General features: G+C 39.1%; 4 protein-coding genes across 17 annotated transcripts; 2 read left to right on the top strand and 2 right to left on the bottom strand.

The window, feature by feature from the left end:
* Positions 1-87,909: 87,909 nt before the first annotated feature.
* C1H3orf85 (chromosome 1 C3orf85 homolog) lies at positions 87,910-97,885 on the bottom strand. The gene is made up of 4 exons (XM_032207981.1): positions 97,837-97,885; positions 90,129-90,277; positions 89,826-89,911; positions 87,910-87,988 (listed from the first exon to the last, which is right to left on the bottom strand). The coding sequence occupies exons 1-4, from the start codon at positions 97,883-97,885 to the stop codon at positions 87,910-87,912; spliced, it is 363 nt and encodes a 120-aa protein (XP_032063872.1).
* On the top strand, positions 92,227-206,798 carry GUCA1C (guanylate cyclase activator 1C). 12 transcript variants are annotated; one of them, XM_032207968.1, is made up of 7 exons: positions 92,227-92,282; positions 92,588-92,665; positions 95,250-95,397; positions 128,289-128,435; positions 198,461-198,610; positions 201,353-201,440; positions 204,517-206,798. In XM_032207968.1, the coding sequence occupies exons 3-7, from the start codon at positions 95,365-95,367 to the stop codon at positions 204,645-204,647; spliced, it is 549 nt and encodes a 182-aa protein (XP_032063859.1). In that variant the 5' UTR covers positions 92,227-92,282; positions 92,588-92,665; positions 95,250-95,364; the 3' UTR covers positions 204,648-206,798. The 12 variants fall into 12 exon arrangements, with proteins under 12 accessions (XP_032063859.1, XP_032063862.1, XP_032063861.1 ...); XM_032207969.1 differs by having other exon boundaries at positions 92,274-92,325; XM_032207971.1 differs by lacking the exon at positions 95,250-95,397.
* Positions 206,799-213,062: 6,264 nt separating this feature from the next.
* Positions 213,063-243,487, top strand: HJURP (Holliday junction recognition protein). 2 transcript variants are annotated; one of them, XM_032208010.1, is made up of 13 exons: positions 213,063-213,203; positions 223,372-223,438; positions 224,828-224,892; positions 225,836-225,863; positions 229,999-230,054; positions 231,437-231,476; positions 234,259-234,320; positions 235,200-235,298; positions 236,086-236,146; positions 237,114-238,714; positions 239,254-239,317; positions 240,501-240,585; positions 242,734-243,487. In XM_032208010.1, the coding sequence occupies exons 1-13, from the start codon at positions 213,165-213,167 to the stop codon at positions 242,858-242,860; spliced, it is 2,394 nt and encodes a 797-aa protein (XP_032063901.1). In that variant the 5' UTR covers positions 213,063-213,164; the 3' UTR covers positions 242,861-243,487. The 2 variants fall into 2 exon arrangements, with proteins under 2 accessions (XP_032063901.1, XP_032063900.1); XM_032208009.1 differs by lacking the exon at positions 213,063-213,203 and adding an exon at positions 222,939-223,016.
* A 2,102-nt stretch (positions 243,488-245,589) lies between these two features.
* Positions 245,590-258,136, bottom strand: LOC116499655 (T-cell receptor-associated transmembrane adapter 1). Of its 2 annotated transcripts, XM_032204457.1 has the most exons (6): positions 257,907-258,136; positions 253,254-253,367; positions 251,597-251,633; positions 249,641-249,702; positions 249,040-249,098; positions 245,590-247,823 (listed from the first exon to the last, which is right to left on the bottom strand). In XM_032204457.1, exons 2-6 carry the CDS (start codon positions 253,357-253,359, stop codon positions 247,563-247,565), a joined length of 525 nt encoding a protein of 174 aa, XP_032060348.1. In that variant the 5' UTR covers positions 253,360-253,367; positions 257,907-258,136; the 3' UTR covers positions 245,590-247,562. The 2 variants fall into 2 exon arrangements, with proteins under 2 accessions (XP_032060348.1, XP_032060356.1); XM_032204465.1 differs by lacking the exon at positions 253,254-253,367.
* Between the last annotated feature and the right edge of the window lie 30,222 nt (positions 258,137-288,358).

Raw genomic sequence — 288,358 nt, 5'->3', positions numbered from 1 at the left:
TCAGAAGACTACAGGTAAGTGTTCATGGGTCCTGTGGTTGTTACTGTTGAGGAGTTTGAGTACTTCCTTCACCTTGTCTGTTTTCCGTTAAATTCCTTACGTGGATTCTAAGCTCCATTCCAAGCACAGGGGAAAAAAGAAAAAAAACAAAGGTCTCCAAAACCCAAGTGCACACAGGTAAGCCTGACTTTGAAGAATGTTTTTAAGTATTTGGAAGCTTGAAAAATGGGCTGTGTGAAAAAGGTACCTCAATGTGAATGCAGAATTTGCCTTGTGGTAGGTAGAAACAGATAGGGATGGATACTGGGCGCAGAATTGGGGCGCGTCCCTCTCCCGCGGATGAATGGTGAAAGGCAAATAGAAATCGTTGCAGATCTAGTTGGTGTCACCTGCCATGTAAACTGTGGCCATGCAAGTACCTTCTACTGTTTCACCTTCCTTTTCTGTTGTTGGCTGGTTACTACTCCAATATTCAGTGAGATGTCCAAAAAAAAAATAACAAACTAGCGAACAAAAAAAAACATTTCTTTTTCATTTTAACATATTACATTTTTTCCCTTTCTAGGTCTGCCAGTATCTGACAGAGCTACTGCACCTGGAAGGAACAACCTGAAGCATCAGTACAGGCTGGGGCACGACCTGCTGGAGAGGATTTCTGAGGAGAAGCACCTGGGGGTCCTGGTGGACGACAGGGCGGCCATGAGCCAGCACTGTGCCCTTGTGGCCAAGAGGGCTAATGGGATCCTGGCGTAAATTACAAGGAGCGTGGCCAGCAGGTCAAGGGAGGTGATCCTCCCCCTCTACTCTGCCCTGATCAGGTCTCACCTGGAGTACTGTGTCCAGTTCTGGGCTCCCCGGTACAAAAAAGACAGGGATCTCCTGGAAAGAGTCCAGCAGAGGGCCACAAAGATGATATGGGGCCTGGAGTACCTTCCCTATGAAGAGACCTGGGTCTGTTCTGTCTGGAGAAGAAAAGACTGAGAGGGGATCTCCTCAATGTATATAAATATCCGAGGGGTGGGGGACAGAAGGATGTGGCCGACCTCTTCGCAGTGGTTTGTGGGGATAGGACAAGGGGCAAAGGCTGCAAGTTAGAGCACAGGAAGTTCTGCACTGACATGCGAAAGAACTTCTTCACGGTGAGGGTGACGGAGCATTAGAACAGGCTGCCTAGGGAGGTTGTGGAGTCTCCTTCTCTGGAGATATTCAAGGCCTGTCTGGATGCCTACCTGGGCAGCCTTCTCTGAGGAACCTGCTTTGGCAGGGGGTCGGACTTGATCTTCCGAGGTCCCTTCCAACCCCTTACAGTTCTGTGATTCTTCATGTTTTCTACCGTCTCTGTGAAATAGCTTTAGAGACTCTATGAGCTAGCCGTGTTGGTGGTGTCTTCTCAGAACAGTAAAAGCCTCATGGTGTGACCTCACTGGGAAGTAGCTTGGAAGTGACTCAAGTTCAGGAGCTGGCAGGTAAGCGTGCCTGGGTTCTGGAGTTGTTTCAGGTTGGGGAGGGGCCCCATTCCCTAAAATCACAGCTCCTGGGCCCAAATCTGAATTTCTCTTCTGTTACCTGAACAGCCAGAAAGGCTCAGCCTCCTTTGCCTTTAGAGTTCGTTGCCTCCTAGTCTTAAGATTTTCAGTGCTCTGTAGCGTACCCCAGGCTCTCGTATTTTGAGAGGGGTTGCACTCTCCTTACATAACATGGGAATCCCATTTTTCTGTCTCAAGGGTGAATGGTGAAAGGCAAGTAGAAATCATTGCAGATTGTGGTTGGTGTCAACTGCCATGTAAACTATGGCCATGCAAGTACCTTCTACTGTTAAACCTTCCCTTTCTGTTGTTGGCTGGTTCCTACTCCAATATTACATTCAGTGAAATGTTCAAAAAAAAAAAAAAAAACAAACACAACCAACCAACCAAAATAAACATAACTTTTTAATTTTAACAACGTTACGTTTTTTCTTTCTCTAGGTCTGCCAGTAGCTGACAAGGTAGAAAGTTGTGCCTTTCTCTTTCCTTCTTGTGAAGGAGGCAGTGCCGATTTAAAATATGACTGAGGCTCTGCAATGGTGCAAGTTCATCTTACTACTTCACATTCAGTGATGCAACTGGAGTTTCCATTAATTAACTTTCAAGGATTGAACCCATTTAACGCTTTTGGACAATGACAATTATCTGGATACACTCCTACGGGTCTATTTTCTTCATTTACATTTGATTGCTACCTCCGCTCTTTTTTTGTGGCACAGGTCACAATGCGCTGCTCCTTCTGGCCTGATCCTTATGTTTTGCACTTCCCCCAATCTTGACTCTCTTCTCGGGGTTGCTTCCCGGGTTCAGACTACTGTCCAGGCCCTCAGCCTCTTCCGCAACCTCTCTGAGAGCCTCAAATCTATTTCCCAGGGACACCGTGGGGGTAGGTGGCAGCGTGGGTGTCGGGGGCAGACGTCTCTTTCTGCTCCGAGCCGAGACAAGTGTCCAGCCCCTTGTCTCTTGCGGACAGTCTGGCCCTCTGTTCTGCATGTGTACAACGGGGGCAGCCTCTACCCCTTGTCGGGACATAGGAGAGGGCTGCCGAGCAACAGCAAGGGTGGGGAGACCCCTCCTATCTGTCACCCTCAGAAAAGTCCCCAGTCCTGGTCCCCCCATAGACGGGCTCCCTGAAGAAAAAGTGTGAAAGGCGTCCTTGTTCATAGTTTCCGAGGGAGGGTCAGGGGAAGATGTGTTTTCCCGCTTGTTCATTCTCCCTTTCTTCTCCTCCAGGCGGGTTATGGTAGCCTTCCAAAGCTTCGTCTATCCTTGGGATGTCCACACGAGTACGTTCTTCTCGGTATGTCTCCAGAATGCGCTTGAGGTTTTGTCAAAGGTTAAAGAAATCCTAAGGAGCGTCATGCACAGATGTGTTGAGAGGTAGGAGAGTTATGTGTGGCAGGGAGAGGGCGAGAATATCTGGTCCCCAGAGTCCCAAGGGAGAATGGTGGAAGGCACTTTGAAATCCTTGCAAGTCGTTCTTGTTGTCAATTGCCACATAAATTAAGGCCATGCAAGTACCTTCTACTGTTTCCTCTTCCCTTTCATTTGTTGTCTGCTCACTACCGAATATTACAGATCTGGTGAAATGCCTTAAAACAACTTTACGGTTTAAATAACAACTTTTTTTCCCCTCTCTCTAGCTCTGCCAGTAGCTGACAAAGTAGAAAGGTGTGCTTTTCGCTTTCATTCTTGTATAGAGTTAGAGGCAATGGCAATGTAATCCGTGACTGAGGCTCTGCAATGGGGCAAGTCTATCCTACTACTTCAAGTTCAGTGATGCAACCTGAGTTTATGCTAATTAACTTTCAGGGACTGAACCAATTTAACGCTTTTGGACTCTGACAATTATCTGAAAACATTCCCACAGGTTTGTTTTCTTCTTTTACGTTTGTTTGCTATCTCCATCTCATTCAAAGCAGTCAGGACGGCTTTGCTTCTCTCTCCTCTGGAAAAGTTCTCTGCACTAGGAACCATGGTTAGAATCAGAATCCTGATCTAAGAGTATGATGAAAAGCGTTGCACTCCAAGTTGGAAACTGGAGAGGAAAATGTTCACGTATACGTAAGGATTGTACTCGAACAGCTGCTTACACCTTTTCCTACACCTTAACAGCTGCTTACGCCTTTTAAGGGAAAACTTTATACCTGAGACGCAATGGGTAGTTTCTACGTTTCCCTTGGGCGTAGCGTACTCTTCTGTATTTTGCTTCTATACAAACAGTTCAAACGTTTAAAGTCCCGTTGTCAGTCATACAACCAAACAACCTTGCGTGGCATTACATGTTCCCCTCCACACAGATCAAGCCCTGAATGCAAGATCAGTCAAGTAAATAACGCCAACGCGTAAAACTAATTTGAAAATACGTTACCTTTTTTTTTGGTGTGTGTCTGTGTGTGATTTCTTTTGGCACTTTGTGGGTCTTAGCTGTACTGCAGTGAGAAGAATGTCTTCTGGTGTGAACTGGAATTATACCTCTATGCCACAATGTCCTTTTTTTTGGGTTGTGTTGAGGGGGGGGGGAGGAGGTGCAAAATTCTTTGTGGTCACCTGAAGGAGTCGCAGCATAAAAAAATTAGGTGAAGGAAAAGTTCCTTCCCTGTTGTTGTTGTCTTTGCATGCTGGAACACTTCACTTAATGTAGACCATAGTTGTCCGAAATGATATCATACCTGTAGCAGGCTGAAAAGCAGCCTGTGCCTCAGGGACCGTTTTATGCCTTTTGCTTCTGTTACTGCGTCCTTGTAAATCTTCCAAAGGGAAATGAAATTATTCTACCCAGAAGAAACCCTGTCCAGAAGACACTTGAGTTGTTAGGGCCTGAATTCTCACTGAAACCAAAGGCGGGGATCTTACTGACCTGAAGGAAGAGGCTTTAATCTATCCCGGCTTGTTTCCTCCTGAAGGAGCGTGAAAGAGATGTGTGTCCTTGTGCCTGAAGAGGAGGTGAAGGAACAGCTAGTGCAAGGACCAAAAAAGTCCTTTGCGCCGGACTAATAGGTGGTTGGCTGTGAGCTTGGAGGCTGCAACAGAATCACGGAACCATCTAGATTAGAAGAGACCTCCAAGATCACCGAGTCCAACCTCTGACCTAATGCTAACAAGTCCTCCACTCAGCCATATCACTGAGCTCTACATCTAAACGTCTTTTAAAGACATCCAGGGATGGTGACTCAACCACTTCCCTGGGCAGCCTGACATCCCTTTCAGTAAAGAAGTTCTTCCTAATATCCAACCTAAACCTCCTGTGAAATCTGTTCATCTGATTCATGTCAACGTGGAACAATGCTAGGGCTGCACGGTACGATGAAATGTGACCTTCTGTCGTGGTTCCGCTCGAGTGGGCAGCCGAGCTCTACCACAGCCGCTCTCTCACTCCCCTCCTGAAAGAGGAACGGGGAGAAAATACGATGAAAAGTGCTCAAAGTCCGAGATAAGGACAAGCAGATCACACAGTAATTATTGTAACGGGCAAAACAGACTCAGCATAGGGAGATAGTAAGATTTATTGCTTGTTACTTAGAAGCTAGAGAAGTGAGAAACAAAGGAAGGAAACCAAAAGCACCTTCCCCCCCCCATCCACCCTCTTCCACCTCCTCCCACCGAGTGGCACAGGGGAATGGGGGTTATGGTCAGTCTACAGCACTGCTTCTCTGCCACTCCTTCTTGGTCATTGTTGTCCCCAGTGCTGTGGGTTCCCACCCACGGGATACAGTCCTTGATGAACTGATCCGGTGTGCGTTTCCCACAGGCAGCAGCTCTTCCAGAACTGCTCCAGATATGGGTCCGTACCACGGGGTCCATCCCTCAGGAGAAAACTGCTCCAACCTGGGTCCCCACAGGCAGCAGCTCCTGCCAGGTCACCTACTCCTGCGTGGTCTCCTCTCCACGGGCCACAGGTCCAGCCCGGAATCTGCTCCGGCAGGGGTCTTCCACAGGCGGCAGCCTCCGTCAGTGCAGGGCCACCTGCTCCACCGTGGTCTCCTCCACGGGCTGCAGCGTGGAACCCTGCTCCACCGTGGTACTCCATGGGCTGACGGGGGACATCCTGCTTCACCATGGTCTCACCACAGGCCGCAGGGGACTTCTGCTGCCGCGCCTGGAGCACCTCTCCCCCTCCTTCTTCACTGACCTTGGCGCCTGCAAGGCTGTGCCTCACTCCTCTCACTCTCCCAGCTGCTGTGTGGTGCAGCATTTTTTTCCCTGTCTTAAATATGAGGCGCAAACAACATCGCTTATTGGCTCGGCTCTGGTCAGCAGTGGGGCCCTTACCAAACATGGGGCAGCTTCTAGATCCTTCTCACAGAAACCACCCCTATGGCCCCCTGCTACAAAAACCTTGCCACGTAAACCCACCACACCTTCTGTCTTACATACCCTTGTAGTTATACAAGTCTAAGAAAAAGAGTGGTTAATGTATATAGTTCTTGTATCTTGCAAAGGAATTGTGCAGCAATTTGTGTCATTAGGGGATAAGAGAATGAAGGGGTTTCAGAAGAACTGCAAACTATTATGACTATTGCATGGGACACTATGCAAGTCTCTGATCTGTGGCCAAGAGCTGAAGGAGAAGGGAAAAAGCTGAAGGACAACTAAAAGGCAAAGCTTGCATGGGACGCTGCACAAGTCTCTGACATCTGGCCAAGATGGACAAAGGAGAAGGAGAAGGAAAAAGCCTGGGAGGAAGACTACGAGCCTTCAGCACGAGAGACCCCCAGAGGGACCACCAGAGACTGATACACATGTGCCAGTGGGAGGGTTCAGATTCCGGGAATTAATTAAAATAACCCTGCCTTTTCTAGAAGTGGTAATGAATATGTATTAGCCTAGGAGCATTAAAACCAGCCGCCCGATGTAACTTGTGTGCGTCTTGCTGGAGCAGAGGCTCCCGGCGCACCCAGCTCTGTTTGCTTACCTCTATTCCTTTAATAAATTGTAAACTGTAATTGCAATCCTTTCTGGGACTCGGTCATTGATTACGCTCCCCCGGCATAGCTTTAGCCCATTTCCCCTCGTCCTGTCACCAGGCACGTGGGAGAATAGACTAAACCCCACCTCTCTGCAGCCTCCTTTAAGGTACCTGTAGAGAGCGATAAGGTCGCCCCTGAGCCTTCTCCTTTCCAGGCTGAACAATCCCAGCTCCCTCAGCCGCTCCTCGTAAGACTTGTTCTCCAGACCCCTCACCAGCTTCATTGCCCTTCTCCGGACTTGCTCGAGCACCTCAATGTCCTTCTCGTGGCTAGGGGCCCAAAACTGAACACAGTACTCGAGGTGCGGCCTCACCAGAGCCGAGTACAGGGGGACAATCACTTCCCTAGACCCACTGGACACACTGTTTCTTATGCAAGCCACGATGCCGTTGGCCTTCTTGGCCACCTGAGCACACTGCTGGCTCATATTCAGCCCGCTATCAACCAATACTCCCAGGTCCTTCTCTGCCAGGCAGCTTTTCAGCCACTCAACCATCTTCAGACTTCCAGATCTAGAGGAACGCTTTGGCTGCAGCCTAAAAGCCATGTGTACAGAAGCTCCCCCAAGCCAGCCCATCTTCTTCCCACAGCCTGCCAGAAAACAGCTGTCCTGGTTTCAGCTAGGATAGAGTTAATTTTCCTCCTAGGAGCTGGTAGGGTGCTATGTTGTGGATTAGAACGAAAAGAGTGTTGATACCACGCTGATGTTTGAATTGTTGCAGAGCAGTGCCTACACCAAGCCAAGGACTTTTCCAGCTTCTCGCTCTGTCCTGCCAGTGGGCACTCCGGGGGTGCAGCAGGAGCTGGGAAGGGACAGACCCAGGACAGCTGACCCGAACTGGCCAAAGGGTTATTCCATACCCTCTGATGTCATGCTAAACAATAGGTAGGGGTGGCTAGCCGGGATGGGGAGGGCCGTCTGCTCGGGGACAGGCTGGGCAAGGGTCAGCGAGTGGTGAGCAATTGCATTTTGCATCACTTATTCCGTACGCATTAGTAGTAGCAGTACCATTCTCGCTGTTATTACTATTTTCTCCTGTCTTAATAAACTGTCTCTGTCTCGACCCACAGGCTTCGCTTTCCTATTTCTCTCATCCATCCCAGAGAGGAAGGGGGGAGGGGGAGCAAACGGCTGTATGGTGCTTAGCTGCCGGCTGGGGAAAACCACAACAGCAGCAATGTAGTCATGTAACCAAATTAAAGCCAAAAACTTTCAGCCCGGTCCTTGACCTGAATAGGGAGTGAGGATCCGGATGCTGGCACTTATACGTGATAGTTTATATGCAGCCAAAGGAAATACTGTAGTCAGAGGTCATGGCGCTAGATGTTGAGAAGTCCTGCATAAAGAAGAGATCTCAGAGAAGCAAATTTAAATAACAATAATGTCAAGAAAAGTCATTCTGATGGCTGTATTCTTGATCTGTCATGACTAGACAGATGAAAATTATGATGGCAATTTTGCCTTTTAGGTCATTTTCTTTTATGTCTTTCTTTTATTTAGGTTTGTTAATCTTATTTTAACAGGCTCTGTACTAATTTTCCTCACAGAATGACTAGCAGAAATACAGCCCTTACGTGCCTTTTGTACTTAATTCATTAGGGCAACACTAACCACTGAGCCCCTTGTCAGGTGGTTTCTATTAGCGATAAGGAGCAATTGAACCTAAAACATTGAAGCCAGGTTGATGAGCCTGTTCCACAAGGTCTCTTGGCTCCACACATGTGAAGTGAAATCTGCCAGGTGGGGATCATTTGACCTTTGCTATAAAGGAAGCATGAGGAGTTATGGGAAGAACTGCCACTGCAGAGGAGGTTGAGGTTCAGGTTGCTTAGGGTGCTGTTCTACTGTCCTGGTGAAAGGGACTCAGTGTTCTGGAGTAGGCTGCTTTTTCTGCATGTTTTCTCTCATCTCTGTGAAAGAGCTTTGGAGGCTCTATGAGCATGTGACGTTGGTGGTGAGATCTCAGAACAGGAAAGCCCTGGTGGTGCTACTTCCCCGTGAAGCAGTTTGACAGTGACTCAAGTTCAGGATGTGGCAGGTAAGTGTCCCTGGGTTCTACAGGGGTTTTCTGTCGGGGAGCATGAGGACTTGCTTCACCTTGTTTTTTTTCAGGGAAGTTCCATACATGGATGCTCAGCTGGTCCCATTTTCAACGGGAATTCTTTCTCAGCATGGTGCCGCGGATGAATGATGAAAGGCAAATAGAAATCATTGCAGACTGTGGTTGGTGTCAACTGCCATGTAAACTATGGCCATGCAAGTACCTTCTACTGTTTCACCTTCCCTTTCTGTTGTTGTCTGGTTACTACACCAAAATTCAGTGAGTTTGAGTCCTTCCTTCACCTTGTTTGTTTTCAGTGGAATTTCTTCGGTGATTTCCAAGCCCCAAAGTAGAAGGGAAAAAAAGCAAAGGCCTCAGAAACCCAAGTGTACACAGGTAAGCCTGACTTTGAAGAATGTTCTTAAGTATTTGGAAGCTTGAAAAATGGGCTGCGTGACAAAGGTACCTCAATGTGAACGTAGAATTTGCCTTGTGGTAGGTAGAAACAGATAAAGATGGATACTGGCAGGGTGCGAGGCGCAGGGTGCGAGGCTCCCCCTTTCCGGCCGTTCAAAAGTTGCACTTCGGGATTTAAAGCAACCAGCACGGGCAAACAGGGCATGGCATGTTAGAAGGGTGGGGTGCAGCAGTTAGCGCAGGCAGGGCGAGCAGGAATGGCAGAGCGCATCCCCCGCCCATACTTACACCTCCTTAACAACAGCAGTTAGCTAGGTGATACTGGTCTCCACCCGGTATGGTGCGCTGTTCAGAAAATCGGTACACACCCAGACCGACTACCTGTTTAAAAATGCCGCAGTTCAGGTCACGGAATGCAAGGAGTGTCTGAGCCTGTTCCTGCCATCAGCGGGAGGCAGAGAAACTGTGTGTGTGAGGTGCAAGCAGGTGGATGACCTGGTCCGCGTGGTGGCGTAACTCAAGGATGAGGTGGAGAGGTTGAGGGATATCAGGGATTTTGAGCGGGAGTTACACTTGTGGAGCTACTCCCTGTAGGGCCTCAAGGAGTGGTATCGAGGTGCGACACACCAAATGGGGGTGGACCCCCTGCCCTGTCGCTGTTGGGCAGAGGGAGGGGATCTGGGAGTTGAGGAGGAATGGAAACAGGTCCCTGCTTGACATTGCAAACGATGCCCTCCCCTTCCAGCCCCACCTTCCCAGGTGCCCTTACGCTTCAGGTTTGAGGCCCTGGAGCTCGAGAGACTGGTGGGTGAGGAAGAGGTAGCAAGTGTTCCCAGGAGGATGCCTAGGGCGAGGAGGTCAACTCCACGCTTCAGGACTGCCTCCACCAAGAAAGACAGGAGGGTTATTGCTGTGGGAGACTCTCTTCTTAGGGGAACAGAGGGCCCTATTTGTCAGCCTGACCCTAGTCGTAGGGCATTCTGCTGCCTCCCTGTGGCCAGGGTCAGGGACGTTGCCAGGAAGCTTCCCAACCTGGTACGCCCCTCTGACTATTATCCTCTTTTGATAGTCCAGGCAGGTAGTGACGACGTTGAAGAGAGAAGCCTGAAGGCTATCAAACAAGACTTTCAGGAGCTGGGATGGTTAGTGGATGGAGCGGGAGTGCAGGTGGTGTTTTCATCCATCCCTACGGTGGTGGGGAGGGGTACAGAGAGGACACGGAAAGCCCACCTGTTAAACACGTGGCTCAGGGGCTGGTGCCAACACAAATCTTAGATTTTTCGACCATGGGGCACTTTACTCGGCACCCGGCCTGATGGCCACAGACGGGTCCCTATCTTTTAGGGGAAAAAGGATTCTGGGCCAGGACCTGGCAGGGCTCATTGAGAGGGCTTTAAACTAGGTAAGAAGGGGGATGGGATTGAAGCAAGGATTGTTGGAGCTGTGCCAGAGGGAACAATAGCAAGGCCGGGGGATAAGGCAATGGCCCAGCTGAAGTGCATCTACACCGATGCACGCAGCATGGGTAACAAACAGGAGGAGCTGGAAGCCATCGTGCAGCAGGCAGGCTACGACTTGGTTGCCATCACGGAGACATGGTGGGACCAGTCTCATGACTGGAGTGCTGCAATGCCTGGCTATAAGCTCTTCAGAAGGGACAGGCAGCACAGAAGGGGTGGTGGTGTGGCTCTCTATATTAGAGAGTCTTTCGATGTTGTAGAACTCGAGGCTGGGAATGACAAGGTCGAGTCCCTTTGGGTTAGGATCGGCAGGGACAACAAGGCTAGTGTCCTGGTCGGGGTCTGTTATAGACCGCCAAACCAGGATGAGGAGACGGATGAGGAGTTCTACAGGCAGCTGACAGAAGTTACGAAATCTTCAGCGCTTGTTCTCGTGGGGGACTTCAACTTCCCTGACATATCCTGGGAGCACAACATAGCCCAGAGAAGCAGTCTAGGAGGTTTCTGGAGAGCATGGAAGATAGCTTCCTGACGCAGCTTGTTAGTGAACCTACCAGGGGTGGCGCCCCGCTAGACCTTCTCTTCACAAACAGAGAAGGACTGGTGGAGGATGTGATTGTCGGGAGCTGTCTTGGGCAGAGTGACAATGAAATGGTGCAGTTCTCTATTCTTGGCGAGGCCAGGAAGGGGACCAGTAAAACTGCTGTATTGGACTTCCGGAGGGCTGACTTTGTGCTGCTCAGGACACTGGTTGGTAGAGTCCCTTGGGAGGCAGTTCTGAAGGGCAGAGGGGTCCAGGAAGGCTGGGCGCTCTTCAAGAGGGAAATCTTAACGGCGCAGGAATGGTCTGTCCCCATGTGCCCAAAGGCGAGCTGGCGGGGAAGAAGAGCAGCCTGGCTCAACAGAGAATTGTGGCTTGAGCTTAGGAGAAAAAAGAGGGTTTATAGTCTTTGGAAAAGTGGGCAGGCCACTAGGGAGGACTATAAGGATGTTGCGAGGCTGTGTAGGGACAAAATTAGGCCAAAGCTCATCTGGAGCTCAATCTGGCTACTGCCATTAAAGATAACAAAAAACGTTTTTATAAATACATCAACACAAAAAGGAGGACTAAGGAGAATCTCCATCCTTTACTGGATGCGGGGGGAAACTTAGTTACAAGAGATGAGGAAAAGGCGGAGGTGCTTAATGCCTTCTTCGACTCAGTCTTTAGCGGCAATACCGGTTGTTCTCTGGATACCCAGTACCCTGAGCTGGTGGAAGGGGATGGGGAGCAGGATGTGGCCCTCACTATCCATGAAGAACTGGTTGGTGACCTGCTACGGCACTTGGATGTGCACAAGTCGATGGGGCCGGATGGGATCCACCCAAGGGTACTGAGAGAACTGGCAGAGGAGCTGGCCAAGCCACTATCCATCATTTATCAGCAGTCCTGGCTATCGGGGGAGGTCCCAGTTGACTGGCGGCTAGCAAACGTGACGCCCATCTACAAGAAGGGCCAGAGGGCAGACCCGGGGAACTACAGGCCTGTCAGTTTGACCTCAGTGCCAGGGAAGCTCATGGAGCAGATCCTCTTGACAGTCATCACACAGCACTTGCAGGGCAAGCAGGCGATCAGGCCCAGTCAACATGGGTTTATGAAAGGCAGGTCCTGCTTGATGAACCTGATCTCCTTCTATGACAAAGTGACACATTTAGTAGATAAGGGAAAGGCTATGGATTTGGTCTACCTTGACTTCAGCAAGGCTTTTGACACCATCTCCCACAGCATTCTCCTCAAGAAACTGGCTGTTCTTGGCTTGGACTGGCGCACGCTTCGTTGGGTTAGAAACTGGCTGGATAGCCGGGCCCAAAGAGTCGTGGTGAATGGAGTCATGTCCAGTTGGAGGCCAGTCACTAGTGGCGTTCCCCAGGGCTCGGTGCTGGGGCCGGTCCTCTTTAATATCTTCATCGATGATCTGGACGAGTGCACCCTCAGTAAGTTTGCAGATGACACCAAGCTATGCGCGTGTGTCGATCTGCTCGAGGGTAGGAAAGCTCTGCAGGAGGATCTGGATAGGCTGCACCGATGGGCTGAGGTCAACTGCATGAAGTTTAACAAGGCCAAGTGCTGGGTCCTGCACCTGGAATGCAATAACCCCAAGCAGAGCTACAGGCTGGGAGAGGAATGGTTGGAGAGCTGTCTGGCAGAGAAGGACTTGGGAGTGATGGTGGATAGTCGGCTGAATATGAGGCAGCAGTGTGCTCAGGTGGCCAAGAAGGCCAATGGCATCCTGGCTTGTATCAGAAACAGTGTGACCAGCAGGGCTAGGGAGGTGATCGTCCCCCTGTACTCGGCTCTGGTGAGGCCACGCCTCGAGTACTGTGTTCAGTTTTGGGCCCCTCGCTACAAGAAGGACATCGAGGTGCTTGAGCGGGTCCAGAGAAGGGCGACGAAGCTGGTGAGGGATCTGGAGAACAAGTCCTACGAGGAGCGGCTGAGGGAGCTGGGCTTGTTCAGCCTGGAGAAGAGGAGGCTCAGGGGCGACCTTATTGCTCTCTACAGATACCTTAAAGGAGGCTGTAGAGAGGTGGAGGTTGGTCTATTCTTCCACGTGCCTGGTGACAGGACGAGGGGGAATGGGCTAAAGTTGAGCCAGGGGAGTTTTAGGTTGGATGTTAGGAAGAACTTCTTTACTGAAAGGGTTGTTAGGCATTGGAACAGGCTGCCCAGGGAAGTGGTGGAGTCACCATCCCTGGAAGTCTTTAAAAGACGTTTAGATGTAGAGCTTAGGGATATGGTTTATTGGGGACTGTTAGTGTTAGGTCAGAGTTTGGACTCGATGATCTTGAGGTCTCTTCCAACCTAGAAATTCTGTGATTCTGTGAATTGTGGCGCAAAATTATGGCACTTCTCTAGGTCTGGCTGGAATGTTAACTTTCCTGGCAGCAGCTGGGAAAGTGCTATACTCTGCACTTGTAGCTGGAATAGCAGTGTTATCACACCAGTGTTGTGTCTACTGCTGAGCAGCAGTGGCACGGCATCGGGCCTTTCTCTAACCCTCCTAGGGGGTGGGCAAAAAGTGAGGAGAGAATCATCACTAGGGCAGCTGACCTAAACCAATCAAAGGGATATTCCATACCATGTGATGTCACACTCAGCAATAAAAGGTGGAAACAAGAAGAAGAGGGGAGGGGTGGGCTCTTGTTGAGAAAACATCAGTCCTCCTCTCGAACACCGGCTGTGTGCATTGAGGCCTTGCTTCAAGGACGTGGTCAATCATCGCTCATTTGTGGGAAGTAGAGAGTAATTTCGTTCCTCTGCACTTCCATATAGCCTTCATTTATTTTGTTTGTTTGTTTTCCTCCCTTCTTTTTATTTTTTCCTTTTCCCCTTTCCCTTTTTATTTCCCTTTAGTTAAATTGTTTAGTTCATAATAATCTTTATTTAATTGTTATTATTATTTCCCTTTAATTAAATTATCCTTATCTCAACCCGTGAGTTGTTCTTTGCTTTACTTCTCCTGCTCCTCATCTAAAGGAGGGGGAGTGAGAGAGCGGTTGTGGGGTTTAGCTGCCCAGCATGGTAAAACTACCACACAGAAGTCTGCCGCAGAAGTCGCTCGTAAAGTTGTTCAACAATCCTTTCCATGCTCTTTAGCCATAATGTCTAATCTGTGGTGGCTTGCAAAGGAGTTTCTGTGCCTGCAGGGATACGTTAAAGTAGTTTTGTGGCAATGCAATGTAATTTTGGAAGTTGTCTTGCCCTTTTATACATCTGTAACCTCTTTCCTGCATCCAGAGGAGAAGCTGTGAAGCTTGACGTTACAAATGTCTTATGCAGAATACCATCCCCACAAAGTTAAGGTAGTTGTTCATCTTGGAGGGGGTACATTTGAATCCAAAACTCATCTTTAGGACAGAAGCAAGTATGAGATATGTTCATCTGATTCGTGTCAGTATGGAACAATGCTAGGGCCGCATTGTATGATGAATGTGACCTTATGTCTTACATACCCTTGTATAACCACAAGTCTAAGAAAAACAGAGTGGTTAATGTATATAGTTCTTGTATCTTGCAAAGGAATTGTGCAGCAATTCGTGTCAATAGACAGCTTGAAGGGAAATGTATTTGTAGACTTTTCCTTGAAGTCTCTGGTATCTGGGGGGTTTCAGAATAACTGCTAACTATGATGACTATTGCGTGGGACACTATGCAAGTCTCTGATATCTGGGCAGGAGATTAAGGAGACAGGGAGAGCTGAAGAACAACTAAAAGACAAAGCTTGCAGGGGACAAAGTTGGACAAAGAAGAAGGACAAGAGGGACGAAGACTATGAGCGTTCAGCATGAGAGACCCCTAGAGGGACCATTGGAGACTGATATGCATGCTCCAGTAGGAGGGTTCGGATTCTGGGAACTAATTATAATAACCCTGCCTTTTCTAGAAGTAGTAATGAATATATTTCAGCCTAGGAGCATAAAAATCAGCTGCCTGATGTAACTTGTGTGTGTCTTGGTGGAGCAAAGACTCCCAGCGCACCCAGTGCTGTTTGCTTACCTCTATTCCTTTAATAAATTGTAAACTTTGATTATAGTCCTATTTTGAAGACTGAGCCATTTATTACACCTGCAATGTAGGGCAGTCTTGGAAACACAGACCTTTTCAGTCTGGCAGACCCCATTTGACTACAGGCTGCTGGTACCACCCAAGATGTAATCATTTCCTTACACAGCCTCTACCACCTAGTTTTACTCCCTGCCACCCAAAACACTAGCACACTTTTGCCTTGGTTCTCTCTATTGTGATATTTAGCAGTGCCACTTAAGCAGTATATAAGCTAGGCAGATTTTTTTTCCTAAGCTATATTTGGAGGTATAATAACTTGTTTTTGGAAGGCTCTCCTATTTATATGTTGCCCAAAACAAAGTGGTATATATAAAACATGCACAGCAGAAAGTTTCTAAAATTCATAGAATTGTAGACCTACCATGCCCATCACTAAACCATATCTCTTAGTGCCACACCCATACATTTCTTAAATAATTCTGGGGATGGGGACTCGACCACTTTCTTGGGCAGCTCATTCCAATGCTTGACCACCCTCTCCATGAAAAAATCCTTCCTAATGTCCAATCTAAACCTCCCCTGTCACAAGCTGAGACTATGAAGCAAAACCATGCTTTCCTTCAGAAGTAGGAGCAGCTTGAGATCAAAAATAACATTGGAAAGAAAGAAACAGGTAGGTAACATCCACAGTAGGCATGTATCTTGTCTGTCTCCTTCAGTCAATGCTCCTGTTGTCTCCACTTCCTTGGGAAATTTTCTGCCAGCCATTAAAGCCTGCTCTGCAGGCTACTGAGATCAAAGAGAATGTTTTGTTTTTGTTGCTCATTTGTGTTTTTTTTTTTTTTTTTTTTTTGGTTTGGTTTTGTTTTGTTTTCCCTAACCCAACAATATGCACAGGTACTGAGTTCATGGCTATTTGTTTCCTAGCACTGAATGGAGATGTGGCCACCCAACTTCATCTGTACATTTTGAAAGCACATCTCTCAGAAGCATCTGGTCCTTGAAATGCCAGAGAAAGGGGATGCAGAACAAATAACAAGGTGGGTTTAATTAGCTCACATAATATTACTGCAATGCTAATGCTTTCATGTGCAGAGTTTGTACTCTAATTTCAGCAATAGCTGAAAATGCAGTTTTTGCTCATTTCATTTGTTACATTTTTATGTTTCATTTATTTTTTTATTTATTTTTCACACTAGGAAATACTGAAATTATTATAGGACTGTATATTTAATAAATAAGCATCATATAAATGAAATGAAAAATATTATTCTCTTCTGTGTTTTTATTTGTTGTTCTTTATTAGTAATGCTAGCTGAAGTGTAGTTATTAAAATATGTATATATATAATGCATATTTGAGTAGGAATCAGGTGTGTCGAACAGAACTCTGGTAAGCAATTGGCATTTGACTAATTTTTTGCATTAATGTGGATTGCATTTGACTTTTATGGGAGTAGAATTTGGCTGCTGTTAGGTGCTATTTTAATCCTTTAAGAGAGAATGGAACCAATTTCAAGCTGGCCATTCCCAAATGCGTCCAAATAGCTAGACTTTAGGGCCTTTCCAGTTCCTTATCTTCTTGCTGAGATCACCAATTTCTGCCAGAAATCTTCATGTCTGCCAGTATATTGAAACAGTTTTGAAAGCATCAATGTATTAATAGTAATTTCATTATTTTAAAGAACTTTACTCATGGTAAGTGTCTTGCTGTACAGAAACATAGAAATCTTATTCTGAAGAACTCCCAGCCTAAGCAGATGTAATAGCAGTAAGCAGAGATGACAGAGTAAAATGCTGGAGTTAACTGGAAAGGGAGAGAAGTGGGGTAGCAGTGATTTACTATGACAATTGATGATAATGTACACCTGTCAAATTAGCTTTCATATTTAATGAAAAAAAAAACACCTATAGCTGCATACTTGTTTGATGTCCTTCATGAACTGCTTTTCAGGGGATTAATGGAGAAAAAGTTGCGGCAGAACAATTGAAGGGGGAGGGATAAAAAGAGGTAAATTTGAGGGTGTTTGCAGGACAGATAAATTGAGCACCATCAGCTGATGGGAGAAAAATCAGGGGGCGTTTCATTGAAGCAAGAAAAGGGACAGTCATACAGCTCTAGGATGAAGGGAACAAAGCTGAAAACCCGATGCACTGAAAATGGTCAGAATGATTGTTGCCTGGTTATCTTCTTTATGCAGACTTCGCTGTAGCTATTTCTATTAGGACAGTATTTATTCTCTGGTTTTATGATTCTCTGAAGTGGCTGTTGCTGTTACCAGGTGGATAATACAGATGAAGTCACAAAAATATTCCCAGGGAAGCTCTGCTTGTGATTGCTTTGTTGCAGAAAATGAGCACTTCATAAAATTCCTTTGTTAGTGTCTAGGCACTGTTGTGACCTGGTGCTGTCTGACAGCCCTTTGCCCTCTGTGATTTTGCTACTGATACCACCAATACATTTTTACTGAATGTTACCTCCATCCAAGCACGGTGTCTAAGGAGCCTAAGCTGAATGGGCACCCATCAACCATGGAATTCCCTTACTGTAGCCTCGGAAAAGGATGAATTAGAAAGTGTGGTACACAGCTCATGGCTCTTAGCCCTTGCCTGGATATTAAGAGCTAGTCATTTAGAGTTGTGAGTTTTTTCTGATTTACCTGCTCTTTGTTTTGCAGACACAATCTTTTCCACTAAAGTACTTGCACGCTTTTTTTTTTTTTTAACTTCCATATTCCCAGGACAACCTTCTTAAGAAAAAAAAAAGACAGTCACCATTAGACTGATGGGAAATTAAGGCATACAAAGACTTCAGAAGTTTGCATGGATTCATACAGGAAATCTGCACCTGAGTATTACATTGAAAGTGCATCACTGTATGTACGATGACCTGATGCAAAATGCAGTTTAATTTAGAGAGGTCTATGCAGAGTATCTTCTTGCAAGTTAATCTATGAATTGCTACCAGAGTCTATAAAGGTTTTTGTAAAGCTGAATTGTTGGATTTGGGTAGGCCAGAACAGTAGAAGTAATATTTTTGTGCATTCACATTAGCTTGGATATTAGTTTCAGCTCTTCATGTCATTTTAGTGCAAAATACTGATGGATATGGAAAGTGAGGCTTAACTCTTTTAATGCACTCCTGGCAAGCACTATATGCACTTTTCATGTCTAAAAGTGTTGCTTTCACATCACAATTTCCAACTAAAGTCTCCATTCTCTTATTAAACGCAGGCAGAACAGAATCAGATAAATGATTAAGGTGTAGTACATTTGGTGGTCTGGTATCAAGAAATGTATAATTTGAATGGAAATGTCTCCAAATTGAATTTTCAAGAAGGGAAAATTCACAGTTTCTGACTAACATCCTGAGAACTTTTTTTAAAATTTCTGTTCAGTTTTTTTTTCCTCTGTGTACGTGTGTATGTGTCATTTTCTAGATCCCTGTTTGCCATAAAACTTTCTCAAGAGCTGCATTTTGTAAACAGCCATTCTAGTAAATATTTCATTGGATTCTATGAGACATATTTTCACTTCAAGATTTTTCCTGTCTTCTTTGTAGTTACACCTATGCCTATTACCTATACCTAACACATACCTATTGAAGTGGTTTAAACACTGATCATGGCTGAAGTGGTGGTTCAAGCCAATATTTAACCAGCAAGCAAGATCCCAGGTATAATACTGAAACTGAATTATTTTTATCTTTACAGCACTCTTTTTCAGAACAAGGCCTGAGCTATTTTATTAAAGAAACATATGAGGGTATAGAGACTCTTATAATGAGTGTGTAGAAGCTTACTACTTGCCCTCAGAGGAAGACAAGCTAAGAGCTTTGAATCTGTTCTTAAACTGACTATATGTTTATATGTATTTTGGAGGGAGAAAAGGATTTGGTTTAATCAACCAAAACTTATATTTCAATAATCTTTAACCCTTTTATTTTAATTTTCACCGCTTATACTATTTTTCCACTTTTGTATAATCAGTGTCTAAATTGCTTATCTATTTAGAAGTGGAAAATTGGATATATATACATTTAGCAATAAATAAATAAAAATAAAAAACACCAAACCAGATTTTCCAGATATTGGGGAAAGAAAAAGTCACATTACTATGGAAGTTTCATTTTGATGAAGTCAATTTATCAAAAACTTTCTGACCAGCTCTAGTTTCTCCTCCTTCCCACACACATTTAGCTAGTCCCAAACTCATTTCTGAGACAAGAGATTTTCCTTGCTGCTTCTTATAATATAATGTGATGTCTTTCAGCAAAATAAACTCCCACAGAGTGACAGAAACTGGAGTGAGATTGGAAATTCCTTTAGTTGGTCAGATGTGATATCAGTGTCTCTGATTCAGGGGAGCATTTTGTAGAAGTAACTTGAATGTGTTAGCTTTTTCTGAATTTAATAAAACACCTAGTCAAGCATTACACACTTTGCAAAAACAGTCCAAACGCTACCAGACTAACCATCTTGCATGCAAAAGAAAAGACCGTGGCAGACTAAGATGTACTGCTACCAATATCCAGATTTAGTAAAAGTAGTAACTTCTCCCTTATCACAGCAGCAATAGTCCTTGGGAAAACCATTCATTTTCTGAAAACCTATCAGTATATGTATAAAATCACTGTATCAAATCAGTGTATACAATCACTCTGGGGGGGGAAAAAAAAAAAGCTCTTATCAGAATAAAGCTTCCTCTTATAAATTAAATTTTAATAGGGCCTTCAATTTTTCAAGCAAACCAGATCAAGCTTTTGCCCTTTTTATTGTAGCAGTAACTTCAATTATCAGTGCTGTTATTAAAGGCATTTCCATGGTCCAAATAGTGCCATGGTGCTTATATAATAGATTACCTAAACCCATTACTAATGGAGTGGGAGCACCATAACTTCCTAAGGTACTTCTCCTCTCTTCTTCCTCTCAACATGAACTAACTTTGCTTTCAGTCAAAGTGGTACTTGTGGTGTTTATAAATGGTTTATTATCATATACGTCCACATATGCTGGAATTGCAAGGTCAATCTCCATTTTCAGGTGAGGAGGGGGAACAAGTGAGTTTTGATCATGTGAGGTCTTCCCTTTCAAACAGCTCATACAATGTCCCCATTGATTAAATTGCAGGTAATGGAAAAGTTCAGTGCAGTGAAAGTTGCTAAGACACTTGTTTCAGGAAGGAAGAACACTGTAACAGTCTGCAGAGATTTGACTATATGTTCTTGGTACTCTTACTGAAGAAAAACTGATAAAGAGTAGAAGTATTGGGTTATTATTGCTGGAGAGTCATTGCACACAATGGAAGAAGAGCTTCCATTTCACATGTGCAGTTGTAGACTTATTGTGGTTGATTGTGGTTGCTTTTTAAATAAAAGCCTTGACTTATTTCTTTGTGTTCTGTTGCTCTATGTCACAATTAGCTTTGATGCAAAATTTGGTTCTAACAGACAAAGGGATTTCCTACTGTATTCTTTCTTCCTTAGATGTCATCTTTAAGTACTCCATATGATTATTCAGATGATCTTTTCATGAAGACCAAATTGTGTTGTGACATCTTATTCTTTCTTTTCAAGCTCTCTCCCCAAATCATACTGATGCCTCACATGTTTTCTTCTTGACTTATAATAAGCTGTCATACTTCTGGAGGGGATTCACCAAGTGTCTCAACAAACAATGCTGCCAACTCAGTAGCTGATGTGCTTGATACAAATATTTCTGTAGTTACCAAAATTGACAGACTTGTATGAGTGTTAAAGCAGCAAAGAATTTCAGGAAAAGCTCAAGAGACAGTTTTAAGATTTGCTTTTTTTCTGATTTAAGAGGTCATTTTCCTTGTACTTCTAGTAAAAGTGAGATCTTTGCTACATAAAAAAAAACCACTAATTTTTCAGGTCTAGAGTAATACTGGAAGTGGAAGACCTAGAATTCCTCTGAAGAAGATTTTTTACAGAACCCTGTGGAAAGACATATCTTGTCAGGTTCACTTAGCAACCATTATTCTTTAAAGATGAATCTTTCACTGATTCAAAGCAATACATAAAAACATTAAGAATCACCTTCCAGCTATTTAATAGGATGGCTACAATACAGTTAATGGGAAAATTGCTTGGCATTTTCAGAACCTTCAAAGACTCAAGAGAGAAACGGATTTAATTCTTCCCAAGTCATATTGATTCTTACATCATGTTCAGTTTGGATTGATCTGTTTGGAATGAAGGTTTGGCACTAAAGACAATTCAAAAATGTCAAAGAACTGCTGGAAAAAAAAAAAAAAAAAGGAGAAAATGTACATAAAGAACTGTCATCTGTACCGAAAAACGTTCCTTTTATTTTTTTATACCCACTAGGCTTTGCTTGTGGTTTTTTTTTGTTGTTGTTGTTTGTTTGTTTTGTTTTGTTTTATAAACTGGTTATCTGCATTTGTTTGGAAAAGCATGTTGCATGAGTCTGCTAGAACTGCTGAGCTGTGGTGGGGCAAGATTCCCAGTTACCAACACTGAGTGAGGATTTTGTGGCAGCTGCTGAAAGATCACTATAATCCAGATGCAGAGAAAATGACTTATTTTATTAGAGAAATAAGCCCTCCATATGTTTCACTTATGACCTCCAGCAATCTGACAGGGCTGATATGGGGTACTCTGCTTTTGAGGGCTATAGTAGTTTCTTCTGAAAGTTTGTCTCTTTGGCAAAACTGGCTTTATGCTGCTGGGTTACTGGGACTTGCAGGCTGCAGTGATTGCCTTGATATTTCTCTGTGAGCCATTAGGACAAAGGGATTAGTTTTAATCTTTTCCCAAGGCTTTTCTTCTTCTCTCCCTTTCTTTCCCAGCACACACTCACAACATGTGATGTTTATCTTTTTTTTTTTCTTTATGTGTCTACATAAATAGAGCTCATTGCTATTAACCTGACATTTCTGAAATGATCATTAAATCTTTGTGCATGTCTGCTTGTAAGAGTGGCTAAGCGTGGCTTTGGCCTTTCTCCTGAAGAGGCCTGTCTTCTGACTGCTTTGAATTGAGTGAGATGCACACAACATAAGGATTAGGAGAGAAATTCCTTCACACATCAATGCCAGAAGAACTGTGCAAGTCAAACAGGTAGCAAATGTAAATGACCTGTCAAGAATGCAGAGCAATGGGAGAATCAAGGGTAATATCACCAGCATGTTGTGGGGGGGTCTAGAAAGACACACAGCCTTGTTGCATGACTATTTGAAAAGCAAAAATCTGTGGCATACTGAATAGCTGTTTCACAGCACAGCCTTCTCTCTTTGTGAGGCTCTTCAATCTGAGCCTGCATCAGTCTTTTCCATAATAGCTGCTGCTGCCCAACAGACCCTTGTGATTCTATTTAATCATTTGGCTATGGCATTGTTTACACCGGAATCTGTCTGCAATACAGGATTAGGAAAATAAACTGATGAAAGGTGGGGAAAATAAACAAATCTTCATTTCACAGTCTGTCAAGATTCCCTAGTTTCTCTTTATTGCTCAGACCATATGGTAACTAGATTATTTTATTATCCCAGTGCAACTGTAGAAAATGGTAAGGAGTGAAAAACTACCTTTGTGTTTCTGGAAAGGGAGATGGGATTTATTCATTAATAAGTTCATGTTTTTATTAGTATTGTATGTTTCCCATTAGGACGATCAGACTGGCTTTTAAAACCAATTTTTTTTAAAGGAAAATCCTCCCCAGAAAATTGCAATGGCGATTTTTATGTCTATTCATTAGGATTTATTATTTTCATTTAGCTTTCAGCAGTTGAGGAGACTTGAAAATTCAAGTCAATCTCCTTCAGCAGATTGCAATGATAGTGATCAGAGGCAGCGGTGTGTGTGCTCCCTCTAGTGAGCTCTGTCCAAGGAGATGCAGTTTTAGTTTGGCTGCTGTCTGTGGGGAGCTCCCAATGCTTCACCCAAAGTGATGGTAAAATTTCAACAGGTAAGATTCCACAGGTAACAGAGAATAACCATTTCCATGGGCAACAAAGAGTAACCGTTCTCTTTAATTCAGTCTGGGGAGTTGGGCACACGTTGAACTGTCAGCAACGACTGTATGCTGAGAATGGCCAAGTCACTACTGGAGTAGGGAACTGCAAAGATGTCAGATTTCCTTCTAGCTCTGCCACTGGTTTGCTGTGCATTCCAATTGGACTTTAACTTTCTACATGCTGCTTCTGAAAATCCTTTTCAATTTACTTATACAGCTCTTTCAAAATTTCTTCAACAAACAGCAAGTTTAAAGTAAGGAGGGAACAGAGCACAGACTGACTTCATGTCTGTAAAGTACCCAAAGATGCTCAGGCAGCAGGAACTCTCAGTGGAAAATAATGCCCTGGAAGAAACCATTCAACAGTAAAGCACAGCACTGTCCATGCAGCTGTGAATTGTGATGGCAAACTGTTCACATATAACCTATGGCTCTACTTATTTGATCACACTGATTCCACAGTAATATTTGCTTAATATATTAATACCAAAGGGAGAGGAAATGGAGAATAGAATGCAAAATCAAATTTTCACTATGCGTTTCTTTATTTAGGTGATGTAGCAATAAGCATATCCTCTCATGGAGAACCTTGCATATACAATGTAAGAATTCAAATGAGAAGTAATAAAACCAGCATGGAACTTTCTCATCATGGTGAGTAGGAAGAGTACAAATAAGAGGAAGCAGATATGTGTCAGTTTTGTCCCAGTTTATTCTCTATCCTTAAAATAAAAATAAAATAAATAAATAAAAGTAGAGGGCTGCATGTCATCATTTGCAGGGCTGATAATGACAAAGTCTGGGTTTGCAATGTAAGGATAGGGATTCTGCAGAAATTATTTCTCAGTTTAGACAAAAAAAGGTACCTTCTGGTTGTTCTTATACCAAATGTCAGTCTTGAATACAATAATATGAAAAATGTAGACATAAGAGGAAAAGGAGTGAAATGTTTGTTTGGAAAGTCTTATGAGAGCCCCTGGGGAAATCTGAATTTGGATAATCAAATTATGAGTTAAGTCAGGGAAGCAGAACATGACTTTTATTTAAAACATCAATGATGAAGTTGTTCCATAATGCACACAAGTCATTAAAACCCCAATGCATCCTGAGCTCTGAGCTGGAGGCAAACCAATATATTGCACTGCTTTCCCTTTTGGCTTCTGAAAAGGGCAAAAAATATGTAGCCTGCAGGGGAAACAATAGTCTTGGCAGTTCTGCATCAGCCTACTCAACTTCTGTTCCAACTGTGGTGAATGGAAAAGACGTTGACCTCTAGACACAAATTGCCCATTCATCATGACACAATAGAAATATGCAAAGATGTGCTAACATGCAACTTTTACCTACTTATGAAAAAGAGCATGAATTTTTATGCAGAACTACATTTTTAACATGGAACTTTTGAGATTTGTTTAAATATATATAATATGCTTTGCAAAGCATATTTGTGCATACATGTATGTATATAGACATACAGCCCTATTAACAACCTATAGAACAGTTTGGTTATGGGTGCATTTTCAAATCTTGTTCCTGGAGACTAGACAGAACATCTAATTGTTTTTGGAAATTGGAGATTATGAAATTGCTGTGATCACTGGAGTTATCTGACATTAAAAGAAAAATACATGCCAACTTCTATTAGTAATCAACACCCATTGTTTATTTACATAAATTCTGCTGCTATATATGGCTTTATGCAAAAATCAACCATTTAGTAAACCTTCAAGTTTTCTACATAATCCTATCTTAATCGGAAATCATTTTTGAGTAAGAAAAATATAAAATGAACATGAAAACTCACTAGGCAAAACTTTACCTGATTTCGGTAGATATTTTGTTTATGTACTGGGTAATTGACTCTGAGAAAATGTTTTTTCCCCCATTTTCACTGTCATGAACAAAACAAGGCTGAAACTCAGCCTTCTTGTGCTGTTCTTCTCTCAGGAATCATTAGACAAAAGATACATATGAATGGAATTCAAGTAGAGTATAAAGACTTCATGATTCAGCCGTCTGACAGTACTGCTGCAGGAAAAAAAAAAAAAAAAAAAAAAAAAAAAAAAGCTTATCCACGGATACCAAATGTTATCCAGAAGAACTCCCTCCTTTCACACCCCCTTTTGGCCATACAAGAGCTAATTGTGGTGTCAGCTGCCGCGGGAATGTGAGGCATGTATCTGGTGTATCAAAAGAATAGTAACTGCTGTCAGCAGCATTCCTGCTCTCCAGCCACGATTGATGGCACAGCGAGCAGTTTACATGATCTTTATTCTGCTTACAATAGGGGAAAAGCTTTTTATTTTTTTTCCAACTCTAAGAGGTATATTTCTAAAATTCAGATATGTATATAGGTATATATATGTATATGTAAAATATATATGTAGGAAGTACATTTACTTTCTGTAAGAAATATAGTATTAGTGTTTGCACGCTGATGGCTACATTCTCTAGGCATCTTAGAAACCACAAATATTTCAAGTTGCAACTCTGCTATTTCCTTTTGACTAAGGGTAACTAGAATTTTTTTCTGAGTAATGACATGTAAGTTCTGACCCTCTAAATGGAAGATGACTGCTCAGTTTGGAGTATTTGTATTTTCTCTGCTCCTCTACTTGAAATGCTCTTCTGGGAAGTGTAGTTAGCCAAGCACAGTATTTTATCCAAGCCAAGTGCAGTATTTTATCTCAATTCCCATATTAAAGCTTACATTAGCTTGTAAGAGAGTTGTTTAAATTAAGGGATACCAAAACTCGGCCCTAAAACTTCACCCCAGCTGCAAACCAAGAAAATGATATGAATTCACTTTTGGAGTTCAGGTGCTCAATTTAGAGGAAGAGGAAACAAATTAAAAAGAGTTTGTCATAGTGGAATATAGAGTTCCTGTTATCTGCCTCTGTACTTCACACATGTAGACGACACGTGTACTAATGGAAATAAAATAGCTATAACACAAAGTTAGCAATTATTGTTAGGCATGAAGAAATGAGTCCCTAACCATTTGGTTACTTTTGACATGCTGTGATTTAAAAATAAAATGAAATATGTAATTCTTCTTATTCAGGATGTAATGGTCACAAGGCTGAATTTCAGTGCCTTGTGAAGACGGCCTAACATGCAAGAGCATTCTTGCTACCTTTTCATCAGGTTAAACCTGGTTCACGAAAACAATAAAAGCAACCAAAACTTCAATTTTTATAAAGGACAGCAGTGTTTCTTGAACTGCTAAGTCTTATTCAACTATACAAGTAAATGCACTCAGAGCTATAGATGAGACAACCGAGTGCAAATATAATTCCTCACAGAATAGCTTTTAAGAACATAATTTTTTGCTTTTCTTTCTCTTTCACTGGCTTAGATCACTGAAGATATCTGTTCCTACAGGTGACTCATGACCTCCAACAGTCCTTCAGACAACTGAATTTCTAAGAATATAAAGTAAAGAAAGTAGTTTAAGCTTTCACTTTGCTTGCATAATTTAAAAATGTGATGGAGTTCATTCTGGGATTGTGGTTTGAAGGCAGACAAGACTACAGGAACCCTTTCTTATCTTTATTAGAGCTTGCTTTGTTCAGTCTGCCTGCATTTCCTTTTTTTGAGGGGAAAAAAATATTTGGGTGGTGGTGATGAGGTAGTAATTTTCACTCAGATGTATTTTGACAATAAATATTTGTAAAATATTGAGGTCATGAATGGAAGTTGTTTGGCCAATTTTAAAATGGTAGTACTGAGATTCAACATCTGGAATTTCAAAAGGTGACCTTTCAGTTGCATAGGAAAGGTTGCAGTTCAGTTGAACTGGAATGTGTTTCTTCTATGCTATAACTTTTTCAGTAGTTACTCTAAATTCATAGTGGTGTAAATCAGAATAGCACTCTTTCTTTCTTAATGACTGATCTACTTCTTCACAAGTTGTTATCAGAAGGTACACATGTGCACATATGTATCATCTGAAGCCAGCAGCCCTACTGTGGGGAAAAAAGGAAGGAAGGAAAATATAAAACAGCAAAGCAACAAACTCATAAAGCCCTGTTCTATTGAAAATAGTCTATTACATAGTTGCTTAGATGACAGGTGTAGGTTACTTTCATAGCAGTCAAGAAATAAAGCAGGTAAATAAACAGATTCTGGCTGTTACACTTTATGTAGCTGTTGACACCATCCTGGGGATACTTAACAAAATTTAAAGTAGTAACAGTTGACTCATTTTTATCACTTCAATGAGAAAAAGCGTCAGCAGTCAGAGTTTAGTAAAAATCTTGAAAATAAAGAATTAAATGTAGAGATAAATTTGAGTACATTTTAAGGAATGTTTCTATTCCAAAACAGTTATGTTTTGTTTTTGTTTGTTTGTTTGTTTTTTAGCACAGATCTTCATTTAGTGGAAAACAGACACAATCTTTATAACCTAGCCATAACCTTGAGTAGGAAGGATGTCTAGAAAAGGTTATTGATACAGAAAAAAGCATGACGTTTCTTTGTCAGTTATATTAGTTAAGGTATGTAGTATGAATCATGTGATTTTGCCATAACAATACTTACAGGGAGAGATTTTAATTAGTGTCCATTTCGGATCAAGTTGCCTCAGAATGCTGTATGAGAGAAACATTCTCAAGTCTTAATTTTTCTAGCTTTGTGTCAAAACGTTAAGATATAAGGTCAGATGTGATCTTGATATTTAAGTTTCTTTGTGTAGATAATAAAAGTGAAAACTAAGTTATTTTTTAAAATGGATTTCATCATCCAGGGCAATAGTGAAATAATGTCTGAAATACTGAGTGCTGTTCTGGTCACCCAAGCCCAGGGAAACTGAACTCTAAATAGAGCAGGAGAGAAGAGATTTTTGAAAAAGTTTTGAGGAAAGCTATTCTTCCCTTTGAAAGAAAAATTGAAAAGCTTGGCTCATTCATCTAGCAAAATAATGGCTGCAAAACTATAAGATATTGCCTAGAATACTTGGAGCACAGAGGAAGAAGAGCCATTTAACCCAAAGGACAATGTTGTTATGAGGATAAATTGGCATAAGTTGGCCATGAATAAATTTGGGAAGAAAATTAAGAAAATTTCTAACAAGTTGCAGAGCAGTGGGGTCACAAATCTTGAGTTTCACTTGATCGGTGCAGCAGGGAGTTTTGATGAGGCTGCATAAAATTGCAAGAGCTAGGGATTCCTTTACTCCTATACTCCTGTAAACAAGATTAAAACCAGCTGTGGATTTACTTTGGATTCAAGAATTTTTAATTCAGTTCACGTTCACTTCTTTAAATTGGGTTAAGGTCATTGACTTCTGAAAGAGATTATATAAGCAGGATTTTTAAGGCAGTGAAGTTAAGTCACATCACTCTCAATGGTTTTGCTGTTGGCCACGTCTGTTTTATCTCATGTTAACAGAGCTAGGTGGTGGGCACTGGTAGGGAGATCATTCCTCATCCAGGCTGTTGCCCCAATACTTTAGTCCTGCTGTCATCTTATAACTGTAAGTTTTTCTTCATCAATAGTTTTTTTATTGAGAATACCTTAACCAAATCTCAAATTAAATTGCCCTGGACTTTAAATTTATTTTATTTATGATTTGAGTATATGTTATGTTCTAAGCATGTTCTAAGGCAGGCTGTCTCTGGCAGGTCTTTCTACTTCAACATGGGTGTATGAATGGTTTGTTCTCTTGGTATGTGTTTCCCTGTGCACAGCTACATGTGTGAGTTCTTGGTAAAGGTGGTAACATCAATTGAAGTATTTTCTGCCCTTTTTTTTTTTTTTTTTTTTTTTTTGGAAAATTTTTGTTTTGTTTTGTTTTTCAAATTTCTGTTTCTATTCTGCCTGCTCTCCATTTTCCTTGGTGGAGAGGAAGAGACTGCAGTGGAAAAGGTTTTTCTGTTTTGTGTTTTACCCTGGTAAGTTCAGCAATCTCACTGACAGTGCAGCACCTCAGACAGTCTGGCTGGTACAGTGAAGAAGAGCTATAAGTGGAACTGGAGTTGGACCAAGCAGGGGAGAACTTCTCAACTCAGCTTTGCTGCCAGGGAAGTGTTTGTATAACTATACCATTAATGTGGTGTTTATGCTCACGTTGTACAAGGCTTATTAGGTAGCTGACAGATAATAAAATGAGTTGCCCAAAAGGTTAGGAGTTGGGCATGTTTCCCAAATTCAGAGACAGGGCTGTTCCAGGAACTTTCTAGAAGCACAGAAACTGCACCTGAGTATGTACATTTATTACAAAGGTTCTGTGTATGTTTATGTGGGTTTTGATTTATACTTGTAGTTTAGATGGACCATCCCTAGGTACATCCCTATGTCCGCTTAGTGACATCCAAGATTGATGAATGGGTGTGACTGTAACTCTGTTAATTTGCACTGCCATTAGCAGCCCCCTGGGAGTGATCTGGGAGCAGGAAACTGCTGGCATACAAGGCCACTAGTTCCTGGCATTTCTCATGTGCTGGTGATGGGTTGGATGGGATCACACTGATTTTACTCTGAAAATTAAGAAGAGCCTTTCAGCATGCCTGCATTTGGTATTATTGTAAGATCCCAGCAGAAGACAGACCTGATCCATGTTTGAGACAACTTTCTCCATGTATGAAGTTACAATTGATCAGATTTATTTTCATGGCTGTTCAACTGTGATTAGGCAACATTTTAGGTGGCTGGGTGCAGCAGGCCTTGAGCATGGTGTCTGTGGAAACATTCAGACGGTTTCAGTCATGATTCAATGGGGCTGGTATTGCCTCAGTCCCACTTTGTGAGCTCTGTAACAATGCAGGCTGAGGCAGAGGTTTGGCTTAGCTTGGCTTGGTTTGGTTGTGATCTGGGCTGAACTCTGTTTGCTTCTTAGGTCTCAAAAACATATGCAGTGAATTTCATTCTATTTATTGGGAATTTTAGAGCAAGTACAGCAACTTCTGTCTCTGAAACATTCACTTCATGACCTCATTTTACCAAATGAAATTGCAGTAACCATGCTGCTATTGCAGCCACCACTACTGGGCATGCATTTTGTAAGGAAATAGCTCTTTCTGAAGCCAGGCTAGGCACAACATTCATGATAAGGAGCTCTACTCCTTCATTTGGTTAAGATGCACTCAGACTTCAAGTGGGTAAGGAAGATCCAACGAGCCACTGCTCAGCTCAGAAGTTAGTTTTGAGGTGTCTGTATGAATTAATTTTCCTGATCTATCCCCATCCAAGACTACCACCTTGGTCTCCCTGTTCTGCGAACAGGGGCATGATTTTGGTCAAGCCAGGCCTATCCGAAGCAGCACCATGGGAGTACTCATGTCTTGCTGCTCTCCCCTTGGGATCCTTGAGAGGCTCTGTCTCAGGCCATGACCCATGCTGGGGTTGATCTTCTGGTTCCAATGCCACCTCCCCAGGTAAGGCAGCCCTGCTCCTCCTGTACCCTAGCACAGGGGCTATGTTTGGAGCTGGCACGATCTTTCTGGATCGCGTTAACCTGTTAACCATTTCTTCCTGTTAGCCTCCTGATATGGAGGCAGAGGCAGGTCTTCTTGCTTCTCATGATATATCACATTTCTTTTGACTAAATGTCTCTTTTTATTTGCCCATTTGGTGACTGCCTTGGTATAATGTGCAACATGCACTGCTGGGCCAATTCCAGGCACTGTGGGGAATTTGCACAGGTGGTGTTGGGCTCACACTCCAGGACCAGCCCTGAACTGTGATGGGGCACAGCCTGTCCTGCCAGGAGCTTGCCCTGTCAGCTGGCCCAGGCTGGTCCCATATTCCTCTAACAGCAAGAGAGAGCAAGAATTTCTAACAGCCCTACATCAAAATAGTCTTTAAAAAAAAAAAATAAGTAATAAAATCTCACAGACTTCCTTCTCCTTTCTTAAGCTATATGCTTCTTCGAGGTTGGGAAGGACCAGATACATTGAGAATCATTTCAAAGTGACCACCGAAATCTGAAAAAAAAAAAAAAAATAATTTATATTTGTTTTTTGCAATCCTGAATGCATTTAGCTGTAGTATTTTTTGTTCTTTTTTTTTTCCTTTTTTTTTTTCCTGTAAAATACCTGTCTACTACTTATATTTTCTTTATTTAAAAACATGTATTTTAGCCAGTTCTAAATAGAAATGACACTGAGAAAGTGTTGCATGTTTTCTTTCATGCTGTGCATAGATTGAGTCATTCACACAGGATTGTCTCGACTGGCTTTTTGTAAAGCTGTTCAAGATGCAGTGCATGTTTCCCTTTCGTTTTTTGTAATCAAATTTTAATAAATCTCCAAGAGTGCAGTGCATGGTAAGTTTGTGTTCCAGCTTTTGTAAAGGTTAAATAATAATCAGTCCATTGTTTTGGGATGGAGTTAATCAAAGAGACAGTTTACCAATCTACAGGAGGAACAATATTTTGAGAAAAGCCTTTTCTAGATCTTTCTGAATTGCAGAGAATTCAGTTAACCTCAGAAAGAAAGTAGAAGGGGAAATGGGAGAGATGGAGATGGGGTTGAGAGAGCCACAGCATGTTGCTTCCTGGACAGAAGTGGGAATTGGAAACTGTGGTTGCATAGCTCCAGCTCCCATGATAGTACTGGTCTTGAAAAAAATAAAGTAAATACATACCTACTTCTCTTCAACCTTCCCTCTAAATGGTCACATTAAATAACATGCATTGATAGCCAACTGTTGTTTACTGTTTAGAACTTCATAATCTCTCTTGTTGTGTTTTCTTTTTTTTTTTTTTTTTTGTGAGGATTAATTAGGTAATGTTGTAATATATATATATAAAATAAAAATATTTAAAAAAAAAAAAAAGGTTTGAAGAAGAAAAGAACTAAAAGTACTGTTTATGAAAAGAGCTAACAGAGCTACTGCCAATTGTGTCAGAGAGGAAGGGGGAAGAGAGAAGGAAAAGTGCTAATCCTCAGGGGATGGTGTAGAGGTACTGCTGTACAGGGAGTATGGGGCTCTGCAGCAGGAGTGAGCTGGGTGCTTCTCCCTCGGCAGAGGCCTTGCTGTCAGACCAAGCCTGCTCCAGCTCATGGATAGCTGGCACAAGGCAGCCTGAGCTTGCTTAAAAGCAAAATTTTGTTTTATCTCAGCTAAGCCATGTCCATAGTGTACTCATTTGTCATTTAATGTTTTCTTTATTTCTCTTCAAGCTAGACTTTAAGCAAGCACAACTAAACACTAATTTAAAGGTGGGAGACACGTGAATACTTCTGTAGTAATTGCTGTCAGACACATCATTGACTTCCCTTTTTCTTTGCTCCTGCAAGGAAGATGGATGAGCAGAAGTGAGCAGTAATGTTTTCAGATGACTCGCCTCCCACGGAGAAATGATGTATTGAGGAACTTCAAGCCAGGTTGTTTGTCAATATACTGCAAGGTACAATTTGACTTTCCAATGTATTGTCTTGAAGATTTTAATGGAAGTGTAAATACATGGGTTCCCCCGCAAGTAGTAATCTTCTGCAAAACATACTTTCTATATATGGCAAAATAAAATAAGAGAGAGTAGATTAGAGAGACAAGTACTGTGATACTGTTGACAGGGATGAATGCAGGAAAAGATGAAAGAGGTTCATTGAAAACTAAGAGGTAGAGAGTATTTTGTCACAAGGTTTAGGGTTAGAGAAATGAAAAAAAACAGAAACCTCCTTTCAGATGGTTTTCCTCAAGCGACTGGGAAAGTGATAGGATTTTATGTGAATGCATGTGAAGAGGTGAAGTCCAGTCCTGCCTTCAGGTTTTCTTCCTGTAGAAAAATGGGAGTGGGTACAGCTAACCAACACTGCAGACCTTCCTTTGCTAAAGACTTAGAATGGGGCCAATTAGTGCTCCTGGCCTATGATTAGTTTCTACACTTGATATCACAGGATCTGCAGTTTCCGTCATTTAGAGAAACACTGAAGTTACTGAAAATTACCATTAATACCTGGGAGTTCATACCTGAGTGACAGATGAGGAGACAACAAGTACATTTTATAAAGAGCCTGCCTGTGATGGCTGGTGAGAAATTAATAGTTCGATTAAAACTGGATGGGGATCGGTGATCAGATTTTAATTATGTTCAGTCTGGGCAAGGAAAAATGAGCCCAACAGCAGTATAAATACTCAATGCTACAAAGCCAATCCTCCAAGCACCACAGAAAAAATTGTGAACAGAAATCATACAAAGGAAAAAGTCACAAGGAAATCATAAATAAAAATAGGATTTATTTTAGAAGAATGGTCAAAAAAATGCAAGTATTCTATTATCAAGATATAAAGCAGCTCTGCTGAAAAGTTTTTCTTGTTTTGGTAATATATCAGAGGTGGGAATTAGGAATTTAAAAATCATGCATAAGAATATGGAAAAGGAACTATGTATCACTCACTATTGATCAGAAATTATGAAACAGAAATGTTAAAGAATTTCACATTTTGCAAGGCTGAGAACAGAAAGAAGTTTTTTTCGTGGGATATTTAAATCATGGTAGTTGTACTCTTCTATCTCAAGCAGAGGGAAATAACAAAAATAATTGTACTGAAAAAGCAGATGGATTCAATAAATATTTCTATTCTCTGCTTGGAAAGTATCAGACTCATATAGTTGTATTGCCTAAGGGTGAAATTGTATTTTCTAAGTCATTAGTAACTTAGAGTACTACTTAATACTCTGCAGGCTCAGAGAAGTTGCTGCCAGGTATCCTAAAGGCATTGGCTAAGACGCTCTCTTGCCTTTTGGATCTAATTTATGCTTAAAATTTGGATTGTTGAGATCTCCAAAAGGGATGTTTTAAAGCTCTTAAAGTTTTCAAAAAGAAGTAGAGACAGAAGTCCTGTGAGGGTGCAACACAGTCTGTGAAAGCCAGAGCATAATTATATCTGTGACAGCCAGTACAGCCATGTGGTCTCCTCAAACACTTTTTTGCTCTTCAGCCATACAAAGTTGGTAAATACACAGAAGTAATGACAGTTTATAGGAGACTACCTTAAGAGACAAAGAACTGAATGGGACCACGCAGACCATGGAGCCTTGTACCAATAATTGGAGGCAGGTGGGCTTTTGTCACTTGGTGAGATGTCCCAAGCCCATGCTGGAGCACAGGAGGAGAGCAAGAGAGGCTTCAGCTGTGTCCCACTTCAGCACAACAGGAGAGATTTCATTAGACAAAAATGCCTGTATATTTCCTAGTAAATTCTTTATATATAACACTACAGAGGAAGGCAAAAGCTATTCTAAACCTGTCTCTGCCAGTCTCACAACAGGAGCAGAAAAAGTCCTTTGTATTTTCAATGGACCTGTTAAATAAGTAAATATTTGGCAAATTTTGAAAAATAGTTTAGTGAGGAGTAATCAGTGAAGAAAGATACTCTTAGAGGGAAACTATGCAGAGGTCAATGCTGAATTCGTTACCAGTTAATATTTTCAGCAATGAATGTTAAATTCTTGCTCCTGGCATTTACATGTGTATTGGAGAGGTGCTCTGCCCAAGGCTGAAGAAGAGACAGTCTTTCAGAGAGAACCAGAATACTAAGCAACAGAGTCCATTTGAATTAAATGCATTTTAATATGAAAAGAAAACAAATTATTTGTCTAGAAACATGAAACAGCATAAACAAAGTAGGGGGGAAGGAAAACAGTGACTCCAAAAAAAACATCGGACTGGACGTTTGATCAGTGTGAGGGTCTGTACTTTGGCAGAAAGGTTTGCTTGCACCCTGGAAGAAGAATGTATGGAATCAACAAGGTAATTTTCTGTGTAAGTATAACACAGTCTGAGCTTGAAAATTGTTTCCATTTCACACTTTTTAAAAGGGTATTAGAAACTGTAAAGTCTGAGGAAGAAAGCAATGCTAATTGCTCAAGGGGAAGAGAAAAAACTGTATAATGAGACACTTGCAGATCAAGTTGTTCTTTATACTAGAGCAGACTGAAAAGTGACTTGATTAGTGTACAAATGCTCTATGATAAGAAAAAAAAATGGATACAAATGAGTTCCTTAGTTTAGCAGAGAAAAACACAACAAGAACTAATAGCTGGAAACTCAATGAGATAAGCTCAAATTAAATATTTGAGAGGCATTTTTTCTTATTATATTTACTTAGCTGTTATTAACCACTGGGGAAAGGTATACACAGAAACAAAGGCAAGGATGCACTTCTTCAAATTAAGAGCAGCTGTATTTTACAGCGATAGTCTTTAGCCAACTGTGAGCTAGTCTCCTTAATACAAGTGAGATACAAATCTTCCAAATACAGACTACAGCCAAAGATTCTTTCTGTCCTAAAGTTTGTTTTAAGAATTACGTTATATTTAAAATAATGTAAACAGTAGGAAATGTTGTTGGTTTTTTTTTGTTGTCTTTTTTTACTCCTTTATCAGTGTCCTGAAACACATTACTTGCACTTATTTTTCAAACACACTGCTACATCTACTTACTCAAATTGCTTTCATCTGAGCGCTTTTCTTATTCATCTTTTTAATGGAACTGATGCCAGACTTCCTTATGGGCATACGTAGTGCACTGACCCTCTTCCATGCCAAACCCCTCCTAGTCCATTTGTGTATAGAAGAGAATCATTGTCCACCTACTTTTGTGATTGCATTTTACAAAATAATGAAAAGTAGAGCCTAATGTACCTGAGGGGTGGGGGCAAAGGAAAGAAGGAAAGAAAGAAGGAAAGAAAGATCTTGTTGTTGTTGTTATATTTATCAAATGAAAAAAGAAATCCAGAGAGACACATTCCTCAGGATCTTAGATGTAGAGCTGCTGGCACTCCAGAGTTGCATGAGAATTGCTTAGCTTTTCTGTTCCTAAAAACTAGCATAAATACCCATTCTATGTAAAAGTCTCAGGAGACTGTACAGTTGATTATTGTGGTATAACTATCCCACTCTTGTGCTGAGAGGCAAAATTACCTGGTAGTGGAAAAGCAGAGTTGCATCCTGTCTTAGAGATGGGTAAGATTTAAAGCTTGGTTTAAAAAAATAAAATAAAATAAAATAAAATAAAATAAATTACTGAAGCTCAATGACAGGAATTACTCAGCCTTCTTTCTCTCCTTTAAGTATTGCAGTCTACAATACATTAATTATTTTTCTGTCTTTACATTAACAACTCCAATTCTGCATCATATCCATCATTTTGACATGAACAGTCCCTGTGCTTGCTTTTTTGTATTCCTTTGGTTCTCGCTACAGTTTAAGCAAGTTTGGATGTTTGGGCTCTGCAGTAGTTAAATATCCTGTGACTTGTCTTCAGCTGTTACTTTTCAGGTCTTTCCAAGAGACACACATCATGTGCTACTTAAACTTTTGTTTAGCTTGTTAGTTATTTAAGTGTAGCTTAATGGTATGCCAGATGCTCTCCAGTCAGAGAAATGCTTTGCTTGCACTCCCCCATCTGTGTGACTCCTTCCTTCTAAATCTGCTTTCTGCAGCAGACTTCCTTTAGACAGATTAAATTGTTTCATGGTCCTGAAGAATCTGTGATTCAACATCTTCTTTTGTCCACTTTACACAGCTTAATTGCCACTCTAACACGTTGTAGGGTGAGTAATGTAATGCACTGGCAGAGCCACCTGAGCACAGGTGACTGCACAGAGATCCTTGGAAGCTCTTAGGGGTTTTGGAGAATATGCATACAATACAGCCACAATGCACCCTCTTTCAAAAGGGAGTCTTTTAGCTTTCAAGTATGTGAACAGTATTGGCTTACCTAGGTATTGGTTTCACTGAATGTTTATTTCCCTGTGGCAATATTGCCATTGTAATAAGCTAAATATGCCATTTGTGAAGCATTTTTTCCTTCAACCCTTAACCAGTTGTACTGGGTCTGGCTGGAATGTTAACTTTCCCGGCAGCAGCCCATACAGTGCCGTACTCTGTACTTGTAGCTGGAACAGCAGTGTTATCACACCAGTGTTGTGTCTACTGCTGAGCAGCAGTGGCACGGCATCGGGCCTTTCTCTAACCCTCCTAGGGGGTGGGCAAAAAGTGAGGAGAGAAACATCACTAGGGCAGCTGACCTAAACCAATCAAAGGGATATTCCATACCATGTGGTGTCACACTCAGCAATAAAAGGTGGAAACAAGAAGAAGAGGGGAGGGGTGGGCTCTTGTTGAGAAAACATCAGTCCTCCTCTCGAACACCGGCTGTGTGCATTGAGGCCTTGCTTCAAGGACGTGGTCAATCATCACTCATTTGTGGGAAGTAGAGAGTAATTTCGTTCCTCTGCACTTCCATATAGCCTTCATTTATTTTGTTTGTTTGTTTTCCTCCCTTCTTTTTATTTTTTCCTTTTCCCCTTTCCCTTTTTATTTCCCCTTAGTTAAATTGTTTAGTTCATAATAATCTTTATTTAATTGTTATTATTATTTCCCTTTAATTAAATTATCCTTATCTCAACCCGTGAGTTGTTTTTTGCTTTACTTCTCCCACTCCTCATCTAAAGGAGGGGGAGTGAGAGAGCAGTTGTGGGGTTTAGCTGCCCAGCACAGTAAAACCACCACACCAGTTTAGTGGCCTTCTCCATACACTTTCCCAACCAGAGAGAAAAATGTTGTTCTCACAGATTGATCTCCTTAGGGAAAAGCAATGCTACTTCTTGCTTATTAAAGTTCAGATCTCTTCTAGATTGCTGGCTTAAGCTCATCTTTTCAGTGTAAATTTCTGGGGGAGTGAATGAGAGAAAAAAAAGAACGGGAGACAGAAAAGATTTTAGGCAGTTGTTCAGCAACCTGTGAAATAATCTGAGGTCTTAGCCCCACAGGTGTCCATGTCAGGTGCTACTCATCACTATTTATAACATTTTTGGCTTTACAACCAAAGAGGGCAGGAGGTGAATGTTCACAGAGAAGCAGCCAACTCTTTTCCTATTCTAGATGTGGTTTCATGCACAAAGATACCAGGAAAGAATACTGTGAAAGCTGTGTATGAGGAGCTAGTGCTCTTGTGTCCCTGCACTGCACTTGCTGTTTGAAGGGGAGGCAGGAAAAGGACTTTCGGACTCCAGATCAGCTACTGCAGAGTCTTTCATAAGAGCTATAACCAATTCCAAAAATTCTCCATTTCAAAAGCCTTCATGGAAGTGTTTTCATAATATGTGACAATAAAATGAATGTAAAAAGCTCATATGTTGGATTTTGCATTATATTTTAAAGCTAGCACAGAGCTAGGCTATGTGTGAAAGTAATTTCATTAATTTTATTCAGAAGATGATTTTATCAGATACAGCTTTTATATCTGCATCAAGTGTAACGAACTGTAAACTTAAGTAGTAAATTGGCATAGTGTCCTTTAAATTACGAAAAAACAAGTATTAGTTCCAATATCCAGTACAAGTCTGCTTCCTGTTGGTAGCTGAATAAAGCTCCTATTTCCAACCAGTTGACTCCTAAAGCTGAACAGTTGATTTCATTTTATTCACATGGAAACTTGATCCACACTTCAAAGCTTTGCCAATGTGTTTAGCTACTTACAGGTTATATTGCTGACAGAAAACATCACCACCTATGTGACCAGAGTCAGTAAGCACAGTAAGTATAATATTGGTACTTAGCTTATGGGGGGTGGGGGGGAGGGGGGAAAATTTATTTTATTTTGTTTTATTTCATTTTTGAGGTCTGTTTTCTTTATACAGCACCTTTATTTGTTCTCTATATGGTCTGCCACTTTGATACTCGTAGTTCACTGCTTGACCTTACTGCAGGTCCTGTTAGGGACTTTCAGTCTTTGTCCTCTATTTCAAAAGATGGATGTTATGCATGAAAACAACAGGGACCTTGGTTACTCCAGACTCAAAGAATCTTTAAAAGATCGATTAAGTTTTTTGTCAGGGTGTAAATACAGGGAATGTTATTCCTGGGAGACCAGTGTGGGCTGAATGCTGGAAGAAGTTCAGGTAAGACCTCTGTGGCAGTGTGCCAGGCCTCATAGATAGCAGCCCCCTTCTAAGGATGTTGTGTTTTATGAGCAAGAGGAAAGCTCAGAGATGATGGTGGGAATAAAAAGGCACTAATCTCTTATAAAATGTTTTTAAACCCTCCTCTCATTCCATTCTCAGATGAAGATATGAGCATCAAGGAGAATTGATGGTAAGTTTTGAAATGTTTTGTATTAAATTTTATTTTCCCATTTCTCACAACTAGCTCCTAGTTACTTAAATGCACTCCTAGAAAAAATGCACTATGGAAACCAGCCATATTAGTTAAATTAGATGATTTGTAACTAAAGGTTTATGTAAAAATGGTGCTTGCTCCAGATTTGCCCATGTGAAAAAAAAATATTGCTACTCTAGTTAAGAAAGTCAGTCTGCTCAAGAGAAATGAAATATCGTACTCACAACTTGTTTAAACCTTCCTTGGAGAAAACTTAACTGTCCTCTAGTAATGGATAGTGCCACTTTAATCTTCCATGATGGTGACATTCCTGCTTCTCACCCAGCCTTGCAAGATCACAGATTACTGTGATGTTACTCTAGCATGTATTTTGCTGGGCTGGATAGAGTCTTTGGAGTCTGAGGGGGGAGAGAGAGTTTGTGGGCAAGAGGAGGGGTCTGTTTGTTCACTGTCTTAGAAGGTGGAATTAGGATTATCTCCTTCTCTCTTGTTTCCTTCAAGTATAGGTCTTCCTAGCAGATGCAGTTCACTTCAAGAGCGTGCTGGTTCTCCAGTGCAGCAGCTGCACTGCACCAGCACAAGTCAGCATGCTTTACTGGTAGGTGCTTTGATGAAGAGGTGGAAAGGAAAAGTGAGAGGAACCCAGTATATCTCAAGGACTTCCTCCTCCACTTTCTTGGAATAGAAAGGCCTGTAGAGCTAACACCCACATACTATTGGAGTAGAAGCTAAAATATGCAGGACCAATACTACTGATAGCTGTTACTGTAGACATCATGGTAGCACAGTAGATGGATGGCTGTAAGTGCAGCATTATTATTGTTCTGCTGCATTGTCCCTTGTGTCTCTGTGCAAAGAAAAACTAAGAACATCCACATTGGCATTTTTGTTTGGATCACATTTCACTTTAAGATGGATGACTTGTTTGTCCCTGCTTCCATGTTTTGGTTTCCCCTTGCAAAAGATTGTGAAAGCACATAAACGGAAATCCTGTAGGCTGAAATATAACTGGAAGATGCCCTCCAGCAGCTAGCGGCTGTTTAGCCTATAGAAAGAAACTAGGGTAATTCTGATTCAGAAACTCCCCAGGACATGTATAATCTGAACATTGGGTCCTTAGCACCAGCCCTATCCTTTTTTATGTCCTCTCCTATTGGGCTGATCTACTTGCTACTATTCAATTACATTGTGGTTGATTAATGTTTCTAGCTATTACCAGGAGTGTTTATTAGAAGAGAATTCTGTTTGCCCACTTTTCCTGATTTATGTTTTACTAACCAATATTCTGTTGTTTCTAACTTGTCTTTTCTACTTCGTTTTGTCTTCCACTTATTTCTTTGGTTAAGAGGAGTCAAATCAGGATAAAAATTCAAAAATTCCTGGTTATTGCATGGCTGCAGATAAGTGAAAGTTGTGTCTTATGAAAAGGCCAATCTGTGAAAATAATCAATTGCTTCTCCACAGTTACTATGATTTCCTGTAGCCTTGCAAAATCAAGGTTTTGCTTCTGAGCATACTTCCTGACCTGATACACCCTTCATTTTCTGCATCAGTGTGCAATGATCATTTGGTTATAACAATTAAGCTGGGGATCATCTCCATCAATCTTCATAATAATCTTCTATTATATTTCAACAAATGAAATGAGAAATAAAACAGGCTTCCTCTTGTATTAGCACAGTCCAAATGCCTTTTAGAATTGTAAGTTTTACAATGTGTGCTAATAACTATTAACTGTCTACAAATGTTAAGGAATGAGTATTTAAAAACAGAATGCAGTAGTTTCAGTTGACAAAGACTTTGAAACTTTCAAAAACTTTGAAAGGGAGAAAAAATCTCTCATAAAGGTGCAAAAAATAATTTCAGTGCTATAATCTAGCTATAAAAGGATTAGGAAAGGTGACTTAATTAAATATTTTCTAGAGGTATATCTACCTCTTTACCTACCCTGGAATAAAATTTATCATAGGAGTGAGAAATAGCTACAGCCCAGGCAATACAGATACAGATATCGTGAACACAAAGAGTCTTCCTCTGGAGAGATGACAATGTTATGGCCACTATTACGTTGTTCCCTGACTCTAATCAAACTGCCTCAAGACTGCATGGAATCCGTAAAACATTATTTTCTTAAGCAAAAGACTTATTTGTATTATCTAACAAAATTAACCACAGCTGAAATTTCATGTTCTAATAGTCTTAAATAGTTCTTCATTTTTTGTCTCTATTAGGTATTTCTTGGATAGCTTGTGATGTTCACAGGGGAAGGATTAAAAGATATTACACATGATGGTAAGAGATTTTCTCCTGGTATTATCAGAGATCACTAAAACTTTCTAGGCTCTTAAATGCAGAACCTATTGATACTTCTCTGAACTTGGATACCCTATCTTTGACAGTGTAGTAATTATGCTCATGTCAAAACGCCACATCGTATGCTGAAGCCATTAAAAAGCCAGAATGCTCTCTGGTAGGAGCATACATTCTTGGGTAAGAAATTGCCTTTTGAAAAGAAATGTCCATCAAACTTGGGAAAGCTGTACATTACTTTGCATTCTTCAAGGAAGTGATTGACAAATATTTTCAGCCTCACTTTCTATTGCACCACTTAATACGCTTGCACTTGGTTGCTCACCACTTTCATACGAGTGTAACACCTGATTAGGCTCAGGCTCTTTACTCACATGGTTCCAAAGAGGTAGCAAACACCAAGGTTTATGGAGGGCAAAACTTCTCTGCTTGTCACTTGTCACTTTGAATTTCTCTCTTACTGACTTCTTGAAACAAAATGTATGTTTTCCCCCGTGTTATGCAAGAGTGGGGATAACAAATAAATGAAACTGATTTCTCTTCACACCAAACAAGTAACTTGCTTGTAATAGGGCCAGTAAAATTAACTTTCAGAGATGTTAAAGGATTGTGTTTTTTTTAAGTTAGAATCAAAGCTAATGTTGAACCTTTGCCTATGAAGTCTTTGAAGGATGTTTCATGGAGATGATATTCAGGTGGGTTACTTTAAAAGAAAGCAAGAGAAGATACCAGGAAAGACTGGATTGGAAGCTTTGTATCAGGGCTGCCAGGAGGACCTTTAGCATTAATCTTGGGTTCTCAGGCAGACATTGGTGTGGACCCTGGCTTTTGGACTACGGATTCAGAGCAAGGTGTGGGTGAGGGCCTCATATCTCTCTGGTTTTGGTGATGGGAAAATACAGAGAAAGGACATAATCTAGGAAGAATGCCTGAGCTACTGATTGTCAGTGCATGCTGATGGCAGGAACTGAGCAAATTTCCCTTCACCCTGGCTTGAGGCTGCCTCATTGTTGAACTAAAAGTATTGTAAGGGAAGATTTAAGATACCAGACAGAGTATTGTGCTGGTTATACCTCCAGACTACATGTGTTATTGCCACTAGCTCTCTACCCTGAGACTCAATGGGTGGCAGTGGGAATATATTGTACCTCACCACTGGCTTGTTGAAATGGCAGAGGATTGAGCTTGAGCCAGTGGTGGGAGCAAGTTAAATCATGACAGTGAGCTCTGGTCCACTATAACTGAAGAGTAGAAACTATTCCAGATGGATGGGGCAGGAACAGGCTTAGTTACTGCTGCAGCTAACTCCAAAAGGACTAATCTGGGGGAGCCTTGAGTGTTAAATCATGATCAGAATAGCAGAATTTTAATAATAAGCCATTAAAGACACTTCTTGCCAGTTTTCCCATTTCATTTCCTGAAAGGATTCTGCTCTCATCCACATGCATATAATTTCTGAAGACTTTCTCCATTTAATGACTATGTTCCACTTCATTCCAAGATTAATAGCAGCACAGTTATTAATTGCAAATTTATAGCCTTTTGCCAAGGTGGGGAGAGTGTAACTTCTCATAAACATTAGCTCCAGATGAAATGCCATGTTCAAGGTCTCAGCTGTGAAGCTGTACTTTTAATTAATTTTCACATTTTCCATTTGTTCAGAGAGATATCTCAAGAATCTGCAAACATTCATTTAATCTCTATAGGCCAAATCCTGCTTTCATCCCTGTGACTGCACTGATAGGCACAATAGTGTCAAAGGATTTTGAAGACACTAGGGGCCATTTCCATCCACCACCTAGCCTGAGGTTTTGACAGCAAAGACTTTCAGCCTAAGGATCTGAAAGTAGGAGAGGAAGGAATATGCTGTGGAAAGAAATAACCATCTAGAAAAGTTTGTCCATCAGTCTATATGGTTAGCTATTGCAGTGTTCATTGTATAAGCTGCTTCAAAAGAAAAATCCGTCTACTCTTATATCGTTTTTGCACAGTGATCAATGTTTTTTGAGATGTTCTTCAACAAATTGAGATGACATATTTTTGAAGTTGCACATTGCAGGGTTTTCTTTTCCAGCCCTGGGATTTTCTTTTTTTTTTTTTTTTTTGGCAGTATTCCTATCTGTTGGAATTGTTCCAGTTTTCCATGAATTATTATTTAAAATAAATAAATAAATAAAATTATAAAAGCTAATGAGTTGGAGAGCCCTTCAGCTAAACAGTTCGAGGCTTTGTGGAGTAAGGGTAAGTTTGCCATACTTGTTGATTTTTTATGCCTACCTTTAATCTTGGAAGATATGGGCTATTTCTAAAAAAAAAAAAAAAAAAAAAATCAGTTTTGTACTATATAGAATAGATATATTCTCCTATGATAATTATCATTAATAATATTCAGTAGATATTTATGTTTTATGATTTATCTCTGGTGTTATTTATGACTTTTCCTGTATCTTGAAATGTATTTAATCCATTGTCAGGCACTTCTTGTTCTTATTAAAAATTCCACCATGTTGTCTTTAATTATTTTGCCTGTTGAGATTGGACTGAGTTTATAAATCACTTTAAGAAGTTGCTACCACTTTTTAACTACTTCTTTTTAATTACTTCTTCATTGTTTTCCTTTTTTTTAAATATTCATTTTCTCTATATTTTTGTAACTAGGTCTCCTTTTCAGTAGGATACTTTTTACTGGCAACTTTTTTTTTTTTTTTTTTTTTTTTTTCCCCTCATATATAAAAATGGTGGTTTAGGAGGTTTCCAGTAGGCTATGAATAATCCCAAGTTTATAGCTCTTGAAATTTTCTAGTAGTTCTGCTAGGAACTGTTCTAAGTTGAGGAAGAAATGGCTTTTTCATGTTCTCCTTGGGATATATATTATGGTTGGTTTTGTATTCTGGGTGCACAGTATAAATTTGTGTTGATTGTGATTTTCTATCATGAATCATGAGTGAAGGCCAATTTTAGTTTATGCTTACATCTTCCCCCCCATCCATTGAAGTGAAAATCGGTTTTAAATCATCATCTAATGAACAAAATATGTCCTTTTGGTAAAAAGAAACAATAATAATAATAATTGTTTCTTTTTTCTTTTTCTTTTTTAGTCTTCAAGACTGAGTTTTAGCTTTTAGAAATGTGCTGCAAAAGTCTTGCAATTTAAAATCAGCTGAGATGTTCTTTCTGCAATTGGAATATCAAGGAATAGTTTGTTTAGTTCTCTGGTGGGATATTCTTATCTGGGAAAAAGCTCACCCACCTCTTAATTTTATTTTAATCATTCACACATTTAGTCCTTGAGCATTTTAATTTTTTAAATCTGACTCAAATTAAGCTGATAACTGCTCAGTATGATGGGCCCCAGCTTACAAAGTTGCATTGGAAAATGGGGATACCGTGTGCCAACTTGGTAAAATGTTTGTTAGCTTGGTTTTAAGTGTGTGGTCTCTGTGGAAATACAGCATCTTAATGATCATGGTCTTTCTGACATATTTATAAATTGTAATCAAGCTATGAAAAATAAAACAATAGAAGTCATGGTGCCTGTGACACAGAGTGTCAGGCAAATTCTGTTTTGGTTCTCTCTCCACAGTAGCTTGATAAGTCAGTATATCAAGCCTTTGTGTAACTCCTAGATGGACCTGAAAAATGTTTCTTTTACAATTTCACAAATGAAGTTCTCCACAGTTGGTACTATGTTCCACTAAAATTAAATAATATAAAAAGTTAGGGATGTACTTGAAATTTAATTTATGTGTAGCAATATTCTGGTGGTAGTTGGATGTATCTAAACAAAAATTCCATTTTCCCTGAACCCAGTCTGGTACGGAGGTCAGTATCTTGTAGATGGCTCTGTAGCACTGGTCTCAGCTTTGTGTGGCATGTTTTCAGCATGCCACAGCCTTCAAAACTCTGGTAGTGGGCAGAAGTTAAGGCTAGCCTAGGACTTAGTACTTCTGTGCCTTTTTCTTTCCTTTTTTTTTCTTTCCTTTCGTAACTGTTTACAGCCTCACCCCTTTGGTTTGCTAAAATGAATTTGCTTTGCTTTTTAAGTATCTCAGAAAGAAGCCTAAGAAGCACAAGGGCCCTCTATTTTCTTCAAAACAATGTATTCAATAAAATTAGAGATTTTAAAAAATAATAATAAAAAAAAAATAGGATGTCAGCAATCCCACATGAATTTGGGCATCCCAGAGGCTGGAATCTGTTTCCTTGACATGTCTCAAGAATGAGGGGAAGGCTCATAGCATAACATGCCAAAGGGCGGTGGTGGGGATGTTACATAGTACATTTCCTGGCACGCAGCAGATCATGGCAACTGCAAAAACAACTTCGGCATTGTGGCAGGAATTTAAAAATAATAAAGACGCGATGACAGGTAAAAGACCAAGACCCTTCACAAATATACACAGATACATGTATATATACATATATACATATGTGTATGTATGTGTATATATGCATTTATATGCAAAGACGTTCATATATATATATATACACATATATTTGCATGTATTACAAAGATCTGTTCCTTTGTGCTTAAAGTTACCATGTTACATTATGAGCATGACATACATTTTGTGTGGCAGGACTGTTGTTGTTCTGTCTTCATCCTTTTCTTCTTTGAATTAAGTTAAATATTAGCCTCTGGGACTAGACAGCCCTCTGTTCTTTATGGTCAAAAAACAGGCTGCCCAGGGAAGTGGTGGAGTCACCATCCCTGGAAGTCTTTAAAAGACGTTTAGATGTAGAGCTTAGGGATATGGTTTAGTGGGGTCTGTTAGGGTTAGGTCAGAGGTTGGACTCAATGATCTTGAGGTCTCTTCCAACCTAGAGATTCTGTGATTTTGTGAAAAAACGCTCCATAAAATCTTCTTCCTAGACTTGTGTCAGTTGTCCCTAGGTGTAAGATGGATGCTTATAAGCTGTGGCAAAAGTGGGTACAAGTTCTGCTTGCTTTCTTTTCATTGCAGTCAGATCCCCACAGCCTTCTGAAACCTCTAGGTGCACAAGAGGTTGCTCTGCCCTGCAAAATGCCAGGTAAATGAAGTCATTTTCATTTGTGCTTTAGTGAAGGCTGGCAACATCTATCCAAGGTTTTTACACAGCTTTCAGAGCAAAGACAAGATTGAAATAAAAGATAGCCTTGCTTGTTCTCCCGGTACTGGAACAGCTCTTGAAGAGAGAAAGGAGCTTTAAAAGAGGACGGAAGGGTGTCTGCCTCTGAGAACAGACAATGACCTGTATATGAAAGCTTTCTGCTCCTAGATCATGTACACAGCCCTTTTGGTTGCAGGCATGCAGATGTTTATAGAAGAAGCTGAGTAACAGTAAAAATAAACAAACAAACAAATAAATAAATAAACATTTCATTAATTGACCTGGAAAGAAAGAAAAAAAAAATAGAAGGAAAAAAAAAAAAGAAAAAAAAACTTTTTATTCATTGTTATTGTTTTATTGTGCTCTTTTACTTTTTCCTCAATGAGTTGTTTTCCCTCTCTTCTGCTGTTGTAGATTGGAGCTTCTGCTTGCCTTGGGACTTGTGTGTGCATCTGTTTGAAACATCTTGTCTTATTTTTGATGCCTGGCTTGCTCTGTAGAAGAACCATGTGGCAAGATGCCTCTCACATTAGATGTCCAAAGAACCCTGTTGTTCTGTGATAAACAGTGCTGAGCTCTTTTACTGAAGCTGGTGACTAGCAAGCCAAACTTGGGAAGAAGCTCTTAGAAATGAAGACCCTAGCAAACAGATCCATACCTGCAACTATAATGTCAACATGTGACCATGACTTTGAAAAAAGCTGCATAGATTTCTGCTCCTGGAAGCCTCATCACCAAGCAACTGACAGAGACTAGGGAGAGGAGAGAAAAGGAAAGGATTTAAGAAAAACAAACCTCAAGGATTTAGGTGCTTTTCCAGACGCAAGCCAGAGGTCTTATCGTTCCAACCTCAGTAGGAGGTAAAATCTTGATGATTGTTTTAGGTTTTATATTGCTCCCTGTTCTGGAAGCACACAGTTTTTTATTGAAGATGGGTGGTATTAAAAAGGGTTTTCTGAAAGGGCTAGCAGTGACTGCTGATGTTAACTGAATCTCTTCTCTTTAGGACGATGACGTGATGGATGGGTTGGGTTGGTGGTGGCAGCTTGACATTAAAAATCAGTTGTGTGCCTGTGCAATCCCTTTAATACAGCATGGTGTGGCACAGACAAGGCATAGATATCTGCTTTCTGTCTGTGCTAGGGAGGCAGTAAATATCAGCAAGGGGCCAGGCAACATGCTGAACACTGAAATCTCCTCTGCCGCCACGTCTGCCTGGCCCTGCATATTGCAGCTGCTGGTTTGGGAGTGGTGCTTTCAAGAGCTGTTCCTGTCCTCTCCTGTGCATGTGCTCTCCATGGTCCCCACCAAGCAAAGATGGAGAAGAAAAGGTTTTCCTGTGAGATAGCAAAGTAATGTGATACATTCCTCTAAGTCCGTTCAACCCTCCGCTGAGGGAATATTTCTTTCTCAGAGCTGCCATCGGAAAGCCAGAGGTTTTTTTTATTCAGTTTACAGGTAGTAGGCCCATAGTCTCAATTATCCAGCGTTTTGGTGGAGTTGTGCCAAAGTTGTGCATCTCCATTTACATGGGATTGACCAGCTTTCACATCTCTATTACTCTGTGATTCTGACTCTTGTTTTGCTCTGAAAATTGTGTTTATTTTAGGCCTGCATGCACAAGAAAGATGACAGCTGCACCAATGTCTGTCACTAAAGTCTGAGAAGTTGAATAGTTTGTTGATGTCAGCAGGGTTATTTTCTATTTCTCAACTATGTTAGCGAAAAGTCAGATCATTTATGCATCTCACTCCTACATAACTAATCGTAGAATCATTAATAGATGGACAAGGGTTTTTTCAGCTGACGTCTAGTATGCTAAATAAGTAATGATGAAGAGATTACTTTCTTCAGTTTGCTTTCTTCATGTAATGTATAATAAGTAGGTGAACTGGTGAAATATGATGTGTGACAGATAATAAATAAGTTACAAACTTTGTAATTTTGAGTGGATGTCTTGATGTGAGGGAGTATGCATGTGCTCTTATACAGAATTTGTCATGTCTGATTACACCTTGACATTTAAATTGTACTTTGAACTGATTTCCATAGATGGAAAATCAGTTTTCCTAGGATTGTAGTAATTTTTATGGCCCCCAAATTCTTGTATTAGGAATGCAACCATGCACTGGGAAACTTAGTGAGTTTCAAAAGTAAATTTAACATGTTTACCTTTTTCAAGGAATAAGACTTTATTAGGAATTCTAATATTAATAGTTAACTCCTAAATAGCCCAGCACTGCTTTGCTTTTTTGCATTGTGCAAACCAGCCTCTCAGTCATTGTGACTGTAATATCGAGGCGGCAGCAGAGGCAAGTCTTTGCTTCATTGCAGCGTAATTTAAGTGCAACAGCCAGGTGTGATATTTGAGGTGGTGGCTCATAGTAACATCATTCCCAGAAGGGAACAATCTAGTTGCTTTCATAAAAGCTTACATGACAAATAGCCTTACCCAAGTACAGAATGATATCTCATAGTCCCTTAGTCCTTGTCTTTTAGGTACACCACAAGCAATGGTGGAAAAAGGTAAGGATTTCTTTTTATTTTATTTTGGTGTAGTCCATGAGCCTGTGATGTTCTGTGGTACGGATTCATAGTCATGGGTTAGCCAAGCCCTTTTTATTTGTTGGTTTTTAAATGTCACCTTCTCAAAGCACTAACAGATTGATTCTAATGAATCTGCTAGAACTTCTCTTACATTTTCTTGTTCTCCTGATTTTTTTCTTTGATATAATCTCCAAAAACTCCTTCCACTGACTCTTTATAAGGATATATAAAATAATAAAAACAATAGTATATCATTTAAAAAATTATATATATGTAGTATCTTTTTAATTAACCTGCAAAATAATGTAATAATAGCTTGTAGACACAGGATATGATTTTTACATGAGTTTATGAATTCCAAAGGAATCACTCTAATCTTTTTTTTTTTTCAAGTCCATCAGTTTAAAAATAAATATTTGTCTGATAGTAAAACACAGTGCTAAGGATTTCAAAGTTTCCAATTTGTCTGTATTTGCCAGCCAATATTAAAACAAGCTTCCTGTACTCATAAGATTTAATTTAATACAGCCATTGCTTCTGGTGTTCACGTTCTGTGAAACATATAGGAAGGATACAAAATAATGACTCAGCAAAAAGTAATACTTGAAGCAAAAGATGCACTTAGATCATCTAACAAATTTAAATGGGGATATGTCTCCCACTGGTAGCTCTAGTGCTTTGAATTCTGGCAATATTATGAAGGCTGGCACAAACCTCTGTTTCATCACAACCATGTCACAACGTGTTATGAGATATCTGTGTTATTATTCATGTGGTAAATTGGAACTGTCTTATATATGATAATATACTGTCCATCAAAATGAAATTTATGGAATTATTATCTTATTTTCTGTTTTTATCTTATTATAAATGTTAACTTCTTTTAAAGGACCAAAAATATAGTAAAAGTTTGTGAGGACTATAACCTTTGAATTTACTTGTTGTTACTGAAGTTACACATAATAATTTTTATTATTGATTAGCTAAAAAAAAATATTAAGAAGAAAAATAAGTACCAATATTTTGAAACAAATATATGGAGCTTACAAGCAGTCTGACTACCTTTACACTGCCACTAGACATCTGAATTTATTGTGAATATCTTAATTGTTTTCTTTATTCTTGCTCCCGTTTGGTCAGGAAAGAAGGGGAACTCATAGCCTAACAAAACTAGTCCTACTGACAAGGTACTTGAGAGAAGTCATCCTTCACACAACCCAGGGATGTCTTTGGCATTGGGACAGGGTCGTATTCTCAGTTTGTGGCACATGAAATTGTGCTCCACATCTTGGGGACCTTGTTCTCAGCTATTGTTGGCTTAGGATATTTCACAGAATCACAGAATTTCTAGGTTGCAAGAGACCTCAAGATCATCGAGTCCAACCTCTACCTAACGCTAACAATCCCCACTAAACCATATCCCTAAGCTCTACGTCTAAATGTCTTTTAAAGACTTCCAGGGATGGTGACTCCACCACTTCCCTGGGCAGCCTGTTCCAGTGTCTAACAACCCTTTCGGTAAAGAAGTTCTTCCTAACATCTAACCTAAAACTCCCCTGGCTCAACTTTAGCCCATTCCCCCTCATCCTGTCACCAGGCACATGGGAGAACAGGCCAACCCCCACCTCTCTACAGCCTCCTTTAAGGTATCTGTAGAGAGCAATAAGGTCGCCCCTGAGCCTCCTTTTCTCCAGGCTGAACAAGCCCAGCTCCCTCAGCCGCTCCTCGTAGGACTTGTTCTCCAGATCCCTCACCAGCTTCGTCGCCCTTCTCTGGACCCGCTCAAGCACCTCGATGTCCTTCTTGTAGCGAGGGGCCCAAAACTGAACACAGTACTCGAGGCGTGGCCTCACCAGAGCCGAGTACAGGGGGACGATCACCTCCCTAGCCCTGCTGGTCACACTGTTTCTGATACAAGCCAGGATGCCATTGGCCTTCTTGGCCACCTGAGCACACTGCTGCCTCATATTCAGCCGACTATCCACCATCACTCCCAAGTCCTTCTCTGCCAGGCAGCTCTCCAACCACTCATCTCCCAGCCTGTAGCTCTGCTTGGGGTTATTGCATCCCAGGTGCAGGACCCAGCACTTGGCCTTGTTAAACTTCATGCAGTTGACCTCAGCCCATCGGTGCAGCCTATCCAGATCCTCCTGCAGAGCTTTCCTACCCTCGAGCAGATCGACACACGCGCATAGCTTGGTGTCATCTGCAAACTTACTGAGGGTGCACTCGTCCAGATCATCGATGAAGATATTAAAGAGGACCGGCCCCAGCACCGAGCCCTGGGGAACGCCACTAGTGACTGGCCTCCAACTGGACATGACTCCATTCACCACGACTCTTTGGGCCCGGCTATCCAGCCAGTTTCTAACCCAACGAAGCGTGCGCCAGTCCAAGCCAAGAACAGCCAGTTTCTTGAGGAGAATGCTGTGGGAGATGGTGTCAAAAGCCTTGCTGAAGTCAAGGTAGACCAAATCCATAGCCTTTCCCTTATCTACTAAATGTGTCACTTTGTCATAGAAGGAGATCAGGTTCATCAAGCAGGACCTGCCTTTCATAAACCCATGCTGACTGGGCCTGATCGCCTGCTTGCCCTGCAAGTGCTGTGTGATGACTGTCAAGAGGATCTGCTCCATGAGCTTCCCTGGCACTGAGGTCAAACTTACAGGCCTGTAGTTCCCCGGGTCTGCCCTCCGGCCCTTCTTGTAGATGGGCGTCACGTTTGCTAGCCGCCAGTCAACTGGGACCTCCCCCGATAGCCAGGACTGCTGATAAATGATGGATAGTGGCTTGGCCAGCTCCTCTGCCAGTTCTCTCAGTACCCTTGGGTGGATCCCATCCGGCCCCATCGACTTGTGCACATCCAAGTGCCGTAGCAGGTCACCAACCAGTTCTTCATGGATAGTGAGGGCCACATCCTGCTCCCCATCCCCTTCCACCAGCTCAGGGTACTGGGTATCCAGAGAACAACCGGTATTGCCGCTAAAGACTGAGGCGAAGAAGGCATTAAGCACCTCCGCCTTTTCCTCATCTCTTGTAACTAAGTTTCCCTCCGCATCCAGTAAAGGATGGAGATTCTCCTTAGTCCTCCTTTTTGTGTTGATGTATTTATAAAAACGTTTTTTGTTATCTTTAATGGCAGTAGCCAGATTGAGCTCCAGATGAGCTTTGGCCTTTCTAATTTTGTCCCTACACAGCCTCGCAACATCCTTATAGTCCTCCCTAGTGGCCTGCCCACTTTTCCAAAGACTATAAACCCTCTTTTTTCTCCTAAGCTCAAGCCACAATTCTCTGTTGAGCCAGGCTGCTCTTCTTCCCCGCCAGCTCGCCTTTGGGCACATGGGGACAGACCATTCCTGCGCCGTTAAGATTTCCCTCTTGAAGAGCGCCCAGCCTTCCTGGACCCCTCTGCCCTTCAGAACTGCCTCCCAAGGGACTCTACCAACCAGTGTCCTGAGCAGCACAAAGTCAGCCCTCCGGAAGTCCAATACAGCAGTTTTACTGGTCCCCTTCCTGGCCTCGCCAAGAATAGAGAACTGCACCATTTCGTGGTCACTCTGCCCAAGACAGCTCCCGACAATCACATCCTCCACCAGTCCTTCTCTGTTTGTGAAGAGAAGGTCTAGCGGGGCACCACCCCTGGTAGGTTCACTAACAAGCTGCGTCAGGAAGCTATCTTCCACGCTCTCCAGAAACCTCCTAGAGATAGGCCTTGGCTTTTTTGCTAAGTCTAACCAAGAAGGAGCCTGAATTAATTGTTCCTCGTTTTTGGTGTCCTAGGTGAGTTTCAATTTCATTAACGTCAACTGTCATTTAGGTTGTCCCAGGGCATATAAAACAATTGCAACACATTGGCTGACATGATGCAGAACCTAGAGAATACTCTTGCTTTTCTGAATCAGCAGCTGGAGGTGCCGTAAAGTATGTTATCTATACGTTATGCTTAAACTATAGCCTATCTCTCAGTCTAAAGGCAAACTGCTGGATGATGCTTTGCAGGATGACAGTGCTATCACTTTTTTACTCTAATATGAAACTACCCAGAGACAGCAAATTGTTACCAGAATCTTCTAGTGTTTTTGGAAAACAGAGAAGTTTAGACACAAGCCAAGGTGAGTAACCTTCATATTGATTCTTTATTTATGAGTCCACTGTCACATGCTGATCCACTTCGTTGTTTAATTGAACTAGGATCTCATCATGCCTCATATTTTATTTAACTTGGTATGCTTTATTTACTGTGTTTTCTTAGCCTTCCAACTTCAGAAATGTTTAAAAAGCAGATGTGGTTGAATTGTTTTAACAGTCATCTAAAGATGAGGTAAAACCAGATGTGCATATTGAGATATCATCTATTATTTAATCAGGTAATGTAATTGGAAATGGTAGACAAATTTTCTGACACACTAGACTTCCTCAGATCTGAAACAGGATTAGCAGACTTCAGAGTGAAATGCAAAATGAAAGCAGTTGCTCAGATATATACCAGCAGAACTACCTCTGAAAGAAAAGGTAGCTGGTATGTGTAGAATAGAGAAAAGTGATAAGGTAGTTATATCTCTAAGGAAATGAAAGAAAAAATAATAATGTATTGCCTGTCAGACATGGAGATGTTAGTGGATGGGAAAGAAAATTATATTGTGCCATGGAATCAATATCTTTATTGAATCCCTGTTTTTTAGTGACCAGCAGAGTTTAAAATGTTAGCTCTAATCTCATCTTCAGAAGGCATTTTGAAGATCCTCTTTAGAAATCAAGACTGAAAGATCAGAAGTGGCATGTTTGTGTAAAGTATGCTTTGTATAAAATGTTTTTTTTTGTACTTGTTTCAAGAGTTTATCACAGAGATGAATTGCAAAAATATGATTAAGCAGTTCTAGTCCTCCAAGGGTTGCATGCTGAGTTCCATGGGATGAACTTCTGAGTTTGGAAAGGATCTTTTAGGTCAGATTTATGTTCAGAGTAGTTTGAGCTACAGGAGATAACGTAACGTATCTTGTTAAACAGAATTTACACCTGTTACGTTTATTGATATTTCATCTGTGAGATAGCTGTACCTCAGTGCTAATGCTAATGTGTGGAAATGCTGAAGTTTATGCTTAGCTTTTACTGGCCCTTCTCTGAAATTCCCATGTGTTCTGAAAACCTGAAGCAATCTACCACAATGTGGCAGTATATCATGAGTGGGCTGGAGAGTCCCCAAACACAAAATGCTGCCCCAAACATAAAACATCCTGGAGTGCTCTCCCTGCTCTCAAACTAATTTTTTGATAAGAATAACTCCTTAACCTCAGGAAATCATCTCACAGATGCAGCTATAGGCGACAAACCTGGTTGGTTGTTCTGCTAGGTTTCCTGGTCACTCTGTGTCTCTTGCCTCACAGCAATCTTGGCTCCCTGAGCCTGGAGAAATTTCGAATAAGTGGGACCTTCTTTCTGCTCAGATGCACCCTGATCTTCTCCCTTCTAGAAGGGATCTTCTCCCTTCTAGAAGCCCCACTGCTATGGTGTTAGCAGCCTGTTACCAGCCCACCTTTTCTGGCCCCATACATACAATGAACAGTGGAAGAAACAGATATACAGCACTTTATTCTTGTGACATCAGGTGAATGACCTCAAGCTTGTATTAGGGTGGTTGGGTGCTGGTTAGTGAAAGGAAAAAAAAGTTAGCTTTTCCCCAACTCCACTCATTTGGGAGTGAGCTGTCAGAAAAGTGTGAAGACAATTCTATTATTTCTTATTTTTCTTTTCCATAGGCATGTTCTTGGCCTGTACCTTTATTCAAGAAGGTGTGCTCACCTTAAGCTAGTATTGTCCCTTGGACAGCATACAATAATGGGTGTTTCAGAGAGTTGTATAGAACACTGAGGGTTGATGCTGCAGTGTGGTCCAGCCTCTGCCGTGCAGGACAGATGTTATGCCACAACAACAGACAAGAAACAGTGGCAGGGTATTTCCACAAGCAATGGTGAAATGAGGCTGCTGAAGTAATTAAAAGGTTGTTTTAGTACTCTGGTAACCTCTAGAGAGTCTATTGCCATATTCACATTAAATAAAGCACAATTAGGCCTGACATATTGTCCTTCCTTTAGAGCTCCTACCTGAGCTGATGACAGGGAACAAATTAATCCCAGTTGGAGACAGTTTAATTAAACTATCTCAGATGTGTTGTATTGCTTTGGATGTTTTGATTTTGTTATTATTTGTATTTATCACAAATGAATATTATTCTTGATCTGCCTTTTGCCAGAAATAGGATTATTTAGTCAAAGTTTATAGTCCTAAATTAAAGACTGTGATATTTTAATTTAATTTAACTCTATTACTGTGTATAGACAATCCTAACTGAGGCCATTACAAATACATTCACACTAGACTTGCAAACATTTTCAATCAGGCTTTTACAGTTCTGTTGCTTGGGAAACAGCTTATGATAAGAATGCCACACATGGTGCATTTCTTGTTCTTTGAGGTTGTATTTTTTGTGATCATACCGCATTACTACATTACCAGTACTATTACCCATTTTTTAGTAAGTTAGGTTGAAATTACAAAATTATTTTTGAAATATTTTCTACAATTTTGAAACTATGGAGACCTTAGTAATGAGCTAATCACTTTGGCACATTCATGTGGGTTAGTAATTCAACAGTGCATTAGTTATGCCCACATTAAAAGAATTTATTTTCTTTCATGAAGCAGAAAAGGCATACTCTGTCCAACTTGATACCTTTATATTTATTCTTGTCTTGATATTTATATGGTTACTGTCCAAGTGCTTTGAAAATATGGCTGTGTGTTACTTTAATAAAACTTACACACTTTTAATTCTATTTTATAGACTAAAAAGTGAAAAATTACACAGCCCCTGTCCATGGGTTCATACCAGATCTACTGATGATTATCTGTGGCTTTGGCCAACTTTTCTTGCTACAGAACAAACAACTTGAAACAGCTTTTGATCACAAGACACCAGATGCCCTTCTCATTCAATATATCAGGTAAGTTATTCACTTGTTGTTCAAGGCAATGGCAAAACCTCACCATCTCTGAAGGACTAGCTCCCTTCTCAGGCTGCTGAAGGTGCAGAGAGCACTGCTATATGCATGAGGGGTTATCCCAGTACTTTTGGAGAGGATACCTATAAGCCACCTCCTAAATACTTGCAGAGTTTTCCCAGAGCTGTTGAAATTCTGTAGTCTGTCCCTCCTCAGTCAGACTTGGAACTACACAGGGACTGTGACTTTGAAGCTCATTCCAGCTCAATTTGTTTTAGTTTTTTTAAGTCATAGTATTTCACAACTAAATCTGTTTTACAAGTGCAAAAAAATGATGCAGCTGAACTATTAAAACAATACAAAGCATATTGTTTAATCAGAAACAAAATGTGTCATTCTGTATTAAAGTTCCAAGGTTTATGTCTACCTAGTTTTCAAAAAATATTATTTTGCCTCAGCAACAAAATAGAAAAATCTTATTTCTAAACACAGAATTACCAACCACAACACTTTATTCAGAATATCCATATTTCAATTGTGTTTTGTGAGGATTTTTTTTCTCTACTTATTCTTTTCAGAAAATATTCTTTGGACTTCAATTAAACTCATGGAATGTTTTTGCCTTCTCAGAACTGCACATTTTGGAAGATTTTATTTACAAAAAATACTCTGCTCAGCTTGAATTGCATGAGTTGGTTAATATTTTTCTTTGGCCCTGTCTGAACCCAGGAAGTGAATTCCTTTGCTTATTTTGGTACCAATGATGAAAAAAAGTGATGGCAGTAATGCATACAACTGTAATGGGACAGCAATGACCAATTTCTACAACCATGTAGAAATATCACAGTAACTAAGTAAATCCTATTTGCCTGTGTAAAAGCACATGATGTTTAATGTTCAGATGCTATTAACTTACACGTTTTCTCCAGGCTTTAAATTTAATTTTTTTCTTCTGAATTTGACAGGTTCTCAGCAGTGGTAGGAGGTAAGGATTTAATGAAGGGATCTTTAGTGTTCTCTGCTTTCCTATCCTCTGTTCTCCTTTCTGATTTTCTCTCTCAAAAATAATCTGCTTTCACAATTTCTTCATAATGTATTCTGTATGCCCCTTGTTCTCCAGCATTTCTAGGAATTTGTGCTGTCTTCTTAATTGACCTGTCACTTATGGACTGTATCCGTAACTCTTAGGTGAATACTTGGTAGTCGTTCTGAATTCTGATGAGCAATGAAGAATCAAATCTGAAAAGTTTTCAAGACAATGAGATATCTACAGGCAAGGTACATTGTTATTATTCAGACTGGTTACTAAGCTTTCTTCACTCACCAAACACATGTTGGGAAACAGATTTATTTATTTATTTATTTATTTATTGGGAAAAAAAAAAAAAGAATAAAGATTCTTTAGGCATTTCAAGTGTAAGTTTAATTTGGTCAGCTCAATCTATTACATCAATGTGAAAAGATTAATTTAACTCCAGCATAGGTAGCTGCATCTGAGGTAAATTGAAATTGTTAGTCAAGGGCAAGATACTCTCATAAAACCCTCATCTACCTCATTGCCTAATTAGTTTTATAAATATTTATTTTTACAAAATGAAGATAATGGCATTGTGGATCTTAGTATTTTTTCACTCCTATGGAGTAGTAATCCAAGCTTATCTCTCATGAGAACAACTCTCTATTTTCCTTCCTCTTTCTAGTGCATCTTCACTTCTTCAACTCAAGGCTTATAAGCAGATCATTATAAATGACTATGGACTTTGAAAGAAGATATGTATGTGGGTGTAATTGCTTCTCAGAAGCTGTGAGCATGCTGTTTAGTAACAACATTTTGTGTCATTTCTACTTGGTAAACATCTGTGACAAATTTTCTGCCAAGCTTATGTTATTTTTACCTTAATGTTGCCCATAGCATCCACCATTATACTATTCCTTGTCTGACCAAAGTTTTCAGTAGTAGAGAATCACAGAATCATAGAGCAGCTTGGGTTGGAAGGAACCTTAAAGATCACCTATTTCCTGCCCCCTTGCCATGGGCAGGGATGCCACACACTACACCAAGTTGCACAGGGCTCCTGTGAAATAAATGTTGGGCTTTTGAATGTGTTGAGATTTAGTGAGACACACATTGCTATCATTTCACCACCTTAGTGTCTCAGGACAAATGTATTACACAATTAAAGTAAGCCTTCCAGCAAAATATGAACAACTTGCAGGTGTCTGAGCCCTGTGGCTGAGGAGGCCATGGAGATGGTCTATATTCCCTAAAGCTCAGGAGGTTAGTCGCAGTGATGGTCATTTCTAAATGGATGGAAAGAACATGTTGCTCAAGCCATGAAATCATATTTAAGTCATCAGTTAGGGTTACCCATACCTGAAAATGTGAGGAAACTGTGATCTGGCTGCTACCACTCTGTGAGAACATGCAGGGACTTATACTGAAGAAGCATCCCATAAGAATGGGTAAGGTCTAGGAAAGCTCTCTGGCACATGTGTCCTGGTTTCAGTTAGCACAGAATTAATTTTCTTCCTAGTAGCTGGTGGAATGCTGTGTTTTGGCTTAGAATGAGAAGAGTGCTGATAACACCCCGATGCTTTAATTGTTGCAGAGCAGTGCTTATACTAAGCCAAGGACATCTCAGCCTTTGCTCTGTCCTGCCAACGGGCAGGCTGGGGGGTGCAGTAAGAGCTGGGAGGGGACAGACCCAGGACAGGTGACCCAAACTAGCCAAAGGGGTATTCCATACCATCTGACGTCATGCTAAACAATATATAGGGGTGGCTAGCCGGGGGGAGGGGGCCGGACTGCTCGGGGTTAGGCTGGGCATCGGTCAGCGGGTGGTGAGCAATTGCATTGTGCATCACTTGTTTGTACATACTATTATTACTTTCGTATTATCACCATTGTATCATCATTATTATTATTGTTATTATTATTTTTGTTATTTTTTTTTCCTGTCTTATTAAACTGTCTTTATCTCAACTCACGGGCTTCACTTTCCATTTCTCTCCCCCGTCCCAGAGAGGGAGGGGGGAGGGTGAGCGAACGGCTGCGTGGTGTTTAGCTGCCGGTCGGGTTAAACCACGACAGTCTTTTTGGCGCCCAACGTGGGGCCCGAAAGGTTGAGATAACGGCAGATCTGATCAGAGTGTGTTGGAAATTCACCCCTGAACAATGGCAAAATCCTCAAAAACTGGCAGAATGCTTGAAAAAAAGGTGTAATGATTCTGGCAGTTCCAAAGTAACACAAATCATTGTAACGTGCTGGGGCCTGGCTCATGCCTATCGAGCTGCCATTGATACTGCTGTCAACTTAGTGACAGACCCTGCGGCCACTCCAAACCCTGTGACAGATCCAACGGCCACTGTGACCCCTACGGTGGATTCTGCAGCCGCTCCAGTCCCAGCTCCTGCAGCCGCTCCAGTCCCAGCTCCTGCAGCCGCTCCAGTCCCAGCTCCTGCAGCCGCTCCAGCTCCAGCTCCTGCAGCCGCTCCAGCTCCAGCTCCTGCAGCTGCTCCAGTCCCAGCTCCTGTAGCCGCTCCAGTCCCAGCTCCTGCAGCCGCTCCAGTCCCAGCTCCTGCAGCTGCTCCAGTCCCAGTTCCTGCAGTCGCTCCAGTTCCAGCTCCGGCCGCTACTCCAGTCCCAGCTCCTGCAACTGCTCCAGTCCCAGCTCCTGAAGCTGCTCCAGCTCCAGGTCCTGAAGCCGCTCCAGCTCCAGCTCCTGCAGCTGCTCCAGTCCCAGTTCCTGCAGTCGCTCCAGTTCCAGCTCCGGCCGCTACTCCAGTCCCAGTTCCTGCAACTGCTCCAGTCCCAGCTCCTGAAGCCGCTCCAGCTCCAGCTCCTGAAGCCGCTCCAGCTCCAGCTCCTACTGCTGCTCCAGTCCCAGCTCCTGCAACTGCTCCAGCTCCAGCTCCTGTAGCCGCTACAGCTCCGGTTCCTGCAACTGCTCCAGCTCCTGTAGCCGCTCCAGCTCCTGTGGCCGTGTCAGAGAAACGAGCTGTAGCAGTGCAAGTTGACCCTGCAGAGGGCATTCCAACCCCTGTGGCAGACCCTGTAACAAAGTCAGAGAAACGAGCAGTAGCAGTGCAAGCTGCCCCTGTAGAGAAGGTGAAAATATGGTATAGAAATTCAAGTCGTTTAGAACGCAGAGAGTCTTCTGCCAATCCAGGTAAGGCTTCTGCCAAAACTAAGTATAGAGATGACGAAGATGATGACGACGCTGGGCCGTCAAGGATTCAGGAGGAGGAAGATGAGGATGCCGAAAGAGCAACAGTAACTACCCGAAGCCTAAACGAGCGCGAGCTACGAGATGTGCGAAAAGATTTTGGTCGCTGTATAGGTGAGCAGCTTGTCACCTGGCTGCTCCGGTGCTGGGACTCTGGAGCCAATTGTGTGGAATTAGACGGCAGGGAAGCCAAGCGGCTGGGATCCCTTGCTCGAGACGCCGGCATTGACAAAGCAATTGCAGATGGAGCACGACCCACCAGCCTCTGGAGGCGTCTCCTCTCAGCTGTGAGGGAAAGGTATCCCTTCAAGGAAGATATTTTATGTCTACCAGGCAAGTGGACCACTATGGAGAAGGGAATCCAGTACCTGAGGGAATTAGCCGTACGGGAAGTGATTTATGAGGATCCAGACCTCAAACAAACATCCACAGATCCAGATGAAGTCAAGTGTACACGACCCATGTGGCGGAAGTTTGTACGGAGTGCACCATCATCATATGCCAGCTCATTGGCAATAATGGCCTGGAAAGAGGATGAGGAACCCACAGTGGGTGAAGCGGCTAAACAACTCCGGCAGTACGAAGAAAGTCTCTCCTCTTCCTTACAGGCCTGCGTCTCAGCTGTGGAGAAACTTTCTGAAAAGGTTCACCAACTTGAAGAGAATCTATTGTCCTCCCCACCTGAACCAACCAGTGCCCACCGACCAAAGGAGAACACTTGGGAGAAACTTTCTGAAAAGGTTCACCAACTTGAAGAGAGATTATTCTCCTTCGCACCTGTACAAAGCAGTGTCTCAGCTGTCAGGGGTAGGCGTTCACCCACACAAGGAAGACGATATGGTGGGTACTCACCCCGTGCCACCCTGTGGTTTTACTTACGAGACCATGGAGAGGACATGAGAAAGTGGGATGGAAAATCTACCGCGACCCTAGAGGCACGGGTACGTGAGTTGCAAAAGAAAACAATCAGGAAGAAGGAATTCTCCGAAAAGTTTGCTGCTCCAACTTCCAGCAGACAGTCCTTCAAACACAGAAACGAGGAAGATTCTGACCAGGATTAGGGGGGCCCTGCCTCCAGCCAGGGGGAGGAAAGGGACAATCGAGTTTATTGGACTGTGTGGATTCGATGGCCTGGCACATCACGCGCACAGAAGTATAAGGCTTTAGTAGACACCGGTGCACAATGTACTATAATGCCATCGAGCTATAAAGGACCAGAGCCCATCTATATTTGTGGAGTGACAGGGGGATCTCAGCAGTTGACTGTATTGGAGGCTGAAGTGAGTCTGACTGGGAATGAGTGGGAAAAGCACCGCATTGTGACTGGTCCGGATGCTCCATGTATCCTTGGCATAGACTATCTTAGAAGAGGATACTGCAAGGACCCAAAAGGGTTCCGGTGGGCTTTTGGTATTGCTGCCTTAGAGACAGAGGGCATTAAACAATTATCTACCTTGCCTGGTCTCTCAGAGGACCCCTCTGTTGTGGGGTTGCTGAGGGTCGAAGAACAGCAAGTGCCAATTGCTACCACAACTGTGCACCGGCGGCAATATCGCACCAACCGAGACTCCCTGATTCCCATCCATAAGCTAATTCGTCAATTGGAGAGCCAAGGAGTGATCAGCAAGACTCATTCACCTTTCAATAGTCCCATATGGCCAGTGCGAAAGTCTAATGGCGAGTGGAGACTAACAGTGGACTATCGCGGCCTGAACGAAGTCACGCCACCACTGAGTGCTGCAGTGCCGGACATGCTGGAACTTCAGTACGAACTTGAATCGAAGGCAGCCAAGTGGTACGCCACAATTGATATCGCTAATGCATTTTTCTCCATCCCTCTAGCAGCAGAGTGCAGGCCACAATTTGCCTTCACTTGGAGGGGAGTCCAATATACTTGGAATAGGCTGCCCCAGGGGTGGAAACACAGCCCTACCATTTGCCATGGGCTGATCCACTCTGCACTAGAGCAGGGGGAAGCTCCTGAACACCTGCAGTACATCGATGACATTATTGTGTGGGGTGACACAGCAGAGGAAGTTTTCGAGAAAGGGAAGAAAATAGTCCAAATCCTACTGAAAGCCGGTTTTGCCATAAAACAAAATAAAGTCAAAGGACCTGCACGGGAGATCCAGTTTTTAGGAATAAAATGGCAAGATGGACGTCGTCAAATCCCAATGGATGTGATCAACAAAATAACAGCTATGTCTCCACCAACTAACAAAAAAGAAACACAGACTTTCCTAGGTGTTGTGGGGTTTTGGAGAATGCACATCCCAAATTACAGTCTGATTGTAAACCCACTCTACCAAGTAACTCGTAAGAAGAATGAGTTTGAATGGGGTCCTGAACAACGACAAGCCTTTGAACAAATCAAGCAGGAAATAGTCCATGCAGTAGCCCTTGGGCCAGTTCGAACAGGACCAGATGTAAAGAATGTGCTCTACACTGCAGCCGGGGAGAACGGCCCCACCTGGAGCCTCTGGCAGAAAGAACCTGGGGAAACTCGAGGTCGGCCTCTGGGGTTTTGGAGTCGGGGATACAGAGGATCTGAGGCCCGCTATACTCCAACTGAAAAGGAGATATTGGCAGCATATGAAGGAGTTCGATCTGCTTCGGAGGTGGTCGGTACTGAAGCGCAGCTCCTCCTAGCACCCCGATTACCGGTACTAGGCTGGATGTTCAAGGGAAGGGTCCCCTCTACGCATCATGCAACTGATGCTACATGGAGCAAGTGGGTTGCACTGATTACTCAGCGGGCTCGAATAGGAAACCCCAGTCGCCCAGGAATATTGGAAGTGATCATGGACTGGCCAGAAGGCAAATACTTTGGGATATCATCAGAGGAGGAGGTGGGTCGTGCTGAAGAAGCCCCACTGTACAACCAGTTGCCAGAGAATGAAAAGAAATATGCCCTGTTCACTGATGGGTCCTGTCGTATTGTGGGGAAGCATCGGAGATGGAAGGCTGCTGTATGGAGTCCTACGCGACGAGTTGCAGAAGCTGCTGAGGGAGAAGGTGAATCGAGTCAGTTTGCAGAAGTGAAAGCCATTCAGCTGGCTTTAGACATTGCTGAACGAGAAAAATGGCCAGTTCTCTATCTCTACACCGATTCATGGATGGTAGCAAATGCCCTGTGGGGATGGTTACAGCAATGGAAGCAAAACAACTGGCAGCGTAGGGGCAAACCTATCTGGGCTGCTGCATTGTGGCAAGATATTGCTGCTCGGGTAGAGAACCTGGCTGTGAAAGTACGCCACGTAGATGCTCATGTGCCCAAGAATCGGGCTACTGAAGAACATCAAAACAACCAGCAGGTGGATCAGGCTGCTAAGATTGAAGTAGCTCAGGTGGACCTGGATTGGCAGCATAAAGGTGAATTATTTATAGCCCGATGGGCCCATGACACCTCAGGCCATCAAGGTAGAGATGCAACATACAGATGGGCTCGTGATCGAGGGGTGGACTTGACCATGGACGCTATAGCACAGGTTATTCATGACTGTGAAACATTTGCTGCAATCAAGCAAGCCAAACGGTCAAAGCCTCTTTGGTATGGAGGACGATGGCTGAAATATAAATATGGAGAGGCCTGGCAGATTGATTACATCACACTCCCTCAAACTCGCAATGGCAAGCGCCACGTACTTACAATGGTGGAAGCAACCACCGGATGGCTGGAAACATATCCTGTGCCTCATGCTACCGCCCGGAACACCATCCTGGGCCTTGAAAAGCAAGTCCTATGGCGACATGGCACCCCAGAAAGAATAGAATCAGACAATGGGACTCACTTCCGAAACAACCTTATAGACACTTGGGCCAAAGAACATGGTATTGAATGGGTGTATCACATCCCCTATCATGCACCAGCCTCCGGGAAAGTTGAACGATACAATGGCCTGTTAAAGACTACCTTGAAAGCAATGGGCGCTGGGACGTTCAAAAACTGGGATACGCATTTGGCAAAGGCCACCTGGTTAGTCAATACTAGGGGATCTACCAACCGAGCTGGACCTGCCCAATCAAACCTGTTACGTACTGTAGATGGGGATAAAGTTCCTGTAGTGCATGTAAAAAATATGCTGGGTAAAACAGTCTGGGCTACTCCTGCCTCAGGAAAAGGCAAACCTATTCGTGGAATTGTTTTCGCTCAGGGACCTGGATATACTTGGTGGGTGATGCAAAAGAACGGAGAGGTCCGGTGTGTACCTCAAGGAGATTTAATACTGGGTGAGAATAGCCCATGAACTGAATTGCACCATGTTAAATAGTATATTATACTGTATGTTATCACTACCATGATTACTATAGGTGACTAATTAGAATGTATGGAAAAGAGTGTAACCTGAGCATGACATAAATGGTATGGAATAAGGGGTGGATAGATGTCCTGGTTTCAGTTAGCACAGAATTAATTTTCTTCCTAGTAGCTGGTGGAATGCTGTGTTTTGGCTTAGAATGAGAAGAGTGCTGATAACACCCCGATGCTTTAATTGTTGCAGAGCAGTGCTTATACTAAGCCAAGGACATCTCAGCCTTTGCTCTGTCCTGCCAACGGGCAGGCTGGGGGGTGCAGTAAGAGCTGGGAGGGGACAGACCCAGGACAGGTGACCCAAACTAGCCAAAGGGGTATTCCATACCATCTGACGTCATGCTAAACAATATATAGGGGTGGCTAGCCGGGGGGAGGGGGCCGGACTGCTCGGGGTTAGGCTGGGCATCGGTCAGCGGGTGGTGAGCAATTGCATTGTGCATCACTTGTTTGTACATACTATTATTACTTTCGTATTATCACCATTGTATCATCATTATTATTATTGTTATTATTATTTTTGTTATTTTTTTTTCCTGTCTTATTAAACTGTCTTTATCTCAACTCACGGGCTTCACTTTCCATTTCTCTCCCCCGTCCCAGAGAGGGAGGGGGGAGGGTGAGCGAACGGCTGCGTGGTGTTTAGCTGCCGGTCGGGTTAAACCACGACAGTCTTTTTGGCAAGAAAGTAAAGGACAGGTCCATGTTGAGCTGCCAGATCTCATGGAGCTGCCTAGTTTCTGTTTTGTAATGCTACCTCTTATGATTTCTACTGCAGTCAGAGCTTCAAACCTGCAAAAGTTCAGTGGAGACAGAGGTTATTACCCCTTGGATGCCTTCAAAAGTTTGCTTTGGAGTGTTTTAGAGATTCTTACCACCATGCTAGGAGGACTGCCTTGCTGTTAGACAAGTACTCAGGAGTCATTCTTAACTCAGGGTGAGATCAGATGAATACAAATAGAAGTTTATTTACAATGTCCAGAATAGACATAATTTAAAATATTTACAAAAAATGGATAAGGAGCAAAAAGGAAGCTGTTCTCTTAATCTGTTCACGTGAAAACCAAACAAAAAAGGCCTCTTCTGCATTATCAAACCTGTTCAAGCTGCATTTTGGCTCACATCTCAGGGAGGCATTATTTTCTTGTGTGTTCATCAGTACCAGTGGACATAGCACCTTCCAAATAAATTGCAAAGTCTTGGTATCTAGTTCCTTGGTGTCTGCTTTCTTCCCACTTATATTCAAATCTGCCTGTTCTTTTTTTCTCCATTAGGTATACATTAATCTAACAAAAACAAACAAACAAATATATCTATATAGTCCTTTTTTCCAGGAAATAAATATTGGACATCTATCCCCTTTTGGAAAGACTAATTAATATAACTTTGGCAAATTAGGTGCTATCTCCTAAACATGACTGGTTCCATTAAACTCGTTAAGGGCATAATACTCTAATTCCCCAGACTCTCACAGCTCCTCAGCAGGTACATTTCACTGTGAAATGTCTCAGGGCATTGAACATTGCTTTTTATTATAAACTAGTAAATTGACAGAAATACCCTAGGCAAACTATACCCATTAAATGGACACATGACTTCTATTACTAGTTGTTGATTTAGAACAGACACTTTCTTAATCAACCATTTTGAAATGACAGTGGGTTTCAGGCAGACGAACTTGCAGCTGAAGGAAACCATAGCTGAGCCTTTAACGCAGAAGGAATTCTAATGCCAAAAGACAACTGTTGAGAGAACTTTTGTGGTCTTAAGTTGCTGTCTCCCTTTCACTAAGAGAATGGTCAACACAAAAAATTGGAGCATCACAGCAATTTTGTCTGATTTACACAGTTGAAGAGAGTGCGAATGCAATACCACATATGGTAGTTAAGGCAGAAATGCCTGCAAATTCAGGGCCCTCTTCATTTCACTAAAATGTAATCATACTGATTTACAAAAATAAAATAAAACAACATTCTACCAAAGCGTGTTCTTAAAGCCAACAAAGCAAAACACCAGACCTATTTCATGCTAAACCCTGAAAGATTTCAATGTTCTCCTCTATGTTAATTTAAGTATCAGTTACAGCTGAGTCTCTGCTTGTGTCTGCTTTCTAGAAAAATGCCTCTAGCAGAAGACGACTTTGCTGTATTCCTAAATCAAAACAAACTGGCAAACAAACTGCTGTTTGTGACAGTGTCGAACTCTACACTGCATGTGTGTGTGCGTGACATTATTTTGCATGTTGGCACTTGCAGTGGATCAGACTATGGAACAATTACCTTTGCAATAAAATTGTGCCTTCTCTTACAATGTCTTCAGTTTTAATGAAGATCAGCTGTGACAAAGCTACATGGAGTAATAGAAGTACCAGAGAGAAACTGCTTTTTGAAAACAGAAAGCTTTTTAAAAAGTCACAATGGAACTGGGAGAGCCACAAGTGCATTTTCTACCCTAATATTTTGGCATTGCTCTATGGAGCCTTCTGCTACCAGCAGGGAATGAAAAATTGCAGTTGACATCTACACCTGGCATTTGTCTCCATTAATGCTTAATGCAGGGACTGTGTTCGCTTGGCTTAGTCTCTGCCTGTCAGATACTTTGCTCTTTAGCAGAAAAGAGAACAAGGAGAAACCAAACAGATTTAGGCTTCTCTATAGTGAACCAGGTTTCTTGCAAAACCTATATGCAAGGGTAAAATTCTCATCCTTAAGTAAACAAAATTACATTATAGCCTTGTACGTCTCATCTCATTCAGATCTGCCCTTCCATCCACTCATCTATTACAAAAATTATCTGCCTTTTTTTTTTTTTTTCAGGATCTAGAAAACAATTTTTAAATTTGGTGGATTCTTCAAAGATTAAAGTGGTTATAGAAAGCATGTGGCATAGGTGTGCTTGAAAATGGAGAATGTAACTGCATGTTGCTGATGCAGAAAGTAAAATACTGCTGAAAGCCTGCAGAGTGCTTCTATTTGTTATGAGAACACGAGCTCCTTGGTGGAGACTTAATGAAGCAGTAAAGCTGGAAGGTGGCTCCTGTGAGTGCTGTTTCACCCTCATAGGGACAATCCTAGGGGCTGCTGGCAGTGTGCCCGGTGTGGATGTAATCGGCCTCAGACTCCACGTCTAATCCCGACCCAGAGTTTCTTGATTACATCCTCAGGGACTGTCAGCAGCATGATAATGCTCAAGAGCTTTGTCCTGAAAGCTGGTGTCTTTTTTCTTTCACTGAGGAATGAGAGCAATTTAGGAAGGCAAAGCAAAATTATCATGCCAACTAGCTTTTAAACGTGTTCATGTGAGAGTGTTTATTCATTGTAGTTCCCAGGAGTATTTCTGAGCTTCTAGATTTGGACACACACTGCTGTGGAAACTCAGATCTGTAGATTTTGGGGCAATCATCCCCCCATTCAATGGAAACAAGGGCCCAGTCCTTTGAAGGCAGCCAGGGCATGCTCTGGTCCCTGTCTGTGGCTGAGATATGATTGTCCAATGAAAGGTGATATTTTACTTTTACACCAAGGCAAGTTAAAATATCTTTGAAAGCAAAACAGACCACAATAAAAGAAATAATAAGACTCAAGTCTGTCCCAGCACTATTGCTGAGTAGGAAGGCAAAAGAGTTGTTATAGCAACAGATGAATGAGGTATTTTTTAACAAGTGCAAGCACCTGAACCTTGGAAAGCCAATGTGGCTGTAACTATGAGAAAGTCTAAATACTATCTTTCAGGCTTTCATCTGCTTGCTGTGCTTGCATTTCAAGCTGACCAAAGCTGAGTGCCAGTCGTGTTCCCAACATCATAGGACCTGTTGAGGAGCCAAGAGTATATCAGCCCAGCTGTATGGACTGCTTTAATTGATCCACGTGGTTCTCAGTTGTTTCCACAACTTTCTGGAGCACGTGTGGACCAAGCTTATATCTGCCCACAAGGTACTGTGCATTCCATGATTGAATTTGCTTTTGGGAAATATTTCCCTATTGTCTTCCTGTCATTAGCAGAGCTCTAAAAATCAGATTGATCCAAAGCAGAGTGGCAGCTGTTATCTGTCACTGGGACATCTCTCTCCTGGTTCGGGGCAAATCTAACCCACTTGGTAATAACTAAACATTAGCCTCCTTAACCCAGACTTGTGCTGGCATTCCTGTACCTAGTACCACTCAAATAGTAGTTACACAGGAGTAGGAGTTTTTCTAGCACACACAAAAACAGAGGAAGGGATTAGAATCAGCCACAAATAAGGCTTAGATGAATACATGTACCACAAGAAGCCAATCAGTTATTTGACCTCAGGTTCATATTTCTGTAAACATGTATCTTGGCAACGCATCATTCAGTTTCTCAATATGATGCAATGCAAGCCTTTTTCATTTATCTCAGCTGTCTTGTTGTGTTATGTTACAAATGATTGTTGTTAATTCTGTGTTTAATTGCGCTTAGCATAATTTATTTGCCATCCAGTGATTTTAACTGTTGGACATAACAAAATACGGTTGTTTTCTCTTCTGCTTCCTTCTGCTTCTCATTTATGGATGCTGAAAGCAGCTGGACCTGTTCCATGTGAATGGAAATAATTATGGGCATGTACAACAAATTCATTAATCTCAAGAAGGCATCTTGTGTAGAGCTATTCCTGGAGTATTCTTCACGAATTGTCTTCCTCTTTCCTGCCCCTCCAAAATTATTTCCTTCTAATTTTCCCTTAAAAACCTGTTTTCTGTGAACCTACCTCCTTCCTCTTACTAATAAGGGTTGGAAACAGAACGTGTTTCAACTAAAGTTGGCAATAATGACGTGTTTCTTAAATCAAAGCACCCATCCCAGATGTTCTAGAGGAAGGCTTTGAGTCTTTCAGGCACAATAGGAGCACTGGGATTGTTTTGCAGAATCTGATCCTAAAAAAGAATAATTTTGTTTTTCATCATTTCTCTTTACTTTTTGAATACATTTATCGTGAGTTTCAGATCCATTGCAGTCAGTACCTGTGTAGTTAATATTCTAAAAAAAAAAAAATAATAAAATAAAAATCCACTTTTTTTTTTTTTGGTTATACCCATTCCTTTTTTTTTTTTTTTCTTTTTAACTGTCATGAACAATTTGTCAGTCCTTTATACAGACTATATGTAAAGGCAACAGATACTTGTTTGCCCTTAAAGTCAGTGTCTCCTGAGGTACTGTATGTTCAAATCTGAATCTCCAAAGCTCCTGAATTCCCTTAGTAGGAGCCTACATGTGAAGTTACATGAACACAGAATAGCATACAGGAGCCAGGCAGTGACTGTGAAGGGTGCCACAATTGCTTTCAAAGAGGAGAGCAACTGTGCAACCAGAATGGTAACAGATCACTTGGTGGACATATTTCAATGGGGTGGTAATCCACACTGTTTCAAGTCTAAGGACAGGGACCTGTGAGCATAATCCTATGGTATGGCTAATGAACTTCCTGAGTTACACAGATAACCATTGCTCCTCTATCTCAGAATCAAAGCCAACAAGGCCTGTATCATTTTCTTTTAAATACAGGTGGTTTTGATCACATCATAGAATGTTTCCAGCTTATCCATATTCATTTTGTGTTACTTGCATTTCTTATTTATCACAAATACACTATTCTATGTGAAAAATGAGGCCAGCATTTGATCAGCACTTAATGGAAGCCTTTGAGGATCTCTCAGCTACTGTTCATTGTTATTTGCTAGCAGAATAATGATGAAGTAGAAAGTGCATGCATTGTATCTAATGTGATTAGTCTTCTAATGCTGGGGAAGTAGGAAGAATGCAGCAGGTAAAATACACCCCTGGGTAACTACATAACGAGTGCAAGGCTGGTTTGAAATTAAAAACATAAATTAAAATTTAAAAAATCACACTAAATCAGCAGTTTCTTCAATTGCAGATTGGGATTCTATGAATGTACAGTACTAATTTATCTTAGGGAAGAATTGCAGTGAGATTTTATGTTAGAGATGGGTAGTCAGAAGAAGGAATGCAAGAAGGTTGGGTATGGTGAACTGTGGGGAATTAACAGCATCCCACCCAGACCCAGTGCATTACATCAAATAGATTTTGCAAAGGTATACTTCATGCAGTGATGAGAATTGCAAGAGCTAAATGATGGTAGAAAGTCAAGAATGTATTTATTTTATAATGTACTGTAAGCCCATCTGTACCACCAGAAAATGCAGCCAAGTAAATAGGATTCATTTAAGAGCAGAGCTATAGCTGCTACTCAGTATCAAAGTGAGATTTCTTTCTCTATCTGAATTCTGAGTTCTTGCCCATTTTCCTGTGAAAGTTTTGATGGAAGAACACAGAGCCTTCTGTTCACTATTGTGAATGGGCTTCAGAGCTACCAGCTGAACCTCATTAGGTTGTCAATGCTTTCATATGTGTGCCTGGGAACCGGATTTCATGATCCAGAAGGTCTATTTTGGGTCCATATGAATCAAAAAAAAAAAAAAGCCTGTGATCCACTACCAGCATATGCAGAGTTTTCTTCACATCTTCTGTTTCCTAGAGGATAATTCTTGTGTTTGCAAATTATCACTACAACTAGGGCTGGTCAGAAACTTCTCAGCTATTTTTAATCATTATAAATTACTAATAAGAGTTGTCTTCTAAACCCTGTTGATTTATTTTTTTTCCTGGAATACTCTAGTACTCTTGATAATTATCAGTCCATAATGGAATTTTCACTTGAAAAAGAGTCAGGCACAACCTGGGAAATCAGCGGGCTTTAACTTTGCTAGACAGGGACTTCACTCTCTCTTCTACATATCGCTGATGATTGGCCCATGTACCCGGGTACAGATTATTCTGAGGTACAGATACACATAATGCTCAACCCTCATAATGCCCCCCACGAAACAGTAAAGCTCTATCCTAGCCAAAATCAGGGTGGCAAGCTACATGTGCACATTGACTGACACCTGGAATTTGGGCAATAGTCTGTCTTATAGATGGTTGCTGGCAAAATATAAGTTTTCTTTTGAAATATCCTTTCTCTCTTTGTGATGCCTCTGGTTAGATAACATACTGTAATTGAGAGGGGGAAAAAAAAAGCAAAAAAAAAAAAAAAAAGAAAGAAAGAAAAAAAACCCTACTGCAATAGAGAGACACGTTAACTTAAGTGTTGTTTTTACATATTTCCATACCAGCAATGTACAATCTGCATTATTTTCTCTCAACTTTTTCAAATATCTTTTCCAGTTCACTAGCATTTTCCAAGGTGAAAATGTCATCTGTTTTCTGCTATAGTCTCCCACCTAGGAAGAAGATTTAAGATCAACCATATCAACAGTTTGTTCTTGCTGGTACTGAGATTATATTTTCTTCACCCCTTCCTGTGTATCTTAATGCCTCTTTCTGTTCCCTGACACAGTTCTGCTTGTGAACCAGCCAAGCAAAATTAAAGCTTCCAGGCTTTCTAGCAACAGGAGTTTCTTAGGCAAGGAAGCCTGTGCATCAAACCAGTCCTGTGTTATGAGCAAAAAGATTCCTGTCTGATCAGGGAGACCTTTGCACAAATTGGGTTACAGCAGATTTTTGCATTAAATCTCAAGCAGAATGATAAAACCATTTTGCATGTTAAAAAGGGTAAGTAACAGCCCATGGGAAGGTATCAAACTCCATGTTGGCTCGTCAGTGACTTTAGACTTCATGACTTGAGACTGTAGAACTTCATACTTTCCTAATTAAGATTCTAGGAGGAAAAAAATGTAGTTATCATTAGTATTCTGCAGAATTGGTAAGTCCTACAAAACTGTCAGCTGGATCCAAGGACCTCTCTAGGGAAGGAGAAGCAAGGCAGCATGACAATAAATGAATGTGTACAAACACAGAATAGTTATATCAAATGAAAATTCTGTTGATATGATGGACACTGTTTTAATTTGGCTGCAGTTGAAGATATTTTCTGTATTTGCTCTCCTTGTGGGTGTCTTCCATGGTTTCAAATGTATAATTAATGCAGCATAGAAATATGTACTAGCCATATTATTTAAATTTATCACATCATTACCTTTCAAAAATAACTAACAAGTTGAAGCTAAATTTTTAATATTGAGTTTTCTGTGAGGAGCTCCATCATACAAAGCATTGAAATTTATCTTGGTATTATTTCACCAGAGTTTTTTAATTACTATGGCTGATAAGCAGGACTGGCCATTATCTTTGTGAAACATTTGTGTTAATTATGTCACAGAATTTGCAATGATAGCTACAGAATATTCTGTCCCTATTAAGAGCTTAGCTTAAATTTATATGCAGAAGCCAGTCTTCTGCAGGGCAAAAGGTTCCCTGTTCTCTTCCACTGGGCTCCCAAATAATTTTTCTCAATTGAACTGTGGTCGTTCTTTTAGTAATATGGCCAAAGGAAATGTATCAAATCCTTCCTTGAATACACCATTAATAACAAGTTTTTAGTAAGTAAAGCAATCCTGTTGCTTACAGAATGCAGGACAAAACTATGCTTTCAATTACTTCCCAGTTATTGGTGGGTTTTGTTTGTTTGTTTGTTTGTTTTGTGGTGGTGGGTTTTTTGTTTGGTAGATTTATTTTTTTATTATTTTTTGGTCTAGCTACATGATACAAAGCCCAGAAATTTATTTCAAAGTGAAGCTTTGATACTTTGCTGCTTAGTGCCATAGTTCTAGATATAAAAAGGAGTGAGAGGAAAAAAATAAATAAAAACAAAAAGACTTCACATGCTATATGTTCTAGTTTACTCGTCATTTTCAATGAACTAAAATGTCTAGTATTAAAACTGGATTTGAATTGAAAGCAGTGACAATGTTCCTGTAGTGATACAGAACTCACTGAAACCCTTTCTGTACTGTTCCATGCTTGGAGTGAAATTAAGATTTAAATATTTCAGGCGGGAATGATTTTTGTTTTAGTAAATCAACTAACTAAATAATTGTTTCTTGATATCTTCTATTCTGTAAGATTCTGTAGTTTATCCACGGGAGATCCCATCTCTGTATTTAGAACACACATAAAGAAACAATAAAGAAATTCAGGAATTGTAAGAGTACCACAAAAAATGTAATAACCCATTCAACTTGTAATGAGATTTTTAAAGAACTGCTGAGAAAATTTCAAATATCTATATTGGCTACAACAAAGTTTTTGTCCTTGAATTATCTTGACTTCATGCAATTCAAGACAGTTCAATGTTTACATTATAACTTCACAACATTAGAATCAGATGCAGAAAAGGGTCATTAAGATCTATTGCTCCCTCTTCTTTGCTGGTCAAGGCAGTGATTGTTCCTTACATTATATTTTTCTGTTGTTTGCCTGTCCTGGATAAAGATTTATTAAGCTGATGTTGAAAAAGGAACAGCTACAGGAAATGAACCACACAGCAGGAAGATGACAGCCCTTGAGGATTTTGGAAGCTGATAGATTTAGGTCCTGCTATTCACACCAAAAGACAACAGGAGTGTCTTAAAGTACATAGGGGTGACTCCTACCGACGAGTGTAGAATTGTCAGTAAGTATGTCCACTTGTGTCTCCCATGAATAAATATTTAAGCATCTGATGAGATAGTCAAGTTTCTGACTTTAAGAAACTGCAGTAGTGTGCTATGAGGAATAAATGATTTTTCTGGATGCCAATAGAAAAGTGAGAGGACTTAAGCACATCTCTATTTTTTTCTGTGCCACTCCATGTGGCTGTTCCTCGCTGTTCATGAGAAGTTGCTGCAAATGAGCCCATGCCCTCATTTATTCCCTTGGGATGTTGTGGAGAAGAAAAGCCCACACACAGGTAGAATGGCTGTGACATACAGCTCCATGATGTGCTGCTTCCGGAAAAGGGGATAGGGAATATATGAGGAGTGTTCCTACGCACTGGAAAAGTGACCGTGAAAAAAAGAGGTGTTGTTACAAACCCAAAACACACTACTATATGGGCTGCTATGAAGATGATTAACTCTCTCCCAGTCAGATTCAGTACACAGACCAAGGATACTCAATTCACAAAAAAACAAACAAACAAAACAAAACAAAAATCAGTTTGTTACGCTATGACCACACTAAGCCCTTCTGCAAACTTGTCCGAGAGATTTTCCCCCAAAACCAAATTGGCAGTTTTCTCCAGTATCTGTGGCTGGATGTTTTTTGCAGGCCAAATTCTGCCCTAATTAGTGACACCTGTACAAACACTTGGCAGCGGGGCTTGGGTGGGACTGATTTCCTCCTCATGTTTCCTTAGGGCTACGGGTAGGCAAGCAGCAACAGCATCCTTCCCACTGCAATGTGGCCTTAGTTAATCGACAATCTGGGAAAAAAAAAAAAAAAAAAAAAAAAAAAAAAAAAAAAAAAAAAAAAAAGAGAGAGAGATTTCATGTCATGGCAGTTTGATACCATGATGTTTAACAGGGAGCAGATCTGTGCCATAAAAATAAAAATCTTCAGTAATTGGAATCATTTTTTTTCCTCTGCCTCTTACACCACAGAATGTCTTATGGGGAAAGCCATAAAAGCACTAAGCATATGTAAATTTTTGAGCTGGAATTCTCCAGTTACAATTAGATGTATAAGCCAAAATTGAAAATAAATCACTTAAAAAATAAATCCTGCAGGAAAGACAAAAGAAACGTAGGACAGCCACTCTCATAGCAAATACTTTTCTGCTGTTCATATCCTTGAACACCTGATGATTCTTGTGGGTTTCAGTCAGGCCTGCCCTCCAGCAGATATCAGTGTAAGCAGAAAGATGAGCTACATAACATAATCACCATTGCCTGTGTGTGGAATCATGCCCTTTTTATGTTGTTGGTTTTTTTTTTCATCCCCAGCATTGTAATGGTACCATAGACTAGTAAATATCCTGACGCTCTTCCTTAAAAGTCAATTATGATGTTTTTTCATATAAGGTCCATTTCAGTGCAGGAAAATTTGACAAGGCTGGGGGAACTGCAAACCAGGATCAGGTGATGGTTTATCTCCATTGCCTCTTTCTTACATTTGACTAATATGCTTTACAATTATACAGCTGTGCCAAAGTATCTTCCTAACTTCTCCAGATCCAAGAGCAGTTTGTGCCAATGATGGCTTCACTTTTTTCACCTGTAGCTTTATTACACAGGTGTGCTGAAAGTCATGTTGCTGAGGTCATATCCCCACTAAGCCTGGGTTCAATAAAAAACCTCTTCCTGGGTGCGGTAGGTTTGCATCTGTTTTTGTAAAGATCTCAAGATGTGGGGAGGCATTCTAAGGACTAGGTGGGACCTCAAGGTTGAAGATAACTTTCAGAAGAAACAAAGCACTGTGAAGTCAAGTCTGGAAAGTGAGTAATTTGAGTTCTCCGTGTCTTCCTGTGCTGTTGCTTGAGATCATCCTTCTGTGAGGTGTTGTGAAGACTGCTTGTTATTTCTTTGGCATATAAATGGGATTTGTTGGAGGAATTACATATCAGAAGTTTCAGCTGAGATGGCAGTGTGGGAGAAGGGAGTTTATGAGATTATTTTTTTTTGATTGATTGATCTTTTCAAAATAGTTTGCGTTGATTTATTTGTCTGAACTGATATCATTGGTATTCTATTTATCTATGGACAAACTGCAGCTGGAACTGCCACAGGTATAAGACAAGCTTTTCTATTTTTAACATCTGTCAGTCAAGTGTCTTACCACGAGTTCATTTCACATAGAAAGATCACTAAATGAAACCCTTTCCAAACTATCAAACTGGATTTGGACAAAGGATGTTGATATAATATTCAGCGTCTCTGCCTTCGTTCCTAAATTGTAGTTATTGCCTCTCTTTGTGCATGATTTAAGGAAATGGAGTCTTGTCCTCAAATATGTTTGTTTTGTGTTTTTTTTTAGAAGGGATACCTTAAAGCTTAGTTAATAGGTGTTCTTTCTTTTGTTTGTGAGAAATCTGCATATCAACAGGATAAGTAACTCTTGCCAGATAGAGATACTGGTCCTCTTTTGGTCTTCTTTTAATAACTGTTTTCAAAACACCTTGGTAAGCCCAACTTATGCAAAATTACTGTATTGCAGGCTTCTTCCCTAACCTCAGACTTTTGCTTTTGCCAACCTGATGATGGGACTCCATACAAAAGCTACTTAAACTGCAGAAGAAATACCATTATTTTCTAAATAGGGTGTGGAGAATGCAAATTGTTATGAGCCATTGCTAATTAAACTTTGCCTGTGCTTGTGATGTTCATACTCCTTGTTTCATGTGGTAGGTGGAAAACTAGACCTGGCTGAGTTGCTTGAATTTAAAATAAAAACCAGGACCAACACAGTGTTGCTCTCTTCTTTAAACTCAATTAAAAGTAGTTACCATCTTTTAAAAACTTCTGAAAGACAGGGAATGTCAAGATGACAGTTTGCATGTTCTTACACATGCTACTCTTGGCATGAAAGTGAGTTGCCAGTCATCACACAATATGCCTTGGCAGTACCTTTCTGATACTTCTGTGTGGGAGGTGTAAGAAGAAACAGGGAGCTTGCTCTCTGCTGTAACCATTCTTTCAGGAAGGGATTTTCGAGGTGGATTTGCTTTCTGTGAACTAAGCATTTGGGGTCATCAGAACTTCCTAAAGGAGGGAATTGCTAGAGTTATAAAATGGCTTTATTTACGTATTTATGTTACTGGAGCAGTCACCTGATGTGACCAGAACTTTATGTCAGGTCTAACCTCTCTTCTAGTGAACCCCAGAATCCTGGGACCAAGTTGGATGCCTCAGAAGGTTTCCCTGATTTGTTCATGCTCCCTTTCCCTGGTGTTGCAGCAGAGGCTTGGATGGCTTCTGCCTCTCTTCTCCTGGCTGGTTGCAGCACAAATCAGGAAATCACAATCATGCTGTCTATAGTCTAAAAAACAGACACCCTAACTTGATTTTACCAGAGCTTGCTGGTAAGTGCCCAAGTGCATAATCCCAGAGCACAGCCCAAACCCTCTTTGGATAAAGCCAGGAGCCTCCTCTATGATATCTTTTCAGCAGTCTTGCCTCTTTCCACTAATCCTGCTAAGGTACCCAGCAGCACAGTGATTCACTGTAATCATTGGTGTAATGGTAAACACGATGCCCGGTGATTATATTGTTCATCCTTCCCCATGTTCACTTTGAGTGTGGGGGGGAAGTACTTTGAGTTATATGAGACAGGAGGAAGGAAGGCTTTTGGAGGGGCACTGTGCAAACCAATTTCCTGGAAAAGAGTGTTCTGTGTGCAAGATCTTTAAGCTGTGAAGGTTTTTTAAGGGCAAGGTCACAGTCCTGCTGTTGAGGAGCTGCTGAACTGTGGCAGACTGTAGATGGGCTGCAGTCAAAAGAAAATGTGAGTCTTGCTTCTAGCTGATATGAAATTAAAAGCCAAAGGCCAGGACTGATTCACAAACTTTAAAAAGAATGAATGAAGGGCAATTTAAATGCTATAAAGCTTGATATCGATTAAACAATCAGAATGAAATAGGGATTAGTCCAAAATCTAGCCATTTTAGAAGAGGAAGATTTTTTTTTTCCAAGCCTTTTAATTTGATTTAATTTAGTTTCTTCAGTTTTGTCATAGTCAAATAATCTTAATAACAGATACACTACTAAGACATATTTTTGGAACACTGTGGGATTCTTTTTAAGTTTGTTTGATTCACTTTTACTTTGGAAGCCACACAAACTAGCTATTGGTTTAAGAAAACCAAAGCAAAATTTTGCCACTACCCAAAGCAATCTGGATCTGTCTTCCATTTTACTTTGGAATCCAAGTTGAGTTGAGGAACAGTGTGCATCCTCAGACTTTGATGTTTAGCTGAATTAATACCATGTAAAGGGCTTATCTTTGGCAAACAGTCATCTTCCTACTGTTGTGAAGTTGTGAATTTATGCTGTGGTGCTACCAGAGACAGGCACGCACAGAGTCAGTTGCTTCCCTACGCAGCAGATACCATAACACCTGATCTTCACTCTTCTCGTAGTTCAACAACAAATGCCCTTCATCTGCTTTTATTGGGGTAAAGACAGAAGTGAATGGAAACAAGCAAGTGTATGTTGGTGCATGAATCTGTGTAAGGGAAGACAAGAAAGACAGAATTAATTGATTCTTCTCACTTTGACCCCAGATGTTCATGTTATCAGACCTTTACTATCATGGTAGGTAGGACTCCTTTTGTAGCGTTACTTCTACCTTAACAGCACCTGGAGTGCTGTTCATTTGCTTCTTCTGTTATAGCTTTCAAGTTTTAACACCTCAGGACCACTCTTGTTTCTTAAACAGCTAATTTTTTGTTTGTTTGAAGGCTCATTAACTGCTTTGATCACCTCCCCTTTTGCTCCTAGCTTCTGAACCTTCCTGAGCTGTGCCTGGTCCTTCTCTTCCTGAGATGTGTCTTGGGACTGCAAGAGTTTTCTCAGACTTCAGTATATCACTCTGCTCATTCCAAAGCCCAAAGGAGGGGGGAAAAAAGGTATTTCCTGTGATGCATGCTTCCATCTACTTCCCCCCACACACACACCCTTGCAGTGGTCCATTGCTGTGAAATGCCTTAGATCTCACCTACTATCCTTCTCCATACAAACCAGCTAAAATGACCACTAAATGAAAGGACTTATGTGCAGCATCCAAAATGGAGAACGTAAGGACAAATAATTATAAAAAGAGAGTTCTAAGGAAATGAAAAGAAATTATTGCAAATCTACTGACGCTGAATCTAAAGTCATCTTTCATTTTCCTGTTCCCAGCTATCTCATATAGACACATTCCTGACTCAGGTATGTGTTTTTGTGCCCTGGGCTCCAGGCAGCATCTACTGGAGATGTGCTTTTGCCAGCAAAACTGGCTCACTTCCACGGCCAGGCTTCTCTTGAGGAATCAGGCACAGGATTACTTTTCATCAAGTTCTTACCTTTCCAAAAAATATTTCCTTCCGATCCTTTAGGAGTATAAAAAAAGACTTTCTTTCCTAGAGAGGGAGTTGGGAGAGTGTTCCTGTAACAGCTCATTTCCAGTCTCTAGTATTTAATTAGTTTTTTTAACTGTTCCTAGAGTAATTAAGAAATAATGCCTCCATTTTCACCAGCTGACATTCCAGACATAACAGCATTAACCTTTCAATGTGAAATGCCACTATGTACTGAATTTTCTACTGGATACTGGACCCAAAATTCACCATGACACTTGTACGAAACTCTAAATTAATAAATACACGCAGCTCATTACCAGCTCCTGTGATTGGACACAATGGTAATCAATTGATTTAGGCTGACTCTTGGGCTTTACAAATTGGATGAAATACAGAAGACTGACTTTCAAAACTGACATTGTCTAGTAAGTAACTCTTGAGTCTTCCTAGGTAGCTTTTAAAATTCAAGGCCCTTCTGGGAAGGATCCTTGTCTCTGAGCTATTATAATACTACACAAAGTAAGAAAGAATCAGTTGTGCAGCTAATTTGAACAAGCTGGATTTTTATAGAACAAAATGAAACTCTGTCCAGAAGCCATTGTAGCCTAGAGAACCACTGGCAGTGGCTGGCCATTTTACAAGGCTGTTTTATAAAGTCATTTTGCAAATTTAATTTAAGGTTGTTTTGCTGCAGCCAGATGTTATTCAAACAGAATAGCACTTTGTTTAGATATTTGTAGAGATTTAATATATATGGAACTGGGCAAGCTGACTGTGCAGGGGTTTGTTTGAATAGTCTTCTGTGTGAAGATGCTGCCATAGCCCTCTTCTCGTTTGTGCAGAGCTTGCCTTCCACACTGCTCTTTAAATCAGGATAAGAAATGCAGAGGTGTTAGAAAGAGTGACAATTTTTTTAAACCACTCCTTTGGTCTTTTGAATGGTCATGTTCCACTATTAATAATAGTTTATAGCCTATCTACTAACCTGGCATGCTTAGAAAAGTCCTCAGAGAAAGTATTGCCAAGTAAGTGGGCTAAGTGTGGCCACTGTGGACTTCTGCTAAAAAGTGTTTCTGCTGGAACTCTGCAGGGTATTCAGGTAATTTAGATGGGTATTTATGCATGTGTAAGATTAAGTTCAAGTAGCTTGTCTTCATTCTCACTTTCAGCTTGAGTTCAAGTGGCATGAGTGTCCATGCATGAATATTTGTGTGCTGTGAATTTTAATTGTTTTCAGCTGGTCGATGGAGTGAATACTAGTAGTCCTCAGTAGGAGTTGTGCTCATACCACTTGGAGGTAAAGACAATGGGATATGATAGGCAGGAAAGATCACAGCTAGATGCTTTACAGTAAAATATGGTTCTGTAGTTCCTAAAAGCTGTGATAATTATATAAATAAAAACATCTGATGTATATCATAAATCTTATTTCTCTGAAATTGTTCAAACCTTATTCACTGTCATCGAGCTCAGGAAAGAGATGAAATGGAAAACCGAATACAGTAAAGAGTACAGTGCCAGCCTCTCAATGTATCTTTCTAGTTTAATTACCTTTCTTTTTGTTGGTGAAATCTTTGTATGGATGCATCTGTCTCTCTTGTTTCTACTGATGAAGTACTCATGCAACTACTATTAATCATTTTTGGAGGAGCAGTCTGGGGCTGCGTATCAGGACATCCATACATGTTGAAAAATACTTGAAAAATGACATTTTCAAGCCTATTTCTGAAAAAAAATATATATCCTTGCTGTGGGCTGCTATGCCATCTTAGCAGCCAATGTTTCTGTCTTTGAGAGATTTCTGTGGTATATGTTTGCTAGTGTTTAGTAATCACCAAATAATCCCTTCCATCTAGCGAGCTTGCTATATGATCTAAGCAAAGGAAAGTAAAAGGAATGTATATTCATATGTATATTTCCTGTCCTCAAGGATTCTTTTTAAAAAAGTGTTGTGCAGTCACAAGTTCATAACATTCCTGTCATAAGGTAATGTGACAAGAACAGTTATAATCAGCTATTTTCATTGGACATGATGATTGGTAGTGCTGTTACACATCATATGATCTTGCTGTAGAAAGATAGTGGATTCATGTATGTACTCCTGGTCCTGAGAGCTATCCTGATGCTGAAAATACTGCGAAAGACAATGTATCATTTGTATCAGGGACAAATTCAAAGGATAGATCCAGTCCTTTGCCAGATAACTTACTGGCATAGATGAGCTACTTTCAGCCTCTGCTCAAGAAGCAGAGCTGACAATTTCAAAGTGTTTCTCTAAGAGATCCCCTTCTAGGCTAACACTGGCAACAGTTTCAAGCTAGCAGGTTTCAGGGCAGATTAGTTCAACTTGAAAAAGGGTCAGAGAAAACTTGGCTGGCCCAAGCTTTTGTAGTAAGCTGCTGAGACAAATGTAGTTATCTGTTCCTGGTTCTCCCGGGACTCATCGTTTCTTCTAATCAACCATCTGCAAAGCAGATGATAAAACACTCCTGAGTTGTAATCTCTGCTTACTTATTAGGTGTTCTTCAAAGAGCTGATTTTAGGAGGGTGTGCCTGATATTTTCATGACGTGCACTGGCTGCCCTTCTATTTCCTGGTATGCAGTCTTATGTGTGAGTTCAGACCTGGCAAGTAAGGCTTTGCCCATCTCAAATAATTCCTTCTCCTCTCTCCCTGTGCTGTGCTGCCACTGCTCCCATTAGCAGTGTAGCTTCAAAGCATTCACTGTAGGAAGGAGGGAAAAGGCAGACTAGCAATTTTCAGAAAATCTTTCAGTTTCTAATCCTGATTTCAAAACAGCATGTCCTAATGACAGAGTCCCTTGTTTCAAGAAAAGGGACTCTTCCATAATTTTCATGTATAGTGATTTTTGGTGTATATGTGCTTCTTGACACAGTTGACCCTGACAGATCAGGGCAGCCTGAACACTTTAGTGAGGCACAGAGTAATCTATGGTTTTTAAAAACAGTACCTGTGGATGTACTTCGACTATATCTAATCCTTTGGCAATTACTGAGGGAATGAAAATATACCTAGCCTGGGACAGAGGGGATGAGAACAGAGTAGTGAAAAAGGTAACCCTGATAAGTAAGGAAAAAAGATATTATTTTCTTGTAAGAAAACAATTTCCTTAGTCCACAAATTGTAGTTATTCTGGTTAAATTATCTTTATACTTAACAAAAGGTAATTGTCCCAAATGACATATGAGTAAAAGCACATTTCTGTTTTTACCTTCTTAGTTTTTCTATGGTAAATGTTTACAAAGACTTTTCCTTGTTTCTGTAATCATTTTTAACAGTCATAACAAAAAGTCAGTACACATAGTTTTGGTATAATGTAAAGGTGGCTGCCTTCTAAGGTATTGTAGCAAAAGCCTTACTGCTTTCTTTCTGTGGTGTAATCTGGGCAGAGGTATCAGGCCCACTGTATCAGAAAGCTTGCAGAAAATTTGTCAGCACAGAGCTTTCTATCTGAACTCCACACCAAAGGTAACACAACAAATATTGGAGCACAGACAGTGAGAGGAAGCAGCATTTGAGTGTGCTGTGCAAGGTTCATCCAAATCATGACATGTTTGATATCACAGAGAGGATTCCTTTTAAATTCATTTTTCTAAATGACAGTGACACTAGTCATCTTGCAGTGGTGAACAGCCACCACCAAGCGCCATGGTTGTCTCCTTGCCGCTTTCTTCTTGTGATTGTTTTTATGTCCTTAGATACTTTTATCTATCTGCATTCTGAGGATGCCAGACTGTCTGCTTTCTCATAGCACTTGGCACAATCAGGCCTTGGGTTTATGATGATGATACTAACAGTTGTAAGGATGGCTAAGGAAGCCTTCCCTGAACTAGCTCCCTGCTGCACAGCAGCTTTCAATCACAACCAGGACATAGTTGAATAACTCAGGCAGAATCTCACATGCTTTTTCAGTCCTGCCAAGGAGACAGTGATTGGCATGAAATTCAGCTACTTACTCCCATCCACATAACCACTGCTAAGCTGATAAGAGGTGTTACACTAGGCTGACTATTTGGTAATGCCAGGTAAGTAAAGAAGGCTGAAGTGCACCAGTCAGTCATACCCCCATCCTTCCTACCCTACCCTTGCCTGGACTGACAACAACATAGGGAAAGCATGCTTCTTATGGGAGTTGACAGGTGTGTTTGCTTTACTGGGTTTTGTGGGTGTTTCACCCCTAAGATAGCCATCCACAGCACTGAGCCAGCTTATTGCTGTTGTGTGGCAGGAAAAGTAGGCTTCACAGGTCTTCATATTGTGTGTTTAAAATATACATCTTTTTCCCCAGTTGTTGGGGCAGAAAAGTAATTACTAAAAGAAATTGCAGAAAAATTTGTGGCTTTTTTAAGCTGATAATCACATACAAAGAATGCTTACTTCATTTTCCTAACTGAATTTATCAATTGACAACACTTATATCTTTACATTTTAGCTACTCATCTCATTGTTTCTTATGTATGAAGCAAAGTACTAATAACTTATTTTCTGCTCTATATGGAGTGGTTATAGCAATGCACCTGCCTCGGGTGGATGGTTTGTATATTTAATCAGCCAGCATAAAATCATTTTGAACACAGCTCGCTTTTGCTGGCACCGAAGATTACAGCAGCAGGTATAGATTAGATAAATATTTTGTCTCAGCTTTTTTGTCTTAAATTAAGACAACAGGAGATGAAGTGCAGAGCAAGTATATAACAATAGTGTGATACATGCTCAAAAGGTTTATTTATTAAAATTGTCTGAGACCAGGTTCAATCATAAGAATTACCATAGCGATGAAGTAGTGTGTAGATTTTTCTTTGAAAACCAGATGCCACTTGTTCTGTTTGTAGAAACCATTAAGGTCATAATAAATGTTTCTTTCTCATTAGATCTCTATACTGCTATTTGGTTGTTCTGCTGAGCTTAAAGAAAGCAGTGTTTCTTGGTTCTTATTCCACATTCACCATTTGTAACATGGGCTATACACGTATAGGTTACTTGGCTTGTAAAATTATCACAATTTGCTCTGGCTGAAATGTTTTTCTGGTTGAAATATCTTTTTCCTTAAAAGAAAAAGAAAAGAAACGCCATGTAGTATTAATGTTTTATTATTGGAGAGATGGATTTTTTTAATTTTCCTGTAATATCAGGCAACACTTACATCTTCCATCTGGTTGTGTAACAAAGCAAGGCTCCTACAGTCATGTGGTCTAGTTATGCATGTGTTTATCACTTTTAAGTCTGTCCACAGTAACTTTTTAACCTGTGGGCTGTTTCTAGTTCAACTTGACACAGCAGCACAAATCACAAATGTAATTTGGTACTTCTAAATCTGGTAACATTAGGGATCCGAGTAGCTGAGGCAACAGGGGAGTGCTCTAACTGAGGAAAGGGTTGCAGCACAACTCAGATATGACTTGGCCCCTGGGCAGCCCCACAGGGGAGACATCTTGTAATTGCCACAGCTGGGGAAGACCTCCTGCTGGAGCAAAGAATCCACCATGAGATATCCAAGCACCCTGACTTCTGTGTTTCTGCTGATCTGAGATGTCATGCTCACCTCAATCAGAAAAGAATGGGCAATTCAGGGCTGCCTGGCAGATGTTCTCCCTCATCCATACAGCTAATGTCTATACAGTGACAGATCTGACTCCAGCTTTCTGTGCTCTTTCTCTGTTACCATCCATTCCTCCTCTCCCCAAGGATCTCCATGCTGTTGCTGGCCTTGGGGAGCTGTTTGTTATGAGTGTGGTTTTGTTTTTTGTTTTTTCCTCCAAAAGTCAGAGTATTCAGAAACTAGCTGGAGGTACTGCAGCCTTTAGAAAATAGCAGGACAGGGATTCTTTCCCATTCAGCTCCTCGGACACAAAGCTTGAGAGCACTGGCAGGGATTGCCCTCCTTTGCATAGGTCCTGTGCCCCAAGGCCTGTATTACTACCTCCATAACCAGCAGCACTGTACTTGAAATTTGCTTTATTTTAGGCATGTTCTTTGTGATTGCCATCAATATGATATTGCATGTGTATCTGCTGTGTGGAAAACAGCAGTGAAAGAACCTGTAGGTTGCAACAGGAAGAAATGGGGTGGGGGGGGGGGGGGGCGGGAAGGGTCTAAAGTTATTTATGTTGAATCACTGAAACAATGCCTGAAGCTAAATAAGGGGAATAAACTCAGAGGGTAAATGTTTTCTTCCCAGACTCTTAAAATCCCTCCTCTCCATTTTATTTACATTCAAATGCCTGTGAAAACCATTTGCTCATTGTAATGAGTGGCATGTATTTTGATAACACAAAATAAGCACCTCATCTTCCACTGCTACTCATGCGTGCACAATTCTTCCCATTTAATTCAGCAAGACTAATTATCTGAATTAGTGACATTAGCTTGAACCTACAGCTTTGCAGATTGCAGCTCTGGCTTTCTGAACAACTTCTTTAAAGGAATTAGTCATGTCTAAGTACAACAGAACTGTCAAATTGCATCCCCTGGCTTTGTCTGATGTTTTGGTCACAAAGCCAGCTTCATGCAAGACTGTCCTCGTGGCAATAGATTGAAGGCAATGGTTAGTCTAATTTTATTGCTCTGACAACCATAAAATGGCTCATAAAGTCTGGGCAGTTACCTTACAAGCTGACAGTAAATGAGGTAAGACACACTTCATTTTACCTTCCACCTCATTGGTGGACTTTGTCACCTGTGCTCCAGGGATGTCTGTTGTCCATTTGCAAATCAGCTCCCATTTGCAAGAGTCCCATTTTCGTTTAGCTTACTGCGCAGGCATGAAAACTGCAGCCAGTTCTCAGGCAGATCCCAAACCCCTGCCTTGGCAGCTACAACATCAATTAGAAAGGCAACAACAGACCTTTAGGAATTGATGCACAGGTGGCTTGGATATGGCTGCCTGCAGAGCAGGAGTATTTCTGGGACCAGCAAGGTGCACAGCTAGAGGAGGTATATCTTTTTTAACTTTACATTTTTTTAAATTAAAAAACCAATACTTATCATTGCTATCCTCCTTTTTGCTAACAAGCTGATAAGCTTTGGTAACTAATGTATGTGTACTGTTACTGAGGAAAACAGTGAGAGGTTTAGGATCCGCAGCACTTGCGTACCCAAGGTCAAGCAGCATAGGGGAGGAAGGTGAGCAGAAAGGCCAGACACTGTATTTAACTAGTGGGTTCTACTAGTCTACACATCATTTGTCGTCCCTTATCTTTGAATGAACTTCTCGTAATTAGGTAGCATGACTGAAGATGTGAAATTCTACATGGCAGTTACTGAACTTACCCCTCATTTATCTCTTTCAAGTGCTTAATGAATTTTCCATTTCAGCTAATGAATAATGGCAATTTCAGGCCCATTGTCCTATGAAGGAAAATTAATAATGTCCTAAGGATAGTTTCATACCTAGTAGTGTGATGGAGATAGCTGAAGTGTCAGAATATACATTCCTTTTTTAGAAGATCCAGCATTATCTTCACATTCATTCCAGTCATCATACAGTATGCATTCAGAAGGAACCTCAGACCCACAACACACAGATTCCACTGCCTGGAGATAAAAAGTGAGGGGAGATTACCTTCTTTCACATACCCTGTTCTTAAGGTAACTATACATTTCATCTTCCTCAACAGGTCCTCTTTTTCCATGCAGAAATTTTGACCAGGTTTGAAGGGGTTTGGTTGCTATGAATATATTAATGCATTAAAAACTGTAGGAGGCAAACCTTTTCTCCAAACATGTCTTGAATTAAGTTTGCTTAATGGATAAGAAAAAGGAAAATTGCAGATTTGAGAGAGGAAAAAGAAAAGGAAAAAAAAAAAAAAAAAAAAAAACTCTTGTCATCACCCTTTTTATTAGAAAATGAGCTGTAAATAAATGTTTCCACTAGTTCCTACTTCCATGGGGTAAAAAAGAATAACTTATGCTGGTAGCTTTAGTGTCAGTCATTTTTGGCTTCCAACACCAAGTACAGAAGTTTAAATGTGTGAAGTGCACAATGTGGATGTATACTATGATGTATACTATAACACCTACTAATTTGTGCTCAATACTTGGAAAAAAAATTGAAATACAATTGAAGTATAGAAAGTACATTCTTCCTATTAGTCAGATGTGCAGCAAATGTGTTCAACTTCCTACCCAGCTACAGTAACTGGCTTCCATTTCTTAATTTCTTCTCAGAAATGTATCTGAAGTAAAATACTGAGGAAAAATGTGGTTTCTTGATAGGAAAACAGGAATGTATATTTAAAAATAACTATTTGGTTCAAAAAAAAAAGTTTTTACATGAAAACAAAGTGGTTTCTTTTGTTTAAAACCTCATGTGTAAAAGTTAATGACAGCCTTGTCTTCGTCTCTTTATTCAGTTTAACATGACTTACAAATCACTCCTACTGATGAATGTAAAATAGTCATTGAGAGACTGTGCATGTTAATTGTGGTTTTAGACAGTGGGATGAAGTAAAGTAATTTGTGGCAAATAGATAACATGCCATGTCCTAGTATTGCCAGATACAAGATGCATAGGATTTAACTGCTCGTCCTTGTCTGTTGCTGGAGGTGAGTCCCAGACTGCTGTAGCATGTCCATGTAAGGTCTGACGTTGTCACTAGAAAAGATGAAATAAATTGCTTTTAGAAAATAAGTCTACAAAATTACTTAAATATCCTGTCAGCAACTTTGGTCTTCATGTTTGCCGTCTTTTGCAAATATTTGCCTTTGCAAATATGGTCCCTGAACCAGATTTCTGCATATGCTGTATAGGCCTGCTTTCCTTGGCTGCCTCTGAAATATGAACAATGAGGTCAAAAATTGTTTTTTTTGTTATTCACAAAGCTTTTCAGAACTCTAGGGTGTTTTTTTTTTGTTGTTGTTGTTGTTTTTGTTTTTTTCTGTATGCCTTTATACAAGTTCTAGATTTTAATTTCTACCATGCTAGCATTTTGAAGTCTATTTCAGCCTAGTAGTTAACCAGCCTCTCTTTGAAATCACAAATGTGTGTCTTTGGGAATGCCCACAAATGTGTTTCTGTAAACTAGTTATAATCCTGTCATACGACAATCATAAGGATTGGATTATCATTCTGGGGGAAGAATTCATCTTGGAGTATGCCTGACAGCTGTCAGAATCACAGCCTTCAGACACGGATTGGGTGATTTATAATTAGAGGCAGTTAGGCATTTTTCTGATGGAAAAGACAGGTTTGGGGGGTTTGTTCTGTTTTGCATTGCTACACACACACACACACATGAAAAACCAAGTAAAGTGACTTCAGGTAATTTCACATTTGTGATAAGACAGAAGTGACTGCTGGCAGACAAGCACACTGCTGCCCATATCAGTTCTGGAAATTGAGAGAATATCCTGATGCTTCCATTCAGCTGCCCAGGGATGCTAGTTGAAAGATTGACAGGAAAACTGTCACTTTGGGCTATTTTTTGCACTTTGCTTCTGCTCCACCTTTCAGGTGGAAGAGTTCTAGAAAGGTAATTTTGAGGATCTCCTAATCAATTTCTTATCTAATAAAAAAAACAGTTTGAAGAGAGAAAAATAAAAAAAAAAATAAAAATAAAAAAAAAGGCACAGTTCAAAATAAAGCTTTCTTTCTGAAAGTGAGAAAAAAATATTTAAAATATATTCAATATAAAGTGCATTAAGAGAAAGATTTACCCATTTTCCTATTGTTGGTTACAGTCAGACTAATCAGATCACTGTGTGGCAACTACTTCAAGCACTGAAACCCACTCCTGGCCTTTTCTTAGTGAACTGTCTTTCTATGAGAAGCGTTTCACAGGAATAACACATGTATTCTGCATTATGCTTACCAAACTGAGTCATTTAGCAATTGTTCCCTAAATTTGACAAAACTGTGTCCCAAGAATGTGAATGTTTTAGCATAGTCCTAACAATTCCTCTATGATCATTTGAGATACTTTATTTCATGTGGTTATATGCTGATTTATAAATACTGGTTTTGCCAAATGCTACATCTCATTCTGTTTTGTTCAGCTGAGCTTTTATTCTGAATTGAATATAGTTTTGTTACCAAAATAAATGTGTATCTTTGTTGGTTTTGCCTTCTAATTTTCTACTCATTAATTGCTTTTCATCTCCACTGTAAATCAGCTATGATATATTGTCACAGTTCAGCTATTGTGAAATTTTAAAAAGACGTACTTTCTTTAAGACTTCAATGAATTTCTCCAGTGTAAATAATAATAATAATCTTAAAACAATTAAATGACCGTTTTTAAATAACTATAAAACTGATATGACAAAACAAATTTTAATTTTCAGGATGTCTCTTATAATCCCATTAGTTAATGTGTACAACTATGTTGCTAACATCCAAATGCCAGCAGTCCTGTATTGCACAGTTTTCCTTACCAAGGTACACATATGCATTATGAGCCTATGAAATACTATACTGAGAAACCTCATCGTACCTGGTGATCAACGGATCAAAGGCAAAAGATTTCAGGTCCATGTAGTACTTCGCTGTATCTCTCAAAGCTGTCCATGATTCACTAACCTAGAGTAGATCAAAACAGAAAAAGAGTATTCTTAGCTTTGATACTGATTAGAGTGTGACTATTGAGCAACCTTGCCTGCACTGATAAATCAGACAGACTTCTATCCTTCCCCAAAGGTTTCCCTGTTACGTGCCAGTCCAAGACCTGCACTTTGGATTTTGTTGTTATTTGTTTTTGTAGTTTCTAATAGGTGCTGCAAGACAGTGGAAGAAATACCTGTTCAATCACAGCATATCCCCATGTATTTTGGCTGCTGCTTGTGTCCCAGTAGTTTTCAGAATATGGTAAGTGTCTTTTAAGTCGTATAAACTGATTTGCTGATTCTTCTGTCAGAAATGGTATTCCAAGGACACCTGAAATGGAAGCTGAACAATACATGTAAAATTAGGAAAAAAAAAAAAAAAAAAAAAATTAGAATGTGCACTTAAAAATACATAAGTTATATAGACGGAACACTTCTTTGGAATCATACATTATTAAAAAGAAATCAAAGGTGGTCCTACCTTAGATCTTCAGAAATAATTTAAAGCTTAAAGAAATATACACTTAATAAAGCTGCTCCTATAAATCATTATCTTGCTGTAAATCCAAAGCGGTTAAATTGGCAATCAAATTAAGGTACTACTTTAATTTTAATACTAGATTTGGTTAAAGGAAACATTTGGACTGGAATTGCACTAGTTCTGGGTGTGCTGAGAAATCTAAAATTAAAAAAGGCAACTAAGCCTACCTATGAATTTAACTACACCTCTTAAACCTCCTGGTTTAGATACATTTATTCTCATTAGTAGCAGCATAGAAAATGCTTGTAAAGTATTGTTCGGGCAAAGGATATTGCATTCTAATATTGTTATAACAGGCTTTTATAACATGTTATAACATGCTTTTGAGATCATCCCAGATGCAGAACTTCTTGAAGATCTTAAAATGACAACTCTGCCTAACAGAGAGAGGCTGAATTTCTCATTAACTTCATATGAAAGGTCCTGATATAGCACAAAGCTTTTCTTCTAGTCTTCCATGTTTGAGACTTAAATTCATTTGGGGCTAACATGCTCTGAAATAACACTTCAGTCTGAAATAAGTGATTGTTAAAAAGCTCCTGATTTAGTCTGAACTCAGATAAGTCAGCCAAATTGAGGCCAGGGTCAGTAAACACCTGTGCTCTGATTTATTTGAGTGGGTTGAAATGGACACTTGAGGATGCCCTGCACATACTTGGTACTCATGGGGCAATAATGTGAACTCTAATGTATTGTATCTTACAATGGGAGCTCTGTAGGGCAAACTGATGCCTCACTGACCACTCTCCTGTGCTTTTTTATTCATGCTGTTTTCAGTTTTTTCCACTAGAAACTTAAGCATGGGCATTTGTGCGCAGTGCTCGGCAGAATCAGGTCCTTTGCTAGCATGCCTGACCATCTGCAATATGGTCACTTCTCAGTTTTCCAAACAGGAAAAATGTATACTGAATGCATATATGTAGCAGACTTCTGAGGCAGGATATTTGTTCTCTCTTTTCATAGCTAAGAAATGCTTGGAAAAAAAAAGGTGAGAAAATGTTGATTATACAGTAATAACAACAAAAAGTGGAAGTGGTTATCTCTTCACTCTGAAACAGTTCTCTAGAAAACTTACATAGGAAGCAATGAATGTCCCTATAGTTCTTTTCTGCTTCAGTTTCTTCAGGTTCCAAGTTACTATAATCAGAAACTGGAGGCAGAAACTTGTGGGAGGGGGTTTCCAAGGAACACTCACCTTAGGAAGGTGAACAGCCACTGGCTAACCATAGTTCAGACCCTTAAATGTGACCCTTTCTGGTGTGGAGACTTCTTGTACAAGCTGCTCTCTCCCTTAGGAAACTAAGCAATAGCCATTTAGGTACTTCAGAAAACAAATACAATTTTGGCCTGGAGAAGAAAAACTATATTGCTTGCGCTTATCCATTAAACTGCTACAGTTCTTGTCCAGAACTGTGCAAGATAAAACTAAGCTCATGCCAAATTTCATTACATCTCTGGCAATTTACTATTATCCAGTAGAAAATCTATGAGCTGTTAACTTCCCTTTAGTGAATTTGGGGGGTGTTGTGATATTAAATATTTTGTAAAGTCATGATTACGTTTCTGGACTGAGAAAACTGAACTGAGATCAGAAATTGGCTCAGTAACAGGCTTCACTTTTGTTTAAATGCATATATATCTAGTAGAGGCCATTAAACATTGAATTTTATCACCGATGTGTGCTTTGGCCTTCTGGCTTCATGGTGAGCTACAATAAAGATTATTAGGCAGCTCTTTCTGTGTTCCCCCCTCCCACTGCCAACATCTTCACAGAGTGAGCTTGTAGCAGTACTGGTGGGACAATGAGGTATTCTCTTGGCTCCTGTGGTGCAGAGTGCTGTTTTTTAAGGGTATTAACTTTCAATTTTTGACATAGTCTCCTCTGACTGCACCTATATCCAATGAGAAATTCTATCCCTAACTTTACCCAATGTTAACTTTGATTAAAGGGCACCTGTCTGCCCCAAAGGGGGGCAGGGTGTCAGCTCTGCCTTTAGCATCTTTTATGCTAAATTCACCCCCAGGTTTTGTTCTTTTCTATATGCTGTAAAAGCCATAACAAAAAATAATTACTATGCTATTTGAAATATTTCCACCTCTCACCTTCTGCAGCTGGATCAGTCTTTGCAAGGCTTGTCCCTAGCTGCTGGGGCACTCTGAAGATACATGAGTAACATGGAAGATAATCAGGTAAGTGATTTTACTTTGTTGTTGTTGTTGTTCTTTTCTTCCCCCAATTATTTTACTTTACATTCACACTAATCCTTCAGGCTTACCTCACTCTCCCGTCATCTTACTGTGAGGATCATTATATGGCTCTGAATGGGGCAAGCTTGCCTGAACAGGACAAACTTCATTTACCTGCCGAACAACTCTGGTTGAACATTTCCTATTGAAACTGGAAAGAGCCTTACTGGTCTCAGGCATATCACTGGAACTACTCAGACAGAAAGAAGGGGCTGCATGTTTGCTTGTGCTTTGGCAGAGCTCAGATAAAGCAGTCTGAAAGCTTTAACATAGACCTGGGAGTATCAGACTAGATGTCTCTATTCAAGTAGCCTCTTTAAATACAGTGTTTAGTCTTCAGCAAACAACCTCTGTGTTGCCTCTGTTTAAGTTTCTCAGACAGGGTGTAAATTTCCCATTTTGAATGCCTAAGTAGAAGTTCATGGAATTTGTTGCTCAGGTAGATGTTTCAGAAACAGAGTGTTCCTGGAGGACTTTAGGCTGCATGTGCAGCTCTTTGTCAAAAGCTGGGAGAACAGAGGTGCAGAGCACCTAGGCATGAGACTAAAGGGAGGTAGGATCAGGTGGGTAGATAAGAGTTAAAGAAATTGCTCACAACGCATAAAATTGAGCTGAAAAGGAAGAATTTGAAATTGTAGTGAAACAATTTTCACTGTTCAGAGTGGTCATGCAAAATCTACATTAATGTTTCCATTCAATGCTGTTTTCCCTTTTTTCTCTTAGATAAATGTTATTTGAAAAGCACATTTAGGGATTAATGGCCCAAAGGGGAAACCAATGTATGCAGACACAAACTATTGCAAGAGCTGCAACTGTACCAGCTAGAGTGGTTCTTTCATCATCTCTAGATTCACTCAGCATTCTTGTATGAAAAGCTAATTATAGAAAAATTGGCTGTTTTTCTCAAGCAGATGTGAAGCATGTATTTACTGCCTTCAGCAGGTAGTATTGTCTACCTTGTACACCTAAACAGATTGTCCAGTGGGAAAACTATTAGTAATCATTATTGCTATGATGCTTTCCAAGCATCTTATTTAATATTAGGGAGAACTGATATGACACCAGTAAACTTCAGAAGAAACAGTGGTAGACTCTTGTCATCTTTGTCAAAATAGCAACTTAATCCAGTATTGAATGTCAAAAACATTGACTAAGGAAGAGGCATATCAAATAGGTTTGAATGCCAATCTAATAAAAATAATAATTTAAAAGTGTTATAGTATAACAAGCAAAATCAACCTACATACATCCTAAATTATTGTGTATTAAAATCTCATCATACTAGACTCAATCAGAAGCTTAACTCTATTGTGCAAGGACAGATTTTCAGAAGGAATGTTTAGCTGGGTGCAGCTACTAAATCTTCTGAGGAAGAGCTCTTTTTCAATCATCTGAATGCATGATGATACACTTCACATGGAGAGAAATGTGAGCGTGGGATTAAATTTTGACACCTTTGCCTCTTTAGGCACCCTTGTAATTGATATGTTTTTTCTTTTTTGAAAGCTGAGCAGTAGGAGACAGTGTGCTTAACAGTCTTTGGGGAAGAGCAGGCAAACCACCATTTACATGTCTAATGGTAGATCTAAATAATCAGAAGACAAACCTTTAAAATTGCTTTAAGATAGGATATGCCTGTCTCCTTCCACCCTCCCCTCCCCCCCCCCCCCCCCCCCCCCCCCAGGAGCCTTTTTATCCAAATCAGCAGCAGTATGTAAGTAGTGAGGAGTAATGTCAAGGCTTGGGACCACAGTTTATTCCTGGTGTGCATCTAGCACAGGGAAAAGTGGCTTATGTCTGATTTGCTGTGATATTTACAAAAACAAAAAAAAATTTAAAAAAAAAAATGGTAATTACTTAGCAACACTTCAGTTGCTCTCTGTGAACATTGTCATATAAACTGGAGCTGTTTGTCTCTCTCCCTGGTTTTTGAAGACTATTCCAAGTTTCTGACAATGTGAAAACCCATTGCTGAAGTTATTTATATCAGTGGAATTTAAATGTCAAAAGTTGGCAATTGCTCTGATTCCCTTCCTTTTAGGCTAATGATTTTTATTATTAGCTTTGATGATTGCCTGGTCAAAATGTCATCTCACAGGGGTAAGGCTGCCAGTGTTATCAGCACTTAAAGCCAGCACTGGGGCAGAGCTAAACTTCAGCCTTGGACACTTCAACCTTGCTGAGGCTGCTGATGCTGACGTGTTGGGAACTTTGAAAAGGTAAATCTAATGTTGCAGCTCAAGTATGTTTCTTAAAGCTAGGAATGAAGCAGAATGGACCTCCACGCTTCTGGTGTCTAACTTTCTAAATCCCAAAAAGATTCTTGAAGCCAGACTCCAGGACTTGGTCTTGGGTTGTTGTGTTTTGGCTTGGCTTTTTGATTTGTGACTTCCTTTTTTATTTTTTTATTTTTTTTTAGATAAATTTCCAGTTACATCTAAAAAATAAGCTGTAAAATATCTTCGAAATGTTAAATAAGAATATTATTTCATTTTCAGTCTTTTTTTTTTTTTCTGCAACACTTAAGGATTCAGCATACCTTAATGCAACAGTCTAAGCACTGAAAGAGAAGTGTGGAAGTAGCTGGCTTTGTTTTCACTCAAGTACTTCTCTGGGTTGTGTGGCACTGCTTGGAAATCAAGATGTGTTTGTCTGTCAGTTCTTCACATACATGGGTGAGTGGCTGCAGAGGTAGGTTTTTGGATTCTGCAGGCCACCTTTGGGCCACGTGTTGCCTTTTCACTGTTGAGAAGCACAGGTAAACTAAAATTGAACTCTTGCATGTTGCTTTTGCAAATGATGAAAAAGTGTGTTTTCACATGGGGTATGTATCCTGAAGAACTTAAAAACTAGGTTGATTTTCTAATACCTGTCAACTACAACATTTTGAAGTCATTGATTGTTAATTGCTTGAACATTGTGCATATCCCCCTAGTCTTTGAAATTTTGGTCTCATCTGTTTATTTTTAAAGTACAGTAGTGTTTATTCCTCAACAGTTCTTAATTTTACAACACGGGACATGAACTCTCTGGTTCAGAAGATGAGAACTCAGTCATTAGTAGTCATTACAAATACCTCATTCCTCATCAGCAAAGGCAGACAAGTTACACAATACAGAATTGTGTGTTGAATTATGAATTATGTGTTGGTGTGATGCCAGGGGTCAGAAAAAATGTCAGGTATGAGTAAAATAATGGGAATTTGGCAAAATTCCTGGATAATCCCAAGGAAGGAATTACTTCCCCTGCAACAAAGGATTAAAAACACATGGTGTTGCTTAGCGAGTCTTGGTGAAAATTCCTTCCTAAATCCACATGTGGCCATCAGTTTAAGCTCAAGTGAATGGGCAGGACACCCTATTCAGGCAACTGAGAGACTTCAATAGCAATCCTAGTGCCAGCACACCACACTCGTGGTCCATCCCTTGCTGCTGCACTATGTAGAGACTAGAGAAAGAGGTCCAGAAAATAGCTCAGAAAACCTATTCCCTGAAGTGTGGAAATGGTTTAATACTGAGAATGATTTATAGCAGCTGAGCTGAGGGTGTGATGAAGTATCAGGTTCTTGCTAGTGAACCTTACAGGCTTTGTGTTAATTCACCACCACCTTGGCCATTTCTGGAAGGGTTCGCAATTAATGAAAAACTGAACTCTTTGCTGTCAGTGATCAATGAAACTTTTTAGAGCCCATTAGAAATCAGCAGTAAATAGTTCTTCTCACCTTTTAAAGAAAGGAACATGGGAAAGAGAGCAAACAAGGCTGTTGTGAAAGACAGAGGGAAAAGGGAGATAAAGCAAAGATAAGTCTCCCACAGAAGGGGCAGCAGGGTGCTTTCCTACTTGCTTCATTTCACATGGAACTGCATGTGTCCTGGGGGCCTGTCATGGAAAGAGGTGAGGTTTGAGCAGACAGACAAGTACCCAGAAATAGTCCAAGCTCAGGTGTACAGCAGATCATGACATGCAAACTGAGGGAGAGGAAGGTATCTAAATGTACTCGAACTGTGGTGGGGGGATGGGGGAGAAAGAGAGAGGCTCTTTCCACCTTCTTCCCTTCCTGCAGATCGTCATCGCAACTGAACATTAGAGATATACAAGGAGGAAGAGAGCTTGGCCCAGAAGTGAGAGCACACCTGAAGGTGCTCCCAAATCACAAAACACCTTTTTTTTATTATTATTAATTTCTGATTGAGTATTGGCTAAATCTGTCTACATCTTTTTGCCTTAGATCTTGTCTTGATAGAGCACTCATATCTAAAAAATAGTTCTAATGCATGCATTGATGGACATCTTTCCATGATGCAGGCAATCACCCAAGAAGTCTATAGTCACTTAGTGCCTCCCTGCTTTGCTTTAATTTACTGAGGTATAAATAAGTTTCACTGTTCATTGACTGTAGCAGTCTGTGCTTCTTGAATAAGAGTGTTCTTTCAGCTTTGCTGATGCTACTGCCCTGCCCCATCCATTTTTGCACTGCTCCAGGTTTTACAGACTGACTAATTTTAGGTGCCCTGGTTTCAGTTTCAGGGTGTTGTAAAGGCCCAACAATCAAAAAAAAAAAAAAAAAAAAAAAACTTTTTATAAAAAAAAAAAAATAATAATAAAAAAAAGTCCCCTTAAGTAATTTCAAATCAGACAACCAGAAATCACTCATGAAATAGATCATTGTCAGTCCTCAAAAAGTGTGTGTGAAGTCCGTGTTTCTTGCAAGCAATAAATGATGAGAGTAGAACAATGTCTGAGGAAAATTCCAGGAGATGGAGGAGGGGAAGGAAAAAAAAAAAAATAGCATTAAGCTACTGTTAATATTTTAACAACCAAGGAAACATTCTTTAAGAATCTCTTTCAGTCAGGAATGTGTCCTCACTCCTAACACCTGAGAGGTTAATCTGCAAGAGATTCAAAAGTAATCACAAGGAGCAGAACCAAGACGATTTCACAGACTTGGCTATGCAGCTTTGTGCTCGCCTACTCTCCCATATGTCCCGCTGCAGTGATTTCCAGTTAATTCTCTTCTATCCATGCTGTTCCAGTGGTACCATGGTTTCTTTTTGCCAGTTGACTATTTAACACACCAGAAGGGAATGACATGAGACAGGGTGCCAGGTGCTTACCTGTAAACAGCAGGGAAGACACCAAAACATGGAACATTTTCAGAGACATCGCAAATCATCCAGAAAGTTTCCTTTATAAGACAGAGGCAGTCATACAGCTTTATACTTTGTTATCTTTAAGTTTATAAATCATTGACTGGATACCTGTGAACCGCTGGTGCATGTGGAGGGCAGGGTACAGTGCTTAGTTCAGATTTGTGCCTCTGTACACTTTGGACTTTGCTAGCAGAGTTTCTAATGAGCCATAATGGTTCATTATTGTGTGGGTGCATTAACTTCTGCATACGCTTTGTAATGTGAAATAGTGCATTGGGTTTGTTCCGTGTTCAGTGAACATGGCAGGTGTCTGAGTGTCAGTCTTCTGCATGATTGTGTTCCCCTTACTGCAGTAATGGATGTGATCATTTTATTGTCTGATGTATGTGGGAAAAGGTGTTTGAATCAACCTGCTCTGAGAGCAGTGCCCAAGCATACAGTATGTTTTAGCTATGTAATGCACGGATTGAGAATAAAAACCTGTCAAAAACTGTCTGAGAAAGCACTAGAACAGGGAAGAACAAGGAGGTAGGCTCCTCACTTGAACTAGACATAGATCACAGGGTCTCCTGTTGCTGCCTTCTGGTGCTGGGAAACTGAAGAGTGTGGGACACCATGAGTTCATGCTGCCTTACTTCCCCCTCCCGCCCTCCCCCCCCCCCCCCCCCCCCCCCCCTTAAATTTTGCCTTTTTCTGTACAATTCTGTCAATAACAGTTGTCTTACTGCTGACCAATTTATCTTCATAAGTTCACCTACACCGATGACGACACACCAGGGAAAGCTGAGCTTTATCACGTGTTGAGATAAGATGAGATGAACTGCAGTTCACCCCTACAGGTATGCACGAAGGTCTTTACGTCAGGCAATTGGACCTTGCTGATGTTACAGGTCCAGGGCCAGACTCCACGGTGATGAGCAGCAGTATTTCATCCTTATGTACATGATAGGAATCATGCAGTCTAGACGATGGATGGAGCAAAGGTTTGTTGGGAAACAAAATGGCGTTTAGCTATGCTTTTAGGCTTATTATTCCTGTCTTTACACAAGCATGGGCAAAAGGGGAGGGTACTGAACAGCAGGCCTAACAATGGAAACATTAACTGCAATAGGGCACTTCACAGCTTTATTGTTATTTTAGTACTGTTTTTAGACAATAAATACAATTAAGAAGAACCAACAAACAATTCTGAATAGAGGCCAGGTGTCCTGCACCCTGGAGCCACATTAACAACAACTGTTAACTATCCAAATTCAGGATATTTGAATATCCTGCCTTCTCCATCTCTGAACTACTAAACTAAATGTTAGATGTCAGCTGTTTTGTGGACTAGCATTAAAGGTGGAAAGAAGGAGACAGTGGGTGACACAGGTGTCTGTGACAGAAGTCCTCAACTATAGATTCCCAAGAAATACATGCTAGAGGAGTATACTGTGGTTACCCTTTAACTCAGACTTTTCTGGGCTATGTTTTCCATCCTGTTCCACACTTCTGTCTTACGTAGACCTGCCTTTCTAATGCAGGCTGCTTCCAAAAGTTGTTTTTTGTGTGTTTTATACCTTCATTATACATAACATAGAATAAAGTATGAAAGAATATGTTGGCCTGTCATTTTATATTCATTGCAGTTCTCTGTGTTTTTAGAATGCAGGTAAGGAAAAATGTCAGTGATAGGCCAAGTGAGATGTTAGCAACCACTTAGACTTGATGCTACCTGGGAACGGGTAAGAGGAAGGCATGCTGGACTGGCAACACAGACCCAAGGTATATGCTGTTTCTATCTCATCTTCAGAAGCATGATGATGAGATGAGAAAGTTTGTCTTTGAAACAGGAAGAGCAGAAAAAAAATGGTAGAGGCCATGGATTCCAAGTGACCTTTAATTAAGTCCAGGCTTCCAGAACTTAACATTTCATCCTTGCTCTTGCAAGTTCCACATAAAATCCGCCACGTGTGCTGGAGAATCTGAATTGCCTATTTTTATTTTTTTTTTTACTGATAAAACCGTGATTCTTATAGGGAAAGCCCTCTAGCAAGGCCACAGAACACAGTGGGGACGTTGATGCACCCAGGCCCAAGCTTTGAGTTCAGAACATAAGGCTTACTGTAGTGAGGCTTACGAGCCTTGCTGCAGAGAGGACAAGTGGTCAGCCAGATTAGGGGTTGCTAGAAGATTTGGGAAGCAGTTATGATGCAGACAGTATGTCTCAGAAATATAGATCCATGCCCATCCTGCTTTTAATTCTTTCATCCCTTATCATGCCACAATCTCGTCTATGTCTGATGTTGGTCTTACTCATGTCTTATGTTTTTTCTTGCCTGGCCTGCCTATCTCTGCCTTCTTTCTTCAAGATTTGTCTTCCGTCTTGTTGCATGCTACGCAATTTTATATAAAATGACACTATGCCCGTAAAACTTAACTTTAGATTGAAGAATTTATTGGTCTCTTACATGAAAAGTGATTTCTTGGTGCTCTTTTCCTTTCCTCCTCTCATGTGTCCTGCTTCCCACATCCAAGAGTGCATAAAGCTGTCAGATTCACCATCTCCCAGCCTCCCATGTCAGTCCTGGTATTTCCCAGTCTTACCACCTCTCAGTGGTTAATGGCTAGTGTACTTTGTGAAACCCTGTAATATAAAACTATATACATATATATGTGTGTGTATATAAAAGAAAAACACCACTGTATTTAGTCTAGGGCTTGTATATGCCCAGATGGATCACATTCAAAAACTTTTTAGGAGACAGATGTGTTCTTAGATGTTCTTTGAGGGCATTACATAGGCAATCTGGATATCACTAAAAAATAAATATAAATAAAATTAAATGCATGAATATCTTCATTTGTTCATTGAATGTAGAATTTTAGTTTTTAATCACTAACAGATATGCAGGCTGCAATTTTTGGAAGATTTATAACTTGGCCCAATGGCTCAAATTTTCATATGGAGGAGTGAATCATCATATCATTTTCATATGATACCCTCCCTCACTTGTCAAATTTCTGTTCCCTACTTTAAAGCATGGAAAACTTATTCAAAGGAGTTGTCATCAGAATATTCAGTGCAAGTTAAACTTTCCCCCACACATCCTTGTCTTGTTTGCAGAAATAGCTAGATGAATATCTGAATAGCTGAAATGCTTCAAAAAAAAAAAAAGAAGAAGAAAGCTAAGGCATACACCTGACAGACCAAATGATAAGTTTAAGTGAGCTACAGGGACTTGAAAGTAAGATTACATAAAGCAACATTTCAGGCTATCAGAATAGTACCAACCTTATCAATAAGTTGTAAGGTAGGCTTCAAACAGTAGAACTCAAAGTTGAGAAAAGTTCAGACTATTCTTTTTAAATTTTATAACCTTAGACAGTAAATCACTGTTTCAGAGGAAAGAGAATGTAGGACATTCAGGACAGAAATAGGACAGAGAATGTAGGTTCTTCCCTTGTTGTTACTTTTTTTTAATTCTTTAAATAAAAAGGAAAAAAAAAAAACGTAAATGATTTTGTGCAAAACAATTTTAGGAAAAGAAGAATAAAAATATGTTAGGCCTGTTTTAAAAGCAAACTAACAAAGAGTGTTGACTGTTGGCTGTATAGTGTTGCATCTGTGTCCTTAAATATTTTTCTATGTGTTTTAAACTAGTGAAATAGTTGTAAAATGGCAAACTTATAAAAACATCTGAGACAGAGGAGCTGAATATCTTTAAGACCGCTTACAGCTTCAAGTTCTTTTAAACTAGCTTACATATAAGGTTATAGAGAATGAGCAAACAGGTAGGAGATCAGTCTATAAAGACTAGGTTAGGAAGTGAAAAGGAAGATGGAGCTGAACAATATGAGCTGGCAAATCACACATCGTTTTTCTTTCTCAGCACTTGCTTCACACTTGTTCATGCACCTCACAGCAGGCAGCTTAACTCTTCTGGTTCAATTTTGCCATCTAAGTATAATGCATATATCACAGACTTTGAAAACTGCTATGTAATTGCTGAGAAATGTCATCTTCTGTAGGATTTAACATCAAGTTCCTCATTTGTTTCAGTTTGTCTAACATTTACCACTTCTGTTTGTTCATCTCTAAGGCATCTTTGACTTAAGTGGATCTGCCTATATTAGTGTTGAACTTTGTATTTTCAAATGTCTGTTTTGTTGCTGTGGTATCTTTTCAGAGTTGGGATGATAAAAGTGCAAGGTAATTTTTGAAAGAATATAAAATATAAGCAGGCTGTGAAAGCCTTCTCTCAAAACAGAGCAGTGAAAACCTGCACAAAAAGTTGTATGCCATCCTGGGGCAGTCTCTTATAAGGACAAGAAACAGAATATTTTAACAGAATAAAGAGCCCTAGAGTTTCTTTTACCTCAGCTTATTGCTATATTCTCCACCATTTTGGACTGGTTAAACTGAGCAAGGATGCAGCACAAAAGAAAGCTAAGAGAGTGAATCCTCTTCCAGAGTCTGTGCCTTAGGATCGCAGTATAAGCACCTGTCATGTTGGATTAAATTGGAAGCCCAATGGCCCATGATTGACTGTGGCCAGCAACAGAGATGGGGCCTAACGAAACAGCAGCCTTTACTGTTTCCAACAGTGTGTACAGCCTTCCATCTCCTGTACAATCATCAGCTTATGCTTAACAATTTGAATGAAGAGACAATAAGTTTAGTATTTAATGTTTCTTGATAGATTCTCAAAACCTTAATTTCACAACCAGTTTCGAAACTTATAGATGAACTAGGTACTGTGTTGAAGCCTGTATCTGACAATCACATGGGTAAAGTTTCTTCTGTTAATTTTGTCTCAAAGGCAGAACTCAGCTATGTAATTCTGCATACAGAATTCTGCATGTGAGTGCACTGCTAGCATCTCAACACAAAAGATGGTCCTTGACTGGAGTTCTGGGAAAAAAATGGGTGCTTTTCAGCATTTTTGGTTTGTTACTTATTCCTTGCTCTGTTTTTTCAGTTTCTGTTTCTGTATTCTGCCTCATTACCTCAGAATAACACAAGTTTTGGAAAACACCTGCCATCAGCGTGGTGCTTGGGATGTGCCCAGGGGCAGCACATTGCTTCCTACTGCTTCCTACTGCTACAAGCAGTGCAGGGGAGGATACCCTTCCAGCATCACCATCAGTGTGCTAAGATGGTTAAGTACATCCTTTTGGCAACTTTGCCTCTACAAAACTGTCCTCCTGACGTGAATTCATTATCTATTGCTTTTCCAAGGTGACAATGCAAAGGCAGTTTATATAAATCTGTGTGCAGTGGAATTGAACTATGAGCTACAGGGAGGTCTAATTTGAGCAAGTTAGCAGGGCTTTTATTGACCACTACTTCAAATGCCTAGAGTGTTTTGAAGTAAGACTGCTGGCATACAGTGAGGTATTTAGCACAGTAGGACTTTACATTTTATACCTTCTGGCTTGGAGATGTGCTTTGGTTTTGGTTTTTATTCCAACCGGCTACAGCTCTTGATGAGCCCATGCTCACTCATTCAGAACAGCACCACCAGTCCAGTCCCGCTGCTCTTGTACTTAAGCACTTTTGATCTGTTCACCTTTATGAGTGCTGAGTGCCCTCTTCACACAGGGAGGAGTGAAAGCCTTAACTCACCTTGTTTTCCCTGAACTGCAGTGTGTAAAACTCTCTTCTTTCAATGACACATACTCCTTATCCTGTCAGTTCTGGGAGTAGGTGATGGATGCACCCTGAGCTCACCTGTCAGAGGTGTCTGAGGAGGGGGAGGTTCCAGGGAAGCTCCCATGGGGCAGGAGCTGTCTGTTGAAGCCACCCCATCCATGAGTGACCCTGGGCCAGGATTTGAGAGCATCTGGTGGTGTCCACCACCCTTTGGTCATCGGGGCACTTTGCCAAGTACCATGAGACTTCAGTTGCTCTGTGGATGAAGTGGAAGCACCCACGCTTCTACTGTGGTATTTGGGTAACACAGCCATGTATGAGGCAAATGGAAGACTCACCTCCCTGTTTTGCCTTCCATCTGGTTGTGGTTCTGGGCTATAGTTAGCTGCCAGCAGGTTTGGCTGGGAGCTAACTAAAAGCTGGCTTCTTTTAGCCAGCTAAAAGGAGCTGGGGTTTCTGGTCAATGGCAAGTTGAATAGGAGTCAGCAGTTTGGGGCACCGCCATAGAAGAAAGGTACAAAACAACTGAAGAGTGTCCAAAGGAGGTCAACAGAAACAGTGAAGGCTCTAGAAGGGAAAACTTATGAGGAGCAGCAGAGGTAACTTGGGTTGTTTAGCTTAAAGAAGAGAAGGCTGAGGAGTGACCTCGTCACTGTCTACAGCTTCCTCCAGATGGGAGCGGAAAGGGAGGTGCTGATTTCTTCCTTAGCTCCTATTGCTGGTCACCAGAGGAACAGCATGGAGCTGCAACAGGGGAGGTTCAGGTTGGGTGTTAGGTAACAGTTCTTCTCTGAGAGGGTGGTCAGGCACTGGAGAAGGCTTCCCAGGGAACTGGTCACAGCACCAAGCCCACTGCAATTCAAGAAAGATTCAGAGAGTGTTATCAGATATAGATGTATGGCTTGTTATTTGGACGGTCCTCTGTGGACCTAGGAGTTCCACTCAATGGTCCTCATGGGTCCCTTCCATCTTGGGATGGTCTATGATTATATGTCCAGATGGCTTTTCACTCTCTCTAATTAGTTCTGCAATGTTCACCAGGAGATGTTCTTTCCTTGATAATTTACCATAAAGCAATTCAAGAAATCATATTTATATCTGAAGGAGTAAGAGTGAGTATGGTTTAAGTCACATATTAAGATGAAATTTGTGGCTGTTTTAGGGACCTTCTGTGTGACACAATAAGTCTTCTCATGTCCAAGAGCTGCAAGGACCTTCCCACAAACTTGCAGAGAGGTGAGGTGAGGGGGATTGGTGCAATGTGGCTGTATTGTCCATGACTGCACAAAGGACGAGTCACAGTGGGGGAACCATTACAAGGGCCAGCAGTAGCAGCACCTTGGCAGTCAGTGAGAGCGATTCACACCTCCTGCAAGCCATGGCTCGTCTGATCTTCCTCGCCCTGGCTGTGCTGGGCATTGCTCAGAAGCCATGGCTGGTAAACAATCAACTGGATGCAGATGGGTGTGAGAGATCAAGCTGACCAGAGCCTCCGAGACCACCATCTCCGTTGAGTTCATGTCTGGGGTGCAGATGGACAACTTGGATGACTCCTTCCTAAGCCTGGAGTAGGCTGTGGAAGGCTTCACCAGCAGCACAGCACTACTGCACAGCACCCGTTTCTCCAGCAGCGCAACAGAGACACCTGTTAGCAGGGGACAGTGACCACCCAGACCCTTGGAGAGACTCTATTCCATCCAAGAGCTTCAGCCTATGCAGATGCCAATAAATTGGTCATATTAACATACACTCTGTCCATGACTGTCTGTGTAGCACTTTGTGGGGGAATGTGGACACTCCCCTGGCTCAAGCAAAGCCACCTAGAACAGGCTGCTCATGACCGTGCCCACAATGTGGTAATGACATCATAGAATATGCATACATCCTAGAAACAATAAGGTTGGAAAAGACCTCCAAGATCATCTGGTGAATGTTGCAGATCCATCACCCTGCCACCAATATCACCTCCTAAACCATATCCTTATGTGCCAGGTCCAAGCTCTCCTTGAACACACTCAGGGACGGTGACTCCACCACCTCCTTGGGTAACATGTTCCAATGCCTGACTGCTCTTTCTGAGAGGAAATGTCTCCTAATTTCCAACCTAAACCTCCCCTGGTGCAAATTGAGTCTATTCCCTCTAGTCATGTGACCCAACTGTTCTCACTAAGTCCCACTAGTGAGTCTCACCCTCTCAAGCATCAACCATGAGCCCAAATCTCCTATTCTTTTTCTTAATACTGGTGAGTGACCAGTGTAACCAGCGACTGCAGTTTTCTTCCTTTTTATCAATACCAAGTTTAAGAACGGATGCTGAAGGGAAGTGGCCTGGAAAGTTAGGTAATTGTTGCTTTGAGTTTTCACCTCATTTGCAAAGTGAACCTGATCCTCATACAACTGTGATGTCTAAGAAATACATCTCTTCTTGCAAAGATTGTAATTACTAAACTTCTAACATTCTCAGAGTGTTTACAGTGTTGTGTATAGTGTTTTTCTACACTTTCAGCAACTTTGTTATGCTTTACAGTACATCTGATTTTGTTCCTATTGACTCTCCTGTTTTCATGATATAGTGGGTGACCTTAATGCATAGGGAAGTTAGAGGAGCTACAAGCATTTGGATCTAGGTTACTATTATCTTTTTGATTATTAAACTCAAGTGTAGGTCCACGGGTGTAACTGAGTGGCCAGCTCAGTGCTGCTGACAACTCTGATCATGACCTTCTGTCTTCACCTGAATGCAGCTGCCCCAGTGTAACAGGAAAATGTGTTGACATAAAACAAGATGAGAAGCTGAAGCAATGTTGAGAAAGAAAACAAAAAGAAAAAAAACTCTAAGAGCCCATCAGTACTTTATCTTCTGAAACCTTACTTTCTATTGTGTACAAGATTATGCAGTCTTTTTTGATTTTTTTTTCCCATTTTTGTTTCTTAAAGTTCAGATTCCCACTTTAAAATTTCTTACGGCGGCATAACCTGTATTTCTCGTGGTGGCAGCCAGAAATTGTCACAGCATTTCAGACAGGTTGTTGCTCTCTGATCTTGCTGTGGTGTAGATATTAGCTGACAGCTCTTGGGGCTTCTCTAATCTATCACTCCTGATCTGTGATAGAGCAACCGTGGCTCTCAGAGCAGAAAAAAAAAAGTTCTTGATGTAGTACAAGGCCACAATCAGAATCTTCTGTAATTTTTTTTTGCCTTTCTGCTGGCTGTGATGTAGGAACTGTGGTGGGTACAACATGGGCAACTTAAAGCAATTTGAAATGCAGAATTATTTAAGTCCTCTCTCTCCCGGAAATTAATCCATATTGCTGCCAGCCCTGCATGGATTTTAGGCAGTGTTTATAGAGTCAGGCTGATCTAGCCAGAGCAGGATATGATGACTGTTTCCTCTAACATGTTTGTCAGCTAAAACAGTAAAGCTGCTGGAGGAATCTTGTGCTGTCATCTCCTTTCTACTTACGTAGTGCAGCAACTTCTAACATCTATAAACAAACAAATGTTTTAACTAGTGGTAAAGTCGATTTTTATTACTTCTTTTTAAAAGCTGAATAGCATACAGCCAAAAGAATTGGATTTGACGTATAGGACTGAGCATCGAACCATAGCCTGTAATCCCGCAGTCCTGTCATAAAACAAGGAAAGATAGCATCCTGAAGAGAAATATGAAAAATTCTATAACTGAAGCAATCTGAGGAGCATTTTAGAGATCTTATGGGCTGCAGTGGGAATTAACTGCTATTGCTATGACTTATGCCACAGGTGTATTTAACACAGTCAAGTTAAATCCTTGTTCCGTGAAGTCCATCTGTTAATCTGGCTTCGATCCTCCTGTCACCTGCTGTTGCTGAATGCGGGATGAACTGATCCTTATGTGCACTTGGCAGATAAGGCCTGGTTTTAAATCTCACTACAGAGGTAAGACAGGGATTGATGCACAGGGAAGGTAGTTGCACAGGTATGAAACCAGGTTTGATCTCACTAATTACAAAATAAGTCTGTATAGCTCTAGCTTTTTATAAATCATTCCATCATAGTATCCCAACTTTATTATTATTATTATTGCTTATTATTGTCATTACTGTTTATTATTATAATTATTATGGAAGTAGATAGAAAAAAAAAAAAAAAAAAGAAAGAAAAAAAGTACTAGCTTTACAGTAGCAAATGGCCCTGGTAAATGCATCAATGTTTAAAATGCTGGATATACACGTACAGAATAAAATACAGAAGGAAAATCAAAATGTAATGAAGAAAAAGGTTTAGATATTTTGATCAGTATTTTGCTGTTTAGAAGTCCTTAATAAAATCTTTCACAATTATGTATGTGTTATAGTTGAATCACCAGACAAAGCTGCTTTCATCTGATTCCATATGCCTGAAACTGAGGATATTGCTCATGTTCATTAGCACTACACGCTTATTTGTTTTATCACTGTTAAATACTTCTAGTTCTTAAAAACAGTCACATTTATTTATTTCAGCTCTACTCATGACTTCTTTCTCAGAGCAACTGCTGAGATGTTTGATAATGCCTGGTAAATATTTTGCTTTTAAGAAAGAAATATTTTTCATTTCTGTAGGATCTGCAGTGACTCAATGAGTAAGCTATTCTCTCACAGCTAGCTGGTAAAAACTTTGAAAAAATTCAGCCACTTTCTACAAAAATGTTACAGTAAAAGGCAAATGAAACATGATCTGAATGAAGCAGTGTGATTAGAATGTTTTGTTTTGTTTTGCTTTGTTGTTATTGTTGTGTTTGTTAGTGGGAATGGGAAAAAACATTTTATTGAACCAAACCTTCATTATGATGTTCCTTTCACTACTTCAACAGTGAGTGATGTCTGGGGCTACTCCATCTCTAGAAAACACTGGAGACGTTCACTGTATCTCATAGGAGAGCATGGCTTAGAAAAGTAAATGCCAAACTGTTATAACAATTTGTCTGATTGCTTGAAAGAAATAATTAACAACACTACAACTGGTAAGCTACCTAAACCTGAGCTGGCATTCTGGGGACATAGGTTGAAGTCTCTGAGACTCGTGTCTTGATTTCCAGGTTCCTGTTTATTGTAGGTTCCTCGTGTTAAACAATGAATCATAATCTAGATCCAACGCATAAAAGCTTATGTTGGAACTGACTTTGTGGGGGAAGGAGGGGAGAGGATGGCATTTTCTCTTTAGCGTAATCTCTTACAATTAATTGTTCTACTAAAAAATTCCCACCAGCCATTTCAACTACTTTGTTGAAGATCCAGCTTTTTGTAGGTAGTTAATGTTGATTTAGCTTGTCTTTTTACCCCAGTCACTCAGAGAAGCAGTTGTGGCTGACTGTGTATTTACCATCACTCTTTTATTCTGCACACAGATTTACAGTATTGCATATTGTTGTTGGTGGTTTTTTATTGTTGTTGTTGTTGTTTTTCTTTGGTTTTTTGTTGTTGTTTTTTGTTTGTTTGTTTTAGGATACTACTAAATAACTTTATAATAACTATCAAGAATAAAAGAGAAATAACATTGTGGGCAAATTGCCAACTGAAGTTACTTCATAATGTAATGCTACAATAGTACAGTAGTTGTACATGGGGAAATAGTACTTTTTTAATGTAATAGTTTTTATGCAAGTGAAAAAACAGTGTAAGTAATTCCCAACTTAATTCAAAAAATATTCTTTCTAATTAAAAAACAAGTTAACATTTCCAAGTCAAAAATAAATGTTTTGAAAGTCATGAGAGCTAGAAAGTTATTCTTTATAATTCAAGTATTTTCAAAATATGTCTAGGTGCAAGACTGAAATACTACTTCAAGATAAAAGGAAATGATGAACATTTTTCAACTTTTGTAGTAGAATATCTTTACTTAAACAGGATGGGGCATAGGAGGGATTCTTGTGAAATGTGCCACAAAAAACAGTATAACAGAAGCTGCATATTGATAAGGCGTTAATTCATCAGTGTGCTACAGGAGCTTGAGAACAGAAAGATATAAAATATATTGTCCACATCTATTAATGCCTTCTTGGTAGGCTGGATATGGGAGAGAAGGAAGAGTCATTTCAGATAGTTGTAAGTTAAAGGGTAATGTAATGCTTAAGTCCCTCTCTACTTTGCAAGAAACTAATGTTCTTTGAATTGCCCATTGGCAAGCTGTGTCTTGACATTTATAGGAGAGATTACTGAAGTATAGCATGAAGCAATTAAGGAGAGATTCCTGCTGTGCCTTGCCTCTTGTCATTGATAAGGATACAGAAAACACCTGGGCTTGTCTCTGCCCAGTGCCTTTGCTGCCAAAGATTTGTAATGCCCTGTAAAATTCTTTCACCACCTGCTTTTCCCCTCTGACTATGTGATCTCAATGGTGATGAGATATAATGGAGAAGATCCACTTAACCATTCCATAACAGGATCGGATAGGAAGGGGTAACAGTGACAAAAAGTCTGTCTTTGTGAAACTAATCTCTCACTAAACCCTAGTAGTTGGAGATGTGGAAATATGTCCACATCAGGTGTTAATAAAAATGAGCAATTAAATGACAAAATATCAGCCTCAGAGGCACTCTCAAATGTCAGATCATTCCTGGGTTTTGGTGCTGTAGACACATCCCAGCAAATCCACTTGATAAGTGCCATATGTCTCAGATGTACACTCAGTGAAGCATTCAAGTTGGTACAAAAGCCAGGATACTAAAAACTGTATATCAACATCTGGAATGCCTAATGGCTATTTTATTATTTCTTGACTGTCCCTGAGGCATTTAAGTTTTCTGACCTTCCCCTTGCATCAGTAGCACTCTCAGCTTCATTTCTTGTGAAATATTCAGTAGCTTGCATTCAGAAGCTTTCCACCTCTTAATCCTCTTATTGTCTCTCTTGATATCAACCTTAGCTGCTGACATGACAGCTTTTTCCAATATGTATGGGAACTAAATGGCTTGGATAAAATCCAAGGAACATCATGCCTCTTGGAGAATTGTAGTAAACAGATATTGTATTAAGACCTTGCTACACAGAGTTGTTTTTTTCTAAGGGGAAAAATAATAAAAATAAATAATAATAATAAACAAAAAAAAACTATTGCCTGAAAGACAGCTTAATTCTATAAAACTTGTGAAGGGCACACAGGGCTCGCTGCTCTTGGTCAGTCCCATTTTCTGTGGGGCAGTCAGTATTGCTGAGCTTACCAGAAACAAATACAAATGAGTTTGAAGTTTAAATTGTCTCTCTTCCACAAGAAGGCTTTATTCTACTCCTGTAGATGACTTGTTAAAGGAAAAAATAAAACCTTTTTTTGTCTTTTTTCTTTTTCTTTTTTTTTTTAATCAAAATTCCTCTTCGAGGATACTTTCCCTCTTGCATGAGTCAGAAGCAGGGCAGTCCTGGAAAGCAGACCCAGGCTGGTGGCCACTAAGTGCTGACAGGACCATAACGCAGGTCCAGTGTAGCTTCCCTGAGTAATTTGGTGTGCCAGGTAGTGATGTGTATGCTGGCATTCAATCTGCTTCTTTCTGCAGTTGTCCCCAGTCAAAGTTGGATTGTTCCCAATTTGTGTAAGTGGTGTCACCCTTTTACTAAAGGCAGGACCGGGATGGCATGCTTGGAGAGAAGTGCAGAATGGCTGACATTGGAAGGGACTTCTAGAGGTTGTCTGGTCCAAGCCTTCTGCTCAAGCAGGGCCATCTACAGAAGGCAGCCCAGCACCATGTCCAGATGCCAAAACCTGTCCCTGCTGCTGCTTCTCTCTTCCTCAAGTGGGAAGGACCTGATGATCAGCCTTGGGTTTGAAAGGAAGAAATAACCTTTCTTTCCACACTGTTTGCATCCTGGGAGATAGGGGGGAAGGGGAGGAGGAGGTTAAATTTGTTGGTATGTGTGAAAGGCCTTCAGCTCTGATTGCCTCTTGTAATGTGTTTTTTAGTGTTGTCTTCTAAGCAGCTCCTCAGAGGTGATACTGTTCACAACTCACAAACTGGTTTCTAAATAAAAATAATCTGAGATAGTGCTGTAGATTGCTGAGGATCTTAAGACCGTGACCTTTGAGGCCATACACCGATGTGTTGATGTTGGAGTAGTACTAGCTGACTGCTCCTCCAAGCAGCCTGCTGTGGCTCTCAGATGCTCTGAAGGCTGCAGTAAGGAAAAGGCACATTCCTGGCATTCTGGTGGCTTGGGGCATGTCTGTGTTGGGTTGCAGTTTCCAGACTCGTTGGGGTAGCCTCTGCCATGCTCACCCATGTGTCTGCAGGAAGGGGAGAGCTTCTGCCTCTGTGACACAAATCCAGCAATGCAATGCATCCGGAAAGGAGGGGAGAGAAAAAAAATGGATTAAAGCAGCCTCAAACCAGGCTTCAGTCAGGTTTCTGGCTCCATAAGTTCTGCTTCTCTTCCTTGGGGATGTCACAAGGTAGTAGGCAGTCCTCTGCTTCAAAGGACTGCTTGATTCATTTTATTTATTTATTTTGTATTATTTGTGAGATGGTATGAGTTAGAAGGATTCATTTTTCAACCTAAAGGTTCTGTCAGTAATTTTGTAGTGTTTGTTTTCAGAGGCTCACAAGCAACCAGACCTGACATATTCACTGGTAAGCACAGTAAGCCTTGTGATAGAGGAAGTGACGCTAATTGCCCCTGGGAAACATGGAGAGTGTACTGGTCTGTGACCAGCTCTTCTATTTAATGCTCCTGCCTGCACACTGTCTTGGGAGTTGAAAACTCAGCTTTGGAAATGTCAGGTGATGACATTTTCATTTCCCTTTGAAAACTATCCCACAGTCAAATGGATCTCACCTTTTAGGAGGCTTTTTTTTTTTTTTTTTTTTTTTTTTCCCCACAACCGTCTGTTGTCTTAATACTTCAAACAGAAGGCATGCAAAACTGTGTTTTTCATTTGGATGCATAAACATATTGCTAGGAATTACCAACACAAGTAAACATATTAGCATACTATGAGTTCAGCTTCCTTGCAGAAAAGGGTTTTTGTTTTAGTCAGGTGAGATGTTTTCAATTGACCTTTCTATTTTCTGTCATTGATGGCGAAGGGCTATCTGCTACAGAGAGCTGACCATCCTCAGACTAGTTCTGGACATTGATCTTTCTAGGAACTGGAGTTTTGGAATTTACTTGGTCTAATTTCCCTACCACCACCAGTTTTCGACAATAAAAATCCATCTTTTTTTATTATTATTCTTATTTTTTTATTCTATAGGACATGTTTTAAAATAGATCTTTTCGTAATGCTGTAATGTTCCAGAAGTCTTCACTTGTGCTCCTCCTTACTTCCTCCATGTGTGTTATTTACTTCACTTGCTGCCAGGAGCATCAGATGCAGCCTTGAATGGAGGCCAGCATATGCATAGCTCTCATCAGGTTTGAAAAGGATGCCCTGACGAGTTTCCTCTCTGTGCAGCTTGGAACAAAATGAAATACATCCATATGTAGAACACAACTGCAATAAATGACAAAAAGCTAGGGTTAGAATAGCATATGAGAATATTTTATCAGTTCTCTACTGTGGGGGTGAAGGAAAACTTTTAACCCAAATACTGATTCAATATTAATTTGCTACATATATATATATATATACTTCCTTTCCAGTGGGTAATGGTGAGCTACAAAGAAAATTTCTGCTGTGCTTTCTGGACAATAGATGTCATGTCCTCTGGTAAGGTAGCTACATAAGTGCTAATCTGCACAGTTAAAGGGAATTTTCTTTAAATTAATGGCTCCATACATATAGAGGCATTTATTATACAACTAAAATATGCCTTAATCAATAAAGAGCATTTGTATGTTATTTTATGAGAAGAAAAAAAATAATATGAGATTGGGTAGGATTGTTTTCTTTTGTTTCAATGATGACTTTGCATTTTTAGAAGAGTAAAATGTGAAATTGATCTTTAGAAAAACCTATCTGGCTTGCTTTAAGCAGTAGCACCACCACATGTCTGGAAGCAGCCAGAGGTCCAAAGCACAGTAGTAACTCTTAATTCTGTGATTAGGAATAATAATAATAATAATAAAGCCCATATCAAGAAAAATTTCTGATAGCTTTTGTTAGTTCTACAAAACTAGGACCTTAGTCACAATTTGCAAGCCAAATTAATTTCCTTACTAAATATCCCTCCTACAATTCTTTTCCCATCTTTTCTTATTTAAGGCATTTTTTATATTGTGCCTAAAGTGTTTAAGTTCACAGGGCTGTCCCTGCATTGCCTTCTCTCTGGAATTCATGTTTTGTTAGCTGATTACTACAGACCTTGCTGCATTGTCCTTTAGTTTTATCAGTGCACATTGGGAACTTCCAGCAGAAGAAGGCGAAAATCTAGACCAAAAAATCACTGTCTAGCTAATGTCCTGAAAATGTTATTTTTCTGTAAATACTCATTTGTAAGAATCAAGTCTGGATCTCTTATGCTGTCCTTAGCCATCTTGGTTGTCTGTTTTCTTTTTATTTACTTTTTTTTTTTTTTTAAGACAACATTTACCCTTTCTAGGAGTAACCAAAGAGCCTTGTAATCAGAAAGGTATCAAAAAGGTACACTTGATGACTTGGTTGTTTCATGTTGCTGTCAAGAGGATAAATGCAAATTCTGTGTCTTGGTATCTTTAAACTTTATACAGGTTGAAAATAAACTGCTTCCAAGACAGGTTTGTCAGGTATTCTTTATATTTAAGTCTTTGAAAGACATCTTATATGAGGATTTTCCTTGGAAGAAGTGTTCCACTTTACCTACAGCAGCAAGTACCTACCAGATCTGCTGTCTCTGTACTAGAACACAGCATCCTTGGAGCATGTTTGATTGCAATAGTAGCATTTTGTGATGGGACAGAGGATCGGAGCCTAGTTTCTGACATGGCCAGTCAGCTATCCCATTTATGACTAGCCACTTGCCTTTACTGTTTTTCTCCTTATGTTAGAAAAGAGAAAACTGTACTCACATCCTCAGAATACTGAATATCAACATACTCATGCTCCTGAAATATCCACAACATTGTACCAAATGTGATTTAAAAATCAGCTCATTTGTAAATAAAGATTAATCTTTATAGTTTTACATGGGTAAAGAGTGAACTAGGCCATCTGAGTTTGGCTATTTTTCTCTGCAATCCATCTCTAGCTCCTGCCATCAACTAGAGCAGGAAGAAATATGTGTGTGTGTGCTGGAGAGTGTGTTAAGCAGGGGGAACATGTGTCGGGTTCCTACCGAGCTGAACAGTTGTTAATGCACACTTGAGTTCTGATAACTGCTTTCTTCTGAATTATCACAAATGAGAGAAGTACGAAGAAAAATACTGTATGTTTCTGAAACTGCAGATTGTGCAATTTAGGGTATTATCTTGTGATTGCCTTATAGGCACAATTCAGTAAATGAATGGCCTGTTTGTATTTTGGAGGAAGCAAATGATTTCATTTGTTCTGGGAGGTTTTCTAAATGGACATGAGGCTCCAAGTTGATTAGACACTGATGACAATCTGAAATCCAAGGGTTTGCTTTGAAATCATAGGTTCACAACCAATTCTCTAGCAATGCACATAATGACAAGTTTCAAAATCTAGATAAAGTTATATTAATATGGGTAGTGAAAAGCTAATGGGTTATCTAACTCTGTAACTGTTTAGGTTACAGCTGTTGCTGGTAATGCAGGTGAACCTCCTAAATTCTTATTTTTCTGGTTATCTATAAGAAATATTCCATAAATGTATTTTTTCATCATTCTACCTGATACTGTCTCAAAAGTTTTCAGAAAAAGAAAATGCAGTTTTCATTCATATTTGTGTTTCATATGAATGTAGTTTCTATCTGATCTAGTGGGAAAAAACAGGCAAGTTCCTCAGCAAGTAAATATGATAGGGCAAAGCTGGGTAAAAAATGATTGTTCCTTTTTCTGTAAAATTTGCTTATTCTTGAATTATCATAAACACAACAGCATTAGTGCTGCAAATTTAATCTGAGCATGTTAAAATAGGGGCATCATATGTCCTCCTGTCTTTTTAAAATAGAGTAACATCTTGACAACAATCTATCTGAGAGTAATCCGCTCTTACCTAATTTTATTGCATGTGAATCAGAAAAAATTCATATTGTTCACTAAGAAAGAAGATGCAGTGACATAAGTGCTTTTCTTAAATGTTTTGTGACAAATAAAGTCTTAATGAGGTAGTTTGCTTTTCTTTAATTGTCACAAACAGTTTGGGTAAAGCTTTGACTTACATGTAATCAGATTGAGGAGATACTTAAAACTTGGGTGTTTAAGTGAGTGATGTTTCTAATCATGAGTTTATGTTGTTTTGAATAATAAAAGTATAAAAGCATACTCGAGAAAATTGAAAAATATCTCCTCTTTAGAAAGGATGGCTATGAAGTGTGGTCTTCATTCAGAAATCACCACGTGTGTTTTCGAAGTTTACTTTGTTACAGAAGGATGTGTTAGTTGTGCGGAGGCACTTGTTAACATCTGAACAGTGAGAAGACACCTGACTGGCAGCCTTACCTGTTGGGACCCAGTGTACCATGGTGAGCTGAAGATCCTACAAAAGCTTCCCATTTCATCCGCTCCATCTGACCCGGACAGGTAGTGGTGAGGAGAAGCCATGCACAGGCCTCTTTTCTGAGGTGAACAAAGCACCTTCACAGAGCAGAGGCTGAATAGCCAATTTCTTGTGCAACCCCAAACTTCCCTAAATAAATGACTCATTGTTTTTACTCATTGCAGGGTGTAAAGCTGATTCACTACAGCAAGCCTTGTATACTTGGCAGGGTAAGCAACAACACAGGCTGAAAAATGTGGGGAAAAAAGTGGAGCTGAAAGAATGAGCATGAAAAAGAGGAAAGAGGGAACAGCTAATCTTTAGTCATTCATTTGATTTCTTTCTGATAGTTATTCAATAAATATGTGGCAAAGAATGGACGTGAATCCAGTTATTAAGGCTGCAAGACTGTGATAACAAAATAATTAAGGCATTCTACTTCATGTTTATAGCTGACTTCCACAGGTTGTCAGCTGGGTGTTCAGACACTTCTGCTACTTTTTTCAGAGATTGTCCTTGAAAAGATCCCTGCAGAAATAGTATTTACAAGATAGATTTCAGAACTATTCATCCCAAGTCTTGGAAATAAAATGAAAACCAGCTGTTACCAAATTATTTCTAGAGCTTTAATTTCCCAAACAAAAACTTGTTACAATTAGCATCTTTCTCATCCTTCATAAGGTTAATTACTTGGAGGATTAGAATTACAATTATTTCATTTAATATTTGTCAAAGAAGGAGAAATCCAAGGGTAATTCTTTTTTCCTAATTTTGAAAAAAAAAAAAAAAAAAGAAATATATATATATATATATATATATATATAGTGTAGAGATTTGATTATTTTGGATAATTGTCCCAACATTTTTGTGGTGATGAAATACAAGAAAATATCTAACAGGTTCACAGGTTATGAAGTTTGTGTGTTTTGGAGGTACTTTGAAATACCTTCTAAATTAAATGACTGAATTAATGCAGCTGTTTGGTGCCATCTATAGTGTAAAAGGTAAGTATATGTAGCAACTGTTTAGTGGTAGTTGATAAAGATCTTCAGATGTCATTTAGGAGTGGCCATGCTAATGTACAATGAAGTACCATTTGGGATCAAAAGCTATAACAAATGAGCTAGCCTATTACAAAAGAAATCAGCCACATCTACTATATTTTAAGAAGAACCCACATAGACATTTTTGTCCTTCACCTTTGCGGTGAGCTTTTTTTAGTGTCTTTACTGTATAACAAATGATCCACAGCCCTCTTTTTTTCTTACTGTTTTTCTTACACAACAGGAGTGATTTTATTTTTTAATTCACAACCTTAATTTTACAAATAATTTGAAGTTCTACACCATTTTCTGCAGTTCCTCTCCTTGTTGTCTTGGCCTGAATCATCATAGGGTAGTATTCCAATTATGATGGCCCAGGGATCCAAAAGAGGCCACATTTGGAGAGAGAAATTAGAGCACCTCCCCTCCTCCTCTACTTTCAGCAAGTCCAGGGAACATGCATTTTTTTCCATAGACAGTTTATCCTAGTAGGACTAGGTGCTGAAACTTTGAGTGTTATTTCTATGTTTTTATTTGAAGTAGACCTTAGAATACAATAGCCCTCTTTTTGTTTTTCTGGAAAATGAATATTTTTCTCCTGAAACTTTATTTTTTTTATTATTTATTACTTGAAACATAAGAACAATGGAGATACCAGCTATACATAGCAACTAATGGATCGGATGCTTTGAATGCTGGGCTGCTGAACAGATGACATAGCTGCACTGATCTACTGGATGTATTTCTGTAGCAGACATAGCAGGAGAAGGGTCTGGTCTGTCATGCTAATAACACCTTTGGTGTTAGTAATTTCCTTTTCTTTGTGGAGGGGGTTGGTCTGAAAAGGCATACAGACAGGTATCAAGGAGACTTGATCATGGGAATGAAAGGGGATGGCATTATGTGGCATTATGGCAACAATATCTATTCATTTTTCAGTGAGATTTCTCGAACTATACAGAAAAAGTTTTTAAAATAAAAAATCAACTGCTGTCTCTGGTATTTGGAATTTTTTAATGAGAACTACCTAGAGGGGAAAATATGGCATGTTCAGCTCTTAAAAAAGAATTAAAAAGGAAGAATATCCATTGGGATAGGGGATGCTTTCTTCAGTGAGTAATCTTCGGTTTTGCTTTGAGTTGTGTTTTTTTTAATTTTTTGTTTTGCTTTTTTGACTTAGCATTTTTTGTGTGTGCATGTCATTGGTAAAAAATAAAAGCTACAGTTTTTATATATACTACAGTTTCAGTTAATTTTTGCAGGGCGTCATTGATTCACTGCCACACTAGTGATGCTTATAGAAGGAAGTTCAAACCTGCTGGGACTATTTTTTGGTTGAGGGCATGGTGGGGAGAGCTTTTTCTTGACATTTAGTGATGGAGAATGTCTGATATGGCTATAGCTTCTGCTACTAAATTTTTAAAAGGAATGCCTTAGAAATCTTGATCCTACAGGGAACAGCAATGGACTAAACAGAAGAGGTTTCTGGAGGCCAAAGGAACGCATGAGAAAAAAAAAAAATAGAGGTTATGAACGATGAATCCTACAGAAAAACAGCAAAAGCCTTCTAACCTCCCATGCTTCTATGCAGAATTCAGCAGCAAACCCTGGAGAGCACAAAGCACAGGGAAAGTGGGGGTCTGAACCCCTGGTCCTGAAAGAAGAGTTAATAATGCAACATAAGCAAGGCAGGAAAGCACAGTGATCTCCATCTCTCCCTGCAACTCAGGTTGGGGGCATCAAGGACACTTTAGTTTAATATCTCTGAGGAGGTTGTGTGTTCTTTGTTCATTATGCACTTAATATTCTCCACACAATAGAGTTTATGCTTTGTGGTCTGCAAATAAACTTATTTACATGCAAAATATTTCAGCCTTCCAGAATGACAGTCACAGGAAGACTATGTAGTTATTACTGTGTTTTTACCCATGGATGAGAATATTTCTTCAATCTGAGAAGATAGTGGCAAACCACATGCATTTTTTTTCTTCTCTGGATGCAGGTGAGCAGATTTGCATTATTGTTACCCTTTTATATGTTTTAATTTTCAAACCAGTGCACTTGAAAGCTTAAATGACCTTTTTGAAATGGTGGGAAATTGATTTAGATGGCAAGGTGACTTATAATTTAAGCAAAGTTCAAATCATATTGGCAGGCAAGTCTGCTTAAGTGTAATCATCTGTGAAAAAAAAAAAAAAAAAAAAAAAAAAAAGGAAAAAAACTTGGCAGTAACTGCAACCTAAGGCAGCAAACTTAGTACAAAATATAATCACCTTAACAGTTTTTTCTTTTTTTTTTCCTTGAGTGTCTCCATAGTGTAGAAAAAGAGACACAATATAGTATTGTAGGTCACTTATGCAGCTCTTTTTTAATGGTTCCTCAATCTTTTAACCTGTCATTTATACAAAATTGTTTTAAAATAAATCTTTCTGTGTCTGATTAGTACACAAATTCCCATTCATGCTGGGACCTGATCCCACTCTCTATCAGCAGAGAGGAACTCCTACTACGGGTATAAGGTGAAGCGATCAATTATTTAGCAGCTAAGTTGTTAACGTTGTATCTTTACAGAAGGATTGATCATTGGCTATATTATTCTGTAACACAGGTGGTAATAAATAAATGGCTGCTGAGTCTTCTAGTAGATGAGCTATGGGTACAAGGGTCTGGTAAAGCACCAGCTCATCTGAATACAGATTATTTGGGAATTTCAAAACCCAGAAGACTGGCACAGAGTCGTCCTGCATTTGCTGGGCATTCAGCTAGTCAGAGTCAGATCTGTCTGGTACACACAAAATGTTATTGTGAGTTTCTCTTGCTTTACAGTCTGTGACCGTGGCAGATAGATGCTGATGCCATGACTTCTGTGACGGTAAGAGCTTTAAGCAAGTTCTCAGGAAGACTTTGTTCCTGTCTTCTTAAGCTGTTGGCACTGATGAATTACAATTTTGGCATTTTGTTCCTGGTTGACTTGATGTTTGTTTTGATCTGGTCTGTCTTTCAGCAATTTTATCAGGTTTAAGCTTACTGCCACTTAGGTGCAAGTTTTCTCATCCTGTATCCTTTCTGGCTGTGGAGTCCAAAAGTAGATTTTTTCCTAAGTGCTTAACCTTGACCTTATTTCTGTCCTCTCAAGTTAACAGTATTTGGTCAGCACCATGCTCTTGAAAATCTTTCCCCCACCTGTTACTTGTAATTTGCTTGTTTGCTGCAGGGTGAGATGCATATTGAACCTGTCATGTACACAGCCGGACGTCATAAAAGATTCATACCTATTTTCTAAAAAGTGTACTTTATGGAGAAGTCTTTGTTCAAAGTGCTTTATAGACTTGCCAAGCCACTAAGCCTAACAACCTAAATAGGAAAGGACCAATGGTCTGCTGCATGTTTTGGCTAATCTTTCCTTAAAACAAAATTGCAATCACTAAATCAGCTGCTACAGCTCAAACTCCTGAAACTATGGATCACAAACTTGTGACTTTGCTATTTTTGTTTTCAGCTTGCCCCTGGCTGTCTTATCCTGCCACGAGTAACTCTTACTCTGTGCCTTTATTCTCACTTCCTGCTGAGCCTAGGAGCTCTTTTAAGAAATTCACTTTCTTTACGTATCTATGTTAAGATGTTTGGTTTTCAGATAATGGTTTTCTTTACAAGACTACTATCATTTCTCCCACTTCTTTTTCTAATTGTGATAACTGCTCATTTGTGATAAATTGTTCAACAATAATAAAACAACTGCTCCTGCTAGGCAAATTTTCCAATCTGAGCTATAAACAGTTTGCTCATTCACTACAGGTGTTAGAGCAAATTTATGACCTCCCTGCCTATTTTAATTCTGTAAACACTTCAGTTGAAATAGATACACAAAGTGAACTGCTGAGCCCAGTAACAAGCAGCATGCCAAGAGCATGAAAGGTACACTTGGTAGGGGGAGAGACATCAAAGCATGGGAGACATTTTGTAAAATGCTGAGTGATGAGGAATAAGGAGATGCTAATGAGTGCTGGCCTGAGGAAAGGTCATGCTGAAGAATTGTGGTATTAGTATAGGAAAATCTTTAGCCTCTGTCCTGAGGAGTTGCTTTCTTGTTGCTTGAAGTCTCAAGGTGTCTGCCTGTTAAGTAGAGTCAAGAAATGAGTTGCTGAAGGTTTCCTGTCATGAATTGGAAAGCACTCTGGATCAGAAAGGGTTTCAGGAATGTTTCAGTTTCTCCAGCAAAAGGCATATATGATGCAAGCTAAATAGTACCTTCTAAATGACCTCTGAAAGTCGCTTCAGTGTTCAGACCAGAGTGCCTGTGGGACCTGGTGCTGCCACCACGCAACTGTGGCGGGCGCCATTTTGTGACCAGCCTCCTCTGCCAGCAGGCATGCAGTGCCACCCTCGCTGAGGATGCTAGGTAAATATAAAAGTTACTTATGAGAGACCAAGAAATTTAATTCCTCCTGAAGATAAACTGATTATTCTGTTGTTCTAAAAGTGTGTTTTAATGACAACATTCGCTTTTCCATCACTTTGTATCTCATCTCTTTCTAGCATTATATTCATTTCATTTTCATGCCCCTCCTTTATTCAGTCACTTTTAAATATTAAGCCCATTATGTTTGTTCTGTCATATTTAATGGACTTTTCTGTGATTTGTTTTAAGTACCAATTGCTTTTTCTCTTTCTTAATGTATTGTATCTGCTCTTGCTCATTTTTCCTACAAAATCAGAATCTCTTCAGGTCTTACAACACGCTCCTGCATACTTACATTCATTGCACTAGAGAAAGTGAACCTAGACTGAAATGAATTCTAGCCAATTCCATATAACACCCCTCTCACCCAATGGATCAGAGTTTAGTTCATCCGGTGTTTGTCACTCATTTCTATTCCCTCAACCAGTGTGTGCCATTTCAAGCATTTATTATTTGTTTCAGGGAGGTGGCTGTAAGGCAAAGAAAGATCAGTTGGATTGATTCTTGGTAGCACTGACTTTAATTCATAACTTTTTTTTGTAATTCTTTCAGTAGCGGAAAAGGAACAGAGTCTTCTACTGTTGTATGCTGGGGAATTTCAGCTTCTCAAAATCAAGAAGGAAACAAATCTTTAGTCTTGTTCTTCACATATGGATAAGTTGTTGCTTTATAACTTGTGTCTGCTGCAAAGCATGCAGATGGGGGGCGACTGCTGGTGCTTGGGTAGGAGTAGAAGCAGGGTAGATAGCTCTCCACCACCAGTAGTGAACTGATCTTTCCCTTCAGCCTCATCATCCCCTTTTTTGCAACCTTGCAGTGCCCTGGGGCTAAACTCCTCCTCTGGGTTGTCTGCATAAGGGTTTTAAGTCTGCCGTCATTTCTGCTTTGCTTCTACTGGGTGTTTTTGCAGGGATTAAGCTTGTCCCTGCAACTTTCTTCTCCCCTGGTGTGCAGCCTCTCATATCTCATGTCAGCTAAAATTTGTCTGTCCTCCATGAAACCAACCTATCTTCATTTCCTCCACAAACCATGACAGTTCTGAAGGGTTCCTAGTGGATGCTGTCCTTATCACTGTTCAGCAACTTTAATATGGATACTTGCTTTGCTTGCTTTTTGCTTCTATATCTCTTTTTCTTCATGCACCAAACTGCTAACAGTAATTCAAAGATGAAGAGGGATTACTTATGCTATAAATATTCAATTTATAATCCTCATCTCTGTGTGTTCATGAGAACTTCCATCTTCATCCACTCTTGGCTATTTCAATATTGGCTCCTTATCAGCTACATTCCTCCAGTGCCTGATGGTTTGGATCCAGGCCTCTGTTTCAGTCTGTGTTTGTCAAGAAAATTCCTTTATACAGACCAGCAGCAAAGAAAACGCACTGCATGCAGGACCAAGAAGCATACAGTTGAGTCTACCCATCAAGGAGTCTGACTTCAAATTCCCTACCTACTGAATTAAATGTTTTCATTTTAGTTATCATCACTCCAGCACTTTAGTTGGTTAATTGCAGCATGCAAACATTAGGCACATGTTCAAGTTCTAGTTATTATCCGTGTCATTTTTTGTTTGGTTTATACCCGATGCAGATTCTTTATTTTATGCTATTTTAACTTTTGTTTTGACATCTTGGGTTCTGCATGTTTGCCTGTGCTCTGTGAGTGTTTGGACTCTGGTAATCCTCTGGACTAAAAGTCTTATCATTTGCCTATTATATCTGACATATTGTTGAACGCTTCATCACTTCAGGTGCGATGTTTAGTTTTGCTGGCTCTCAGACTCACAAAGCACTGTCTCTGCTCATTGCAAGGATCTTTTGGGTGGCATGAAAGATTTATGCTATCTGTACTACTCCTGTTCTGCTGTGTTGCCATGTTTCTTTGTGCTTTCCTTAGCAAGTTATTGACTAAGACATTTTGCTTCAGCATCTGTCAGTTATTTCTCCACTGTCACCATGGTCCCAATGCGTAGAAAATACTTGGCTGATCTGCTGTTGTCTTCAGGGTTTCTGCAATAACCAGAATTTCTGGCTGTGAACCACTTTTTGTACCCACAAGGCATATATCTGAGAATAGCATTCAGTGAAATAGGGTATTTGCTTCACTCTTACTGCCAGCAGATTAAGGAACAGTGTCTATTTGCTGAAACTGTAGCTACCTGTTTGTGTTCGTTTACAAGACTGATTTTTTTTTAACCTCCCAAATATTCTTCCAGTTTAATGTGAACTTCACACTGATCAACCTTTTCTTTAGCTTTTGTCATACACCAAAAAGTGGAACTAAAGGGATATAAAATGCCTGTTCATTTTATGGTCTGTGAGCATATAGAGCATCTGTTGCTTCATGAGAATCACCAGAGTGGCAGCATCCTTCTGAAGTGAAGGCTGTGCATGCAAACTTGGAGGGCTTTTTTTGATAGCCAATGAGTGAGCAAATGCAGAAATGGGCTTATTACAATTCATGCAAGTTTCAAAACCAGGATGTTGCTTCTAACTGGACAAGTTGGTGGCCTCCCACTTCTTTTGGATGGCTTACTATATTTGGCACTGCAATCTTGATCAGGAGTGCAAGGGCTGTGTCAAAAAAAAAAAAAAAAGTTTCAGCATCTGCATCCTCATTGCTCTAGTTCATTAGAGTGACCAGTTATACCCCTTCTGATCCTTTCTTCTTGGTTCAGAAGATCAAGCTGTAACATCTGTTTAATTTTTCACTTGTCTAATATGTACCACTGTGAGTGCACTAAAGTAACAAAACTTTGAGTTGCCAGCACTGCACATATTTATACATTTTATACAAGTTGGCATTTTGCATCATTTTGAAATTGCAAATGAAAAGGAAACTCAAGTTCTGTGCTCAGTCTGTTAGTTGGGAGAAGCAATCAGTCAGTCTCTGTTTCTAACAGGAAATCTTCAGTTCTTGGCTCTTTTCTACTGCTCAAACACGTTTAGTCTTAATTTGAAAATATGAGGAAACCAAAGGGGAAAAAAAAATACAATATCTACCTCAGTGAATTTTGTTTATTTTGCTAGTTTCTCATTTGAAACGGACTCTTTAGAACAATCAAGGATTTATGAAACCATTTCATTGTTTTCAGTTTTAAAATCTTTACAAATCGACTGACACTTCTGATTTTTCATGTTCACAAAGAGTTTACACTTCATACAGTCAATGTAAGCTTTCTAAATAACAGGGCACTATTATATAAATTGACATTTCTGATATTTTTTATGAAACAGCTCTTAAAAATTCAGTGCTAGTGAAAAAAGAGCCTGGTAATGAGACTAATTCATTCTTGTAACATTACAGCATCATTTGAGCATTCTCCCATCATCTTAAATCATTCTGAATTTTGAGAACCCTTCCCCATTTCATTTTTCTCTGGAAAACTTTCTGTATAAACAACAAGAATCCCCAAGTTAATTTTAAAGATCGGAAAATTGCTATTTCTTTTTAGAGGAAGAGCTGTCTTGCTGTCTTGTACTGATCTCTTGTATGCAAAATTATCTTAATGATATCTTCTTTCATCTCAGTATTCTCCCTTGAGCTGTTTGAGTGCTTTCTGGTTTTCTCTGGTAGCAGCTAAACATTTAAAGCTGGTGTCGGAAACATTACAGATATAAGCCTGTCTTAGCTCTGAGAGCTTCTTTGATAGTGAGCCAGTGACGTCGTTTCACAATGCAGGATATAAACCAGCAGTTCACAACCTCCTCTCCCTCTCCCTCTCCCTCTCCCTCTCCCTCTCCCTCTCCCTCTCCCTCTCCCTCTCCCTCAAGACCATGTTTTTCAATGATCATAACTTACTCCTGCTTCTCTGTCCCTACCCATGGATATCTCCTGATGCACTGCTGAGCTGCTGCAGTGAGCATCTCTTGCCCTTGTTCCTTCATCCTTGTCCACTCCCTTTGGCACACTGTGCTTCCCAGGGACAGAAGTGGCTTGAAGGGAGCAGGTCAGAGGGATGGAAAAGGGAGGTTTCTCTTCTAGCGCTAGTGCCTCTCTTGGCTAACTTAATAAGCCTCCACACTTAATAAGCCCAGCAGTGCTCAGCAGCTTGTGTCCTGCTCAGCACTTTACCTTGTGTTTCGATGTCTCTCTTGGCTAAGGCGCGTATCAGCTAGAAAATGCTTGCATAAACAAGGATGAGAAAAGACACAGCCTTTTATAAAATATCTGTTTTTTCTTGCTAGTTGTTGTACAAGTTTTTCCATGATCTCTAACAAACTGTATATTCATTTTTAGCAAGAAATGTATCTGTCCTATTTGAAAAACGTTATTATCAACACTAGTGTTATCCAAGAGATTTTATTTGTCTAATCAGCTGAGCTGTCAGGTTGAGTTAGGAAATCCATTTGTATGAATCAAAGAGCAGCCTGTGGCTGTGGTGTATTTGTTTATGATGTTTGTTAGGTATGCACGCAGGGAAGCTTGGATGCAAACTACACAGATTCTGATTCCCTTCCTTTATTCCCATGAAACTCAAAATACATGAGTCATACTTTTGAAAACAGTAATGAAAAATGAGAAGAAACTTGTGAATTCTACACTTACTCTGGATGACAGATCATTTTTTGAGAAACATGTTTAGCATTATAGCTAAATGTTGCTGAGCATTGCAGAGCTGGGTATTATCGCTCTTTCAGAAGGTGAATTAATCAAAACTGTAGCAATGCATTGCATGGCCCTTAATGTATTAAGAAACATTATATGCTCTTCTAACTGTCTTGAGGAGTGTGTAAAATCTACCTGTCAAAAAAAAAAATGCTTATAATGATTTGTTGTACTTCTTCATAGCACACATCTCTTCATCTCAGTCATCATTAGAAAAGGCTAACATGAATGAAGTTAAAAGACAAAAAAGTAGCTGAAGATTGGTGTGCAGTATCAACCCGTTGGAACTATTTTGCTGCATTGTGTGCATGATTATATTGCTTTTTAGTTTGCACTTGCGGTTTACAAAAAGCTAAGGCTTGTCTGCCAGTAGAATAAAAATACTACTGGCTTTTATGACTTTATGCTTTGTTCATAAAATTTCTCTGCACTTGCAGACTCTTAAGACTTTTTAAAAACAGCATCAATGATAATAAGTGATCACCACGAGTGATGGATTATTTTAAAGAAGAATCTTGCACAGCAAGTGGATTGCACTTGGAATCGGTAAACACAAGAGCAGTAAGCAGAGAGTGGTTTTGGGCTAAACTGTCAGCAGCATAAAGAAAAAATTTCAAGTATCTTTGTTTGTCTCTACAGTTAATAAAAGAGAAAGGCATATGCAAACTTCCTGTTGAATCGATCGATTTCTCCACAGTAATGGACCAGAATTTTAATAGCAGTAATGAAAAGCTGCTTTAATGTTTTTCCCATCACTTCCTTGTCTCTTACAAAAAAAAAAAAAAAAAAAAAAAAAAAAAAAAAAAAAACACCACTTCCAAATGCAGATGTACTAATGGCAAACATGCTATATACCTAAATTTCCAAGTTTACAAGAAGAGCAAATTATAAAGCATTCATTATGTGGCTAAAAAAACTAGATTTTAGTAATTCTCTGGCCATCTGGAAACTATGAAGTCCGTCTCTGGGAGGCACCCATCTTTTCATCTGTACATCTTCAAGGCTACCATCCCATCCCCCTGAACTTCCTCTCTTAGTTTAATCAAAAAATATTCAGCAGTCAGCATGCCCCTATGGAATATTTGGGTTTTGTTGAACGAGGATTTTCTGATTGTTGTAGGTTGCGTTTTTCTTCCTGTGCCTCTAGGTCTGCAAGTGAACTATATTTTCTCATTAAAAGGGGTCGTATGGTGAGCTAGCTCTCTTGTAACATGACCGAGTGAATATACTTCTCAGCACAGTAAACCTCTGCATAATTTTTGGTGGTGATCTGCATGTGACTAAAGCTCTGAGGCTGATCCCCCCAGGTGCTGATGCTCCTGCCTCCCCAACCCCTGTGATGTCCATGGAGGCTTCAGCCATGCTCATTCCCATGCAGCTTGTGCTGCGAGGTACCTCCAGGTGTTTTAGCAAGTGCTCCTCGTTGCTGTGAATGCCCAGAGGTAGAAAAACACTCAGCATATCGGAGCTTCAAAACTAATGATTTTAAAATCTAACATGGCCGAGTTGTCATGGCAATTATCAAATGAATGTTCCTATTTCCTGTAAAGCTGTGTTTTATAATGCTCTAAGCTACACTTTAAGTGACTATTTTGTGCAGGCTGTCTAGGCGAACAAGCTGTAAAAGAAGCTAAGTGCCAATTAAAGCACTGGGAAGAACCTCTCTTGCATGAACTCGATGAAGCACTGCAGCATGCATAATCTCGCTTAAACAAATTGTGAAATGTTGCCTTTCATTTCCAATATGCTATAGTAACACCTGGTTTATAGGACCCAGGGTATTCTGGTGGAAAATCAACAATGGCATGCTTTTGGAAAACTACCCAGCTTGTTTTTCATGTGGTTGTTCCAAGCCATGTTAAGAACAAACTGAATGAAAGCTTTTTGAAATTTATTCTGGTATCATTAAGTAATAAGAAAAGATCAACTGAACAGTTTGCTGTTAATTACATGCATTTACTATTAGGAACTACTTAGCAGCTTTGGTGTCAAATTCTATTAGTCCTCCAAGATCAGGTTTTAAGCAATGTGGCTGATTATACTTCCCTAAGTTTTTGTGTATTGTAATATTTCCTTATGTTTAAAACAGTTGTATTTTGGGAGACAACAAATAAATGTTTTCTCCTGTTTATTTCTTTCCACAGTCTTCTGTCTCCCTTCATGCACATATAGATGAATTCTCTGTAGTTTCTCCAGGGGGTGATAACAGCAAGGCTCCTTCCCTCTGGAAACACATGCAACTTTGTTGGAGTAATAAAAACACCGAAAAAGAGAACCAGCAGCAGATGCAGGTAGGTAAATTGCTAACCACCAAACTTAAATTACTTCCTAAATTATTATTGTGACGGTGTACATGTTTTCTAGTGTTTGGAAGGAGTCTGCCATTTTTAACTGTGTTCCACTGTTTATTTTATTTTTACTTGTTAAAGCCAGTGGATTTGTTTCTTTGTTTTTCTCATCTTGCAGGACTTGTTTTGCTTTTATTTTGTCTCCGTGGAAAGTGAAGCAGTAAAATCTTTCAAGAGGCCAGCAGCTGGATATCCTGCTGTTGCCTTCAGCCCCACTGTTCTACTGAACAGTGGGAGTGAAAGCTTACCAGTCTTTTCAACTTATTCAGATTCAGTTTCCAGCATGCAAATATTAAGCAGAAGCATGAAGGCAGCTCTCAAAGTAAGGGACAGCTTTGCAACAGCATGAGACTGAGCCCATTTTATCTTTTACAGGAGAATGTAACTCACTCTGTTTTACCTGATGCAAAGTTAAGTTGATATTCCTTTTCCTTCCCCTGATGAATTTGCCAGCTCAAGCTGTGCCACTGAATGCTCAGGAAAATGCAAAAAGAGTGTGTCAGGAGCCTGAAGAGAAGCAAAGACGAGTTACAAAGTATGAAAAGAATCCTTCCCATATTTAGAAGACAGGGGGAAAAAAAAGGAACAAAAAAAAAAAAAAGGCGCTGTAGGATAGATGTAGTGCATATCTGAAAGCAATGCTTAAAATGCTGGGTCCCTTTGCTGGAAATGTTAAAGGAAATTAATTTCTGTTTCTAGGAAATCAAACCAAACCCACATCAAAGCAGACATTCAGGAGCATGTTGCTGAGTCACTTAGGATGGCAAGTGTACAGCACACAAGGTTTCTGATAGTCAATAAACTGTGTTTCTTAGAGGAATATTCTTCTGGTCCATACCAACTAACATTTTCCTGTTCTCTGGGTGCAGCCTTCAGTTGTTTCACTGTAATTTTCTGTTAAAATGGTTTGTCTCATCCCTCTTCTTGGGAATGCTTTTATCTATTTAGTTTACCCTTTTGGCAAGTGGGAAGGAAATGCAGAATCTGGATTGTATTTTTGGGACAGATTTCCTTCAGTGCCGAGTTAGGACATCCTTGGGAATATTTCCCAAGGAAAATGGTATTCTGCAGTACTCTGTGTTTCCCTGGTGCAGAATAGCTCTGTGTTCTCTGGAAGAACACCTAGAAACAAAAGCCAACTCAGTTATTTGTTTAAAAACCTCTACCGCTCTTCTCTTTAAGCAAAGAAAAAAACCATATGCAAGCCTTTACTGCTTAGCATAGCCAAGTAGGGTTGGTTTGGTTCTCTTTTTGTTTGTTTTCTGTCTAGATGTCATTGCCAATCCATGAGATATAGTTGCTAAAGTAGAAGGGGAGCACAGAGAGAGGGCACAGGTCATGAACTGTACCAGTGGCAGTTTCTGGAAACTTTTTGCATGCTGGGTAAAAACAGTAACCAAATAACTGATGCACTTGCTCTGCAGCTGTCCCTTTGTCCAGGAATATACATGGGAACCAAGATAAGTAAATGCCCTGACACCACTTGAGAAGCCTATTTTGTATAGATGGATGTTAGAAATTCAAAAGCTAAATTGGGATCTAAGCAAAGTCATTTGCTTGTCGGCCTGTTTATTTTTGACTTAAGCAGTGTTTAATTTCAGAAGCAGAAAGGCTGGGATAAGCAAGCGCAAACCTAAAGGGGCAGCTGACAGAAGACTGCTGTTGAAGCCGATTCATCCTGAAGGGCAGCCCACTCACACTCTCACTCAAGAGAACAGAAAGGTGAAGACCAGGATGAGAGAAAAGAGCCCCCCACCCCTCCCCACATTGTTTTAGTTATGGAGAACTTGAGCCATTTCTGTTCCACTAGCAAGGAAAGGAAAAGTAAAGGCCAATACAAACAGATGTTAATTTTAAATACAATATGAATGTATATGCATAAAAATTAGGTGAGATACTCAGTGTGTCCAAGTTAAAGCAATGTTTTAAAAACTGTAATCTGCTTTTTGTAGAGTTCCTTAATTCCAGTGTGTATTACAAAATATATGCAGTGTGAATAAAAACTGAGCTTCCTAATAACTCATTGGTGAAAGTAATAAACAATTTTAGTATGAGTTTCTTATAAATAAAACATGCTAGCCTGTTTTGTTTAGGGTCCATAAGTCCTCAGTTCTGTGCCAGTGGCTGGAATAATTAGGTTCTGTTTTGAAAGTAATTTTTTTTTTCAATATAAACATGAAATTGTCACTTTGAAAATGGAATTGTATTTCATTTCAAAGATTTTTTTCATAGTTGGAGCCTCTGGCATTACCCAGTACTGCTTCTTTCCCAGTTTACTCATCCTACACTAACCATCAAAAGTGTGCTTTTGGGGAGGGGTTTTTGGCTGCCTCAGAAGAGATGCTGTCTTTTGTAATTTAGCTTGGGCTTGCTTGATAGCACTCCCTTTGCTGCCTTCCGCATGGAGGTGGTGTTGCAATACTTAAAAGCAATATCAAATAGATGAGGTGTGACAGAACTCCCCTAACTCTCTGTAAAAAGCTCTTTGCCCAATTCCCTCCTGAAATATCATTGAAGTGGTGTTTGACAGATTTGTGTAGCTATAAAAGCTCTCAATTGCTATTATTACACAGATCTCTGGAAATATATTGATAGGCTTAAGTCTCCATATTTCTGATTCCACCTGCTAAACACAGCCCCAGTCTATCTCTGAGTAACTACCTTTCTCCTTGTTGCCAGACTCATTTGTTAGTTTGACTCTGGGAGGGTGTTTTTTTTTTCCCTCTAAATAAATAAAAAAATAAAATTGCATTGGCCTCTGTGCTAACTGGGGAGGAAGGGTAAAAGGAATAAAATACTTGTAGTGCTCTGGTGTATGAATAGCTACTCATAAAACTGAAGTGGGGAATCTGCTCACTTCTTCATTCATTTTTGAAAATGGGGAGTTATCCAAGCATGAACTGAAGCAGATGGTTTATCTCCTGTATAAAGGGAGCTATAGGTTTGATTTCTGACAGTATTTTATGCAATTTTCCTTCTTTTTCTCTTTCCATGGGTATTTCTTTTTACTCTGGTGTTTAATTTACAAGCAACTAGCCATGAATGAACCACTTGTTCTAGGTTGGTGAACTTTAGGACTTTGAACTTTGGCTTTGGAGACTGCTGTGAAGCGCTTGTTCACATACTTCACATGAGAACCCTCCTCTGATGACTTCTTCACATCTCTGAACTTTATTTAAAAGACCAGACAACTGGGCCAAGGACAGATTGTGATAGCAGCAACAATATCGTAGACTAGAGGAGAACAAGGTGCTGATCTTTCTTTTAGTCCCTCAGTGCCTACAGGTGTGGTACTATTGCTTGTTATTTTGGCACTTGGTCATTTAGAAACCAAGTGGTAATTGACAACTTACATGGAGCAAGAAAAGGTAATTTGACTCTGGCAAAGCATAAAACTAAGCAAAAGTCCCTGACTATAAAGATACATTGAGGCACATGGCTAAGCCAGTCAGATATGAGGCTACACATGAGGATGTTAGGGGGGATCGAAGCTGAAAGGCGTGCTGTTCACATAAACTCGTGGCTTCGAGACTGGTGTGACCGGCAGAATTTTGGGTTCTTTGATCACAGGAAGGTCTATGCTACACCGGGCCTGATGGCACCGGATGGGATGCACCTCTCTCGGAGAGGGGTAAGGATCTTTGGTCAGGAGTTGGCAGGGCTGATAGATAGGGCTTTAAACTAGAGTTGAAGGGGGAAGGGGCTAAAACCAGGCACGCCAGTGAAGACCTAAGGGATGGTACGCTAGAATCAGAGGGGCTGTGTGCCAGTGAGGTCCTTCGGTCAGATCCACAAGGTGCTGAGTGTAAGGAGACACACCTGAAGTGCTTCTACACGAATGCACGCAGTATGAGGAATAAAATGGATGAGCTAGAAGTCCTGGCCCAGTCCCGCAACTACGACATCATCGGCATAAGCAAAACCTGGTGGGATGAGTCCTGTGACTGGGGTGTTGCGATAGATGGTTACAGGCTCTTCAGGAGGGACAGGCAGGGTAGGCGAGGTGGTGGGGGGGCGATGTATGTGAAGCAGGGGCTGGACTGTGTGGAACTTCAGGTTGGCAATGGCAAAATTGAGAGCCTCTGGGTAAGGATCAAGGGACGAACGAATAAAGGGGATGTCATTGTGGGAGTCTATTACAGACCGCCTGGCCAGGATGATAGCGCCGATAAATTATTCTTTACAGAACTAAGAGAGGCCTCGAGATTAACTCCCCTTGTCCTTATGGGGGACTTCAACTTGCCAGACGTTAACTGGGAGTGCCACACGGCTGACACGAGCAAGTCCAGGAGGTTCATGAAGCACCTAGATGATAACTTCTTGGTGCAGGTGCTAACGGAGCCAACTAGGAAAGGTGCCCTCCTAGACCTGTTGCTAGAAAACAGAGAGGGTCTGGTGGGATATGTGGTGATTGGTGGCCGCCTCGGTCATAGTGACCATGAAGTGGTTGAGTTCAAAATTTACGGTGACAGAAGGAGAAGTGCCACCAAAACCTCATCCCTAGATATGGGGAAAGCGGACTTCAGGCTGCTCAGGGAACTAGTCAGCAAGGTCCCCTGGGAAACTGCTCTTGAAGGCCTCAATGTCCACCAGTGCTCGTCATTCTTTAAGCGATGCCTCCTAGAAGCACAAGATCAGGCAATTCCTAAATATCGCAAGTCAGGCAGGCAGGGCAGAAGGCTGGCTTGGCTGACCAGGAACGTTCTAATGGAGATTAGGCGGAAACAGAGAGTGTTTCGCTACTGGAAGGAGGGCCAGGTGTCATGGAAAGAATACAGGGATGATGTTCGTGTTTGTAGGGAGAAAGTTCATGTGGCCAAAGCACACCTTGAGTTGAAGCTGGCTGTGTCTGTGAGAGAAAATAAAAAGGGTTTTTTTAGATATGTGAATGGAAAAAGGAGAACTAAAGCATACATAGGGCCGCTCCTTGATAGGGAAGGTCTCCTCACAGACAATGACATAGGCAAAGCAGAGATGCTTAACGCCTTCTTCGCCTCTGTCTTCAATGCCGATGATGGGCTTCGGGACCCAGGGTGCCCTGAGCTGGAGGACCGGGACGGTGGGGATGACAAACTCCCAACCGACCCTGAACGTGCGTGGGATTTGCTACTCCACCTGGATCCCTACAAGTCCATGGGTCCGGATGGGATTCATCCCCGGGTGCTGAAAGAGCTGGCGGACGTCATCGCGGAACCTCTCTCAATTATTTTTCAACGATCCTGGGAATTTGGAGAGGTCCCGGTAGACTGGAAGCTGGCAAATGTGCCGATTTTCAAGAAGGGTCAGAAAGAAGACCCTAGCAATTACAGGCCTGTCAGTCTCACGTCAGTGCCTGGTAAAATCATGGAGAAGATGGTTCTCGAACTTATTGAGGCGCACCTGGGGGACAAAGCAGTCATTGGTCCCAGCCAGCATGGGTTTGTGAAGGGTAGGTCCTGCCTAACTAACCTGATTTCCTTTTATGATAAGATCACCCGTATGGTGGACCAAGGGAAACCAGCTGATGTGATTTTTTTGGACTTCAGCAAGGCTTTTGACACGGTTTCCCATAGGATCCTACTGGACAAAATGTCCACCATACAGCTAAATAAAAACATCATACGATGGGTGAGCAATTGGCTAACGGGCAGGGCCCAAAGGGTTATGGTAAATGGGGCTGTGTCAGGCTGGTGGGCGGTCACCAGTGGGGTCCCTCAAGGCTCCATTTTAGGGTCGGTACTTTTCAATATTTTTATAAACGATCTGGATGTAGGAATAGAGGGTATTTTGAGCAAGTTTGCTGATGACACCAAACTTGGAGGAGTTGTGGACTCGAATGAGGGTGTAAAGGCCTTGCAGAGGGGTCTGGATAGGTTGGAGAGCTGGGCGATCACCAACTGCATGAAGTTCAATAAGAGCAAGTGCCGGGTCCTGCACCTGGGACGGGGAAACCCTGGCTGCAAGTACAGACTGGGCGATGAGACGCTGGAGAGTAGCCTAGAAGAGAGGGATCTGGGGGTCGTGGTAGACAGCAAGTTGAATATGAGCCAGCAGTGTGCCCTGGCAGCCAGGAGGGCCAACCGTGTCCTGGGGTGCATCAAGCACGGCATCGCTAGTAGGTCAAGGGAGGTGATTGTCCCGCTCTACTCTGCGCTGGTGCGGCCTCACCTCGAGTACTGTGTGCAGTTCTGGGCACCACAGTATAAAAAGGACATGAAACTGTTGGAAAGTGTCCAGAGGAGGGCTACGAAGATGGTGAAAGGCCTGGAGGGGAAGCCGTATGAGGAGCGGCTGAGGTCACTGGGCCTGTTCAGCCTGGAGAAGGGGAGGCTGAGGGGAGACCTCATCACAGCCTACAACTTCCTTGTAAGGGGGTGTCGAGAGGCAGGAGACCTTTTCTCCATTAACACCAGTGACAGGACCCGCGGGAACGGGGTTAAGCTGAGGCAGGGGAAATTTAGGCTTGACATCAGGAGGGGGTTCTTCACAGAGAGGGTGGTTGCACACTGGAACAGGCTCCCCAGGGAAGTGGTCACTGCACCGAGCCTGTCTGAATTTAAGAAGAGATTGGACTGTGTACTTAGTCACATGGTCTGAACTTTTGGGTAGACCTGTGTGGTGTCAAGAGTTGGACTTGATGATCCTTAAGGGTCCCTTCCAACTCAGGATATTCTATGATTCTATGATTCTATGTTTTAAGAGAAGGTAGACTGGATCAGGCTATTCATCTAGTTCTTCTGCAGTCACAAGGAGTGAGGGTGGCAATGCTAAGGGAAAGAGTCCCTGCTTTTCCACAGGCATGTGCTGTCGTAAATTTTTCCTGCTTCTCTTCACCCCGTTATGCTGCTTCACACGTATGCGCTTCAGGACTACCTAAACTATTCAGAACTACCTGGATTATGAGTAACATCCAGATAACTGGGCATTTAGTCCTCAAGCCCACTCACCAAGGAGCAAGACAACATTTACAGCAGCTTCCAGTAAGCTTCAGACCTAGAGTAAGAAAACAAGTTACACTTGTGTTGTGCCATATACTTTTATTAATCCTTCCTGTGCTCTGTGATGCACCTGTTTCATCAAAGCAAATTGTCTTACCATTCTACTGAAATAAATTGTGTGGGGCATGACAAGAGGATGAGAAATATTTTATGGAGGTTTTTTATCTCTGTATTCTTTGACATTATGGCCATTAGATGTGACACGTGACTTATGGCTTGGGTTGTTCTTGCAAAGGCAATATGTTTGAATTTAGTGGCCTTACAGGCAACTTTCTTTCATTAATTTGTCCAGCTGTCTTTGAACTCCTGCACAGCTTCAGCATCCAGGACAGCATGTGGGAGTATTCTAGCCTGTTATCCTCGCACTGAAAAAGTACCTCTTTTAGTATTTTTGTCTACCTACTGCCTCTTAGTTTTGAGGTCCCATAGTTCTTGAATTTCTTCTACATGAATATCATATTTTCATTTTTCCTCTCTCCCTTTCAAATATATGTGCCCCCTTTGATTTTGTTTGCTCAAGTAGAAATGCCACTCCATGTTCCCCATATGACATAAGCCAGCATCAACTATCATAAGACAGCTATAAAAATTCACCAGTGCACAGTGCCAAGAACTTTGATACTTGACTTGGAACAGAAAGGAGAGGAAAGACCATTTGGGGCTTTTCATAATTAGCCTTATTCATCATATCTACCATATGTGTCATATGTTCCTGTTAGCACTGTATGAAGAACAAAAGATTTCCTATATCAACTCCATAGCAGGTTTTTCTCTAATATCTTCTAGGTTAGAGCTTTCAGGAGAAAAGTAGTTTAGTTACAGTATGGTTTAAATGCTTCCACAGTACTGGAGTCTTTTTAGAAAGAATATTTTACAAATAGCTGGTAAGGTCTGGGTTGTTTGTTTTTGTTGTTTGCTACAGCTGTATTTTGTTTTTTCTCAGGTGGAAATGGCTTTCATTTTGAAAAGTATTTAAGGACAGCTGCTTCTATTGAACAGCTGAGATGTCAAAAAGCTATTGATAGGTAAATGGCAATTCATTTCTATAGTGCTTCACTAACTGCACGTCTGAGTTTCCATTTGTATACTAGGCACTTAAAGCATTTCTCCAAATTGTAGGTATGCAGGAGTTCACAACTTGCTGAGCGGAGCTTAATGATGAAGATGTGCTTCCTAAGCATTCAAGATTTTTCAGAGGACTTTGCAAAAATTTGGTAATTAAATTCACTGTCTCCCTTATATCAGGTGGGTATTTAATTGAAAAGGGGCAGACCTGATGCTTCTGCAGCCACTGGCAGCAAGCTCATTTTCAGGGCAATATAACGCCGCTCAGGCTGGTGTGGTTACCTCACTGTCCATTTCATAGATATGGAAAATTTCCTCCTCTCATGTACAGCCTTCAAACGTAACCGCTGTGAACTAGTCAAACATTTTGTTCTGGCACAGGGTAACTTCGATTGTTGTGGGGTTTTTTTAAGCCCAAAGGGGGTGGCTTCATTCTAGAACATGTTTAGTTTGTGGGTGACAAATGATCTGTGAACCCCTCAGAGGTAACTCATTACAAATGAGGCAAGGCAGCAGAAGTCCCCACTGTTGCTCAGCATGGTAAGCCAGTATAATTGGAACTATATAAAGTGAAACTAAGTTAGGATCTAGCAAGGTAATACCCAAAGAAGTCATAAAAATAAAGCAACTTGTTTCAGTTCCTTCCAGCACCTTAAGAATATACTGCTGTGCTTTCATTTGCTTCTTCCCAAATATGTTACATATTATTCCTTAATTCTCTCTTGCTTCATTTTACATCTTTGTCTAGAGAATGCGTTAATACTTCTAAGTGCTGATTTGCTGATTTCATTTTGGTCAGTGTTTGTTCAGTCACTTCCAAAGAGACTGCTTCAGTTTGGTGCATTGGAGTATATAGGTCTTATTACTTCCAAAAAAAAAAAAAAAAAAAAAAAAAACAACAACAATAGCAGCAAAATTTTCTAGCTGAATCTGTGAATTATTTTGAATTTTTTTCCTACTCTCTTTTACAAATAATATACAGTAATGTGTCACCATTTAAAGTTGGCTTATTCTTCCTCCTTTGCATACAGGGGCACACAAAGCTGGACCTCCATGCTTTCTAGCTGATAAAGACTGAGCCTAAAGGTGGTGCTTACACAGTTTTTCTTTGTTTTGTTGCACTCTTCATGTCAGCAGTACGCTCTGAAGTAAAGTCTTGCCAGTTCAATTCAGGTTTAGTTTTCAATATTTTTTCTCATAGATTCTGGACATCCTATGGTAGCATTTATTTTACAGATGGCCAGCTTTAGCTTCTGACTTGCACATAGGAAACTAATCCCATATCTCAGTTTATTATAATGCAGTTAAGCAAGCACAGCACAAGTCATTCTGAAGAACTGCAGAGACAAATGCTCAGAGTCAAAAGGTTAATAAGAGTTGTCTTTATAGGAAAGTTCTTGTAATAGATTTTTTTTTCCCCTCAACATCTCTGAAATACAGTATTTTCTTGACTAAGTTGTCTGTTTTCATGAAGGAGATTACTGGTAATAACAGTAATGGCAAAGAACACACGACATTTACATTGCTTTTAGAGTTAAAAAAGAAAAAAAAAAGTGCAGATGGTGTATAAAATTTTAAATGTATCTATCTCAGATATGCTCATCTGCTTCGATGCAAAGTCAGAAATATCAAATGATTTTCTTTGCTCATTGGGTAGATATCTTCACATACTGAATATTGCAAAACTGTTATAGCAGAATTAAATATGTTGCATGAGCAACAACACTTACTGCTCAAGCCAGATAAGTGCTGGGAAGTCCCAACCATGACACAGAAAATCTATGGATAAACACTGAATGAAGAGGGCTCACCAAAATTTGCTTTAGATTTATCAGAAACTCATAATACTCAACCTCAAATAAACACGCATTCAGCTTCTCAGCTTTCAAAATGCATGAGATCTTAAATAAATTTTCCTAAAATACTATTTTCAAGCTACTACTAGATGATCAGTGAACTTAAAGAGACTGAATTGTACCGGAAAAGAAATATCACATGCTTGAGCATTTTTTTCTTCAATTTGGTTGGGGAGGAAAGGGAAGATGATGATGATTGTTTTCAATAGCATGTATTAATTATTTAAAATTCCATTGTGAAATGGTCTTTGTGAACAGAGTACTATCTACACATTGTTACCCTCAATTTCTTGTTACGGGTAAAAATGAAACAAATTATATGTAAAGCCAAGAATTTATTTTGCATGCAATTGAAATCCTAGCAGTTTAACCAAATAGTATTTATTACCCCAGACTAAATTATTACAGGGAGGATAAAAAAAAAAAAAACCTACAACTACTACTTATAGAGAAAAAGCTTTTATAACAACAAAGAGTTGTGACACTCATGCTTCATGGTCTCTGCGTGTTGTTTTCTTACCATTCCAGTGCCCATGGTGTCCTAGTATTGAAGGTTTTGCATGGGAGAATGGATCACGCAGCTTGAATTCTTAGATAGGAGGAACATAATATTGTTTATGTCTCTTTCCTTAGCTTAGGAACATCTTGAAGTAATACTTATGTGTTTGTTAACATGCTTTATACCTTGCTTGCTCTTTATTGATTAGCTCATGATAGAACTGAATTTCCTATATACAGTAGAATTTATGCAAGTTGGATGCTTATTCTTTGTTCTCTTTGTACCTCTAAGTGTAGTTTTGCCTGGCTCTGAGTCTGCATTTCTTTGGCTGACCATTGGTGAGTTGTCTATAGTGCTGGGGCCTCCAGTGTCAGTCGGTGCCACATCTCTTACTGCCTCATGCATGCACAACTCTAGATCATATCCTGTGTCCCCATTTTTAAGGCCTCTCCTACTAAACCTTATCTTCTACAGAAAATAAATGTATTAAACTATGAATATGTCATACAAAGATAAGAAAAATAAAGCAAATTAGGCCAAACCACCTAGTCATTAGAAAAATTGCTATTATAGCTAAGTCAGGAATTGGCAAGCAGGTCAAGAGAAGCTGAGACAAAGTAAGCTTGCCAAGCTGCCATCCTGGGGCCCTGCAAACTCAGCAGAAAGTCTATGGCCTGTTACTAGCAATGGCAATTCAGTATTTACTGGGCTGCAGGGCTACTCTATACCAGCTATGGAATGATTTATGTTGTCTTCCTCAGTGATGTGTTTCAAGTTAAGAACATCTTTGAAGCATTTTGGAACTACTTCATCTGTTTTTTCTTATGTCATATCTATGGTGCCATATTTTCTCTCCTAGTAGGATTTGTGGTCCTAGTTGCTTACTTTTTAATGAGAAGGCTGACAGCAGGATTCAGTCATTCCTGCTGAGGATGGACAATAAACTCTTACATTTAATATCATTGAGGAAATGGGGGTTGTTCAGCCTGGAGAAGAGAAGTCTCCAGGGAGACGACATAGCAGCTTTCTTATACCTAAAGGGGGGCTGCAGGAAAGCTGGAGAGGCACTCTTTGTCAGGGAGTGTAGTGATAGGATGAGCAGTAATGGCTTTAGGCTAAAAAAGGGGAGATTTAGATTATATATCAGGAAGAAATTCTTCATTCATTGTGTGGTGAGGCACTGGCACAGACTGCCCAGAGAAGCTGTGGATGCCTCATCCCTGGAGGTGTTCAAGGCCAGGCTGGATGGGACTTTGGGCAACCTGGTCTGGTGGGAGGTGTCCCTACCCATGGCAGTGGGGTTGGAACTGGGGGGGCTTTAAGGTTCCTTCTAACCCAAACCATTCTACGATTCTATGGCACTTCATCTGTTTTGACTATTATCCATGCTGGGATCTGGTGATACTTTGGGGAATATGATGAAAAGCAGGCTCCTTTGTAGAGGGCTACATTGAAGGCTTGCTTTTGTTATCAAAGGCAGCCGTTTGCTTGAATTTCTCTTACTGTGTTAAATCAATACACACTTCAAGGAAAAATGCAGTTAGGCACAGAATGCAGAAGAAATGAAGAAATATGGCACATAGTTGGACATCCAGTCACACAGTTTCTGCAATGTAGTAATCACTTTGGTTTGTGCCCTCTGAGTTCTCCCCTAGATCTGTGATCTGCAAAAGTTGACTGACTTTTTGTTTGTGATTTTCTCTGTTACTCTTTACCTATACTATTATATATGTGTAAATGTAGTTATAGAGAATAAAAAATTTAGTATCTTTTTGCAAACTACACCGGACAGCTAGTTCCCTAGGATGATAAATTCACTTTCTCAGTCTAATGGTAATGCATGTTTTGTTCACCTTTGGCAACCATGTAACATTGATGTGTTCCTGTTGGACCCAGCTTAATACTGACCATAGCTTTTGAGTCACCACACTTGTTCTAGTATGTTCAGTTTCACTTCCCAGAGCCTCAGTCTGGGGAGAGCAAGTGGATATGTGACTGAGAACCTGGCAGAAACGGGTTCTCAATAAAACACTGGTTTTACATAGAAAGTAGTGGAGAAGTCTATGGATGGACACTTGGGTGCACAACTGTGTTGTGGACTTGTATGCCAAGTATGTTTCTACTCTGAAAAATAACTTGTAAAAGAAATTTCGAAATGGCACCTAGCTTCTGATTACTAAAATAAATAAATAAATAAACTATCAAACAAAAAATAATCACCAAACCCTGCAACCAAAAAAAAAAAAAAAAAAAAAAAAAAAAAAGTGATGGGGAAAAGCTGCTGTCCCTGTGATGCTCAGACACACTCTTCACATCAGTGCTTTGTTGTGACTGTATGATTTTAGCAGTCTATGGAGAAAGTGGTTTTCACCTGCCTTCAATGCAATTAACTAGCCTTTTTTGCAGATCTAGTAAGCAATGCTAGTGTACGTTCAGTACCTTTCTCTGAGCAGTGCATGTTTCCTGGAGCTAACAGCTAAAATTAGTAATGCCTATTTCATCATTTGATGTTAACAGGAAAAATATGGATTACATTCAGTGAAGGATCTATTGTATAAGACAAAGCCTTTCTTACAGGCTCAAGAGAACAGCCCCATACAAGAACAGTACTGTATTTTAAATCATTAAAGATAACTTCTTGCTGGGGAATGTAAGATAATGATAGTACATAATACTCCTCTCTTGCTTGCTTCTTCCTCTTGTATTGATTAGTCCTATACTGTAAGATACTGTGTGAGAGACCAGGGTGCTTATCCTCTATTCCTCTGGGCACTTTGAAGAAATGACCACATTTTTCAAATGACAAACAAGAATCACCTTAGACAGTCAATCAAGAGACATCAGAAGCAACTGGGAAAGTAGCAGTCCCAGGTGAACTGTTACTTGAAGATTATCCAGCTTCCTTTTAAGTCATCTCTGGTTTGTCTTTGTACAAAGTTCTGTTGAGTTCAGTCTGGATTTGAGAACTAAACACTGGGGTTTTTGTTTGTTTTCTGGGCTCCCTTCTCTTCTTTTCTCCTGAAAGAATAGATAAAAAGCATCATTGTTAAAGGAATTGGGTACTTGTTCCACGGCAGCTAAGGGGTTTGTCTTGCCTCATTAAAGATCCTTTGTTTGAAACAGCTTTATAGGTAATCATAAAAAGAAAACAACAAAAATCTCTGAATTGGTCTGTTTTTGAAATAAAATCACAGAATCACAGAATTTCTAGGTTGGAAGAGACCTCAAGATCATCGAGTCCAACCTCTACCTAACGCTAACAATCCCCACTAAACCATATCCCTAAGCTCTACGTCTAAACATCTTTTAAAGACTTCCAGGGATGGTGACTCCACCACTTCCCTGGGCAGCCTGTTCCAGTGTCCAACAACCCTTTCGGTAAAGAAGTTCTTCCTAACATCTAACCTAAAACTCCCCTGGCGCAACTTTAGCCCATTCCCCCTCGTCCTGTCACCAGGCACGTGGGAGCACAGGCCAACCCCCACCTCTCTACAGCCTCCTTTAAGGTATCTGTAGAGAGCAATAAGGTCGCCCCTGAGCCTCCTTTTCTCCAGGCTGAACAAGCCCAGCTCCTTCAGCCGCTCCTCGTAGGACTTGTTCTCCAGGCCCCTCACCAGCTTCGTCGCCCTTCTCTGGACCCGATATTCTGTTCAATTGCAAAAGCACTAAAACAATCACCATCATGTTTAAAGTATGAGAGTTTATGAGTTTGTCTCGAACCAGGTTTTTTCAGGTAAGCATTAGGATTCTGGAATCAGCTGCTGTATCCAAACGCAACACAAAAGGTAATAACAATTGAAAAAAAATATATAGTTTTGCTAAACACTGAGTTTACTATGAATAAAACAGACAGCTGTCACTTTGAAGGATGTAGACCTTCCTGCTCCTATACATGGAATATACATGGAATATAGATACCTTTTTTTTTTTTTTTTTTTTTTTTGCGTTGAAGTTGTAATACATTTTGGAACTGTAGATGGTTAGGAATGGGATATATCAACAGTTTACAGGCAAGTTGTTTGCTGAATGCGCTTAAAAGTTAAGTACCTTAGCCCACAAAAATGATGATCAAAGGAAGTACGAAGCTAAGTAAAACTTTCAGGTTCCTGAGCCTAACCCCAATGTTTAGTTTCCAAGAAGAAATCCTGCATCAAGAATTGTTGCGTTAGATCAAAGGGCAGGGGCTAAATAAACATCTGCTGTTAGCAAGAATTTGCATCACAAAACTGCATGGTATAGTACTTCTTTGGATGACAAAGTGTTTTTATCAGAAGCAAGCTTCAATAGTGTGAACAAGGACATCTGCTTGTTTCTGCCATATTTTAGGAACAGAAAATTACTGTTTGGTCAAGTTATCACTTCACGACATATAATATTCTTTTCATTCTGATTTCCAATTCTGTCTTGCTTTGAGGGAAAAAGAAATCATAAGGCCTTCCATAAATATTTTTTATGTATAATTGCCATCTTAACAATTGAAATTTTCCTTATCAAGTAGATCTGCAGTAGTGGTAGAGTTCCAAAAATTACTTAGTTTGTTCATTTTTAGGTCATCTAATTCCATCTTTCTGTCACATCATGCTCTTCACCAAATTATTCTACTGTTTTCCAAGAAGGGACTTGATAGAGCTGTTAGTGATCAGAGATGAAGAGGCAGTGCCTCGCAAGTTGTAATTTTTATCCTTCAATCTGTAGTGATAAAAGTGTAGGAATAGAAATGTTGTTTTTGCAGAGTTTCATTGTTTAGAAGGAAGGAATGTGGTACTGAGATATGCTTACAGTAATAAGAAAGCTTAAGCAGGTGACCTTGTAAAATGCAGACAACCAGACTCCTTAGGACAATTAGGTGAAAATCACGGTGTTAAGTCAAGTCAGATAAATGAAGAAACATTACCACTTCAAACAGTAAAAATGGCAAAAGGAAACAGAAATTTAACAGGCCGGCAACTGAAAGCCATGCATTGTTTGTGAAGCATCAGATAGATTGTGAACCTGGATTACACGCTCAGTGGGGAAACAGGGGAGGGTCCTGTCATCAAAAATTATATAAACTGTGTTTTGGAACTAGTAGATGCGCTCTCTCCTGCTTGTGGAGCGCCCACCATTGCAATCGCGAATAAATTACTACTTCACTGAGATCCTCGCCTGAGCCTAAGTTATTGGCTCAGGCGAGGCAGTTTTTGATGGAGTGTTTCTCACAAAAGGATAGGAAATATTTTCATGTTTTATCTGTCTTTAGATCTTCGTAACTGTATCCAAAACTGTTTTCTGAAATTCTCACAAAGCTGATATTTATACATCATAAGTTGCCTAAAATGTGGTGAACTTGTTTGCAGCCGTGTGGTTCACTCACTGCGTAAACTGCTCAGCATGGCAGCCCACGTACCCTTCTGCCCCATCCCCAGCAGCTGGCCTGGGCTGCCACCACAAGTGGGACACCGGGACTGTGTATAAGATAATTATCAGAATGTATAATGGATTCTTTTCAAGAGCCATATTCAGTTGCTCAAGGTCGTTTGTTTATCTCGTAGGGCACATGTGAGACAACAGATTTTGCACAGGATTTCTAAAACGATTGCTTTTATTACAGTTCTGCAATGAAGTGAGAATTAAGTGGCATGCCATCCTGCTGCTGCTCCCTCATTACTGGCAGGAGTTCTGCATGGTAGGGACACTGTTCTCACAATCATTTTCTTTCCCTGCTCTATCCCCTCTATTAAATGTCACTTCAGAAGATCAATTTCTTTTTCTAAATCATGGAGTCTCCTTTCTGTATTGCTGTTAACTGTATCTTAGGCTGGTCCTGATTCTTGCTTCACAGGCTCTCCCTTTTTGTCTGTCCTCAGCTTCACAGATGATGTGCTTTATATCTCTATAGTGGCATCTGTTTATCTGTTGCTTCATTGGATTTTCCATTTAATTCTCTACATTTTCGAGAAGCTAGTTTTCTTTGGGGTTTCACCATTTCACTCGGGGCAATATCTGTTTTATTAAGGATTTCTCACCACAGTTTATATAATAATCAAATGCTTGAACAAATCTCAAATCTTGCAAAAGCTACTTGCTACCTACCAGAAGTATGATCACACAAGGATGTTCAGTAGGCGTGTAGATTTTTTGAAATCTGTTTTTAAGAGTAAGACTGAAATCACTTTAACTACAGAAAAGTAAATCACCACATCTCTTGTGATGTTCTTAGCAAGCTTGGCAATAATCTTCTCTTTTTCTCTTCATCTCATCTAGTATTTCTAACCTCTTTGTTTCTTCTCTAGAGATTTACGAACAAGTTCCTTAGCATGAAATATCAAGTTTTCTTTTCATATTTCCCTCTTTTTCTAGAACAAATTGTGTCTCCCTAAATAGCTGATAAAATGGCTAGAAATTACCACTAAATTAAGTTATGAATTAAGTTCTTCATGATTCAGCACTTCTTGTGTGGTGTGCCAAATGGACATTTCTTCCCTTCTTAGCATGATTTTTTTTTATTATTTTATTTTTTTTTTAGTATTTCTTCTAGAAATGTTGCTTCTTAGCAAGTTAACTGATTGGATTACTTAAGTCTTCATCTAATTCTCCTTTTCTGCTGTTTTTCCATTCCAGCATCATTTATGCTTGTTTATCTTCTTTATATGTTGTTTATCTTGGTAATTGCCTGAAAACATAACACATATTATATTTAGCAACAGTCCAATATTTGCAGTTCTTAATCCTGCTCCACTTATACTAGTCTGTTACTTGTCCCAAAATGAATATGATACAAGGATTTATTAAAGCTAAGAGTTCAGAACATACAGAATATATGAATTTACTTACTGTTCATAAATTGAACACAGATTTCATTAGCTACCATGCACGAGCTATCATAGGGATGCTGAAATTTTACTTTGAAATTTAATTTAATACACTTGTGTTACTGCATGACTGGCTGTTTGTTTCTTATAAAGTACCTCATCTCAACTATTGACTTTTCATCCGTGGGAGATCTCCTCCTAGCTCCAAAACTGCCCCTTCACAGGGCAGAAAGAACGCAGGCGACATTTCTGTTCATAGTGAAAAGCTTCAAGCTATGAGGCTTTTCCTTTTGTTCTTCAGACAGCTTTTTTATCCCAAATTCTATTGTAGCTTCTGTTGCTTTGATTGAAATCCCTTGCCAAATGCTTTTGAAAAGCTAAATATAACTACATCCTATGAATTTGCCTTTATCTAGGTAGTAATACCTTCAAAGGACACTTATAGATAAAATAAATTTTCTTTCCACTGTGCAAATGAGTATGCAATAATACTTCAGTGGTGCATGGATCCTATGGAATTTAGAAAAATGCACACATTATTGTGGTAGCTTTATGCTACCTCTTTATAATGCGTCTTTTCAACTGAAGCATCATTGCTATTGCTAGAGTCTTCTTTTTAAAAAAAAAAAAAAAATTATTTCAAACTACAGAATCTTTTCAGGATTTTCAGATGAAGAGGAGTCAAGGACTTTTTTGGATAATTTTTTGTGCTTAAGTCACCTATATAATAAATGAATTCCTAAATAATAAATGAATTCCTAAAACTTAGGGATAACAATTCAGAAATAGGATTCATAATGTGTACTTTCCAAAATGCAGAGCAAACTTTTTATTCTTAAGAGAGAGAGAGAGAGGGAGAATAGTAATTATTACACATTTTTTAAGTGAAACTATCTTTTTGCGGGACAGGAAATATAAGTGCTTTCATATTTCAGAAAATTTGCATTTGTTTTCATGCATAAACATACTTCAACTATTTATACAGCTTATGAAAATTTAATGTAAAAATTCAGCTGAAAGTAGCTGAAAGCTGTTGCAGAATTATTACATATGGCTTGCCCTATTCCTGTTCTCCCCTCAGCATTTTCTTACAACACTTCTGGGAACAGAATACACGGCAAGGTGGATCCTTGTGCTGAAGGAGGTCACCAGCATAGCTGTAACGATTCAGCCTCATATTTATGAAATTGTTACATCTGTTTATTCAATCAAGAAGGTCCCAACACAATTCTATGCTGAATGAGTGCTTTAATAACAAAGCCCGTATTCCTTATGCAAAGAATATTATGCAAATTATTAGTGTGCATAAAAAGTTTTATGTGAATTGAAAAGGTATATAGAGTAGCTTTTAAAGAAATACAAAGTGAGCTGTAATCTGGATCTTGAAATAGCCTTTTTCATTATAATTTATTATGCAAACTGCTCATATTAAAAATCTGGATTACTATTCCCATTTTTTTGAAAGTAAAAAAAAAATGTGGAAGAAACATAAATTAGCATTCTGCTTATCATGCAGTCTTCTGGAGAGTCTGGTTAAAGTCAAAGCTCAAGACCTTTGAAAAGTTAAAAAATGAAGTGTCATTTCAAATTCTCATTTCCTGATTTTATTAAAACCAGAAAATGCAGGGTTCAGAAAATGCAAGTGTTCAGTAATGCCCATTAATGCTCTCTTGAATTGTCAACAAATTGTAAAAATTATGCGTATGTAGCCAATAGGGTTGATCTGCACAGAGGTGGGGGGCCTGGTATGAGGTGATGTGAACATGCCCAGGATTCATAATCTTAGAAAGAGTAGGTGTCTGTAGCTGAGGTGACCTTTTTTCTCCACAGGCTTGTAAGGGTAGTCAGAAGTCATTCTGAAACGGGCTTTGCAGCTTATTTCTTTAGTTGTTTCTTTGTGCCACTACACCAGGGGGCATACTAAATCTGAGCATTAACTCAAAATGTCAGCTGCTAATCTTTTGAATGGTAATTTAGGGAGCCTTTACCATTTCATGACAGACATATATAATTATGTGCCTAAATTTCATGCATCTTTTTCACAAAAGCCTTGTTTGTTAGGACCACAGATGGCTCTTCATTCTGCAGGCAGGAGAGCCCCATGAACAAATGTGAGTATTTCATTGTTTGGTTTTGTGCTTTCTGACAAACCACCTACAAAACAGAGCTAGGATAAGAACAAAAATAGTCCATGCACAGTCAATTTTTGTTTTTATGTCATGCAAAATAGAAGTTTGCCCCAGAAAAAAAAGCTATGTTTCACCATATAGAGACAGTCTGCCTGCCTGGAAAATAATTTACAAGTACTGGGGAACTATAAAAGGTCAAACTTTACACTTATTAATGAATTACACTGTAAAATCAAACACAGACGATTGTTAAACGGGACTAACTAAAGTTCAGCTGGAAGCTTCCTTTTCCTAAGGAAAACATGAATGGACACAAATGAGTGTACCAGAACTGCTTTGGATCCATAAGGGGTCAGTTCTACCATTTCTGTGCCTAGACATCTGTAGGGAAGAAAAAAGGCCACATGCAGGAAGCAAGCTTTAAAAATAGGTTTTCCAAGACAGATATCTCCATCCCAGAAGAAAACTAGATCACTTCAGTGAGAAACAAGCTCTCTTGCCTTTTCAGACCCTGTGGTGCATCCCTGTGCTTCTGAGGTACAATATAACAATCTGTCATTTCCCTCCTTTAGTTAGCTCTGTGTTTGTGAAGTGTTTATTTCATACCCAAGCAATTTAAAATGTGGTATCAGAAAAAGTAAAAACAGTGCAAAAACTATCAAAGGAGATTCACTGGACCTAATCTGAAGTAAAATACCACAAGATGTTCACACAGCAGGCTCAGCTGTCTCCTGCACTGTCATTTGTGACTGCTGAGTTGTTTTCACCTGTGGGTTCTTGAGTAACTAACTGGCTGCTGTGCAGGCATGGCAGTGACCAGTTCCTTCACTACAGCTCTGCATGCTAAATATCAAGAGCTCACAGCAAGACTGCCTCAGGAAGAGGTTTGTTATATAGTGGAGGCTGATGTGAGGGGACAGCTAGTACTAGATCTTGCTTTAGAAACTTAGTTACCGGAATAAGTTTTTCGAGGTAGATATTGCTATTGATATTTTTTAAAAGGGTCCTTGCCCTACAAAACCCATCCTTAAAATGCTGTTGAAGTGTATATAGTAAATGATTTTGTATTTTCCTTTCTGATTGACAAATAACAACACAGGAAACTTTATTTCAGATTCTAAGATAGTTTTAAAATAAGTAAAAATGAAAGATGTTTCCCCAGGAGATCAGTATTTGTGTGTGTGCTGAAACACAAGCTTTCCCTTTGTCATTTGACAGCCAGAGGCACACAGGAAAGGGACATGTTAAAATGTTCTGTTACATACTACACAGGGAAGGCTCAACAGTGAGAATAAGAGTAGCCTAAGGTGCAAGACAGATACAGAAACTTGCGTATATGCTAAGTGATATTTGATTGTACAGGAAGGATTAATGCAATTAATGTTAAGCTGGTTTGGTTAGATTTTAATGAATAAACAACAGCTTTGCTCAGCATTACAATGGCTACTAGCTTCCCTGGAACAATCTCTGAGTCTGCCAGCAATAAGCATGTGCTCTTTCCACTGTTGTTACATGTCTATTTACATGTAGCTCTCTATTTTCTTGATTCCCATTTACTGGATATTAAAACACAAATGTATGTTTAACTCTTACTGTTTACTTTATGATGGTGGTTGTTTGGGGAACCTCTGATGTTCTTCTCTCCAGCATGTGGAGCTTGGTGTGCCTGTTAAAAAGTCATGCTCCTAAGACCTTTACCCTGACCCTTGTTTCATTTTTTATTTTTTTAGTATAGTAGATATGCTGAATACATTTTACTCTATCTTGTATGTCAGTGAAGTTTCCTTGTGATTATGGGCACTAACTACAGGTTTCAGCATCTTCACTTTGAAACTAATGTAGCAGTTCCAGGCAAGACAGTGGTCTGGTTTACTGCCTTTGATGCGGGTTGTATGAAATACTAAGTACAGGAGCATGTGTTTAGTATATACGTTATAGTTAGCAAGCTATTTGGAAAGGACATTCATATGCTGATCCACAAGCATTTCAAGTCATCTTGTAGCTCATGAATGATAATTAAGCTTATCTTCTACGTTGGTAATTTTATTACAGTGATCAGATCAACTCAGGATTAATGCTTCTTGGATTTGTGAGTAGCATCTTACACAGTGATATTGCAGGTCATTCCTTTGACAAGAGGACTAATTACATTGCTCTTCTGGCAGTTTGTTTATATCTATGGTTTTTTCATTAGAATAGATCCCAAGCCATTTTCAGAGAGCTCACGGGACTTTGCTACAGGTTTTTATTCTATTAAAAAAAAAAAAAAAAAAAAACCTTTTCTCGAATTAGATTGTTCTCACATTCCCTCAAGTGTCAAAAACCTGGAACCTCTTTTATTTCAGATGGCTGAAAATTCCACCCCCATATATATCTTTAAAGATTAAAGAAAAAAAATAGTACATTGAACTAGATAAATGGCTTTGCTTTGGATAGAGACCAGGCCTCTAGCACTTCAGATTTCATTTCCAAAAGAAAAGGATCAGAATGTTAATGTGTATACAATTGGGAAAATAACATTGTCACATTATAGCTGGTATAATTCAACCTGGCCAATGTTTCTATGTCTTGCTGGAGGAAACAGAATGTCAGAAAGCAGTAAATAAAGCTGCATGTTAATATGAATCTAAATTATAAGACACGTCATGAGTAATACTTGCAGTTAAACTGGCTGGGACAAAAACTTACTGGTGCTGTCAGTCTTCACGCTTCAGGATGTGCATTGATCACTCAAAAAGGTCAGGAAAAAAATTCATCCTCTCTTCCTTCTTTCACTACAAGTTTGATGAATCTGAGCATACCTGTTGTTTGCACGCTGGTTTATTTGCTCTTCCCTCTTGTTGAATCCTGATGGAGATTAAAAGAAATATCAGTTTAACCCGATAAAATAATTATCGGTCATATTTGTAGCAAGCAATAGTGAGGAATTATATGGCTTCATATGAACTGATTAGTATTTTGTTTTCTGATTTCCAGAAAAAGAGGTGTGTCAAATCTCAGTCTTTGGAAGATTAACCTGTCATTGAGCTAAGTACTATCATCAAAATAAAGGGCTGTCAGACAATAAGCTGAAAACTGAAAACCTGTTTTTTTTCCATGAAGACAATCAGAGAAAGGTAAAAGCAGCCCATTACACCCATGGTTTTCTACAAAAGCTGCAAGCAGGATGTTGCTCATGAAAATGGTGCCTTAAAAACAGAAGCTACTTTCTTGAGAATTCCACCTGAAAATCAGAATTAAAAAACAGGATATTTGAACATGTATGTTCCCTGAAATTGTGATCTAACAGTGTATCTTCAGTACTTGTAACTTATCCTGTGAAAGCAGTGATTTGTAGGACAATTTAATGGTATCTTTGTAGGCAGATGAATCTTTGTGTTGCTGAACAGACAGCTGTCTCCATGGTCCTACACAGCCATGTGCAGTACACAGTCCAGAAAGGTTCACACAGCATCTCTTCCAAGATCCTCATGCATACCATTCACTGTATGACATACGGTCATACCCAAATCATCCCGTAACAAACTCGAGAACTTTTGAAAAAAAAACTTAGTCTGCATTGCAGCACAGAAGGAGACATCCCAGGGAATGACTGCAGACTACAAAGGGATTCAACTTACATGTTGTTGGGCTAGAAATGTCTCCAATCTATCTGTTTCCTACTTTTCAGATACCCCTTTACAGCCTAGAGAAAAATACCTGCTCTGTGAAGCATGTGTGTTGTTACAACTGAAGTGAAAGATAGTGATCTAGAAATTACCTGTGCAAGGAATTTCTTTAAAGCACCAAAACTGTTATATGGGAACAAATTATAACAAAATCAAATGTGATCCTAAACCTTCTGTTGTTTAAATGCCACATTTAAAGCTGGTGGCTTGTAATATTGTACTACCGTTGAGGATTGAGAGCCGTAGTGTAAAAATATGAATTTACCAAGTTTATTATGATAAAAGACCTTGCAATAGTAGGCAAAGTGGTATGGATGGATGGTCTTTAGCATGGATGGTCTTTAAATGCCTTAAAGCCAGTAATACTCTTAACAGGGTGACTGAGCACTCTAAATCTCCAGCTTAAGGTATCATTTGCCTTAATTACTTGTGGATCAGCTGTCTCAAACTGCTGGCGTTTTCTTGAAAACATCATTTGGTGATGCAGTGAAAGTCAACCTATAACCTAATACATGATTTCAATTAATACTTCCTTACAATTCACTTACAGTAATACTGAACTCTCTAAATAGCAGGTTTATCTTCCCTTCTCTCTCTCCCTCCCTCTTTGGAACAAAATAAAATATAATAATAATAATAGAAACCCCCTTATATAGTATTATAGGAGGCTTAGCTTTCAGAAATGGAAGTTTTATAGCCAGAGGTTAATTTGCAAAATTATAAAGAAATATAGGAAAAGTAATTTCCTGAAAATATCATTAATTGAACACCCCAGAATCAACAGAGTAAAGTATAAGCAGAAGATAAATCAGAAAAAGCTTAGAAGATTAGCAATTTATTTAATACGAATTTGTTGCAGTGCTTCACTGCAGTGCAGAAAGGGCCTTTTAAAATACAAAGTGTATAACAACAACAAAATCTTAATGCTCTTTGTAACAAAGAAGAGAAATCTCTACCAATTTATGACACCTTTGGTGGAGAAAGAGAAGGACTTCTAAGTTAAGGTGCAGTTTTTATAATTGGAGCGTGGATGGATTACAGGCTTGCATTAAGAATTAGCAGTCAATTTAAAAGCAGAATATTTCTGAACTTACTGAAAGTAAAATAATTTCCTTCCATTAAGCTAATTGTCAGTAAAGTTTTGAGTTCTTATAGCTCACAAATGTTTCTCATAAAGGATAGGAGGCCTAACAGTGAGCAATCTCCTGAAGTATGTGTCATTTATTATCAGACCTCAGAACTCATCCATTTTGGGCTCATATCACAGGAAGCTGTTTCATTAGTAGTCTTTATGATTAAGATGACCCATAGCTGTGTTGCATTTGCTCACTTTGTGTTCCATGTCTCTCCTGCAAATGAATACCTGGCTGTATGGAAATAATGTCATTTTTAGGAGGCAGAATGTGTGATAGAATTGGAATATAAATTAGTATTATTTGGCCTGAGTTTGTGGATCTTGCCAAGTCATGTTACAAATAAAATTGCCTGACCGCTGTCTGTTCCTTGTAACAGAGGGTCTGTATTTCTGTTGTTCAGCAAAAGGTGAGTCCATGCCCAGTGCTACATGTTGTTAAGCCAGTTACATTTTGAGGTCACGTTCTTGTGTTACAGTGAAATATTTACTTTACTGACTAAGGATTCACTGTGATACAAGTTTTCCCTCCTCTGTAATCTTTGATCCTAATCAGTCTTTAAGTATTGCTTAGATACTGTCCTGGTTGTCCTATAAATGATGAATGGCTATACACTCCCCCCAAAGAATAATGATTTTTTTTTTCCCTTGGGTAACTGTGATATTCTTTTTAAAACATTAACTTTTCAAAATTACTGCAAAATTCTTTCCAGATATATCACTCACTATGATGCTTATCTCTTCTAGTTCTCTCTGTTTCTTTTAGCCTTTACACCACTGTCTCAATTTAAGGCATACGTTTAAAACATGCATATTTCTTAGACTTATAACTTGCCCAAACAAGGACTAGCTGATCACAGCTGACAATCTAGTCTCTGATTGCTAATGAAAAATTAGGTCAGCTGATCACTCCTAACTCATGTACCTTTAATTGCTTTTTAATTAAGTTGTTCTGTGCTAGAAAATGAACCTAAGATTTAATTGTCTTGTGTTCCTTTAGCAGCTACTGTTGCCCTAAAGATGGCAATTTGCAAGCTGCTTTTGTTCATCTTAACCCTACCTTCTTTGCTTAACTGTCTGCCTGTGCATAGTCTTTCTCTCATTTTTATGTTTCAAGACATGCAAACTCTGGCATTTTGACAGAATAAAAGAAGGTAGTAATTTTCATCACTACTGTACTCAACCTCTATTTTTATTTTTTTATTTTTTGTGAAAACTAGACTGGTTCATCTCAAGTCGCTGGATATCTCGCAATTTTACATAAACTGAAGATCACCCATTTAATCTGTCAGATGGAATAATGTAGGATAGATTTGATGGATGGTTCATAGAACACACATTATTCCTGTTTCAGAGATAGTTGAAATGTCTGATAACTATGCTTTATACTATGCTCATTTTATGTGTTCAGATAGTTCATTATTTTTCACACTTCCTATCATGCCTGAATGGTGACAATAATAGCTCCAGTACTGCTCTCTATTTGTAGGAACGTGATGCTAAGAACTGGTGTAAGTTAAATCTGTCTCGATCATTTTTTTCCTTGGAAAGCATGATGTGGCTTCCTTTTCACATCTCTTCAATCATCTGTTGGGCCTTGTTGTCATTAGCTATGTCAACACACTTCAGGGAAATGCAATAGCTAAGGCTCATGTAAACAGACTTGAGAACTTACCGTGGCCATGAGTCAAACCAGAGCCCTTGATGCTGTTCCTCCTGCTGTCCTAATCTGTCCCAAATGCCCAGGACGCTAACATCAATCTGGACTTCAGGATCTCTCTGTTTTCTTTCCTTATGTGCTTTTGTTGTTGTTGTTGTTTTTTGTTTGGTTTGGTTTGGTTTGGGGTTTTTTGGTGCCTCCATTAGCCTAGAAGCTTGTCTGTCTCTTTTTGTGTGCTAATCATTTTTAACTTTCCATGACTTCTATACTGAGCATCTAGACTCAGGATTAAGTTTACATAGCTAGTCTGATTTGATCATAAGCAGTAGACATCTTGCTTTTATTACCAATTTACAGTACTCTACGTGGACTCTTCATAAAACATCTTTCCAGGCTATCTGTACTGATAAGTGACAGTGCATGTGAGTGGAAGGTAATCAACCCAAATCAGTCATTGTGGTGGGTTGACCCCAGCCAGCAACATCCCTACCTTCACCCTCCATCAAATAGGGAAGAGATTCAGAAGGGCAAATGTGAGAAATACTTGTGGGTCAAGATAAAGGTAGTTTCATAATCTGTTTCATAATAATGATGAGCTGGTGTCTGGAACTATGTTGGATTGAAGTGGGAAACAACTAGCAAGGAAGTATTTATAGCTCAGCTCTGCCCTCTTGAACCCATTAACATAAGTGGAGTTATTTCTGATAAAAATAAAAGCAAAGACAAAACAAGATCCAGAATGCATTTGATGAACCAACAGCATCTAACTCTTCTTAGCTATATCTATGTTGTTATGAAAAGCTAAGTAGTTTAACGCCTAAAAAAATTAATTGTAAGTGACATTTTAGAGACTTTAGATTCATGTGCTTTTTAGATTCAGCAGTAAGACTAAATACTTTGGCATGAGGAGAGTTAAAGGTAGGCTTTACTGATCACAGTGAGAAAATTTGCTATTCTGAGCTTTAATCTGTATTCATGAGATTTCATTGCTTTTGAGTGAGCTTTTTGACAAAACTATTTACATAGCAGGACCAAAACCTGATAGTTTTTCGTGTGGAACAGCAACTAACCAATCTGAATGCCACCTGCCTATTACAGCTTTTTTACCTGAAAGAGAAGTTATGCCAAAGAGTCTTTTGTTCTGCTTGCACTCTATAGAGAACAAAATGATGTTGCTGTATAAGCTCTTTTAAGCAAATAATTACTAATATATTTTTTTCAAATAATAAGCATATGTACTTCTACTAAAGGAAATCATCTTTAAAAGTTCTTTAGGGATACCACTTACAAATAATTCAGCTGATGATCTTGGCCAAGTCTGTAGACTTATTTGAGAGCAGCAAAAATATTGTGATGCAGACACGTGTATTAGTTTGATGGGGATGATGCTGTGGATGAAACAGGAAGCAGCTTGCTGCTTCTAAGCCGGATAGATGAGAAGAGTAACCGTGCTCTTTGGCATAGCTGCAGCTAATGATACAAAACATAATGCATTGCACAGTGTTGACTGCTGTATAAGAGTGAAATTGAAATTGGGGCTAATGATCCCCTCAGGTTTCGGTGATGAGATCTTCCCTGGAGAATGATGTCTTGTATTTATGCTTTATTTTTGGTGGCTGCATAACCACTAAATCTATTTAATTGACCTTATATAATAACCTGATTACAAAAAACATTCCAGTTCTAAAAACGTTTCAGACCAGAGGCTTATTTCTATTGCCAAGTACAATGGTAAATTGTGAGTATCTTCATTATAACATTTAATATATGAAAATAGAGTATTATATTATCTGAGGATTGCATGACCAGGAGTATCTTTCTGAGACATAAATTCCCACCTCCTCATCCCAGAGTCAACTATGTCATACATGTATAACTGTTCATAACTTGATCAAGATCCATGTTTTAGTGCAGCAGACAATCAGCAGCCTCTCCTTTTAATGAAAGCAATAGACACTCTTCTGCTTACTAGCAACGTTTTTCTGGATTTGAGCGTGAGATTGATTGAGTCTAATTTAAGAAATTTTGCATTCCATACCTATTGAAACTATTCTTTAAAATATTTAAATCATTATTCTACTTGATTGTGAAAAACTGCTAATAATTAATATTACATGCAATCTTTTTTCTGTAAATAAATACCACTTGTTATAAATGATATCTATGGCATTCTTGTTTACATTTCTCTTCTCTTCATTTCTCTTCTGGTACTATGTTCATAAATATATGGTTTATACAATAAACCTGACATTCCTGGTGAAAAACACAATTTCAGTTTTCAGAAAGAAGACTTTAAAACCAGTGATTAAACATCTGTTACTTAAACTGCCATGAAACAAAGTTGTTGTTTTTTATTATTTTTCAAGGCAGTGCTGCAAAGAATTCGCCCAGTATATTAAAGGCAAGGACTTATCCAAGATTTCAGATCCCTGAATCATGCTAACATAGCTTCAGTCATACATTTTTAGCATGTAGTTAGACTGATATAATTAGTACTTTACACAGCCGTAGGAAAATACAAAGTCTGTAGCTGCTTAACTCCAGTGTGCCAAACACAACACGTAGTCTTGCAAGGCATGGAGCCACATCTGCTCTCATAAATTTGCTGAAATAAGACTCCTGAGGCTGGGGTTGTTGGATGCCTAACACTAGTTTTGTCAGGATGGTCACATGCAATGTAGCATTCAGGCAACTGTTTCGGCTTTGTTGGATGAATGAGTTTAAATATCTGTAAATAGGTGCCACACGGAGGTAAGATAAACTGAATAATAGTAATAGTAATGTGGGTACCAAACTAATGCTGTATCAGAATGAGACAGTATCTGGACAAATACATGTCCTGCAGTAGTTTAATCATTTATCTTAATGTGGTACCGTGGACTGCGGCTGAGTGCAGTATTAATTTCTGAGCATTGCAGTTATGTGTTGAAACTGTGTAAATTGTTGATTTTGTTGCTTTCCTCATGTGCTTCTCTTAAAACTCAGTGAAAGGAAGCCCATTGAATAAACCTTTGTTTTAGCAGATTTATGAAAATAATTTAATTTTTATGGAGTCAGGGTATGAGTCAAAAATACTGGCTTGTCAGTACTAAAAGACTAGACATTTTGACATAAAATATCCAACAATTTTAGAAATCCAAAGTACACCACACTAGCTGTTTCTTAAATTATTTAGTCTGTTTTTAGTCTTCCTTGCTTCTTTGCAACAGTACCTATTCACCTGTTATTTGATTTTGAGCTTGTTAAGCTAATTAAGTTCTATGATATAATTTCACCAAGCAATTCTTATTTGTTCTTTAGTAAAATTTACAACTCTAATTCACTTGTCTTTTTACTGTAAAATTACCTGTCTCCTGTTTGATGCAAGATTAGGTTGAATGATATCTTCTGTTCAGCCTTGTCCAATATTATTGAACTCCAAAAAACAGCTGATTTAATCAATATTTTCCTGTCTTACACTGTGTGTATCACCCTCTAACATACACAGCCAGCCTGTCAGAGAGACTGTGGTCTGCCAAGCAATCTACACTTTGGTTCCCAAACAAAAAGATTTTGGGTAGCCAAGGTGCTTTCCCTCCAGTTTTTTCAATGTCTTCCAGCCCTCTTTGAGGACATGCAACGCCTCTTCCTGTAAGGCATTAGTACGGCTGTAATTTGGCAGGGCCAAGTTTGTGCACCCTGTCAGCCCTTCACTTTCACTTTACTCTTGCAGCTCGAAATGCACATGCTCTGCTCTCTGAAGAGTTTGGGACAGCCATCCCTTACTCCCTGCTTTCAGGACCAATTAGACTTCTGGGTCATGCTGCAGGGCTGAGAAAAAATAGAGTTGCCTAGTCCAGAGTCCCTGGGGCCCGTGCCCTCAACCTGGTGGAGATTTCACCTGCTTCCAGGACAGACTTGCAGAAATAGACTGTGTAGTCTCCCTGATTTCAAGTTCTATTTGACGTTTACTGTGGCAGCTTTTAAGATATTAACTGTAAGAAGGCAATAGAAAACAGAGTTTGGAAATATCCTAAGTTTATTCTGTGCTCTGCTTATTTGTAGAGCTTATTTGAACATGGACTACTCATTAGATGGGGTGCAGTGATGGCATTCATGGGATCTGGCCTGTGCATGTGGAGGAGGACACTAGAAATACCAACCTCTCTTTTAAGGTAAGCTTTTCTGTACCTGAAGCAATCTTGTTGTGTTCATCTTGCACACTTGTGGATTTGAACCCTGAATTCAGGGTTCTCAGAGAACGGATGTTCTCTGGATACCCAGTACCCTGAGCTGGTGGAAGGGGATGGGGAACAGGATGTGGCCCTCATTATCCATGAAGAACTGGTTGGTGACCTGCTACGGCACTTAGATGTGCACAAGTCGATGGGGCCGGATGGGATCCACCCAAGGGTACTGAGGGAACTGGCAGAGGAGCTGGCCAAGCCACTGTCCATCATTTATCAACAGTCCTGGCTATCGGGGGAGGTCCCAATCGACTGGCGGCTAGCAAACGTGACACCCATCTACAAGAAGGGCCGGAGGGCAGACCCGGGAAACTACAGGCCTGTCAGTTTGACCTCAGTGCCAGGAAAGCTCATGGAGCAGATCCTCCTGAGAGTCATCATGCAGCACTTGAAGGGGAAGCAGGCGATCAGGCCCAGTCAGCATGGCTTTATGAAAGGCAGGTCATGCCTGACGAACCTGATCTCCTTCTATGACAGAGTGACGCGCTGGGTGGATGAGGGAAAGGCTGTGGATGTGGTCTACCTTGACTTCAGCAAGGCTTTTGACACTGTTTCCCACAGCATTCTCCTCAAGAAACTGGCTGCTCTTGGCTTGGACTGGCGCACGCTTCGTTGGGTTAGAAACTGGCTGGATAGCCGGGCCCAAAGAGTCGTGGTGAATGGAGCCAAGTCCAGTTGGAGGCCAGTCACTAGTGGCGTCCCCCAGGGCTCGGTGCTGGGGCCGGTCCTCTTTAATATCTTCATCGATGATCTGGACGAGGGCATCGAGTGCACCCTCAGTAAGTTCGCAGATGACACCAAGTTAGGTGCGTGTGTCGATCTGCTTGAGGGTAGGAAAGCTCTGCAGGAGGATCTGGATAGGCTGCACCGATGGGCTGAGGTCAACTGCATGAAGTTCAACAAGGCCAAGTGCCGGGTCCTGCACCTGGGGCGCAATAACCCCAAGCAGAGCTACAGACTGGGAGAGGAATGGTTGGAAAGCTGCCAGGCAGAGAAGGACCTGGGAGTGATGGTGGATAGTCGGCTGAATATGAGCCAGCAGTGTGCTCAGGTGGCCAAGAAGGCCAACGGCATCCTGGCTTGTATTAGGAACAGCGTGACCAGCAGGGCTAGGGAGGTGATCGTCCCCCTGTACTCAGCTCTGGTGAGGCCGCACCTCGAGTACTGTGTTCAGTTTTGGGCCCCTCACTACAAGAAGGACATCGAGGTGCTTGAGCGGGTGCAGAGAAGGGCGACAAAGCTGGTGAGGGGCCTGGAGAACAAGTCCTACGAGGAGCGGCTGAGGGAGCTGGGCTTGTTCAGCCTGGAGAAGAGGAGGCTCAGGGGCGACCTTATCGCTCTTTTTAGGTACCTCAAGGGAGGCTGTAGCGAGGTGGGGGTTGGCCTGTTCTCCCACGTGCCTGGTGACAGGACGAGGGGGAATGGGCTTAAGTTGCGCCAGGGGAGTTTTAGGTTAGATGTTAGGAAGAACTTCTTCACTGAAAGGGTTGTGAGGCACTGGAACAGGCTGCCCAGGGAAGTGGTGGAGTCACCATCCCTGGAAGTCTTCAAAAGACGTTTAGATGTAGAGCTTAGGGATATGGTTTAGTGGAGGGCTGTTAGCGTTAGGTTGGAGGTTGGACTCGATGACCTTGAGGTCTCTTCCAACCTAGGAAATTCTGTGATTCTGTGATTCATTGAGGTGTGTCTTAATTTCAGTCTCTGATTCAGAGTTTATGCAGAAATGTAAACAAAGATTGAGCACTGTACAAAATATCCAGAACAAAATGAGTATCTGATCAAATTTTTCCCTGTCTAGGACATGCCCAACAGTTTTACTCTTGAGCAGAAATTCTCAGATGCATGTAGTTAACATAGAGAGTGCACTTGTAAGACTGTGCTTGGGCAAGAGTTACAGTTTTGAGGACTTGGCTCTTCTGTGTTGTTTGTGTTGGGGAAATGCTATTCAGCTGCACAGTCAGTCATTTTAAATACAGAGGGGAACTGAGAGATTCCTTCCTTCACAAGTTCAGTTCCCATTTTACAACATTATATAACTCTAATCCTGGTTTCAGGACTTCAGCAGGATGAAAGTGGCAGGTATTTGGCTCTTTTCTTGTCACATCACTGAAGTGTAATGCTGGATTTAGCAGGGTGAAGTGAGGATTTTCATCTCTTACTACCGCTTATGTCTCTCTCTGAAGCCATTCTTAGCCATACTCCCTGTGGGTATTCAGGACTTTTTTCAGGGAGTGAAAGACTGTTCCTTCTTCTGGACAATGAATTGAATAAAGAGCAAAGCTGCAAGTAGTTTTTCATTATATGAGGGAGGAAATCTTCTATTTAGTGCTAAACTTGGTGGTCAAGAAATTGCATAAATTGAATACTTAATGTTTTTGGCAGATGCTATTTCTACTGGATTTGAGGCAGGAATGGGGATTTGAAAACAAAACTGAAACTTTATATTTAGAATTGAAATTAGATACATTGTAGCAGTAGTGCTATGTCAACTCCCTTTGAAAGTGTCTTTTCACTTTTTACTGCTTTTTAAATTTGGCTCATGACACACTGTGTTTCACATAGGGAAACACATAGGAAAGCTGAGTCACTTGCACTTCTGGGACTGCCTTCTCTGTAGTAAAAATCCAAGTCTTATTTCCTGAAACAAAGGGGGGGGGGGGGGGGAAGTAATGTACTAAGCAAATAACAGAATTAGAGGCCTGTTCCATCCATATTTTGGTTACTTTGATCATTAAAACTGATAAGGTAAGCTCTAGGTAAGGCATAAAGAGGACCTAGTCCCATAATAGGGTTCTACTCTTCCGAAGTCTTTTACATTGAATTATCACCAGATAAAGCACAGGAACTAAAAGTAGATAGACAAAACTTAATCAGGCTTCTTATTTAAGGACTATCAACTTTTGAAGTGGAGAAGTGGAGACATGAAAAAGCTATTTGTTAGCAGAATGATGACATTTTTGTTTGACTGAATAGAGATGCTGTGGCCAGCTACATCATTAAGCCTGTCAATGTAATTGCTCTAAGTCAATTTATGAGAGGAGAATAATAATTCCTAAATTAAAAGAAATCTTGAAATCACTCAAAAACCTCTTAATAACTGTGATAGAAGAAAAACTGTTCATGTGTGCTCTTACTATTTGATTCTGCAGAGATAGTTTGCAAAATTGTGTGAACTCACTGCAAATGAATCGCCAGGCTTTACTTCATGAATTAACCAGTTTCTTCAAATATGTGTTACAATAACAGTATAGCAGCCTCAACATTAACATGGTTCTAAATCTGAGCAATTGTCCAATAAAGTTGCCAGAGGTACCACCAGTGGTTTCCTAAGGTGGCTTTTATGCCAACGGGGAGAAATGAATTAAACACAGACTTTAAACACAGATTTTGTTTTATTTTGTTGTGGGAAAGCATGGCTATCTTAATACCAGAAGTATAGGTATCTGAAATACCATCTGTGTCAGTCTTTATAGTCAGAATTTTTGCAGATAAAATTAAGCTTGTGAGAAGTTTGCTTCCCGTACTCTGTGAGTTAAGTTGCACAATAACTGAATGTGCAAGCACATGAGCTTGCAGTATGGTTGCCAGGTGTTCTAAACCTCTGTCTGTGATCAGGGACATGCTTCATTTATTGAATAGTATCCACAAATTGATTATCATTCATCCCAACGGTGTTCATTAATTCAGTAATTCAGGCAGTGTTATTGGGGAACACAGACTAGGCAATATGAATATTCTGCCTGAAGAAAGATCCTCTTCCATTCTCCATTGCTTCCCTCTTCATCCTCTTACTCTGTTGCTCCCCTCATCCTGCTTACCAAACTGAAAGCCACCATGCATACAGCCAGTGATATGAGTAAATATCTGTATGTTGCTCCCTGGAAGCTGTTTCTTCTACACCTCTTCCAAGGACAGAGTGAATAGACTGGGAGGGAGCTTCATCCCTGAAACATCAAGAGACTAAATCAGGTGTCAGATCTGCATGTGCTCTTTCTGACCCCAGCATGGTTTCTCTGTAGTTCTGTTTCAGATTCATATCTGAAATACAAGGAAGTATTTTTGTAAAACACAGCCTTTTCCACCAGTGATGTGAATCTAAGATAAAAAATAAAAAAATAAAAAAATAAAAAAGATTTCTGTCCTTCTGTTGGCAGTGTGCAGAAGACAAGTTGATGGCATTGGATAGCAAAGACACAAAGTGAAGATGCACTGAATAGCACAAATCATTGGCCTCCGGTCCAGTTCCTTAATTTTAAACACAGAAAATTATACATGATGGCTGCCAGATGGTTTAGTGTCATCTTCTACAGCTGGTTGAAAAACAGAATTAATTTTCATAAAATTGAGAAGTTTTCTGCCACTTAACATTGTACTAAATTGGAAACTGCCCACTAAGTAAAATTTCTGATAGCTCTTGTAATGGAATGGTGTGTACTGAAATCTTGTAAGCACAGTTTGTGTGTAGGATTTCAACCTGCCTCCATAAATCCTTTTCTTACTGAGCTATAAGAAGTTAAAACTTTGTGGTTTTTGAGACCATAGCTTTACTTGTTGCATTCAGTTTGCTTCACTCTACCAAGAGAAAGCTTTGCTAGAGGTAATGGTCCTTAATAAAAATGTCCCAGCTGACATTTTTATTAACCATTTTATTTAACCAGACCAGGACATGACTTCTCTGGCCTTGTTGCTTTAGGAATCTTCATCACTGATGTACAGTTGTTTTAATTGTCATTTAATTTTTTAGAGTTCTGCTGTAATTTTTAAGATGAAAGCTATCACAAGAACCACTTACCGGCATATTGATGGGGGATCCAACATCTATGCTTAAGCTATCTGGACTTATAGCTGTCTGATTTGATTACATTCATTCAGAATTAGTGTCTTCCACTAGAAAATGTCCAAGCTGGTATAATTAAAAAAATGATGCTTCATTACTCTTACTAGGTGGAATATACTGCTTTCTTAAATACTCCTGATACACAGATACAGGCAGAAGTCCAGTTTCATTGGAAAGCAGGGTAACATCTCACATGACTTAGAGATACACTAAGGTGACACAGAATTGCCATCAAGGCATGCGTTGAATCAATTTTTCCAAACGAGTTTTGTGAGGGAATGATGGTCCTCTCCTGTTTTTCGGTTAAGGCAGTGTCTGCTTGTGTCCCCATCCTCAGCTGCACTGAAATTTTGGTTGAACTACTTTACTAAGCTCAGGTGCCCAGGAAGAGGCAGGGGGCTGTGGGGCTGCTGTGTGAGGAGATGCCAGGGCTGTGCTGTGCCACATCCAGCTGGCTCCAGTGGCCCCATCACAGGGCACAGCTGGGCCTAGCAGCCATCCTGGGGACAGCCAGAGTAAGGGAGGACAAAATACCACACAACAGTGAGGAATTAAGGGAAAGTGTGAGAAACAGCCTCATGAACACCAAGGTCAAAGAAGAAGGAGAGGAATAGGTGCCCAAGTGCCAGAGCAGGAGTTGTACTGCAGCATCTGGAGGAGGGCATGTTAGAACATGGTACTCCTGCAGAATACCACAGTGGTGCAGATAACCATGCTGTGGCCAAGGAGAGGATGATGGTGGAGCAGGTGGACATGCTCTGAAGGAGCTGTGGCCCATGGAGAGCCAATGTTGGAGCAGGAAAAAGTGTGAGTAGGAAGGAGCAGCAGAGAGGAGCTGTTATGGACCTGACTGTAATCTTCCATTCCCCATCCCTCCTGTGCTGCTTTGTGAGGCAGGAGGAAGAGGAGGATAGAATGAAGGAGTGATGAATGAAGGAATAAGTCTGGGAAAAGGGGGACATTTTCCTTTAGTTCTGTCTTTGTTTCTCACCATCCTATTCTATTTTCATTGGCAAAAAAAAATATATATATATATATATATATTTAATCAAAGTGAAATCTGTTTTGCTCAAGACAATAGTTGGTAAATCTTCATCTAGACCCATGAGCTATTTCATTGCATTTTCTCCCCCTGTCCTGTTGAGGACAGGCAGTGAGAGCATTTGGGTGGCCATCTTACCACCAGCCAAAGTCAACCCACCACCAGTAAATATATGCCTTGGGAGTAACTCTTGGTAGGTACAAGTTTGGTAGGTATGTACTAACCTCGATTTTTTTACCAGTCCACACTACATGTGCTTTCTGCTTAGTTGCAATGTTTTACTGTAGACAAATTATTACCCCCCACCTTCTAAAACTTCACTGATCTGTGATGAACACAAAATACACCACTGTGAGACCATTCATGGAAGCTGCAGCTCAGTCTGCCCCTGTTAATAAGCTGCTTTTCTCTGGCTTCTAAATATTGCTAATTCAATTTAGAAAGGGAACATCTTCCAGGCAGCTTTAAGGTGAAAGTTAAAGATCAGCTCTCTCCATGCAACTTTTAAATTACTTCCCGATCAAGGACCCAAGAAACAGATTTATTTATTTATTTATTTATTTATTTATTTATTGGGGGGGATCTTTTTATGTTTTGTCCTATGCTGCCTTGCAGCATCAATAAAGTTTACTACATATGCATGTCTACTGAGGGCATAGGTACTGGAAGGTGACAGCAGATGGTTGTCAGAAGTACACATTCACATTTTTTGAGGTTTGTTGCAGCAAGAACCTGCCTTCAATTTTAAAACATTTCCAGAAACAGTACACAGTACACCTGTTATGGATCTTCTGATGAGCTTCATTTTAGATTACAGGATTTGAAAATTATATTAGTATCTGAGGGCAGGTTTATCAGTTGTCCTGGCATTTTTTTCTCCAGTACTACAGAATTATTAAATACTCCAATATCACTGTTAAGGCATAGAATGATAACTCAGCTATGAAAATGTCATTATTCTCCAGCTGATGGTAAAGAATTAGTTCACACTTCTAGGCTTCAATATCCTCCTGAATTAATTGGTGTTTGAAAATACTTTCTCTTTTTTTTTTTTCTTTTCCCTGTTTGCTTTTCTTCAGCTGTTGTCTCCTTTACAAATTTCTTCTGATTCCTTTTATACACACACATAATACTTAAATACTTTTTCCTTATTTTCTTATTTATAAGAATAACCAGAGATTCCTCCTGAACAATTAAAGAAGTCAGAATGGTTCTACAAAGTAAAAAATACTATATACAATTAATTTGTATTCCACGATGATGTGCTATTATATAGCTGTAATTATTCTTTGTGGAGCTTACTTTCCAAGGAATAGAGCATTTATTGATTTATATTCTTGAATTTAATAATATAAGTACATTTAATACACCAGAGAGCCACCCTAAATTATGCAGAGTAGACAGAAAGGTTATGCATAATACAGAAAAACTGAGCTCAGCTTTAACTTTCAGTTAGTGCTGTAAAATATTGTAGCAGTCAAGCCTATCAAAAGCAATAATACAAGAAAGAATTTAGTTCACCCAGGTTTGTTGGTTTTGGGGGGCAAATATTTGTGTGTGTGTGCATATGTGTAGGAATACGTTACTTTTCTGAAGACAGACTGGAAATTTTTGTCTCAAATTTATTAGTGTGTGCAGTTTGCAAAACTTGGCTAGCTATCTTTAAGTAATCTTCAGCTTTACAAGAACTGCTTCAGGAGGTGGATCTTCTGTCTTAGACAAATTATGTCAGCATGGTGATTTTTAAGAACTGTGGGGGAAGCAAAGTTATTCCATTAAAGATTAGTTTTCCAGGTACATGCAAACAGCACTTTGTCAAAAATAGCTTGCATTTCACTGTGATTTGCATTTCAAGGATAAGGCTGGATTTAGTAAGTAAATGAAGTTGGAGGACTTAGAATACATTTCTTCTTTTGTATCTGCTATGGAAAAGATTTGGTAAAATCTTCATACTCAACCTTGTACATTGAACATGTGATTTGTAAGGTAGGAGAAATTTTTTCTGTTCTCCCATCTTCCTGGTAGTTTCTATCACTTCAGTGGATATCAATATCCTCTAAGAACATGGAAGTTTGGAACAGATTAGAGAATTTCTAAAAATGCAAGCTTGTTAAATTGGAAGATCCATTGAAGTTTCTCTTTCCAACTAAGTAAAATGGCTGATAGGAACCTAATTGAATGCACAAACTGAGCATGTGACCTCCACTTAAACTAGATAGCACTTTTCTTGAATATTCAAACAGCTTTGGAACCCAAACCATTTCCCCCATTTCTTTCTTTTCAAATTGTTATTGCAAATCTGAATGCAGTTTTTCAGAGCTTCAAGTTCCAGCAGTTTACTCTTAACAGTGAATGCTGGTATGCTGACATGATGATGAAAATAGCTTAAATTTGAAAAAATAAATAAATAAAATATAACAAAATAAAATAAATAAATTGTAATACACCATCAATTTTGTCTGGAAACTCTGTTCGTTACTTTCTAAACTCTACCAGATTTCCCATGTCTTTATTTTAATTGCATGCTGTGATTAAGCTCTTACATTCCTTTTTTTAAAAACACTGAAGTTGTGCCTTCCTGTTCATAGCATGCAACTTCTTAGTGAAGACAGATTCTCTGAGATGTATTTGTCTCAGCTTTTCAGATTGAAACAGAGTTCTCTTTATCAATTCTCAGTTAAAAACAAAACAAAACAAAACAAAAAACACTTGAATAAATGTTGTCCTTTCTGATATTTTTTCATCTTAAAATTTGTTACCAATTGCAGCAGTCAGGAACTGTTTTAGGGATCATGGCTGTGTGAGACAACTTTGCAGAACAGTTAGTGCCGCATAGCACAGCGGTGATGAAATTCCTCTTGAGGAATATTTAGTATAAAAGGTCAAAAGATTTTTCCCACATATTTCCTTTAAATTGAATTCCATGCTGTTTTTATTTTTCTGTATTGCCTTTCAGGATGTAATGCCGAATCTGATAATAAGAAAATTATATCAATTTCTTCCTTGTTTTCTTTGTCCAACCCTTATTAATAGATCTTTCAATTATTTGGGGGTCCTTCTGACAAAAAAATAAAAAAAAAAGAGGGGATGAGAAAACAAAACTTCCCAGCCTTTTCAGGCAGAACTCAGCAATGCAAAAAGCTGGAATTTGGGTGGCAAAAAATCAGGGAAAACTTTTTGGATAGGTTATACAGTAAGTTCCTGTAACCACCTGAGTTCATTCTGCTGTTGTCCATACTTGAACTGTGGATATGCTTTAGAGGACATTGTTTGCATGTCATTTGTTCTGGGTTGCCATTATGGGTAATTAGCTAGTAATTCTCCACATTTAAATGCTTATTTATAGTACTTCTCAATAGAAATGTGACATAGAATAGAAAAGTTCTGTTGGAAGGGACCAATGAAGATCATTGAGTCCAACTGCCTGACCTCTTCAGGGCTAACCAGAAGTTAAAGTATATTAATTGAGGGTGTTGTCCGAGGGAGAGAGAGGAGAATCACCTTTTTTGACTGGCTGGCGATGCTGTGTTTATTGCATCCCTAAATGAGGATTACCCTCTTGGCTGCCAGGGCACACTAATGGCTCATGTTGAGCCTGCTGTCAACCAGTACCCCCAGGTCTCTTTCTGCACAGCTGCTCTCCAGTCACTCATCTGTCCCTCTGTACCTGTGTCTGGCATTGTTCTGTCCCTGCAGCACCTGGCATGTACCCTTGTTGAATTTCATGCCATTGGTGATTGATCAACCAATGCTCTAATATATCTAGATTCTCTGCAAGGCCCCTCATCCTTTAAGATAGCCAACAGCACCTCGCAGTTTAGTATCATCATCAAACTTGCTAAGGATGCATTCAATTCCCACATACAGGAAGGAGTACAGGCTTGCCTTTAGCCAGGATATAAAACAAAATAGCCTCTCTAGGTTTGAAAGACTATTTTAATTCTTTAAAAAAAAAAAAAAAAAAAAGTGAAAATAATTTTGTCCCTCACCACATCTACAAAGCAGAGTATGTGAGCAAACCACAGTAACGCTGTGAATTGCAAACACAGCTTGTCAAGGAAAGCTTATTAGCCTAAGGGGGAAAATGGCGGAATTACTGAAGTGCATTCAGAGAGTAAATGACATTCAATTTCAAATATTTCTAGTTATTGAACACAAGAAGAAAAATGTGGTGTGTCTTGGGCTTCCTAAATTGGCTGTGTGTCTGTGTACAAGAATATATGGACAAGGATTATTTGTAGTTTGGGAGATGTTCCCTGGTGTGCTGGAGCTCAGTGTGCTCAGTTTCCTACCGAGTCTCTCTGTGCCCAGACACTCAGGGGGAATGTGGTGTTTTGCATGCTGTGAATCCCTGTGCTGGTTCACAGAGCACTAATCTTGACCTTTAGATAATCCCCGACTCTACACCAGCAAGGACTGACAAATGAAATGCAATTACTACTGTCAAATTAAGTTATGATTTACTTATTAAATGTAAGATTTCTTTTCAAGGCTGGTGGTGCTGAGTATGTTATTTTTGTTTTTCGGTTTTAGTTTTTAGTCAGTTTATAAACATTAACTGTAAAATTCACCAAAAGGAATTATTGAAACAATGATATTTAGTATGCTTTTGAAGGAAGGATAACTTTTATTATTTTTCCGGTCTTTTTCTTCTCACATAGGGTGGTGGGAAGGGAATAGGTTTGGTTGTCTTTTTTTTTTTTTTTTTTTTTCCCAACAACAACAAAAAAAGATAACGTGGTGTCTGTGTTGCATAAGAGTTCCAGACAGAAAATGATGTCACCTCAATTCTTTATATAAAGGGCTTTAGTAGAATTAGAATATTATTTAAGTGACCTTACCAACATTTTAGAAACAATTTACAAAATTCATTTCAAGAGACATCTGTCAAAGTTTACAAGAACCACTGGTAATTAACTAATTTAGAAAAAAAATCAACATAAGAAGAAGTATTAAAGGTTAATTGTGGTCTAGCTGTCTCCTTAGTGTGTGCTGTCACAACTCTTCTGATTTTCTTCTCTTACTAGCTATATCAGTGACACCCAATTTTGTCTCTGTACACATCATGGTTTTGACAACAGGCAGATTCCTACATGTGTTTTGTTTTGGCCTCTTAGAGAACAGGTATAGGACATAATAATAAATCACTGATCTACAGGTTTATTACTGTGTATTCAGAGTTGCATATTTTCAGATAGAAGCACACTGAAAAGCTCATTGGAAAACTTAAATAGAAAGTATCCTAATAAGGAAGTGTTAAGCCTGCGGGAAAAGGTGATGGGAAGATGCAAATGAAAACTGTAAGCAAAATAATCTGACATCAATAATTTTATGATAAATATGTAAACTACAAATAAACTGGGTTTGCCTGTATTGTAGCCAGACATCCATCTAGGATAGGACCTTTTTCACAAACAGCTTTGTTTTTTTCCAAAATAATTGGCCTTCATTCCTTCAGTCTGACCACCAGCTGGATAAAGATAAGGCAATTAAACATTCTTTGGATCATGTCTGGACAGTAAAAATAGCCCTACTCATTAGTCAGCTCAAAAGTACTTCTGGTCTCCTGTTCTGTCTCCAGCAGTAGCTAGGGGCATATATCTGGGGAACAGATGCCCCTCAGCCACCATCCCTGCTTCTAGCAGCCCATGGCTGCTTAGTCAGATAACAACGTCCATAAATTTTTTCATGAACTTTTCTTATACATAATTGTCTAATTGCATTTTGAACCTATATTTGTTTACTTCTGTGGGACAATTAGTTCCATGGTGTAATAATGCAAACGTTTAATTTTTTTAAGACTTCCAAGTGATCCTTTCTCGAATTATTTTGCAGAAACATTTCAAATAATTCTGGAAATAGAGTAAGATTTTTTCAGTTCAGAGGCCTGCAATTTTTATGGCCACAAGTAAGATTGTTGCATCTCACTGTAGCAAAGGGATCAAATAAAAAATTCTAAATGGTGCTATTTTCCTACATACTTCAAGTGCAAGCTATGAATTGCAGAGACTGATGGTGTTAATATATAGCACTTTGAGGCTTAGTCAGAATTTTGCTATGAGCAAAATGCTGGGGTTAGAGTTTACTCCCTTGAAGCTTTCCCATAAAAGAGCTCTTGATATCTCCGTCGTGATACCATGGGATTTGCTGTCTGCGATTTTAGGTTTCAAATGCTCATTATATTTCCCCCCATATTTCATAGCATCATGTGTAGAAAACTTGACATTAACTAGACAATTTATCAGAGCCTCAAGGGCCTTTATTTTATAACCTGTGTTAGTGATCTTGAGTAACTTCCATTACATCATGAAGGTCTAAGTCAGGTGTCATCCGGTAGAGTGTGCAGAGGCTCCACGTGATGTGTTTTTTTGGTTCTGTTTTTTTCCATGCCCATGTGCAAAGCTGTTGATGATGAGGTCTTTGGAATGGGGACTTCTTTGGAATTGAAATCCATTTTTCAACCTGATATGTAAACTCAGCTTCTTATTTCCAGGCCACGTACTTCTTTTATGGAATCAAATTATTTTTTTTATCTTTTCTTGTAGGGCCATACATTTGCAAAGTCCTGTCAGTCTCTCTGCTCTGTGTTTGTTTTCCTCTTCCAGCTGCTTTTCCCCCAATATTACATTGCCGTTATGTTGCCTGTAGATATGCAATCCAAAGTTTTCACTACCTTGTTATTCTCCCTCATTCTGCTTCTTGACTTTGCTTTGTAGCATCATACATATGAAGATATGTAATCCCTGACTAACCTTGGTGTGTAAATAGAATGAACCTGAAACAATTGTGCTTTAACCAGAGAAGCCTGTTTTCCTCGGAGTGAAAGTGAGGATAGTGTTAAATTGCTAAAAAAAAAAAAAAAAAGTTGCCAACATAACCCTTAAGTTCTGTACTTCGCTATAATCCACCAGTAAAGCTATGCTAACAGGAATGTGGCCTACAAGGACTCCTTTGAAAACATTTCCTATTTGCATTTGATTTTTCTTCCATGTTTCATGTTTCATTTTTCTTCTGGACTATTTTGCCATTCTAATTTTACATGATTAGTGTGTCCCAAATCTTTATTCGCCTGAAAAATTAAACGGAGCTCAAAACACACAAAGGCAGCATGGTCCAGGGTCATTCATGCCTCCCTCTCTGTGCACACACAACTAATGTACCATAGAGATGAAATTTGTAAAGCATCTGTCTCTCATGGCTGTTGTGTTGACTATTCCCAACTAAACCAGACTGACTCTTCACTCAAAAGAAAATTCAGGTTATGCAGCTATACACTTCTCCATGGGAGGACTGCATTCTGCTGCAATTATTCAATTTCTCTATACAAAATAAGCAGCTTTTCACTCACTCTGTTGCTGGTCACTCTTTTCCATCCCACTCAATTGATCTATTTTCTTGTACAACACACTGTTTTGTGAGACCAGGCAATGCAAAGCTTAAATAAAGTAGTTTCAGCTAACTATATTTATTAGTATTCAATTTTATTGCAAGCTTTTACCTGGATCTGTTCTTACAGTTGTTCCGTGGTACAACCACACTAAAATTCATGCTGACCTAAGGGAAGGGAAAGCATGAGACTGCATGCACAGTGGCAGTGGGGGGAACATTTTTTAGGACAGCAGTAACTTATGTAAGACTCAGACACTTGTACAAATGTTTTCTAAAGACAATGTCATGGTATAGTTGTATAGTGTATAGTTGTTTTCATTTTTTCAGGTTATCCAAGTCAAATAATTTTATAGTTTTGGCCTATAAGGTAATACCTTGTACTTGGACCAATGTATATAGAGAAGTACTAAAAATGAAAAGTCAGTTGCTTTAAGGCAGCCATCCAAAAAGTATCCAAAATATTATCCAGCTATTAAAATAAGGAGAGAAGAAATGTTCATAGAAGCTTTACTTGAGGGTGGTATTTGAAACTCACTCACCAAAACATTATTTATGTGCTTTTTACTATTTAAAACTCTTTCAGCTCCTGTAGATCTATCTTGATGTCCCACGGTAGGACTTAGATCGACTTCTTGTTTCCTCTAATGTATTCAGTAGCTTATCTTTTCTTTTGTAACCTCTTCCCAGGAAAAAAAAAAAAAAAAAAAAAAAAAAAAAAAAAAAAAGAAAAGGTGAGAAGGGAAATTGACTGCAACTCATCTAACCTTCAGGTTACCAATATGCTGTAGTTTCTATCAAGACTCCACAAGTTACTGTGAAGAGTGTGTGCTTTCTTTGTAAATATAACCACTGCAACAGTGAAAGGACATCTGGGCTGAAGGTCTAGTTAAAACCTTGTGAATTATTAAAACAGGTTTAGAAACTACTTTCAAAGTCCCTGCGTGTTGCTTACTCAATATTCATCCAGTTTATATAGCTTTAGCACCACAGATGCCAACACAAGATGAGAATCAGCACAATGTGTCCTCATGCCCTGCTGAGGCTCTGCAAACTGACTGTGCACAAAGACTGTGATCAGCTGATAAAACCATGGTGCCCTGAAACTGGGCACTGGTAATCTTGCTAGGGTGCTATATTTACTTAGTCTATATTGGTAGCGATCTATAAGAGGTTTAAAGTAGCTCTCAGTGGCAGAGCTGGTGTTTGAATGATTGTTGCTGGGAAGCAAGAATGAACGTTTGGATGAATAAATACTGAAAAAGGTTACCTGGTATGTTTGACACTATGGGTGCTGCTGGATCAGCTGATGACATTAATGCTATGGAAATTCACCATTGGTACACAAAATTTATGAAGGAGTGCCCATCTGGACAACTTTGTCTGCATGAGTTTAAACAAGTCCTGGATCTGCATGGACTTACTCCTGAAGCTAACAGCTATGTTGAACAAGTATTTCACACATTTGACATGAATAAGGTAAGAATTTATTTTTAACTTTGTGACATTCTTATGGCTATACCATTTTATATGTTCAGCAACATGTCTCAGGGTGCAGGTAATGCTGGCCATTCAGAGGTAATGGAAGTGAATCAGAGGTGATTCAATAGAAAACTACTGGCAAATAAATGGGAATGGCAGGTAAAAAATTTTGAATGCTCTGTTCCCAGCACGTTTTGCTGTTTTGGAAATCGCCTACGTTCTAATATTTGTTGAATAACTTCTCATCTTTGTAACATGTATTTTTATTTTTGTATTTTATTCTCTGTGAGTGTTTGTAGTTGGAAGTTTATTTGCATAACTCTACTTGAAAAAATATTTTTAAAAGCACTAAATTTTTGTCTGGGTCCATTGTTGTTAATGCTTTAAGAATATAAAACACAGCCATGATAGAATTTCTTCTGTCACCAAATAAAAGGTTTCTGGATCCATTCTGAGCACCTGGTATGACTTAGGTTGGTATCAGTCAATCCCCCTTTTCCAAAGACACATCTTTCTGATTTTAATCCCTCATCCCAATTTTACTTCTTAACATCCTAGGTTAACACAAAAGCCTCCAGGAGCTGTTGGTTGCCATTCTGTCATTTGTTCTTCCAACTCAGATTTCATACAGTTTCCTTCCAGCCATGAGACTTCCAGCCAGAAGATTGTGCCTTGTTATTTTCTCCTTGAGCCAAATGAGAAAATAAAAATTTCTATTAAATACAGAAATGGAGAGTCATCTGTAATTCCTACAGAAATGTTTGTCCTTGACTGAAATAAGGTTTAGGCTGATTTGTCAATAGTAGAAACAACAATCAAAGTCAGCTTCCAGCTGAAAAAGCAAATGGGTCTATCATGGAGTAAAAACATTAATACATAAATAAGTAAAATCATTAGTGTATCAGAAAATTGAGCCCTCAACTTGCTTAAGTCACTTTTCAGAAAACTGGAATGTGAAATGAACACTTCTTGAAAATCAGATTTCTGTCAAGGTGACGGCATCCCAGCAAGACCAACTGCAGGCATCAGGAAACTGGGTACTTGCCGTGGAATAGCTGAGGATGGGGAGAGGGAATAGCAAAGTACCATTTTGAATAGTTTTGCACCAACAGAAATACCCAGGAGAACTTGTCACTACTGTTGCTAGTGGTTTCTATCTTTGAAAATACCTATTCTACTCAGTAAATAGTGTGGCCAGTACAGGCAGCAAGTGCAGAATAAGTTAGATCACAAAGTTTCAGGGTGCAATTGCTCTTTACCACCTCTTTCAGCTTTTTCTACTATCTGTAACCCTTGTAATAGTAAATATAATTAAAACTGTAACAGTTTTCTTCACTTGTTTGTAATACTCATAGTACTTAGAATGTGGTTATTGATGTTGATATCTGCTTTTTATATACTTGAGGAATTACAGTTCAACAGATTGTGGAAAACAGTTTTCCATGTCTATGTTATTTCCATAGGAAAAAAAAATATGTTGTCAAAGTAGCTAGCCTTTCTGTATGAGGACAAGACATGTGTGTACCTGGCACCTGTCTAAATAGGGAAAGAGCTCAAAACTAACAAGGGGGAGAGCTTTATAAAAAGGGGAATGTCTTTTAGTTGATCAGCTGTGGTTTTTGTTTTTGTTTTTTTTACCAGTTACTGATGACAGAGCCTTCCTTCTAGTTCAAATAGCTTAGTATCCAGGGAGTAGCTTGCTCAGGTTATCTGATGAATACTAAGACATAGGCCTTAAACTTGCCAGGTTATACACCCATCAGAGTTTTATTGCTACATGGTCCCATCTAGTGATCTCTAATCCTGTTCTCTCCTCAACCCATAACATTTTAATCAATCGACATATTTCAATAAAATTTCATGGAGTAGGAATTTTAGCTTATTAGTTCCTAAAGTTGTCATAAAAATTGGCAGCTGGGTAGCAGGGACACACCCAGGATGATTGCCCCACTCATGCAGAACTCAGCTTTTATTCATTGTTCAAGGCAGCAGCTGGTTGGCACAGCAATCAGGCATTTGTTTTCTTTTGCCTGGTGAGGATGCAGGGTGGAGCCAGGGTACCAGGGTGAGGAGATTTAGCAGACAATAGACAGAGTCTGTACAAATGAAGGCTTTTGTTTTGCTCTTCCCAGAAGAGCTTGTTTAATTAATGTTCCATGTTAGACAGAAAAAGATGTTTCAATATTTTAACCATTTGGAAGTCTTCCCCCCATTTTGATGAAATTAAACAATAATTTGGCCTTTAGGGCTTCATAAAATCCACTATAAAATTGCTTATGCTAGGCTTAAAACTTCATTATTTAATAATGAGCTCCAGCTAAAGATCTGATCTTCATTTCCAGTTCTGCAAGATGTTTTAACAATCAGACATTAGCTACTGTAATCTGAGGCATGGATTTCATTGTATATTTTCTTAATTGAGCTGTTGCGGCAGAAGGCTCAGGAAAAGGTATTTTGAAGGCAGGATTGGCAGGGCACTTTAAGAATCGTCGTATACCTGTGATTGTACAGTCTGTATCCTTTTGCAGCAGGGAATATTAAGACAAATGTGACATCTACTCCCAGATAAAAGGCTGTCAAGTTTTTCTCCTTGTCCAATCTGTTTGTATAATTTAGTGGGTAGAAAGGCTTAAAGAAATGCATTAACTGAACTGCAGTGTTTTACCTCAGTATAGCAACAGGATTCAGATACTACACATAGCATCTAGATGAGCTTGGTTATGTTTTTCTCTTGTAACACATGGAATTTTTATGGCTTGTCATGGGCTTTCTTAGAAAATGTCCTCATACTGCTCTTGATCATTCTGACCATATCAACTCTTCCCTAACACAAGTGTGACTTCTGAGTAGTGCAATCAAAATGGATTTGTCTTTTGGATGCTGGTCTTAATGCAGAAATCCAGCTCGAGGCTCCTTTCCATGCTAAGCTCAGCCAAAGGATCTTACTACAAGATGACTCAGCTCTTCGCACATTACATGAACCAAGCCTCTCTGCCTTCTCTCATACTTCCGTGGCATAACAGCCTACCTGATCCAGTCAGCAAAAACTATTTAAGTACTTCTTAATAGAATAAGGAGATATCCTCTTTTATCTGTTTGTGAAAAAAGCTACGTATAAATCAACTTTCTGACAGGTCATAACATTTAGAAATGCTAAAAGTTATTATTCAGACTGCCTTGCCCACTGCAAGTTGAAAACTACAGGGATGTTTTTCTTTTTTTCTAACGTCTATGTGTTATTTTTCTTCTGCTAGAGGATCGGATTTTGTCTACTGCCATGATAGTAAAGATCTCTTGCCAAAACTTTGACATTACTGAATGAGGAAAAATTTGGGATCTCATATCTTGCAGTATGTCTGTCACTTAGGAATTGAGGTTGTAAGCAAATAACAGAGTTGGTGTGCTGCAGGCTTCTTTCTGAACCTGAAATTGCTGGAGGTGGCTTTATCAGCTTCCAGTTTCAATAAGACATGCTTGAAATATACTGATTTCCATCACTGTATTATCTGGGAACCCATCACTGAGATTGTGTGAATAGAACTTGTGTTAAATGGATTATGCAAATGAAGCAATATGATTACATTTTAGTTACTCTTACTGCTTAAGAATTATATAACTAAGGGCATGTTCCTACTTCTTTTTACATCAAGATTATATGAGAGGTATTTATCTCCTACTTCGGATAGATAGGATGTAATTCAAATTCAAAGTATGTGTTTTAATTGGAGGGTCATGAAGAGTGCTTTCAAACCCTTCGAAGAAGTCCTAAATCTAACTAGCTCTGATTTATGTACTTTTTTCTGTTTCTGGTCTGTGAAATTCACTTTTTTTTTTTTTTTTTTTAGATAACCTGATGTCTCCTGTGTGAGGTTATCAGAACATTTGTATTCAATGCCAATGTTATCCTACTGTGTGGTCTGTTTATATAGTATCCTCTGTCAGCTGGATGAACATGCATTAGTACGCATTAGTGTCACCATATACATCATTAGTATTTTGCAGGATTTGTGATTCTCTCTGTTTTACAAAGGGTTGAAAGTAAAACCCCCCATACAAGACACAGAATTTGCTGCACCATTTCACAGTTTAGGAAACATTCAAAGTCATCATAGCCAGCACATTTTTAGTGCAAAGCATTATGATTTTAGTAAGAGTATCAGGGCTGCAAACCTGACACAGGCTTGTACACAGCATAAGCAAAAATGTCATGTTTCATCTTCAAGATAGCCCATGAAGATGCAGGATGAGCCCTGAGAACATGTTGAGGTGTTGAGGTAGCTCTGGCCAGGGAGATGTATGTGCTTATTGGCAAACCTGCTTGTGTTCAAACAGATTGCGGAGGATGATCCTATGGAGTTTCTATTTTTGCCTAATAGGGATTACCTAATCTGCAGGGATCTTTGAGAGGTTTATGGTAGTTTTACAGCTCCTGGACTGTGGTTCAGCTCTAGCTGGAGGCAAGCCAAGGAACGCAGGAGCACTGTGTAAACAGTGCAGTGTGGATGGAGAGGAAGGGCGGACAGCGTTATGGGTGCTGGGGAATCAGCAGATGATTTTGCTGCAATACAAAACAGTGAATGGTACAAGAGATTTATGAACCATTGCCCTTCTGGACAGCTTACTCTCCATGAGTTTAAGACAATACTCGGTCTATGTGATATGAACCCTCAGGCGAACATGTATGTTGAGCAGGTGTTTCAGATTTTTGACATGAATCAGGTAAGAAACTTTCTTGGACTATTTTCATCATAAAATGTGTATGTTAGTTTGCACAGTGGAAGATTTTGGCTTAGTGATATCAAGTAAGGAGGAGTAGGTAAACAGAAGTTGTTTTGGTGTTTTTTGTTTCACTTTTTCTCATCAGCACAGCTTAAATTCAGAAAACTGGATTTGTTGGATTCTTTCCAATGTCTTTTAGGGGGTTTAAGAGAAGAGCTCTTCAAAAATCTACCAGAAATGTTTGATTCCTTGCAGGTAGGACTGGCCAAAAGTCTGAAAATTGTCATGTTCCTCCCTTTCGCTGTTGAAATTTTGCGTGAATATTTCTGTCTTCATTCTCCTTTTAAAACATGTTTTTCCCCACTGTTTCTAAAGTAAAGTTTCTTCAGCTGTATTAGACTGCATTTTGGGGGACATTTACAATGAATATCATTTTATTTTCTTTATCTGATTACTACCATTCTTGTTGTTATTTGGAAAGTTTGTAAAACAGTAATACAGCTGTTATATTTCCCTTCCCAACTCCTTAAAAATAATAATAATAATAATTCTGAGCAGAGGAAGGATGATAGACTCAAATTATTACATTAAATCAGAATTCCCAAGATGGTGTTATTTGTTCTAAATATAAATGGAAAGAATCAAGAAGTGCAGAGGAAAAAGAAAAAAAAATAGAATCACAAATACAATTAGGCAAGAATAAGATAAGTAGATACCAGCCATCCAGGAGGAAGGAGAAATAAGAAAACTGGAAAATAAACAACATATATGTATATATATATATAAAATGAAAATGTACAAAGAGTGAAAAGAAGAAGTAGTCTAACCTCAACTTGGTATATTAGTTCAAACCCTTGTGGAATTGAAATGCAGGTTGCAGAGAAGGAGTGTTAAAAAGATAGTTAAAATCTTAGTGACAGATCCCTTTTCTATCCAAAACTGAGCTGACACTTGGACAAAAAAAAAAAAAAAGCGTATGGGAATAAACGTGGTAGTCTGTTGAGCTGCAGTAAGAGGTAAAAGAAGAGGCTAGGAATAGCAGCCCCAAGATCCAGCACTTTGGGCATTGCTCCATAGAGCCCACCTTTCCCACAAGCCAAGGAAAGCACTTGGACAGAATTGCTGAACACCAATATGCAATTGCTATTTAGCAGCTGCAACAAATCATTGCATCTCTAGCTGGAGCCACTAGGAGATGCAAGTTGCTCACAGTGTCTGCTGGGCTTGGGAACAGCTTGAGACACCAAAGAGAACATCAAAACGATGGTGCTTGATTGAAGAAGGCAGGCTCTCCTTTCAATTACACATTTACTAATATTTCTGTCTTTTGGCTATCTTTTCCCTCTTCTAAAATGCTGAACTCAGTGTTTTGTTGTTTGTTTGTTTGTTTTTTTGCTGGTGAGGGGTGACAGAATAAATAAATAAATAAATAGAAAGGGTGCTTGAATAGCCAAAGTTCTTCCAAATGGCTGTGCTGTGTAGGCAGATAAGAAGCAGCAGCTAGGATTTAGAACTGTTAAAGAGCTGTACGTAACATTATTAACTTGAAAAATCCAATTTGTCTAAGCTGAAATCCTTTATGAAAACAGTCTGTGGCATCAAAATGTCACTGGGGTGGGAGTTAATTCAGAGACATGGCCCTTAATACAAAGATTTAGGGGACTCTTGAAACAAGAATTTATTAACTTAAATTGAAAATGATTTTTATTAATTTATGTTAAAAAGGTACTTACAGACAATTGATAATTGAGCATTTTTATTTGTTCTTCAAAATTAAGTACTGCCTTTTTTTTTTTTTTTTTCTTCCCAGATTATCAGGGTGCAAAAGTTGAGGGATTTGTTTTCTTTCTATTTCTCCCAGTTAGAACCAGGCCACTTCCTTGACCTCTCAGGTTAGATTTGATGAGAGGACTGTTTTCTGTCGGTTCTAGTAAGACCACTTAAAAGTAACAGTTTAATAGTCATTACACTGCCTTTCTGTCCTCAGACAGAGGTTTTCAGTCCCACTTGCTTGACGTCAGTTCAGGAAAATCAGTGAACTTGCAATAGCTACAAAAAAGAAAGTATTCCTGACCCCACATGCATAGCTGCTTGAGGAGGATATGTTTCTCTGGTGACTAGAAACCTTAATGAAAACAACAGCTTCAGGAGGAGCCCCTTATTGTGTTAAGTCTTTGATTCCAAATGGGAAGCATAAGGTCAGTATCTCAGAATGCTTCCCATAATCATTAAAATGAAAACAACTGTGCTGCAAATGTTTCTGTGGGAAATATAAGACACTATTTCATTATGCACGGTCTGCTGGTTATTTATAGATACTGGTGTGTGTAGCTAACCAGATCAGCAGAATCATGTCTCTGAGTGCTTAGTTTAATGACAAAAACGCCTGGGCTAGAGTACATACAACTCAGGTAAGCACAATTCCTTTTCTCATCACCAGCACACACATCATTGTGATCTCCATGTCAGGAATAACGAGGCAGTAGTAAAAAAAGGAGTCAGGCATAAAAGGCTTCTGTAGGTGTACTTCTAAATGGTCGCTGCTTTCTCCTTCTGTTTTAAGTTCATACATAAAGCCAAGGAGATCATTGTAGAAATATAATAGAAGACACACAAGGACTTTGATTATGACCTAACAAAGTTGTGCCAGTGCTGAATCAGTGTTTTCAGTGAGAGAATAATCAAGTGACTGTACACCTGATCCCACACAGTTTGCCTTGTATGCTATGGGTAAGAGGCCATATGAAACAGTAAAGAACTCTCATTTCCTCCTCCCCATGCTGGAGTTAGCAGGAATTTAGTGAGTCCTCTGCTCTCAGGCAGAGAGACTGAAGATTGTGTCCTACTACAAACTTGCCTCATCACGGCAAAAGCTGTCTGGTTTACAGAGGAGAGGAAAACAACCCTTAAAAGAAAACCACCATTATGACAAAGATACAGGAGGGAGAAAGCCTAACTTGGTCTCCTCACAAAAGGACTCTGAAGCTAGTTGGAGATGGGCAGTAGCCATATGCATGTGTGGAGCTCGCAGTGATACTGTTAATAGAGGGAGGTGACAGGATGGGGAAAGAAAAGCACTCCTCACTCAGCTGGCTAGGCTGGGAATATGGGAATGCCTGCAATGGTGCTTTCTGTGGTAGCTCCCCTCTGCAACTGATATGCACAGTGGTAGATGCCTTGTGAGGGTTAAACGACATCTGCAGGTGTCTGTAGACACTCAGCACCAGTGGGGCATCATTTGATAGCAGTGGAGCATGGGGGGGAAAGGAATGGGAGGAGAAAGAGAGGGCGTAAAGTCCAGCAGCACAAGCTGAATCACACAAGAGAGAGAAATGGCACTTTTCAGAGCAAACAGTGGGTAGGATTTGCTGAGGAAGGAAGAAGGCAGTGGGATTGGAGATCGTCAGAATCGATCCAAAAATCAAGGGGAAAAGACAAGAAATGAATACAACTTTTAGATAAGAATTTGTAGATAAGATTTTTATTCAAATGCATTTAAAACTTGTCATTTGCTACTTTGAGCACTAGCAATTGTCTTTTTTGTCTTATGCTTTAAAGAGGTAGTATTCAGTTGAATTTACCACAATCTAAAGATATGTGACCTTGTTTCACAACACAGGGTTTTAGTATCTGCTGCTCATAATTGAGTTACCACTGCTTTCATAATAAAGAGAGTACCTTCTTTAATATTTTACTTTTCTGCCATTTTTCATATCAAGATAGTTCCTAATAACCTTTCTGTGAAGAAAAAAAAAAAAAATAGAAGACAAGAATAAAAAGAGGAGCAGCCACTATTATCAGCCTATGTGGAAGGGTTACTTTTTTATTATTTCTAAAGAAATCCAGATGGCATCATGCCTTCCAATACTGATGAGATTTTATACCATTTTCAGAGCAGAATTACTGAATCTGATGTTTTTCTCATGTTTGCCTACAGAAACAGTTTTGCTTTAGCTACAGTGTAAATTTTCTGTGTGCCCCATGTTCTTGCAATTTCACAGAAGTCTGTCCTTGAACCAACAATCTTCTTTATTATAGGATTGTCACATTTGGTGCAAGTACATTGTATCCCCATTACCCTGTCTGTGCCCTGTCCTTCTCTGGTATTTGATACAATGACTGTGCATCTTTTTTTTTTTTAAGGTATGATGGCTGAGAAAGAAAATTGGGCTTTTTTGTCAGGTTGTGCATAACCAAAAAGTTTGTCTGCTTATTTCCCTTCACCTCCCTTGTCCTTGCTTTCTTTTCCCTTACCCCCACTGCTCCAGCCTATGCTCATCTGCAGACAGGCAGTAGATTTCAGCTAGGGTGCTCCTCCCTCTGCAGAGAAGAGTGTTTTGTGGCAAGGATGGCATCCTGTTGTGTCCCCCTCCCTTTTTGCCTCAGCTCCAGTAGATGGCCTAAGCCCCACAGGGACTTTCCTGCCCTCCCTGAAGAGTGGCAACAGAACTGCTTGCTCAGCCCCAGGACCTCCCCCATGCCCACAGGCACCACAGACTGAACAGACACACTTCTCTGCTCCCTGCACAAGATGTGTCCCCACTCTCCCTGTCACTGGGATCACATAGGAGCTCTAGGACTCAGAGATGGCCTCTGGGGGAAGGACAGCATAACCACCACCCAGTTTGCTGGGCATGCTCTGCCTACTGGAACAACTTTGGCTAAAGCCATGACAAAGTTTGTGCTTTCCTGCTCAATCTTCAAAAGTTTGTGGGCACTTCTGAGGAGTGTTCAAGCTTTCTTGGTCATATGCCTCACTAGGACATATATGATATTAAACTTAATAATGTCCTTGTAGAGAGAACTGCAGCAAAAACCATTAAGAGCATGTGGAGTCCTTTTCAGAAATTGACTGAACCCCATAAAATATTAATTATTCTCTGGCTACAGTTGTGCTGAAGTGAGGTTACTGTTTTTCACAAGGCACTCAGCGCTTCACAGGACTGTGCTCTTTAACTCCACCAAGTGATGGTAAATGAAAAGGATAAGCACGTGGGACTGTCTTGCTCCTACATCTCTAACATCCTATATTTTTGCACTGGTATTTACAACTCCAGATTTGTCTGTGACACAGTAATGCCCCCGAGCCGCTCATCTCCCTGTATAGAAGCTAATCAGTACAGAAGTATTATTGATACCTAACCCCTTCCCTGACCTCACAGAGGAAGAAAGAATTCGCTTCCTGAAAGCTGTAAAATAAAAAGCAGGACTACAGCACTGACCAACAACAAGGAAACTTGTATTTAATCTATTTAACAGACCAAGCTGATTTTTTGTTAAAGGAGTTCCTGTAAAAGATTCCTCTTTTACTCAGGTTATGTCAGGAGGCTTATGACCAGAGTGTTGCACTTTATTTGGGGACCTGTGCTCTGAGGGGGCAAATAGCGTGCAATTGCACACCTACAATGGAGAAGATGTTACAGCGGGCTGCCTGTTTGCATTCTCAACTTTCTCCATCCTTATTTATGGCATAAATTGTAACTTTTTCTTAAAGTCAGTCCAGAATTAGACTTCTATTGTTGCTAATGGTTAGCATATAATTAATAGTCAAACACTGTGATGATCTCCTAGTTTTTCTGGCACGCATGTTTGTAGTGAGTGGGAGTTTGGCTTTTCAAGAACTACAATTTGAGCATGGCTCTGTTTACTTCCACTTTAGCAACGTTATAAAATCCCATCTGGTTTAGAACCAGGCATTAAAGGTAATCTTACATGGGTACAAATAGTCGTTAAATAAAAATAGAAACTCAGTTGTAAGAGGTTTACCATGGTCCTTTAAATGCAGTACTAGCCTGAGTTCTGGTCATGAGCAAGACTCTGAACCTGGGAGATATAATCGTGAACAGAATAAAAGAGACACTTGTGTAATAATATGGGCGCCAACGAATCATTGCCAGGTGATGGCCCTGTCCCAGAGATGCACCATTATTACAGCAAATTTATGAGAGAGTGCCCATCCGGGCAACTTAGTCTGCATGAATTCAAGAAACTCCTGGGTCTGCAGGGGCTGGATCCACAGGGAGATTTATACATTAAACGAGTGTTTGATATCTTTGATCTGAACCAGGTAAACCTTCTTTTATTTATGTCTTTAATGTCATACTATTGTTTGTGAGTTGTAGCCTGCAGGCTTTTCTTTGTGATCTGATCACAAAACTGCTGTCATGGACAGGGTTGCTGCTGTGGTGCGCTAAAGGTGAAGAGGTGGGACTGTGCTTTGTGAGCTTTGAGTAGGACTCTCACTAGTACTTTCCAGGTGCACTTGAAAAATATCAAGAAACAATTCTGAAAATTAGATGTAATTTGCAGTTCACAGGTTATTCTTCTATCCTTTGCTTATCCTGTTCTTGTATGTGAGCATATAAAAATATTTGTATGTGCAAATACAAAGTTAGTTAACAAATTCCTTTTTTACAACAATATTAGACAAAGGGGAAAATATAGTCTCCACTTAACCAATAAAGTGCATCACAGATGCACAGATTTGCCCAAAATACTGTATTGAATGTGTGACAGAGGAAAATGTAGCTAAGATTAGGAAATAACACACAGTGCCCAACTTATGAGACCAGAGAGACTACCAAATGAAGAGGTAAAGCAGATTCTTTGCATTGTATCTCCAATTTACTCTCCCTGAAACTGCAATAACTGCTTGTGGTTGCAGTCAGCTCTCCCTAACTTGTAAGCAATGCCCAAGTTATGGCCATCTGGTACTTGTGTGCAGCACCTTTCACTAGGTGTAGAAGACCTTAGACCATGTGGTTGTGAAGGAAGAAGGCAAACAACGTGGAAGAATCTAACAACTGACAGACTGCTGGGCAAGTGTGGGTTGTTTCCTAGGTCTGTCTTGAGGACTGCCTTATGCTTCTAGGTCCTGGAGCTGGCCAGCTTGAGCCCTCCACTCATGGCAGTTCTGGAGTGTCCCAGGACACTGCCTACCAGCACAGGCTCTGCAGATCGCTCTACAACTCTGGATTGATATAGAAGTGTGGAGGGTGAAATAAATGCAGCTTTCAGAAAGAACATGTGCTCAGGTTTAGTTGCTGTGGCAGTGGCCAGATGCATTTAAAATGGCAACACCTTGCTAATAGTCACTTCTCTATCTATGGGGTAATGTAGAGGAAATCAGTCTCAGAAAAATTGCTTTACTACTCATTGTATTGCTAACCTTCACACCTTTTATGAATACATTCTCAGGGGACAGCAGGCTATGGCTGTATAGCCAATACAGGAGAAAGTATTTCCTATTACTGCCTTTTCCATGTCTCTGTTCTGTATTTCTGATTACTTGTATTTTAATCTCTATTCAGTTATAATGATTGTGTTTCTGTTACCATACAGCCTGAATTGCTTTGCTTCTTTTTCTATCACTCTGTTGTTAACAACACTGTTTTCATAAGCTTAATTATATTTTTTGTTTGTTTCTGAGACTGAAAACCACTATTTTAAGGTATACTTTTGGAAATAACAAGTATCAGGCAAACACTTTTCAAGTACCTGTCCATGATGCTTTTATGTGGTTAAGCTGAGAATAAAGTAGCAACAGACCAGCCTCTCAGGGCAGGAGAAAGGAACAGTGTATGTTATTGATGAGTTAAAATAAGAGGATCTCCTCACTCCACATGTTCACTTTTTGTCCTGTACCCTTGCTACAGCTTTTTCTTCTCTGCAGGGGTTTTTGGTGGAAATGTAGGCTTTCATCCTGAAAGGTGCTTTTAGTTAAGTACAGATATGTGAAGAGTGGTCAATGGATAGCTGACTGGGAGTATCACACTGTGGGCTCTTAAATGGCAGCTATGATTGTATAAATAAGGTGTCTTTATCCTTCTGCAACATTATGTAGAACATTTAGGCACTCTGCAATATTAAACAGATGATAATCTTTCATCTGCAAACCGCTGAAGTTAATGTATGTGAGTGGTTGCATGCATAATAGGCATGGATTCAGAAATAATTTGGTCATTTGGGCTTTTTCTTACAATCAGTTTCCCTCAGCACTACAGAGACTTCTCAGGTTTGTAGGTCAAAATTTGATTTCTTTTGCTTTTGCACTCTGGTTGTTGCTTTCTAATAAAGGGGTCATTACCACAGTGAGTGGTGGAGTATATAAAATTTCTTGATAGAAATGATTTCTTTTCGCTCAATAGTACCTTTTTATATAGCAGTGGTGTTTAGCTGGAGAGCTAGCAAACTTGAACATTCTCCCATGTTTTGCCTAGCTGACTTTTATAGATATATGACCTGATTTTTCCCTTGTCTAACTTTTTGTAGCCAGACAAAAACATGGTTTAAAAGTGGGGTTTTTATAGTTTAAAACTGTCATGACTTCTACTGCTGAAGTTTATATATAAAATCATATGGTCTGTGGACGGGTTTAAAGTTCATCTAAATCTGAAGAAACTAATTCTTGGAAACTTAAGTCATTTAATCAGGTCCTCTTCTGTCAGCATAAAATATGTATTTCTCATGTGGGCTTCTGTTTTCACACAAATAGAAATCTGCTCAGAAAGCTGTGCTAAAGTGCTGGGCCTGAGATTAAACTACAGTTTCAATTATAGCAGCTTAATGCTTCTTGAGGTAAGTTGGGGTCACCCATGCCTAGAAATATTCCATCATGAATATTATAATTAAACACTCTTAAAAAATGCATAGGCTTTCTCCTCCATGTTTCATATATGCCCAGTTTAAAATTTCTAGAAGGTAAAATGTGAACCATTAGCCTCATAGGAAGACAATGAGGCTTGTGGGGGAAAAAAAATTACAGTACTGAATTGCATTTCACCTCCTTGTTAACCTTTCTGCTTCCAGTTGAGGTTTGTTACAGACATCTTTTGTCTACTTAGGATTTTGATTTAGAACAAAAAAAAAAAAAAAAAAAAAAAAAAAAAAGCACACACAAAAAAATCACTTGCCATTGAACTGGGAACAGTGAAAAAAATGATTGCGATAGCAGGTTATGGGGTTTGTTTGTTTGTTTTTGTTTTTACCAGTTAGTGACAGATTGATAGCCTAGTCAAAGCTTGGTTCACTCACATCATCCATATAACTGTTAACATAAATTCAGTTGCAAGCCAAACCTTAGAGTTCCTCGGATTTCTTTAAATTGGAGATAATAGTTCAGTACCCTTTTTATGGTCAGTCAACGTGACAGTAGGGGGTACGTCTTCACAGCACAGTTCAGTCTCGTGTGGAGATATTGAGGTTACTTCTGGCCTTGCCCATAGCCAAAGCATGTTAGCAAGGAATATTGCACTAATTTACCATGCTGAAGAGGCAGTGCTACTGTGACTGTAGGGCTTCCTGGACCCATGAATCTTGCATGTTTGTATGTGACAGAGAATAGCATTGTACAGGTATTCAAGCCAAAGTCTCAACAGAGTGCATCTGTTCAATGGATAAAAGCTGTTCCCAGTCAGTGCCCATTTCTGTTGGAGTTTAGTGACACAAGCTTTGTCTTCTCAGGATCATACTCTCACTTTAAACAAAAATCCAGATTACTGTCATCCACGTCCAATGGCTTCTAGATAGGTTTGCAACTGCTAAATTTAATAATTGAATTCTGCAAGAACAGATTGATTGAGTTCTTGTGACCTGTGAAGGACAAAATTTACATAGCCATTTAACATGTGAAACAGTGTACTGAAAAATGGGATGCCGCTATGGTAGTTCTCTTATTGCCTGTTTCAGCATTAATTGAAACTAGCTACAAGAATAAATGTCTTGTTGCTTTGTAAGAAAATTGTATTTTAAAAGTTAGATACTCTATGAAGAGTAAAGAGGATTAATAGGATTTTGGTATGTAGCTCCAGAGGAAAAACATGCAATTTCAGGGATTTTCTGCTAACATTTTGTAAAGCATTAGATGGTCCTCAACAGAGAACGGCAGTTTTTGCTAAACCTCCTGTGCAGAGATTAAGTTGGTAGATGCAGAAAAATGGATGTTCCATAGCAAAGAGTTTACAAAATCTTTACATAAGTAATCAACTGCTGATGTGTACTGGGTCTGGCTGGAATGTTAACTTTCCCGGCAGCAGCCCATTCAGTGCCGTACTCTGTACTTGTAGCTGGAACAGCAGTGTTATCACACCAGTGTTGTGTCTACTGCTGAGCAGCAGTGGCACAGCGTTGGGCCTTTCTCTAACCCTCCTAGGGGGTGGGCAAAAAAGTGAGGAGAGAAACATCACTAGGGCAGCTGACCTAAACCAATCAAAGGGATATTCCATACCATGTGGTGTCACACTCAGCAATAAAAGGTGGAAACAGGAAGAAGAGGGGAGGGGTGGGCTCTCGTTGGGAAAACATCGATCCTCCTCTCGAACACCGGCTGCGTGCGTTGAGGCCTTGCTTCAAGGACGTGGTCAATCATCGCTCATTTGTGGGAAGTAGAGAGTAATTTCTTTCCTCTGCACTTCCATATAGCTTTCATTTATTTTGTTTGTTTGTTTTCCTCCCTTTTTTCCCCTTTCCCTTTTATTTCCCCTTAGTTAAATTGTTTAGTTCATGGCAGTCTTTATTTAATTATTATAATTATTTCCCTTTAATTAAATTATCCTTATCTCAACCCGTGAGTTGTTCTTTGCTTTACTTCTCCCCCTCCTCATCTAAAGGAGGGGGAGTGAGAGAGCGGTTGTGGGGTTTAGCTGCCCAGCACGGTAAAACCACCACATGATGTTAATTTGTAGTCATCCTTCTAGTTTGTGCTTTTTTATTTAATATTTAAAGTAGCCCTATGATAGAGTTCAACTGACATCATTAGGCAGATTAGGACAGAAAAAAAAAAAAATTGAAAAGGGAAAGAAAGTCATAGCACGTTATTTACTGTAGAACAGGTAATAAGAAACACAAAAATGTGTTACTTCAATAGAACAGTCGTCTGTCAAAATGTCTACATAGCAATGAAAACTAAATCTCAAAACATCTTTTGTTGGGAGCCAGATAACCACTCCTTTTTTCCTCACTCTACCCTACTGTACTTCTGTGCCTTTATTTTTTTTTACTCTCATTTACAGTGATTTTCAGGTAGACTTTTCATCATCTTATTCTGTGGTCTGACTATAAATAGATATTACCCTCTCTGGTTATAGTGGCTTGAATGGGATTAGCCAATATCTTCTCTTGGGTATTGTAGTAGAAGGAAAGGTACATTATATGTTATGAAATCCTCTGTGAAAGCAGTGGTTGTAGTTCATTCTTAGAAAAACATAAAAATGCTCACAGAAATATTTAATGTTTTTCATAGATGTTTTAGTGAAAACTGCAACTCATTGACTTGCAGTTGCTTTTTCCTCCACTTTTTCCCCCTTCTTAAGAAGTGTGAGAGACAAAGAAATGTTATTTTCATTGACATTATATGATAAGTTGTAAATGTTTGATATGGCCCAACTATGCAGTGGTTTCCTATCACTATGTGACAGCTGCCTTCCATGTTCCCGTGAGAGCATGAAGAGCTTTTAAAGCATTGCTAGTGTGCAATACTTTAAACACTACCTGGAACCTAAATATTAAGCGTTCCTATTTCTTATGAAATCAGAATGACTCAGGGTATCTCTGTTAACTTTCCTTTGCTTAAAATTTGGTTCTCCAGTTGGGCTTCCTTTCTTGGACTGCCTTCCTCTGAAGTGTCTTGAGGACCCCAAATAGCTGCTATGATAAGAATTGTCAGGCTGCCTAAGAAACTGCTTAGGCTGATTGTTGTATCCCTACATCTCTAGTGGCACTACCAAAGTTGACACACATTTGATGTTATAGCTTATAGTTGTGAGAGGATGATAATTATAGAAATATTTTCCCAAACTTTTCTGAACAGCTTTTGTTTTTTGTATCCTAAGTCTTCAAATAGTTTTGGAAACATAAATTCAGCTGCATATGTAGTTTTAGGGATATATTTAGGCTGGCATAACTTTTCAGGCAAGTAACTTTTCCTAGCTTACTCTAACCAGCCAGGTTAACCACAGCAGTAAGACTGCAACAAGAACATATACATTACACACTACAATAAGGGGTCAAAAGCCATATAAGCTGATACTGTGGTTGCAAGACATGCGAGGTTTTATGTCATTTCTTTTCTGTGCTTCTTGAGATTCATTGTGCTCAGCACACATGGGTAGTGCTTAGAGAAGTATAAATCCACTTTGCCTAGAGAAGTATAAATCTTGCTTTTTCTGGTTTTGAACAGTTTTTCATTCTCAAAATTGCCTCTAAATAAGTCTACACAACAGGAAATATTTTTAAAATGTTTTTCTTTTCATGGCAATCATAGCTGTCACATTGTAAAGTCAGCAATAAAAACCTGTGTGTCAAAAAATTAATTAGCTTCTAAACCAAGGGCTAGATGAAAATAAGAATAGAAATGTTTCTTACTCAGAAATGATCCTGTCAGAAGTAACAGAAATCTACAGCTTTTCTTGAAATATTCTGGCTTTTTGGAGTTGATATGTACATGTAGAAATCCTTTTCACATTAGTTTTGGACACAATCCAACAAAAGCAACAAAACCAACAAAGCCAGACCATTTGTTTTGCCTTAATCTGAAGTAATGTTGCATAAAATTATCTCAAACATAAAGTAACTAGTCTGATTACTGTAAATAAGGACAAGATTAAAATATGGTTTGCTGTGTTCAAAGTAGTATAGTTATATCATTTTTGTCAGTACGCCTAAGTGCCTTTTAAATGTACTGTAAAAAAAATTCCATGGAATAGAAATGATTTTCTATAACTATTTAATCTGTCTCCATGAAACATTACTCAATTTATAGATGGTTTTAAAGAATATCTTTGTTCTTCTTCTTACCTCCAGTTATTTTATTTTAAATCGTTTTTTATATTGATTCCAAAAAGGCTGTAGAAATCCTTTACTTAGTAAGGATTTCCCATAATTATTGGTGCAATCCCACAATTTTGTTTTCTAATGGTTTGGTATAGGATTTATTGCTGTAATAGTACTAACTTACACTATAATAGTGTGTCATTGCCAGATAAAAGGCTATTTTAATAATATCAGTAAAACCATCACTTGCTAAATGTCAGTACAGGGGAATTCTTGAATTCTTGAGTACAGATGAATTCTGCTGCACCCACTACTGCTTTGGCAGCTGGCTGTCAGAAGTCTCCTTTCGCAATAAGACCCAGCACATGAGATCTGCACGGGCTAAGACTGCCCAGCCCTTAGGTCCTGTACAAAAGGAAAGCCTTAGAGTTTTCTCCTGTGCACCTACTCAATGACCAATCTTATACATCAAGCTGAAGCAATTATACTTTTGTAGCAAAGTGTGTAGGGCTTCTTTGAAAATTTAATTTAAGTGTACACAAATTAGCATGTACTCTGCAGTTGTCATTGAGCTTTAAAAGCACTTGGAGCATATTACTAACATTACCAGTTAATGCTGAATTTTATCACATTAAGTGAACAGGCAATGAAGATTAACTTTGCACAGTTAATCATAATTACTTTAAAATACTGCTTGTTAAATTATGATGTAGATAAAGAGAACAATTAATTTAAAGAGTTCAGTAATATGTTTCTTTTATTTAAAGAAATTATTTTTCAGAAGTACAACCATAGCTTTTTTCTATTTATTGCCTTAATAATTCTGAATAGAGCAGTTGAAGGGTACTTCTAGTTTACATTTTGTTTTTTCTTCCTTTATCGCTTTAGTGTTACTTTGAAATATCCAAAAATATGCAATTGTGATTAATGCATCTGTTGGTGATAATGATGTTGGTGAACCAAGCTTTGGGAATGATAAGAATTACAGAAGAAATGCAACAGAAATTGGATGATCTCTCTTAACTAATTTGGTCACAAACTCATGTAATGACATTAAATTTATATTGTTCTTGTGATGAGACATGATCTATAATCTTCCATTATTACAGAAATAAAAAATGCTTATGAGATAAAGAAGGTAAAGTATTAACTTTTTTCTTCCTTGAGGTCCTTTATCTGATAGTACAGAGTAGTCTAGAGAATGATAGGAAATGTGATTTAATTAATGCTTTCTTGCATGCATTCCTTGAAGCATCAATGCCTAAAATATGATCCACCTGTGATCATCTGCCAAATAGAGCATCTGCCACTAGAAGGCATCTGTGTCTTCAAAGTGTTTTTTCTATAGGTTTGTCAAACAAGAAAAATTTGCTTAAACTATCAACAAAACTCTGCTGGAAAAACAGAAGGCTATGGAGTCATGGCTGTTTTTTGTTGTTGTTTTCTTTTCCTTGCCTACTGTTTTATTATAAATTGAGAAGGATGCTCCTAAAAGCATAAGCAGAGGCTCAAAATTAGGGGGTGGAGGAAGCTGAAACCCATCATCTGGTAGGCATTGGTGGAGGGCTAGGTCCTTGAGCATGTGCTTTCCTTCTGTTCAGCCCTCCTGGATGCTGCTCTACCATGCTGCAGGCTGAGTGCAGGGCCCAGCCCAGTGCCTTGGTTACATCCCTGTCTCCCTGCTTGGCCAGTAACCTTGAAGGAAAATGGAGTGTGGTGGCGGCTAGTTGGGTAAGGAGGGAGAAGGGGAGCTGTTAATTTTGAAGAAATATAATTGTTACTCATTCTAGCATTTTGGATTTCAAACAGTTTCTCCAGGGTGGTGAACACACCTGAAAGCCTGGTATTTTCTGTCCCCAAATATCACAGGTCTCGAGCTTGACAAAGCAGAACCTTGTGTAACAGGCTGATCAATATAGCCTGGTCTCTTTATGTAACAGTGGGTATGCAGCTGTCACAAAACCACTTAACGATTTGCTGCTCCTAATTCCCTGCTTCTTTCTTAGTCCTTACCTAATAGCCTTTGCTTGCCAAGAGTTTCCCCCATGCCCCATGACAAACACCAGCTTTGTTTACTGAGAAAACTGGTGATTTTGGCCACAGCCAGAGGAAGGCCTGGAGTCCTCTCCAAGCCCCAAACTCCATCAGACTCCAGGGACATGTCAAAGTAGTAGAGTCAGAAGTAGCTCTGTATTTCTTCAATAATCTGTATGCTGCCTTTGATGAACAGCTGAAAGTCTTCAGAAATTAGAAACACACAAACAAACAATAACAAAAAAAAAAAAAAAAGAAAGGCAAAAAAATAGGGGAAGATGCAATGGATCAAAATGAATCCACCTTTAGTTTTCTGAGGATGGAGAACCAGTACTATGAATGGTAGGGCTAGACAGAAAAGGAGGAGCACACAGGGTTAGCTATAAATTTCACACAGTTATTCTGAGCTGTTGTAATCTGCTATTTGACCTGTGCCAATATATACATAACCGCTTCTCTCTCCATTATCAGGTTTAAATAGCAGTCTAAAAGATGGGGTGGGGAGGGAAGGTGGCTTAATGTTTTAAGCCCTTGGTTTGAAATACCTGGACAGTCTATATTTGCATACTTGTTAATCCAGATAAAGTCTGTCGAGCTATTCTCCTGCTGTCATGTTGAGTTTTAGAGAATTTTCAGGAGCAAATCTGAAAACAAGGCACCTCTTATAGACAATTAATAAAGTCCTCAGTACTCTAGGCAAGACAATGAGTTCACTATTAGTGGGGTTTTGTGGGGACAGAAATCATCCCTTTCTATATGTGTAACTGTTGTGTGTGGCTGAAGAAAGCTGGCTCGCCCATGTCTGTCTCCATAGGGCTGCATCAACACTGTCAGTAAATTGTGTACAAGAGCTTCATACCCAAAATGCCCAGTTCTGGTTGTTCTGCCCAAACCCTGAGTTACTGCACTGTTTAAGATTAGCTGTGTATTCACAGCTTCCAATTCAATTATTTTTAATCTGTGTCCAAATAATTTAAAGCTGTGAGAGTTTTTTAAGGACCTGTGAAGATTAACAACACTATTCTAGGAACCAAAGCATAAAGCCCTTCTCAGGCTTTCAGGGTTTGAGTACTAGTAGTTGTTGCATAAGGCCGCCTTCCTTCACTGCCCTTTTCCTTCACAGAACACAGCTCTGTCCTGACTGAGCATAAGTGGGCAGCCTCCAGCAATTGCACATAAACTGACATCCTGAAACAAAAATGTCTCACACAGAAGAAAAAAAAAAAAAAATGATAACATGGGATCTCCTGATAACAGAGTAGTTTAATAACTGATGAATAGTCCCGTTTTTATATACCATGTTGCCCTTGTCCAGATTCAGGGAAATCTCGTGTTTCTGGCACAAAGGAAGATGTCACCTGTCATTTGCTTCTTTCTAGCTAGGTTTTCAAGCTAGTTATTTTCAAACGTGGAATTGCCTCAGACCGTTCAATTTTGGGATGGTAAATCCTCAGACTTTGCCACCATTCTTTCCAGTATGTGGGCTGTATCATTCTGCTAGTCTGACCTTGACTGTAGTGAACAGAGGCCTTTTACCCTGTGGTATTCACTGTTGCTTAAAACCAATTTAGTTAAAAGTTCTTCACCTGAATCTTTTCCTTCAGAACAGATATTCACAGCTCCAGCTTGCTTTTACTTTAATCTTTTCAATATTGTGAGGCTGAGCTCAGATTTTTGGGCATTCAGCTCTTTTGTCTTCTTCTTTCTCCGGTCCTAATGTCACTGAGCTGCTTTTTACTGATCAGGATCTGGGCAGTGGGATATGTGTCACAGTGCAAGAAGCTTCTGTTAGCAGAGTCAAGAGCTGATGGCAGGGTGAGACCGCTGACCGCCTTTATTGCCTGCATGGAAGCTTGTTCTCAAATTAGTCTGATGCTTCCAGGTCACAGGTGTGCTAAAAAGAAAGGGACAAATTTTGCTGGGCGTAATTGGTAAGATCTCCACTAAACAGAAAGTCTTGTTTCATAAAGGCCCGCTTGACACAGCCTCCTGACAGTAAGTAGCTTAGCAAGCCCAAAGACATGGTTTCCAAGGCAGGTCACCCAGCTGGGCGGTTCTGTCAGGAGGCAAGGTCTGCACAGCATGTGCAGAGCATTGTGCAGGCCCTGGAAAGGGGCCAAGAAGTGAGAGAAAACTCATCCCTGTAGGGGCTGAGGGTAAATGTGGCAGTTCTGTGTTGGCAAGCAGATAAGGCAGGATGAGCACAGGGCAACCATCACATAGGCAGGGCCTACACAGGGCCTGGGGACAGAGGGCGGGCCAAGGCCTCAACCGATGGCACACCTGGAGCCCAGGGAGTGGGCATAGGGCCTGGCAGTGCAGGGCAATCCATGTGGTCCCTGAGGATTAGTGTCATGTAACCAAAAAATTCTCCTTCCAGTTTTGGAGTCTGCTTTTGTGCTTGTTTTGTGAATGAAACACTGTCACAAAGGACTTTGGAAATGCCCATCAGTGAACTGAAAGCCAATCACAGCATCAAGGGGAACTAGCGTGCACAACCATCATGTGGTTCAGTCTGCCCTTAAGCTTGTGGTTCTCCTGATCAAGCTGGTGCAGGCTAAAAATACATTTATTCATTTATTTATTTTGAATAAATAAATGTTAAGGTAAGGAGTAAGTCTGTAAGACTTACTCAGGGGCATGTAAAAGAAGTTTTGAGGGCTTTTTGTTGGCTCTCTGGCCCACTCCTCAGAACCGCTTTGGGGAGATTTCCCCCATTTGGGGAGGGAGTTTTTCCTGCTTTTCCACTGTACGTAGAGGATGTATCTTGTGAGCTTAACCCAGCAGACTTTGTGTATGCGGGCAGGGAAGGGAGGATAAATTCACTCTCCCTCTGAAAGCCAGCAGTATTGAGTAGCATGTTGCCTTTGAGGTAGGCAGGTTCCAGCTCCACACAGGCACAGACAATAAGCCCTGACATTCAACAACTCCATCAGTCACCTTACTCTGTCCAGTGTCCTAAAATGTGAAATAAGCAGGTTTCACTAGTGCTAACTCCTTTGAATAAAAATATTTTGAATGAGCACTTTGCAATAACACAGTGAAGCACTGGAAGTAAATTATTTCTATCTTCCAGCTAGTAAACAACTCAGCTTATTGTGGTTTTGGTGCTTTGTTGTTGTTTTTCTTTATTACTATTTTCTTATTATTTATTTTACTATTTTTATGGTGTCCCTTTGCTTGTGATTGAGTGACATCCTAATTAGCAACAGATACCTTACCATGTGTGCTGCACAGCATGAAACTTTACAGAGCCTGGAGACACATGAGGAGATACCTAGGCATTTGTATTGTGAATGGTTATAGAGCAGCAGATGGGTAAATCAGCACTGCAGTATTCTTTTAATAACATCATAATACATTTATTGGACTATTAATTGTACTTGAAGAACGAGGGGATTATCTTCATAGGTTATTGTTATGATTTTTTCCATTATTTAATGCACTATACTAAGGCTTCTCTATGCCACTGTCAAAAATGCAGTATTTTTCTTTCTTAGAAAAAGCTCTGGATATGTGTATCATGATTTCTATAGCTTTCATATCACATACATTATAGGCAGAAAATATTTATGTTTTTTGATGGAGAAAGGAAAAACAGCATGCTTCTTGTCAATGCCTCTGTGCAACATGCTTCTGGTTCCATACCATGTAGGTAAACATGTTGGCCTTCTCAGTATTCATATTTCTGGAGCAGTGGCTGCTGAGGTTAACACGTTGCTGGTGGTCTTTGTGTGGCTACAGCCATATGTGTCTGGGGCTTTCCTAGTTACCACAGGGTCCCTCAGATGTGTTTCAGAGATTGGTTGTTTGTCTTTTACCTTGGTCCTCAGTCTCTTCCCACTTGGGACAGGCCAAATAATCCACTAGATAAGAGTTCATACTACAAAACATTAAGCTGATTTTTACATTTTCCAAACTTCTGGTATTCTGTTGCTGGTAAGAGCAATGGAAATAAAACAAAGACATAAAAAGAAAGCAAACAAAATACAGTTTTCCAAAACCCAGAGTGAAATATAAGGGAGGAAAAAAAAAAGAAAAAAAAAAAAAAAAGAAAATTAATCTAGTCACAGACATGAAGAAAGCCTAAAACTAATCTGTAGTTTCAGTAAGTAGTATGAAATTCAATGAAGAAGCAGCAATGTGAAACGCATGTAACCGCATTCTTAATAGATCTATAAAATTAGGGGGTGGAAATGTAAAATATCTGATGAGATGTTTCTTGAAATAATATTTCCAAAAATAAAATCCAAGTTGCTGTGCCAGAAAGAAGCATAAAGTTTGTGGTACATAATGTGCCATTTTTTGGCAAAGTATCTGCTTGTAATACTGGGCCTAATCTTGCTGGAAAACTGCATGCAGTTACTGTCAGATTTAATTTCATCCCAAACTGCAGTTGAGGGGTATCTTTGGCTTCACTGAATTTACTGTAATTAAAATTACAGTAAATCCAGCAATGATGGCAGAACCTGCACAGAAAGTCTGTGAAACCATAAGTCAGCCTGCACAAGATATGCATACACAATTTCTGCCTCTACACTGAATCCAGTGTGTTGGATTGGATTTACCTCTTAGGTGCTACTGCTTTGTACAGAACAACTTTGCACAGAAATGGAAACAAGCACTACAAGTACGGCAATGAGTCACACCATGCCTTTATGAGACTTCTTTTCCTTTGTTCTAATAAAGTCAGGAGGACACATTAATGCTGATGTATCACAATAAAAATAAGTAACATGCTAAACCTAGTAGATACTCATCCAATCACCTAAGTCACAGGCCATCTGAAGCTGATGACAGCCTTTCCAAGGTTTTCCAAGTGTTTGGATTCTGACCAATATAAAGATCACAAGATTAAATTTACCAGCTGCTAATTCTTTTTATATGCACAGAAGAAACAGTTGGAGCAAGTACTTTCCAAATTCAGCAACTGTTCTTCCATCCTCACCGCTTTTTTACAGAAACAGAGGAAATGTTACAGTAGCTTAGACCACCTGACCATGGAGTCCTGTCCATCAGTAGCTTCAGAGAAGGAAGCAGAAAATAAGGAATTAAGTCAATCTCAAATGTTCCTTCCCTATGAATATCCCCCAATCCTCACTATTTACATGTATAAACTAGCTTATGACCTGAAGGCTTTATATCCCATGAAAAATGTATCAGTCAGAGAGACCCGATGTGGTTTATATGGATAAACCACAGTATCTGGAGCTCATGGCAGGTTACCGGTTACCAGGCACAATTCTTATTGCATTATCTCAGAGTGAATAACACCTGGAGCATCTCTGTTGCACTGGAAAATATCCAAATTTCTGCAGCAATTACATGAAGATAAACAGCTCCACTGCAGAAATCTCAACAGTACCAAACTGGATATCCCAGACTCCCCTTTTTTGCATGTAGAAGCCTACCACAAACTTGTTTTTCTTCTCTTCAAACAATGTCAATAGAAATTGCTCTGAATTGATTTGCTTCCCCTGCAGCTTTCAGGAAAGAACAAAACTATCTGAGCTAACACTTCTTCATACAGTGCTTCCAGTTGAGCTCATCCTTGTTAAAGACCACAGGATATTCCTACGTTAAGGTGCTTTATAAATCAGCTTGTATATTGAATTCAATGACCTGTTTCTGTGAAATTGCCAGAATGAACAGAAAGTGAACATTATTAAATGGAGGTTTTCTCTCTTTCTCTCTTAGGATGGATTTATAGACTTCTTGGAGTTCATAGCTGCAATAAATTTGGTTATACGAGGGAAAATTGACCAAAAATTGAAATGGTATTTTAAGCTATATGACGCTGATGGAAATGGATGTATTGACAAAAAAGAACTATTAAGCATATTCACGGTAAGCGAATTATGACCAATCATAATTGCGTTTGGCATAGCGCGTTATCTCTGAAACATTAGTTGAAACATCGCATGTTGTATTTTACCTAATGCTTTACAGTCATAAAAGCAGAACTGTTCTGGCTAGTGACACTCTTGTCATTGGTTTCTTGCTTACTGAAATAAACATATCTAAGTAGTATTTTACTTTACACCATAATTCTCTATATATGCTGATTTACTGAAAGTGAAAAACTATAGAAACAGGAGAAACACTATTGAGATAAACTGTGTAAGAAGGCAGGGTAGAGCTGAAGTAGCATAATGAATAAAACAGCTGTTTGCAAGCATTTGTGCCAGTTTGTTGTGGAAAAATGGCTTCTCAAACTGAACTTTCTGCACAAAAAAAAAAATGTAGATGTTGTCAAAATATTCAAATATTTTCATTCGTTTTGAAAGGCTTTTAGATTTGTTTACTACAAATGCCATTACTTGTTTTTTTAAATTAACTTGGGGAAAGTTAATTTTATCATTAAATCCTGCACTGACATTTTGATACAAATATTGTAGGTTTTTTTTTTCCTGAAAATGGGTGTATTTCAAGCCCACAAACCAAAGCAGTGTAATTCTTTCCGCACAACGATTTCCGTATTTTTCAACTTGCTCTGGTGAGCTAATATTTTGCACTTCAGTAGATGCTTTCAACCAAAAGATATTATAGGGTTCCTTGCAAATATGAATGACTTGTAATACTTCTTTCTAAATGTACTGAACTTGTTACAGATCAAGGTTTTGCTGCAGGGAGCGTAAAATCTAAATAGGGATTTAATGTCATAACAAACAAGGAAAGTAGTTTTCCAAGATTCTGTCTTGCTGCTGGTGCCTGGCTAGTCATTGTTAGAGACTTTCAAGAGCTGCTGCCTCAAATGAAAGGAACCAGAGCTAGATTAGCCATGTGGTCAAACAAATTAAGTTGATGCATCTCCTTCTAAAGAATGGCTTTCTAAATGCAGAAGGAGAGGCCTAGCATAGCCCACATTTCTCCTCATTTAAGACTGATGTCATCTTTCTGTTGTTGCAAGTCTCCATCATTTTCTACTTGAAGGCATTGATGCAGCTGCCTTTGTCTTGGACTCTATCCAAAAAGGGAATTAAAAACATTTTAATGTAAAGATTTCTTTTTTTAGCTTAGCTGGTTTTAAAACTTCTACTTCTCTTTTGGAGTAAGAGAACTTTAACTTAAACCTGTACAAGTCATTTGACTTACGCTAGATGAAAATAGATGAAACTCTAAACAAAAATAAAAATCTGGCTCATAGCCAGTGAGGGCTCTAATTATACTGAGCATCAGTAATCAAGGGTTTATCCAAAAAGAAATATCAGATCTGAGACTTTAATATAAATCAAATAAGTCCTATTAAAACTTCATCTGTCCCTACAGCTATACAAGCTTTGGACCAGCAGATCATTTTAAGCCATCAAAATTCTTGCCAGAGCACTAGGCACCCTGTCAGTGCCTTTTTAACAGCCCGGATAATTTATTTTGTTATTTAGGGGGATTTTGTGGGAGTCAGTGATTCAAGTACTTCAGGAAGTACTGCTTTCCTCTTAGTGCTGCAAAAAATTTAACTTTGATGGAGGTATAGCCTTTTGAAGGCTGCATCGGGGTCAGGAATACAAAATACCAAAAGTATCCATAGTATGATTGAGTAATACAAACAAGTTTATGTACCTACATTTTCTAAAATTCTTGCTGCCTTTAGGAACTCTGTGCAAAGTATGGTAAAGACAGTGACGGTTAGGAATTGGCCATCAGTCCTGAATGTGTTTAGCTTACATTTTAATTCTATATAATGAGTTCTAAAATAGTATATAAAATAATATGGTGAATTACCCTACACAACACCATTCGTCTCGTGATAATTAGATGGTAAAAAAAAAAAAAAGTAAAACAAAAAAAAAAAAACTACAGTGTGCCCATTATATAGCATAAATGCATGTTTATACATAGATATGTATCTATTTTCTCAATCACTAAATGTGATACTGATTCTGAGTCCAACTCTGTAAACACATTTGTTGCATATTGGCCACCAGTTATTAACATATAGGCTCCTTCTTTATTGGCCAGAATGATCACCATAATGCAAAAATGATTCTCTCAGTGAATGGGACACAGTTTTGCAAAGGTATTCATTTATACCTTTACTCCAAATATTGGATACCTTTGCCACAGAAAAAGCAGGGGGGGAGATTACTTTTCTTAACTTCTTTGGAGGACAAGTAAATTCTGCCAAATTTCAGGACTGCCAGTCTAACTTTATTTGTGATTACTAAGTTAAACATTTTTTAATAGAAAAATGACTTAGGCTTTCTCATCATGTGCTTTCAGCTGCGAAAAATAATACTATATTTAAATCACACAGAGCATAGGGCACTCTCTAAACACACAGAACTCTCTAGGGTGAGATAAAAATGCTGGTGTGGAATCTAAAGTGTATTGCAAAATAGAGGTGCCACATGGTTTCAGAAGACCTTCAGAGATATGTAAATGAGGTCTGTAATCTTCAGGCGGTGTTATGTTAATTAAATTTCCAATCCTCATTACTGAAGATTTACTTGAAATAGCTATTTATTTAGCGATTTTGAAAGGGGTGGTGAGCTAAAGAGCTGCATCCCAATTACTGCGGTTGCCAGTGTATTGTTTTCACAACTTGAAGGAAAAAAAGTCTGAAAGAACTTTCTGCATTTCTGTCTTCAGGCTATCCAGGCTATTAATGGGCACACCAACATGTCCGCTGAAGAATTCACAAACATGATATTTCAGAAGATAGATGTGAACAATGATGGTAAGAATCTAGGTTTTCTTGATAATGGCAGGATATTTTTCCCCACGAGAGAGTGTAGGATAAGGAGGGGAGTTGAACATACTACTGAAGAACTGTCTGTTCTAGATAAACTGAAAACCTGTCTGTTCTTCTTTATCTATACTCATCCAGATTTACAGTACTGCCCCTATTAACCTGGCACAGGAATTACATGCAGTAGTGGCTAAAACACAAAGGTCTTGCACTGTTCATCTGAAATGACAGTGCTCTGGTTGCACAGCAAAATGAAGGTATTTTTTCAGTATATCCACAATGGCTTAATCTACTTAAACTGAACAAGAAAATCAACTAAGATGCATAGTTGCACATGCCCTATCATGTTTGAAAGACTGGACAGCGTAGTGGATGTCTCTTGAAGTCTGAATGTTAACACATGCTAAGACACATGCTATTGTTTTTTCTCAGGAGAACTGGATTAAGCCAATTGGATTTACAATTGGAAACTAAGACTTCAATTCACTGCTTTGGAATTATTTCTAGTAAAAAAAATTGTCACACATTAATGTCTTCCCTCCTATTCCTAACCATGAATATGCTCCTTCTACTGGCAACCACTGTAGTAATTGACAAATTAGAAATGTTAGGAAAGCATTGCAGAGCAAGATCAGATCCCAGCCAAGAATTTGTGGTTTGTTTTTTTTTTTTTTTTTTTTTTTTTTTGAGGTCTCATTTGGTGTATTCAAGTTATTTTTATGGAAGCTGTTTGCAATATATAATCAGAATATAAATAGTGATCTTGTGATGCATATGAATAGCTGGTAGAACATTTTTCCCACCTGTTTCACCCATTTTCAGGGTGAAGGCAAATTACAGACTCCAAACAACACAGTCATATTCTAGAATGTAACCGCAATACTATGATACTTTTTACTTTGACCCCTTCTTTGATCATGTTTACTTCCAAGTAATAGTTGTATCTGAGCTAGACCATCAGCTAAAAAATAACTTGTGTCTTCAATATTAGCAATGAGATGCCAGAACATGAATTATTCAGAATCTTCTTCATAATACTCCCCTTTCAAACTGTTTTCCATAACTAGATACTTTTTAAAATAGCTGCAAAGCAGCAGGACTAACTCAGCCTGAGAAATGGGACACATTTTTCTAAGTTTATCTTAAGCTATGCTGCCTCCTTGTAGCTGCTTATTAAAAATAAAATAAATAAATAAAAGTAAATAGACAAATAAGCTGTGATGGCCTTCCTCACATTAAAGTACAAGAAATAATCTCATGGCAGCAGGGAGCAATCCCTAAAACAAATCTCCTGATGGCCTTGCAATTTATTTTCATTACTTAAAGGAAATTTCAGGCTCATCACAGTCACAGTGAGCCTGGATATGCTAGCATAACTTCATTTCACTGGTAACTGCAGTGTTCTTTGTGCACTTGTATTCTGATATTGTTAATTTGAAATATATAGCCCTGGGATCAAAGGAGGGAAGTCAAGACCTGCTCAAGGGAATGGACAGACCATGAAACAGACAGTCCAGTTCTGGTGACTGAAACCTGCATAAGCAGGAAAGCGATGCAGCAGGTCCCTCTGACGAGTCCAGGAACCCTATTCGCACGTTCCAGTCAGTCACAGGTGACAAAGAGGGGAGGAGATGGGGAGTAAGAGGAATATGTGGAGCAGGGGGGAAGATCTGAGGAAGTGAGTGGACGAGTAGCAAAGCGGAAGGATGCAGGCAAGTGTGCAGAGACAGCACCTTCTGGCTCCGCTCCTGGGATTATATGAGGGCACTGAGGTTGATTGGGGAGGAGTGAACATCCTCAGGACACTGTACATCGACCACTGGAGAGGGTCTTGCTCCTCTTGCTGCAGCCTGAGAGCCAGGACTTGTGTCAGAGGGGCTCCTTTCACTTAGTGTGTATGTGAGCCTGCTCACAGTGCAGTGGAGACCATATGACAAAAGATGAAGCAGCCTTTATTGCCAATGGGTCATTTTCAAATTCTTCACATGCTGATCGTTTTTGGTTTTCAGTCAGGTTAAATTTCCAAACTTGCCATGAACAGAAACCAAAACAGAAACAAAACAAAACAAAAACAAAACAAATGAACAAAAAAAAAAAATGCAGGGATTGCTTAAATCTGATAATAGCTGAAATTCATCTACCTAAGCATTTACCAGAAGTGCATGTGATTTACATTGCTGGGCCCCAGAATGCAGGGGCCCTTAGTCACCCAGCAAGTTTCTTTTTGCCTGGCCTCTTTCAATTTCTTACTTCAGTAAAAAATCATTCATTTTTATGATTTTAATAAAAAACTTAAGAGGAAAGAATCACTCTTCCTCTTAAACTAAGGCCTGTTTCCCCTTTCAAATAAAAACAGTATCGCTGGAATAATTTCTAGCCAGAGAATCGTGTACGCTCCAGTGTACTTTGCCAGCAGACAGATTGCTGCCAGGGAAGTAAGCAGGAGAAAAAGGTTAAATGTTATTCCTGTTCCTGCAAAAAGGAGGTTGACTTGAAATTTCCAAAGTATTACCTGATTTTAGAACGAGTCCAAAAAAATCTTTAAAATCATGACCATTTCAGTTGCTTGGAAGAATTTCCCTAATCAAACTGCTTAACTGTTTTTTTTTCATCATCTTATCCTGGCTCTAAATAATCCTTGTAGTCAACACAGGGGATGTGCTTGGTAATCCTCAGCAAATCATTCCCTAATCTCTGTTAAAACCACCTATAAACTAAACTCTGGTTAGCTTGGTAAGAATAGCTCCATGCAGCTGAATTATGCCAGAATGAACCTTTAATTAGAACCCCACACATCTGTCATTGAAGATGCTAAACACTATAGTTGTCTTAGACTTCTGTGAAAGTGGTATTTGATCTGTTTAATAAAGAAAAGTGAACATGAGCTCTAAGATCTAATGCAAAATGGGAAAACATATGACAATATTCTTCCTGCATTTGCATATCAGCAGAGAAGTACAGGGAATCTTCTTGGGGGATGCAACCTGGCATGAATGGCCTCGTGTTGGGTTGAGAGTGATTGTTGCATTCCTTGGTTCCTAAAGAGTATCTGATTTCCTTTTAGGGGAATTGACTTTAGAAGAGTTTATCACCGGTGTGGAAAGAGACGGGGACCTAATGGAATTGATTACAAAAAGTTTCGACCTTTCCAACGTACTCAAAGTCATACAGAGTGGCAGGCGGCACAGCATCTGAAGGATTCAGTGATGGATGTAGCATCTGTTGTCATTGTTTCAAGGAAGATAACATTTGATATATTCAGAGAGCTTGATGTTGTCAAAACCAGCCCAGACAATACCAATCACTCAGCTCCAGGAATAATTCTCCCTCAGAATTTTCACTCTTGACTCCACATCTCTCCTCTTCTTTATTCTGTCTCTCGCGAAGGACTGTGGCAACTACAGAACACAAACCTTTGCCCACATACATGTATAATAGAAAAGATGTTTGATGCAGTACAAATAACTTGTTTGGTCTCTATGAACACTGTTCAGAATAATAAAACAGTGACAATATCACAAAATGCAACCTTTCTAGAGAACAGGGATTTATTTATTTATTTTAAGTACAGGTTCTTTAATCTGCTATCTAAAATGTGGCAATAAACATCTAGGTAAGATTGGCTCCTATCAGGATCAATTAAGAACAAAGCCTGGCTTGAATTAACTTAACACTTAATCTAATCAGTGCTCAAAATTGGACTAGATTTTCTGGGAAACACCTTGGTCAGCTCAATATTCCAGAGATGTACATCCTCTTTAACAAACCATCTACCACTCTTGATTTCATTACATCTGTATAATAAAATAACATGATGTTTTGATGTTTTTCACAAGGTCCAGCTACTGTTCTTTCAAATTAACTTTTATAGAAGCACTGGGATGAAATTCTGTTATCTTTGTAGAGTAGCATTAGAAATTCAAAGAATGTTTAAAACACATCATTTTGTAAGCACTGGAATTAATATCATCTGGTTTCCCAGAGATGTGTCCTTTGACTTGTATGTCCTCCTTTGCAAAACAGTTCATCTTCACTGGGCTCTTTGCCACAGCTTCATGAGACAAAAAGTAAGATGTATGATGACTAGCTCATGCTGATGGGACTGCTGGCTTCTGCCAAACAGACTGTTTAACAGCTGAATTCTTCCTGCCTTCCCCTGTCAGGGAGTACTATGGTATTTTTGTCCTGCCCAGATACCTGGGCGAAAGCTTTTAGCAATTTAGTCTCTTTGAGACTTCTACCTTCTTTCAAACTGGGTTGCAATCATCTCTGAATGTGGTAGCTGTTAGGAGTACAGAGAAGGGATTCACAGATGGCATGCATGATCACGTATGTCTCATTTTTTTAGGAAACCAAGCTAAAAACAACTCAACCTTACTTTCTAACAAACAAGATTAATTCTTTGAGCTGAAATGTAACTGCATGAGTTGTCTGAAAAGGGAAAATCATGGCTCTCTCTGGTTCTGTTGCGATGGATTCTCTCTCAAGTCTGCAACCAGTTCTATCAAGTCATTATGTTATGTTGTAAGAATAAGTTCTCCTTGGCTGGCAGTGCCCTGAAGGCAACACACTAATACTAGATGCTGTTAGAAACATCAGCTTAATGCAAAATCATTTGTGCATGGGTAGGTGCAGGTTGAAGGAAACACTTATTAAGACTTAAATATGAAAAAGTTTTGCTTTTTTTTTTCCTAAGTCACTACAAGTCTGCATCCATTTAACACAGAAATGTGCTCCATCATCTGCAATTATTATCCCAGGTTCTGGTTTGATCAATGGAATATACTAGAAGTATGCAACAAGCATCACTTGACATTATAAACAGCTCTGACATTATAGTTCTGACATTTGAATCTTTTATATCCTTTCCCAAAAAAGAGAATGATGTATGAGATTGCTAGTGGGTTTGAACTTTAAGTTCTTGTATTTATTCATCATTGACACATTAATATCTTACTGTCAGTATCAGTTTTCTCACACTTAGACTTCAGAAAATCACTTTTCTTTATTTACTGTTTTGCATTTAGATTCTGTGAGGATGGTGGTCTTCAGAACTGGCTCTAAAATATTTAAAATGAAGTGGTCCAATCTAAGCAACTTGGGTATACAAAAACAGCTGGGTTTTGGGTTGTTGCTTTTAAAATAATGAAGTTTCTGACTTTGAAACTTGACTGCTGTCTACGTATATTGGTCTCTCTCTCTTTTTCTCTTTCAATAAATGGATCTTAAAAGAGAGTATTTCCATTTAAATTTGCCTAATTGTTCTGTGCAACTGTAATTATATGACGGGAATTACCAAATCAAGGGGAGCGTTGTTTTCTATTAAAAACTAATGTGTGTAAGGAAGTTCTTAGCCTTTGTGTGTGTGTGTGTGTGAAACTAAATTTTAAAGGAGTACCTGACATGCTCACTTTATACACTTCAATATACAATTCTTTAGCAGAAATCTATATAATTAAGAAAAAGTACCTTTTCTGCTTAATGTAAACACTGTGGCACATTTCCTTAAATATTTACCCACGATAATTCCACACATTTTCGGGACTGTTCATAAGATTTCATCTAGGTTTGTGTAAGTTTCCTTTAATGACTTAAGCACTGTTCAATATACAGGTGCTTGAGATAAATGCATTACTGTCACAATTTTCTACTGATCTCAGTCTTTTAAACTTGTCAGGTGTTGATTGAGTGTATCAGTGAAATCAGGTGGCACGTGCAAAGCCTGTCTAATCTGACTCCCCAGAGTCTTGTTCTGAAACAACCTGAAGCTGCAGCTCATCACGGCACAGGTGCTTTGTAGTAAAGAAGGAATATTGTAAGCTGACCTGTCTGTTCAAATGCTTATTGCTGATTTAATAGACAGCAGAAAAGCAAAAAGCAAGCCAAATGTTAGCTCATGTTACATTTACCCCTTAGCAAATATGTAAGTGGTTAAGGGGTAGTGATGAGCCACTGATCTTTTGCTACAAAACACTGCATGGGAGGAAAAAAAAAGAAAAAAAAAAAAAAAACAACCCACATTATAGCATATGCTCTCAAAAAATGTCTCTGTCAGCAAGACTGATGCAGATGCCAGCTGTTAAAGTCTGGAGAAGCTGGGCTGCCTATATCATCATCACAGGGGGGTAGGTTTTAGTTAGGATAAATGCGCCCTGAGAGTAGCTAATCGTTTTGTCACCGTATTCACCTTGGAAAGAACCACAGGTTTCAAATTCACTCTGTGCAGCTGGGTGAGCTTAGCCAATCAACAGGGTAATTGGTAGTTTCTCTTCTAATATAAGCTCTTTTTCTGTTAAGAAATCCTTTTGACATTATGCTCTTTTTATTGCATCCAAACAGCTAAAGGTAATTAGTGTGACAGTTCTCTTTTTCAAACAATTCATAATTGTCCTAACATTATCTCCTTTTCTATTCTGGTAGCTTAGTATGCTAGAAAAATAAATAGGCACTTTTTCTTCTGAGAATCTGGGAATTCAAAGCGACAAGAAAATTACCTTTTCTTATAGATATGAAATTGCTTAAGCATTAACAGGCATGACTAAGCCTTATGCCAAGTTATGCATCCCTGACAAAGTGGGAGGAAAGCTTGCTGTGGTGTGGAGAAGATATCATAGCTGCATTTGATTTTTGACCTTACGTAAGATTAGCTGTATCATGTAGAGCATAACGGTTAAACACTCAAGCCTCAGGTTCCCTGTGTGCTAGGACATATGTCCACTTATTTGAAGAAACTGCCTCGGTATCTACAAAAAGTCTTGAGGGGTTATAGAAACTACTGAGGAAGTCAAGGAGGGATATTTAAATATCATTTTTAAACATTCTGTTAAATATAGAGGAATATTCCTAAAGTTGGAGACGTAGCTTTTTATTGTACTTTTTTTTTTTGATAGGCCTTTATTAGAAATCTTAGGGAGAAAGTAGCTCAAAGACATGTTTTTTAATGTGGTAAAATATAGCTGTTGGATGGAACAGGCTCTTTTCTCCAGTCCCTGCCCAACTGTTTGCATCATTAACATTTCTACACTAACAATAAAGCTTTGGTGAACCCTTGCTTTGGTCTCCAGTGACCTGACAACTTCTCATCTAAAGATTAGGAAAAGAGCCATGGTTTGGCTGGTATGTGTAGCAGGCAGGGACACTTTTACTTCTACATTATAATTGGGATGCTGAGCAGTGGACAAACCTCTGGCTCATGACTCTGAAGACAGAAGGATTGATTTGAAAGGTGATGTCATGCACTGATTTTTGCCTACAACAGCCATGTGAGAGAAGATACAGCCATCAAAGGTAACTTATTTGACAAAGAATTTTTTTTCTAAGTGTTTTCCTGTAACTCCGCTTAGCTTTTATTTCCCATTTCTCCGCAGTAGAGCTGAGAGAGAATTTAAGACTCTTAACCACAGAGTTGTTACTATGCCTATAATCAAAACTGTAATGAAATACTATCTTTTGAGTTGTAAAATCATCAAATTCAATTGCTTCCAGTTTGAAGTTCTAGTTACTTTAAATAAGGTCTGAGGTTCTTGTCTCATTTAAAGCTGTACCATTTATCAAAAAAAAAAAAAAAAAAAGGAAACTATGTCCCCTCACAAAATACTGGGAGGGCGGAAGAGAGGGAGGAACAGAACAACCTAGAAGACGATGGGGAAAACAAGAGAAAGAAAACAGAGAAGACCATGGGGAAAACAGAGAAGGAAAGCTGAAGAGGTAGAAAAGCAGAGGTCAGCAGGCCCCGTGAAGGAACACCAAGGTGTCATAACCTTGTCTCATAAGGAGCGTGCTGTAGAGAAATAGCCAAATGTTAGAGTATGGAAAAGAAAAGAGGCTGTGAAGAAGCATGTTCATGTTGTATTTGTTCTGTGCTTCAGGCCCTTCCCTTCACCAGGCCTTGACATGCATGAGGCTGTGCAGGGCAAGACGAGGCTCATTTCCAGCACTTTCTTGCCTGCTGTTTTTTGTTGTTTTAGTTTTTACAGAGCACTTTCACGCTCCCCCAGCCTCCTCACCCAGACCCTTACTCTGTAACAACCCCCGACAGGGTGCTCTGCCTGCCCCTCAGTGCAATAGCCAGCTGCCCAACTCACCATGGGCGTCCACAACGGGCAAAACATGAAGTGCAGAGGCAGCTTCTGAGCTAGGCTGCGTTTCCAGTTCACCAGAACTGTTGGTGTGATGTGGTAGAAGGCCAATATTTAAACATATTAAGTGCCATTTGTGGTACAGGAGAAGCCTTTTTTATTCAACCAGCTTTATCAGGTCTCCCCCAGACAGCAGGGCCTGGTTGTGAGGCCCTGCCCCTCCACCCACCATCAGGGAGCAGCCTGTAGGCAACACCACGCAGAACATAAACCTTTCTGCTGGATTCAGCAGAAATGGCCAGAGAATAAATGACTGGAGAACTGAATGCGAAATGGCCGCCAAAGTTCCTGCCCTGTCCAGTCGTTCTCCAGCTAGCCCATAGGGTTGTGGTACTGGGGTCACAGAGGAGGGGACTGTCACCGGCATCACTGAATGTGTCACCTGGCCACCAGCACAGAGTTTTCTGGTACCATCCTATACCATGCCATTCCTCTCCAGTATTCTTCGAGAAGCCATTCCTTTTCTATAAATAATGCTAAATAAAATAAAATAACACGATATCAGCACATCAAGTGCCCTGGAACTGTCCATTATAAAAGCATTTGGTGTTCTGCCAACATAAAGACATAGATGCATTTTTCATAATGGCTAACTGTCTAAAGCTGATTTATATTTATCTATTTACTATTTGTGAGTTCAATTGTAATAAATCTTATTTGAAATGAAGACATTACTGGCTGTTTTAAGCATTGGTACTGTTATGTGGTGGCATTCTGTAGCCCACAAGTTCTGCAGTAAGGCTTTACTCTTCTGGTGTCAGCAAGGCTCAAGTTTTCTGTCACTGCTGCATGAACCCCTGTGCTCAGCGGTTAAATCACTTCCGTGGTGAGCAAGCCAGCCACAAGAGCAGTGAAGTGGATTGTACTCAGGCCTGGGAGGCCGCACCTCAAGTACTGTGTTCAGCTTTGGGCCCCTCACTACAAGAAGGGCATCAAGGCCCTGGAATATGCCCAGAGCAGGGCTACGAATCTGGTGAAGGGCCTGGATCAGAAGTCCTATGAGGAGCAGACGAGGGAACTGGGGTCATTTAATCTGGAGAAGAGGAGGCTCAGGGGAGACCTCATTGCTCTGTACAACCACCTGAAAGGAAGTTGTTGGGAGCTGGGGGTTGGCTTCTTCTCACAGATAACTAGTGATAGGACTAGAGGGAATGGACTCAAGTTGTGCCAGGGGAGGTTTAGGTGGGAAATGAGGAGACATTTCTTCTCAGGCAGAGTAGTCAGGCATTGGGACAGGCTGCCCAGGGAGGTGGTGGCATCACCGTCCCTGGGAGTGTTTAAGGAGAGTTTGGACGTGGTGCTTAGGGACATGGCTTAGTGGGTGACATCTGTAGTAGGGTGATGGATTGACCAGATGATCTTGGAGGTCTTTTCCAACCTTAATGATTCTCTGATTTTCTACTTAACAATTTGGTTAATTCTGCAAATACTCACTGTTGTTCTGTTTAAACAGAAGGTAAATAGTATTTCATTTTAGATGATATCTGTCATGCCTTGCTGCCCTAACTAAATTAAAAATCTTTACCAAAATTTGAAGGAAGAACCCAAAGGAGGTCACATGTGCAGCCCTGTATACACCAATCTCCTGCTAAACCGTCAAACCAAAATTGCCTTCTGAGACTGTCTAGAAATAATCAGATTAGTAATGTCACAAATCAGATATTGAAATAGCGTTAATTTGCACAAGCATTTTTTCTACGAATGTTCTAATTAAGTGCTAACTGTACTTTATTTCTCAGATACCAAAGGAATTAACCATTCAAGATGTCTTCTCTTTCTTCAGAGAGGAGGTCCAACAGCCCAGCAATACAAATTTATCTTTTTTCATTCCTCTTCAGATGATTTTAATTAGTTGTCCAAGATATCAGGGTGCCATCAAGTGTTGTTTTTCACAACGTTGCTTTTCACAACTTAGACTGGTAAAATGTCAACGGAGAAAATGCTTGGTATTCCATTCTCCTTTCCCATCAGGCATCTAGTCTTCTGGCTTTTTGAATATAGTAATTTAACCATAGTAATTTCAGATCTCTTAAACTCTACCTTTCTTGGAAAAGCCGAAGTACACTCAAAATGCTAAATGAATGTGGACTTATGGAGCCTCTGTGGTCCAATGAAAGTCAATGATCCTATTGATTGCAAACTGGAACAGAGTTTCTGCAAATAATGTCTAAAGATATATCAAACTCTTGATTTATTCAGAATCTTATTAACCTTTTATGCGGCGCAGTGTTTCTATGGGCTACTGTGGACAGGTGTCGGGAAAGAATGAAGTAAGTATTCTGGGAATATAAAAGAATATATCAAGAATGTATCAATGCCATAATTACTTTCCTGTTAAAAACAATGAAATATTTATGGAAAGAACTTGTTTTTTTGTGCGTGTTTCAAAAGAAACTAAACTGCTATCCAACTTTAGGCACTACTTTTGATTCTTAGCATCCAACCACACGTTCCTTCCATTTCTGTCCACAAGGCAATAAATACTGGGGGAGGGTTGTTTTTTAGAGGGGAGAGTGGGGTTGGTTGTTTTTCAGTTTGGGTTTTTTATTTTATTTTTTGCATTGGCAGTGTACCTCTGGCACATAGTTTTAATAATTTCAGACAATATAGGAGGAGTTGATGCATTTCCTCCCATTTTTATTTAAATTACATGTATTTGACAATCTCATTCTGTCCTGCAGGATTTCAAAACCTCTCAAATTTAAAACACAGCTCACTTTTTAAAAGCTTCTAATACTTTGAGGAAAAAGTTGAACAATTATAATTAAGTTTATTTATTTATTGTTCTTGTGTTGTTCCTTTCATATGCTAAAGGTTTATTATGTCAAAAGAGGGTCTTGAACTACTTTTTAATTAGGTCAGTCTTCCTTCTGATGTTCTGTTCACCAGCTCAGCCTCTGATGGTAGTGTCAGCTAGCAAACAGTGACGATCATAAGTCAGTGATCTTCTAACTAATGAAATTACTTCCAAGAACATTCTATAATAGTAAACATCAAACAGCTCACAAAACACAAAGGATAATTTGTGACCAGAACTACCTACCTACTATTCTAAGCAGAGTATTTCTTCAGTTTTCCAAGAAAGTTTAGGCTCTTCTCTAGGACTTCAAAGTGCACAGAGAAAACAAATACATGAAAAATCCAAGGTTCCTAATTGTCAGTCATTTTTTCCAAAGTATCCAAACTGGTAAGATTCCTGAGCATCCAAGCTCATTTTTAAGAGCTGACTTTCCCAGGATGGCAGAAAGAGAAAGCACTTGTGTCCACAGGGCAGAGCATCAATATTACTTACTGTCTGAAGAAGTAGATATGAACAATCAAAGAAAAGAAGGGCATAATACTGCTCTGAAAAGAAAAAGAGAGGCTCTAAAAAGGATGTATTCTGCCTGCCAGGGTTAGTGAATGCCTCAGAAAACACAATTATAAATCTTAATTTGGTGTCTCCTGGTGGGTTTTGATGATTTCAGAACGCACATTTGTGCCCATTCAGATACAGGATGTGCTCTGCTGTCAGCTTCTCTGTCTCCTGTCTCAAAAAGCGCCAAATGCTGCCAGATGTCTGAACAGAAGCCAAATGCACAAAACAGCCAAGAAGCTGCTCCCAGGACTGAAGGTAAGTGCTGATCAATGATATAAGACAGCTCATAGTGAAGGGGATGGTGTAAGAGATGGACATAAGTGCATGCCCTGCAGGTACACAAGCTAGGGGAAAACAGTACAACAAATAATCCATACAATTGCTTCAGCTGGCAGAGAAATCCTCAAAGCAAGGCCCCCTTGCAGCCCCCCAGAGTTTTTCATGACAGTGATGATGGCAATGTATGTTTGTGGTGTGGTCATCTGCTGCTAGGAGGAATATCAGTTTTGTATGACATAAGCAAGTCAGATATGAACAGAGCATGATGGCTTTTTTGTCCCTGTCTTTGTCCTATTGCCACAGTTTCCATCTGCTTGTGGCTGATTTTTTTTTTTTTCCCCTACAAATTCATTCTGCTTTCTTCTTTTTACCCAAAGTACTACTGGTAGCTCAAGGGAGACGGAGTCAAACCCTGACAGAAAGCAGGAGAGGACAGATAGAAATGGCTTTCTGGCATCGAAGGAGTAGCATCTTGCTGGAGAAAACTGTTTACCCACAGATGTGCTACTCTTGCTGCTTATTTTGATTTCTTTGATTTCTGCTTTGCATTGACATTCAAGGCGCACTCAGAAGATAAACTTTCCTGTTTATTGCAAAGAGATAATAAAGTGTCCTTTCATATATATCTAAAACAGATATTTGGAAATGTGAGCCATGGTGCAAGGAGGCATTGTGACACTATTCCCATGGCAAGGCTCTGCTTATCGGACTGAAGAAACACTTCCCATGTTGGGATAATTTGCAGTAAAAATTGCCACAGATGGTGTTAGTTAGCATTTGTGGAGTTTATGAGATTAGTATTTGGCAACACATCTATCTTTACATGTTTTTATGATACCAAAATGAGCGCAAAGTTAGAAAAGCCTGAATGAAGGCAAATGTTTTTTAAAGGACCCGTTGCTTGAAATTAACCTTACTATAAACTTTTCAGTAGTATGGTCACCAGGTACAAATCCAGCTCTCATTTCTACTCTAAAAGTAATCCTAATCTGTATCTGTGCAGGATTCCTGATCATCGTATGTTCTCCCACATGCTGCTAATCTGTTTATGATATCACCAAAGGCCTTTAAGACATTTAAGAAGGACATAGAAACTTTTGTATAACAGCTCCTTTGTTCCTTCCCAGCACCTATCTTGTTATGATGCTCTTACCATTTTTTTTAAGCAGAGGTGACGCTAGGAAACACTGTCGTGGCTTGTGTAGCAGGTGTACAGCTGGAGTTAGTGGTACTCCAGTACAAATCCTTGAGTGCTAGAGACAGAGGAGATGAGCGAAAGCAGGCAGGGTGCCTCAGGACACAGCAGCTGTGCAAAAGCCTACGCTCCTCGCTTGTCACTTGACTGCTTCCTTCCCAGCTAAACCGGGAGAGGACTGAGTCTAAATCTTCCTATTATTATTAATATTATTATTATTAATAATAATAATAATAATTTTGGGTTTTTTTTGTTTGTTTGTTTGTTTTCAAGCAGGAGAAGTATGGTTCTTCCTCATGTCTTGAGAAAAGGGCCTCCAAGCATCCCAACTTGAACCATCTCTTGAGGGTTCAAGGAAGTTTTCCTGGCTTTCCCTGTTCTTGGCCCTGCTCCTGTTTTTACCTATCTCCATGCAGGCTACCACTACCAATGTGCAAATTTTTTTTTGATTTTCTGCCCTAGCATTTTGCTACCAAGTCTTTATCCATCCCCATCAATTTCTTTTTCTGTAACCCAATCTTCCAGCCACCTTCACGCAGACCTTGTCTTAATCTTAAAGCCATCTTCATGTATGAAATATCTTCACAATTGCTTGAAGAGATCCCACAGAAGGAGGCAGGGGGCAAGGAAGGGGAAGATCAGAAATTCAGAATTCCACACACCAATGCCACTGGCCTTTGTATTTCAGAAGTGATAAGCCACACAAAGAAAACTGAAGGTTTCGTGTTTGGATGGTTTAACTCTTCCCTGTTCGTAGCCATGAATTTTTACCAGCTTTGTAGCAGAGGAAGGGCCTTACACATGTGCACCTTGTTTTGGATAGGATATAAGACAATTTTACAACCTGTGGGAGTACATGCCACCCAACTCTAGCTTAGCTACACAGTGACCATACAGTAGTGTGCTCGAGGGCTCCTGGGGGCAAAAAGGGGGTGCTCGTGCCCCCTGCAGCATTACCTTCCTTGCTAATGTTACATTTCTAGTTGTTTGGAAGCTGCTGAGCTACTGCTGCCCCTGCTACGCTCACATCTCCGCTTGCAGGGCAGAGCTGGTGAGAGATAACTTCCAAAAAGTTTGCCACAACTGTACGAGAAGCAGAGAGCCGAAAAAGGAGGAGAGTTAAAGAAGTGCTGAGGTACAGCTCTATTTTCTTTTTGTTCTCCACAGCAGCGAGCCTAGCTTAGAAAGGTGTGAACCTTCATAACTGCAGCCCAGCAAAACCATTTCCTGTTTTCTCCTGACGAGCACCAACTTCTGTGCTCTTAAACCACATAATGCTTCTTTATCCAGGCTCCACAGCAACGCTTGTGTCAAAGTATGCCGTTCCAAAAACGACCTTTTACTCTCTGCATACTACAGTTCTCTCAGGGAATTGCAAATGTTTATGACCAATTTTCTAATAAGGATACGGACAAGTCCTTTTAATGCAACTAATCTTTTCTAGCTGAGGAACAGCCATAATTTCATCTGGTTCAAGTGACCGGGCATATGCTCTTGAATGATGCAGACCAAATATTTATTTCGACCAGTTCAAAAATACCTCGCGGGCTAACACTTGTTTGCCCAGCTCTTTGTTGAACGATTGCAAATGAGAAACAAATTCAAAAAATCACAGCTTGTTTATGCATAATTTGTATGCTTGCAGTCGAAAGGGCTATGTATCTCAGCTAAATCATTTGCAATGAATAATTCTACCGTTCAGTACAGATGCAGAGCGTTGGAACTTACAGAACATTATGGAAATGTATCTTCCATCCTCAGGAGATGTGAGAATTTTAATTCCTGGCACTGAAGGCAGGCTTGAATGAGAATATGATTAAACTTTTATAACTGCTTGATGTTTTCTTGGCTCAATCAATATTCTTTTCAATAAGCCCTTGGCCTGTTTCAGAAGCACTGCCAATATTTGTTGTTGAGTAAATGTGGCTTTATTTTTCACTCCCGCTGATGTGATCAACAGAATGACATTGATGACAATGGGTGCTGTGTTCAAACATTTCAAAACAATTTAATCTGCCTACACAGGACAGAGGTTAGGTAGCCATACTGATTACAGCATATCTTTTGCTGGCCTCTGTTACAGACGAGTATGTTTTGATATCGCCTCCAATGCCATCTGATCATGATCACTCATCTGGGCAAGCTAGCAGGAATGGCTTGGGTCATGCAGACTGGTCACTTCCTTCCCTTTAAAGCAAGGCCTAAAGGCATGTGGCAGGCAGTCATGCATTCTTCGTGACGACTGGCACACTGGGGACAGACCCAGAGCCTTCCATCCTGATGTTTGTGAGAGCACTCAGAGGCATTACCTACAATTAGTTAGATGTCAATACTGTCAAGCAACAGGATGCCAGACTAGAATTTAGATGCTGACAGCCTACTGACCAATATGCCAATCACATGCGTAACTTCGGGCAAATCACTTAGTTCTGTTCCTCAGGTTTTCTATCAAGCAAGGATAATAATTCTTGCTATATTTTTTGAAACAGTTTGAAATTTATGTAGGAGAGCTGTGATGTGACTGTTGAGTGGTGGCATTCATTCAGCACATTGATGACACTCAGATCTTTGCCAATAAAGGAAGAAGATACTTCTAGAAAATGCTAGAGAGTGAAGGATTTGGAGCAAAAGTCAATCCAGTTAGTTTTAGTTGATACTGAGAAATGGGGAAAGTGGTGAGTAGTGAAAGGAGCAAGAAGCACTCATTCCTTTTTGAGGAAATTCTCACTCTTGGCTTTTAGGGCAGTACAATCTTACTAGGTCTGATTCCCGAGCTTTGTGCTTTGATTCCTTAATGATAAAAAGTGACTTTTATTCTCGCTTCTCCATTTCCACAGCTGATGAAAAGAAGACTGACCCTTTCAAGGTAATTGCTTGTCTCTCTGTTCTCAGACATGGTGGTTGAACTTTGGCCCTGCCTTTATATAAGGTTGCAGTTACAAATATTTCAGCCTTCAGAAGGCTTTAGAAGTAACCAAGTACTGCGGGTTGAGCTCTGCCAGCAGCCAAGTACCCACACAGCTACTTGCTCACCCCAGTGGGACAGGGGAGAAAATAGGAAGAGAAAATGTGAGAAATCTTGAGTCAAGATAAAGACATTTGGGCAAGTGAAGGACAGGATGGTGATGAGGAAACAACAAAACAAGGGATGCAAAGGTAATGGATCTCTCCTTCCCACAAGCAAAGGCATGCCCAGCTGGTCTCCAAGGAAAGGCCATCTTGGAAGAGAAAAACCCTCACCACCTTCTTCCTCTATCCCATTTTTTGTTGCTGAGCATGATGTTATATGGCACAGAATATCCCTTTGGCCAATTTGGGCCAGCTGTCCTGCTGTGTCCCCTCCCACCTTCTTGCCCACCTCCAGCCTACTCTTACTTGCAAGGGGGACAGTGGGGAAGAAAAAAGAGAAGGCCTTGACACAGTACAAGCCCTGTTCAGCCACAGCCAAAGTATTAATTGGTGTGCTACCAACACCATTTTAATGACAAATCCAAAACGCAGCGCCGTAGGGGCTGCTATAAGGAAAATGAACATCATCTCAAAGATGACCCGGCACACCAGGAAAGAAATTAAAATAGCAAGAAGCTACTAAAGCCAAAAGCCCCATTTGTGCAGAGGAGTGATTAAGACAGAACCACTTAAATTAGTCCCCCACAAAATTAAACGTGCTTTTGCACAACAGAGAGCAGAAAACAGCATTCAGAGAATGGGCGAAACAGCAAGGGCAGCCTTAGAGGCTGCTCCAATTCCCTTCCAGCAGGCCTGCACACATTCTTCAGCGGTAGGTGCTAAATAACCATTCTCAGCCCATTGCTGTGTTTGGGAGCTCAGCACATTGTTTGCCTTGATGGATAAGATTTTTGATGACTTCCTGATGGCCAACTGTTGGTTTGGCACTGGTGTTTATATATTATATATATAAAAGCAGTTATGGACTGCTTGGGTGTGTTTATGGTTTGAAACCAGTTGACTCTTTTAACTGAGGCACTCATGTGAGGACTGCCTGACATAAAGGAACTGATTTCTGACTCTGGATAGAGTTGTGAGTATGGGGCAGTACAAAACCGTGTCAGTCCTACCTCTGCAAGAGCATGGAAGGCACAGACTGAGGTACCCTGTGCTTTCCTGGGATGCTCACGCTGCCTTTCCCACAGGCAGCCAGCTCTTCTCCCTGCCTACAGCTACACCCTGCTCCACCACCCTGTGGTTTTGCATGGCCTCCTCATGCCTGGTTATATTCACTGACTTGACACAAGCTGAGCTCTGCAAGGGTTTCTGAAAAGGAGCAGTTATTTTATGCCTGCACACTTCCCTGTACAAAGAGTGAGAGCAGCATGTAATCCTAATGAAATATACTGAAGAGAGATGAGTTTGCCATTTAAATAGTCAATGTAATGTTTTGGCTGTATCTGAAGATCAACATTTACAGAAAATAATGTGTAAATTCCTTTTTATACGGTTCTTCAGAGGTTGCTTCCAGAAAATGATTTACTACTCCAGATGCCTAAATAGTAAAAGATATTGACTGACTGGAGAGAGTTCAGAGCAGAACAGTAAAAACGATCACTTAGCACAGATGTTTTGATTTATAAAAAAAAAAAAAAAAAAAAAAAAAAAAAGGCAGATAAAAGATTAAAGGGACAAAATACAGCTTCAGACGAGGCTAACTGAGGAGCTAGAGAGAACATAGCTGTCCTGAAATATATGAGTGATGTAAACACCTTGAATAAAGCAATTACACATGGCAATGCACCACAGGGTGAGCAATGGCACAAACAGCTCTATCCTACCAATTACTCTTCTCTAAGCCAAACTTAATTAAAGAGAAGTTGAGGTTAAGTCTTCTGTCAACCATTTCTTTGCAGACCTAGCACTTCACAGGGACCAAAAAAAAATAATTCTTCAAATGTCTGGGCTTCTGGATCATATTAAATAGCAATATTCTTTCTTATAGCAAGAAAAAAAAAAAAAAAAAAAAAAAAAAAAAAAATAAGACACAATGTTCAATGTTTATTTAATCATAAGATTAAAAAGATGTAGGCTGTCTTCATACCACAGGAAATTTCCTGCTGGTATCAGCATGCCCCTCCCCTACTGCAGAACACGAGTGAGAACCTATTTAAAAGCAAAGTCTCAGAAGTCTGGGTGCATACTGACTGCAGGACTGGGACGTTGTCATTTCTCTGCTGGTACTGTCCAAGACCCGTGTCTCCTCATAGCACACAGCCCAGCCACCCCCACTCAAATGAGGATTGCAAAACACTTTTCCCAATACTCAGCTCATTTGTGATTTCAGAAATAGCTTTAACGAGTTGTTAAGTATCTTTATTGGAGTAGAACTTAAGAAAAGGATGTTGTTATGGTAAGTGTTATGTAAATGCAAGACGAATGGGTACTCCTTGTTAATTTACAATCTCAATAATTAAGCAAGGCATGGCAAGCAACAGATGCATAAGGAAATACAGAGGAACACTATGAAAAAAATTTCTAACTTCATGATCATGCAAGACAAATGACAGCTGCTCTGTTTCTTATAGGGACCTTAACAGACATTGTTTTAACATTGTTCTTTCTTGGTTCCCTTCACTTGCTTGATTACAGGTTAATACACTACATTGCTTTGTATTCTCCATAAACACATCCCTTGGCATTAGGCATTACCTAATATATGTTGACTTTGATTCTTAAGGTTTGAATTCATTTGGATTTTTTTTTTTTTTTTTTTTTGTTACACCTTAGGTGGACTGGATGATCTTGGAGGTCTTTTCCAACCTTAATGATTCTATGATTTCTATGATTCAAAAGGATGAATTGGTAATTCAAAGCCGACAAACTAGATTGCACCCCAACATCTCTCAATCTCATCCCACTGGTATGAATGCAGAACAAATTGCCTCAGACCCAGAATCACACTGGTGATCACCTAACTTGAGTAGTCTTGGATAAGTTCTCATCACTCTATGAGGGGATGGATTTGCAGAAGCTCTCCGTGCTTTCTGTTGCTATTCACTTTGATTGAAGCCATGCTTTGATAATATAAATCTTTATATAAATTTTGTAAGACTTTTAAAAACAGTACCTACTTGGAAAAAATCAGGTTCTCTGCATCTCAGATTAAGTTCCCAAAAACAGAGGACACTCAGTACTTTGACACAAATCATAGAATCATATAATCGTAGAATCATAAAGGTTGGAAAAGACCTCCAAGATCATCTGGTACAACCATCACCCTACTACAGATGTCACCCACTAAACCATGTCCCTAAGCACCACGTCTGAAATCTCCTTAAACACTCCCAGGGACGGTGATGCCACCACCTCCCTGGGCAGCCTGTCCCAATGCCTGACTACTCTGCCTGAGAAGAAATGTCTCCTCATTTCCCACCTAAACCTCCCCTGGCACAACTTGAGTCCATTCCCTCTAGTCCTATCACTAGTTATCTGTGAGAAGAAGCCAACCCCCAGCTCCCAACAACTTCCTTTCAGGTGGTTGTAGAGGGCAATGAGGTCTCCCCTGAGCCTCCTCTTCTCCAGAGTAAATGACCCCAGTTCCCTCGTCTGCTCCTCATAGGACTTCTGATCCAGGCCCTTCACCAGATTCGTAGCCCTGCTCTGGGCATATTCCAGGGCCTCGATGCCCTTCTTGTAGTGACGGGCCTAAAGCTGAACACAGTACTTGAGGTGCTACCTCCCAGGCCTGAGTACAATCCACTTCACTGCTCTTGTGGCTGGCTTGCTCACCACAGAAGTGATTTAACCGCTGAGCACAGGGGTTCATGCAGCGGTGACAAAAAACTTGAGCCTTGCTGACACCAGAAGAGTAAAGCCTTACTGCAGAACTTGTGGGCTACAGAACGTCACCACATAACAGTACCAATGCTTAAAACAGCCAGTAATGTCTTCATTTCAAATAAGATTTATTACAATTGAACTCACAAATAGTAAATAGATAAATATAAATCAGCTTTAGACATTTAGCCATTATGAAAAATGCATCTATGTCTTTATGTTGGCAGAACACCAAATGCTTTTATAATGGACAGTTCCAGGGCACTTGATGTGCTGATATCGTGTTATTTTATTTTATTTAGCATTATTTATAGAAAAGGAATGGCTTCTCGAAGAATACTGGAGAGGAATGGCATGGTATAGGATGGTACCAGAAAACTCTGTGCTGGTGGCCAGGTGACACATTCAGTGATGCCGGTGACAGCCCCCTCCTCTGTGACCCCAGTACCACAACCCTATGGGTTAGCTGGAGAACGACTGGACAGGGCAGGAACTTTGGCAGCCATTTCGCATTCAGTTCTCCAGTCATTTATTCTCTGGCCATTTCTGCTGAATCCAGCAGAAAGGTTTATGTTCTGCGTGGTGTTGCCTACAGGCTGCTCCCTGATGGTGGGTGGAGCGGCAGGGCCTCACAACCAGGCCCTGCTGTCTGGGGGAGACCTGATAAAGCTGGTTGAATAAAAAAGGCTTCTCCTGTACCACAAATGGCACTTAATATGTTTAAATATTGGCCTTTTACCACATCACACCAACAGTTCTGGTGAACTGGAAAGGCAGCCTAGCTCAGAAGCTGCCTCTGCACTTTACGTTTTGCCTGTTGTGCTCCCTAGCCCAAGCAGGGTTGCTGACAGGGACATACAAGCTTGGAATATCAAAAACCTTGATATATCAAGGATACAACTGCAGTGGCTCGGTGTCCACGCTTTAGGTATAGACACAAGTAGCTGGGGTGGGGTTAGGGTTCAGTTTCTGAAGGAACGGTGCAGTAAGTGATACGCCCATGTGAAAGCAGCACATCCCCAGAGGAGTCGGAGCCAGGATTTCTCCATCGCCCTGCAGGGAGGGGACCTTTTATGCTTTCCTTCGGCAAGACACAGCTAAGGCTAAACTACGTTTTGCCCGTTGTGTGTAGCAGCGCGGTTTGCCGTTTCGGCACGCCCATGGTGAATTGGGCAGCCGGCTATTGCACTGAGGGGCAGGCAGAGCGTCCTGTCGGGGGTTGTTACAGAGTAAGGGTCTGGGTGAGGAGGCTGGGGGAGCGTGAAAGTGCTTTTTAAAACTGAAATGGCAAAAAATAGCGGGCAAGGAAGCGCTGGCAAGGCGACCCCGCTACGCCTGAGGCACTGCGAGTCCCGCTGAACGGAACGGCGCGCCTCTGCCTCTTGCCGGAGGGCGGGCGGGCGGTGCAGCCCGCAGCTGACACCGCAGCCAATGGGAGCTCCCGGTGGGTCTGTTGCTAGGTAGAACAACGACTTTCGGCCGCTGTCAGCCGTGAGCGCAGTGCCCAATGGCAGGATTTTGAGCCGTGTTGACTGTGACGCGACAGCGGGTGGGCGCTCGGCATCCTTACCACCCAATCAGAGCCAGGAGGGCTGACGCTGCGCGCTTCGATAGGCTGTCTCTCCGGGAGTGACGCGACCGAGACCCAATGGAAAGCGAGGAGCTTTGCGGGCGGCGCGCAGTTTGAATCGGCGCGGGGCGGGGCGGGGGTGTCCTGGCCCCGCGTCATGGCCGCCGACCTGGGCGAGCGGCTGCGGCAGAGCAATGCCCGCTTCGTCGCCTCCATCAACCGCATCCTGGAGTGGGTGAGGCCTCCCCTCAGCCTCCCGGCCGGCCGGCACCGGGCGTCCTGCGGGGATCCGCGGCTGGCAGCGGGCTGCTCTCACCCAGCCCGGGTGCTTGGGTAGCGGGACGGGTGGGGCTGCGGCGTGCCTGCTGTATATATATATATGTTGTTTTTTTTTTTTTGTATAAGTATATATATTCACCTCTTTATTTTTCTTGGAGTTCTTTTTTCCAGATCGCTGGCTCCCGGCTGATGTCAATAACATAGCAGCACGCTGTCAGTTTCATGCCTGGCTCGAAGCAAAGTTGTTTAAAATGCCTGTTAAAAGCCTTGTTAACCATTTGTTCTAATCTTGCGTGGTTCTTTTTGTTTAGTATAATCGTCCTTTTGAAGATGATTTTCTTATTTCCATGGAAACCCTCACTTTTGACACCCCTGATGGTAAGAACCTCTTTAAGCTATGCTACTTCGCTGTATTTAGACTTAGCGAAGCGTGCTGCGTATTACACAACTGCAAGCAGTTACATAACATGAGATTTCACCAAATATCGGGTGTTTTGCACTCAGGTGTGGTATCTTATCTGTAAACTTTGGTTAGAAATACCTGAAGAGATGGTTCACACGCAACTTTTCAGTCCATCGTGTGCTCTGTTTTAGGCAATGGAAAAGAATTAGTAGCAAAGTACAGGAAAACAATGGGTAATGTTTGAATAACTTGGAATGAAAGAATAAAAATGGAGAAGGATGAGAGGAAGCAAAGGAACAGAGCTAATAGCAGGAAGTTGATATGCATGATTGGATTCTGTAGTTTCAGGTCTGCTTAGCATTCTGAAGGCTGCTGTAAGATGATAAATTTCCAGCACGTCAAATGTCAGGGTGGAATGGGTAGATAGTGTCTTCTTTAATTTTTCATTGAATGTTCATGTGGTTAGCATAAATCTATAAGGTGTTATGCCATGTCATATTTTTCTAGTGTTTCATTATAACTGTCAATCTGTTACACAGTGAATAATACTTACGAAGAGCTTATTGAGGGGAAAGAAACTTTGAAAATTGACTTCTCTGAGTTTTAGCGGGAATTGTGACTTAGTAGTTGGGTGGCGTTACTGCAAGATGAAATGTTCTGCCAGTTTTTATCCTTAGTGAGGTGTGAATTACGATGCGTAATTGCCATGTCAATTCTCCTAAAGAACAGCTTCCTACGCATACCCAAGAGGTACTAACACAGGGTCAAGTCCAATGTAATTGTTGTACCAAATATTTACCAAATGCTGGGGGCAGGGTGAGGTTCCTGCATACATACAACAGTGTAATATAATACAACAGTGTAATATAAAGTCTTGGATTTGAAAAGGCTTGGTTATGGCTTTGATTTAGTAACTTCTGTATATGCTTTCTGTGAATATGGATCTTAGTCCATAAAGCCTTGATTATGGTTTTAAATAACTTCAAATGCCATATAGCCTGCATGCGCTAAGTACAACTTATTTTTTTCAAATAAAACAATACATGTTGTTTTTTTTATCTTCATAATATCTGGGTTGTTAATGCTCTTAGGTTTTAGCAGAGTGTTGTTAGACTCATTTATTTGATTCTTTTTTACTTTTTTTTTTTTTAACCAGCTTCTCAATTATGACTTGTAATTACAATGTTATCTTGTTTTGTTTTCCTATAAGTTTTTGTTTCAACAACTGGATTGGAGATTGTTTAGATTCAGTAATGTTTTGTTACTATGTAATATGTTCTTTCTATGTGTTAGAGTACTACTCAGTGTAGATAAATAGTGTTACAAGAAAAGCTGTTTAAATAAACATCTCTTGTTATTTATAGGACCAAAACAATGGGGGGAAGTATCAAACAGGAGTCTTAAAAAATGGAAGAAGAAACTACTTCAGGTATCTAATATAGTCCCACTATGCAGTCAAAATATAGTAATATTTCTTTTTATTTTTTTTTTCTGTATTTTATATAGGAATGGATTCTAATCTTGCTATGCCATATAATACTTGCAGGAGGTATTAATGAAGTCACTAACTACCTTAAAATAGGGATTTAGGATAGGTTGCTTAAGAACATCAGATTAGATGGATAGAAATAGATGATGTATTTATTACTGGTTAATACCACTTGTTAACCTGGAGTAGTATTCCCATATGTAGTGTTGTGGGCCTGTTTATTGTATGCTCTTTTTCTAAGTATTCATATTAAACAAGCAGTCACTTCTTAATCTGTTCCCTAAACTCCTTCATAAGAGCTTAACAGAGAATTTGGTCAAAAGCACCGTGTTTCTCAATAACCATATAAAAGTCACCTAGCATCTCTGTTACCTGTCGAGAAAGTAAAGCTGAGTAGTGTGCCTTACTAGTTAATACAGAGGCTGTTCTGAACCCCATGGTGTGAGGAGTGAAATTCAGTCTTGAGGTGTAAGTGGATTTAATGGCGGCAAATGTGGCTGTGTTTCTCTCCTTTTGAACTTCTGGGAATATCTTGTGCATCATCTAAGCATTGCAACAAGTGGCTGCACAACTTTACAGTCTAAATCCATTAAGGACTGTAAGGATTCTGTTGTAGCCTCTCATGTGTGTTAAGTCAACTACAGCTTATGTTTTTGTAGTGCTTTTAATAGTAACAGCATGGCAAGAATTGAATGATCAGGTATGTTTTAACAAGTATTTGTTGCTTTGCTAGTCAGGTGGTGCAAAAGCTGAAGGAAACTGAATGGTTATTTACAAAGTGACAACTTGTAAGATATACCAAAGAAAAATGCTTCAGTTAAAGTAAACTTATTATTCTAAGGTTCTTCTGATGTTTTTTTTTTTCCTCTGTTTATAATTGCAGAATCATACAGGAAGTCAAAGGAATACAGGTAAAGCGTTTGAAAAAACAAGTGCTATAAATTATCCAAAAGTCTTGACTTCATAGAAAATATAACGTTTTTATGTCAAATTCCTTGGGATACTCACTGGTTTTAAAAAACAAACAACAAACAAATAAAGAAACACATCAACACTTAGGTGCATAAGGATTCTGAAATGTAGCCAAAAATCTTTAAAATTAGTAATTTATAATTGGCGTTGATATCATCACAACTTGATTTAAAATTATCTCCCCTTATCAATTGTACAGACAGTTTTCTATCTTGTATTTTTAGCTTTTGTCAGACGTTCTTTGAATCTAAAAATCCTACCCTGAGTTACCTGGGTGTACGTATAGAAGAATTTATAATTTGCTAGCTTTCTGAAAATAATTAGGCAAGTAGACATATTCAAAAATAGGTGTTGAAAGAATCCCATGAAGTTGCGTGGTGAGTGATCACAAATTTAGCAGATTGTTCTGTACACTGAATGTATCGGCCTACCTGCAGAAAAAGTAGATGTTTGATTAGAGATCAAGTGTCATGATGGAAATTAAATCAAGATTGCACATGAAGTGTAGTTCTGATACTACTTAACATCTGAAGATTATGCTTCTCCCTTTTCCTTTGTTCTGAAAAGAAACTGTGTTCCAACAAAATACATGTCTTTTTACTGGGATAAATGATGGGGGAGACATGATATATAGTGCAGTAAAAGTATGTTGGGCTTTGTTTTATTAAGATGTTAAGGATCTTTTTTTTCAATCTGTTCTTTATTTTATTGTATTCAGCCAAGAGTCTTTTATGCTAAATATTTGGAGACAAAACAAAATGCAGTGTGTGCCTCTCTCCCTCCTCTACAATCCTACCAGAAATTTGTCTATACAGGGTTCGTGTATGTATATTTTGAATCAGCCTACAGAATTTAAATGTTGAGCTGGGAAATAAGGTGCTGCTTCAAAAACACAGTCCAGACCTTTGACTGAAATTTTTAGGAAATGTGTGCTGATGGTTCTGACGAGCCAGTCATTTTCTTACTACAGTCTCAGAAAGCGAGAGCATCTAGCAGGTAGTTTTTTAAAAGAAAAGTACCTGAATTCTTCTAGAGGTTTTTTGTTTTTGTTTTTTTTTGTCTGTTTGTTAGTCTTCATTTTTGACCTAAGGTCTGAATGGCATTGAAGTTCTTATTAGAGCACTTTACCTCTTGAAGGATTCTTAGTGCTACAAAGACTAGATCTAATTAATTGTATATTTATAATACAGAACACTATATGAGGTAGAGGAACAGAAGTTTGATAGCCTAAATACTTTTAACAGCTTTCAATACAACTCAGCAGTATTTATTATTTAGTTGTTATTATATTAGTTATGCTTTAGTTGTCATAGAGAAGAAATATATAAATATTGAAGGTGGAGAAATAACAGAGGTGTTAGCAGTGGTTGGCATACGGAAAAACCTCTTCTTACAGATTGTTATTTATATATGCATATTTCTATATGCTGTTAGAGAATCTCGTTTATTTTGTTCTACTTAATGCAAGCCATGTCTTGCACTGACCTTTCTATTTCAACACAGAAGTACACGCTGTAAGCATTTGAACTGGCTTGTTGTGGTTGGTGTTAATAATAAAAATATCACCAACAGGTTCTGGCTATGGATTATTGAAGCTAAGCATGCACAATTTACCTCATCTTGTTCTGTATTCTTAGATTTTCCTGACCATGTGCTTTCAAATAGGTTACTTAAATGGGAAGTGTGGACATATAAAGCATTGTTATAGTGTCCAAATACTTATGATGCCCCCTCTGCCCTTTTCGTATTATTAGTGTTGTTTCTTCAGTTCTCAATTCTGAGTTTTGCTAGACTGATGTTCACTATTCAGATAAACAGCCTGGTAGCTCTATGAAATTTTACATGCTCGCGTGACAATCCTTTGAGTGGTTTTTGTATGGCTGTTCTGAGTATGGGAGAATCTTCTATGTTAAATTTCAACATACAGGAAAAACAATATTTTGGTAATGTATTATTGATATAAAACTCGTTCTTTCCTTGAGCAGAAAACTTTGTAAAACAGAACACCCTCTGTGGCGTTTCATACTTCTTGCTCAGCAGGGATTTTAATGGGACATTACCATGTTATCTTGATTTTCTGTGTTCCTAGCTCAGACACATCAGAAAAATGCTTTATTCAGCTTTTAAAAACATATTGCTAATGTATTATGAAGAATGCTTTACTGGAGTTTATATGTGTAAAATAGTGGAGATCAGTTTTTTGTCCCATTATGTTTGCATAGTGTTTTGGCTAACTGGACTGAATCAGAAAAAGAAAAAAAAAAAAAAAAAAAAAAAGGAGGAATTAAAAAAAAAAAATTACAAAAGAGAATCCCTAGGTTAAACATATTAGAAAAGCTTTCCAAACGTAAATAAAAGAAAGCCTTGACAGATGTTTCTTAGAGATTATGGAGTTGCTCTCAATGGGTTAAACTTCTAGAGACAAGTTAGGTATAGTTGTTCCTGCTATAGTTGCTCTCCTGAAGGGCAGAACGAGTAGATGGCATGTTTAGGTTCCTCTCCATACGCTTGAAGCTTTTAGGAAACGGGAAATCTTTAGATATCTGCCTAACACTATTAAATAAATTGAAATATTTACATAAGTAAATAATATCCATGTGCTTCAGTTAGATGTTAGATACATTTCATTACCACCTAGAGGGGGAGGGGGTAGAAAAAAAAAAAGTAAATTCCTTGTGCTATTTGCCGTCAGTTCATCCGGAAACAAATATAGAGGAAACAAGAATAATAAATTCTGCATTAAGCAGAAATTTCTTTGACCATCTTGAGTAGTATAAGCATTATCTGCTAAAGCACATAGACTCAGAGTTAACGTAAACGATATATCACGTCCATCCATGATAAGTCCCTGCTACAGTCTTAGTATAAGCATGTCTTGTGCTTGAAGATATAGATCCTGTCTTTTGGGGAAGATCCCATTTCTGTAACTTGTGCATTATGAACATTAACTAGATGTAGGCAATAATTTTTAGGTGCATGTCATAATCATATGGTCTGTATACAAACTCCAGACATTATAGCTTGTGGATCCCCTTTTTAAATCTAACAAGATGACAGTTAGAAATGTAACTTTTTTCAGCACTGTCAAAACAGTTTTCAGTCTTGAATAATTTTAATAACAACAATATCTGACTTAGAGGCTAATTGTGAAATTAGCCTATGCATAAGTAAGATTTGTTTGAAGACAGCTGCTTCTCTGTGGGTCTAATGTTTTGATTTTATTGAAATCAGCTTGAGTACTTGAATTGTTATAGTTAATGTAGAATAATATATAGATTGAAATGTCAAAAGGGGAAATCAGCTTAATGATTTTTAGTGAAATATGGAACATCTTAGACTGTTCTTTATATTTCTTCTTATGAAATAAATGGAGAAAATAAAAATAGATCGCTGGTGGGCCTATCTGTAACAGAAGGCAGGCATAACTGTTTTAGAAGGCTTACTTGCCAAAAAGGATCACTGAGTCCAACTTCTGGCTCCACACAGGACCACCCAAAAATCAGACCCTGTGTCTGAGAGCTTTGTCCAAATGCTTTTTAAACTCTGTCAGGCTTGGTGCAGTGACCACTTTGCTGGGGAGCCTGTTCCAGTGCCCGACCACCCTCTCAGTGAAGAATCTTTTCCTAATATCAGTCTGAACTTCCCTTGATGACGAAATAGAATCATAGAATAAAAGACTGGGGATTCTACCCCTATTTTTCAGGACCAATTAGTCTCTTTCTCTCTTCTCAACATATGCCATGAAAGTGCGCAAAAAAAGTTGTAGTTGTCTTTCTTTTTTGCAAGTCATACCAAAAGGGACAAATTTCTTTTTCTGTGTCCCTTCATAGGTTAAGAAGAAAACGGCTAGTATTTTAGATGTGTGACTGTGATCAGAATTACTCTACTTTGATGATAATGTTGTTCTGTCACTTGTCTGTTCTTTGCTCCGGTTCTCTATTTGTTAAATGTTTGAGTTAAATATGTTCAAAATATGTGTTTTATGTATAAAAGGAGAATTCATGAGTTCATGTGCAACATTGATCTGTCAACTATCTAATGGGTGTGCATTTTTTCTTCCATATGCACACTAAGAAATGTCAAAGCAACATGCTGGTGATCTTGAAGATGGACATTCGACAGTACATCAAGTATGGGTGCTCTATTTCATCTACTTTTTTTAAAGCCTTGTTAGGAAAAACAATTACGTAGTCACAAGCTAAAAGCTAAGAAATTATTGATCTATGAAACTGTATTTAGAAGAAAGCTAAAAAATTATTGATCTATGAAACTATATTTAGAGGACTTAGTAATTGCTGAATTAATACATATTGTGATGGTGAATTTGCATTTTGTTGTTTCCTATGCCCCTGTTTGTTCAGAATATAATCCTTCCATGCTTACCCCAGTAGTATTTTGGGTGCCTCAATTATTATTTGCGGTTGATGCAGGAAGAAAATCTAGCTCTAATATTTTGAAGGAGCCCATAGTTGGACAGAAATAGTCTGTTTTGTGATTAGTTTTTCTTTTCGTTTTGATGGAGGTCTCAAAGAAGATTGAAAGACCAGTATTTGTACTTGTCTAAAACTGCAGTGACATAGGATAGTTTGTTTTTGAGCAGAATCCATGTAGTAGTATACTAATAACATTCTTTATTTCTACTAAAAGTTAACAGTTTTATTTTTGTTCAATTTTTGATGAGTAACACATGTTGGTTTTAGTAGTTTTTATGTATGTTTCATAGAATTACATGTCGCATTGTGATATTAGGAGTATCAAATATTAACTCTGATATAAGCCATGGATTTTAGCTGAATTCCGGCTGTTTGAGGTTTATTTAAAGTAGAAGATAGCTTTTAGACATAAGCTTTAAGCTATCAGACGTCTTCTTAGTTAGGCAGTGTGTGGCTAGCTTTTTTTGTTAGTACTTGTAAACTCTGTAAGTGTCTAGAGTAACTTCTTCAGATGCTTGATTTTAAGGAGAAAATAGTCAGGATTTGAAGAGTGTTATAAAGATACTGATTGGTCATTCACTTTTTTTAAAAATAAATTCTGGCGAGTTCTGTTGAGATGTGGGTTGTAAGCATTTTGAAAAAGTTTCTTCCATTCTAAATAAGTATTTATGCAAAAAAAAAAAAAAAAGAATTGTTATATAGAGAACTGCTTTGAGTGGGCAAATTACATGGAAACAGAGAGAACCCTGAATACTTACTGGTAAAGTTTTGGTAATTAAAATTCATTTGTCAATTCTTTTTTGTTCTTGTTGCATAATAGCTTCTTATTTTTTTACGTTACTCATCTGAATATAGAAGGGCTGATAAGAAAGTAGTTTTCCCCATTGTATAATCAGATGTGAAGTAAGACAGATTTGTGTGTAGGTTTGTTGATAAAGATAGTGTCATTTGGACATAGTTTCTGGAATGCAACTGTTTGTTTTTTTTTCCCCAGGTAACAAGCAGGGAATTCTACAGGCTAGTTAATATAGCTTATGCTTAAATGCTTAGTCTTAAAATTGTTTTCATCTGCTTTTAAGGATTTTCCTGAGAGTTCTTCTGTGGATGTATCTGACGCAGGTAAGTTTTGTAATTTACTTTTTAATAGCTTTGGAACAAAAGATTATAAATAATTACTCTGTATAATTCTATGATATAGTAAAAGTAATTTTCATCCATGTTCGCAAAGTAGAGAATAACAGGAGACCAAAGTACTTTTAATGCTATGAATGTCCACATTCCTCTTTAAATCTCAGTCCTGAATCCCTGATATGCTGAAAATCCAATGTAGAAGATGTTCAATTGCATTTTCGTAATAAATTGAAAGGAACGGTGAGATCAGGAGTTTTGCATGAGTGGAAACAGGACATTAGTTTCTACCGGCCCAGTTAACAAGAATATTAAATTCAATTGCCACTATGTCTTCAGGAGGCTGGCTATATTTTATTTAACATTTGTAAGTTTCAGTAACAGTCTTGTGGCCTGTCTGCAAAGCTTTAGTGTTTTTAATCTTGTATTCCCAAATAATTACTTGATTGTAATAATAATCTTCAGCTGTTTTAAAAATACTTCAATATTTTACTGCACAATATCTTCTTGATTCTCATTCACGTAAAAACATACTGTTTTCCATAAATTAAACTAGGACTAGGTGTACCCTGCATTTAATGATTTAAAGAGCAGTTTAGCTACTTTAGCTAAAACTTTTTTGGTGTTGTTTTTTTCATCTTTAATATTCTTATGGGATGCTTCACACTCCTAAGTAAAGGCAGTGATTCTTCTGATGTTATATGTTATTCTTGTTCTAAAAGTTTACAAAAGCTGTCAACAGCAAGTACAAACAAAGTAAAACAGCTCTCACCTACACCTGTAAGTATTGGTCTGCCCTTGATAGGGAAAATTATTAGGACCTACCTCCTTTGGTTTCACAGGAAATAGCATAGCAAAGCATAATGATACTTTAAAAACCTGTTGCATCTGTTAGGATCGCAGAAAAATCATGTTATTTGGAGAGAAAGGGGGAAGTTGAATCCAAATTATCTAAGCTATAATACACTGAGATAAACAGAGGATCATATCAAAGTCAAAACTTAAATTTGGCGGTAAGCCCCTCACTGAAATGTTCATCTCTTCAATATAATAGATCTTTTAGGTAATAATAATATATTACATGTGCATTTACAGTGAAATAAGTTCCTGTATTATAAGACAAATTTTCCAGAGAGAAATGGGCATTTTTGTTTTAATTCGCTTCTGCATTTGAGGAACAAAGGTGTTGCCTGACTTCCCTATTGGCCCTTAAAACGCCTTCAGATGCCCTGGAGCAAACATTTCACTTCCTTCCATTCTGTGCTGTACCGTGGTTCTCTACTGATAATGTTGCAGTGCTTTGACATCTGATGGCGAATACAGTGAAGATGTACTAGAATCACATTTTTTTGAGATTTCGTTTCTAGTAGAGTATTGAATTAGTTTACAGACCAGTTCATTCTATGATGCAAACTCTCCTCTAACGTTCAGTGATTGGCATGATGGAATGAAACCTTCTTGGACACTAGAACTGTGACCTTTATCTCATAGATTATCCTATATTTGTAGTAGTCTAGTCTGGTCATTTCAGTCACTGTTTAGAGAGTAGTCTGCCAATTTTGTGCTTAACTACTGGGGAAGAAGACTATATAGCAGAAAAAGAGTATCATCTGTTACAAAGGAATAGGTGGGCGAAACTTTTCCAAACTAAAATTTTAAAGTTGTTACTAATTTCTCTACAATGGATGCTTAGTAACTGATTTACTGTGGATAAAATGCCCACAACTGTGTCTTCTATTAGTCATGTGGGTAGAAACTGGCAACCTGGCAGGTATGGGTTTCCATTCTAATGAAATAGTTCAACTCAGGTTAGACTGTCAAAGCCAGCCCTCTAACTGGTCAACATTTACACCAGTGGATACAGTATTGTGTAGCTCCTCTAAAAACAGTTTATTTCGTATGAATCTTTATCCTAGCTTTACGATGGCAGCAGCCCACAGAGCTGCCTGACTGCAATGACAGGGAATGTAAAAGGATTATGGGATTATATGGAAAAGATTTCCATTTTGGTTTAAGTGGTTTAAAAAAAGTATGAAGGGCCAATTATGTGCTCAATATCATAAACAAGACTTTTTTTTTCAGTCATTATTTTCCCTTTCAGGGTTATTCTTCCCTCTTCTTTCTTTTCCTGAAGTAAACATAATCATGGGATAAATACATAACAGCCAAGGAAATTGAGAAATCAGGGCTTACAATACAATCAAATGTTTTGTTATCATGAAAGACTGAGGCTAGTAATTAATGGAAACATCTGGCTACCTCTAGCAAAATCGTTTCCAAAAATACTTGTAGAATACCTAAAAATTGAGTTAAAGTTTTAGACAATTCTAAGGCTGTCTTGATGATAAGAAACTAAGAAAAGGATCCATGGGTACAAGCAAGTAACACTGTTGTAACTTACTGTTGTTGCTGGAATAAGTAAAAATGTAGAAGGATGGAAGTGGGAATGATGCGTGAATACTCCTGAAGAGCAGTGCTTTGAAAATATTTTACCTTCTGAAATGGCTAGCATATGTCTTGAACTGGTTACAGACAAGTTATCTTAATTTTTCTTTGTTGCCCGAACAAAATTATTTTTGAGTCAATAAATCATGTTTTTTCAATATGATTTTAAAAGGAATGTGATACAGATAAAAAGCCTCATAGTAGAAAACACTTTTCTGAAATGAAACCACTTGAGTTACTAGATGTTTCAAAGCATTTCCAAAAAACTTGATTTTGGTTTTGTTTGAGTTAAACTACGTTTTATTTAGTGTTTATGTTCAAATTGCAGATGTAGAAAGTGATGCTGATCTAGTTACAGTAAGAAAAAGATTTGAAGACATCCACTTCCAGGTAAAAATTTCTGGTGTTTAATATAATGGAAGAAGTTCATGTTCAATAGAAATAATTGAACTATTCGAATAGCATATATGTGCCTGAAGAGTTAATGCACTGACAGTATAAGACTCTGCAGTCTGCATCTTAATGCACGTTTATTGTCAATATAGCAAATGAGACATTCAATAAATAATGTCATGAAGAACGATATGAAGTAATTGTATGGTTTTCTCTAGTATACTTATAATCCCAAAACATCAATTAATTGTACAGAACAGGCACTTCTGATAGAATTTATTATGGGTATGCAAAATGAATAACCAGAAATAATCACAATGTGAAGACACTTTAAATATGATTCTTTATCGTAGATTCTCTCAGGAGAACAGAGCAACATGATTTTAAAAAGCAAACCTTAAATAATGACCATCATAACAAAAGCAGAATGGAATATTCTGCTGTTGTTTGCCAAAGCTAGACTATGGGTATTAGGACTACCCAAACAGGTTACAGTGGTGAAGAAAAGTACAATATATGCTTTGTGTGTGAAGTCATTCTAATCCTGTATTCATTTTGTAAAAATATTTACTTTCCTCTTTTGTTTAGCAAAAAACCAAAAGTTAGTTCCAGGCATTTTCATGTCTTCGACCTTAAAGAGGTAGCATGTGCTTTTCCTTGGATCAATTAACTAGCTAGTTATTTTTCTGTTTTCTGCCATAGTTCCTTCTTGAGTGTTTTTTTCTTTGACGTGAAATGTACAGTAAATAAATAAGTTTTATGCAGGCAGGAAATCTTTATCAAATAACACTAGTTTGAAGCATATCGAAGTAATGCGTCTGTGTTCTTCTGTATCAATACCTTTTATGTGTTTTAATCCTTCCCTCCCGCCCCAAGAATCTGGATGTAGATAATGTGAAAACACCAGAAGAAGTTAAAGTTCAAGTGGATGTGATAGTACAGGATGATTCAAGAAGAATTCCCAAGTGGATTACGGTAACATATTTCTCCTGTTCTGGTAGAAGTTACTTGCTAATTAGAATAACATAATGACTCTCTAACTATGCGCAGCACAATGAATCATAATATAACTTATCTGCTGCTCTCATTATTGCAATTCTTCTGCTTGCTGTCTACATAAATATCACAGTATTTCAGATCTATGGCAGCAACAATTATAAGAAAAGGAGCAGACAATATGCAAATGTTTCTTTTTCGAGTTCTATGCTTTGTTCTTTTTACCCTGATGTGTGAGTTGGATTTCATTTCAGTAAGTCTTCTGAAGTGCCTAAATATTGAGGTTTGTAGAGGGGGGGAAATAATTGAGCTTTTAAATTTATTTTATTTACATTACATACTACAGCGTCTATTTCCTACTCAAGTTGCCAGAGATACGTGAATTATCCATATATATATATATATATATATATATATATATATATATATATATATAAAGAATAGGGTTTTTTTAATGTACTTAAATATACATATTTATGCATACAATCTAATATTTAAGAAAAATGAATAAAATATTATATACAATGTAGAATTTGCAAAGATTATAATAACTTTCCAAGACTAAACTTGTCATTCTCAAGAATTCTTACTGGAATCTTAGACTAGATTTTTTTACTTCTTTTTAATTTTACTTCACAGGACCAAGCATAGTAAAGAGAGGGTAGAAGGATTCACAAATAAGATTTTTATATTACCTTTGACATACAAAAATCAAAGATGAATTCAGGATTTATGTATTTTGGTTCTTATTTCATTTATTTTTCAGGCAGCACCTCAAGGACTGTCAGAAGATCTTCACTTAGTTTCACCAATGCCAGTAATGATAGGTACAACTAAATCTCTTGTCTGTGGGTCGAATATGATAGTTACGATTTTTTTAATTGAAATTGATTAGAAATAAGTATTTAATTTATTGAAAACACAGGGACTAATTAACCAACAGACCAGTTCTATAGGCAGATTTATTGCCAAGAAGTTAGATATGATTTTGCTTACGGCAAACTGTAATTGAAAAACAGAAAATAAATAGCATGTATGCATAAAAGCAGCTTTTGTTAAACAACCCAAGAAAAATGCATAGTTACAAAGTTCAGCAGAATTAAGTTCAGTTAAATGAACGTATGACTTTTTGGTACTATTTACTTTAAATTTGAGGAATTGCTTTGGGTCTGCTGTTTTCTGGTAGACAAAGAACTACTTCACTAGTAAGCTTTCTTTCTTCAAATCTCCAAACGTGCCCCAGCAAACCTTAGGTAGAATTTTGGTGTAAATATTTTAAGCCTAAAGACTACAAAAAACATTACCCTCCTCATGCTTTACTTCAAGGGAAGCTGCACTGGTACTAAGTACCAAGCTTTCAAGTAATATGGAAATAGATTAACAAAATCTGTAGAATCTATTCCTCCTGGTTAGGAATTAGAGAGTGAAACAATCTGCCTCTACAATTAAGATGTTTTCTATCTTTATATTAAGTTATTTTCCAAATATTGAAAAAAATATTTTAAATGTTTAATTTCCACAGAAATTACAAAAATTCCATAGGAATACTTAATTTCCATCGTCTTTAATCTGTTAATTCAATGTCGTTAAAAAGATATTTTAATTTTCCTTAATTGTATGTAATCATCCGCTTAGCTTGGCAGAAAAGCTTAATGAAATCTGTTAGCACATAAAGAATATATGTACCACTTGCAATTGTTTGTCATGTAACGTTACTGAAATGTCCTAATTTTTTTTTTCTGATTTTTCTTTTGCGATTTAAGTTTTCTGTTTCTTTCTTTGTTTTTTGAATAGGCAACCAAGCCAGTGTTTTCGGAAAGAAAGTAGAGCTGACAAATGCATGTTCTTCATCCAGGCCTTACCAGTTCCAATTTTCTGGTGTCCCGATTTTACCAGATATAGTAACTGTACCCAGACTTCAACCTTTTCAAGAAATTAATAAAACTTGCTATGACAGTGTCTTGGAAGAATACCAGTCTGCAGATGAGGAATGTTCCTGGAGCAATATAACTCTTGCAGACTTGTACCCTGCAATGGTAGAGACACTGATAAAGCTCATGACAAAGCAGATTCAGAGAAAAGCATTTAAATACATGTTTGGGCACTGTAGGAACAAAAGATGGTGTCCTAGAAGACCAAAGCTCAATGTCACTGTAGACAAAATAAGGAGGTTCAGACCACTTAAACTGAAGAAAGCACTACCCGGCATATGCAGTGGTAGGAAAGACATCCAGAATCAAACTTCAGGAAATAATGTAAATGTGAATAGTGGACCTTGTGATGATCAGTGTTCTATTAATAATTTATCTGGTCTGGTACCATATTCTTACCTAGACAGTAGTGGAATGGAAACGGACTGCTCTAATTCAAGTGTAGATCATCATTCCTTATTTGGAAAGGGACAAAACGTTCCTGAATGGACTGCTTTTCCTAATGTTTTGGCTAGAATGGGAGAGACGTTTGTAGTTGAAGATCCATTACCGACTACTGTCTCACTGAATAATTTGAAATGCAACCCAAGTGATAACTTGGCTTACAAATGTTCTTTGGAATACCCTTTTTTAACAGCTACTGCCAGGTCAGACTCAACAGCGCTTACTCTGGTAAAAGAGAGTGAAACTCAAAAAATTGATTGTCCTTCTGGTAATACTTCAGGATTTTGTTCATCTACTTGCTATTTCAATGACAATAGTAGCACTTTTGCACCTGTCACAAATCATTCTCTTGCGAAAGCATCAAATACATTTGTCATAAATCCTCAGATAAAAATTTCTGAAAGAGAGATTTCTTTCCAGCGCAGACACTCATTTTCCTCGTTGTCTATGAAGCACAGTCCTTCAAAGATGCCCCAGAAATATGAAGATGCATTTGAAAAACTCTACTACAAAATGTGTTCCAAAAAAATCCAAAAGCCTTTGACATTGACAAAACCACTTTCAAACTCACGGAAGCCTGAAGAGAGAGGACGATTAATGAAGTATAATCTCAGTGGGTCTGTGAGGTCCAATATACAGTATGACAGAGCATTTGAGAAGATTTATGAGCAATTGTCTAGTGAGGCAGTTTCAAAACTTCCTGGTTTTCAGAGAGCTTCAAATTTAAGGAAATATGAAGGAATACAGGTGTCTGAAACTGTAAATGCTCTTGTTAACTCACCTGTTCGATCTTTATCTGCAATTCCCAGAGTTAAGAGACTAGGAAATTTTCAAAATGATCTTCTTTGTTCACCAGTAAAGAGACTGAAAAATATACCTGAACATTATTTTTTTCCAACAAAACATCAGCAAATTTCTCACAGGAAAAACGCAAATCTTCAAACAGTTGATGTGGATTTTTTGAGCCCATACAATGGCAGTAGCACCAGCTTTTTTAACAGTCGCAACTGTCAGAATCAGGTATTGTGGGACATTATAAAAAGTGATTGTGTACTGTTTGCTGATATTTAGAGAAATGCTTTAGAAATGGATTCAAGCCTTTAGACGGATTCGGTCTTTAGATTAGTGACCACGTGTTTATTTCCAGTGCTATTTTGGTGCAGTTGTTTCCTGAGCTTGGGAGGATTTTATTTGCTAAACAAAATACAAGTTGTGTCAGGTCTCCTGGATCCTGTGAGGAAGCTCACTGTATTTATTAACACGGAAAGTGGTTTTAAAATGCTCAGCAAAAGATTTTTTCTTACTTTTAATACTCAGTCACTGGTTAAAATACTCTCATACAGTGACCGTTAATTAACAGATTATCCTTCTGAAACTATTATGTTTTATTCATTATATACATTAGCAAGGTGAGACCCAAAAAAAAGCTCTTTTGGAATTACCAGACTTGTTTAAATTAGGCCCTTATTTCCAAGTTTCAAGTTGTTTCTTCTAAGGCAAGCTGAGAAATAATAATAGAGTGTTTTCGTTGATGTGGTATGTTTATGCTTTATTTTCAGGACTCTGGTTTTCACGCTTCTTCAGATAGAACTTTTCTTGTTAGTCCTGTTATTTCCCTGAAAGGTTAGTTTCAGAAGCTTGGTGAATTATTATTTTACCAGTCACTTCTTTAAAGGGTAGATCTATAGATCTCTTCTATAAACCCCTGTCTAGGTGACAGCTCTCTTTCCTCATTAATAATTAGATGTTTGTTTTTCTTTAATAAGTAAGGAGTCTAAATAGAAAATGGTTTCCTGAATCTCACAACAGTAATTTAAGAAGCTTTTTCTGTAGGAATTTTCCTACTAAACTATTGCTTATTATCTGTTTTCTTTCCTTTTTTTTTCTAACTTTACTTTTCCATATATAAATGTTCTGTAGGAAACGGATAGCTTGTTAATCCTGCACTTGAATAATCAAATGCTTTTGCGTGGTTTCTTAAGCTTTACAAAAATGTGCAATTGCATTGTTGCATGCCTATTGTTACTTGCTTAGGTGAATCAGATTGTTGATCTGAAAAAGACCACTTTTGCTGAGTCAAGACAGTATCATTTTATTAACTCTGGACTGAAAGACCAGTAAAATTAGTTTAAGATTCTAGATGCTAATTTTATAATTTTCCTTCAATAATTTGATTTTGGTTAAAGTATGTTTTTAACATGATGCAACTTTTTTCCCAGCTTAGTCAAAATTGATTATATTTCTTTTCTATACCTCATTTTTATGAGTTGGGTCATCAAATAACTAATTAACATGCAAGGGAAAATACTGAAGAAGATTACTTAAAAAAAATTGTTAACTGATATACAAAGAGAAAATGGCAAAAGAAATGAATTTGTTTGTATGGTTCTTGCCTTACTGCATTTTCATTACCAATAAATAATTTTTACAAAGAATTTGATTATTTGAGGTGACATATTATTTGAGATGCATCCTATCTGTCTTATTTTGCCTCACTCAAATTTTAATTCCTCATACTCTGTCACATTTTCTTTCTGGAAATAACTCTTCTCCTTGTACCTTTTTTTAATGGTCATTAAATAATAAGTATTTGGAAAAAAGTTAGCTTATATGTAAATATATTTGAGGCTTTTGAATAAAGGGTATAAAATGTTTTTGAAATTAAGTTTGGCCAGAAGAGAATTTTCTGACTGAAGTGTGGTGATTATTACCAGTGTCTTAACAGGCTAGTATTTTTACAGTGTATTTTATTCTTTATGCTACTTAGCATCATTCTTACCCCTTTGATACTGTCTTTCATGACCAGAATCTGGGACTGCTGATGCCTCTAGCTGGCATAGGACAACACAGCATTACAGCTGTCCTGGAAGTGCACAGAAAAATCATCAAAAGTAAGTGCCTTTGGATAAAAGAAATTTCAGAGGAAATTCATACTGTGCTACATTATATTAAATGTAGGGGGTTTGTTGCTTAAATGAGTGCATCTATAATGAAAATGAGCATGGATGCTTGAGAGAACGCAAGCTTAAGACTGCACACTTGAACTTTAGGAGGCAAGTGTGAACAAAACTAGCCAGAGACCAACGTGGGTGGCACTGAATACAAGATGGGCCTAAGGGATCAGCTACTCCAGTTCTTATTTTATCCAGTTCTTATTCGTTATAGGGATATTTATTATTTCAGCCACTATGTGACTATATAGTTGTTTTGATTTTGGCTGTGTGCTTGAGCTGACAAGTTTTCTCGTATCCTTAAGCTCTGGAGAGCATAGTATATTGCCATTTAGATGGACTTCCAAAAGTCAGCTTCTGTGCAGTTGGTCATGGTTATGTGCATTTTGGCTCTGTGTAAACAAGCAATGGATATGTTTGGAAGGTATCAGAGATCCTTGCCTCCTGTTCTGTTATTACTATTGGCAATGTATTGACATCCCTGGATGGAGAAAACTCCTTTCAGCACCCTGGAAAATGACCTACTACATCCATTTTCCTTAGAAAATATGACTTCTGCAAAAGTTTCTGATCTCTTCGCTTTTCAATTAGTAACTAATTCAATAGATAGCAGGCTTAAAAAATATTACAAGTTCTCTAAACAGTTTTATTTTATGAAACTTTTCTGACATTCTTCTTGCCAAAAAGTCTGTTTTGGCACCATCAGATACACTGCCTTCCCGAACTTAAAGTCAATAAATGCTTTCACTACGCTTAGGGTGATCATACAGCTAATACTAAAAATAAATAAATAAATAGAATAAAACTGACAGTGCTCAAATTAAAATTTTGATTTTCTAAGGAAGCCTGAGTGCGCTTTTGAACTATTTGTATGGAGAACTTAATCTGAAAGAGGCTGTATTGTATATCAAAAAAGTCTCAATTTAAGCAAAGATGGTATTAAAACCTAAAAGCTTGCATTACAAGTATATGATAATACCAATAAAGATTGTATTTGGATTATTTCTGATACAGTGGAAGATTGGAGGTGTGTTGGTGACTATAACAGGATGTTTAAATGATCTTGAATATAACCACTTAGCTGAGTGCATTTCTGCTCCGTTTTTAATTCCTTTATTTCCTTACTTTTTTCCCTGAGTCCACACTAAATAGCCCTCCCTATTCAATTAGTAATTGTTCTCAAGAAGAAAAAGGTTTTCCTTTCATTGATGCATGCAAGAAGAGAAGTTTGAGAAAGTGTAGGAAATCAGAATGTCACTGTGTGCTTTCTTGCCAAGCCATCTGGAAGAAAATCTATTGCTCTGTTCCTTAATTACACAAACACACGTTTGCTGATACGTAGCCAAAATGGTCTGTCAGCTGGCAAGATTCCTTAGGCCTGTGGTGTGATATTCTTAGCCTTCTATGGTTGAAATACACTTGCCAGGACTGAAGCTCTTTAATGGCTTCAGAACCCTCAAAAGTTTTATGCCTAAGCCAGGTGCCAAAATGCTGTTTGTTGTAATAACTGTTTGTGGAGAGGAGAGGAAGACACGCTTCTGGGAAAGGAAAAGGAAAGGAGACTTTTCCTGTCTAGAACTCTACTGCCTGTATGTAGAAGCTGATTATGGAAAAGACCTTTTTCAGAAAAGGAAATACATGGGAATGCTGTTCTACAACTACACGGCTATACTTAATTGTAAATGTACACCAAATTAGTTTAAAATAGATCTTAAAAAATTAAATGCCATTTCTTAAGTAACTAGCAAAGAAATAATTGTATTCTCACTTGTATCTTTAATTTTTAGCTACTTCTGAATACATTCAGTGTTTGCATCTGAAAATTTAATACATAGTTACATTAATGTAATTTATGTTAATATCGTAGCTTTACTGAGATATTGAACTTTTGACATAGGTTGATAAGCTTCCTCTTCAGCTGAACAAGCATAGGAATGCAGGCAAAGAGTCCTGCTACTGTTCACAATCAAGGTGTTCATGTATCTTGCATTAGTGTGTTGTTTCACTTTCATTCTGTTCATCAGATAGTCAGCAAATATAGTATTTTTGTGAAATTTATTTTATGCTCTAAACAAATATTTTTTACAGGGTATCAAGAAAACTAAGTTATGGCAATGGAAAAGACCGAAATCCTAGTAATCCTTTGGATGATGTCGTGGTAAAAAGTAATCAAGGAACCTTCATGGACTGTTACAGAGAAAATATTGTTTTATAATCTTTGATTTGTGTTTATTATTTTTTTTCCAAGAATCACAGATCTATTATTAATTTAAATATTTTAAGCACAAGATCCATAGTATGGAAAAACATTATTGTAATATACAATTAGTCCTGATTTATACTTCCCTGTAATATAAATTCTCAGAAGCTGGTTCCTCCCTTCTGACAGTGTACGCCCTACTCCTTGGGCTTCATCAGGTATTGCAAAGAATCAATATTCCTTTCTATGTCTCAGTTCATTTAAATTTTATATATGGTATTGTTTTTAATAATAGAACATGATTTGTATTATCTTTTTATCTGCTGAGGAACTTTGCTTTTTAATCTATTAATACTGCAATTTTAAGTTTTGTGTCTGCTTAATTCCCACCCACCCCCTTCGTGCTTTATAGATGTGTCAGTACTAGATGCATGAAAGAAATCTGAACTGGGCTGGGTGGTCCAAATGCAGTATTATACACTGTAACTTTTAATGTGCCTTCTATGCAATTTTACTGTGTAATCTTCTAAGTAGCTCACCAGATTTGATTGTACAATAAAACTTCATACAATATTAGATTTGATCTCTATGTTCTGACCAAGTTCTACCTGACATACCATATATTTTAAATAAATACATACTCTGAACTAGTACCTGTTTTCAGAATTTTATTTTAGGTATAAATTCTCAGGACAAGTTTGTATGCCTACAACAAATACATGAGAACGATGTGGCAGGATCCCACAGGCTTTCATTGCTGTGCTCCTTCTTGGCAAGGGGGTTGTTTTAGTGGTAAGCGTTAGGTCAAATGCACTCTTTTATCAGCATTGCCCAGTGTCAGCTTTCCAGGCTTCAGAAAAGGAAAAATAGTTTTCCTTGACTTCCTTTCTGGGCATGTTTTTTTTTTTTTTTTTATTGTGTTTTGGTGTTGTGCTGTTTGTGTTGTGCTTGCTTATTTCTTTGTCTTTACATTATTATAGCACTTAAAACCAGATTTTTTGTTACTTTTAAGTGGTGTTGAATGGAACAAGAAGTCAACTTCAGTAACGCTTACTCTAGAGTAAGACAATAAACATCAGTGGGTGGCTTCTGCAATGCGTATGCACATGTTCCCTCCCTCATTGTTCCTATGTTAGGGTCTTCAACAACAGTCTTTTAGAGATGCTTTATGCTTTTGTGGCAGCTCACTTCTGGCCCCAGATATGGATGGACACTAGGGAAATGCATTATTAACTACCTTTTTTTTTTTTTTTTTTTTTTTTGATTTATTGAGGTAATTATTTCCCAGTATTTCTTGAGATACCACTACCAAGAGACTGCAAAATTGCACTAATGTTTTCTGTTTTGAAGTAACTCTAAACTAGAATCACTTTTGGACATGTCTAAATATGATTTCTACACAGGTAGGAAAAAAAAAAAAGGAACCAAGGTAGGAAAAAAAGTTTATTTAAAGAACTTAGCAATAATTCATTCCATCTATGGAAATGGCTTAGAATTTTAAGAGGTAGTTCTTGGAAAAACTCCTGGTGTTGGAAGATAAGCTCATCCCGGTGCAACTTTTTTGATTCCAGCAGTAGCAAGGAATGGGAGAAAGTTACACAACTATTTTTGGAATTTGAAAACATCCACTTGTTTGTCTTCTGATTCTTAAAAGTGTGATATCACCTAGGGTCTGTCATGACTGCTGAAGGATACCTGTTCTAGACCTCTGAAAATTCAATGGTGCTACTTGATACTCTGTTTTGATATCTATTCTTGAATTCCAAGCAGTCTTCTCCTTCTGCCACCATATTCCTATTAGGCTTATTTTTTCACATTTCCACCAAACTGATAATTGAGTCAAATGCTAAGCTTACTGTTATAACGACAGCTTCAAGCTGCATCTGTCTGCTTCAAAATATTTGTGAAGAATGCTATAAAAACAGGTTAAGTTACTGAGATAGTACAAAACAAGACCTAGGATCTCCTTTTCTGATTTTGCTTTAATTACTTCTGAAACTCTTTATACAGAATGGATTTAAAGAAACTATACAGAATGAATTTAAGAAATGCATGGTAGCTTACATAAGTCTTTGTCAATGGCTTGAAGATGAAGCAATATTGAACATGCTCTTTCATTTAAAAATTAGTAGTCACTTAAAAACAATCCACGCAAAAAAAAAAGGTGGGGAGGAGGAGGGTTAGTGCCTTATTTAAGCAAACAGAAGGTAGAGATCTGGGGGAATAAAACTGAATCTGGACATGTAGCAGCATTAGTAATGCCTTGGATTGATAAGCCTGACAAAAGATGATCCTGAAGTTGATGCTGTGAGAGCAGCAATGAGTAATTTATTGATAACGGTGATTAAATCGGAAAGAAAGTGTATATTGAAGGAGGATATTTACAAAAGAACTCCGTTCTTTTAGGAAACAAAGTTGTAGGGAAAAGCAGCAGATGAATATTTTAGTAAATAAATAGCTGGACTGAACAATGAAAGCTAAGTATACAGAGGAAACTAAATGTACCAAAAACATTATGCAGTGGGCTTATTGTTATGTGTATACTCAATGAGAAGTGTATGCTTCATTTCTATTGATATTTTTTCTAATCATCAGTCTCAGAAGTTCTTTGATCTTGGAATTTTGAGAGTGAAGGCATAAATGTAATCAAGAGTGAAAACACTGAGAGAAAATTGGGAAATAGCAACTCTTGTACAAAGTTTACACAAATTGTATTAACTGAAAATAATAGCATCCCTTTTTTCGTATATGTGTTGGAAAAACAATGACAATAAGCTCCATGGGACTCTCCTCATATACTGTTTAAGAAAGCTTGTTACGAAGGCTGTTTAAGAAAGCTTTCACTTCTAATTGCTTCACAGGGCTGAGTATTGCATCTGATTGGTGTCAGTTAAATTGAAATATTTTACGTATCATTAATGTTAGTCAAACTATTTTGGTATATGAAGCTATGCAAGAGCTTGTAAATAGCTTGTTTATTCTTCCTTTGCTCCTGCTAAAAAACAATGTGCTCTTTCCAACATGATCAAATTAAGGTAGTACTTTGTGCTCTATAATCTTGCTGTTTAGCTTTGGATTTTGTATTTGACTTTTGTTGTGTTTTTTTCCCCTCCTTGGGATTTCAGTTAGCATCATCATTTAATATGATGCTCCATTACAGTGGTGGTGTGCGTGTTTTTAATTGATTCTTCACAAATATTTATTCCTGTTTCTCCAATGTTAATCAGTCAATGGCCATGATAACAATCAGTTTAATGCTACTGAGTCTGCCTTGTTTCTGGGATCTAGTGATCAAACATATAGATTTGATCTCTGCACATAAAACTCCATGCTAGTACAAGACACTGAGCAGCTTGGTCTGCAGGGGTTGGGTCATTCTTCTTGGTCTAGCATAGAAGTTAAGGCATGTGAGAGAGATCTGTTAACTAAGCTAAACTAAATGTGGGCCAGGCTGTCAAACAACTTTTACATTTGTTTTTCTTCATAAATTTGTTGCATCTCTTGACAGAGGCAGCCACTTCTGCTTTTTCCAGAGGTGTTGGCTCTTTGTACTATAAGTTGTTTGTTTTTTCTAACTGCTTTCAAAGCTGCTGTCTCCTTCAGGACCTGAGATGCTGTCAGGCTTCTGAATGTCCTTGAGCATTTCAAGTTCCTCAGCACTGTGCTCTGCATAGATTTTAAAGACACTAATATTTTTTTTTTTGAGAAGGCAGAACTTTCTGACATCTAGAGGTAGGCATGGTACATCAGCATGTCTTGTTTTCTGCTACTACTATATAATGGCTCCCAGAATGTGCTACAAAAAGAAATCCTTACTATAAGTTCTTGCTATCTTATGAGTGCAACCAGTATGTAAATAACTTAGGAAATAAAAAACTTCCTATTAAAAAAAAAAAAAAAAAAAAAAAGATAAATGCACTGTAAAACCTTGTAGGAATTTAAATATCAAATATAATTTTAGAAGGAAAAAATCCTCTACAGGAGATTTATTGGTACAGATCATTTGTCAATATCTTATTCTTGAATATAGATGAATAAAATACTGTTAGTAGAGGAATGAAGATTTGATATGTATGTTGATATTGTTCACAGAAGGAAACTGAAGATATATGAGTTTCTTTTAAATCTGCCTAGATGTACAGGTACTACTTAAAAAAAAAAGTTGTTAAATTATTCTGCAATTAGCTTTAAGTATATTCTTTTAATACCGTAGGCTGCTGACAGTGGGGAAGTACACAATGTTGAATAGCAGATCAGTGTTTAACTGGGAAAACAACTAAATCCTTAAGTGTACTTGTGCAACACACCATTTCTTTTCAAAAGTATTGTGAAAACCTATACAGAAGAACAGTCGTACTGTGCAGGAGTTCTTACACACAAATGAGTAGGTCTTTTGTTACTGTTTGAAGGTTGATGGTTGTTTTAAACGAAGGTTTAATTTTGACTTGAATACCATGTGAATCCTGCTCCTACAATTCCCTTTCAAAACTTCTTCAGGAGGACAGGCCCTTTAAAGTGGCTGTCTGGACCTATAGTTAGTTCTTGCTTAGTCCGTGGATTTGCTTGGAAGACAATTTGGAACATTTCACTTACCTGTTTTACACCTATATTTGGTATGTTAGTTTGACAGGATACAATCTTTAATTGTTCACCTTTCCTCCAGAACAACCAAAGCAGATCTCACTTTGTGATTGCATATTTGGTTCATGAAGCTACTTCAAATGTTCTCTCCATCTGTTGTATGAATCAAACCCATTAGTCTTATGGGATCATCATGAATGGCTTCTATGTTGACTGTGTTTTCAGCAGCCAGCTGATCACTGTTGAGGTAAATGCTAACTTTTGAAGTGATAATGGTGGGTTTGGATGATCTTTCTTCATCCTCTACTGAAGGGTCTTTTTTTCTCCTTGGTTTTCTGCGTTTTCCCTTGACACTGTGATCAAGTGAGGCATAACACATCTGATGGTCAGGCTCCACCTAGAAGGAAATTCACTTTGCATTTAACATTCCGTAGTCATGCTTGATTTAGAATTATGTCTAAGGCTTCCAGTACGTCTGTATTGTTATTGTGGTTGGGGCTGAAGCTTACACAAACTAGCTGTAAATGAACTAATTGAAAGTACAGATGATTAAGCTATGGCAGCACAGAAAACAGACAAACAAGAACCTAATGGTAAATGACTCATGTTCTTGAAATAATGGCAGTAAGGAAAAAAAATAATTAAGGTATTTTTCCCTCTATGGGAATAAGAATAGCTTATATAATGAGCCCAAGTTCTTTGGGATGCAAGGCATTGTTGGATCTGTTTTTCTTCCCCCATTTGATCTGTGAGAACGCCACTGTTCGCGACAACAGTTTTTGCAGGCTTTGTGTGGAAAACAAAAGCTGGGCGATTCTTTGTTCTATACCTCATCTGATTTCCAGTGCAAAATGTATGTTGTGTGTATGTGTGTATCCACTGCTACTTTCTATATGTTTTTCAAGTCAAATTGTTAAGTGCTTTTGGCATTGGAATTTTCATAGATGATTCTGTTTCTGTGAAGTTTATGTTAACAGATCTTTAGATAAGAAAGGATGTGTCTTCCCCCTGGAAGCATCCTGAGAGAGAGAGAGGCTGGAAATAACTCCTTATGAAATACCTGGAAATCAATTCAAAAATTGATACTAGGAATGCTTCAATTACAGACAAATTTCAATAGAAGCTTGTATGCTTTTAGGTATCCAAGTAACAACAAGATAAAAATCAATAGAAAATCAGTTGTCTTTCATTTGTTAAGACAGATTTTTGTGCTGGGCAGGAGTAAGTCAGTCAAACTCAAGATTATCATGTGATGCAGTTTATGTTTTCATTTGGTTGATGTCCAAAACAAATACAATTCTTCATATAAACCATGGCAGAAGATGCATGCTTAATTGAGCCTGATCTACATTCCTGTGACTGAGCTTTATTATGCCATATGGATAGAAATGAGCAGTCCATAATTCTCCTGCTTCGTTTACTAATGGCCTAGACTGAACTAAGTGTCAAGTCAGTACTTAAATTTCCTGATGAACTGAAACACTCAAGCATGGTAACTTTTATGATGAGCAGTGTAAGAATTTGAGTTACTTATTGTCATGGGATTACCACAAAAAGTCTGAAACAGACCTTGTTACCCTCATTCAGATATCCAAATTTAAAAATGAAGATACCTGTAGCTGGTTAACTGGCATTTGAGGCTGGGACTTCATCTGCTCATAACAACATTCCTCTGTAATTTACCAAAGTAGAAAAATGTTTTAGTTATTAAAGACATCCTACTGAGGATTAAAAAATCCAATTAACAAATCCCCCTGACAGAAATAACCCCACCCCTTTACCCCCACCAATTTACTTTGATAGAAGCTTATCTTGTTTTGAAGTGACATACAAGTCTCTTACTCTGCTTACAGAGTAGCTTAGAAATTCAGGCACAGATACTCTAAAATGGAAAATAATGTTCTATTCATGTGGATAGTAAGCTTCTATTTATTCACTAAAGGGACATCATTTTAGACTGCTAGAACATATGAGGGTAACTTCACATACCAAAGTGTTTGGCAGTAGAGGTGATCTATTCAGTAGATGACCTGGTCTTATAAACAGTGCAGTATTTTGGTTTGCTGTTCTACCCCAAGTAGATATCAGTACAGCAATTAAAAGAGGAAAGGATTCTCAGGTTTTCTGAGAAACACAGAATGTGTTGGTCATTTTGCTTTCAATTTCACATTTCTTATAACCACCAAATAGACACGTTTTTAATGTGAGGCTTACCTAAAACTTCTTGACTGAGATTGCCGTAAACTGGGTCATCTTCTGTGTAATGGTCATCATAGCTAGAATGGGAATGGAAAGATATTTTAAAATCACATAATAAGCTTTATTTAAGACCCCGCTATTCTACTTCGAACATTTTACACAAATCTACAGTAAAAGATTGTATATGACCTAAAAAACAACACGAAGAATATCTGGGGCGATGGGAGGTAATAACACTGTATTTGCAGAAGGGGAAGAAAAGGCACTGTCAATATTCTGAAGAGAAATTTATTATCTAGCCAAGGATAGAACTCTTCTTTCCTGTAACTTAAGTAAGTATAAAGGCAGTCTCAAGACTACTAAGCTACTGGTTGATGGAGTTCTAAAAATATTAATGATCTCTTAGTAACAGTGAGATAACTGTGAGAAGTGGCCCAAAAAGGACTTCATGGGTAAATGTAACCAATCTCTTGCTTTATTGGCTCACATACCATATAATCATTTGAGAACTACGTCAAACTTTTCTAATTCTGCTACTCATATTTATAGAGACTGCTGTGATAAAGACCAAAATAAAATTCATTCACTGTTGAGTTACACGCCTTCATCCTCAAGCTAAAGTTCTTTAACCTACAGAAATGTGCTCCCTTTCAGATGATAACTTCATGTGCAGAGGTTGCTTAATCCGTCTGAACCTCTACTTTGCAAGCTAAATTTGACAAGTCTGGGGGAAGCAGGTGAAGGTCAAAGAGGCCCAGTATAGTAGTGTGGCACAACAGGAGTGCAACTTTAGAGTCAAACAATTGTTGCTAAGGAGTAGATAAACCTGCATGTGGTTGGGAAGGAGGGATAAATTCTATTTAGCTCAAGCCTGGTTTGATTCACTGAAATCCAATTAACAATTAGAGTATGAGGTACAATCCTGGAGCGTGGCTCTTAGTTGGGTTCCATCTGAAGGGAACCCTATTCACATCCTCCAAGGCCACTTTGCAATACAAACTAAGGAACTAAATGGTGCTTTTGGGGAGGATGTTCTTAAAAAAGTGCACTCCTGATTGAACTAAAATTCTTATGTCAATGCACCTAGACAAGACCAGAACAAAGTTCAGCTTTGGCTATTTAATGGTATTCTGTATTCCATTACCTGGTGTTTCTTGAAAATGTTTTTAAGCATGTTTGTAAAAACAAGAATCATTAGAGTGAAGCACAGTGTGATCCTGTTCCCATTGCATCCCTATACTGTGACTTGTAAAGAGGATGTAGTGATGCAATCTTAGACTGTTTTTTCCAGTGGTATAATCAGCTGAACAGACAGTAATGAACAGAGGGACTTCCCAATTTCAAGTAAGCACGTCATTGTGGATTGGTTTGGGGAGAAGGACAACAGCTTTTGTATTTTTGTTTCAAAGGCATCTTATATTTGTGTTGAGGTGCCTTCTATCTCTGTTTTCTAAAGTAATTTCTTTGATATGGAATAAAATGGGGAGAGATCAGGAGCTGTCCAGCATCTGGAACCGACGCAAACAGACTGATTTAGGGCTTTTGAATGCAATGTGCAAAAGGAGGTTATGAAAAGTAAATACACACAAGTTACTGTTCCCCAAGTATTAAATATCAGACTGTAATTTCTCTATATTTTCTGAGTTCTCTTTAATTATAGTAGATTCATTGAATTGGAGTGATAGTGTTTTGACTCAATGTTTTGCATTTACTTCAATACATAAAATAATCATATCAGCATGCAGTTATTTATTGTTGAGTAAATGACTGGAGTACATCCCTCCTGTGTGAAATTATTTCCCTCCCCCCTTCACAGAACTTTTTTTTTTCCCGTAACTCTCCTGCTCTCCAGTAGTGCCAGGCAGGCCATGTGAGATAATGGATTTCCCCCATGTCTTCCGTCTAAAGCCATCTGTCATAATTTATTGCTTATTTTGCCCTTCTCAGAAAGAAATTTTTTATCCAACTTACCTTGGACTGTTGTCTTCATAGTCTTTATACATTTTAGCTAGAAAAATTTTAACAAAAAAAAAAAAAAAGAATGAATGAAATATGTTATTTAAGAGTGCTTCAGATAATTGTCCTAACTGACACACTTTTGATTTCACTGTACAGAAGTAGGTCTTCCAGGCTCTATTTTTTTAAGCAACATATATGTTTATTATATATAATCCCTTCTCCCAAAAATGTACTATAACACATGGGATTCATTTCTTGTTTCCTCCTCCTCCTACTTCTAACATATCTTTTTCTATGCCTAGGGAGGTGCATCATGTTTATATCAGAAGATGAAGGGTTCATTAGTTTTTTTTTACTAGTTGCTTCTGTCTCTGAAAGAGAGAGATCCTGTGATCCACAGATGAAGAAACTGAAGCAGAGAGGCAATAGCCACTAAGAGATTTATTGCTAGAGCTTGATTAATAACTCAGGAATGCCTGACTTTCTATCTCGTGCTCCAGGACTCCAGAATTTACCATGGTAAGGCTTTGATACCAGAACACTATAGCGTCAGCCAATCTGACTGCAACCTTGCTCAAGGTTAGTTTTGTAAATGACTGTGATTTTTCATCATATCTACCTAATAACACTAAAAATCAAGACAAAACAAAGAAGTGACACTCTCCTTCCCCTCCCAGAACACTCCAGCACCTCTCCTAATAGCCTGTAGTCATACCAATTCTCTTATTGGTGATTACAATTTATAAACATGAGCCTTCTGCTTATGTGGATTACATATGCATGTAAGTGTTCAAAGTAGTTCGATATAAGTGTTTGCCTGCCCATTCATATTCATACAGCACAAAGTACAATTTTCCCCTGTAAAGACAGGTTTTCCTGAAGGGTTGCAGTAGGATTGTACAACTGATTATAGAATTATATGCAGAAGATTGGTTGTACTGTCATAGTCGATCACATTAACTTTTTTTTTTTTTTAATTTTAACTAAAAACAGAGTATGAGTGTAGTCATCCTCTAACAAAAATAAATGAGTTCATTATTGTCAGTGATGCTTTGGTTTAAGAGATAGAATCCCATGATGAAAAGCAAGTTGGTTTGTTTTGAAAGTAAACTGATTAAACTGATTAATTATGAAATATTAATATTAAATCTTAATATCAATATTAATCTAATTATGAAATCCAACATTCAAATAAACATTCAGAAATTTAGGGAGGATAAAACTTTCTCAGATGTATTTTGTGTTAGTACAGCTACTTAAAATCATTTTTAATTTAAAGTACAGTTGATAAATAAGTTACATGAAATGTACTCCTTAAAAGAAAATATATGAATTAATGACTTTAAAAATACACTATACAAATAAAACATTAAGCAGAAATAATTTTTTCACCCTGTATATTTTCTGTTGATTTATCATCAGAGGACAAGTTTGCATAGTGGTTTTTAGCAGTCGGTTGAGCAGGTAATAATCACTCTGTAATCTTACCTGATTCTCCTAAAAATTTTAAAAGTTACATCCTGACAGCTAGAATCATTCTTGTCAAAGAAGAACTTTAAGACTCAAAAGAATAAATCTTTTGGCTTGACATCTCCCAGAAATGATGGGTTTCTCTCAAGGTGCTTTTAAACAGTCAAATTCCTTTCCTTACAGAGACAACATTACTTACTTTCTTGCTTCTTTTTCATATAGTGTGAAATATTCAGTATCAATGAAACAATCAGAGCCAGACTCAGAAAGGCCAAAACTCCCCAGACAGAAGGGTGGCATTCCATTTCTGTAACTGAAGGAAAATCATTTTATATTATGTATTGTCTAAAAATTACACTGTATTCTTTGTGTTTGGTTGATTTTTGCTTTCTGTAATTCAAGCCTTTTGTTGTTTATTCTGTGGCAGCCATTGCTTTATGAGCTATATAATTAATATCAAAACCAAATGCAAAATAACAAGAAAAAAACATCCATAAACTGTTAACAGAGCTGTGGTTTCATAGCAAATCAGCCAAAGGCTGGGGTACTAGTTTGCCTGTAAAATGGAGTAAAAATCACAAATTGCTTTAAAAAAAAAAAAAAAAAAAAAAAAGGAAATGAATAGCTTTGAAAGTGTTTTTCTAATTGCCTTTAAAACAAATAAATTAAAAAAAAAAAGTAGCTGGAGCAGAGCAGAGGTTAGATGACACTGGCAGAGTGAGATTCAATCAGGTCCATAATATTCCTATTTGGCTTTGACATAGCTGAATTCCTTCAGGGGCTTAATGTTTTGTTTACTTTTTAAAGGAAAGCTGAGTAAAGGAATGCATCACTATACATTCACATGTTGCAGGGGCAACAATGCATTTAATCCTATTGAGAAGACAAAGCTTTGTTCCTTGGCTCACTGACATCAGCTCACCTTCAAAATTGCCCCTTCTGGTTTTTGTTCCCTGATTACATAAAGAGTTGAAAGTTGAAAATCTCTTTTAGTTTTGTTTAATTCCAATCCACAGATGTTATGATGATTAAGCAAGATAAGATAATCCTTGTTAGTAAGAAACTGTGTCACGTAGACTTCTGTAGCACTTTTCCTTCCTCTCTTGAAGCACTATGAAGCACTTACCTTCTCTCTCTTTTTTAAAGGAACAAAGCAGAACAAATAACCTGTGAATTCCTGACAGCTTTGTAACTGTTTATTCCACATAGTCCTTCCAGTGGGCATTTATTCCATTCTTTCAAACTAAATATCCCATTCCCATTCCTTTTTTTTCTCCTAGTTTAGTTCTAGAAAAGTTATTTGAGGGCTCTCCTTTACTGCAATTACACTTTTCATGTTGAAAGGCACTTTTTTGCAATGAGATACATGATCGAGATATTCATTACAAGAGAGAAAACACCATGAGATAACTATATATAATTTTCCAGAGGAGGAATTAAGAAAAAGGGAGATCTCACCCTGAGAATATGTAATAACATCATGAGTAACCAGTGTTTGGAACCGGGTTACTCTATAATGAGTCACTAGAAAAAAATTGCATCCTATGCAGCCTGCCCAAAACTATAAGAAGTCTATGCCAAAGACAGGAAATTTTAAGTCTCAATGTAGTTTAACTCAATAATCATCCTTCCTTCTTCTTATGTTCTATCTCTTGTGAAGTGATTGCCTTCCATTTTTCTTATGTTCATTTATTACTGCTTTTCCTAAGACTGTATTTTGTTCAGCGAGCAAAACCAGTATTGTAGCCTGAGAGAAGGACACGTGTACAAAAACCCTGTGATTCATTGGAATAAAAACAGGGAGTAGATAACAAATATACAGCTTGGATCTGAGTGTGTACCTTTTTCTAGGTATTGAAGGCTATCATTTATTTGTCTGTTTCAGGATTTCTATTTTCCCTTGGTGTTTCTAGAGAAAAAGGAGAATTCTTAATTGACGTGGAAGAGGTAACCAAATTTTTGTGGAAAAGCTTTTTTTTCATATTTCAACTTCTGAGTTATATTTGAATCACTGACTGGAAAATAGTTGATGTTGGAAAAAAAAAAAAAAAAAAAGTTTTTTTCCTTTTCAGTTTTAAGTTTAAAATCTACAGTATTTGGGCAATTCCACTTCTCTAGAACTTCTGAAATACTCTAGCAAAGCAACTTTTATTTCTAGTTAAACGTACCAATGTTTTAAATCTTACAAACTACAGGTCTTTCTTATACTTACTTTGGAAACTTGCATAGGTTTGGGGAAAGATAGGAAACAACAGTTTAATTTATCATTATTTAATTTATTTTAAAATTGATTTCCCAAAATGCCGATTTAAACATCTGTTGTATTTCAGTAGAATATATGTGACTTAACCTATATACATACACTAACATGTATGTGACGTAAATGTCTTTTTTTATTTTTTTTTCTCTTACCTTTGCAATATGAGCTACTTGTTTTTCAGACAACCCTACTTATATTTCAGAAATAAAATCAATCTTCAGTTATCCCATAAAACCATAGTAAAGGCCTTGATCAGACACACAGGAGTGCCTCTGTGTTTGGTCTATGGTTTTCTAACGTCAGTTTCAAGTTAATCTTAATTTTCAAGTACAAAATATAAGAGATTTTGTTTTTATATCTCAGATTTAAAGATATACAACTCCCAACTTTCCCTCAGCTGTTCTTTTGCTACCCTTTTATTTGTTGCCAATATGCTAGCTATTTACATTTATAATTGCATTATTTAAATATTTACTACTTTGACAACTGCAGTGGTAGAAGGAAAGCTAATACTTGTTTGAAGAGCAGTTTGTCTCCTCAGGTAACTATGCTGCTCTCTCTTTACATTATGATAGCAGATGCAATCTGTGACAGCTAACTGGCAAAAAAAAGGTAAGGCAAGTGCGGATGGAGACAGAGATAGACAGCAAGAGAAGTTTAATTATAGTTTAGAGTGTTCTGAAATAGTTTTATTCCATTCTCTAATTTTAATTCTAAATCATCTATTATCAAATGTAGCAAAACTAGATTTACCGTTTTGAAATTATATATTTATTTTTAAGAACCCTTAGAAGAGTTTTCAGAACGTTTCCACCCAACTACCTTCAAACTGATTTAAAAATAAAAATAAAAAGTTATATCTTTCAGAAAAATGTCCTGGGGAAAAAATAGGCCCCTAGGGACAGTACACTACTATTCTAATAGGATAAGCCTAATTTCTATCAGAGTTTTCTGTAATAGTCTAAGCCTAAGAGCAATAGTAACTTGCTCATACTGAAGCTGTTCTTAAAGCGATGTGCTCCACTGTGAAAGAAAAGAGTTCATCGTATAGCCAAAGGTTTCATGAGGACAACAATTCTAGTTTTAATTCAGGAGAACTTGGTAGGTGGGTACTACATTTAATCATTTGGGAGGTGGTACTTGAGAGGCGGTACTACAGTTAATCATTACAAAGATGCCAGTATTTCACATACCTAATGCCAGAATCTCTCTAGTATTATTGGTACATTCTTATTCTGCTGTTCTTTCATTCTAGTTTGGAAACGGCATCAAACTTGGATGTCCATCCAAGCAGAGTATCTGCCTCAGGTAATTATTTACTCTGCCTGGATTATTTATTTATTTCTACTTTTCTGACAGTAGGGATGGTGTTACCCAACTCTTTTTAGTAAATTCACACAACAAAATACAGGGAAACAAAACTATTTCCAAATACATAGTTATTTGTGCTTTTTCTCCCTTTTAAATCTCTTGATGACTTTCTGCACCAAAAAATACAGGACACAGGACTAAATAAACATTTGTTGACTTTTTCATAGGTTTGCAGAGTCCATTCTACTGTAATTACGGTGGGGATAAAAGACAAAAAACAACAGTCAAAATTAAAACACCCTAGCCTTTCTTGGATGAATTCTGCAATTACTGCAACTTGAAGGAATTAACATAATCATCCTCTCCTAATCATGTACTTACCTTTTGGTGGAATGGGCCAGATTCAACAATTTGGGGCTAGAAAGAGATTTGTTTTCTCCTAGTAACGTGTGTGTAAATGGTAGAAGTATTAAGCTCTGTTCCTTCCTGTTCTAATGTATTTTATTCAGAGAATCTGTCACTAAGAGTAACAGGAGTATATCATCCTTCTATTATACTTTCCTACAGAAAAGGAACAAGAGGTGGAGATTATAGATACCTATCTAGCAAGACCTGTCTTGCCATCTATTATATCAACTCATTATTCATGTAAGCAGATTAATTACTTTGATCGTTACCAAATTTTAGAAGATAAGTTGGAGCACAAAACAGTTTTTCTCATTGTTTCTGTCTGTAAATTTGACAAAGATTAAACAAAATTATTTTTTCCCTCTCCTGTTAAATGGTGAGGTAAATATTATTCTGTACCAATGACCCCTACCCAAAAGAAACCCATTAAGAGACTGATGAATGTTAAATTAATAATGCTTCCACCTGTGTGAGCTTTTAAGACAGGATAAATTCTCTGGAAAGGATTTGTTAAGATGTAATTAAGTAATACATAACTAATTCCTTTGTAAGATATCAACTTCATATTTCAGAAGGAAAGAAGCACACTATAAAATAAGAAGTCCCTAGCTCAGTAAATATTTTCAGAATAAAATTGATGTCAATGCTTAGTCTTGATTAACAAACCTTAGTGCTTTTGCCTACTTAGCTGAAGATTAATGAAGGTTTAAGCTGTTGATGGTGACTCATCCTCATCATTATGTTTATTATTAATAATTTGACTTCAGCACAAAGGGGAACCTTCTTGAAGGACTGGTAATCAACCAAAGTACACTTCTACTGTTTCTTTTTTTTTTTTTTCAAAATTTATAATACTTAAAAGAAAAGACTCACCTCGTTTTGCTGTTCTTAGGAATACTCCCCACCTCTTTATCCTACAGGAAATCAAGTTATGTTATGTTGGCAGACCTTGGATGTGCTTTTATTTCAGATCTGACAGCATAAATCTATCTCCAGAGTTGCCATCAGTCTTAAAAGTCTCTCGTTTTTTCTTCCCCTGCATTCTTACAGACAGGAAATGTGGTTCAGGCTTTTACAACTTTACTAGCAAACTGACGGTCTCCTTGAGTGTACGCCTCTGAGAGGGAATAAAATATTCATATGTGCACTTGCATACAATAACCACTTGTCTTGCCACAGAAAAGCATGTACAGGACTATTAGTTCAATTTTATATGATACAAACCTACTATGGTAATATTCATATGAGACCCATACTGTAAGGCTTCCTATTTGTGCTATGTTGGTTTTTTTTGTTGTTTTTTTTTGTTTTTAACAAAAGTATTTTGGATGCCTGTTAAACTCCATTACAGAAATGTTTTACATAGGAGTGCTATTTGACTCTTTCCTTCTTGAGGTTTCTAAACCAAGTCTGGAAGTCCATCGCCGAGAGAGCCTACAGTTTAGTCAGTAAGATGACACAGAGGCATGATACAGATATTACACCATTGCCAGATTTGGAAGGTCAGGTTAAGATATCATAATATGCTCCCTCTGTTCTTTAAAGTCTGTGAATCTGGGCTTACAACTCAAAACAGTTGTGGAAAAAATAGGGTAAATCAGCGTGTGTCTTACTGTGTGTGTTTTGTCTTTTTTTTTCTTTTAATTTAGCAAAACATGCCTGTGTTTGGCTAGAAAAGACATTTTATTCTCAGAATTGCCATAGCTTCTTCCAGAGGAAGCATGCATGTAGATCACTGTTGAAGAGGCTTTCTTTTAACTTTTGAGGGTTTGTGTGCTTTTTTCTTTGTTTTCAGAGCAAATGGTTTTATCTCCAATTACGCATAATGTAGAAGTGGGAAGCGTTGGTTAAGAAAAAGAGGTGAATTACATGACTGTTTGTCTTTTTGGAATACACAAATTGAAAATATCCTCAGTATAATCTGAGGAGCAATGTAGAATGTTTCTCTTTGAGAGAAACATAGGAGGAAACAATCTTGGCTGTATACGTTTATTTGGGATATTATTACTTCAGGATATTATTTTTATATTAACTGCCTTAGATTAATGCTTAAGAAATAATTTACTGGTTTAGCATCTTCTTTGAATGTGCAGGTGCAGGTTAGCCTTAATTAATATGACATACTCTTCCATTTTAATCCGAAGGCAAGAAAGACCCTTATCTACTCAGAGCTTTATCAGAATGAGGTGCATTGATTATGAGACACTAATATATAGAAATGATTAAAATGTTTTTTGAGGTTATAATTGTCATTTTTCATGCGATTTTTCATCAAGATATTTTTAAATGGTTATAGCTTTGGAGTTTGCCAGCAACTGAGTTTAGACACCTTACTTATAAATGTTGGTAGAATCAAAATCACAGATATATATATATTTTATCAGTGTTAAATCAAAAAGCATAGGTCCATCCCATTTAGTTCTATATTCCATTTTTCAGTGAAAGTTCCATTCAGAAAGTGAAACATCCTATGATCTGTGGTTTAAACCTTGGCTTTCAGCAGGGAAAAAGATACATTTTTTATGAAATGGTGACCGCAATTGATACCTTTGAAAGTAAAGGGTTTGTCTTGAGCTTAGGGAAGTAAAAGAACTGAACTAGTTATAACAACTGCATTTAGTAGTTCCATGTCGTAGGCTCAAGTGAACAGAAGTGCTGTGAAGCCACATGATCAGAGTATGCAACTCAGAAAGACCTCTTGTGATGAAAGAAAATCTCTATTTGAGGAAGAAGCTGATGAGAGTGGGAAATACATATTTAATAAATGGAGACAGTTGCTTAATTTCTCAGCTAAGAGTGTGAGGTGTTAAACTGAGATCTGCTGAGGATTCAGAATAAAATGTTTACCAGCCTGAACAAGAAGCTTACAAGTAATAAACTCCTTTGGAGATAATTAGAGCCATAATGGGTAGGTGAACAGTGAGAATACGGTAGGGAATTTCTAGGTTCGTAGCCCTGGTAGCATGTTAATACATCTGTTCTCCAAGAGCAAATCATTGTTGTGCAGTAGCATATTTGGTCACAGGAGTGAAGTCTATTGGATTAGACACGAGTTTGATGTGCTCTTCTGGACAGCCTACAACAGACTGCAAGATCTGTTAAACAGCAAAAAATTCTTCATTGCAGGCCCTAAAATTCATTGTGAATATGACTTCTTACTTCTCTTTCCTGTCTTTTATACCTGTGTTAAGGTTTAAAAAAAAAAAAGAAGTGAGAGAGTGAGAGAACCAACCGTCTGCTTAAATTTTTGTTATTCAGGAAAATAAAGATAAGGATAAATTGTGCCTAATTTTAGAAAGACATGACATAAAGTAATGTCACTCTATGCACATTTATTGTGTACAAAGATGTTTCCTCTATTTTTGAAAGTCCCTGAGTTGTAAACTGCTGGGGGCATATTCTGGGGAAGTATCTCTGACCATTTACATACTTATTTGATCTTTGGTAAACATATGCTGCTGGTGTCTCCAAGACACGATTCTACATCACATAGACAACTGACTAGTTTGGGAATGGTTCTTGCTATACAAGTTCTTGGAAATGGTAAATACAGTACTGTTAAATACGGTTATGCACAGGCATATAAGAAGGAGTAAATCTGTGCTCAAATAGAGTCAGACAGTACGGTTTGGCAGAAGACTTGAATGATCAAGTGAACAGAGTGATAGAGCAGTTGAAAAAATAATGAAAAGCTTACAAAATATTATTTTGTTAGCGGTTTTAGGGAAAGGCAGGCAGGAGAATCCCAAAGTAGCTATGAAAGATGATGTTTGGAAGGGAAGCCATACTTGGGAAGGGAGAGGGTTGATCTTAAATTTCTTTCTTTGGGCTTAACTGAGTCTTTCTAAGTTTGACATTAGTGTAGGAACAAAACAAAACAGTAAGTAATATGTTACAAATCTTTTTCTTTGTTCATTTTTGTCTTGAAAATATGTGGTGCAACCTACAGAATGGAATAATTAGAAGTCATTGCAGTACTTGTCTTTTAAGTACTCATGTTATAGGGAATGGTAACACACTTACTGTGAAGTTTGTTAAACTTGTATAGTAAACAGTGTTGGAGAAGGAGATATGGGACAGCAGCTAAACATGGTAGATATAGAGCTTAGGGATATGGTTTAGTGGGGACTGTTAGCGTTAGGTCAGAGGTTGGACTCGATGATCTTGAGGTCTCTTCCAACCTAGAAATTCTGTGATTCTGTGATATATATATATATATATCCAATTTCTATGATGAGGTCACTGTATGTTGCCACAAACATTGGAGCTAAGGCAATGGCTGACCAAGGAAAGACTGCAGAGACCCAGCGGATGTCAGCAAGTTTCCAAAAGCAAGACCATTACTGTAGTATATATGTTTAAAGTACTTTTCTGGTTCTGGATGAACTGTGCCAGGATGGAACATTTTACTGTGGCTGAAATCCATAGTAGTTCCCAGCAGTCTCTTCCAAGCCTGGAATTTGCTCGTTGCAACTGCAAACTTCAAAGAAAAAGAGTTTTCAGCCTTACCAATCTGAAAGTCATTTCACAGTCTGTATTTCCCCTTTCCTCCTCCCCAAGAAATCAAAAAGCCACCTTGATTCTTTCCTCCTTGTTTTCAAGTGAAAAAGTCTTTGCTCTGCCTCTAAAAGAAGACTTCTGGGGACTGCCTTATCAGTTTCTTAGAAAATGAGTGTTAAAAAAGAATATAAAAATTTTCAAGTGTAGTCAGAGAAAACAAGAATTTAAAAGGCAGCTAGCACAAGGTTCTAATGTATTTGACTTGATAAATCAACATCTCTTATTTACTTAAGAACTCATTCAGTTCAGTACATTTTTGCAATATATGCATGTCACCAGTAAGTTGTACTTTTCTAAGACCTCAGAATGCATACTTATTCTAGCTTCCTGAAGACAAGATAAACTGCACAGCTGACAATAGAATCGGGCCTCAAATGCCTACTTTCTCTATCGCTACTCATATTAAAGCTTTTCTTTTAGAAATTATGTCATTTATGATCCTAGATGGTATCGTGGAAAACCCCTTTGTAAGGAAGAGAAGACAGAGAGACTGGTTGTAGTCTTAAAAAATGCAAGATGTAAATGACCTTTCTGTTTGAAGTGGGAATATGTTTTTAATCGTAAATCTTGTCTGACTTGCTGGGGAAAGCAACTATAGCAAATGCTTTGAGATGATCTCATGCTAAAGTGATGTCTACTCTGACACTAATCTCATGAACACATCAAGGATGTAGAACTATTCTTTTAACCTTAGCACGTGGCCCTTTGCTTAGGTTGCAGGTGCAGACCTGGTGCTGCATCTGTAGTAAATATAAAATAGCAACAACGCGAGAGAGGAGAGGGAGAATTTTGAATCCACCCTCAAATGCTTCAGAGAGTGATTTTGACTAATACTGTGAATTTTGTACTTATGGTAAAGTTAATCACTGTCTTTTGTGCATTATAGATTGTATTGTGAATTTCGTTGTTTTATCTTAAACCAATGTTAAGCTCAATGTTACCCCATTAATAGCCCCTGAAATTATGGCTCCTATTACGAGCAATATCATGGGTTTCCTGTGGGGAAACCACAGGTTATTTTTTCCGAATGTTACAAAACCTTATTATCAAAGACTGTTAAGAGAGGTAGCAAGAGAAAACTTCTTATCTTGGTAATCCTGCACTGTCAAAATTTCCATTGAAAGCTAACACTGCACACTTGTGCAGCTTTGGGTGGGGTTTTTTGTGTTGCGTGATGTGAAATTGCTGAGCAGAGTCTCTGCATGACTAGCTCAGAGCAAATAGAACAGATGCCCCTTCTTCCAAAACCTGCAGAAGTGTGGCCTTTTCACTGAGTTCAGTGGATTTTATTTTCTGCTCAGACAGCTGCTGTATTCCGAGAGAGATGTAATCTCTGGTGGTGTTTCTTTCAATAGGCACAAGAAGAACGAATTTCCTAGTAAAGTTGCTATAATCCACTTACCTGGTTTTAGGATTTTTGTAATTCTCCCTTGACATACAACCTTTTGTTATCACAGCATGACTAATGTTGGCTCTTAACTGGGCTTTGGCCTAATCCCTCTTTTGGACACAGCAAAACTTCTGAGCTCTTTAAAAGCTGCTGGAGACCTAAGGTAGGCTGTCTGGTTGGGGGTATGTTTTAGAAGTCAGACTCCACTGTATACGCTGCTTCTCCCACCTCTCCTTGCCATGACAATGCAGGTAAAAGCATTTGAGCCCCCTTGTTTTCTCCTCTAATATCCTACCTGCTTTTTATCCTTGAGGGATGCTGTTCCCCTGTTATGACACAGTTGCTGGAGGGCAGTAGGAGTACCACAGCATTGGGAGTCAAGGGGCATGTTCATGGACCTAAGTCTGTAAAGTCAGAGGCATTAAGGAGGAAATAATTTAGAAGAAAAAAAAAAAAAAAAAAAAAGCATGAGCCTGTCTCAACTTAATCTCTGTGGTTACACGTTTGCCAATAAGCCAACTACTCTGCAGTGCCGCTGAGCACTCGTGAGACATCTTAGATCCAACCCATGTGCGTGTAAATTCTGATGAAGACCTGAAATAGTGGTTATAAAGATAATTCTTTAAAAGTGGTCAGTGATGCATTGGAGTAGTGAGTTTGGTCTGAATCACTCAACTTCTAAAGCTTTCAGCTTAACAACGTTGTGGTTCCATCTTTCTGTTTAAAGTAGTATCTGGTAAGCAGATAAAACCACTTGTCTCACCATGTACACGCCTGTTAAAAACATTGTTTTCTTACTACTTCCTGCTCAGCAGTGGATTTGGCTACAGAGTAATGCGTGCTAGTTTCCTCATAGCAAAAACTGCTAGGGACTTGTTAGCGTTTGCAGAAAGTAAGAGCACAGGTGTGCAGAAAAGGTTTCTCTCATCCCACAAAGCGTTGTAAGGCTGTAGAGTGATTGTTCTATATTTGACACACAGGTTTTGACGTTTCTCAGAGGCCAGAGAAAGTATTATATGTTTAAGGTGTTTTCTTTGTGTCTTGGGTTAAAGATTTTGGATGAAGTAGTCAGGATGTGGACTTGAGCATGTCTCCATGTGACAACTGAAAAGTGTAGTCATGGGCACTAGTTAGGTGGTGTTGGCAGGTTTGTCCTGTCACAAACAAAGGTTGTGTCCTCAGTGGAAGCAAACTTTCCCAAGAAAAGTGTCATGACGCATTCCACTAAGGTCCGTGTCTAACAAAGTAATTTCATTTCAGAAGTATGGCGTTGCTGGAAAACTGATCAGCTTTAAGCAAGCTCTGTGCTTTTCAATTCAGATTTATATCCTATCAATCAAGAATAATCCTATGATTTTGGTTTTGGCTTAGCTTCTAATCTAGGGTACTGCAGTCTTTCTATTCATGTTTAGTGCTTAGTATCTCTTCTGTTGAATCTATTTGACTAGTTAAGTGCCTTTCTCTTTCTTGAAAAGATGCTACTTATAAGTATTTTTCCAACTTTTTGTATGTGTGCAGCTCCTTTTTCCATAGTTGATGCTTAGGAAAGACTTACCCTATGGGCGATTATTGATGCCAACAACTTATTGCTGTGTGGCTTAGTACTTTATTTGTAGTACTGTCCAAGGATGTAGGAAATGTTTGTATGAGTTGCTCTTCTCCTTCTGTAATCTAAAGAACAAAATTGCATAGTATTTAAAGGTGACAGGCAACATGTGATTTTATTGATATTTAGAAACTTCTGTTCAGATGTTGATTTAACTGATAAATAAAAGCCTCACATCCTTCTACTTCACCATTGATGTATATATTTAGGTTCAGCTCTCTATCAGAGAGCTGATGTGACCATATAGAGCAAAGATATTGTGACTGGGCTCGGTTTCAGCCAGACATACTATCCCTCTGTGTGAGCACTGCAGAAATATATAACATTTCTGTCTTTAAAACTCTGTGAGGTTTTAGCAAAAAGTGTTTTAAAACTAAGTAACTCATAGAATAATGCTTTAGGCCATGCTCTGCAGCTGCTGGAAAGAAAGGCATTCATAAATAGAATTCAGAAACTTGACAACATTTCCTACAAGACAAGGAGGCAGGTAGAGCAAGCCATTTTCTAACCTTACCTGAACCTCCCTGATGCAGAGCAGGCATATTACTAAGTAGTACAGGGGGTGGAGAGGTATACTGAGGTAGTTTATATGCTGTACACCTGAAATACACATGACAGTGGGGGAAAAAAAGTACCCCTGAAGCTTAAAAATTAAGTGAGGCAAGCAAGGGAATGGTATCACTATTTGATCTTTGTGCACTAAGCTTTATTTCCTTCTTAATAGAAGACTAAATATATGCTTGAAAAAGTTAATCTTTGCTGTGAGCTATAGCATCTTGGATAAAGCATCAGTTTTATACCTCACTCTACCTGAAGTGAAGCAGTATTTTAGGAGGATGGCACCACGCTAAAATGGAGAGGAGGGCACAAATAGTTTTCTGTAATCCTTGGAAACACTTATCTATTTCAGCTGAACAGTCACAATCTGGGTGATGCAGCTACGTGGTGAAAGAAAAAAAAAATGTGGTAAAGGCTGACCATTCTGGTTTGCGGCTTTCTCCTACTGAGTGCTTTTATTTAGTGTTTGAAATGTGCACATAATGGCTTTACATCGTGGAACAGTTACAGAGGGTTATTTTTTGTGAGACAGAGATGTCAGGTTCTGATTTTCCCGACAAGCAGCTTTCCTGGAGTTCTGCTACAACTCATTAGCAGTAACAAGACTGAGGAGTCTGAAGAAAAGCTGGAATTTTCTTCATGTGTATGGAAGACTGCTTTTCTTTTAAAATTATTGACTTTCAGAGTACATCAAAAGTTTGCACTGAATACACTTACGAACAAAAGTGCAGCATTTGATTGACATGCAAACACCAGAGTGTTTTTTTCTCTATAGCTAGAGGCTAAGGAAGTTCTTTTAAAGAAGCTGTTGATTTTTTATTTTTTTTTTTTAATTGAGAGAAAAGAACCTCTGAGGTCATTTTTAGCTCACAGAAGATTTTTATTTCACTGCTTAAGCATGTATAATTGCATGCATGATTCATACACTAATGCTGTGACTTGGACTAACTTTTTTTTGCTGCTATAATATAATGGAATTCTGTATTTTAATGTGCCCATGCTTTCAGCTTAGGCAATGCTGAAATCCAGAGGGAAGCTATACAGAATGGAATCTGTACTCAACTCCTTTTTAAGGCATCATATAGAAGACTTCTTGCAGGACTGTAGTGTCTATCCTTGAAACCAATAAAAATATTTCATAAACTGAAATCAATGAATGCTGTGTGCATCGTGAACAACACGATTGTACACCCAACTCAGAACTGAACTCAGTTCTGATATAGAATATCTCTCTTATTCAGCAGCAGCCCTGTGAGATTGTTTAAGGCCATGATGGAAGGATGCCATCAAATGAGAAATGCAGACTAGCTACTCCTGATTAGAGGGTAATAACACACAATTTCCTCCATATGCTGGAGTAATTTTTTCTCTTTTTGTGAACCTATACTACCTTTGAAGTGTTGTATGCTCAGAGTCTTGGGCCTGTATTTCCCCTGAGCTTTACTATATTTGCAATTTCAGGCCTTAAATGACTTGCTGAAAGCACTAATTCACATCTAATTTAAGCACAGGAGAAATCTGGTAATTTAATGCATTTAAAAGCTAAATGTGTCCAGGTTTTCAGGAAGGGGCATTGTACTAGTATTTCCAATATACCTGGAGCAAGGGAGTTTCTACCCTACCTGTCAGGCTTGTGTTTTATAACATGACTAATGTATCAACTCAGCAACACTACCCCATGTTTGTGGAGAGCCCGACAAAGTCTGAGATACTACCTGTGCTAGTCCCTTTGATGCCAGTGTTTTTATAGTAGTAGAAGTGATTTAGATAGTTTCATTTCAAGTTTGAAACAGCAAAGGAGGGGAGCAGAAAACTACTAACATGAACTTAACTGATGCATCCCATGCAGTACTTACAGTACCATCCTTCTACATCTCTGCTTTCCTGATGTGACTCCTCCTGTTTCCACCATCCTGGCTGTGAGGTGAGTGAAGGATTCCTGCCCTGGGCTTACACACAGTTAGTAGTTTGCTACTGGCAGCCTATGTCCTGAGCACTGTCTTCCCCGGTCTGTCCTGCCTCCTGTGTGGGCCTGGAGCCTCTCTTCTGCATTACTTCATGAGGTTAAGCTCACAAGGTATAAGCTGTGCAGCAAGTGATGGGGGAAAGTTGTGTCAGGTTGTTCTTCTCTTTGTGAGAGACCTGACAGCAGGCTAAAACCAGAGGCTTGTCCAAGCACACCAGACTTTAGTAGCATGTCACCGATGCCTCCTTTTAGGAGGTGGGGGGAAGGGTGTGCAAATCCTTAAGACTTAGAAAATGCAAGTATTGAGATGTTACCTATGCCATTAACCCTTCTTAGAGCAAATTGGCTTCTTCAGTGGTCAGAGAGGTCCTGTGATCCCGTATTATTGAGCTGTGGGGTTTATTTTTACAGATCAGCCATATTCCTCTCACCCAGGCTGCCAGTTAATTGACAGCTGCCTTGCTGCAGCTCAGAGATGAAGATGTTTGTTATCCTGGAGGGGGATCAATAGCTGCTGCTTTTCTTCCAATGTCTGGTTTCTGGCAAACATTAGGACTTTTCTGCTATTTTAACCCAAACTACTATTTAATTAGAGGATTTTAAAACAGTCGATGCATCCATCTGTTGTGTGTGAAGACTTTCTTGTAATGATAAGCTCAGTAGCCAGAACTTCAGATCCTTTCAGCAGACACCTGTGTTAATTTGGAGAGCTCTTCAAGTGATGCTTTCTTTTGGGGCCAACTCTGTTTTGTTGTTCTCATCTTTCTGCTTTAAGCACAGAACTAGCACTGTGCAGTCAGCAGGAGCTAGAGGCTTGTCGCAGTGCCAATGAATTTTTCTCATCCTCTTTTGTCTCCCTTTCCTCCTCCTATGTTCAAAGGGTGGCTTATGTTGAGAGAGCAGAGCACAGAGTGAAAACAAGTCCATATACACATTTGGAAAATGTCAGGTCAAGATATATAATTCAGTTTACCACAGCAGAGTGGCATTTCTGAGACAGCACAAATGTAATATCCTTTTCTGTACCTTAAACACCATTCAGAAACATGGTTTATGTTGGAAGAAAAGTACTGAGGGGTTATGTTTTTTCATTAGATTGACAAACAAAAGAAGTTGAAAGGACTGGGTGTCAAAGCTGTTTATTTATGCAGTATTAGGTGCTATCTCGAGGTGAATATTCCCACTCAGAAAGAATTGGTGAAAATATAGACAGAGACAGTGACTTTCTAAGTCTCTATGTATGCTTTTCAACAGCACGTGTTGGAGATAAATTCCTTTGCTCTCAAGAAATTCCTCAGGTTATTGGTGTTTGAGTTTAACAATGAGCCTGCTACATCAAAGGTTGAATGGGAGCATAAGCCTTGCTAGAAAGGGCAAATGGGGGATACTGCTGGGCAAACAGAGGGAAGATTTAAGATGAAGAAAAGATAAGAAATAAAGAAGAGATATGGGAGAAAGACATAGGGCAGAACTGAAATTGTTTCTATAAAGGACAGATAGCAAAGGTTCTTAAAGTGTGGTATGCTTCTTTAAAATAGCCAGAGGGATACAGCTTTGGATGATGGAGCTAATATGTCCTCCTCAAAATCTCTAGGGGGCCTGCTGGGGGACCAGGGACTTGGAAGTGGACAATGGACAAATAAGGCCTATCCATTTATCTGGAAAAATCTATGAAAGTGTTGAAGCTTAAATAGCCTCACGTCCAGCTACTTGCTTCTCTCCCTCACCTGCTCTGGGGAAATACTCCACCTCCTGAGAAGGGCAAAGAGAAGGCTCTGTACACATGAGCAGAAGACTCAGAACAAAAGAAATAGGGGAGTTTTTCTAAGTTTAAAAAGGTATCAGCTGTGCAGGAGCCAATTCTTGAGGAAGCCTTTGTTCTCCCCCCATTCGTTGTGGGTTAACTCCCCCACCAGAGATGAAGGAACTTGATCTCTGACCTCTGGAGAATAAGGCCCCAACAAAGTTTGATAAGGAATTAAGAAGTCAGTAGTGTAAAAGGCATCACCTTGTTATTTTTATTTTCTGATGGCAGAGAGAGCTTGAAAAGCACTCTTTTTTTTTTTTTTTCTTCTTTTATTTTTTTTTCTGTTTTAGTGCTGTCAGTGGCACTGTTTGTGGTTTGTGGGCTTGCCGTTATTGTCATGGGTTGGATGCATTTTGTGGTATGGGTTAATTTCTTTTTTTATAAATCCAGGTCACTTCATATAACACATTAACTTCAAAGCAGCCTGTAGTGCCAGACTTAGTAAGAAGACATGAAAAAATTAATGCCAGTTGTAGAAATCTATAGACTTAAAAGGCAACTAGGAAAGGACAAAGAGTCCTGCACAGTACTGCGTCGCTTTTATGTAAGTGTGCCAAATTGCTTGATTTATGTGCGTGTGTATACTTAGACTTATTTTCCTCCTATTATCCCAGAATCAGGTTCTGTTTTGTCATGGCTCTGAGGCTGTTTAAAAGCTGCGTGATATTCTGTTACCTTCCTGAGTTACGCTGGAACAGATGTCCAAACGCTCTGTTTCCAGAGGACAAGGACTTATGTGCCTGGCTGTGGGTGTGAGGACATCTGGTTCTGCCACAGTCTGGACCATGAATTCCTCTGTTCTGGAATCAGTAAAAGAGGCTGGTATTTGTGTGGGTTTCTCAGCTTTCTTCACTCTTCACTTGGACATTTTATCTCAATGTGAACGTGATTGGGGTGTTTGGGATTCTAGTAGTCTAATAGGAGAAAGTGATGTTACAGGAACATGCAAGATGGTTTTGCTGTGTCTGCGATGTGTCAAACTTACACACTGACTCTAAACATGGTCTGCACCAACATGTACTGTGTTTGGGCGTTGTCAGATCTGGTGTCACTCTGCTGCTCAGCAAATTCCTACCAAGGCAACCATAGACAGAAGTATGGTGAGATGCCTTTTGTGGCACTTTCAAAGGAAGGATCACTTTAGTATTTACTGAGCGGTAGCCTTCCAGGGAGGCATAGAAATCCTTCATGGTTTTTGGCTTGTTTGGTTATTTACTGGAAGAGATTAATCTGAAGATCCTGGTTGAACACACTGAGAGCTAATATGATTATTGTCTAGCCATTTTAGAGGGAAGAAGGTCTGGCAATTTAAGGAGATTAAGAGGGGCCTATGGAAAAAGCACTTAGAGTTTTCTCCCCAAGGCAAGCAAGCACTGTTTCTCAGAAGTAGCCTGTGATACCTAATATAAAGAGCACCATCTACTGATGCAGAAGAAAATGAGCAATTGTTATACTTTTTCCTTTCTTTTCCTTCCCCATAGTAAAACCATTGTTGGTGTTCTGAATGCGGGTCTTAATCTGGATTTTGCTTGTCAGTAACAATATGGTTGATTTATTAACTACCCTTGCTAAATATGCTGATAGATAATATTGTGTGTTTTATCAGTTTATCAGTCTATTCTGTCCCTCAGTGATACCAGCAAAGAAGAGGCATAGGTAACATCCATAATGTGCATCGATATGCCTGCTGAATATAGCAGTTTATTTCAGTACCAGTTTAGAACAGGCTGTCAAGCTTCCATGGACTGTCATGGGTCCTTTCCAGTGCCAGCTCCACTCAGCCCCCTGACTGAAAGCTGAGTGGTTTGTAATAACCTTACCCAACAGCTTTATGTGCTTCTTGCTGGAAACACTCCACAAACCTCCAGGACTTTATACTGACATGGTTTGCTGTGGGGGGGAATGGATCACGAGGGTATTCTTGTTGTCAGCTCCCACATAGACCACACTGTGTTCATCTTAGAAATTTAGCATTGTCTTAAAAGGAGGAAAGTGTGCTTAGGGTACTCTTCACTTTGCTGGCTGTAGGTCAGCCTGACCTGACACCCTCTGTTTTGAAGGAGTATCTGTATTTGGAGAAGTATTTTAAGCATTGGGTCTCCATCTCTGATTCTCTATCATAAGTGCTTCTTGTTCGGTGCCAGAATAGGCATGAAATTGAATTTTTCAGAATCCATAATTCATGAATTAAAAACATTTGCTTGAGTACTCTTTTTGGAGGGGACAAGGGTGAGCACATCACCTTTGATCTTTAAATAATTAAAAAAAAATAAATCACATTTGAAGATGCTAGATGCTTCCTTAATCTTTCTGATTTAGAAGCTTACCTTAAGTCAGTTTGGAGACTAACAATGAGACCTTCACAACTACTTGGGTCTCATCCATTGTGACTTCTCTATCCTGTTACTGCCTGATGATATGTGAACGAGGAGCTTTGCCTAGCTTCCAATTTTACAGAAATACAAGTCTGCCTCTTTTGTTGTACACTAGCACCACTTAGTGCTGAGATGTGTCAGAGGTCACTAATGGAAAAATAAGTTTATACATCATGGTATTCAATTTCTAAGTGAAGCCCAAGGTTTTTGTTTGTTTGTTTGTTTAAGTATTTCTGTTACATGTTAGTTTGTGGGATCTCCCAACTATTTTTTTCTTCTCTCCTTTTTTTTTTTTTTTTTTTTTTTTTCTCTTGAACTTATACAGCTTGCAGCAGCAATTCCTACTGTAGCAGTACATCTGTCAAGTGCGCAGTTTATGCACTGGAATCTAGGACAAGAATCATTTCTTGGCCACATTTTGCCAGCCATCAGCCAGTAACTACCAAAGTTATGGATTCAGCAAATGTCACAGTTAAAATTTAAGGATTCTGGGTGTTCTACTTCTCTAAGTTTCTGTGAACTCTAATTCATATGCACAGGCTGAATAAAGTCAGAAGATGATCAAGGAAAAGAAAATATTTGGGGGGGAGAGGGGGAGTTAACTTCTTTTCTTCATCTTTTAGATAGTGAAATGCTACATGCTTGTAGTTTTTTCCCCTCTACCAGTTAGCTCATTTAGTCATGGGGATTTTCCTGTTACAAACCCTGTTTTACAGAACAAGGCCAGTCTTTTGGGTTCAGTTTAGTGCAGATGTTTCACAAGAGAGGAACTTAGAGAGAGAAACTGTTTTGTTTTCATTTTTTTTACTGCTTATATTTATTTCTGATTCCCTTAACTAGGGAAAAAATCAGATCTAAAATCATAACAATATCAAGCTCCTCCTTTCCTAGGAGGAAAGGGGGAAAAGACAGAAATAAAGCTAGTCTGAACCATTCAGCTATTCTCAATATGTTCTTTTGGATGTCAGGGGAATGTAAGAAACAAATGAAACTACTCCTTACTGGTTCTCAAAACCAAACATGAGCAGAAGGAAGCTTGCAAGATTTTTGTGCATCATAACCTTATACCAGGCGACAACTCTGTTGCCTTACATATTTAAAAATGACACTTTGAATACACTCTCAAGATGTTTCCTTCATTGTCACAGATAGCATTTGGTGGTTGCTTCTTGTCCAAATACTGATCTGCTAATGCTTCCTTGCAAAGAGCTGTCCCCCAAAGCAAGACTGAAAGACTGCGCACAGACCACCTTAATGGAGTTCTGCTATATAAAGCTAGGAAGTGGAAAGTGGTCCTTGTGGCACACAAGGTTCTAGATATTTGGACAATGTCCAAAAATTTTGATTGCAAATGAGCATGAATGATCTCCATTGTCCTCTCCAAAACCCTCCTTGCCCCGGTACCCGTATACAGTAGAAAACAGCAGTGTAGAGGGGTGGCAGCTGCAGAAAGACAACGAAATCTTTGGGATTGGGTAGAGGGAAAACAAAGGCTCATCTCACTTGCATGCAGAGCAGTCACATGTCAGTGGGGGACTAGGGCCTACATACATGTACCTTGAGCCTAGTAATAGCAATCTATCAAGCTGATGAAAACACTGACTCTTTTTACTGCAGGGTGAATGGAAGGATGTCCAAAAGATAGTTAAAAGCTTATTATGGAACAGCCTTTAGGGTTATATAGTTCTCTCTTTGGACCTGTTTTTGGCTATCATCACATCCTTTGGTTTTTATCCAGTACTGGGGAAGTGCAGAGATAGAACTGTGTAAAATGTCCAAGTTTGTCAGTTATCTGACAGTGGCAAAGTCAGCCAGACAAAGACCTCTGTTCTTTTCTCTATGCTCTATCTAGGCTATTTTCTTATTTCATTTTAAGACTTCATTTCAATTTCCTCTCCATTTAGTAAGTGTATTGAAAGAAGACTTTGTTGCTTCTTTCTTTCATACTAAACAATTTGATCATAGTAACTATATTGTCCAGTAAAGGAAATCAAGTAGAGAATTAGTGAGAAATTCCATTGCTAGAAAAGCTCAGCATTTTACAATAAAATATTTTTAGGATTAGAAACTTTTCTATACATTGGATAGAAAAGTTTGTGATTAGTATTGTGGGGTTTTTTTTGCAATGAATAATGTGACTATTGTGTCTTTGCACAGTGACTGGCAGAAAATCATTATATGGTTTAATTTAAATACTTTTTCATTATTCTAACAAATGTGGGTAGATTAAAAAAAAAAAAAAAAAAAAGACATGTTTGGGGTTTTCTGCTCTCTGTTTGAAGGTTGTCTCTCTTCTTTAAATGTGAAGCTCAAGCAGGTCTCTCAGCAGATTATGCTTTAGGCACAGCAGTGCAAAATAGTCTGCTTTGTGACACTTTTTTTGGTAGAATTTTGGGGTTTGTTCTTGAACTGCAACAGAAGATATAACACAAAGTTAATCAGAAATACAAAAGTGTAGCTGTGTATTTTTCTTCTGTTCTACACGAATCAGTCTACAAGTCTTAAAACGGTGTCTTGAAACATGAGTTGTCTGAAAAAAAAAAAAAAAAAAGCTTCTGTTGTATTGTAAGTCTGGTCCTGCCAAGCTATGGGCACAAGTAAGATAGCGAGACTTCATGTGTTGACTTGGTTTGAATGTTACTCACCTATTTATTGGCAACTTTTATGGATATTTGCATTTATATCTATGGTCAAAAAAAAATCAATCCAGATAACATGAGCACTTTCTTTAAGAATTCCTGGTTGCTGACATGCATGAGGTTTGTGGAAGACCTGACTCTTTATTTGTATCCCTGCTCTGTATACACAGGCATAAAGGAGGTGGCGATAGAAATGGCAGAGACCGTGGCACAAGAAGCAGAGATGAAATGTCTGCATCTGAAGTTAGCTGCTGATCATTATCAGACTCAGGATAAATACTGTTCAGCACCGGGCTCTGGTATAGGGTTGCCCAGCTGACCTTGGCACTTCTTTCTCTCAATTCAGTATTTACACAATGACAATGCGAAAGAAAATAACACACTTTTTTCTGTTTGAGTAACCTGCCTCGAAAGCTCACAATTAGAGTCTGTAACAACATTTACTGTAAGAGTTTTTCATCAAAAGGTCACTTCAAATAAAAACTAAACTTTTCATTAAAAACGGCTTTGATATTTTGTTTTTGGAAACGCTTGATCAAATATTTATTGAAGATTCTCTTGTTGCAACACCATTTGGAAATATTTCTTCCTTCAACTGCTGTGGATAAATTGTGCTCTGCAGAAACTCATTTTAAATGGTTGACTTTTTGTCACCTTTGTGGTCTGTGCTTTTTTCTTCAAAGGACGAAGTGTGTTGGAAGCACAACTAGTCAGGCTGATATGTCTTCACAGCGCTGAGCACAACAGAAACCCTCGTTTCCGTGGCGCCCTCTGGCTGCTACTGCCACCGTTGTTTAATCTGGTTTTAGCAGAGGGACGGGCACAAAGGAAACAAATATTTTTTCTGAGTGAATAAAAACAGGTATTTATTAGTTGGAGTGGAACTGCAGGGAAAAATGAATAAACTAAGAGGAACAAGGACTTAAGAGACAGAAGGCTATGAAATTGAGATGCTAAATAAATGTAAGCTAAGTAGGAAAGTATGTGGCAATGGTCAGTAATTAGGTAATGAAAGATATGTAGCCGAAGAGTCAATAGCACCAAAGTCACCTGGATGAAAGGGGACACTTCTATTTAAAAAAAAAAAAAAAAAAAAAAAAAAAAAAAGGAAAAAAAGCTAAAAGGGAAACAGATTCATATTCATATTGCTGTTGAAATGAGATGTGAAGAGATATGGAAAAAGAGAAGTCTGGTGAATTAAATAGAAAATGAAGGTGGAGAGTGGAAGAAATAAAAATAAATATTCTGGTGTTGCTTTTAGCATGCTTAGCTCTCAAGGGGCTGGACCATCTCCTTTTCTTAACTTCTGCATGTAGGTAGCATGTGCTGTAGAAATAGCTGGTCAGCCCCTGCTGAGGTATTAATGAATTTGCTGAAGACTTCAGTGAACTGGTGTCAGCTTTCTCCTCCTCCCTCATAAAATATGGTTAAAATGCTGCCTATCTCTGCCTGTTCATATTTCCTAACAAGTATGAGAGTACTCTGGTGGAAAGCACCTTTACTGAGGCACTAGGTAATGGGACTGGTGGTCAACTTCCCAAGATCAGCTCTGGGGCTCCCAGTGGCGAGAGCAGTGTCTCAAAAGTGAGGCAGAGATTTGTGAGCCCAGAGTTTGTGCAATGTGTTGAATACAGCTAGGCAATTTAGAGGATTTAGACAATGGTTAAGAAGATAAATGCCAAAAGAATGAGGAAAGGTCATTGGCCTTTCAGGATATCCAACCCTTGTTCACAGCACTGCTATACAGTGAATAATTTAGTCTCTTGATCCTGGTTGCCTGACCAGCTCATAAACCCATTTAAACCATCGTACTTCTAGCTCGTGTGATTCACCATACCCTCTTCAAATCTTAATTTGATCCTGTACACCTCTCCCCTATTTAATCCCTATTAGACATAAGTGAGGCTAAAGACTATAAGTTTCCTGCACAAATTAAAAGCTAGCTATCTGTGTTGTGCAGACTGCTTGTTACACTACCTGAGCTGTCCTTTTGATGCTGAAAGCAGTGTGTGGCTGGAGATAGAGTGTATTGGAAAAATAACTGTCTTGACAGCACGGTTCCTGTGTGGAACAGGCCCCACATTAAGAACTCTTTAGGCACTATCTTGCACTTTAGTCTTTCTAAGAGTAATTTAAGCCAGGGAAGAAACTGAGCAGTCCACTCACCTCTGAAGGTCAGGAAGAAAACTGTGAGAGCTCTGAGTAAAGCAAGCTCAGACTTGTTACCAAGGAGCTCCATAAATTTAGGGAGTTGACTGGTGGGTACATAAACTAATGGTTGAGGAGATACCAGCAACATCCATACTCTTACTCAAGTTTTAAAGCTTGGTGCAAAACTGATTTATTTCAAAGTTTTTGTTACCTTGGACTAGAAGTTTATTAATGTTTTTGGGGAAGCTTCTGTGGACTAACAAAAACTTTTCCTCTTATTTGCTTAGAGTTTTGGTTCTCCTTGAGTTTTCTGAAGGTCTTCCTATCCTGAATAACAAATTTTTAGAATGCAGTAAAAATTCCATTTGCAGCTAACTTTTCAGTAGGTTGCTCATGCTAGCAACAGTAACTTGTTTTATGTGTTAACTTTAAATCCTTCCAAAGGGGACACAATTTCTGCTTCATTTTAGGAACAGAAATCAAACAGATCCACAAGAATTTTCAATTTCTTGGTCAATTAGCTGTTATCATGCTAGATGGTGCGCAACGTGTCTAGCCTGTCAAGACTCCAGTCAAGTGACTGAGAAATGACGATTGTTCTGTCACATCCAAATGCAAACTTGCATGGAAGATGATAGTTCAAAGCACAGCCCATGTACCTTGGAATATGCAGAGTAAATCCACTGAGTCCAGGTAAATTACACCGGTTCCTGACTACTTTTATGAATGCTGGCTGATGTGAAACTAATAGGAATTATAGGAGTTGGTAGTTATTTCTGGTGCAAGTAAATAACACATTCTATTAAGAGAAGGGGAAAGGAAAAGCAGTGATTTGTGGTGCTCAGTGACTGTTACATATTAATAGGTTGTCCTGAGTTTGGTCCATAACTGCTGAGTATTTCTCTTGTTTTTTAGCTCTCTCTAACAGCAGTAATAATTTCAAAATGCTACTATATATTGTTGGAAGTCAAATGGAAAAGAATGGGGCATCTAATCAAACATGTTAAGGAATGGAGGCATACTTGAAGGCAAAACTCCAGCTAGTTCTTGACCTGGATGGTAGGTCAAAAAAATATATACTGCTCTGAAAATTACTGCCAGGGTCAGCTGGCTGGTCAGTGCAGTGTGCAGGCCATATTTGCATTTGCGTTGTTTGGGGGGTTCAGCTTGGAATTTTGTTATTTTGATTGAAACAAACAAACAATATAAAAAAAATGTTGATGGCTTGTTAAGATTATTTAGCATTAGAACAATTAAAAGGAAAGGCAACTTCTTTGTTGAGGACAAAGAACAAAAGCAGCCTGAAATCTACATAATATTTTTAAGGAGGTCAACCTTTGCAGTTAAATAACTGTTCCCTTTATATCTGTAAGACCTGGGCACCAGCTTAATTCTAGGAAACTGAACTGTGTTGCTTTCTCTGAGCCTGGCTTGCAACTTGCTATACAAAATTAAATTCTAAGACTTTTTTTTTTTTTTTTTAAAAAAAAAAAAGACACACACTACTTGTATGCAATGTTAAATCATTAAGGGGGGGATGTTTTGTTTTGTTTTTCCATACAAAGTGCAGTACATCTAACTTTCCTGGTAAGGAACATGAAAAGTAGGAGAATATTATGACTTTTATAGTTCAAGGTCATTCATCTTTCCTTCTTGTTACTCAGTCCTGCAAAATTCATGTCCACATATATCAAGAAATCTCTGGATGGCTGTGAATGTGATATACCAGATGGAGATATTATTTGAAGCTGGAAATAATTTTTAGGAAACATTAAGTTATTTAGGGTGTAATCTTGTACTTGCAGTGCAAAGATACACCTTAAAAGAACTGAAATAAAATTTTATTGTAACTAAGTCATTACATACAAAGTTAAGGCAAAGGTGTTGAATTTTCCAGGACACCAGAAATAGAAGTGCTGTTTTAAAAAATAGATGCTGTATCTAAGTATTAGAGTGTTTGCCAAACATTAGTCCAAAAGCATGGAAATAAGAATAAAGGACAAGAATCTTGAGTAGTCTAAATATTACACAGTGTACCTATGTGACTATTTTTCATTTAGTGTTTTGGACTGGTATACGTTTCCTTATATGCAAATATGTGTGTGTATACATACATATATATATATATATATATATACACACACGCACACACACACACACATACTTTGCACTGTGATTCTCCCTGTCAGGCTCCCAAAGTAACTCAGTTGTTTACATGTACAACTACTGTTGTATTTAAGTAAGATCTTCTCTTTGTTACATTTGATTGCTTTTCCTACCCAGTAGTCTCCTTTGTCTGAAGGTAGACAGCATCTTGGAGGAGGAAGGTTTATTTATCTGTGGTTGCAAAGTGTCAGACACAGGATAGGTAGAGTTCAAAATAAACTAAAAATAGATAGGTCCTGTGTGTTGTGTTCCTCTAGTATGTAAAGGTTTGGGGATTGTGGAGATCATAAACAATATCTATTAAGCTGTTTTCAGGTCATCTTCTTTGGGAAAACACTAAGCTAAAGTATCTTTAGTTATCATTGTCTTCTTCAGCAGCACAGCTACCTAGACTATAAATGGTACCTTCCCCTTCCCACCCCCCCAAAATTTGTTAAAGGGGTTTTGTTTGTTTATTTGTTTGTTTTCTCTTTTAACCCTTTCTTAAAGTTTGAAAATACTAATGTCAAAACCTTTTCATTTAAGGTGATGTGGGTTTCTTTTCCTTTCCCTTTCCAGTACTTAAAATACAAATGCTGTGGAATAGTGTCATTAGCAAGCAACAATCAGCTCAAGATAAAACACTCAAATGAAAGTTGTAAGTAGTTTATCTCCATCAGCCTACTAGAATTCTCTTAATAACCTTCTTACTGTGTCTTCTAGTTTCTCATGGCTACTGAACAAGTTCTACAACAGTCAAATAATATTAAAACACTAAAAGTGATTAAATCTCTAAATGACCATTTGATGGTATTTGAATCTTATAGCCACTTTTCTTAGATGATATCTTCTGATAATATAATAGCTCTAAGCATTTTGAAGGCTCACCTTCCTTCCCTTTGCATGTAAAAGATCAAAACATAGTACTTAATAGGGTAAAAGCTTAAATAATGGAAAGTTGCTCCTCTCATTAATAGACCAGAAATTGCATTAGACTTGGAAGGGAGCACACTGAGTTTTGTAGGTGTTGTTAGTAAGACCCTCCATGCTTCGATGATAGGAAGGAAAGGCTGATTTGGAGCCATTCCAAATAGTTTAATGTCAAAAGAGAATCTATTCCCTATTTTCACCATTAGCAGAAACATTCCTATTCAGATATTTTAAGATTTGAGATGGACTCAGAGCTTTCCAACCATTTTTCTAGAAATGTCTTAAAATTCTATTTCATCTTTTGGTGGCACACTGGAATAACAGGGTTAACAAGATAAAACTGAATCATAGAGAAACTGGACGCAATGTACTGCCCAATGGTTTAGGGTCAAGTGTTTTATATTGATAAACTGTCTGAACTGTTTTTCCCCATTTTCAGGATCAGAATGGCATTGCAAAACGCTTTTTTCACACTGAATTTTTAAGACACAACTTTAATTTTGTAGTGTACTTCTATATTATTTAGGTAACAAGGACAGGAATAGAAAAAGCAGCATTATGTCTGGTATAAACATTGCCAGGGTGCCTCTTTGTTCAGATTATTAGGACTTTGGCAAAGCAACAGGACAAGAATAGTAACAAATTCAGAAGAAAAGAAGGAACCTGAAGCAGGAACTGGACTTATACAGAGTCTGAGTTAATTCATCAAATCCTGCATTGCTTGCAACCAGTCACCTTCATGAATTAGAAAAATATTCCTTATTTTTTCACCTGCCAGAGAGATTTATATAAGAAACATTTAAAAACACATTTTGGATCAAAAAAAAACAAAAACAAAAACAAAAACAAAAACAAAAAAACACTACTCCTTAGTAGTATTTAACTTATTTTCTTTAGCTTAAGAAAGTGTTGTTCAGGTGCACTAGAGGGGTTTAAAAATACTCTTTGAAGACTCTTCACATCATTTCATCCTTTTTTCTCAGAATATTTTGGGCCAAGTAAGGAACTTGCATCAAAGCACAACCCAGAACAGTTGTTGCAGGTGCTGTGCCTCAGAATTTGTGGGATTTCATATTGGCTAAGACATGAGAAAGGAAATGTTCAGGAAATTAAGCTACATGTGTCCATATGCAAAAAGCCATTGCTCAAATTTAATTGGCAGGATTACAAATCAAAAATGCCATCGTTAGCATAATTTTGTTTTGATGATACTGTTAGGGATTAGGAGTATCTCCAGAGAACATACAGACCACAAATTGTCAAAGGAAAGCGACAACAATTCTCACTTCAAGAAAAACTTCCAATTTGCATAACTAGCCTTGACTCATGGTGCAGATTTTATAAATGACTTTGTCAATCTAAGAGATGCTTGCATTTCAAATTATGAAGCCCTTGTGAGTACAGACCCATTACTCTGAATGGAGAGGCCATAAAAACATCAGTACCTTTGACATAAAACTGATGTATTATGTAATAATATTTCAAGTAGAACTTGGAGCTTCATTTATCAGCAACGTCTGTAGTTGGGTTTTGTACAGGTTATGAATGAAACCCTGAATGTTTCAGTCACATCACAGATGCTAATAAAATGGCATAATGGAGAGGCTGAGGGAGATGGATGCAGGATGTTATCACTCTTTCAAGCTGACTGTTCCCAAAGAATGGGGGAGGAGGATGGATGGGAATATCTACTTCAGAACGATGCTAAGCATCTTACTACAGATAGAAAATTGAGCTGTTTGATGTGGGAGCTGCCAGACTAAGTAGGCAAAAGGCAGGTTTCTAACCTAACTCAGTTTGCGTAATTCAGCTTATTCTAGCAGCTTGTGCATTTCACTAGCTGCTCATCTTGACCATTGCATTTCCCTATATGTAGGTCAAAATTATAGCTGGGAAAGTAGGAGATGAAAATCCAGCAACATGCACCTGTGAAAAGAGATTTAAAACAGAGTAGAGAATGGGAAAGGGTGAAAAAGCCAGAATTCATAAAAGCCTCGGGAGGATACATTTAAAGCTAAGATGCAAACCAGCCAATATAAGTGAAAGCTGCTCTTTCTGTCTCATGGTAATCCATGTGCACGTTAACAGACCCAGTGAATTAGTGAGTTAAGCCTTCTCAACCACAGCCTGAAGCTGGAACTCCCCTGACTGAGCACCTGGAGTTTGGTTTCACTTCTCTAAGAGCTCTTGGAACATATCTGCAGCATGGGACTAAGGCTGCCTCCTGATAGCACTGACTTGTGTCATGTGTGAGTAGTTAAGTATGACAGGAAGAGACTCCTGAGTACAGCAGGTCAAGCCTATTTAGTTGCTACTCTGAGCAAAAGCCAACTGAATCCTGGCCACTTGCCTGAGTCAATGTACTCTGCTTTATATCTGAAAGCAGCTGAGAAAAAAATCAAGTAAGAAATGCCTCCTGTGAAGCACACCTGCCATTACCTTTGCATCTCTTAAAATATTACACTCCCTGCTTTTTTCTTGCCCTCCAAATGTTCTGTGTCATATCCTCTTGGGGAAGGGATGAAGGCTTTCAGACCTATCTGTTGTAAAGGTGTGCACTCAGCCAGAACACTAGTTTATATCTGTTGTCATTTTGTTTGCATTCGGGAACATCAATATGGCTGTCACGGCATTATTAGGTAATACGACTTAATTTCTTTAGGGGGTTGTGTAGATAGATCTGTAAGTTTCTGTCATGGGATGTTTCTAATGAACGAGAAGGCAGTGCAGTCTTTTGTGTTGTGTGTTGTTATTAGTTGTTGTTTCATTGTTTTGTGTTTTGTTCTTTTTTTCATTTTTTTTTTTTAAGTATCTGACTACTCAACTTTTTAGGAACTATTTACTGTTAAAATTAATGAAGTAGCTACTTGAACTGCAAGATTCTCACAAAGATACGAGGCTCATTTTAAATTGTTTCTGAGATGCGATGATAAATACCTGATATTTTTGCCACTTTGAAGAAGAAAATTAGCTTTACGTTTAACAAGAATTTAGAAAAGCATATAGTTGTATTAGTTCTCACATTAGAATCTGAGACTGTAGTTAATCCTGTGCTTTTCAGATTTATGCTTTTGATTCCCACAGTGACCACAAATCTGCTCCTGAAAGCTTTTCTCTCAGTCAGATCCCACACGCTGTTTTTCAAGGTGACATGCAGCTCTTTAGACATAGGGGGAAGTGAGGAAGGAAGGGAGAGGAGGAATCATTCCATTATATATTGGTGTAAAAATGAAATAAAACACTAAGGTGTTACACAGAAAATATTGATTCTCACAGAGTATTACAGGAGCAGTGCATCTCCACCTTTCATGTCCTCCTAATCCTATTAGATAACACCATGAATAAGTAGCTGGCACAATAACAAAAGCCAAATAAATGCTTTTGAACCGTTGGAAGTATGAGGGAGGCAGGGGGGGGAGGGGAGGTAAAGAGAAGTATAAAGCATTGGAAGTCTGACAAGAAGCCAGGAGTGTAATGCCTCTAGTCATCTTCATAATGGCCATCACTCAGATGTGTCCGTTTTAGACTTGGGAAGATTCTCCCAGTGGTATTAAATCCACTGGAGACTTTGATTTCAGTATCATCTTGCATGAAAGTTCTTATGAATTTCTGCTTTTCTCAGTATTTTGATCTTTCTTTCTCAGCTAAACTAAGAAAGGTGCCTATCTGGGCTCTGCAATTTGAATACTTTTTAAAATAATGTGATTCTGATTGCATATCTCTCTTTTCCAAGGTGTCCTACAATTTAATTACTAAGAATAAGGAGGTTGTGGGGTAATTCTGTTACCTCAGAGCCCCTCCTCCTCAGAACTCCTTTGCAGCAGATTTTTCTGGTTAGCATCCTGTGCATCCAATAATTTCTGGGGTTTTGCTGTTTTTCTTTTTATTCTAATGACTATATTTGTGTAGCTCAAAGCATCTACATAGCATTTGCCTCCCATTCCACATAGGAAACTGAGACAGAGAAAAATGAGTGGCACTCAAGACAACAATGTCATCATAGGAATATGATTTATATTTGAGTCCACATCTTTTCTGCCTAGTGACTTGTTCCATCCTCTTCTTTTCCAGCTGAATAGGTCAATTGTCCTTTAGTGGAGGGAAACACATTGAAGCAATACAACATTCCTTTCAGATGCAAACTATAGTTTCCTAGCTGTCTAACTCCAAACCAGCAAACCTATACCTGTAAATCACACCTGTATTAAGAGATTTTCCAAAATAAAGATTCTTGTGTGAACTAACTGAACTTCTGAAAATTCAGATGCAGCTGAAGGCTATGACTGCAGTTACAAGCAGAACACAAACCCAGGTTACGAGAGAGGAAAGAGAAAGAGCAGTTGGAAGGTTTCTTTGTGGCAAATCAGACCCACAGTTTGGGAAGGAAGTGAAAATGCACATCTTTGTTAAAAATGTTACAAAAAAATCAACACCTCTAAGCAGCAACTGTAAGCACTTTTTCTTTGCAAGTCTTTTTTTTTTTTTTTTTTTTTTTTTTTTTTTTTTGGTTTTTGGTTTTTGTTTCAGAGCACCTTGCTAAAATCTTATAGTGCTAAAAAGGAAAGGTGTTGCCAGGGCTTAGGACACCTTTGCGAACTCTAAGCCCCATAGCCGTACATGTACAACCATCGACTGCCAGTTGTATAGCACAAGTGTGGCAGGGAATATAGGACTTTTTTTCCAAGACGTAAACTTACGCTATTTTGTTAAATAAGAAGTCACTTTCAGTGAACTGATATGTAAAATACATGGTCTATTCATAGCTCTGCCAGTAGCAAGACTTCCAGCAGCTGCAAAGTTTCTACCTGCTATAAACCCATGACTAGAGGACACCTGTGTGCCAAAACAGGGAAGTTGTACAGGAATGTGGGCAAACTTGGGAATTATTCATGGTTGCACTGAGTGTCAGCCTGTGGATAAACAGGTTTTCAGTATCCATGGCTACTCCTGCAAGTTTGAAGACTTAATATTATGGTGAATTTAGCTTTTATTCAGTGGATGCCAAATAATTGTATTTTTTTCCTCTTGTGTAAACATCTTGTTTTTTAACTGTATATTGAGGAGAAAAAGCTTGTAAATGGAGGTTAGCAAAATCCTATCATATATGTAATTGTGGTTTGCTTCCAGATAGGAAGGTGATTTTAGGTGTGCTACCTGGCAAGCATGAAGTCCCCTTTTCCTTGGCTGAGGGTTCTTCACTTCCAAGAAGACTTCACTACTCAGAAGATTGCTTTCAGACTTTACTTCCCATCACTATTGGAGATGTTGTGTTTAGTGCCAGCCTGCATGTGCTCAGATGACAAGGTTAGTTTCTCCTGGATGTTGTTTAACATGTTCCAGTAGATGTCAAATTTGACCTCAAAGGGAGACATGAAATCAAATGTAAAGCAAGCATTGCAGATGTACCATATTTAACATAGGCTGTGCTGGGAAATGCCTGTGTTGTCATATAGTCTGTAGAAATACAAAGCACATATCACTTAAAAGGTCCAGGTTTGTTGTTATGCTGATTTTATAGCTCTTCAGATACTGTTTCATAGTCCTAAGTTTTCATAGTAGGTTAAAGCATCATTTACATCCTGGTGTCATCACTCACTAGTGTTACTCTCTAGTGGCTTTAAAATAGCTGTGATTAGAAGCCTGCTTATTAGGATGGGGGAAGCAGCACTATTAATATTGTGTAGCACTTGTCTGCCTCAAGAGCCACCTGAGAGCAGACTGAGGTTAAATAGTTGTCCAACTGTTGTACAGCAACAACTAGTGTAATGTAAACTAAACCTTCCACATCCAGAAATGGATTGAAGTTGATAAAGATTAAACACCAGAGCTGGATACTCCAAGTCATTTTCTGTACTCCATCCGTTGAAGGAAGATTGTGTAACTTGCCTTTTCACAGAGTCAAGTGCAGTAGTACTTGACGGTTTTTGGAGTACTTCCACTAGCACTGACAATTGCAGGCAAAGCAGCAGCTGCCACCTTCATGGTCAGGCCTCAGAGGGATGTTACACATGTGCACATCATAATGAGATAATAAAATTACAAATTACTACTCTGTTTGGATCAATGTTAGAGAAGCATTTGAGAGACCTCACTCCAAGTGAGCATCTTTGTGGGAAAGTCCTTTGAATGTTTCCTGGCTTCTTTGGATGCTGAGGGAAGTATTGCATTTTTCCAAGCTATCTGAGGGCTTAGAGGTTTTATAGTGAATTATTTTCAAAGTAAGTTAATGGTTTGCCAAATGTAATGTGGAGCTGCAAATGGTGCTTCCAAGTACTAGTTCAGAGAGATTTTTGCCACCTGAGGTGTTGTGAGATACTTTATATCAGGAAAACATCCTTGTGCTCCTTAAGCTCTTGAGTATTTTTGAAATTTTAAATTCAGGTTCAACTGCTCAAATATTACAGCTGAAAACTGTCCTTTCCTTATTAGTTGCTTGATTCCAGAAAACTGTGCCTTTTCTGCATATTTTTTAGTCAAAACTAACTAAAGATTTCTTCACCAGAAGTTAAGAAACAACAAAAGTGTCTGATGTCCCTCCTCTTAGAGGTGACTAATTTGGGTGTGTTGGGAGAATATAAAACCAAGTAAAGGGACTGAAATAAGTCTTTTTGCAGAAGTATCTGGAGTAATCACTGCAATGAATGAAAAATGATTTTTAAGTTAGGGGTCTGAATGTTTCAGCTTCTATGGAAAGCAGCTGGTTTGCAATTGCTTTTTGTTTCCATGCTCCCTTATTATAGATGTCTGAAAATTACTTTGTTGTCAGTGCCTGAGGAGGAGTGTTGCAGAAGGTTCTGCTTCCCTTTCTTTCTGAAAAACAAGCTGGTGAAATAGAGTTAAGCATTCATCACAAATTTAAAAACTCTCACATGAAATCTGGAATGTAGCTTGTAATTATAATTTTAGATGTTATGACAGAACTGAATCAATGCCCTAGAAACGATGTACTTGGTGAGTATTTGAAGTGTACAGAAATTGCCTTGCTTCCAGGGAAGGAAATGAAGTATAAAGGCTTTAGATCTAGCCCAAGATTCCCAGCTCTTGGACTCTCAGGTTTAAATCTGAATGCGTTTTATTCTTAGTATTGGAATAGGGTGTACATGGAGTTCTTAAAAGATTTGACACAATGTATGGCCTGTCATAGCAGTTAAGGTTACAGTATACAATTATATCATAGAAGTTGTTTGTGATGCCTTGCTACCTTTTGAACCAGTAAATGAAGTTTTTAATTACTGAAGTGCTGTGTCTGAAGACAGCTAATACTTGGTGTTCCAAGAGCTGATAAACATTTGCTGTGACTTTTAAGCCATGGATTTTCTCTGGTGTTGCAAACAGCTTGTAAAATAAAAAAATAAAATAAAATAAATAAAAAAAAAAGTCAACATTTATTTTCCTAGGTGTTAAGAAAGAATCTGTATCCCATTGGTAGTCTGTAAATCATTTACTATTTCTGGTGTTTGGCTTCCTCTACTGCACTGCATCAGTCCGATATGGAATAACAATGCTCTCCTGAACTAGAGAACAGTAAATGACAAGTGGGAAGGGCAGCTGTTAAACATTACGAAAAATGTGTTTCAAAGTGGCCAGAATTCTTGAAGCTTGTTAAGATTCTCTGAAATAGCTTGGAGGTTCACCAAGCAAAACCATCATCTGCAGTGACCTGAAGGAGGCACTCTTATCCAGAATTCAGTTTTAATAAGTATTTCTTCTACCTCAGAGGCAGACAGACCAAAAGTCCAGCTGAACACTATTAAATAGACCCTAAAGCCACTAAGAAGTCTTGTTTTAGTATGTGAAACTATGGAAAGATTCCAAATTTTCACATCTCTCTTACAAACCTGAATGTCTGGTCAAGATCATGAAGAAAATGTCAGTGTTTCCTATTAAATATATATCTATATTATTTTTATTTATCTGAAGTCTGGAAATGGAGAAAGCATAGACTCAGAGCTATGCAACAGGAAAAAATACGCACATTCCCTGAAGACTGAAATGCAGTATCAGGCTGTTTGAGGCCATAAAAAGCTGTTGTTGAAAATGATAGCTTTTTTAAAAGTGAGGCTAACAGAGAGGTTATTTCTAATTCAGAAGAGATCAGTTTGCTCTATTTTTTATGCATGATAAGTAGAAAGATGATTTGGGAGTGTAGGTAAGAGCAAGTGAAACATAACCAGCTGAAGACTAATACATCCCACATTTTACTAAATCAAGGAGAAAAAGTAATAAGCTGGTATGGACTTTGAGCAGCCTCTGCCTACTATATACAGGCAAGCTGATCAGAAGACGTGTGTTTTATGTTTCACATGTTACTTTTATATAAACTGCTGTGAAAGTATGACTTAACTGGAAATGGGTCCTGTCCCACTCCTGAAAGTGAAGGAGATGGCTCAGAGCCAGGGCAGGAACTGCTCTTCAAACTGGGTAAAAAGGACAGGATACAGTACATGCATGAAGCAGGTTACCTCACAATTCCTGTGGTTTTACAAATACCAAGGACTCTGCGTGGTCTACTTGCACTGTGGTATCCAGATCTGTGGTGGTTTTACCGTGCTGGGCAGCTAAACCCCACAACCGCTGTCTCACTCCCCCTCCTTTAGATGAGGAGGGGGAGAAGTAAAGCAAAGAACAACTCACGGGTTGAGATAAGGATAATTTAATTAAAGGGAAATAATTATAATAATTAAATAAAGACTACCATGAACTAAACAATTTAACTAAGGGGAAATAAAAGGGAAAGGGGAAAAAGGGAGGAAAACAAACAAACAAAATAAATGAAAGCTATATGGAAGTGCAGAGGAAAGAAATTACTCTCTACTTCCCACAAATGAGCGATGATTGACCACGTCCTTGAAGCAAGGCCTCAACGCACGCAGCCGGTGTTCGAGAGGAGGACCGACGTCTTCTCAACGAGAGCCCACCCCTCCTCTCTTCTTCCTGTTTCCACCTTTTATTGCTGAGTGTGACACCACATGGTATGGAATATCCCTTTGATTGGTTTAGGTCAGCTGCCCTAGTGATGTTTCTCTGCTCACTTTTTTGCCCACCCCCTAGGAGGGTTAGAGAAAGGCCCAATGCTGTGCCACTGCTGCTCAGCAGTAGACACAACACTGGTGTGATAACACTGCTGTTCCAGCTACAAGTACAGAGTACGGCACTGAATGGGCTGCTGCCGGGAAAGTTAACATTCCAGCCAGACCC

The sequence above is a fragment of the Aythya fuligula genome, chromosome 1 (assembly GCF_009819795.1).
Source record: "Aythya fuligula isolate bAytFul2 chromosome 1, bAytFul2.pri, whole genome shotgun sequence".
NCBI classification, from domain to species: Eukaryota; Metazoa; Chordata; class Aves; order Anseriformes; family Anatidae; genus Aythya; species Aythya fuligula.
The sequence above is the reverse complement of the archived record's forward strand: the minus strand, read 5'-3'. Positions and strand labels throughout refer to the sequence as shown.

Excerpts from the sequence above, each read along its gene's own strand:
- C1H3orf85 (XM_032207981.1), bottom strand. The coding sequence starts at position 97,885 with ATGTCTCTGAAAATGTTCCATGTTTTGGTGTCTTCCCTGCTGTTTACA. Across the intron at positions 90,278-97,836 it reads GTCTTCCCTGCTGTTTACAG|CTTCCATTTCAGGTGTCCTT; the intron begins GTAAGCACCTGG and ends TGTATTGTTCAG. Across the intron at positions 87,989-89,825 it reads TTTGATCCGTTGATCACCAG|TGACAACGTCAGACCTTACA; the intron begins GTACGATGAGGT and ends CATCTTTTCTAG.
- HJURP (XM_032208009.1), top strand. The coding sequence starts at position 222,939 with ATGGCCGCCGACCTGGGCGAGCGGCTGCGGCAGAGCAATGCCCGCTTC. Across the intron at positions 231,477-234,258 it reads TGTGGATGTATCTGACGCAG|ATGTAGAAAGTGATGCTGAT; the intron begins GTAAGTTTTGTA and ends TTCAAATTGCAG. Across the intron at positions 238,715-239,253 it reads GTCGCAACTGTCAGAATCAG|GACTCTGGTTTTCACGCTTC; the intron begins GTATTGTGGGAC and ends CTTTATTTTCAG.
- GUCA1C (XM_032207967.1), top strand. The coding sequence starts at position 177,770 with ATGGGTGCTGGGGAATCAGCAGATGATTTTGCTGCAATACAAAACAGT. Across the intron at positions 177,962-198,460 it reads AGATTTTTGACATGAATCAG|GATGGATTTATAGACTTCTT; the intron begins GTAAGAAACTTT and ends TTTCTCTCTTAG. Across the intron at positions 198,611-201,352 it reads AACTATTAAGCATATTCACG|GCTATCCAGGCTATTAATGG; the intron begins GTAAGCGAATTA and ends TTCTGTCTTCAG.
- LOC116499655 (XM_032204457.1), bottom strand. The coding sequence starts at position 253,359 with ATGGAATGCCACCCTTCTGTCTGGGGAGTTTTGGCCTTTCTGAGTCTG. Across the intron at positions 251,634-253,253 it reads TATGAAAAAGAAGCAAGAAA|CTAAAATGTATAAAGACTAT; the intron begins GTAAGTAATGTT and ends AAATTTTTCTAG. Across the intron at positions 247,824-249,039 it reads TGCCAGTTAACCAGCTACAG|GTGGAGCCTGACCATCAGAT; the intron begins GTATCTTCATTT and ends ATTTCCTTCTAG.